Genomic DNA, 204,000 nt, shown 5'->3' with positions numbered 1-204,000 from the left:
CAACTCTCACTGGAAATTTTCATCTTCCCTTTTCTAAGTTTTCTTAAATATAATCGGCAAATTATGGAATTGCCTTGCACCCAAAATTACCGCTATACATGTAGATTCTGAGAAGAAGTTTTGAGGCTGCCTGCAGATTCATAGTATTTACACAATTGGGTGAACTCACCCAATCCACATTTTTCTGCAAATCTGAACCATACCATTATAATACAACGTTTCAGCACTTGGCCATCTTCAGGTAATAACAATGAATACCGTGGAAGCCACACAAGAGCTTCATCACACTTGACATACTTTGACTTTTTCTGCGGCTCGGCGTCCCGCCATCCGGGGCAAGTCGTCACTCTACACCTGTTTCCTATCACCCTGTCTCCCTGCTTCACACCTGACTCATACTCACAGTCGACTAGTCATAGCTTGCTACTGCCCAGCGCCCTGCCGTCGGTGCGGGTGGTAAACTTCTCTCCCCCCTCTGCATAGAGGTGACATAACTCGCATCCCTTTTTTGGCGCTACACTCTGCGTAACGCCATGGCACGCGCGCTCACTTCACAGAGCACAGTGCAATAGCGCGCTACCTTCTGCTGCTTCTTCTCCGTGATGTGCTAGTTGCACCTTCTCTCTCTCTCCCCCCCCCCCCTTCTGCATACTAGGTGACATAATTCGCATCTTTTTTTGGCGCTATTATTATTATTATACGCATTCCCGCGTTGAAGTGTAGCAGCAGTATGCTGCGTGCACAGCTTCGCTTATGCAGAATGGCTTGGGTGAGAGGAGAGGGGAGAGAAAGCAACAAGGCAACCAACATCTATGAAATTGGTCACAATAACATGAAGAGAACCCACCTACATATGCATGATTGCACAAGAATGGAGACGACAAAATATAATGGCTATAATCATTGTGCCACAAAACCGGTACACAGGAGATCTGTCGACAATGTAACGAAACATAAAACGAAACATAAAACTCAGTTACGCAATACTAATAATTTAGCGGCAATTCTAACGTTGTAGCGTTGTTCTCTTGTAATTTAGTGGAGCCTGTATTGCGTAACTGAGTTTTGGCGCTATACTCTGCGTATATATACATGTGTTAGGTACCTCCTCCCGTACCTTTTCTAGCTGGCCTGCATGCACTTACGTACTCACCTTTTGTCTCCTTTTTTGTTCCGTTGGCCTGGGTAGGTACTTGCGCGCCCATATTTGCCATAGCTACCCAGGCCCTTTATCTTGCCGTTCAGACTTGATCTCTCTCTCTTTTCTCACTCTTCAATGTAGTCGTTTCGTTCGTCTTGGTCTCTTGTCTCGTCGTCTATAATAAATGTCGTTCCCTCAACCTACCTGTTCCCGTTGTAATGTCTGGATAATGTGTCGTCAGTCGTCCTGTTTCGAACTCAACATTGGCGCCCGATTATTGATCGACCCACGACTCTGAGATCATCCCATGCCCAGCCGTCCTCAACCGCCATTCGTCTCGTCTATGTCAACCTCGTCTCGTCCATGTCAGTCTCGTCTCTCCTACGCCAAACTCGTCCTCGTCTCTATCAACCTCGTCTCTCCTACGCCAACCTCGTCTAGTCTCGTTCAAGCCATGCAGGTCAGCTACCTTTCTCTCTTTCTTTTTTTTGTATGCGTTCCTTCTTCGTCAAATTCTTTTTTCGTGAATTTTTTTGTAGTGTGTGTGCGCGCGTGTGTGTTCGTAAAACATTACCAAGTTAGGGGTCCGATCATGGTGAGCCACGCTCTAATTTTTGGATGTTTAGCAAAAGTGTAACTAGGCTGTATTAGCCGTGCAAAATACTAGTAATTCATGTTCCTTGTCAAACTCCAATAGTTATTACACACTATAAGTAGTACAGGAATGATCTGTAGTGCATTTAGTACACACTTTCGTGAGATCCGTGCGCGCGTGCAGTATGTGTGTGTGTGTGTGTGTGTGTGTGTGTGTGTTTTATTCTCCTCCAGTTCATTTCAAAAAAATAGTTCCTCTTTTTTTTTCTCTCCGCGAGGACGCGGGATTTTGTTTCATGGAGGGGTGGTATGTTAGGTACCTCCTCCCGTACCTTTTCTAGCTGGCCTGCATGCACTTACGTACTCACCTTTTGTCTCCTTTTTGTTCCGTTGGCCTGGATAGCTACTTGCGCGCCCATATTTGCCATAGCTACCCAGGCCCTTTATCTTGCCGTTCACACTTGATCTCTCTCTTTCTCACTCTTCAATGTAGTCGTTTCGTTCGTCTTGGTCTCTTGTCTCGTCGTCTATAATAAATGTCGTTCCCTCAACCTACCTGTTCCCGTTGTAATGTCTGGATAATGTGTCGTCAGTCGTCCTGTTTCGAACTCAACACATGTATACTGCTCTTGTGTGGCTTCCTCGGTATTCATTGTTATTACCTGACGATGGCCAAGTGCCGAAACGTTGTATTATAATGGAATGGTTCAGATTTGCAGAGAGTTGTGGAATGGGTGAGTTCACCCAATTGTGTAAATACATGTAGATTCTGTTTCAGAATTTCGGACACAATTTTTCGCTCGTTATAAACAGCATATAATTATTTGCCTGCACAAGTCCCTTAACTAGTATATAAATTAATGATTATTCTCACTGTTAGGAGATCCCGCCCCCCCCCCCCCCCCCCGATAGGCTATGCCTTTGGGAAATCCTTCTAAAAATAATAAATATCAAATACTCAATCTGCGGACAGCATGCTGTTTCGTTCTTTTTGAACTCATCAGCGCAGCACAGAGAAATGAGGCCGAACCTGATAGCAATGGAAATAAAAATTTCCAATCAGGCCCGAACGTACCTTGCCAGAGTGCTCAAATATCAAAATTTGAGGTTATGTGAGCGAATCAACTGCAATTTATGCTAGTCCAACAATTAATATTTCTCACCGCTCAAAGCATCCTTTACATAGGCAGCGGTACTATGTCCACTTGTCACTGTGCGCTGTTCTTCATGTTCTGGCTGCTCGCTGACAACAGGTGCTTCCATGTCTGGCGGAGTGTGACTGTCAGTCCGGTCCGAAAGTTCATCTGGAATACCAGCGACTTCATCACTCCCACTGTTTCCTGTTGGAGCGGCAGCAGGAGTTGCGCCGCCAGAGGAACGCTTTACAAAAAAATCCAGGCTCTGCTGGCTAGAGCTTGGTCTTTTGGGATGTCGCTGAGACATCGAAGAAAAGTCTTCGTGTCAACAAAAACACGATTCGAACGAGGATGATCGCCTGAGCCCTCGGCATTCGAATCGTGTTTTGGTTGACTCGAAGACTTTTCTTCGATGTTTGTACGTAGATCTACGTTGAAGACGCATCGAGCGCGTCCCAGCAGGGATCACACTGGCGATCACACTGTACAACAGTACAGTGTACACAGTCAGGTCACCGTGTTTCTGTAGCCGTGCATGCTCACTGTACTCTGGACTGTAGTGTGTACAATCAACACCAGCTCGAGCACCGTAGATCTACGCGTACCGCGCGTGCAACCGCTTTTGGACGATCGTTTCAGGCCGCGCACGCCCCGAGCTAGCCCCGGCGCCCTGCCTTTTATTTTTCGAAACCAAGGTCGAAACTTTTTTGGGGGGGGGCGCGCGCCCCCCCCCCCCTCAAACCCACCACTGCGTGACATCATGTAGTTACACGAATGTTCAACGACCCCCCCCCCCCCCTCTCCATCTTCCTACGCCACTGTGATCAATGTGAACACTTACCGGAGGACGAGCCAAGTGTTGACTCACGATCTGCCGACATTGGCTTCGTCGGAGGGTCAGTTTTTCCACTGGCAGTTGCATCGCGTCGCTTCGCCATGGTACTGGCGACATGTTCCGCTACATGAGGCTGGCTGTGCTGAATGAGCCTCAGGAACGTGTCGACCTGTTCCTCCGTTTTCTTCAGCATCAGCCTCACCACATACTTTGCCAGCTCCAACTTTTCGTTTTCCTTTCCAGAGGCAGTATCATATTCCTCTTCGCTGAGGACATCGTTCTCCAGCAGGTCCTCCAAGATCAGTGACACATCTAGATTCGATACCAAGTACTTGATGTTGTACCGCACACTGTCCGGCATCGCGCCGGCAGCAAAACCCGGGTCACAACCAACCACTCCGTCAAGGCCTCACTCTGTCCACGCCGGCTGGCATGAATCGTTCTGTCCACACCACAGTGAACAATGCATTAATGGAGAACGCCGCACACAACTACACGACCCACACAAATCACCAGCACTGCAACAACCGTCCGACAGAGAAAATGCGCCAAGAAAAAATGATGATGATCGAGTACCGAGAACCGGTAGATGTAGAGTCTACATAGCGGGGAGTCGTGAAAACCAGGACCCCCTGGTATGGGCCCTGGTGGTATAACCATGATAACCATGACTGTCATGATAACCATGTCATGATGACTCAACCCTTTCGAGACTCGGAGTCGTTGCTTCTATGACTGTCTGTACATGTCTCATTGTCTGTATCAGTGTCACGCGCGCATGCGCTTCGTCCCTTGGACAGAGTAGATCTACGTCATGGAAGACGAGATTTGGTGGTGGGTCGGCATGGCAATGGTACTAGGCACAAGTACGTGTAGATACCAGGGAGTCGTCAAATACTTATTAGCCCCATCCCTCACACAAACAAGTCAACAAAGAGGCATCTTTGGATTGAGGAGTGCTGGTTTCGAAACAACTGGTTTGAAGCTCAAAGTAGAGCTGGTGTTAGCTCAGAGCAGAGCTGGTGTTAGCTCAGAGCAGAGCTGCTGTTAGCTCAGAGCAGAGCTGCTGTTAGCTCAAAGTAGAGCTGCGGTTAGCTCAAAGTAGAGCTGCTGTTAGCTCAAAGTAGAGCTGCGGTTAGCTCAAAGTAGAGCTGCTGTTAGCTCAAAGTAGAGCTGCTGTTAGCTCAAAGTAGAGCTGCTGTTAGCTCAAAGTAGAGCTGCTGTTAGCTCAAGGTAGAGCTGCTGTTAGCTCAAAGTAGAGCTGCTGTTAGCTCAAAGTAGAGCTGCTGTTAGCTCAAAGTAGAGCTGCGGTTAGCTCAAAGTAGAGCTGCGGTTAGCTCAAAGTAGAGCTGCTGTTAGCTCAAAGTAGAGCTGCGGTTAGCTCAAAGTAGAGCTGCTGTTAGCTCAAAGTAGAGCTGCTGTTAGCTCAAAGTAGAGCTGCTGTTAGCTCAAAGTAGAGCTGCTGTTAGCTCAACGTAGAGCTGCAATGCTAAATGGATGTAATATAGCGCAAGGCAGAGCCGCAGCAAATAGCTAGATAACACCAGTTGTGAGAGTGGACCCGATTAGTGGGTATGATAATTATGATGGTGTGAATAAGTTGGATAGGGAGGGATGGTGGGAAAAGAAACACTGCTGAAGCACGATCCGCTGTCTGGAAGAGCACAACAGGGCAAGCAAGATTCGTTTTTCTTTTCCGCAAAATGGGCTGGTGCCATTTGTGATTACGCAGCAAAACAAAGCGCATGACGTCAGTCTTGAATGCAGTACAAAGCAATGCAGTGCAGTGTGTGCGCTAGTTCGGATTGTTGCTAACAAGTACTAGCACAGCTAGTACACCATTAGCCCCATCCCTCACACAAACAAGTCAACAAAGAGGCATCTTTGGATTGAGGAGTGCTGGTTTCGAAACAACTGGTTTGAAGCTCAAAGTAGAGCTGGTGTTAGCTCAGAGCAGAGCTGGTGTTAGCTCAGAGCAGAGCTGCTGTTAGCTCAGAGCAGAGCTGCTGTTAGCTCAAAGTAGAGCTGCGGTTAGCTCAAAGTAGAGCTGCTGTTAGCTCAAAGTAGAGCTGCGGTTAGCTCAAAGTAGAGCTGCTGTTAGCTCAAAGTAGAGCTGCTGTTAGCTCAAAGTAGAGCTGCTGTTAGCTCAAAGTAGAGCTGCTGTTAGCTCAAGGTAGAGCTGCTGTTAGCTCAAAGTAGAGCTGCTGTTAGCTCAAAGTAGAGCTGCTGTTAGCTCAAAGTAGAGCTGCGGTTAGCTCAAAGTAGAGCTGCGGTTAGCTCAAAGTAGAGCTGCTGTTAGCTCAAAGTAGAGCTGCGGTTAGCTCAAAGTAGAGCTGCTGTTAGCTCAAAGTAGAGCTGCTGTTAGCTCAAAGTAGAGCTGCTGTTAGCTCAAAGTAGAGCTGCTGTTAGCTCAACGTAGAGCTGCAATGCTAAATGGATGTAATATAGCGCAAGGCAGAGCCGCAGCAAATAGCTAGATAACACCAGTTGTGAGAGGGGACCCATGAAACCAGCACTCCGTTAGCTAAGCACTATTGACGCACAGCAAGGGTCAATTTATGTCAGCACAGGCAAGCATTGCGCAGCTAGAGTTCAGTAGCTCATTACTCACCCGAGTTGGGGATCATGGCATCCATGGCACGGCAGCAAGCCGGGACGATAGCTGGCGCTTAGCGCTTGTTGTAGTCCGGATGTAGCATAGACACGCATCGCTCTTTCCACTGACCTGCCACTCGGAAGAAGGAGTCGGGGCACTAGCCATAGCAGCGGTGGTGGCTGCACCAATGTAGACCGAATGCCCGGAGTAGTTCGACTGGGATGGTACACCGGCCGCAGCGACAAGAGACCATACTGTTACTGTGAATGACTGCCTGGTCAGCTGCTGTCTGTTCGAGAGTACGAACAAGAGTTGCTCTGGTCCCTCGCGACGAGTGACAAATGGGTAGCTAACAATGGCACGGACCGGGCAGTACGGCGGTACAGACGGGCCAATGTCACTAGTAACGCCTTTACCGAATGGGTCCGTCTTGGATGAAAGCAGGAAGAGTTGCAAGCGTCCGTCACCAGGGGAGCTAGTACAGCCCCGTGTGATGCCATTAGTGAATTCAGCACACCGAAGAAATCCAAAGAAGCAGCATGGCGGCTTGGTAGAGCAGCTTGTCATGGCCATTCAGGATACTACTTTTCCGGCGTGCATCCGTCAGGTGTCGTAGGATTGGCATAGTTATAGGAAGGCGAGGGGTGAGTACAGCCGTACCATGGCATCGCTGGATGCCCTTCAACACCCTCTCCAGAAGCCACGCATCTACTAAGGGGCCGGCAAACCCATTCTCAAGGTGGGCTTTATGCACCGCACTCGCATACACAGATACAGTTCAGGGCACGCTGATCATAGTTCACGCATGAATGTGTGTCCAGGAACGATGACTCGGGCAGCAAAAGTGAGCTTCCCCAGGAGGGACTCGAGTTGACGCTGGCCGATGCTGCGCTCGCTGATAGTAGCCATGAGTGGCGCACGGATCTCGGACAGCTTGTCCTCTGGTAGCCGCAGTCTAGGAAGATACCAAGGTCAATGATGGTGATGGCCCTCGAGCTGGGATGGAGCAAAGAGGAGTGCCGAGATACGTGAATGCCCGGAGGGGGGTGGTGAGTTGCTGGTTGGCTGCAGCCAAACCAGTGGAGATATCGAGAAAGTCATCGAGGTAATGAAGCCGGTGATCTATAGCAAACTCGTGCTGCGTGATCCAGTTGACTGCTGTGGCTACTGAGTCAAAGACGGCTGGGCTGGAGCGGAGGCCGAAAGGCAGAAAGCGCTCGTAGTAGTAGGAGCCTTCCCAGCGAAGTCCTGACGGCGGACTGGGATCTGCCGAAATGCACTGCGTACATCGAGCTTGGACAAATACACAGGCTGTGGGCATGACATGATGATGTTGATCGCGTTGTCAATGCTCGCGTAGTGCAGAGAGAGCGGCTCGGCAGGAATGCTGTCGTTCGCGCCGGTGCCTTCCGGACTAGACAGATGGTGGATCATTCGCAGCTTGCCGTTCTTTTTGGGGATGGCACCAATACCAGAGCGGCGCATGAACTGAAATGGAGGTGACGGAAATGGGCCTGTGGTCTCGCTGCGGGCGCAGGAAGCAGCTAATTGCTCGGATATAAATGCCGAGTGAGTGAAAGCCAAGGGTAGATTATTAGAGAAAACCGAAATGTCGTGTTGGCCGGCAGATCCAAGATTAAAGCCACGGCGCAGCCCATGGAGAACATACGCAACGCATTATTGATATGAGTGGTTACGTAACAGGCGGGTAAAGTGGTCAGCTAGCAGTGTGGTGTCTGCAGAGTGTATAGGAAAGAAGCTACGTACCGAGTCAAGCTATTCAGTAGCCATTCTGCTAGGAGCGGCGGGGTGGCCGATTGGCTCCGCGCTGCTGCTGGTTGCACATGATGCATGGGTGGTCCTTGCCACACTGGCTGCACGTGTGGGAGAAGCGGCACGACGACGAAGAACAGCGACCTTCATTGAAGTTGCAGCAGATTTCTTGGCTGTCGCTGGTATGGTTGCGACCACTGGAGGTAAATGCTGCTGGCTTGGGGACGAAAAGGACACAAACCGCCCCTGGATGGGCCGTCTTACATTGAGCGCATTTTGGGTGTGCATGGCCTGTGACAGCTATCTGCCATAGGTTCACGTCGATGGTGTCCAACCTCTTCGTGCCTGGTTACTGGGCCACGAGCAGCCGCAGCTGGCGGTCGTACTCTAGCCACGCGCTTGGGAAGAACTGGCGGTTAGCAGTCAGGATCAACTGCTGGTACGCAATCAGTTCAGGAGTTCAGCAGTGCGGTGTAGGGCAGCAGCCGTGATAACAGACATGTATGTGGTCCATGCCTCGAGCCGGGTAGTTACATGTATAATTATCGTGAACCTTGCGACGCACCTGCTTCGCGTACGGTCATCCGACTCAACGATATTTAGCTGGCTATCGTTATTCTGGCTGTGCACCAGCCGGAATGTTGGGCCGGAAGTGTGCAAGAATTTCAGGCAACCAACTTGAAAAATCTACGAACTCCCCTCGCAAGATACGTTCTTGCACAGCCTTGGGCACAGCTGGTGCAGGTGGCTGATCGGGTGGGTTACAAGGGCTTGGCCTGGCGTAGTGGCGGCAGCAGCCGCATTGCCTTGGCCTTGGGTGAGGAGCGGCACAATGCTCTCCGATAATAATAAAATGGCGGCCGACAAAGCCGACCACACCTCGTCACGTAGATCTACGGGAGCGCAGATCCCATGTTGAGCCCGCGTCACCTGAGCTGGCGGAGGAGGCATTGGTGCAAGTCGGGCTTCTGGGCTCGCGAGCCGTGTCCGCACTGTCATGTTGCTGGTTCTCCTGGCCGGAGCAGACCTCACTACCAAGGGCTACAGTAGTTGTGCCAGCAAACGGTCCTGTAAAATACTTTTACTAAGTTTCCTTTCGGATTCAAGCCGCGCTGAGAAGGCTCGCCGCGGGGGCTTGGCAAGGCATTGCCTTGACAGTGTCCACAGTTAGGTCAGACATACTGAAGAAATACAGTGTCGAGGTGACACTCGGGCTGGCAGCAAAGCTACGAAAGGAAAAGAAACACTGCTGAAGCACGATCCGCTGTCTGGAAGAGCACAACAGGGCAAGCAAGATTCGTTTTTCTTTTCCGCAAAATGGGCTGGTGCCATTTGTGATTACGCAGCAAAACAAAGCGCATGACGTCAGTCTTGAATGCAGTACAAAGCAATGCAGTGCAGTGTGTGCGCTAGTTCGGATTGTTGCTAACAAGTACTAGCACAGCTAGTACACCATTTGACGACTCCCTGGTAAATGGTACTTGTGGTAGTTGTGTTCGCTTTTCTCGCTTTTGCTTCAGTTTCGCCCATTTTCACCGAGCAACCGGTGAAGGAGGCTGATGCGGCCTTTGGTGGTGGCGAATTTCGGATGATCGTGGATGCAAGACTTAGTACAGGTCATGACCCGACGAAGTCCGAAGTAGATCAGTGGCTGGCTGGGGGTGAGCCAAACCAAGCACCGATTGGCAGCTTGGAAAACCCATTCAAACAAATCCAGACGTGTGTGGATGTTCAACATCAACTCCGAGGCTGTCTGCTCTGGCCTTGGTCAACTGGAGGTAGGTTTGCAACTGGCTGACCTACCGATGATGATGGCGGACATGGGTGGCAGACTGATGGCTGGCAACAAAGTCATCGCATCTGTGCCGTGCGGACTGGAACATACCGGGAACGTGTGAGTTTGAGTGACTGGCCAGAACAGTGTTCGTTACGAGCAGAGGCTTACAACATTGAACTGGCAACGACGGTGTTCATGGTGTTGGTGAAGGGAATGGCCGATATCTCCAACCTAACCTGGCAGCCGTACAAAGGCAGCATCATGATAGCCAGCTTGCCTGACGAGTTCATCGCTCAGTATCCAGAACCGTTCCAGCGATGAGTGATGATGGTGGAAACAAGGACAGGTGGCAAATGCCAAGCTGGAAGACATGTTATGACCACTGAATGGCCTCGTCCAGAACAGAGAAGGCCAGCGCGTACGGTTGATTCATGCAGTGAGTGATGTGACCGTGTCTAAATAAGCCCGGCACTTTTACATCTACATGTCCACGACAGTAGTTGAGTCAGGGTTAGGGGTGCGCGGATTATTCCCGGAATAATTTGGGAATACTATCTGTTGCGGCCCTGTGGCCATGGTAGACAAGATTTCCTTCGAACCATTACTTGTTCTTGTTCTTTACAAAGTGGAATAAATCTGAAACTCAAAAGTTCTGAAAAGCAAAGCGCGACACGCGTACATGTAGCCTCAAGCAGAAAAGCTGGCAGCGCAAAAGGAAACACGCAGCCAAAAAGATGCCTAGCTCTGGCGTACATCGTAGAGGTCATTGCGCATCCGGTGCACTGCGCCCCAAAGGTGCAGGCACGGCGCCCCAAGGAGTGACGACATCCATAAACTGCATCGCGTCATGCAGATAGAGCGATAGCGTACAAAGTACAAACAAAACAAAAATAACTGAGAGAAGCGAAAATAAATAAATCGAAGAGAAGAAGCGAGAGAGAAGAGAGAAGGAATTTAATTCTAATTATTTAGAGCTGGACAGATATTGTCAAGGAGACATGCAGATACACGATAGAATCGACTCGACTGCATGTAGAGTAGCTGCCTCTAACTGCAGCAGAGTGGAGCACGCACGTACGTGATCAACTCGGGAATAGTGAAAGGTGAGAGAAACAAAATACAAATAAATTCGAACGAGCAAATACAATAATTGTGAATTCATGTGCAAGTGTCTGTAACACTATCGAATACTATCGTTGAGAAAAAATAGGGAATTTTAGGAGAATTCTATCGATCTTTCGCCAGATCCATTGACCTTCAGAAGAGTTTTGGGGGAATTCTGTCAATTAATTTTGACCTGCCAGAGAACAAGCGCGCATCCATGGACACACACGTACATGTACATGCAGTCTGATCAGCTGAGTAGATCTACATACAGTCAACTTCGCTAATAACGACTGCGGATATAACGACAATTCGCGAATAACGACATAATTTTCATGCCCGGTGCAAAGTCCCATCCAACTGTGACACATATAATGAGACTTCGGGTATAACGACACTTCGCGAATAAGGACACTTTTCTGATGCCCCGCCGAGTGTCGTTATAAGCAAAGTTGACTGTAGTAGCTGTGTACAGTCATGTAGATCTAGTACATGTAGTACATGTAGTAGATGTAGTGTAGATCCTGCATGCAGTGATCACGTGCCTGACCGTCCATTTTGCAAACTAAAGAGCATGCGCAAGGGACCGTTCGTGCTGGGGTTCTTTTTTTGGGGGGAATTCTGGAGAATTTTTTCGATGTTTTGGGAGAATGCTTTCGAAGTTCCGCGGAAAATGCCCGAAAGCATAATACCGGGTTCGTGCGAGCATAATCCGCGCACCCCTAGTCAGGGTATTTTCACAAAGACGGAAGGAGAATGTGGGAAAGGTTTTCGGGAGAAAGTTTGGAGGGTGGCCGTGGGATGTGACTGATGCAGTGATGGTGATTCTGGACTACAAAATGGCCTGTGTTGGTTGCAAAATCCGGTTCGCACTTACCACTCCACGCATAATGTCTGCTACATTGTGAGAAAAATGCTATCCCTGCAAGGAACTGGTGGGGGTTGCATTTCACATAATTTTTTCAGTATTTCTGGATTGCCCCTCACGGAAATAGAATCTGAAGTAGAAAAGCCGCTCTCTCTCTTTCTCTCACACATTCTCTCCCTTCCTCCCTCTCTCTCTCCCTCTCTCTCTCTCCCTCTCTCTCTCTCACTCTCTCTCACTCTCTCTCTCTCTCTCTCTCTCTCTTTTGCTTTGTGTTTCTCTAGGGCACTTCACATTCCCTTGTGGTATAAACACATCCACAAGGTCTACCATGAGTGGATCGCGCCGATCCGAATCTCTGGTCTGTACTGTCAACCGGTCGAGCATTTCCTCTCCAACATATTACCGGTAATGGCTGGTCCCGTCCTGCTCGGCTCTCACTGTATGCTGCTGCTGCTGTGGGCCTGCATCTCGCTGGCCTCCGTGTCCGTCGCACACTGCGGCTTCCACCTGCCGTTCATGCCGTCCAACGAGTACCACGACTACCATCATGCAAAGTTAGTAGTGTAGTGTGTGCATTCTGCATTGATTGGTAGCTGTACCAATATCTTGCACACACATGGGAGGCGGTGAATGCAAAAATCTGACTTGAACACCCTGCTCCCCCCCCCCCCCCCCCACTGTACCCCTAAAAGGAAATACTCCTCCCCCCCCCAAAAAAAAACTTCTAGCTGCATGTATAAAAAACCACGTGCACAGAGAAGAATATTACTCCCTCAGTCCCTGCCCCCCCCCCCCCCCCCCCCGCAACAACAGAAAAGAAATACTCCCTGTTTCCAGCAGTTCACCTGCATACCAGTGTCATGGTTGTTGTCTTTTCTTACCATGAATGTTCCTATAGGTATTGTCTGATTCTGATCCAATGCACTACAATGACCTCAGTTTGGTGTGTCTGTCATTCAATGATGCCGAGACCTCTGGTCAATTGAGCATGGCAGGTCCCACCAGCACAGTCTCACTGCTGACTCCATGCTAACCCCATGTACTGCTGACTCCATGCTAGCCCCATGTACTGCTGACTCCATGCTAGCCCCATGTACTGCTGACTCCATGCTAGCCCCATGTACTGCTGACTCCATGCTAGCCCCATGTACTGCTGACTCCATGCTAGCCCCATGTGCCTGCCGGTGACTTTGTGTAACTCGTATACAGTCAACTTCGCTAATAACGACTGCGGATATAACGACAATTCGCGAATAACGACCGAATTTCCATCCCCAGAGCAAAGTCCCATCTAACTGTATACATTTAACTTCGGATATAACGACTATCTGAATAACGACAATTCGCGTATAGCGACATGCTTTTAGTGCCCCGTGGTCATATTCACTGCTTGAATAACGACTTTCTGGGCTTTTGACAGCTATTTCAAGTACCTGTCAGTCAAGTACATATACCTGTCATGCAGAAGTACCAGAACCTATGGTGCACTGGTGATGGATATTAATTATTGCACACATGCAAGAAAATGCAGCCAAGGGGGGGGGGGCTTTTTCTTCCTTTTTTATGTTGGCTTCAAAATTGTTGGATTTACCAGCACACCTATATGTATGCAATGTACATGTAGCTGTACATGATTGCACAGTAATCATCGCTTCAAAATTGTTGGATTTACCAGCACACCTATATGTATGCAATGTACATGTAGCTGTACATGATTGCACAGTAATCATCGCTTCAAAATTGTTGGATTTACCAGCACACCTATATGTATGCAATGTACATGTAGCTGTACATGATTGCACAGTAATCATCGTCTCTGGCCCTGTAGATGGCTCAAAAAGGCATATTTTTCAATTGATTTCCCTTGCATATTGAATTTTTAGTTCCTTTCAACTGCAATATGAAAATAAAGTACACATTGACATAGAGTAAGAAAAGAGCTTGATTTTGATATGCATATCATACTATACAAAATATGGGTTCACATACATTCAAATGGGACTTCGTTTATAAGGACACTTCGCGAATAAGGACACTTTTCTGATGCCCCGCCGAATGTCGTTATTGGCGAAGTTGACTGTATAAACAACTGATATTATTTTTTGTTTATGTTGGCTGCTGCTACGCAGGTTCAACCAGAACTTTGGCATGCTGGGGATCTTTGATTTTCTGTATGGCACGGACAGTCGCTTCCGTAAATCAAAGTCGTACAAGCGCCACTCCATGCTCCTTGGCACCACCCCAGCCAACGTTCTGATTCCGGATGAACCGAAGAAATGCCAGTAAAAAGGTCAAGTCGGCAGTGCATGTGCGTGTGTGCACCCTCACTGCTGTTGCTAGTCTCCTCACAGTCCACCCTTGACCGTCCCATTCTCCAGTTTCAATGCTAGTCTCCTCACAGTCCACCCTTGACCGTCCCATTCTCCAGTTTCAATGCTAGTCTCCTCACAGTCCACCCTTGACCGTCCCATTCTCCAGTTTCAATGCTAGTCTCCTCACAGTGCACCCTTGACCGTCCCATTCTCCAGTTTCAATGCTAGTATCATCACTACTCTACATGTATATGTATTTTAGCATATCCACCATCAATACTGGTCACATGACAAATTACACTTACCTACCCTCACTACTTCAAGTATGCCGCTGATAATATTATTTTTATTCACATAGCTATGGGTTTTTTTTGTGCCACATTCATTAGTGCCCTAGCTCGGCGCAATCTGTGTTCTATAATGGGTGGTTATCGACATCACACTGTTCAATCCACCAGACTTATCAGTGTCGACTCTCATAGCTAATGTGCATTTTTCCGAGCCATCACCAAGTTCTTTTTCTTTCTCAGCTAGGCCCGTTCACAGTTTGTTTCTATTTCAAGTTCCGTCCGTTCCACCATCCTTGAAGCATGGAGAGGGACTTTATTGTGAATATTTTGAAGTTTATTACAAGCAAAATATTGGCGATGACATCAGTACTACTTAACGGCTGTACCGCTATGACATCACTACTACTTAACGGCTGTACTGCTATGACATCACTACTACTTGCTCCCAAGTCACTCTAACTGTTTTCTGTACCCGACTACCGGTACTTAATTACGTCATTATTCAATATGCTTTATACTTGAAGTACTACGCTTACTTCATACAAAAGTTGCAGTATGAAGGCTGAAATCACATGCAGTCTAGGCGTGCCTGTACGATACCGGCATGCCGACACTGCAACTTGCTGTTGGCACCCCCCCCCCCCTCCCGCGCCCATTTTGAACACTGTGTGCCATTGTGCTCGTGGCAAATCTAAACTTTCTGCTCATCCTAATCCAGAGGGCTCAGACCCCGCCCCCGCAGACGTTTAATACATACTCTTGTGCCTGCCCATGAGCACGGCCAGTAGTGATCTCTAGGTGCAGTATCGCCACAGAATAATGGTCCGTGACGTTTGCCACCTCCATTTGTCTACACTTCAATGTACTGTCGTGGACTTTGAAATCCGTTGAGAAGTCAAGCGGCCACGTGGCGCTGGCCTTGCAGCCGTGAGCACTAGTGGTCCATTTTTACAGTGTGGACATAAACTATAGTGTGTGTACATACAAACAGAAGTAAGGGTGCTGGTCCCGTCATCCCATCTGATTTCAATGTTCACGACAGTACATTGTAGATCTTAACCATGGTAAATTTGATCATTACAACACTGCAGATTGCAGTGAATATTACTGATGCCGGTAACTGTTGTACCTAATTACACTTAGTGACTGCATGCTTGTGTTGCTTGTGTTGCTTGTGTTGCTTGTGTTGCTTGTGGCACACGACAGTCACAAGCAACACGAGGAGAAATTATGGTTGGTAGTTATCATTACGAAGGTAAACAAGAGAATGGCCCGAGCATGCCAAGAGCAACCAGGTAAGGGCCAGCAGCCATGATCAGAGAATACCATAGACATGCGCGAATGGAGATAATGTCGTACGAAGAAGCAGCGAGAGAGAAGCATGCAGCGACGGCATGTAAATGCAGTCTATAACAGTAACATAATGCAAAATACTGGCAGAGGAAGGATCCCGGTCATGAGCTTGTAATGAATGGGCACACTCTACTTTGGCATGGTGTTCCCTTGAGCATGTATATACTCAAATAACAAACACAAACAAACACACACACGTGCATGCACATCCATGCGCACCCCGCACCCCCCCCCCCCCACACACACACAAACACACACACACAAACACACGCACACAAACACGTGCGCACGCGCGCACGCACGTACATACAAACACATTGAACCTGAGACACATTGCCATGTTCAGGCAGGATAGGTCCTGTGGTCTACTGAAAAGCCGGCCACAATTGGAAACGTGGAAGGAGCTGCAGTGTGTGTGTGTGCTAGGGTCGAACCATGGCTACATTCACGATGCTTCATGACTTGGCATGGTAGCAGACAACGGGTATTTCTTGCTTGCCAAACGAATGCTAGCAGTGCTGCTAGATTTCAATACTGGAGTAAAATATGATGTGTATCTCAAGGGTAATAGCACGAACTTGTATGTACAGGGTATGGCTGACACTGCTATGGCAATATACATTGCAGTATAAACATTTGTAGAGTAGAGTTTTCCAGGTTTAACTGACATACCGGTAACTATTCTGTACAGTAGCTAGTGTAAAAACAGTAGGTGAGAGTAGACATGAACACATTCAGTAAAACTGATACCACAGTAGACTGGACTAGACAGTACATGTAGTTCAGTTGATCATTATATCTACATAGTAACACAACACTGTGTGTGTCATAGACAATCTGTATACATCATGTCTATACAAGTGATGTCACAGTGTTGTGATCAATGACAGGTAGTGTGCTGTTGGAGTATCTCTTACTGCAGTAGCTGCTTGAAATCAGTGATCCCTGTCCAGTGCTGTCACTTTCACCAATCTCAACTGCTAAACACTATCCAGTAGAGATCTTCAGAAGCTCAGCTAGCCCTGTAGAATGTACAATGGCGAGAGTGCACATACACGCACACACACACACGCGCCCAAACACACACCACCACACCCGCACACATACCAAACAACACACACAGGCAGAATCAACCATATACTTGAAGCTCTGGACATAGAATGCGTCTTATGGATTGCATGCTTTGGTGATATAATTAAGAATGAAGTCATTGTTATAATAATCATGACTCATAATGACATCATGACTGGAATCTACAGGCAGTGTTTGCACACAATCTAAATAACCGATCAAGCTGTAAAAGAGGTGACAGTATAACAGGATACGTTGCACACATACTATAGAAGCGACATTCCCTGACACATTCTGCCATTTGTTTTCCCCATGTACACCCCCCCCCCCCCCACACACACACACACACATACCCACCCCTTGTCCATTCACACACGCACGCACACACCCACACACACACACACACACACACTCCGGGTCGCTAATCCTCGTATACACAATCATGCAGTTCATGTGTTTTTCATTGAGCGAGACGAAGACGAGAAGAGGCATGAGTGTTTGTGACGGGATAAGTGACTTTGCCTTTAGAATCGACTCTGGCAATTTCGACATTTTTATTGGAACTGGTCTGTTTCACTAGTCACAGGTTGACACGGTGCAAGACCAATTTGAGTGGCAGCAGGGTATGGTGAGTGAATACGACCAGCTCACAAACTGGCCAGAGAGATAGGCAGTGAGGTGAGCAAGTGTGCATTCGCTCGACAAAAGGATGTTTGCCAACATAAGTGCCCATACATGCATCCACACACACACACACACACACACACACACACACACACACACACACACACACACACACACACACACGCACGGGTGCACGTGCTCTCAAACACATACACACTGTGAAAGACTCCTGCCTGTTCTATAAACCCATCGTTACAATGTCACATTGGCCCTAGAAGGGGTCATACAGAGGGACAGTAGAAATATACCGTGTGGGATCCTACAGAAAATCAACGGTCTTGTGCGAGTACACCCCTCCCCCCCCCCCCCCCCTCCCCCTCCCTCTACTGTTGGTCCTGCCATGGACTCATCGGTAGTCCACTCGTAATACTGAATCACTACCATACAAGTACAAGTAAAGCCCCCCCCCCTCCTCCCTCCCACACACACACATACACATACACACATCCACACACACAAACGCACACACATCCACACATACACTCACAAACAAACACACGCACGCACAGTCTTCAGTCTGTCTCACTGAGCCGATGTTACCGTGTAATACGAATGGGCAATACATCGAGGTAGTGCGAAAATATGGCGTGATGATATTACGGATGATCAAAAGTATGCTTCACATACCTCCTCTCCAATCCCCCCCACCCACCCATACACACATCAGCACGCCCCCCCCCCCCCCCCACACACACACATACCCGCAACCCCCCCCCCCCTCCCCCCTCCCTGCTGGTCCTGCGATGGACTCTCGGTAGTTCACTCGTAATACTGATGAACTACCAGACAAGTACAGACCCCATGCACATGCACATGCACACACACACCCAACACACACACACACACACACACACACACACACATGCACACACATACACACCCATACACTCAACACACACACACACACACACACACACACACCAGCACCCCCCCCCCCCCCACACACACACACCTCTATCCCCGCCCCCCCCCCCCCCACACCGGCACTGCCCCCCCCCCCCCCACACACACACACCTGCCCCCCCCCCCCCCACCCCGAAACGTTTACACGCAGACTGAGCCGTAATTTTCTCACGATACCAAGGCACTAACAAACCAGTTCATCACACAGCACTCACAATCTGTCATGTCAGTTGATGATAACACTCTAACTTACTGTAGTATGCGATGTCTGAGTGCTGCCAGCATAGCACAGTGTTGGTTGTGTTCACTTAGGTGCTCATCAGTTTGACGATGTTTGCCACACAGGTAAGCCATGTCACAACGAGGACATGCCTCGATGTTGTCAAGGTCATAGCAGACAAAACATGCTGCTACACGTGGACACCATTCCAGTAGTGCAATGTGGTGATCATTGCTCACTAGGCCTCTCTTGGATTGATGACGTAGGGCAGCAATGAGAGAGTAGTATAGTAGAGACAGGTCTCCAGGTTGTGGTGGAAAGTACACAATTCCAGACACTGAGAGACCAGTTGCACACTTGCTTGGCAGGCAAGCACCGAGATCCTTAACAAGTGACTTCAACGCTGGGAAGAGTGTGGAACTAACATCAGTCGCAAAGAGAGTATTCTAGAGCAAAGCACACAACAAAGAAAAGTGTAGAAAAGAAAGTAACTTAACTAAGGCCAGTACACTCGAAACAGAGAACGTCATGCACAATAATAACAAATCAGACTGATATAGCGGAAAGCAACACATTCCATTTCCATAGTTTACAATGTTCAAAATTATCACATTCCCCTCTGTGTTCTTGAAGAAATCAACCTTAGAGAGACAGACACTATACAGTAGATAATTACTGAGTACACTGGTTTGCAATACAATGTTCCATTCAGAGTGGAATGTGGTTGGAAAACAGTTATGGTAACCTGAATTGTGAACACTGCACTACCAGCTTACCTCAATCCTGATCAGTGCTCTAGCTGTTAGAATACAAGACTGCATCACTTCCACATCAGGTACCTTGTTCTGGCTACAGTTGTTAATCAGTGCTGTTGTGTGATCTGCTGGATTTGAGCCATTACACCATCTCCTGACATAGTCCATCACAATGTTGTAGGGATGCTGTGCTGGTAGAGTGAGACCCAATGGAGTTGTGTGTGTCCTTCCATTTACTACCAAGGATATGTACATGATGTTGTACATAGCACCCACGTACATGTCCAGTAGTGTGGTTACTGTGTCATTATCCATGGAGTGCAGGTGCTGTTGTAACCGAAGAGCAGACACAGTAGTGTGGTCGTCATGGGTATTGACCGTGCGGCTGATAGCAGTTGGTACATGTTTCCACTTGCACAGTGGTATACCCTGTGTTGTAATCAATGATGGTGAAATAAGCCACTCACTGCTACAGGAACCTGACATGACCTTGCCCAGGATCACACGAATGCACTGTTGCAGAACGTTGTACATTGAAGCACATGAAGGAACTGCACCATCCTGTGATAGGAAGTTGGATGAGATTACTCTCTCAGCAAGGTCTTCTACCACCTGTACATTGGGTATATTACTCTCTCAGCAAGGTCTTCTACCACCTGTACATTGGGTATATCCTTGTTTAGCAGAGTGGAACAACACAGTTGAATGAGTTTCAGGGCATATTCAGTGACACCTGTTGCAAGACCCATTCTCAGTGTTGTTGTAACACGCTGGTATACCACCTGCAGACGGGATAGTGTTTCCTGGCTCAGTTCAACCTGTCCTTCTCTGCTGTCGATGACCAGAGACATGGATACCCTGCATGACTCCAGAGAAAGTTGAAACAAAGGTAGCTGCAGCTGTGACTCCACTCCAGTCGGTTCTTGTTCAGATTTCTCCAGGAGCATTTGGGTTCTGGAATCCAAACTCTCAAAAGTGACATTAGAATCTGCAATGCTTGGATGGAGAGTATAATGCAGGACCGAGTTGCAAATGCTGTCAGCTTGTACAGATAGCGGTGCTTTGTCCAATCTTCGTATCCTGTCCCCAAACTCTTCAGCAAATACTGATCTCCCAAACAAGGCCAATAGGATACCCGCCCACTTTGTTAATCCAGAGAAAGGAAGCAAGTCATCACCAGACAAAACATCAACAACAGACAACGCCATCCGAATATTCACTTTTTCCTGAAGCAATTGGGAACTCCAATACACTGCTTTGTCTGCACCACAACCTCTAGAGTCATCAGCTTCCTTCACAAAGCCAAGGAAATGCTTGCACATTCGCCGTTGGTACACACGTCGCTTGTCTTCAGGGCATTGGTAATGACCAAACTCGGCGATGAATGGTTGAAGTGAGTAGCGGTTCAGATACGGATTGTAATCCAGGAAACAAATCTTGATCAAAGGATCAAACCGTACAAGATGAACCACATTGGCCTTAGTGTCAGCCAATCCCACCATCACACAAGCACATTTAGATGAGAATGAGGAGCGCAGTTGAGAGAGAGCATGGAATGATTCCTTGTCATCATGTTGTAATGTGTTGTATGCTAATTCCAACAGCTTCAGGATTCGATGATTTGGTTTCAGACCATCATTGTTGAACACATCGAGACCAAGGTCTTGGAATAACGACAACAACATGGTTGGAGTTAATCGACCACCTTGTAGAAGACCAGCTGTAATGCGTACAGCAAGTGGAACATTTCCACAACGATCCACTAACCTCTGTGCATCTTCAATGCTCACACTACCTTCAACACATAGGCCATGGAGAAGACCAACAGCACAAACCTTTGTCAGACCATCAAGACGGTGTTGTTGTAGTTTAAACTGGGCAGCGTGTAGGTCAAAGTAAACACGACTTGTCAGTAGGACATTAACGTTGTGTTGTTGTCGCAGAAGTTGCTCCACAACATCTTGCAGCTGGAAATCTTTAGCAGCACCAGCCTGGATAGCATCCTCAGCATTATCCAGAATACATAACATGTGTTGTTTGCTACCATCATCACCCATGCCATCAGTTGATTTCGTTGCCTTGCCAGTAGTCTCGGCTGAAACAGGGTTTGTTTCGAGTCTGTTTTGAATCATTGCCTGGACAGCGTCAACACCAGCTACACCGCGTAAGTCAAAGAACTCCACACGACAACCAGCACTGCGACATACATGTCCAACAGCAATGGCTACGGACGTCTTACCAAAACCAGCTGGTGCCACAAGACTCTGCACACGTGTAGATGATGACTTGGACTTTGTTGTGAGAATGTTGTGACTGATCTCTTTAACAATGTCATTCCTGCCAGTGAAGTGTCGGTCTTTGTCCGGTAGAGATGACTGGCTTGAAGTTGATGATCTTGTTGAATCCTGTGTTGTAGTCAATGTTGTATTGGATGTTGTACCCGTTCTAGTTGCATCGGCGGTTGTTTCAGCTGATGTTGTTTGTTTGAAGGTTCGCTCACATCTGTTGGACGTCCGTTGTTGGTCTGCCTGACAAGCTCCCACTGTGTGCTGCAATGGCTGTGTTTTCTGTTTGCCAACTGTTGTCATGGTGATACCTACAAAGGCAACAGAAAGTATGAATAAACCTGTTGTAAGTTTTGAAACTCTTTCAAAAGGGATGTATGATGTACTTCCTTTGTTAAGCGAGATGTTGTTGCATGTTTTTGCAGTTCCGTTAAAAGCATTTTATGGCTACAACACACTTCGCAGAGGGGAAAACAATGCGCATACGAGAGATAGTAGTTTATAGATGTCACACAGTTTGTTTCGAAGTGGTCCAGCTTCTCTCTTCATCTGAATTCGATGACAACTCATTCCCTGCATTGAGTCTGCTTCCTCGCTGACTCCCGTCTCCAGCGCTGACATACTGACAGCTCTTGCTCCGTAACCTTTAAAAGATGTCGAGAAAATATTTGATCGTACTTCTTTGCTTGAACTGTGTGCTTGATGATTTGCACGGTGCCACTGTCGGCAGTGTTTCTCTCCGCCGCTCTCCAGAATGCCATGGAAGGCGCCATGGCAAAACAAGCAAACATTTAATGCTTTTCATTTTGGCATCGGGGTTCTGCTGCCAGCATGTTTCCAAAGCCTGCAGAACTTCTGAGCTCCTTTCTGGTTTCCTTCGCCATCAGTGACACGTCTGTCTCCAGGCTGTAGAAGAATGCCAAGTCGTCCGCGTTGACATCGGGGTTTTGTCCCGGCTGAACAACAATCTGAATGTCGGGTCCCTTCGCTTTCCCTTGCGCTGCAAACGCACGTGCATTGAGTTTCATTGTGTGCGGACGCGGACCATCGTGCTGGTACAGCAGTGGCTGGCCGGCTTCTGTCCAGTTCTAGGCACTTCTTCATGCCACGCGGTCTTCCAAACTAATACTTACTTCCATTTTCCCAGCCCCGAATGTTCCATATGGTTGACACGTGCCAGCACCACAGGTCGTGGGAGGGGGGGGGAGGGGGGGGGGGGGGTAGATCACCAACATGTTTCCCTAAAATACCTATGGAAAGATCATAAAATCAAAATTTCTTAGTTCTGGTAGTGTTCTGCGCACTGAGCAATGACAGAGGGATAAGTTTACGTTGCAAGAATAACAGAGGGATACGTTTACGTTTGAGAATAACGCCCCGATTTCAAACAAGAATCCCGGGCTTATCTCGTACTAGTAGAGACGCTTTGCTGAGCAAAACTTTGCATGGATTACCGCGTCTGGACTTGCAAATATTTCTGCGAACGTTTGCGCGAAATTTGTATTTTGCATGATTTTCGTTCCAGGAAAACACGCGTGTACTCGCGCTTGTTTGAGAAGTCATCTTCATCCGATTATTTATTTTTGCAAGTGGCAGCACCCTGCGACGACAACTCTTTGACTACGTTGTCCATGACCGGACACCCACAGACAAACGGGTTTGCCTGTGCCGTAATCCGGCGCATCAACACCTGAAAATCAAGAAAACAGGGATCATTGATATAACCGACTCTGAAAAGACGACCAGGGTAGGAGATCGGACATGGTTCCGGAGATTAAGCAACACGGGCTGCCATATGGGAAAGCTAGCACTGGCGAACCAAGCCAAGAGTGTATCTACTGGATTGTGAAAGATGATGCACCAAACATTGCATGAGCGTGGTTCACCAATAGTCACTGGTCCGTGATCAGCGAAAATTACTGCGATAATTTGTTTCGTGTTTCCTTCAACTTTCGCGTTCACAGCTGCGAACGTTCGTGCGAAGTTGCTTCTCGCGACGTCAATCGAATATTTACACGAACGTTCGCTCAGCAAAACCTCTCTAGTGGTTGTTGTAGAACTCTACAATAAGTAACAAAGTCATGTTCCACTGATAGCGGATTTTCCACAATGGTGTTGATGACCATCTTGACTTAGTGAGATCTTTTGGAGGTCATTGAATAATGGCTGGTAGCCTTGGGCTTAGTATTTCCAGGGAAAAGTTCAAATTTATAACTGCCGCCAAAGTACCTTGCAATCTTCGCTCGCCAACAACTACTGTACTAAGTCGCAGTTGAACATTTTGTATGGAAAGTGGTATTCTCTGGAATGCTGCACTATAGCTGCGGCATAGCAATGAGAAAAACTGACTCCGACTAATGCAATGTTTGCGATTTTGAAGTAATTGAAGTTTGGAAAATGAAAGCCTGAGCAGTCACAGAAAGCAATTCAAGTATGGAAGTTTCCGTCCAGCACTGCACTATTTGGTGCATAGATGCGCGTGCGAACTGAAGTGCTTAATTGCATGAAGTGCATGACAATACAGTGTGTGCACATGCATGCCGTGTGCATGCATGTGCTGCACGGCATGCATGCCGGGTTTGCCTGCTTGCACAACTCACATGCTTTCACCGTCACAGCTTCTACAGTGTGCGCTCGATTCACTCGATTTTTACGTCCACCACCGGGAAATCGCTGTGGGCTGGCTTCTGTGATAATGTTCCTTCTACTGCAATAATGTGCGAGGCTAAATGTTCTAGAATCCTCTTCTTTTAGACTAATTCGAGGCTGCTGAACACGAAAATTGGGTGTACCCGCTGCCGGGACCGTGTTTGCCTCTGGTCGAGATCAGTACTTCTCTATGCCTCTGTGCAAACCGCGGCTCCACCTTTTTTGTTCAGGCATGGCATGTGTGGCATCAATGGAAAGGCAATGACCTCAGCTACCTAAAATAGCATCGACAAGGGAGTACTGGCCACGGGATCAGATAGAAGCGGGGTCAAAGTCAGGCCAAAGAGATCTCACGCGGGGCCCCATTTAACCCTTTATGTAGGAACTGTACAACTTTCGATCCCCTGGGATTGAAACTTTTCAAAATTTCAATCAATCGGAACTCAGTCATTCCTGGGTTATTTCCAAAAACTAACATAGTATGTACGTCGAAGAGAAAACCCTCAGCTGTCCATTAAACACCACCAAAGTTGAACACATTGCAGTAAAAGTATAGCAACAACATACCTGTTCGGGACAAAATGGAGAGCATTTCCTTGCTCTTGTCCACATACCCAAGTTCCTCAATGACAACACAGAGATCACGATACGTGTTTAGGCCACCAGCTTTGAGCAACTGGATGAGCTTCTCATTATGATCAGATATTCCATCCCGGGACAGAATTCTCTTTAGTCTCTCTATTGATGCGCTGTCAGTTATGAGATGTTTCTTGATCACCATCCGTCGCAGTAGATCTGCGTCAACTTTGTTCAACCATGGTTGAATGTCACACACAAACCTTTCCAGGTCAAACGGATTGTCTGTTGCGAAAGCAGCAAAATACAGAAGGCGCAGATGACACATGAACACACAACTGCACACAACTGCATGTCAAGAGACAAATAAAAATGGAATTGCACAACAACGATAATACATGGAAAGGAATTTGAGTGGACACACCCATTCCAAAAGCGCTGCACATCCGAACAAGTTCCGCTATTTTACAACGTTTCGGCACTTGGCCATCGTCAGGTGATAAGAACAATGGACACACACACACACACACACACACTCACACACACACACACACACACACACACACACACTCACGCACTCTCGTGCGCACACACACACACATGTACACACACACACACACACACACATTCCCAGAACCGCACATCGGAGCGCTTCAGCGATTGTTTCAATGGACAGCTGGGAGTTTTCTTTTCGACCTACATACCTTATTGTTTGAAAATAACCCAGAAATGACTGAGTTACGATCGATTGAAATCTTAAAAAGTTTCGATCCCAGGGGATCGAAAGTTGTACAGTCCGTACACAAAGGGTAAAAATGTACACGCGGGTTGTGACTGCAGTTTTCACCTGACCCAGGCTGGAACTGAACTCCCTAGCAATAATCTAGTGACCCATTTGTTGCGCAACGGGTCTAAAGTGAAAGACTTTTCATGGCTTATTTATGTTGTTCTTTAGTTTTATTGTGTAGTGGTTTAGTCTTGACTTTGTTGCATTGTTTTTGGTTGCATGTGCAGTCTTCTGTACATGGTGTATACATTTTGCTGCCGCAACGTTTGTCCTTTTCTTTAGTTATCAGTTTTGCCTCGTCGTGTCCGGTCTTCTTGTCTGTCCATCTCCGTCTTGTCAAGAAATTATGTAGAACTTTTAGTTCAGCTGCGCTGTTGTGTGTGGCGAGTCGGATGGGCGGGGCCCCTGACGCCTGGAGAAGATGTGCTGGTGCACGAAATTGGCGATCATGCCAGGATTGTCAGGGAGACGAGGAACTTGCAGGAACTCCGGTGCGAAGGAAAACGCATCGAGAACAAATAACCATAATGGCATTAGTACGTCTACGTCGTCGGGAGGCAGTTTGCACCGTGCACGCGTGGACGAGTGACCAACGAGGGAGCTGCGCCGTTGTCCGCAGTTGGTACCTGGGATTGTGTGACCTCCGAGGGAGCTGCTTGAGTCCGACGACAAGGACGGTGCGAAGGAAAACGCATCGAAATCAAATAACCATTTGTACGTCTACGTTGTTGGGAGGCAGTTTGCACCGTGCACGAGTGGACGAGTGACCAACGAAGGAAAACGCATCGAAATCAAATAACCCACGGTACGGTCGTCCACAGTGGAGGAACCCTGCAGGGCGCTGTTCTCGACGACAAGAAGAAGGACATGGAGGGTGCGAAGGAAAACGCATCGTGAACAAATAACCCGCCGTGAGTGTGAAGGAGTTTAGAAGGTGCTCCCGCTTTGATTTATTGTACAAGTTTGTAGTTTTGATTTGCTCGATTTGTTTGATCTGTACTCGATGTGTTGGTGCCTGGCCTGGTAATACGTCGGATGTATTGTTGGCTCTGTAGGTTTTCTTTGCGCCTGGCCTGGTGATGGGTCGGATGTTGACTGTAGTTTATTGCCTTGATTTGCTGATGCCTGGTGACAGTTCGGAAGCTACCTTCCGTTTGTATTTTCTGTTGGCCCATTGATTGTTCATTTGTTATTATTTATTTTGCCGTTTGTGAGTTTAGATTACCTATGCGTGCAGCATAGATTATACATGTAGTACAGTTTGCAGCCTCCTTGAGCCTTGAAAAGGCCTCTGCGGGGAGTATGTTGTGCAATGGGTCTAGAGTGAAAGACTTTTCATGGCTTACCGGAAAGTCGCGGATAAAAGCCGGGCTTATAAGCACATAAGCCGGTTTCTGCATCAGGCTTTAATGCAAACCAGGCTTGTATGCAAACCATGCTTATATGCACTACTGATATTTTTTGCCAGGCTTGTATTCACGTTTACTATGCACTGTACATAGTGCATGCACTCTTGACCTACACGATCCGCGCTTGCACAGAAGCCAGGCTTCTACGCGCGACAGGCTTATATGCATTTGACCCGTTTGATTTTCAGGCTTCTACCCGCGATGTGCTTGTATGCAAACACGGCTTTTATCCGCGACTTTATGGTATTTATGTTGTTCTTTAGTTTTATTGTGTAGTGGTTTAGTCTTGACTTTGTTGCATTGTTTTGGTTGCATGTGCAGTCTTCTGTACATGTATACACCATGGAACGCTTACGTCATCGTCGCGCGTGCAACATTATTTCGCGCGCATGCTCATATATGCTGCCGCAACATTTGTCCTATTCTTTAGTTATCAGTTTTGCGTCGTCGTGTCCGGTCTTCTTGTCTGTCCGTCTCCGTCTTGTCAAGAAATTATATAGAACTTTTAGTTCAGTTGCGCTGTTGTGTGTGGCGAGTCGGATAAGCGGGGAGGCTGGGCCCCTGATGCCTGGAGAAGATGTGCTGGTGCACAAAACCATGACAGTGCTTCACGCCGGTGGTACCTGTATTTCTTGTAGATCTACAGAATCGTCATGTAGATCTGGTTATATCCTCAGGACTGTCCATCTAAGGCCGTTATCACACTGCATTTGTTTGAGTCGCGTTTGCGTCTGCGTTTGCGTTTGAGACTGGAAAACGTAAGACGTGATAGCATACTATACTTGTGATTTTCAGCGTTTGCGTCAAAATCTGTGCACGCGGGAAAATACAAAAATGTGGGGAATCGATCTCCAGGTGGCCGTGGATGTTGAATTAATTATTTTCCCGAGATCGAGAAGTGTTCTGTTTCTGCTCCTATGTCCTTTGTCAGTGGTGCTGGGGGGAATGGGAGTCGATGGGAAGACTGCAGCCGTTGCGTTGCCGGCCTGTGTTGAGGTGGCAGTTCCGTTGTTGAGGCACATCGTCCAGCTAGGCTAGCCGTCGCCAACTAGTCAGCGCAACCTCAGCCACGAGCTTGCATCAGCTCCATGCCTCGCGAATCCAAAATCAATCAGTACAATGTCATGTAGTAGAAGTACCCTCGCCGGCCTCGGCAACTAGATGGAAATGAAGATTTGAAAAGCACACTTGAGAATCACTTGAAAACACTTAAAAACAATGCAGGAAGTGCTGCGATAAAGAAAGTCCGATCTGCGTTTGCGGAATTCGGTTTTGACCAACCCCCTCCCCCCCCCCCCCCCCCCGGTTTGCGTCTGCGTCTGCGGCTATGCGTCTGCGGCTGTGCGTCTGGGCTCGCGATAACGTCACGTGATGGCATTTCCTAGGCGACCGCCAAAAACCGAAGAAAACGCAGACGCAAGCGCGACTTTTGAACGCAGTGTGATAAGGGCCTAACTGAACCCACTGCATTCCCAGGGTCAGCTCTCAATACGATTGATGTGAATGCATAAACCAATAATTGATCTCTGTAAGCACTTCCCACTGCAAACAAGTAAGTACTGGCAGTGCTGCTCAATGAAATCCAGTCGCGTCACTCAAGTTTGTGCCTTGCACCATTTTGCAGCCCAATGTTTGCAGGTCTAGGGCTGCGCAACGCCCAGCATGTACTTGAGTGATGCTGTGACTGGATTTCATTGAGCAGTGCTGTACAAGTACATGTACTGTCGTGGACATGGAAATCCGGTCGATTGACCGGGGCCGGCGCCCTCAGCGCGTACAGAATGCTGCGTGCAGGGCACATGATTGTTGATCCTTTGCGACTAGCGCACTGCAGCGCATAAAATGCATGTGTGTACAGCTTATCCACGGCTGCATGGCCAGCACCCTGGGGCCGCTAGACGTGCGACTGGATTTCCATGTCCACAACAGTAGTTACTTGCATGTTCAACGAGTCCCCCCCCCCACCCCCTTCCACACACACACACACACACACACCTTCCTACGCCACTGTAGTCAATGTGAACACTTACCGGAGGACGGGTCACGTGTTGACTCACGATCTGCCGACATTGGCTTCGTTGGACGGTCAGTTTTCCCACTGGCAGTTGCTTTGCGTCGGTTCGCCATGGTACTGGCAATATGCGCCGCTACATGAGGCTGGCTGTGTTGAATCAAATTCAGGAATGTTTCCACCTGTTCGTCCGTTTTCGTTAGCATCAGCCTCACCACATACTTTGAAAGATGCCACTTCTCGTTTTCCTTTCCAGAGGCAGTAACGTATTCCTCCTCGCTGAGGACATCCTTCTCCAGCAGGTCTTCCAAGATCAGTGACACATCTAGATTGGATACCAAGTACTTGATGTTGTACCGCACACTGTCCGGCATTGCGCCGGCAGCAAAACCGTCACAACCAACCACTCCGTCAAGGCCTCACTCTGTCCACGCCGCCTGGCGTGAATCGTTCTGTCCACAGTGAACAATGGAGAACACCGCACACAACTACACGACCCTCACAAATCACCAGCACTGCAGCAACCGTCCGACAGAGAAAATGCACCGAGAAAAATAATGATGATCTACCGGTACGCGGTTCCGCGTCTACTGCTTGCATTGCATGTAGTCTTGTAGACCTGTCTGTATCAGTGTCGCGCATGCGCCTCGTCCCCTACTAGCCCTAGCTTTTTTTGTGTAGGTGATGGAGGACGATCGCGGCCTATCGAGGCGTTTGTTGGTAGGTCGGCATGGCAATGGTAGTAGTTGACTCGCTTTTCAAGTTTTCTCGCATTTGCTTCAGTTTCGCCCATTTACATTTTCGCCGAGCAACCGCGTACCTGTGAAGAAGGCTGATGTGGCCATTTGGTGATGGCGAGTTTCGGATGATCGTGGATGCAAGTCCAGGTCACGATACGACGAAGTCCGAAGTAGATCACTGGCTAGCTGGGGATGAGCCAAACCAAGCACCGATTGACAACTTGGAAAACCCATTCAAACAAATCCAGACGTGTGTGGATGTTCAACATCAACTCCGAGGCTGTCTGCTATGGTCTTGGTCAACTGGAGGTAGGTTTGCTGACCTACCGATGATGATGGCAACGGTGCTTGCGGACATGGATGCCAGAGTGATCAGATGGCTGGCAACAAAGTCATCACATCTGTGCTGTGCGGACTGGAACATACCGGGAACGTGTGAGTGTGAGTGATTGGCCAGAACAGTGTTCGTTACGAGTAGAAGATTACAACCTTGAACAGGTAACGACGGTGTTGGTGAAGGGAACGGCCGATATCTCCAACCTAACCTGGCAGCCGTACAAAGGCAGCATCATGATGGCCAGCTTGCCTGACGAGTTTATCACCGCTCAGTATCCAGAACCGTTCCAGCAATGAGTGATGATGGTGGAAACAAGGACAGGTGGCAAATGCCCAGCTGGAAGACATGTTATCACCAACGACCTGGTCCAGAACGGAGAAGGGGCAGCGTGTACGGTTGATTCGTACAGTGAGTGGTGTGACTGTCTAAATACACACGGAACTTTTACATCTACACATCTACATGTAGTTTAGTCAGGTTATCTTCACAAACACGGAAGGAGAATGTGGGAAAGGGTTAAATTTTGGGAGGAAGTTTGGAGGGTGGCCGCGGCATGTGACTGCAGTGTCTGCTCTAGGATTGTAGGACAGCCGGGTACACGTGTACCTTGTGGAGCCATTTCAACCGGGTTGGAGCCGGGTACACATGTACCTGGCGCTGTCTCACCAGCCGAGTCACATGCTTTAACTGGTTGGTTGGTTTATTTTAATTCGGACAATAAACGGGAACTAGGCCCAATGATATAAAGGAGAATGGATAAGCCGCATTTAGAAAAAAGAGGAGAGGAATTAGAAAATAATTAATTACGAAAGAAGAAGAAGTATCTGACACATACAAGCCATGCAGTCAGTCCTTTCAAAGTTCGAAAGTGTAAAGTACCAACCGGGTCACAGGTGACCCGGTACTATATTTTCAACCGGGTCCAAGCGCCGCCCAACCGGGTAGATTACCGGGCACTGGAGCAGACACTGGACTGATGCAGTGATGGTGATTGTGGACTACAAAATGACCTGTGTTGGTTGCAAAATCCAATTCGTGCCTACCATTCCCGTAAAAATGTCCGCTACATTGTGAGAAAAATGCTATCCCTGCAAGGAACTGGTGGGGGTTGCATTTCACATTTGAATTTTATCAGTATTTCGGAGTTGTCGCTCACGGAAATAAAATCTGAAGTAGGAAAGCCGCTCTCTCTCTCTCTCTCTCTCTCTCTCTCTCTCTCTCTCTCTCTCTCTCTCTCTCTCTCTCTCTCTCTCTCTCTCTCTCACACACACACACACACACACACACACACACACACATTCTCCCTCCCTCCCTCCCTCTCCCTCTCTCTCTCTCTCTCTTTCCCTTTCCTTCTCGCTTTTGCTTTGTGTTTCTCTAGGGCACTTCACATTTCCTTGTGGTATAAACACATCCACAAGGTTCACCACGAGTGGACCGCGCCGATCAGCATCTCTGGTCTGTACTGTCAACCGGTCGAGCATTACCTCTCAAACATATTGCCGGTAATGGCTGGTCCCGCCCTGCTCGGCTCTCACTGTATGCTGCTGCTGCTGTTGGCCTGCATCTCGCTGGCCTCCGTGTCCGTCGCACACTGTGGGGCGGCTTCCACTTGCCGTTCATGCCGTCCAACGAGTACCACGACTACCATCATGCAAAGTTAGTAGTGTAGTGTGTGCATTCTGCATTGATTGGTAGCTGTACTAATAAAACCCTGCACATACATAGGAGGCGGTGAATGCAAACATCTGACTTGAGCCCCCCCCCCCCCTGCTGTACCCCTAAAAGGAAATACTCCCTCCCCCCAAAAGAGAAAGTTCTGACTGCATGTATAAAGTCACGTGCTAACTTTTTGAAATTTGCACAGAGAAGAATACAGTCGTGGCCAAACAATCCAGCCAATGCACAGTACAGCTACCCGTGGCTGTACGGTCCATGGGTAGCATGCACTGCCACTGCTACCAGTAGCTGTACTGTGCATGGGCAGCATGCACTGCCACTGCTACCGGTAGCTGTACTGTGCATGGGTAGCATGCACTGCCACTGCTACCGGTAGCTGTACTGTGCATGGGCAGCATGCACTGCCACTGCTACCAGTAGCTGGACTGTGCATGGGTAGCATGCACTGCCACTGCTACCAGTAGCTGTACTGTGCATGGGTAGCATGCACTGCCACTGCTACCAGTAGCTGCACTGTGCATGGGTAGCATGCACTGCCACTGCTACCAGTAGCTGTACTGTGCATAGGTAGCATGCACTGCCACTGCTACCAGTAGCTGCACTGTGCATGGGTAGCATGCACTGCCACTGCTACCGGTAGCTGTACTGTGCATGGGCAGCATGCACAGTCACTGCTACCGGTAGCTGTACTGTGCATGGGTAGCATGCACTGCCACTGCTACCGGTAGCTGTACTGTGCATGGGCAGCATGCACAGTCACTGCTACCGGTAGCTGTACTGTGCATGGGTAGCATGCACTGCCACTGCTACCGGTAGCTGTACTGTGCATGGGTAGCATGCACTGCCACTGCTACCGGTAGCTGTACTGTGCATGGGTAGCATGCACTGCCACTGCTACCAGTAGCTGTACTGTGCATGGGTAGCATGCACTGCCACTGCTACCAGTAGCTGTACTGTGCATGGGTAGCATGCACTGCCACTGCTACCAGTAGCTGTACTGTGCATGGGCAGCATGCACTGCCACTGCTACCGGTAGCTGTACTGTGCATGGGCAGCATGCACTGCCACTGCTACCAGTAGCTGTACTGTGCATGGGTAGCATGCACTGCCCCTGCTAGTGCTAGTGTACTAGCCTAGTGCATGACTCATGCTCTGCCGCCGGGACTGCACTCTGCAGTGCACTGTCTGTGCTGTGCTCGACTTGACTGCAGCAGGCAGAGTGCAGAGCGGCGGACTGTTTTAGTTCAGTGCTATGCTGGTAGACCCTCTAATGACTGTAAATGCATGAATGCGATTGTGACAGGCACCATGCCACTGTACATGTATCCATGGCATTGGCTGGATTTTTTTGGTGACGACTGTATTACTCCCCCAGTCCCTGCCCCCAACAACAGAAAAAGAAATACTCCCTGTTTCCAGCAGTTCACTTGCAAACCAGTGTCATGGTTGTTGTCTCTTCTGACCATGAATGTTCTTATAGGTATTGTCTGATTCTGATCCAATGCACTACAATGCCCTCAGTTTGGTGTGTCTGCCATTCAATGATGCCGAGACCTCTGGTCAGTTGAGAATGGCAGACCTCACCAGCACTGTCTCACTGCTGACTCCATGCTAGCCCCATGTACTGCTGACTCCATGCTAGCCCCATGTACTGCTGACTCCATGCTAGCCCCATGTACTGCTGACTCCATGCTAGCCCCATGTACTGCTGACTCCATGCTAGCCCCATGTACTGCTGACTCCATGCTAGCCCCATGTACTGCTGACTCCATGCTAGCCCCATGTACTGCTGACTCCATGCTAGTCCCATGTACTGCTAACTCCATGCTAGCCCCATGTACTGCTGACTCCATGCTAGTCCCATGTACTGCTAACTCCATGCTAGCCCCATGTACTGCTGACTCCATGCTAGCCCCATGTACTGCTGACTCCATGCTAGCCCCATGTACTGCTGACTCCATGCTAGTCCCATGTACTGCTAACTCCATGCTAGCCCCATGTACTGCTGACTCCATGCTAGCCCCATGTACTGCTGACTCCATGCTAGCCCCATGTACTGCTGACTCCATGCTAGCCCCATGTACTGCTGACTCCATGCTAGCCCCATGTACTGCTGACTCCATGCTAGCCCCATGTACTGCTGACTCCATGCTAGCCCCATGTACTGCTGACTCCATGCTAGCCCCATGTACTGCTGACTCCATGCTAGCCCCATGTACTGCTGACTCCATGCTAGCCCCATGTACTGCTGACTCCATGCTAGCCCCATGTGCCTGCCGGTGAGTTTGTGTACCTCTTACAGTGCGTATCGGTTATAGCGTGGTCATGTAAAAGAATATACTGCCTACAAGAATGAACTCTCATGTTTTCATAATCATAACATGGGTTTCAAGTGCACATTTATTCCTACAAGCAATTTTGTCGGACAGCCGAATATATCGGTCCTAAAAATGGACTTTGTGTAGCAAAACACACCAGATTAGTACAAAGTATATCGCCTGTAGTAATAACATCTGTCCAATGCAGTTCTGATCCGACTAGCGTTGGGTCGTAGACTACGTAGTGCTGCAGATTCAACTATTGTGGTCATGTAACTCATGTTGCATAGCCACAATGGTCAGCCTATGAGGCTATGGGACTATGACCAGCCGCATGCACAGTAGCACTACATTGCATGTAGGATGATCTTCCTGACTCTGCGCACATGCACATGATATGTCACACTTGATTTTCAATATCGTGAGTAATAAATGAGCCGTCAGATGCAAAAAGGTACCTTATGACGTTTTGCTCGCAGTTGAGAAAATCGCGTTCGAAAAAGTATTTTCTGTGAATATGTGATCGATAGTCCGGATAGTTTTCAGGGTAACTCGGTGATGAATTGAGATTTTTGGACCTGGTTTTTTGCACGACACTCTCCTGGCCAGGTTGTATCTGAAACAATCGTTAACTCGATTTGGCCAAAAATGTCATAAGGTACCTTTTTGCATCTGACGGCTCAAATATCGGATATAAAAATAGAAAGTCGTTTTTCAAACACCCACGCTATAACTGATACCTACTGTATAATTGTGAAAACTGACATTATTTTTTTGTTTATGTTGGCTGCTGCTATGCAGGAATCTTTGATTTTCTGTATGGCACGGACAGTCGCTTCCGTAAATCAAAGTCGTACGAGCGCCACTCCATGCTACTTGGCACCACCCCAGCCAACGTTCTGATTCCGGACGAACCGAAGAAATGCCAGTAAAAAGGTCAAGTCGGCAGTGCATGTGCATGTGTGCATCCTCACTGCTGTTGCTAGTCTCCTCACAGTCCACCCTTGACCGTCCCATTCTCCAGTTTCAATGCTAGTATCATCACTACTCTACATGTATATGTATTTCAGCATATCCACCATCAATACTGGTCACATGACAAATTACACTTACCTACCCTCACTACTTCAAGTATGCCGCTGATAATATTATTTTTATTCACATAGCTATGGGTTTTTTTTGTGCCACATTCATTAGTGCCCTAGCTCGGCGCAATCTGTGTTCTATAATGGGTGGTTATCGACATCACACTGTTCAATCCACCAGACTTATCAGTGTCGACTCTCATAGCTAATGTGCATTTTTCCGAGCCATCACCAAGTTCTTTTTCTTTCTCAGCTAGGCCCGTTCACAGTTTGTTTCTATTTCAAGTTCCGTCCGTTCCACCATCCTTGAAGCATGGAGAGGGACTTTATTGTGAATATTTTGAAGTTTATTACAAGCAAAATATTGGCGATGACATCAGTACTACTTAATGGCTGTACCGCTATGACATCACAACTACTTAACGGCTGTACTGCTATGACATCACTACTACTTGCTCCCAAGTCACTCTTACTGTTTTCTGTACCCGACTACCGGTACTTAATTACGTCATTATTCAATATGCTTTATACTTGAAGTACTACGCTTACTTCATACAAAAGTTGCAGTATGAAGGCTGAAATCACATGCAGTCTAGGCGTGCCTGTACGATACCGGCATGCCGACACTGCAACTTGCTGTTGGCACCCCCCCCCCCCTCCCGCGCCCATTTTGAACACTGTGTGCCATTGTGCTCGTGGCAAATCTAAACTTTCTGCTCATCCTAATCCAGAGGGCTCAGACCCCGCCCCCGCAGACGTTTAATACATACTCTTGTGCCTGCCCATGAGCACGGCCAGTAGTGATCTCTAGGTGCAGTATCGCCACAGAATAATGGTCCGTGACGTTTGCCACCTCCATTTGTCTACACTTCAATGTACTGTCGTGGACTTTGAAATCCGTTGAGAAGTCAAGCGGCCACGTGGCGCTGGCCTTGCAGCCGTGAGCACTGCTGGTCCATTTTTACAGTGTGGACATAAACTATAGTGTGTGTACATGCAAACAGAAGTAAGGGTGCTGGTCCCGTCATCCCATCTGATTTCAATGTTCACGACAGTACATTGTAGATCTTAACCATGGTAAATTTGATCATTACAACACTGCAGACTGCAGTGTATATTACTGATGCCGGTAACTGTTGTACCTAATTACACTTAGTGACTGCATGCTTGTGTTGCTTGTGTTGCTTGTGTTGCTTGTGGCACACGACAGTCACAAGCAACACGAGGAGAAATTATGGTTGGTAGTTATCATTACGAAGGTAAACAAGAGAATGGCCCGAGCATGCCAAGAGCAACCAGGTAAGGGCCAGCAGCCATGATCAGAGAATACCATAGACATGCGCGAATGGAGATAATGTCGTACGAAGAAGCAGCGAGAGAGAAGCATGCAGCGACGGCATGTAAATGCAGTCTATAACAGTAACATAATGCAAAATACTGGCAGAGGTAGGATCCCGGTCATGAGCTTGTAACAAATGGGCACACTCTAGTTTGGCATGCTGTACCCTTGAGCATGTATATACTCAAATAACAAACACAAACAAACACACACACGTGCATGCACATCCATGCGCACTCCGCACCCCCCCCCCCCCCCCACACACACAAACACACACACACACAAACACACGCACACAAACACGTGCGCACGCGCGCACGCACGTACATACAAACACATTGAACCTGAGACACATTGCCATGTTCAGGCAGGATAGGTCCTGTGGTCTACTGAAAAGCCGGCCACAATTGGAAACGTGGAAGGAGCTGCAGTGTGTGTGTGTGCTAGGGTCGAACCATGGCTACCTTCACGATGCTTCATGACTTGGCATGGTAGCAGACAACGGGTATTTCTTGCTTGCCAAACGAATGCTAGCATTACTGCTAGATTTCAATAATGGAAAATATGATGTGTATCTCAAAGATAGTAGCATGAACTTGTATGTACAGGGTATGGCTGACACTGCTATGGCAATATACATTGCAGTATAAACATTTGTAGAGTAGAGTTTTCCAGGTTTAACTGACATAGCGGTAACTATTCTGTACAGTGACTAGTGTAAAAACAGTAGGTGAGAGTAGACATGAACATATTCAGTAAAACTGATACCACAGTAGACTGGACTAGACAGTACATGTAGTTCAGTTGATCATTATATCTACATAGTAACACAACAGTGTGTGTCATAGACAATCTGTATACATCATGTCTATACAAGTGATGTCACAGTGTTGTGATCAATGACAGGTAGTGTGCTGTTGGAGTATCTCTTACTGCAGTAGCTGCTGGAAATGATCCCTGTCCAGTGCTGGTCACTTTCACCAATCTCAACTGCTAAACACTATCCAATAGAGACCTTCATAAGCTCAGCTAGCCCTGGAGAGTGTACAACAGAGAGGGTGCACATACACCACCACACACACACACCCAAACACAAGCCACCACACCAGCACACATACCAAACAACACACACAGGCAGAATCACACATTTACTTGAAGCTCTGGACATACAATTCGTCTTATGGATTGCATGCGTTGATGATATAATTAAGAATGAACTAAAGAAGTCTTTGTTATAATAATCATGACTCATAATGACATCATGACTGGAATCTACAGGCAACTTATGTACTCAATCTGAATAACATCAAGCTGTCAAACAGGTGACCGTATAACAGGATACGTTGCACACATACCACAGAAGTGACATTCCCTGCTAGGGCTTTTCCTGACATATTGAACCATTTGTTTTCCCCACGTACCCCTCTCCCCCCCCCCCCCCCCACAAACACACATACCCACCCCTCGTCCACACTCACCAACATCCACACCCCTTGTCCCTCATAAACACTCCCCCCTTACACACATACATACCCCATTGTCCCTTACAAACACACACACACACACACACACACACCTTGTGACGCTTGTCCACGCACACACCCCTTGTCCCTCAAAATCACACCCACGACCCACAATCCCACAAGTATACACAGAAGCAAGCACGCACACCCGCCCGCCCGACCGCACGCACACACACACACGTACTACGACATTAGTCTTCTTGCTCACTGCCAAAACTGGTTACGTGGGTCTCCTGGGAGAGGGGAGAGAGACTCAAAAGGAATCTTGGAAAGATGACTCAATTGGCTATTTGAACCGCTCAACGGCAGACACCCCCTGAAACCCCCAAAACTCTGGGTGGACTTGGAAATGATCCCACTTATGGGCTCACCACACCTCAGTAAGTGGGTGAGGACAAGGTGCAGAAAAAGGATTGACGGCATCAGGGTATCCGTCCCGGGATCCAACACACACACACACACACACACACACACACACACACACACACACACACACACACTCGGGTCGCTAATCCTCAAATACACAATCATGCGGTTCATGTGTTTCTCATGCCTTGGTGCGATAGCACACATACACACACACACACACACACACACACACACACACGCGCACGCACGGGTGCACATGCTCTCAAGCACATACACACACTGAAAGACTCCCGCCTGTTCTATCAACCCATCGTTACAATGTCACATTGGACCCAGAAGGGGTCATACAGAGGGACAGTAGGAATATATCGTATGGGATCCTACAGAAAATCAAAGGTCTTGTGTGAGTACCCCCCCCCCCTCCCCCTCCTACCATGGACTCATCGGTAGTTCACTCGTAATACTGAATCACTACCATACAAGTGCAGACACCCCCCATACACACACATGCACACACACACACATACACATACGCATACACACATACACATACACACATACACACTACTACTATGTACAACTGCCACAACATGGCCACGTCGCTCCCAGAAGCGGGAGACAACAGCGAGAAAGGAAAAGAAACAAGGAGAGTAATTGAGGTGAAAGGGGATCGTTCTACACACCGCTAGTGTTTCTGTCTTCGGGGGCGGGTGAGGTCCTGCGGGCGGGAGAATCGTTCGCTACATAGGCTGCCACACATACACACATACACATACACACATACATACACACATACACACACATACACACATACACACACATACACATGCACACATGCACACATACACACACATACTCACATACACACATACACACACATACACACATACAACCACCACACCCACTCCCCCCCCCCCCCACCCCCACATCCGCACGCCCCCCCCCCCCCCCACACACATATTTGCCCCCCCCCCCCCCCTGCTGGTCCTGCGATGGACTCTCGCCGTAGGACAGTCAGGTTCACTTGCTGTTGATGCTGCATGGCGGTCGTCACTACCCCGCTTCCAGTAGGGTCTGGCCTGCTGGCGGCGAGGGGCGATACAGATCGAAGTAGAGCGAGGAGAAGCTGGGTGGCGTTGTCGACGGCAGTGGATGCGGCACGTTGAACTTCCAACAGAAAATCAAAGTCCACGAACTCACCTCTCTAGATCTCTGGAAACGAATTACGATCGTCAGGCTCGCGCCTGCTGTTGCAGTGTTGGTGCTGTGTGGCGCCCATCGCTGCGTTCGCAGTAGGCGGGCGGCGGAGCCAGGTAAAGCGAGGAGCTCCGGAGAGGCTGAAAGCCGGTAGGTGACGACGACATTGTTTCAAGGCACAAACAAGGGGCGCTGAGATCGGAATTTGAAGCGTGGAGGTACTTCAGGAAACCTGATGCTGGCGCAAGCTAAATGTCCACAGTCGGTCCACTGTGGACGACGACATTGTTTCAGGCACCAACAAGCGTTATTGAAGTCTGAATTTGAAGCGTAGAGATACGAGAATGCAAGCTCGATAGTCTAAACGGAAGGAAACTGTTTTGGAACACATGTTCCGCAAGTTGTAGATCTACGCTCTGAAGTCAAAACAGCAATGACATGCAAGAGACATTGTACAGGATCTTGAAGGGCTGGGCTGGCTGCTAACTCGCGATAGCATGCTAACGCTCATATGTTGCAGTGTAACACAAGATCAAGAATGGGAAGTAAAAAGAGGCAGTTCGGAAATAAGGCATGATGATGTTACGGATGATTAAAAGTTTGGTTCGCACACCTCCCCTTCAACTCCCATCCCCCCCCCCCCCCCCCACTCCACCCCCCCCCCCCCCCACACACACCTGCACCCCCCCCCCCCACACACACACACCCACCTACACCCCCCCCCCCCCACACACACCCACCTACACCCCCCCCCCCCCCGACACACACACACACCTACACCCACCTAGAGTGTTTTGATGATAACACTCTAACTTACTGCAGTATGCGATGTCTGAGTGCTGCCAGCATAGCACAGTGTTGGTTGTGTTCACTTAGGTGTTCATCAGTTTGACGATGTTTGCCACACAGGTAAGCCATGCCACAACGAGGACATGCTGTGATGTTGTCCAGGTCATAGCAGACAAAACATGCCGCTACAGGTGGACACCATTCCCGTAGTGCAATGTGGTGATCAATGCTCACTTGACCTCTCTTGGATTGATGATGCAGGGCAGCAAGGAGAGAGTTGTATAGTAGAGAAAGGCCTTCAGCTTGTGGTGGTAAGTACACAATTCCAGACACTGAGAGACCAGTTGCACACTTGCTTGGCAGGCAAGCACTGAGATCCTTAACAAGTGACTTCAACGCTGGGAAGAGTGTGGAACTAACATCAGTCGCCAAGAGAGTATTCTAGAGCAAACCACACAACAAAGAAAAGTGTAGAAAAGAAAGTAACTGAACTAAGGCCTGTACACTCGAAACAGAGAACATCATGCACAATAATAACAAATCAGACTGATATAGCGTAAAGCAACACATTCCATTTCCATAGTTTACAATGTTCAAAATTATCAAATTCCCCTCTGTGTTCTTCAAGATATCAACCTTAGAGAGACAGACACTATACAGTAGATAATTACTGAGTACACTGGTTTGCAATACAATGTTCCATTCAGAGTGGAATGTGGATGAAAAACAGTTATGGTAACCTGAATTGTGAACACTGCACTACCAGCTTACCTCCAAATTGAGCAGTGCTCTAGCCATCAGTATACAATACTGCACCACTTCCAGATCAGGTATCTTGTTCTGGCTACAGTTGTTAATCAGTGCTGTTGTGTGATATGCTGGATTTGAGCCATTACACCATCTCCTGGCATAGTCCATCACAATGTTGTAGGGATGCTGTGCTGGTAGAGTGAGACCCGTTGGAGTTGTGTGTGCCCTTCCATTTACTACCAAGGATATGTACAGGTGGTTGTACATACCACCCAAGTACATGTTCAGTAGTGTGGTTACTGTGTCATTATCCATGGAGTACAGGTACTGTTGTAACCCAAGAGCAGACACAGTAGTGTGGTCGTCATGGGTATTGAACGTGCGGCTGATAGCAGTTGGTACATGTTTCCACTCGCACAGTGGTATACCCAGTGTTGTAATCAATGATGGTGAAATAATCCACTCACTGCTACAGGAACTTGACATGACCTTGCCCAGGATCACAGCAATGCACTGTAGCAGAAAACCGAACATTGCAGTACATGAAGGGACCCCACCATCCTGTGATAGGAAGCGTGATGAGATCACTCTCTCAGCAAGGTCTTCTACCACCTGTACATTGGGCATATCCTTGTTTAGCAGAGTGGAACAATACAGTTGAATGAGTTTCAGGGCATATTCAGTGACACCTGTTGCAAGACCCATTCCCAGTGTTGTTGTAACACGCTGGTATACCACCTGCAGACGGGATAGTGTTTCCTGGCTCAGTTCAACCTGTCCTTCCCTGCAGTTGATGTCCAGAGACATGGATAGCCTGCATGACTCTAGAGAAAGTTGCATCAAAGGTAGCTTCAGCGGTGACCCCACTCCTGTCGGTTCTTGTTCAGATTTCTCCAGGAGCATTTGGGTTCTGGAATCCGAACTCTCAAAAGTGACATCAGAATCTGCAATGCTTTGACGGCAAATACAACACAGGACCGAGGTGCAAATGCTGTCAGCTTGTACAGATAGCAGTGCTTTGTCCAATCTTTGTACCCTGTCCACAAACTCTCCAACAAACATTGCTCTCCCAAACAAGGCAATTAGGATACCTGACCACCCTGCTAATCCAGAGAAAGGAAGCAAGTCATCGCCAGACAAAACATCAACAACAGACAACGCCATCTGTATATTCACCCGTTCCTGAAGCAATTGGTAACTCCAGTACATTGCTTCGTCTGCACCACAACCTCTACAGTCATCAACTTCCTTCACAAAGCCAAGGAAATGCTTGCACATCCGCTGTTGGTACATGTGTTGCTTGTCTTCTGGGCATTGGTAACGACCAAACTCGGCGATAAATGGTTGTAACGAGTAGCGATCCAAACACGAATTGTAATCCAGGAAACAAATCTTGATCAACGGATCAAAACGTAGAAGATGAACCACATCAACATCATCACCTACACAATCCACCATCACACAAGCGCACTTAGATGAGAACGAGGAGCGCAGTTGAGAGAGAGCATGGAATGATGCCTTGTCATTCTGACGTAATGTGTTGTATGCTATTTTCAACAGCTGCAGAATTCGATCATTCGGTTTCAGACCATCATCGTTGAACACATCAAGACCAACCTTCTTGAACAACGATAGCAGCCTGGTGGGAGTTAATCGACCCCCTTGTAGAAGACCAGCTGTAATGCGTACAGCAAGTGGAACATTTCCACAATGATCCACTAACCTCTGTGCATCTTCAATGCTCACACTACCTTCAACACATAGACCATGGAGAAGACCAACAGCACAAACCTTTGTCAGACCATCAAGACGGTGTTGTTGTAGTTTAAACTGGGCAGCGTGTAGGTCAAAGTAAACACGACTTGTCAGTAGGACATGAACGTTGTGTTGTAGTCGAAGTAGTCGTTCCACAGCATCTTGTAGTTGGAAATCTTTATCAGCACCAGCATGGATAGCATCCTCGGCATTATCCAGAATACATAGCATGCGGTGCTTGCCACCATCCTCATCCATGCCATCAGCTGTTTGTTTTGTCTTGCCAGCAGTTTCAGGTGAAGCCGGGTTTGTTTCGAGTCGGTTTTGAATCATTGCCTGGACAGCGTCAACACCAGCTACACCGCGTAAGTCAAAGAACTCCACACGACAACCAGCATTGCGACATACATGTCCCACAGCAATGGCTACGGACGTCTTACCAAAACCAGCTGGTGCCAGAAGACTCTGCACACGTGTAGATGATGATGTGGACTTTGTTGTGAGAATTTTGTCACTAATCTCTGTAACAATCTCATTCCTGCCAGTGAAGTGTCGGTCTTTGTCCGGTAGAGATGACTGGCTTGAAGTTGCTGATCTTGTTGAATCCTGCGTTGTAGTCGATGCTGTGTTGGTTGTTGTACCCATACTAGTCGCATCAGTTCTAGTTACAGCTGATGTTGGTTGTTTGAAAACTGGCTCACGTCTGCTGGAGGTCCGTTGCTGATCGGCCTGGCCATCTTCCACCGGGTGCTGTGATGGCTGCGTTTTCTGTTGGCCAACTGTTGTCATGGTGGTACCTAGCAAGATACAAAATGCATGAGAAGAAACCTATCGCAATTTTTGAAAATCTTTCAAAGGGGATGTATGGCCTACTTTCTCCGTTAATCCGTTAAGCAAAACTTCAATGCAGTTTTATAGACCTGTCAAAACCATCTGGCAGAGCAATGGATGTCATCGTGGCCACCCTATCTCAGTGGGGGGGGGGGGGTCATCGATATGTTTGTCTAATGCGCATAGAAAGACCCTGATAAGAACAATAAAACGCAATGAAGAAGTTTTGCTTAACGGAGAAAGTCGAATCAAAATTTCACAGTACTGGACCTACTGGTAGTCTTCTGTGTACTGATTCGAATGCTGTTGGTCCGAGGAAGCTGAGCTACTGCCGTTGGCCTATGTTCCCCGTCGAACTCATGCACTTTCAAATTTTTGGATGAGTGCACCCCACTACTAGTACAGTTGCGCTCGGTGAAATCCGACACAAAGTGAATATTTTGGCGCCACTGGATGAGTTGCTTTGACTGACAGTCCAAAGTCTGAAGGTAAATTCCCCTGAAAGAAACATACATCCGTTATGGTGAAGGAGAGTCGATCGTAGAGGAAAAACAATTGGCAATGACAAATGGAAAAATTTACGTTCAAAAACGCCCCGATTCAGCTACAAGTATTACAAACAAGAATCCCGGGCTTATTTCCTACTAGTGGTTGTTGTAGAACTCTACAATTAGTAACAAAGTCATGTGATAGCGGGTTTTCCAAAGTGGTGTGTTGATGACTATCGTGGCCTGGCAAGGTCTTTTGGAGGTCATAGAATGATGGCTGGCAGCCTCGAGCTCAGTTTTTCCAGGGAAATGTGTAAATTTATGACTGCCGACAAAGTACTGTATGGCACGACATTTTCGGACAAAGCCAAATTTCGACCTTTTTTCGTACGGATTTTATTTTCGTACTGTCGTGCATTCTAAATGCAGTGCTGCCAAATAATTTTCGCCCAAAATCGGACAACCTTCACCACCAAGGCTGGCCACATGGTGCGAATTTTTCTCCTGGCAATTTTTTACAGAGAATTCAAAATATCGCCTAAAACACCATGAAAAATTCGCTTCGTTGCCATGGTAACCCCAGAGTTGTCATGAATTTTGTAATGATGAGTGTGGTCGCACACTGACTCTGCACAGACTGTCAGTGTACATCCCATCCAGCCTGATCCAGGCATGTTACTTTGCACTTCCACAGCCAAGCGCTAGCCTTTTTAGAACAAATGTACAGTGATTTCTGCCTTCAGTTGCGCTGAAAAGTGAAAGTACAGGACTTCTGCATAGGAAAGTAATGATCTCCGACATTTTGGCTGCTTTTCGGATGTTTCCCTTTTCGGACCGGTTTTCGGAAGAGCCTTCCAAAATCGGACAATGTCCGAAAAATCGGACGGTTTGGCAGCACTATAAATGCACGTGTTTGCATGCGGTGCGCATGTAAAGTGTACATATGTACATAACTTTACAGGAACAAATTTTAGTACGGAATTAATTTTAGTACAAAAGAGGCCGTGCCCGAAATCGTACGAAAATAAATTCTGTCCGAAAATTTCATCCTATACAGTACCTTGCAATCTTCGCTCTCCAACAACTACTGTGCTAAGTCTGAGTTGAGGATTTCGTCTGGAAAATGGTTTTCTCTGGAATGCTGCACTATATCTGCGGCAGAGCAATGAGAAAAACTGACTCCGACAAAAGCAATGTTTGCGATTTCGAAGTAATAGAAGTTTGGAAAATGAAAGTCTGAGCAGTCACAGAAAGCAATTCAAGTATGGAAGGGGACGGTGTGGTTTCCGTCCAGCACTGCACTATTTGGTGCATACATGCGCGTGCGAACTGAAGTGCTTAATTGCATGAAGTGCATTACAATACAGGGTGTGCACATGCATGCCGTGTGCATGCATGTGCTGCACGGCATGCATGACGGGTTTGCCTGCTTGCACAACTCACATGCTTTCACCGTCACAGCTTCTACAGTGTGCGCTCGATTCAATCGATTTTTACGTCCACCACCGGGAAATTGCTGTGAGCTGGCTTCTGTGATAATGTTCCTTCTACTGCGATAAAGTGCGAAGCTAAATGTTCTAGAATCCTCTTCTTTTAGACTAATTCGAGGCTGCTGAACACAAAAATTGGGTGTACCTGCCAGGGCCGTGTTTGCCTCTGGTCGAGATCAGTACTTCTCTATGCCTCTGTGCAAAGCGCAGCTCCACCTTTTTTGTTCAGGCATGGCATGTGTGGCATCAATGGAAAGGCAATGACCACAGCTACCTAAAACAGCATCGACAAGGGAGTACTGACCACGGGATAAGATAGAAGCGGGGTCAAAGTCAGGCCAAAGAGATCTCACGCGGGGCCCAATTTACGGATTGTACAACTACAAACTTTTCAAAATTTCAATCGATCGGAACTCAGTCATTCCTGGGTTATTTCCAAAAACTAACATATGTACGTCGAAGAGAAAGCTCTCAGCTGTCCATTACACACCACCAAATTTGAACACATTGCAGTAAACGTATAGCAACAACATACCTGTGTGGGACAAAATGGAGAGCATTTCCTTGCTCTTGTCCGCATAACCAAGTTCCTCAATGACAACACAGAGATCACGATAAGTCTTTAGGCCACCAGCTCTGAGCAACTGGATGAGCGCCTCATTATGATCAGATAGTCTATCCCGGGACTGAATTCTCTTTAGTCTCTCTATTGATGCGCTGTCAGTTATGAGATGTTTCTTGATCACCATCTGTCGCAGTCGATCTGGGTCAACTTTGTTCAACCATGGTTGAATGTCACACACAAACCTTGTCAGGTCAAACGGATTGTCTGTTGCGAAAGCAGCAAAATACAGAAGGCACAGATGACACATGAACACACAACTACACACAACTACATGTCAAGAAACAAATAAAAATGGAATTGCACAACACCGATAATACATGGAAAGGAATTTGAGTGGACACACCCATTCCCATAGCGCTGCACATCCGAACAAGTTCCGTTATTTTACAACGTTTCGGCACTTGGCCATCGTCAGGTGATAAGAACAATGGACACACACACATACACACACACACACATTCCCAGAACCGCACATCGGAGCGCTTCAGCGATTGTTTCAATGGACAGCTGGGAGTTTTCTCTTCGACCTACATATCTTAGTATAAAAAAAAGAAATGACTGAGTTACGATAGATTAAAATCTTGAAAAGTTTCGATCCCAGGGGATCGAAATATGTACAGTCCGTACACAAAGGGTTAAAATGTAAACGCGAGTTGTGACGTGACTGCAGTTTTCACCTGACCCAGGCTGGAACTGAACTCCCTAGCAATAATCTAGTGACCCATGACAGTGCTTCACGCCGGTGGCACCTGCATTTCTTGTAGATCTACAGAATCATCATGTAGATCTGGTTATATCCTCAGGACCATGTCCATCTAACTGAACCCACTGCATTCCCAGGGTCAGCTCTCAATACGATTGATGTGAATGCATAAACTAATTGAATTCTGTAAGCAGTTCTCACTGCTAAAAAGTAAGTACTGGCAGTGCTGCTCAATGAAATCCAGTCGCGTCACTCAAGTTTGTGCCTTGCACCATTTTGCAGCCCAATGTTTGCAGGTCTAGGGCTGCGCAACGCCCAGCGTGTACTTGAGTGATGCTGCGACTGGATTTCATTGAGCAGAACTGTACACGCAAATGTACTGTCGTGGACATGGAAATCCGGTCGATTGACCGGGGCCGGCGCCCTCAGCGCGTACAGAACGCTGCGTGCAGGGCACATGATTGTTGATCCTTTACGACTAGCGCGCTGCAGCGCTTAAAATGCATGTGTGTACCGCTTTACCACGGCTGCATGGCCTGCACCCTGGGGCCGCTAGACGTGCGACTGGATTTCCATGTCCACAACAGTAGTTACATGCATGTTCAACGAGTTCCCCCCCCCCTTCCACACACACACACACACACACACACACACACACACACACACACACACACACACACACACACACACACACACACACACACACACACACACACACACACACACACACACACACACACACACACACACACACACACACACACACACACACACACACACACACACACACACACACACACACACACACACACACACACACACACACACACACACACACACACACACACACACACACACACACACACACACACACACACACACACACACACACACACACACACACACACACACACACACACACACACACACACACACACACACACACACACACACACACACACACACACACACACACACACACACACACACACACACACACACACACACACACACACACACACACACACACACACACACACACACACACACACACCTTGGTCCTTGGTAACACTGCCATCAAATGGTCACGTGTCCCCTGTGCAGGGGTCGACAGCACTGAGTTCAGCATTGGACCCAGAAACGCCGCTCTACTTCCTGGACAGGAAATTAGCACAGCTATGCAGGTCGAAACCACGGGATGACTTGCAGCAGCGACCGCAGCCGAGACAATGCGCTCTGCAGCAGGGCAGGGCAACCCGCTGTTTCCGGACCGAGTCTGCCGATGCCACAGCCGAGACCGACGCCACTTCAGCAGCCGAGTTGGAGAGACACTTATGCGAAGCTAGCCCGCCAGCACTCAAGAACCATCTCCCGCACGCATTACATAGTCGGCTGCCGGACTGCTCAGATATGGGCTTCCTCCTCTCGGCCAGGCACTTGTGGCGATTCTTGTATTTCTGGTGGGCGAAAGTACGCTGGCAAACATCGCAGAGCACAGAAGTGTCACGCTGAGCCGATCGCGGTACTGGTTGAGCGGAATACGCACTGCGCCATTTCCCACGCTCCTGGGCGAGGTCGTACCATTCCGTGTGGTCGATGTTCACTGCGGAGAGGTCAGCTCTGACAGAGTCTCGCCACCGTTTCCGAGGACCGCAAGCCGGCCTCGGCGGAAGGAGCGCGCCAAACAGGAGCTGGCGCGGAGTTCTATCGCCGTCCATCCTAGCTAGATGGCCTAGCCACTCCAGACGGCGGCGAAGAACACGTGTGGTAATATCCACTGGATCTCGACGATTCCAGGCCTCCAGAATGGTCTTCCTGTTGATGTGGAAGTCCCAGGTCTTCTACCGAGGGCTAAGATTGCGGAAATGCAGCGAAGATGGAAGGCGGACAGCGCCGCAAGCTCGCTTTTCAGTGGTACCCAACACTCCGCTCCGTAAAGGAGAAGAGAAGCCACACATGCATCATACACCATTCGCTTCGTTGCCAGTGAAAGATCGCCATCATCAAAGACAGATCGACGCAATGCTCCGAATGCCCTAGATGCTGACGCTATTCGGGACCGAGTGTCCACTGCGGTGCGGCCACCAGTATGGATGATGGAGCCTAGGTAGCGAAAGTCATGCACATTCTCGACAATTTCCCCGCCAACCACCAATGGACGACGATCCTCCGGGGAAATGCCGAAGCCGACCGCCATTACTTTGGTTTTTGATAGGTTGATGGTGAGGCCGAAGCGAGTTGCGACGTCCATGAACCGGCTGAGCGCAAGTGTGGCACCATGGTGAGTTGTAGCAATAAGTGCCGAATCGTCTGCGAATTGACAGTCACGATGGATGTTGATTGTGTCAGTCTTCTGGCGTTTGAAAAGGAGAGACGGTCCAGAGTTAGAGGAGACGGGAAGTCCAATCTCAGGTATGTCCGCAACCTCACGCTGCCACAGCTGGAATACTGCCCACATGAATATATTGAACAATACTGGGGCCATACAACAACCTTGTCGAAGGCCATTTTGCACCTCAATAGGCTCGGCCTCGATGCCCGGGATCGACAGGTTTGCAGACATAGAGGTATGAAATGAGCTGATAATGGTAACCAGCTTGTCAGGTACGCCCGCCTTCCGGAGAATTTCCCACATGCACTTACGGGTGACGGAATCATAGGCCTTCCGTAGATCAACAAAAACCATGAAACCAGAGCAGCGATGTTCATATAGTTTCTCAGATATTTGTCTCACCGCGAAGATCATGTCCGCACAAGATCTGCCTTTGCGGAATCCACACTGCGTGTCTGGTAGGATGTCTTCCGCGAGCCGCTGCAATCTTGTCTGGACGAGGCCAGCAACAGCCTTTCCTACCACCTCCAGAAGAGCGATGCCCCTCCAATTGTCACAGCTGGATAGATTTCCTTTTTTTGGTATCGGGACAAGCTGGCAGTCCACCCACTCCTGGGGCACCCGCTCTGCATTCCACACTGTCTGGACAAGGTCTAGTAGTGCCATCATGAGGCCATCCCCACCAGCCTTCAGCAGTTCCGGTAAGATTCCAGAGCCTCCTGCTGCTTTTCCGTTCCGTAGTCGGCGCACAGCTTGCCTAAGCTCTTCCAGAGTAGGTGGATCGGCGAGGTCTTCACACACTTCCTGTTGCTCAATGGTGGCAACAGTTGCAGGTTCATACGAGGTTGGAACATTGTAAACCTTGGAGAAGTGACGGTGCCATGTGCGGCCCTGATCCGCCGGTGAATTACAGACATTTCCGTTCTCGTCCCGCACAGCGACTGCAGTTACACCCACAAGCCCTCGCCGAGCCGTCTGCATGGTCTTGATACCGGCCCAAATGCGCGCCGAGTCAAAGCGCCCCTTCTCAGTACGTTGTGCCATGGCAGCAAACCAATCATTCTTCGCAGCTCGGGTGGCAGCGCGAGCCCTCGTGCGCGCAACACGGTAGCGCGAATACTCTTCCTGATTCCGGCCACTAGTGATCCATGTTCGATAGCATGCATTGCGCGCGTCCAGCAGTGGCCACAGCCCGTCCTGGCTTTCCGTAAACCAATCAGGCTGCCGTCTCCTCTGATGACCGAGAGTGTCCGCAGCTGCCGCCGTCACCACGTCCCGCATCGCATTCCATTTCTCGTCTACCGTTTCCGCGTCCGCCACTGCATCAATCTTGGCATTGATGTTTTCCTGGTAGTCGTCAACCTTCCTCCGGTGGTTTCCCTCAGCATCTGTCGAAACCACTGCGGGCAGATTATGCACTGCAAATCGTACTCTCTTTGTGGATTTCCGCGGTTTCCACAAGACCCTGCCGAGCCTAAACCTGGCGGCAACAAGACTATGGTCGCTCCCACATTCTGCCGAGCGAATAACCTGAGCATCAGTGCACCAGTGCCGGCTCCCTTGCGCTATGATGATGAAGTCAATACAATGGACATGTTTAGTTCTGGGATGCTGCCAAGTGCCTTTCAATTCCTGCTTTTTCCTGAACCAGGTGTTCGCGATCCAGCATTGATGCATTGCCAGAAACTGAAGTAGCTCCTCTCCAGACGAATTCAGGCAGCCCAAGCCATGTGAGCCACGCACAGCGCTCCAATCATCACCTGGCTCTCCAGACCCCACTCTGGCATTGAAATCTCCAAGTAGAACAAATTTATCTGTGCACGGTATTGAGTTGAGTACTCCTTGCAGAGAGTCATAAAACGCATCCTTTTCACAGCGCTTACTGTTGAATGTTGGCGCATAAGCTGTAACCAGCGACATCCATTCAACCTCTCCACTCGCCAGATCAAACTTCAAGCGTATGGACAACAACCGAGCGGATACTGCGACGAGTTGACAACCCCCTTCGCGCCAGGCCCGAAGCGCATTTCCCCTCAGCACAAACGCAACGCCCTCACCTCGCCGTCTGGACGCTCCTTCCTCAGGCACAGGCCGACCCGAAGCAATGACCATTGCTCCGTGGACTTGATAGTTTTCCTGACCAAACCAGTGGGTCTCTTGAAGAGCAGCGGCGTCCATCTCCAAGCGTTCCAGATGTTGTACAATTTGATAAATTTTTTTATCGTCGGCAACAATTCCACTCGCGGCAGCCGTCTGAATGTGGCCCTCACTCTCAACCAGAGAGCGTACGTTCCAAGAGCCTATGCTGAATACTCCATGCTGTCGTTTTCTTTGTGCTGTAGATGTCACCACTCGCGGGCTCGCAACGCCTCGCGAAGGCATCTGAGAACGGGACGACGACAAGAGTGTCGACATCAAAAATCGTCGACCAAGTCCGCCGCCGATATTCCCGCCTCAGTATGTTATCCTGGACGGCTGGGGAGGCCCCAGGCCGCCCAGGCCTGTCTCACTATGTCCAGAAACAGTCAGGAGAGCACGGCTGTCCCATGCATGCGATGCGCGTTCATTAAATATGGCGGCCAAATTTTAATCTTTTTCATTTTTTACGCGATCTGGCCTAGTCGTATGTTTGTAATTTCGCTCGACTTCCATCTCAAACGGGCAAGGTCAACCGAAACCACGGGTGTTTGCCAGGTCATTCGATAGAGTTTAGAGCTTGGACTGGCCTTGCCTTCGACTGTGCCGCCGCTCGAGCGATCTTCTTGGGTTACCCACGCGCTACGCATGGTTTCTTTCTCGACGTGGGTGCAATTATTTTTGGATCGTCGCTCGATTTCAAGGGCTCGCCAACCTCGCCAGCGAATTTTCTCCGCCTCGCAGACAATTTTCTAGTATACCTCGATGTCCTAGCCTTTCGATTTCGTGTAGTCCTAAGCTTGACGTGCATAACTGTAGCTTTTCGTGGCCATGTTAGAGACGTAATTTTGTTCAGAAATGGAGGCTCATGTTAGCTTCCTGTCGTCGTGTTGTCGTATTGGAGGGGAGAAATTCGCGTCAAGGAGTGGACAGACGAAGTATCGTGTGGCAGATCATACTGAATCCATTTTGGCAGTGTTTCATCTCAATGTGGATGAAACCAAATACACCCTGAACATTTTTGCCACACTTGAAAATTGGCCATGGAATGCACTGTTACTGCCAGGGGCCCAACATTCTCTGGAGCTCTAGAGGTGGATGTACACCGCTCAAAGACTGGGAGCCACACAGTGGGACAAACTGTTTGAAATGCAAGCCTAAGCCTGGCAGGAAGTCCAAATGCAGAACACAAACGCAAGACAAACTTGCGGCATGGGAGAAAACGCGGGCCATCGCCCGCAAGCACGAGCACATGCACGCCGCCACCACTGACAGCAGCATCACCAACAAAACCTCGCCCCACCACACCAGTACCTGATCACTGGATAGTTTAGTCTGTTCGGTTTACGAATTCAAAAAAGGCAGACAAAATAACAAAACTAAAAACACGAGCGTCGCATGGACCGAATCTGATGAGCAGCAGCGCGTCACACCCGCATACCAAGTTTAGTAATAGTAGTAGTATAGTATTTATTCATATTTCTCTAGGGCTTAGTGGGTAAATCTCTGCATCCAGAACAGTTCAGTTCAGATAGGAATGCAACAACACACGCACAATGTCCACTATGTCACAGTGTGGTAGGGAGAGAAGTGTTTGCAGCTTGCTGGTAGACGTTCAGCCGTGCATGCATTGGCAAATGGCTAGAGCAGACGGCCCGCTGCCCTTAATGTAAGGCACACACGCAAGCGTCTGAGCTACAGCAGCCAAACAGCATAGTTCATGGATTCATGAAAGACTGCACCATACACTGCGCCAGCTCTGGTAGGGTGCCCTTTTGAGCATCGTCACTGGTCGGTGACGTTTTGCAGGCCTCACCATCAAAGATGCGAGGTGATGCTGCTGATCGACTTGCTGGCATGATAGTCACAAGCATAACTAACGAAGGATGGCTGGAAGTCAAAACCAGCTGTAGATGTAGATTCCAGGTATACCAGACAATTACTGACGCCAGCACTTTATCCGATGCCCCATCAGCGTCAACTGTACGCCGATGGTCACAGGACCGTGACAGCCTTTCGATCGGTCTACGGTCGGGAGACGGGGCTGCAAGCCCAAAGCAGCGGGTATATAGTGTTCGTCACCAGCTGAGCAAGAGAGCTTGCTGAGAGATTTAGGTGTGCACTGTTCAGCAACCAGTCCCAATATAGGTTTGTCCATGAAGGCTGGTGATCCTCAGCTATCATACAACAAATTCCTACTCACTGCGCATATGCGCATATGGCTTGTGAAACAGCAGCAGAAACTGCACTGCCTTGACAAACGCACCAGTTACCATGATGGAGCAGATATGCCCAGCCCTGGAAGCCAACACCAAATCTCCAATCGCTAGTACAAGTAGCTCTTCACTAAATCATGCCTAGTGCATGCTTGCAGTGATATTTTCAGCAAGAGCGCTGCAGTTACTGCTGAGGAGATATATTGCGTCCTTGAAGTCGAAGGCGCTCATCAAAGATGTCTTGCCATCAATTCTTGGCCTTATGCAGGCACGAGGTGGTCTCCCGTGGCATTGGCCATATTACCCCGAGCTGCACTTGCTCGAGGAGCACGTTGTTTCGCTCATGGAAGTCCTTCGTGTTGGACTGAGTAGGTTTGCTGAGAGAACAGAGCGCTGAATCCATCCACGTCCACAACTACGAATAATTTACAAAAACATTCCGACTGCAGATCAGCGCTTGAAAACGGCGATGCAAATCAGCGACGTTGGGCTTCTCCATTCAAAAGTAGAGCCTTCCTAACGAAGCAATTCTCATGTGACACTACATAGTCTCTCAAGCACTCTAGTTCAGGTCTTCTTCTCTCCACTCCATTATCATTTCGATCTTCACTCGGTCGACGTGATGGTAGTAGCTATGTAAAATAATAATGATGGATTCCTCCCGATCCTCGTCGCGGCTAAAATTTGTTCGGTGTTTGTCTAAATTCTCAAACTGACAGGGTTTACAAGAGAAATGTACCTAATTTTGTGCGATTGATGCAAATAAATCGGAATATGTCTGACTTCATAAATCTGTGCGGTAAACCGCATGAAAGGACGCCATGTCATTAGATGGTGCACATGAAGTCACCGTGAGAGGAAGACTTACAGAGAGCAAAAAAACTCAAACTGTCCCCACCCAAAGCAAGGACACACACACACACACACACACACACACACACACACACACACACACACACACACACACACACACACACACACACACACACACACACACACACACACACACACACACACACACACACACACACACACACACACACACACACACACACACACACACACACACACACACACACACACACACACACACACACACACACACACACACACACACACACACACACACACACACACACACACACACACACACACACACACACACACACACACACACACACACACACACACACACACACACACACACACACACACACACACACACACACACACACACACACACACACACACACACACACACACACACACACACACACACACACACACACACACACACACACACACACACACACACACACACACACACACACACACACACACACACACACACACACACACACACACACACACACACACACACACACACACACACACACACACACACACACACACACACACACACACACACACACACACACACACACACACACACACACACACACACACACACACACACACACACACACACACACACACACACACACACACACACACACACACACACACACACACACACACACACACACACACACACACACACACACACACACACACACACACACACACACACACACACACACACACACACACACACACACACACACACACACACACACACACACACACACACACACACACACACACACACACACACACACACACACACACACACACACACACACACACACACACACACACACACACACACACACACACACACACACACACACACACACACACACACACACACACACACACACACACACACACACACACACACACACACACACACACACACACACACACACACACACACACACACACACACACACACACACACACACACACACACACACACACACACACACACACACACACACACACACACACACACACACACACACACACACACACACACACACACACACACACACACACACACACACACACACACACACACACACACACACACACACACACACACACACACACACACACACACACACACACACACACACCTTCCTACGCCACTAGCACTGTAATCAATGTGAACACTTACCGGAGGATGAGTCAAGTGTTGACTCACGATCTGCCGACATTGGCTTCGTCGGACGGTCAGTTTTCCCACTGGCAGTTGCACCGCGTCGCTTTGCCATGGTACTGGCGACATGTTCCGCTACATGAGGCTGGCTGTGTTGAATCAGGCTCAGTAACGTATCCACCTGTTCGTCCGTTTTCTTCAGCATCAGCCTCACCACATACTTTGCCAGCTCCAACTTTTCGTTTTCCTTGCCAGAGGCAGTATCATATTCCTCTTCGCTGAGGACATCGTTCTCCAGCAGGTCCTCCAAGATCAGTGACACATCTAGATTGGATACCAAGTACTTGATGTTGTACCGCACACTGTCCGGCATTGCGCCGTCAGCAAAACCCAGCGTCACAACCTACCACTCCGCCACGGCTTCACTCTGTCCCCGCCGGCTGGCATGAATCGGTCTGTCCACAATGAACAATGGAGAACGCCGCACACAACTACACGACCGACACAAATCACCAGCACTGCAGCAACCGTCAGACAGAGAAAATGCACCGAGAAAAATAATGATGATCTGTCGGTTTCGCGTCTACTGCTTGCATCGCATGTAGACCTTTCTGTATCAGCGGCGCGCATGCGCACCGTCCCCTACTAGCCTTAGCCTAGCTTAGCCTTAGGTGTTGGAAGACGATCGAGGCGTTTGGTGGTAGGTCGGCATGGCAATTGTAGTAGTTGATTCGCTTTTCAAGTTTTCTCGCTCTTGCTTCAGTTTCGCCCATTTACATTTTCGCCGAGCAACTGCGTACCGGTGAAGAAGGCTGATGGTCAATGACTCATGATCCGACGAAGTCCGAAGTAAATCACTGGCTGGCTGGGGGTGAGCCAAACCAAGCACCGATTGGCAGCTTGGAAAACCCATTCAAACAAATCCAGACGTGTGTGAATGTTCAACATCAACTCCGAGGCTGCCTGCTATGGTCTTGGTCAACTGGAGCCGGTGGTAGGTTTGCTGACGTACCGATGATGATGGAAACGGTGCTTGTGGACATGGATGCCAGACTGATCAGATGGCTGGCAATAAAGTCATCACATCTGTGCCGTGCGCACTGGTACATAACGGGATAGTGTGAGTGTGAGTGACTGGCCAGAACAGTGTTCGTTACGAGTAGAGGCTTGCAACAATGAACTGGTAACGACGGTGTTGGTGAAGGCAACGGCCGATATCTCCAACCTAACCTGGCATCCATACAAAAGCGGCATCGTTATGGCCAGCTTGCCTGACAAGTTTATCGTCGCTCAGTATCCAGAACCGTTCCAGCAATGAGTGATGATGGTGGAAACAAGGACATGTGGCAAATGCCCAGCTGGAAGACATGTTATCACCAACGTCCTCGTCCAGAAGGGAAAGGGGCAGCGTGTACGGTTGATTCATGCAGTGAGTGGTGTGACTTTCTAAATAAGCACGGAACTTTTACATCTACACATCTAGTTGAGTCAGGTTATCTTCACAAAGACGGAAGGAGAATGTGGGAAAGGGTCAAATTTCGGGAAGAAGTTTGAAGGGTGGCCGTGGCATGTGATTGATGGTGATTGTGGACTGCAAAATAACCTGTGTTGGTTGCAATATCCATTTCGTGCCTACTACTCCACGCATGATGTTCGCTACATTGCGAGAAAAGTGCTATCCCGGCAAGGAACTGGTGGGGGTTACATTTCACATTTGAATTTTTCAGTATTTCGGGGTTGCCCCTCACGGAAATACAATCTGAAGTAGGAAAGCCGCTCTCTCTCTCCCTCTCTCTCACACATTCTCTCTCTCTCCCTCCCTTTCATGCCGTCCAACGAGTACCACGACTACCATCATGAAAAGTTAGTAGTGTAGTGTGTGCATTCTGCATTGATTGGTAGCTGTACTAATACCTTGCACATACATGGGAGGCGGTGAACGCAAAAATCTGACTTGAGCCCCCCCCCCCCCCTGATGTACCCCTAACAGGAAATCCCCCCCCCTCCCCAATGTTCTGACTGCATGTATAAAGCCACGTGCTAACTTTATCGAAAATTGCACAGAGAAGAATACAGTCATCTCCAAAAAATCCGGCCAATGCTATGCAAGCTACCGGTAGCTATACAGTGCATGCTGCCCATGCACTGTATAGCTACCGGTAGCTGTACTGTGCATGGGTAGCATGCACTGCCACTGCTACCATAAGCTGTACTGTGCATGGACAGCATGCACTGCCACTGCTACCAGTAGCTGTACTGTGCATGGGCAGCATGCACTTCCACTGCTACCAGTAGCTGTACTGTGCATGGGTAGCATGCACTGCCACTGCTACCAGTAGCTGTACTGTGCATGGGCAGCATGCACTACCACTGCTACCGGTAGCTGTACTGTGCATGGGCAGCATGCACTGCCACTGCTACCAGTAAAAAAAAAAAAGTTAGCTGTACTGTGCATGGACAGCATGCACTGCCACTGCTACCGGTAGCTGTACTGTGCATGGGTAGCATGCACTGCCACTGCTACCAGTAGCTGTACTGTGCATGGGTAGCATGCACTGCCACTGCTACCAGTAGCTGTACTGTGCATGGGCAGCATGCACTACCACTGCTACCGGTAGCTGTACTGTGCATGGGTAGCATGCACTGCCACTGCTACCAGTAGCTGTACTGTGCATGGGTAACATGCACTGCCACTGCTACCGGTAGCTGTACTGTGCACGGGTAGTATGCACTGCCACTGCTACCAGTAGCTGTACTGTGCATGGGTAGCATGCACTGCCACTGCTACCAGTAGCTGTACTGTGCCTGGGCAGCATGCACTGCCACTGCTACCAGTAAAAAAAAAAAAGGTAGCTGTACTGTGCATGGGTAGCATGCACTGCCACTGCTACCAGTAGCTGTACTGTGCATGGGTAGCATGCACTGCCACTGCTACCAGTAGCTGTACTGTGCATGGGTAGCATGCACTGCCACTGCTACCAGTAGCTGTACTGTGCATGGGTAGCATGCACTGCCACTGCTACCGGTAGCTGTACTGTGCATGGGTAGCATGCACTGCCACTGCTACCAGTAGCTGTACTGTGCATGGGTAGCATGCACTGCCACTGCTACCAGTAGCTGTACTGTGCATGGGTAGCATGCACTGCCACTGCTACCAGTAGCTGTACTGTGCATGGGTAGCATGCACTGCCACTGCTACCAGTAGCTGTACTGTGCCTGGGCAGCATGCACTGCCACTGCTACCAGTAAAAAAAAAAAAGTTAGCTGTACTGTGCATGGGTAGCATGCACTGCCACTGCTACCGGTAGCTGTACTGTGCATGGGTAGCATGCACTGCCACTGCTACCAGTAGCTGTACTGTGCATGGGCAGCATGCACTGCCACTGCTACCAGTAGCTGTACTGTGCATGGGCAGCATGCACTGCCACTGCTACCAGTAGCTGTACTGTGCATGGACAGCATGCACTGCCACTGCTACCGGTAGCTGTACTGTGCATGGGTAGCATGCACTGCCACTGCTACCAGTAGCTGTACTGTGCATGGGTAGCATGCACTGCCACTGCTACCAGTAGCTGTACTGTGCATGGGCAGCATGCACTGCCACTGCTACCAGTAGCTATACTGTGCATGGGTAGCATGCACTGCCACTGCTACCAGTAGCTGTACTGTGCATGGGTAGCATGCACTGCCTTTGCTACCGGTAGCTGTACTGTGCATGGGCAGCATGCACTGCCACTGCTACCGGTAGCTGTACTGTGCATGGGTAGCATGCACTGCCACTGCTACCGGTAGCTGTACTGTGCATGGGTAGCATGCACTGCCACTGCTAGTGCAAGCAATAGCCTAGTGAATGTCTCATGCTCTGCTGCCGGGACTGCACTCTGCAGTGCACAGTATGCGCTGTGTTCGACTCGACTGCAGCAGGCAGAGTGCAGAGCCGTGGACTGTTTTAGTTCAGTGCTATGCTGGTAGACCCTCTAATGACTGTAAATGCATGAATGCGATTGTGACAGGTACCATGCCTCTGTACATGTATCCATGGCATTGGCTGGATTTTTTTGGTGACGACTTTATTACTCTCCCAGTCGCTACCGCCAACAAGAGAAAAGAAATATTCCCTGTTTCCAGCAGTTCACTTGCATATCAGTGTCATGGTTGTCTTGTTGTCTCTTCCGACCATGAATGTTCCTATAGGTATTGTCTGATTCTGATCCAATGCACTACAATGCCCTCAGTTTGGTGAGTCTGTCATTCGATGATGCCGAGACCTCTGGTCAGTTAAGCATGGCAGGTCCCACCAGCACCGTCTCACTGGTGACCCCATGCTAGCCCCATGTGCCTGCCAAAGAGTTTGTGTACCTCGTATATAAAAAAACTGATAGTATATTTTTGTTTATGTTGGCTGCTGCTACGCAGGTTCAACCAGAACTTTGGCATGCTGGGAATCTTTGATTTGCTGCATGGCACGGACAGCCGCTTCCGTAAATCAAAGTCGTACGAGCGCCATTCCATGCTACTTGGCACCACCCCAGCCAACGTTCTGATTTAGGACGAACCGAAGAAATGCCAGTAAAAAGGTCAAGTCGGCAGTGCATGTGCATGTGTGCATCCTCACTGCTGTTGCTAGTCTCCTCACAGTCCACCCTTGACCGTCCCATTCTCCATTTTCAATGCTAGTATCATCACTACTCTACCCACCATCAATGATGTTCACATGGCCAAAATTCACTTAGCTACCGTGACTACTTCAAATATGCCTATGATGATTATCATTCACACAGCTATGGGGTTTTTGTGGCAAATTCACTAGTCTGTCCCCGGGGAAAATTGCGGAAAAAAATCGCAAAAAACGCGGGGAAAAACGCGGCATAATATGGCATAATTTGCGGTGAATTTGCGGTAAATATGCGGTAAAATGCGGTGAATAATATTGATGCGCGGCAATTTTCAGTGAGTATGTAGTGAAATCAATCAGTTACAAGTCTCTGGTGTAAGCACTCGTCATATTTGAGTAAAAAGCCGCCACAATGAGACGTTACTGACCGAACAGTGCACTGTATGTACGTGTGGTGCAACAAAAAAGTTCAAAAAACGCGGGAAAATCGCGGAAAACGCGGTCTTTTAAAAAATCGCAAAAAACGCGGAAAAAAACGCGGCCGCGGAATCGCAATTTTCCCCGGGGACAGACTAGTGCCCTAGCTCGGCCCAATTTGTGTTCTATCATGGGTGGTTGATTAACGACATCACATTGTTCAATCTTCCAGTCCTATCAGTGACAACTCTCATAGCCAATGTGCATTGTTTCCGACGGCGATCACCAAGAAGTTATGTTCTCTTTCTCATCTAGGGCCATTCACAATTTGTTTTCCATTTCAATTTCCGCCCTTTCCACCATCCTGGAAGCATGGAGAGGGACAGTACTGGTATTATGAATATTTTTAAGTTACAAGCTGGGCGTTGGCTATGTCATCACTCATCAGTACTACTTTCCAGCTGTACTGCTATGACATCACTACTACTTTCCGGCTGTACTGCTATGACATCACTACTACTTGCTCCCAAGTCACTCTGTTTTCTGTACCCGACTACTGGTACTTAATTGTTAGATTGACAGCATGAAAGGTTTATCTAATACTGGTTTTTTAACCAGTGTTGGGTTATATAACAACATGGTACTTAATTGTGTCACTGTTCAAGGTGCTTTATACTTGAAAGTACTACGCTTACTTCATACAAAGTGTTGAAATATGAAGCCTGAAATCACATGCAGTCTAGGCGTGCCTGTACAAAACCGGCATGCCGACACTGCAACTTGCAGTTGGCACCGCTGCCCGCTTTGAACACTGTGTGCCATTGCGCTCGTGGCAAATCCAGACTATCTGCTCATCCACATCCAGAGGGCTCAGACCCCCGCCCCTGCAGACGTTACATACTCTTGTGCCTGCCCATGAGCACGGCCAGTTGTGATCTAGAGGCGCAGTATCGCCACAGAATCATGGTCCGTGACGTTTGCCACCTCCATGTATCTACACTTCAATGTACTGTCATGGACTTTGAAATCCGTTGAGAAGTCAAGCGGCCACTGGGCACTGACCTTGCAGTCGTGAGCACTGCTGGTCCATTTTTACAGTCAGTACATAAACTATAGTGTGTGTACGTGCAAACAGAAGTAAGGGTGCCGGTCCCGGTCATCCTATCTGATTTCAATGTTCACGACAGTACATTGTAGATCTTAACCATGATGAATTTGATCATTACAACACTGCTGCATATTACTGATGGTAACATACTGCAAATACTGGCAGAGGTAGGATCCCGTTCATGAGATTGGGATGAATGGGCACACTCTAGTATGGCATGGTGTCTCCTTATGTATGCACATTCACGCATAACAAATACACGCACACGTGCATCCACATCCATGCACATACACGCATAACAAACACACGCACACGTGCGTGCACGTCCATGCGCATCCCCTCCCTCCCCCCGCCCTCCACACACATCCACGTGCACACACACACAAACACATTGGACCTTGGACGCATTGCCATGTTCAGGCAGGATAAGTGCTGTTGTCTACTGAAAAGCCGGCTACAATTGTAAATGTTGTGGAAGGAGCTGCGGTCTGTGTGTGCTTGGGTCGAGCCATGGCTACATTTGTGATGCTTCGTGGATTTGTGTGATAGCACACAGCGGTGTCAACGGACATTTCTTGTTTGTCACACGAATGCTAGCAGTCCTGCTAGATTTCAATACTGGAGTAAAATATGATGTGTATCTCAAGGATAGTAGCATGAACTTGTATGTACAGGGTATGGCTGACACTGCTATGGCAATATACATTCCAGTATAAACATTTGTAGAGTAGAGTTTTCCAGGTTTAACTGACATACCGGTAACTATTCTGTACAGTGACTAGTGTAAAAACAGTAGGTGAGAGTAGACATGAACACATTCAGTAAAACTGATACCACAGTAGACTGGACTAGACAGTACATGTAGTTCAGTTGATCATTATATCTACATAGTAACACAACACTGTGTGTGTCATAGACAATCTGTATACATCATGTCTATACAAGTGATGTCACAGTGTTGTGATCAATGACAGGTAGTGTGCTGTTGGAGTATCTCTTACTGCAGTAGCTGCTTGAAATGATCCCTGTCCAGTGCTGGTCACTTTCACCAATCTCAACTGCTAAACACTATCCAGTAGAGATCCTCAGAAGCTCAGCTAGCCCTGTAGAATGTACAACGGCGAGATTGCACATACACACACACACACGCGCCCAAACACACACACACACACACACACACACACACACACACACACACACACATACACACACACACACCACACACACACACGTACACATACCAAACAACACACACAGGAAGAATCAACCATTTACTTGAAGCTCTGGACATAGAATTCGTCTTATGGATTGCATGCGTTGGTGATATAATTAAGAATGAAGTCATTGTTATAATAATCATGACTCATAATGACATCATGACTGGTATCTACAGGCAGTGTATATACATTCTTGATAACATCAAGCTGTAAAGCAGATCACCGTATAACAGGACACGTTGCACACATACTACAGAGGCGACATTTTTCCTGACACATTCTGCCATTTGTTTTCCCCATGTACACCCCCCCCCCCCCCACACACACACATACCCATCCCTTGTCCTCACACACACACACACACACACACACACACACACACACACACACACACACACACACACACACACACACACACACACACACACACACACACACACACACACCCACACACACACAAACACACACACACACACACACCATTGGACACACACACACACACACACACACACACACAACCACACACACACAATCGCACACGCACACATACACACACTCCGGGTTGCTAATCCTCGTATACACAATAATGCAGTTCATATGTTTCTCATTGAGCGAGACGAAGACGAGAAGAGGCATGAGTGTTTGCGACGGGATAAGTGACTTTGCCTTTTGAATCGACTCTGGCAATTTCGACATTTTGTTGGAACTTGTCTGTTTCACTAGTCACAGGTTGACACGGTGCAAGACCAATTTGAGTGGCAGCAGAGTATGTTGAGTGAATACGACCAGCTCACAAATTGGCCAGGGAGATAGGCTGAAAGGCGAGCAAGCGCACATTCGCTCGACAAAAAAGATATCGCCAACACAAGTGCCCATACATGCAGCCACACAAAACACACACACACGGGTGCACGTGCTCCCAAGCACATACACACACTGAAAGACTCCCACCTGTTCTATCAACCCATTGCTACAATGTCAAATTGGACCCAGAAGGGGTCATACAGAGGGACAGTAGAAATATACCGTGTGGGATCCTACAGAAAATCAAAGGTCTTGTGCGAGTACCCCCCCCCCCCCCCTCCCTCTACTGTTGGTCCTGCCATGGACTCATCGGTAGTTCACTCGTAATACTGAATCACTACCATACAAGTACAAGTACAGCCCCCCCCCCTCCTCCCTCCCACACACATACACACACATACACACACATACACACATACACACACATACAAACACACAAACGCACACACATCCACACATACACTCAACATACGCACACACATACACACATACACTCAACATACACACGCGCGCGCGCGCACACACACACACACACACACACACACACACACACACACACACCCACACACACTCATTCACTGACTCAGACATGCCCATCGCCTAAGCGATGATAGCGACCAACTATGTTAGACATAGCAACTTGTGCTGGGATTACATCATACAACAGCTTGCAAGGCTGATGAATTGACCGCCACTAATTTTAGCCTGGTATCCACCACACAGCTGATTGAAGTGACTTTTTCTGGCCGGTGAATCCCTATTTTTCATTTTTTCATTTTTTTCTTTTTTTTGACACACACACCACACCACATACTCCGGCATACACTGGCTGTTGGTAACCACCCAGGAGGATGAAAGAAGAGCTAGGAGAATGAGAAAGAGAAGAAAGACGTGTGCACACACACACACATACACTCGACATACATACACACATACACACACACACACACACACACACATAAACACACATAACACACATACTTAAGGGGGCAGCCTGGTCGTAAAATCCCTGAAAAATCGAATTTGTAAATTCATATCGAGTGCTACTTCAGTTGAAAGAGCATGAATAGCTGCAAAATCTCTGAAAATCTTGTCTCGATCTGACCAGCTGTTCAAGAGTTATGCCCGAAAATGTGCCCTTGCAAGGAAAGATTTTTTTGTTGCATGCTGTCATTTGTTGGCAGCACTGTATTTGTATGTGAGCAGACCGTGCGCAGCTTGTCGTATCACGGAAACACGTGAAAGTGTGCAGAATTTTGCTCCAAGTCCAAAAAATCACGTTTTTTAGCCACGTATTGGGCTGCACGGCGGCAGGCTTCGCCCGCCGCCGTGCAGCAGGACTTTTGTCAGCACCCTCGTGCCGTTGCAGATACCGTATAGTCGCGGATAAAAGCCGGGCTTATAAGCACATAAGCCGCTTTCTGCATCAGGCTTTAATGCAAGCCAGGCTTGTATGCAAACCATGCTTATATGCACCACTGATATTTTTGCCAGCCTTGTATGCCAGGCTTCTACGCGCGACACGCGTAGATCTACCACTGACTACCGGTATGGCGGCAGTTTTACTATGCACCGTACATAGCGCATGCACTCTTGACCTACCCGATCCCCGCTTGCATAGGCGCCAGGCTTCTACGCACGACAGGCTTATATGCATTGACCCGTTTGATTTTCAGGCTTCTATCCGCGATGTGCTTGTATGCAAACCCGGATTTTATCCGCTACTTTACGGTATGTGGCTTGATTACTGTAGTTGACGTTGATTTAGTGACTTTGGCAAGTTTGAGTCGTGTCAAGAAGTCAGGTAGGATTCAGTACTAGGCAGTAGTGGAACGTGAGTGGTAGTCTTTGCCGATTTTTGAGGGTATCCTGGATTCGGTTTGCAGCGCTGTAGAAATGGCTTGCTGTGGACGTCCCAGCACTGGATGTTGTATCAAAGGTACGACCTCGTAGCACGCCCTAAACCTAACACAATTCAAAAATTGACTTGGGGCTGTGGGAGTCTGTGAGAGAACGCCCACTCGTGCCCTTGTGACAGATTCCAGGGCCACGTTGAGGGGCCCTATCCCACCACCCATGGCTGCTTCTGGACTTATTTTAGGTTTGGATCCCTCGCACGGACAGAATGGGCAAGAAAATGTGAAAAAATGTTAATGCATTAATTTGGCTCCAGGGTGCCTCGCACACCGTGGCACTATGCCGGAATTTTGAGCTTTTCCGGCCTGGTAAGCCTGTCAGTGAGCCGCAAGAACTTTTAAATCATGTCCAGACGGCCAGCATAGTGGCAGGAGTGTGTAGTGAAAATTTCACTCAAATCCATTGAGAGACACCAACGTTACGGTCAATTGAATGCAATATGAAATTTACGACCAGGCTGCTACCTTCAAGGGGAAGTTAACCTAAAATCATATCTTCACCAGTTGGAGTCCTCGGGGTGCTGAGTCGAATGGTCCAAAAGACTACAACATATGGGCCAATCGCGGTCATCCGTGCTTTTATAAGAAGGACATGGCGCTTTTAGTGACATTTTGCATACAAATCCCCATCTAGTAGGGCTCAGTCACCCAGTTTCGGTGGAAGTGCGCGAGTTCGATTGGGAAAAAAAGAAGGGAGGGAGCGTCTCAGCTTCCTCGGACCAAGACCATTCGACTTAGCACCCCGAAGACTACAACTGGTGAAAGTTTGATTTTAGCCTTGACTTCCCCTTTAAAAGTCTGCTTTTTGAGCCAATGTTACAGTGTAACAAAGACCAAGAATAGGAAATACAAAGAGGCAGTTCGAAAATACGGTGTGATGATGTTACGGATGACCAAAAGTTTGGTTCGCACACCTCCCCTCCAACTCCCCCCCCCCCACAACCCACACATACTTCAGCACCCCCCCCCCCCCCCCCACCACCACACACACACACACACACACCTGCACCCCCCCCCCCCCCCACACACACACACACAGAAACGGTTACACACAGTGTCAGTTGTAATTTTCTCACGATAACAAGGCACTAACAGACCTGTTCATCACACAGCACTCACAATCTGTCATGTGAGTTGATGATAACACTCTAACTTACTGGAGTATGCGATGTCTGAGTGCTGCCAGCATAGCACAGTGTTGGTTGTGTTCACTTAGGTGCTCATCAGTTTGACGATGTTTACCACACAGGTAAGCCATGCCACAACGAGGACATGCTGTGATGTTGTCCAGGTCATAGCAGACAAAGCATGCTGCTACACATTGACACCATTCCAGTAGTGCAATGTGGTGATCAATGCTCACTTGGCCTCTCTTGGATTGACGATGCAGGGCAGCAATGAGAGAGACGTATAGTAGAGAATGGTATCCAGCTAGTGGTGGTAAGTACACAATTCCAGACACTGAGAGACCAGTTGCACAATTGCTTGGCAGGCATCCACTGAGATCATTAACCAATGACTTCAACGCTGGGAATAGTTTGGACATTTCTCCCAGTGCAAAGATCGTATTCTACAGCCATGGCCAGCAATCGAGGACATCTGAGAGTTGTAATTTTTGTACTCCTCCGAGGTGTGATTTTTGGCGTGCTGGGCCAAGCACAAGGAAGCCATCTGCAAAAAAACTGCAGAAAATGGTTGTTGTTTGATCCTTTGGTGGAATCTTTGTTTCTAGTCGAAGCTAGTTGCTGTTTGGAGCAGAAACGCTGAAATTGACTATTTTCTCCATGTACTCATACATGTACTCATGTACTCAGGCATGCAGTCTCACTCGTATTTTAGCTCTTTTTCTGGAATGGATGCTGCTCTGCGCCCCTTGGTGAACCTTTCCTGCGCTCGTGGAGCAGCTGAAAAGGACCACTGGTATGTCTGGTTCCTGGTTTGAAAGTGGAGAGTCGACTTTTGTGCCTTGAAAAAGGAGTAGAGAGCGATAAAGGTACGTCTGTGGCTTATTTTTGAGTGCTCCTCGTACATTTTTGATCGTGATAGAAATTCTCAGACCAAAGTCAGACCAAAGTCAGCGCGATGATGGCCGTACAGTTTTCTTGTGGATTTTTTAGTTGTTTCATCTCGTATCTATGTCAGTATCGTGATGGTGAAGTGGAGAGGGTGATTTTCTTCCTCTAGGCTTCGTTCGGCCGACTTTGCTTTGTCCTCGTTGAAAAGTGATCCTGAAAAAAAGTTCAATTCGCAAAATTATGTTGATTTTCAATGTACGTGGTGACATGCGATTGCTGGCTATGAAAACACACAACAAAGAACAGTGTAGAAAAGAAAGTAACTGAGGCCCGTACACTCAAAACAGAGAACGTCATGCACAATAATAACAAATCAGACTGATATAGCGGAAAGCAACACATTCCATTTCACCAGTTAACAATGTTCAAAATTATCACATTCCCCTCTGTGTTCTTGAAGAAATCTACCTTAGAGAGACAGACACTATACAGTAGATAATTACTGAGTACACTGGTTTGCAATACAATGTTCCATTCAGAGTGGAGTGTGGATGAAAAACAGTTATGGTAACCTGAACTGTGAACACTGCATTACCAGCTTACCTCCAAATTGAGCAGTTTTCTAGCCGTCAGTATACAAGACTGCATCACTTCCACATCAGGTACCTTGTTCTGGCTACAGTTGTTAATCAGTGCTGTTGTGTGATCTGCTGGATTTGAGCCATTACACCATCTCCTGACATAGTCCATCACAATGTTGCAGGGATGCTGTGCTGGTAGAGTGAGACCAGTTGGAGTTGTGTATGCCCTTCCATTTACTACCAAGGATATGTACTGGATGTTGTGCATATCACCCAAGTACATGTCCAGTAGTGTGGGCACGGTGTCATCATCCATGGAGTACAGGTACAGTTGTAACTGAAAAGTAGACACAGTAGTATTGTCGTCATGGACATTGACCGAGCGCCTGATAGCAGGTGGTACATGTTTCCACTTGCACTGTGGTATACCCAGTGTTGTAATCAATGATGGTGAAATAATCCACTCACTGCTGCAGGAACCTGACATGACCTTGCCCAGGATCACATCAATGCCTTGTTGCAGAACGTTGTACATTGAAGCACATGAAGGAACTGCACCATCCTGTGATAGGAAGTTGGATGACATTACTCTCTCAGCAAGATCTTCAACCACCTGTACATTGGGCATATCCTTGTTTAGCAGTGTGGAACAATACAGTTGAATGAGTTTCAGGGCACATTCAGTGACACCTGTTGCAAGACCCATTCCCAGTGTTGTTGTAACACGCTGGTACACCACCTGAAGACGGGATAGTGTTTCCTGGCTGAGTTCAACCTGTCCTTTCCTGCAGTCGATGTCCAGAGACATGGATAGCCTGCATGACTCCAGAGAAAGTTGCATCAAAGGTAGCTGCAGCGGTGACTCCACTCCTGTCGGTTCTTGTTCAGATTTCTCTAGGAGCATTTGGGTTCTGGAATCCAAACTCTCAAAAATGACATCAGAATCTGCAATGCTTCGACGGGTAATATAAAACTGGACCGAGGTGCAAATGCAGTCAGCTTGTACAGACAGCGGTGCTTTGTCCAGTCTTTGTATCCTTTCCCCAAACTCTCCAACAAACATTGCTCTCCCAAACAAGGCAAGTAGGATACCCGACGACTTTGAGAGTCCAGATAAAGGAAGACAGTCATCGCCAGACAACACATCAACAACAGACAACGCCATCTGTATGTTCACCCTTTCCTGAAGCAGTTGATGACTCCAATACGCTGCTTTGTCTGCACCACAACCTCTACAGTCATCAACTTCCCTCACAAATCCAAGGAAATGCTTGCACATGCGCTGTTGGTACATGCGTTGCTTGTCTTCAGGGCATTGGTAACGACCAAACTCGGCGATGAATGGTTGAAGTGAGTAGCGGTCCAGATACGGATTGTAATCCAGGAAACAAATCTTGATCAACGGATCAAAACGTAGAAGATGAACCACATTGGCCTTAGTGTCAGCCAATCCTACCATCACACAAGCACATTGAGATGAGAATGAGGAGTGCAGTTGAGAGAGAGCATGGAATGATTCCTTGTCATCATGTTGTAATGTGTTGTATGCTAATTCCAACAGCTTCAGGATTCGATCCTTTGGTTTCAGACCATCATTGTTGAACACATCGAGACCAAGATCTTGGAATAACGACAGCACCATGGTTGGAGTTAATCGACCACCTTGTAGAAGACCAGCTGTAATGCGTACAGCAAGGGGAACATTTCCACAATAATCCACTAACCTCTGTGCATCTTCAATGCTCACACTACCTTCAACACACAGACCATGGAGAAGACCAACAGCACAAACCTTTGTCAGACCATCAAGACGGTGTTGTTGTAGTTTAAACTGGGCAACGTGTAGGTCAAAGTAAACACGACTTGTCAGTAGGACATGGGCATTGTGTTGTAGTCGAAGTAGTCGTTTGATGACATCTTGTAGTTGGAAATCTTTATCAGCACCAGCCTGGATAGCATCCTCAGCATTATCCAGAATACATAACATGTGGTGTTTGCCACCATCATCATCCATGCCATCAGTTGATTTCGTTGCTTTGCCAGTAGTTTCAGATGAAGCTGGGTTTGTTTCGAGTCGGTTTTGAATCATTGCCTGGACAGCGTCAACACCAGCTACACCGCGTAAGTCAAAGAACTCCACACGACAACCAGCATTGCGACATACATGTCCCACAGCAATGGCTACGGACGTCTTACCAAAACCAGCTGCTGCCACAAGACTCTGCACACGTGTAGATGATGACTTGGACATTGTTGTGAGAATGTTGTGACTGATCTCTGTAACAATGTCATCCCTGCCAGTGAAGTGTTCGTCCTGGTCTGGTAGAGATGACTGGCTTGAAGTTCCTGATCTAGCTGAATCCTGTGTTGTAGTCAATGTTGTACCCATTCTAGTTACATTGGCGGTTGTTTCAGCTGATGTTGGTTGTTTGAAGATTGGTTCACATCTGTTGGAGGTCCGTTGCTGGTATGCCTCACCATCCCCCACTGTGTGCTGCAATGGCTGTGTTTCCGGTTTGCCAACTGTTGCCATGGTGATAGGTAGCAAGATAACAGAAAGCAAGAGTAAAAACCTATTGTAAGTTTTGAAAATATTTCAAAGGGGATGTATGGCCTACTTTCTCCGTTAACCCGTTAAGCAAAACTTCAATGCAGTTTTATAGACCTGTCAAAACCATCTGGCAGAGCAATGGATGTCATCGTGGCCACCCTATCTCAGTGGGGGGGGAGGTCACCGATATATTTGTCCAATGCCCATAGAAAGACCCTGATAAGAACAATAAACTGCAATGCAGAAGTTTTGCTTAACGGAAAAAGTCGAATCAAAATTTCACAGTACTGGACCTACTGGTAGTCTTCTGTGTATTGATTCGAATGGTGTTGGTCCGAGGAAGCTGGGCTACTGCCGTTGGCCTATGTTCCCAGTCGAACTCATGCACTGGAAGCTGAGCTACTGCCGTTGGCCTATGTTCCCAGTCGAACTGATGCACTTTCAACTTTTTGGATGAGTGCACCCCACTACTAGCACAGTTGCGCTCGGTGAAATCCGACACAAAGTGAATATTTTGGCGCCACTGGATGAGTTGCTTTGACTGACAGCCCAACGTCTGAAGGTAAATTCCCCTGAAAGAAACATACATCCGCTATGGTGAAGGAGAGTCGATCGTACAGCAAAAACAATTGGCAATGACAAAGGGAAAATTTACGTTCAAAAACGCCCCGATTTCAGCTACAAGTATTACAAACAAGAATCCCGGGCTTATTTCCTACTAGTGGTTGTTGTAGAACTCTACAATTAGTAACAAAGTCATGTTCCACTGATAGCGGATTTTCCACAATAGCGTTGATGACTATGTTGACTTAGTGAGATCTTTTGGAGGTCATTGAATAATGGCTTGTAGCCTCAGGCTCAGTTTTTCCAGGGAAATGTTCAAATTTATGAATCTCGACAAAGCACGAAATTTTCGGACAGAAAAGCCAAATGTCGACCTTTTTTCATACGGATTTCATTTTCGTACTGTGGTGCATGCTAAATGCACGCGTGTGTTTGCATGCGATGCGCATGTAAAGTGTACATATGTACATAACTTTACAGGAACAAATTTTAGTACGGAATTAATTTTAGTACAAAAGAGGCTGTGTACGAAATCGTACGAAAATAAATTCCGTCCGAAAACTTCCTGCTATACAGTACCTTGCAATCTTTGCTCTCCAACAACTACTGTGCTAAGTCTGAGTTGAGGATTTCATCTGGAAAATGGTATTCTCTGGAATGCTGCACTATATCTGCAGCATAGCAATGAGAAAAACTGACTCCGACTAGGCACCGGCGGATTATGCCGGCATAATTATTGGCATAATTTGGAGGTTGAAAATTTGGAGCATAATGAGGCATCCTTTCAGAGGTAGGAGCATAACTACATGGTTGTACCACAATTCCAGTATGTAAGCTACACAATTGTGCACAATGCAACTGATCACTGCTGGTGGTCCGCATGGTAAAGGGTTCGGAGTAGCCCTTTTCCAAAGATGCTGGCCACTTTTTCGCAACTTTCCGTTGTTTTCCAAGAAATCGCAACTTTCTTCATTTTCACAAACTACTTCGCAACTTTTTCCGAAAAGGTGTGCAGAGAAGCGCTCTGGATCGAGACCATCGACTATGCAAGCTATGGTTATTGTTTTAATAATTAAAAAAATGAGGTATAGGTGATGTTCGGTCATGGTGGAAGGAGAGGTGGAGCTACGGGAGAGATGAGCTGATTTTTCGCAGGGTGAGGGTGACATCGGTTGGACGAGTATGACGATTACAAAGACAGTTGAACATGATAATTTTCAAAGGTAACTCAAACTAATTTAGCAATGAAAAAATATTTTTACAAAAGAAATCAACTAATGAATAGAAGGAGTCACGTTTTCTCTTTCCATGTTGATCTCAAGCATGCATGGTCATCTTGGTATGATGTATTTTGTTGTGCTAATGGCCACTTGCAAGTACGAAAAGGCACAATTTTCCGAACTTTGAGGCTCCATAAGTACAACAAAGTGAGTATGTATCCCTGCGTGCCAAAGCATAATATGAGGATTTAACGAGCATAATGCGAGAATCCATGAAAGCATAATTCCATGATTTCGCGAGCATAATCCGCCGGAGCCTAACTCCGACTAAAGCAATGTTTGCGATTTCGAAGTAATTGAAGTTTGGAAAATGAAAGCCTGAGCAGTCACAGAAAGCAATTCAAGTATGGAAGGGGACGGTGTGGTTTCCGTCCAGCACTGCACTATTTGGTGCATAGATGCGCGTGCGAACTGAAGTGTATGGCGATACAGGATGTGCACATGCATGCCGTGTGCATGCATGTGCTGCACGGCATGCATGCCGGGTGTGCCTGCTTGCACAACTCACATGCTTTCACCGTCACAGCTTCTACAGTGTGCGCTCGATTCACTCGATTTTTACGTCCACCACCGGGAAATCGCTGTGGGCTGGCTTCTGTGATAATGTTCCTTCTACTGCAATAAAGTGCGAGGCTAACTGTTCTAGAATCCTCTTGTTTTAGACTAATTCGAGGCTGCTGAACACGAAAATTGGGTGTACCTCCCAGGGCCGAGTATGCATCTGGTCGAGATCAGTACTTCTCTATGCCTCTGTGCAAACCACGACTCCACCTTTTTGTTCAAGCATGGCATGTGTGGCATCAATGGAAAGGCAATGACCTCAGCTACCTAACATAGCATCGACAAGGGAGTACTGGCCACGGGATCAGATAGAAGCGGGGTCAAAGTCAGGCCAAGAGATTTCACGCGAGGCCCCATTTAACCCTTTGTTTACGGACTGTACAACTTTAGATCCCCTGGGATCCAAACCTTTCAAAATTTCAAGCGATCGGAACTCAGTCATTACTGGGTTATTTCCAAAAACTAACATATGTACGTAGAAGAGAAAACTCTCAGCTGTCCATTAAACACCACCAAAGTTGAACACATTGCAGTAAAAGTATAGCAACAACATACCTGTGTGGGACAAAATGGAGAGCATTTCCTTGCTCTTGTCCGCATACCCCAGTTCCTCAATGACAACACTGAGATCACGATAAGTGTTTAGGCCACCAGCTCTGAGCAACTGGATGAGCGCCTCATTATGATCAGATAGTCCATCCCGGGACCGAATTCTCTTTAGTCTCTCTATTGATGCGCTGTCAGTTATGAGATGTTTCTTGATCACCATCCGTCGCAGTCGATCTGCGTCAACTTTGTTCAACCATGGTTGAATGTCACACACAAACCTATCCAGGTCAAACGGATTGTCTGTTGCGAAAGCAGCAAAACACAGAAGGCACAGATGACACATGAACACACAACTACACACAACTTTATGTCAAGAAACAAATAAAAATGGAATTGCACAACACCGATAATACATGGAAAGGAATTTAAGTGGACACACCCATTCCAATAGCGCTGCACATCCGTTCAAGTTATTTCACAACGTTTCGGCATTTGGCCATCGTCAGGTGACAAGAACAATGGACACACACACACACACTCACGCACGCACACACACACACACACACACACACATACATACACACACACACTCACACACTCACGTGCGCACGCACATACACACATGCACACACACACACACACACACACACACACACACACACATTCCCAGAACCGCACATCGGAGCGCTTCAGCGATTGTTGCAATGGACAGCTGGGAGGTTTCTCTTCTACCTACATATCTTAGTGTTTGAAAATAACCCAGAAATGACTGAGTTACGATCGATTGAAATCTTGAAACGTTTCGATCGCAGGGGATCGAAAGTTGTACAGTCTGTACACAAAGGGTTAAAATGTACTTCCTCCGCGTCATTAAAATTGTCGCTTCCCAGAGCGATTTTTCGAAATTATTTTTGTCCACTCGAAGGGCAAAGAAATCAGCTAGAAATCGAGGCAGAGCATTGTCGATGGACCAAGCTTTAGTTTGTGACCCCCCCCCCCCCCGCTTCGCTGCACTTGCAGCTAAGGTCAACGTCTTCACCAGAGTTTCAGGCAGACCCTTCAGCACTCAACAATACGCTGAACAAGACGCGCGTTCAAATTCAGGTCAAGAAACTTTGTTTTCAAGCGATCCATGCCTCCAGGTGGCAGGCGATGAAGGCAAGCTAGCATTTTTCAAGTACACTGTAACGACCTTCCAGCGGGATGGGGTAAGCAGTTCCGCAACTTCTTTCCTTGGCAAGCGCTTCGCTGATTTTGTTGATGTTTTCGGACCTGCTACCTTCGCAGCAACATGTGCCACAAGTAGCGCATTTTAGGAAATTCAGACCACTTTGTTCTTGCCATCGCCAACTTCAGCAGTTCGTATTCAGGAGAGATACCAGGATTCTTATACCCGAGCTTGCAGTCTTGACAAATGCCCATGCGAACGATGTGGGACGGCACGAACTCCAGAAAACGAAATGTGCTCTGGAGCGGAATAGTGCGGAGCGCGATGAATTTGCTTGGTGCGGAAGAGGGCTCCGACAAAGTCCGAGACCACCACAGCTTCAGTGACAAGTAGACATTGCGCAGGAAGGGTCACACCAGTGTTCGAACACAGAAAACAGTGATTCCGACAGTCTGACTATGACGAGGCAAGTCACAAATATTGCGATGTGCGAAGCGACAATTTTAATGACGCGGAGGAAGTACACGCGAGTTGTGACTGCAGTTTTCACCTGACACAGGCTGGAACTAAACTGCCTAGCAATAATCTAGTGACCCATGACAGTGCTTCACGCCGGTAGCACCTGCATTTCTTGTAGATCTACAGAATCGTCATGTAGATCTGGTTATAACCTCAGGACTGACCATCTAACTGAACCCACTGCATTCCCAGGGTCAGCTCTCAATACGATTGATGTGAATGCATGAACTGATTGATCTCTGTAAGCACTTCTCGCTGCCAACAAGTAAGTTGTTGTTGTTGATTTTTATTTTACTTCGCAAGGCCAAACGGGCAATGGTGCCCAATTCTATGGAAGCGAATTTCAAACGGGAGAGAGCTACGGGGGAGAGAGAGAGAGAGAGAGAGAGAGAGAGAGAGAGAGAGAGAGAGAGAGAGAGAGAGAGAGAGAGAGAGAGAGAGAGAGAGAGAGAGAGAGAGACAGAGAGAGAGAGAGAGACAGAGAGAGAGAGAGACAGAGAGAGAGAGAGACAGAGAGAGAGAGAGAGAGAGAGAGAGAGAGAGAGAGAGAGAGAGAGAGAGAGAGAGAGAGAGAGAGAGAGAGAGAGAGAGAGAGAGAGAGAGAGAGAGAGAGAAAGGGGGAGAGAGATAGCGAGACACAGAGAGGGAAGCAGTGAGGTTAGGGGCATCGGAGGGTGGTGAACGCATCAACGTGTGGTTGGGGGTAGCAGCGAAGAACAAATTGCTATGTAATTTAGTCTGATAAGCGATTTTGCAGCATCAACAGAGCGAATTTGCAGTGTCAACAGAGCGATTTTGAAGCGTCAACAGAGGGAACACAAAGAGTTCATAGGTGCACAAGCACGCAGAGAAGAGTAAATGACGTGGTGTGTGGACAGGAAAAGTCAGACAGAGCATTCATTGCAAGGTGTAGGGGATGGAGGCAAGCTTATATTGGCGGGCAGCCTTGATCTCCCTTACACTCCTTGGAAGTGCGCGCGGTCCAGGCCAAGGCTGCCTGAAAGGCCAGGCGAGATCTGCCGGCTTCTGACTGTGCCGAGGGGACAGTGAGGGCCCTGGAAACCTGGTGCCGGGTGGTGCTACCAGCTGATGGTGAGAATAGGTATTGGAGGACAATGCTGGCTTTCCCATTGACACAGCGCCACACCAGGACGAGCCCAAGTACAGTGTTGCTCAATGAAATCCAGTCGCGTCACTCAAGTTTGTGCCTTGCACCATTTTGCAGCCCAATGTTTGCTGCGCAACGCCCAGCGCGTACTTGAGTGATGCTGTGACTGGATTTCATTGATCAGAACTGTACAAGTCATGTAGTCACACGAATGTTCAACGAGCCCCCCCCCCCCCCCCCCCAACCCATCTTCCTACGCCACGGTAATCAATGTCAAGACTTACCGGAGGACGAGCCAAGTGTTGACTCATGATTTGCCGACATTGGCTTCGTTGGACGGTCAGTTTTCCCACTGGCAGTTGCATCGCGTCGCTTCGCCATGGTACTGGCGACATGGTCCGCTACATGAGGCTGGCTGTGCTGAACGAGCCTCAGGAACGCATCCACCTGTTCGTCCGTTTTCTTCAGCATCAGCCTCACCACATACTTTGTCAGATCAGACTTCACGTTTTCCTTGCTAGAGGCAGTATCATATTCATCAACGTCCAGCACATCATTCTCCAGCAAGAGTTCCAAGATCACGGATGCATCTAGATTGGAAAGTAAGAAGGCTATGTACCCTGTCTGCCATTGTTCACACTTTAACCTGTCCGCGTGGCCACAGTTCACTCGCACTGCGGACTGATCACGATTGACATCGAGTTACTGCATTACTCCTTTGGATCAAAAGAACTGTCTTTTCTCAAGCAATAACACGTACTTTCAAGTACAACTAATTACTTACTGAGCCGTTCATCAGTTGTGGCTCAGGTACAGAGCGAATTTCATGAAGGCAAACAATTCTTCCAAAATCACGCTTGAAATGTTCAGCATCAGCTCGATCGCCTGGGCTCTTCGCCGAGCTCGCGAGGCTATCAGTCACTGTATCAGTATCAGCACTAACTTCTAAGAGAATAGTAAAAAATAGTAAAAAATAGTCGGAAGGAGATGACAACGAGTTACGTCAACGCGGTCGATGCAGCCAGTACTGGCAGTAGCCTTCGCATTTGGCCAGCGTTGGGATGAGTCTGGGAGTCGTAAAAGCCTTTTGCCAAGTTTTGGCGCCAGTCTCCGACTCCGGTCATGGTTGCCATGGCGCATGTGTGCACGAAGAAAGCTTTGATCTGACATCATGGACATAGCTGATAGGATTTTTTCGGTTCCTTGGCTGATGATTGCAGAGTAGATATCTACGATGGTCCGGGCGCAATAAGTATTCCATTATGGAGTGAACTGAGAATTGATGTTTTATGAATCGAGTAAACTGTTTGTCCTAGTATGGCAGTGATAATGGTCAAGATTGAAGAAAGCCAGACCGAGTTGTAAGAGAAAGCGTGTTGATCTCCATGAATGGCATGATTTTGATGACCGTAGACTGGACGACTGAGCAAACTGAACTGAACCGCGTGTTGGACATTATTTGAACATCCATTCAAACGTCAAATGGAAATTCAGTGCGTGGCTAGATAGTCAACAGATCTAAATCGTTGCCTAACGTAACGCGCACGTGTCTGGTTGCTCTACGGTATCCGTGCAGCTCCCTTCGGCACCTGTATCGTCCAAGAGTATGCGACAGTGGACTGGAAATTTCGGACAGGGGACGAGTGACCACTGCTAGCGAGCTTTGTGGCCAATGACGTGGCCAGGGCTGCCAGCGATTATTACAGTGAGTGAAAGCAGAAAGGATAGTCCAGGAGCTGAAGGCTCTTGAGCAAGTTGAGGAGCTTGGCAGCGATGAAAAACACGTTCACAAGGTCCACCACGAGTGGACCGCGCCGATCAGCATCTCTAGCCTGTACTGTCACCCGGTCGAGCATTACCTCTCAAACATATTGCCGGTAATGGCTGGTCTCGTCCTGCTCGGCTCTCACTGTATGCTGCTGCTGCTGCTGCTGTGGGCCTGTATCTCGCTGGCCTCCGTGTCCGTCGCACACTGCGGCTTCCACCTGCCGTTAATGCCGTCCAACGAGTACCACGACTACCATCATGCAAAGTTAGTAGTGTAGTGTGTGCATTCTGCATTGATTGATAGCTGTACTAATACCTTGCACATACATGGGAGGCGGTGAACGCAAAAATCTGACTTGAGCCCCCCCCCCTCCCCCAACTGTACCCCAAAAAGGACATACTCCCTCCCCCCAAAAGAAAGTCCTGACTGCATGTATAAAGCCACGTGCTAACTTTATCGAAATTTGCACAGAGAAGAGTACAGTCATCTCCAAAAAAATCCGTCCAAATGCTATGCTAGCTACCGGTAGCTGTACGTGGCCGCATGCACTGCCATTGCAAGTGCCATGCGCTAGTAGTAGGCATGCTTGGTAAAAAAATGCATTATTAATGATAACGACCTACTTCTTGTGTAGGGATGTCAATTGAATAATTATCCTATCCACGATGAGAATTAACCGACGTCTTGCGTGACCGATCCTTTCAATGTTCTTATCTTTACATTTCCTTTTCCACCTGGACTCCTCCTTGGTAAGTTCCCTTTTCTCTCTAGCTCTTCTCTTGTACCTTCCTGCTATTATTCACTTAATGTGGCGCTTTCCATTTGCGCACTGGCACAGCTGTAGTACAGTGTAGGGGCGTAGCAGCCGCTCCGGCCAGTCCGGCTTTGGCCAGACCACTTTTTGGCACGACCACGACCACCATAGTAAAACAATGCCAAAAGTTACAAGAATGCAGGATTTTGCACCCTAATTTAAAAAAACCCCAGGGGAGATACCCCCAACCCCCCCCCCCCCCCCCTGGCCGGACCACTGCCAACGACGGTGCTATGCGCCTGCAGTAGTAGGAATGCACTAGTAGTAGTAGACTCTCTAGTAGTAGTAGTAGTAGTACTGACTTGTGCATGGCACATGCTGTGCCGCCGGGACTGCACTCTGCAGTGCACAGTCTGTGTTGTGCTCGACTTGACTGCAGCAGGCAGAGTGCAGAGCCGCGGACTGTTCTACTTGTAGTTCAGTGCTATGCTGGTAGACCCTCAAATGACTGTAAATGCATGAATGCGATTGTGACAGGCACCATGTCACTGTACAAGTATCCATGGCATTGGCTGGATTTCTTTGACGACGACTGTATTACTCCCCCAGTCCCTGCCCCCAACAACAGAAAAAGAAATACTCCCTGTTTCCAGCAGTTCACTTGCATATCAGTGTCATGGTTGTTGTCTCTTCTGACCATGAATGTTCCTATATGTATTGTCTGATTCTGATCCAATGCACTACAATGCCCTCAGTTTGGTGAGTCTGCCATTCGATGATGCCGAGACCTCTGGTCAGTTGAGCATGGCAGACCTCACTAGCACCGTCTCACAGCTGACTCCATGCTAGCCCCATGTACTGCTGACTCCATGCTAGCCCCATGTACTGCTGACTCCATGCTAGCCCCATGTACTGCTGACTCCATGCTAGCCCCATGTACTGCTGACTCCATGCTAGCCCCATGTACTGCTGACTCCATGCTAGCCCCATGTACTGCTGACTCCATGCTAGCCCCATGTACTGCTGACTCCATGCTAGCCCCATGTACTGCTGACTCCATGCTAGCCCCATGTACTGCTGACTCCATGCTAGCCCCATGTACTGCTGACTCCATGCTAGCCCCATGTACTGCTGACTCCATGCTAGCCCCATGTACTGCTGACTCCATGCTAGCCCCATGTACTGCTGACTCCATGCTAGCCCCATGTACTGCTGACTCCATGCTAGCCCCATGTACTGCTGACTCCATGCTAGCCCCATGTGCCTGCCGGTGAGTTTGTGTAACTCGTATAATTATAAAAACTGACATTATTTTTGTTTATGTTGGCTGCTGCTATGCAGGTTCAACCAGAACTTTGGCATGCTGGGAATCTTTGATTTTCTGTATGGCACGGACAGTCGCTTCCGTAAATCAAAGTCGTACGAGCGCCATTCCATGCTACTTGGCACCACCCCAGCCAACGTTCTGATTCCAGACGAACCGAAGAAATGCCAGTAAAAAGGTTAAGTCTGCAGTGCATGTGCATGTGTGTATCCTCACTGCTGTTGCTAGTCTCCTCACAGTCCACCCTTGACCGTCCCATTCTCCAGTTTCAATGCTAGTCTCCTCACAGTCCACCCTTGACCGTCCCATTCTCCAGTTTCAATGCTAGTCTCCTCACAGTCCACCCTTGACCGTCCCATTCTCCAGTTTCAATGCTAGTCTCCTCACAGTCCACCCTTGACCGTCCCATTCTCCAGTTTCAATGCTAGTCTCCTCACAGTCCACCCTTGACCGTCCCATTCTCCAGTTTCAATGCTAGTCTCCTCACAGTCCACCCTTGACCGTCCCATTCTCCAGTTTCAATGCTAGTCTCCTCACAGTCCACCCTTGACCGTCCCATTCTCCAGTTTCAATGCTAGTCTCCTCACAGTCCACCCTTGACCGTCCCATTCTCCAGTTTCAATGCTAGTCTCCTCACAGTCCACCCTTGACCGTCCCATTCTCCAGTTTCAATGCTAGTCTCCTCACAGTCCACCCTTGACCGTCCCATTCTCCAGTTTCAATGCTAGTCTCCTCACAGTCCACCCTTGACCGTCCCATTCTCCAGTTTCAATGCTAGTATCATCACTACATGTATATGTATTTTAGCATATCCACCATCAATGCTGGTCACATGACAAATTACACTTACCTACCCTCACTACTTCAAGTATGTCTTTGATATTATTATTCACACAGCTATGGGTTTATTTGTGCCACATTCATTAGTGCCCTAGCTCGGCCCAACCAGTGTTCTATAATGGGTGGGTATCGACATCACACTGTTCAATCCACCAGACTTATCAGTGTCGACTCTCATAGCTAATGTGCATTTTTCCGAGCCATCACCAAGAAGTTCTTTTTCTTTCTCAGCTAGACCCGTTCACAGTTTGTTTCTATTTCAAGTTCCGTCCGTTCCACCATCCTGGAAGCATGGAGAGAGACTTTATTGTGAATATTTTTTTAAGTTTATTAGGGGCCGTCCGTAAATATCGATGTTTTTTTAGAGACTATATTTGTTCACATCTCCCCAGACCCCCCCCCCCTCTAATACGAACATGCATACATTTATGCAGTGGACCGATATTTTTTATATTGAACGGTTTGTGTGTACAGGTAGGTACATAATACGTACTGCAGTACTAGTAGTGGTACAAGTCACAAGGTTCAAGTGCCTGCATGCTGCATGGTGCACGAGCCGCGACAAGCAAGTACAACTTGGGTGCATACCTAAAAATAGCGTATGTGAAGATCGATATTTTTTTCCGCCAAAAACAACGAACAGCGTCAAAACCTCCTCCCCTCCCCCCCCCCCCCCCCCCATACGAACGAATATCGTCTCTAAAAAAACATCGATAATTACGGACGGCCCCTTACAAGCAAAATATTGGCTATGACATCAGTACTACCTAACGGCTGTACCGCTATGACATCACTACTACTTACCGGCTGTACTAGTATGACATCACTACTACTTAACGGCTGTACTGCTATTACATCACTACTACTTAACGGCTGTACTGCTATGACATCACTACTACTTGCTCCCAGGTCACTCTAACTGTTTTCTGTACCCGATTACCGGTACTTAATTACGTCACAATTCAAGATGCTTTATACTTGAAGTACTGCATGTATGCTTACTTCATACAAAGTGTTAGAATATGATACCTGAAATCACATGCAGTCTAGGTGTGCCTGTACGATACCGGCATGCCGACACTGCAACTTGCTGTTGCCACCCCCCTTGAACACTGTGTGGCACTGCGCTCGTGGCAAATCCAAACTCAGGATCTGCTCATCCGAATCCAGAGCCTCAGAGGGCTCAGGTACCCCCACCCCAGCGGGCGTTACCATACTCTTGTGCCTGCCCATGAGCACGGCCAGTAGTGATCTCTGGGTGCAGTATCGCCACAGGATCATGGTCCGTGACGTTTGCCACCTCCATTTAACTACACTTCAATGTACTGTCATGGACTTTGAAATCCGTTGAGAACTCAAGCGACCACTGGGCACTGGCCTTGCAGCCGTGAGCACTGCTGCTCCATTTTTACAGTGTGGACGTAAACTATAGTGTGTGTACATGGACAGTGCGTGTACGTGCAAACAGAAGTACGGGCGCCGGGCCCGGTCATCCCATCTGATTTCAATGTTCACAACAGTACATTGTAGATCTTAACCATGATGAATTTGATCATTACAACACTGCAGACTGCAGTGTATATTACTGATGCCGGTAACTGTTGTACCTAATTACACTTAGTGACTGCATGCTTGTGTTGCTTGTGTTGCATGTGTTGCTTGTGTTGCTTGTGGCACACGACAGTCACAAGCAACACGAGGAGTAATTATGGTTGGTAGTTAACATTACGAAGGTAAACAAGAGAATGGCCCGAGCATGCCCAGAGCAACCAGGTAAGGGCCAGCAGCCATGATGAGAGAATACCGTAGACATGCGGGAATGGAGATAATGTCGTACGAAGAAGCAGCGAGAGAGAAGCATGCAACGACGGCATGTAAATGCAGTCTATAACAGTAACATAATGCAAAATACTGGCAGAGGTAGGATCCCGGTCATGAGCTTGGGATGAATGGGCACTCTCTAGTTTGGCATGCTGTCCCGCTGAGTATGTATATACACACATAACAAACACACACACACACACACACACATGCGCACCCCCCCCCCCCCCCCACACACACACGTGCATGCACATCCATGCGCACCCCCCCCCCCCCCACACACACATATACACAAACACACGCACACAACCATGTGTGCACGTGCGCACGCACGTAAACACAAACACATTGAACCTGGGACACATTGCCATGTTCAGGTAGGATAGGTCCTGTGGTCTACTGAAAACCCGGCCACAATTGGAAACGTGGAAGGAGCTGCAGTGTGTGTGTGCTGGGGTCGAACTATGGCTACATTCACGATGCTTCATGACTTGGCATGGTAGCAGACAACGGGCATTTCTTGCTTGCCAAACGAATGCTAGCATTGCTGCTAGATTTCAATACTGGAGTAAAATATGATGTGTATCTCAAGGATAGTAGCATGAACTTGTATGTACAGGGTATGGCTGACACTGCTATGGCAATATACATTGCAGTATAAACATGTGTAGAGTAGAGTTTTCCAGGTTTAACTGACATACCGGTAACTATTCTGTACAGTAGCTAGTGTAAAAACAGTAGGTGAGAGTAGACATGAACACATTCAGTAAAACTGATACCACAGTAGACTGGACTAGACAGTACATGTAGTTCAGTTGATCATTATATCTATATAGTAACACAACACTGTGTGTGTCATAGACAATCTGTATACATCATGTCTATACAAGTGATGTCACAGTGTTGTGATCAATGACAGGTAGTGTGCTGTTGGAGTATCTCTTACTGCAGTAGCTGCTTGAAATGATCCCTGTCCAGTGCTGGTCACTTTCACCAATCTCAACTGCTAAACACTATCCAGTAGAGATTTTCAGAAGCTCAGCTAGCCCTGTAGAATGTACAACGGGGAGAGTGCACATACACATGCACACACACCACACACACACGCACGCACACACACACACACACACACACACACACACACACACACACACACACACACACAAACACATGCCACCACCACACACACGCGTTCAAACACACACCACCACACCCGCACACATACCACACAACACACACAGGCAGAATCACACATTTACTTGAAGCTCTGGACATATAATTCGTCTTATGGATTGAATGCGTTGGTGATATAATTAAGAATGAAGTCATTGTTATAATAATCATGGCTCAATGACATCATGACTGGAATCTACAGGCAGTGTTTATAGACATTCTTAATAACATCAACCTGCAAAGCAGGTGACCGTCTAGCAGGATAGGTTGCACACATACTACAGAAGCGACATTTTTCCTGACACATTCTGCCATTTGTTTTTTAGAATCGACTCTGGCAATTTCGACATATTTATTGGAACTTGTCTGTGTTTACTGGTCACAGGTTTACACTGTGCAAGACCAATCTGAGTGGCAGCAGGGTATGTTGAGTGAATACGACCAGCTCACAAACTGGCCAGGGAGATAGGCTGCGAGGTGAGCAAGTGCGCATTCGCTCCACAAAAAGAAATCACCAACACAAGAGCCCGTACATGCAGTCACACACAGACACACACACACACACACACACACACACACACACACACACACACACGCGCGCACGGGTGCACGTGCTCTCAAATACATACACACTGTGAAAGACTCCCGCCTGTTCTATCAACCCGTTGTTACAACGTCACATTGGCCCCAGAAGGGGTCATACAGAGGGACAGTAAAAATATACCGTGTGGGATCCCACAGAAAATCAAAGGTCTTGTGCGAGTACTCCCCCCCCCCCCCCCCAACCTGTTGGTCCTACCATGGACTCATCGGTAGTTCACTCGTAATACTGAATCACTACCATACAAGTACAGACACATACACACATACACATACACATACACACACACACATACACACACACACACACACACACACACACACACACACACATACCCGCACCCCCCCCCCCTTGCTGGTCCTGTGACAGACTCTCGGTGGTTCACTCGTATTACTGAAGAACTACCATACAAGTACAGACACCAAACACAAACACGAACACACACATACATTCAACATACACACACACACACACACACACACACACAAACACACACACACACACAAACACACAAAAACACACAAACTTAAAAGGCTGGCTTATTGAGCCAATGTTACAGTGTAACACAACATCAAGAATAGGAAATACAAAGAGGCAGTTCGAAAATACAGCGTGATGATGTTACGGATGACCAAAAGTTTGGTCGCACACCTCCCCTCAACTCCCCCCCCCCCCAACTCACACACACACAGACATACCTGCACCCCCCTCCCCCCTCCCACACCCACACACCTCTATCCCCTCCTCCCCCACAACGGCACACCCCCCCCCCTCCTCCGAAACACACACACACCTGCACCCCCACCCCACCCCTACCACCCCCCCCCCCCCCCCCACACACACACACCTGCACCCCACCTCCACCCCCCACACACAGAAACGTTTACACAGACTCAGTTGTAATTTTCTCATGATAACAAGGCACTAACACACCAGTTCATCACACAGCACTCACAATCTGTCATGTGAGTTGATGATAACACTCTAACTTACTGTAGTGTGCGATGTCTGAGTACTGCCAGCATAGCACAGTGTTGGTTGTGTTCACTTAGGTGTTCATCAGTTTGACGATGTTTGCCACACAGGTAAGCCATGCCACAACGAGGACATGCTGTGATGTTGTCCAGGTCATAGCAGACAAAACATGCTGCTACACGTGGACACCATTCCAGTAGTGCAATGTGGTGATCAATGGTCACTTGGCCTCTCTTGGATTGATGACGTAGGGCAGCAATGAGAGAGTAGTATAGTAGAGAACGGTCTTCAGCTTGTGGTGATAAGTACACAATTCCAGACACTGACAGACCAGTTGCACACTTGCTTGGCAAGCAAGCACTGAGATCATTAACTAATGACTTCAACGCTGGGAAGAGTTTGGAACTAACATCACTCGCCAAGATCGTATTCTAGAGCAAAGCACACAACAAAGAAAAGTGTAGAAAAGAAAGTAACTGAAGCCAGTACACTGAAAACAGAGAACCTCATGCACAATTATAACAAATCAGGCTGATATACCGGAAAGCAACACATTCCATTTCCATAGTTTACAATGTTCAAAATTATCACATTCTCCTCTGTGTTCTTCAAGAAATCAACCTTAGAGAGACAGACACTATACAGTAGATAATTACTGAGTACACTGGTTTGCAATACAATGTTCCATTCAGTGTGGAATTTGGTTGGAAAACAGTTATGGTAACCTGAACTACGAACACTGCACTACCAGCTTACCTCAATAGCAAGCAGTTCTCTAGCTGTCAGTATACAAGACTGCACCACTTCCAGATCAGGTACCTTGTTCTGGCTACAGTTGTTAATCAGTGCTGTTGTGTGATCTGCTGGATTTGAGCCATTACACCATCTCCTGACATAGTCCATCACAATGTTGTAGGGATGCTGTGCTGGTAGAGTGAGACCCGATGGAGTTGTGTGTGCCCTTCCATTTACTACCAAGGATATGTACTGGGTGTTGTACGGATCACTCCAGTACATTTCCAGTAGTGTGGTTACTGTGTCGTTATCCATGGAGTACAGGTACAGTTGTAACCGAAAAGCTGCCCATGTGGTAAAGTCGTCATTGACATTGAGCGAGCGACTGATAGCAGTTGGTACATGTTTCCATTCACACAGTGGTATACCCAGTTGCGTGATCAATGATGGTGAAATAATCCACTCACTGCTACAGGAACTTGACATGACCTTGCCCAGGATCACAACAATGCATTCTAGCAGAAAACCGTACATTTCAGCACATGAAAAGACTGCACCATCCTGTGATAGGTAGCGTGATGAAATCACTCTCTCAGCAAGGTCTTCTACCACCTGTACATTGGGTATATCCTTGTTTAGCAGAGTGGAACAATACAGTTGAATGAGTTTCAGGGCACATTCAGTGACACCTGTTGCAAGACCAATTCCCAGTGTTGTTGTAACACGCTGGTACACCACCTGCAGACGGGATAGTGTTTCATGGCTGAGCTCAGATTTTCCTTCAAAGCAGTTCATAACCCAACATATGGATGTCCTGCATGACTCCAGAGAAAGTTGAATCAACGCCAGCTGCAGCTGTGACTGCTCTCCTGTTTGTTCCTGCTTACATCTCTCCAGAAGCTTTTGGGCTTCGAGATCCAAATCGTCAAAATTGATGTCAGGACCTGCTGCTTTACCGGCACTGGCAATCCTACACAGGACCGAGGCACAAAGGCTGTCAACTAATACTAGAACGGGTAGCGGTGCCTTGTGCAATCGTCGAACCCTGTCTCCAAACGCTGCAACACGTGTTGTTCTCCCAAACACAGCCACAAACAAACCAGAACATGTCGCTAATCTAGAGAAAGGAAGAAGTTCATCATCGGACAATAGATCAACAACTGACAAAGCATTCTGGATGTTTGCAAATTCCTGAAGCAGTTCGAAACTCCAATACATTGCTTTGTGTGCACCACAACCTCTGCAGCCATCAACATCCTTCACAAAACTAAGGAAATGCTTGCACATTCGCCGTTGATATATGCGTTGCTTGTCTTCAGGGCATTGGTAACGACCAAACTCGGCGATGAATGGTTGCAAAGAGTAGCGTTTCAAATACGCATTGTAATCCAGGAAACAAATCTTGATCAAAGGATCAAAACGTACAAGATGAACCACACTGGTCTTAGTGTCAGCCAAACTCACCATCCCACAAGCGCAATCAGATGTGAACGATGAACGCAGCTGAGAGAGAGCATGGAATGATTCCTTGTCATCCCGTTGTAATGTGTTGTAAGCTAATGCCAACAGCTTCAGGATCCGATGATTTGGTTTCAGACCATCGTCGTTGAACACATCTAGACCAAGTTCCAGAAATAGCGATAACAACATGGTTGGAGTTAATCGGCCACCTTGTAGAAGACCAGCTGTAATGCGTACAGCAAGTGAAACATTTCCACAATGATCCACTAACCTCTGTGCATCTTCAAAGCTCACACTACCTTCAACACATAGACCATGGAGAAGACTAACAGCACAAACCTTTGTCAGACCATCAAGACGGTGTTGTTGTAGTTTAAACTGGGCAGCGTGTAGGTCAAAGTAAACACGACTTGTCAGTAGGACATGGGCGTTGTGTTGCCGTCGCAGAAGTTGCTCCACAACATCTTGCAGCTGGAAATCTTTAGCAGCACCAGCCTGGATAGCATCTTCGGCATTGTCCAGGATACATAACATGTGGTGTTTGCTACCATCATCATCCATGTCATCAGTTGATTTCGTTGTCTTGCCAGTAGTTTCAGATGAAGCTGGGTTTGTTTCGAGTCGGTTTTGAATCATTGCCTGGACAGCGTCAACACCAGCTACACCGCGTAAGTCAAAGAACTCCACACGACAACCAGCATTGCGACATACATGTCCAACAGCAATGGCTACGGACGTCTTACCAAAACCAGCTGGTGCCACAAGACTCTGCACACGTGTAGATGATGACTTGGACTTTGTTGTGAGAATGTTGTGACTGATCTCTGTAACAATGTCATTCCTGCCAGTGAAGTGTCGGTCTTTGTCCGGTAGAGATGACTGGCTTGAAGTTGATGATCTTGTTGAATCCTGTGTTGTAGTCAATGTTGTATTGCATGTCGTACCCGTTCTCGTTACATTGGCGGTTGTTTCAGCTGATGTTGGTCGTTTGAAAATTGGTTCACATCTGTTGGACATCCGTTGTTGGTCTGCCTGACCACCCCCCACTGTGTGCTGCAATGGCTGTGTTTTCTGTTTGCCAACTGTTGCCATGGTGATACCTACCAAGGAAACAGAAAGTATGAATAAACCTATTGTAAGTTATAAAACTCTTTCAAAAGGGATGTATGACCTACTTCCTTCGTTAAAGGGGAAGTTAAGGCAAAAATTAAAATTTCACCAGTTGTAGTCTTCGGGGTGCTGAGTCGAATGGTCTTGGTCCGAGAAAGCTGAGACGCTCCCTTCTTACTTGAATCCCAATCGAACTAGCGCATTTCCACCGAAACTGGGTGACTGCGCCCTACGAGATGGGGATTTGTATGCAAAATATCACCAAAAGCGCCATTTCGTTCTTATAAAAGCACGGATGACCGCGATTGGCCCATATGTTGTAGTCTTTTGGACGCTGAGTCGACTGGTTTTGGTCCGAAAAGGCTGCGATGCAGCGTTCCTCCTTTATTCCCAATCGAACATGGTTGAAGAAGCGGTCACGTGCTCCTGGGTGCCAAAATCACCTGGTCACCACGCCAGCAGGCGACAACTTTCACACCAAGGTTCAACTCGAGTGACAGGACTGCACCCAAAAAAGGTCAAAACAGGCTGTAAGTTGTACCCTGCAGGCACGGTGACCAGGTGACTGGTGTACGCAGGAGCACGTGACCGCTTGTTCAACCATGTTCGATTGGGAATTAGGGGCGAACGCTGCATCGCAGCCTTTTCAGACCAAAACCAGTCGACTCAGCGACCAAAAGACTACAACATATGGGCCAATCGCGGTCATCCGTGCTTTTATAAGAACGAAATGGCGCTTCTAGTGACATTTTGCATACAAATCCCCATCTAGTAGGGCGCAGTCACCCAGTTTCGGTGGAAGTGCGCGAGTTCGATTGTGATTCAAGTAGGAAGGGAGCGTCTCAGCTTTTTCGGACCAAGACCATTCGACTCAGCACCCCGAAGACTACAACTGGTGAAATTTTGATTTTTGCCTTAACTTCCCCTTTAAGCGAAACGTTGTTGCATATATTTTACAGTTCCGTCAAAAGCATTCTATGGCTACAACACACTTCGCAGAGGGGAAACAAAGCAGCATATGAGAGGTAGTAGTTTATAGATGTCACACAGTTTGTTTCGAAGCGGTCCAGCTTCTCTCTCTTCATCTGAATCCGATGACAACTCATTCCCTGCATTGAGTCTGCTTCCTCGCTGACTCCCGTCTACAGCGCTGACACACTGACAGCTCTTGCTCCGTAATCTTTAAAAGATGCTGAGAAAAAATTGATCGTACTTCTTTGCTTGAACTGTGAGCTTGACGATTTGCACGGTGCCGCTGTCGGCAGTGTTTCTCTCCGCCGCTCTCCCGAATGCCATGGAAGGTGCCATAGCAGCTGCGTGACAACCAAAATGTAATGCTTTTCATCTTGACAGCAGAGTTCTCCTGCCAGCACGTTTCCAAAGCCTGCAGAACTTCTGAGCTCTTTTCTGGTTTCCTTCGCCATTAGTGACACGTCGGTCTGCAGGCTGTGGAAGAACGCCAAGTCGTCCGCGTTGAGATCAGACCTCGCATAACCGCACACACATCCGTTTTCCACAAAAATATCTGATAGGGAACCGGATAATCGAACACACACACCGTATGACATACAGTATGTGTTGTATGCATGGCATATGCTGTAAATCGGTAACTAACAATTTTTTTCCGGATGGCAAGGGATCTGGATAAAAGAGGACCGGATAAGCCAGGTTTGACTGTACCAGCATCAATGGTTGTGTATGCTGCATCCTCGTGAAACCACCACATTTTCTGTTGCATGCTTGTCATGCATCATGTAGAACCACTTCTCGCCTCCATGTGTCTCGTTTTTCAGGTCGGAGAATTTCATGGTCTGCTCATTCAATTGGGAGAGGACAAATTTCATGCGCTTTATTTTATGCTCGGCTGTCAAATCCGGCTTGATGTATCGTCGCCGTCTCCGCATCTGAAGCACCTTGCACCTAGCTCAAACAGTCACAGGTGAGACATTTACTCCTTCTCTTACCAGCTTGCTGGCTAGTCAGTTCAACGACAATCGACCCCAGTTCTGATTGTTTACAACAATCAGCTTTTGTGCGATTTCAGTGGTGAACTTTTGACCGGCTCCTCGGCCACACTGGGTGCGTTCGATTACAGCCATTAATTGATTCATGAATGGAATCTTGTCGTTGGATTTCATGTCATGTAGCCCTGGAATCAGTTTGGAATCCATTTACCCTATCATGGGGTGATGTGAATAGCCAGGGACGTTTCATGAATGGATTCAACATCGTTTCGCGGTCATAATCGAACGCACTCACTCTTTCCGCTTGCGTGACCAGTTGAGTCCTGACACTGGAGCGGCACTTGATACTTGCTCATGGTAGATCTACTTTGAAGTACAACTTGAGTTGTTTGTGCACAAATTTTACCTTGAGATTTAGAGAACTTGGGAAGTCTGAGAAGAGCTACGCAAACAGCATCTTGATCTTTGTCAGCGGTCTACCTGCCGTGAATTCTGCGGCATGAAGAGTGACGTCCTTTTGATTGGGGATCTTCATGGCTTTCCGTCTTGTGCGCACAATAACTGGTATTGTTGGCGGTGATACCGGTATAATTTTCAGTATTGTTCTTGACAGGCATTTTTGCAATCTCCCTGGGCCAAGGAGCTCACAGGAATGGTTTTTGTAAGGCTCTGTTTCTCATTTCTCACTTCGGTGTTGTGCGCTTGTGGGTGTGTTCTGGTGACATCCTGTCAGGACAGGGCTATACTTCTTAAATTTCTCCAAAGGACTCCATGCGTATCGGAGGTTCTAAGCCTATCAGAGTAATGGATGTCACCATGGCTACCCTATCTGGGGGGGGGGGGGGAATAGATCACTGACATGTGTGTCTAATGCCTATAGAAAGATCATAAACAGAACACTAAAACGCTCTCCGAGTTAAAAAAAAACCCATGTAGAAGTTTTGCTTAACTGGACGGAGAAAGTAAGTTAAAAAATCATAGTACTGGTAGTGTTCTCAGACTGTTCTGTGCACGGAGCAATGACAGATGGATAAGTTCAAGTTAGAAAATAACGCCCCGGTTCCAGCTATTACAAACAAGAACCCCGGGCTTATCTCCTACTAGCGGTTGTGCTAGAACTCTATGACTAGAAACAAAGTCATGTTCCACTGATAGAGGATTTTCCACAATGGTGTTGATGACCATCTTGACTTAGTGAGATCTTTTGGAGGTCATTGAATAATGGCTTGTAGCCTTGGGCTTAGTATTTCCATGGAAATGTTCAAATTTAACTCTGCCGCCAAAGTACTTTGCAATCTTCTCTCTCCAAGAACTACTGTACTGAGTCTCAGTTGAACATTTTGTCTGAAAAGTGGTATTCTCTGGAATGCTGCACTATAGCTGCTGCCGGCGTAGCAATTAGACCAACTGACTCCGACTAAAGCAATGTTTGCGATTTCGAAGTAAACTGCAGAACTTTAGAAAAACAAAACTCATCAGCAGCTACGATGCAAAGCAATAATAGGAACTTCAAACGAAAAATCATATTCGAAAGTTTCGCATGAAACGCTATTTTTTGTGAACCGGGAAGGTTTCAGAAACGACCTGCGAAAGTTTGAAACATAAATTCCAAGGCAATCCAAAGGCAATGCCGCTAGGGGTTACCGGGTGTTAGCGGCCGTCGTGAGTTCCCTTCAGGAACGGACACGATAAATTACTTTTTACTTTACCTAAACCAAAGTTAAAGCTGTGATTGAAGTTTGGAAAATGAACAACTGAGCAGTCACAGAAAGTAATTCAAGGATGAATGGGGACGGTGTGGTTTCCGTCCAGCACTGCACTATTTGGTGCATAAATGCGCGTGCAAACTGAAGGGCATGGCGGTACAGGATGTGCACATGCATGCCGTGTGCATGCATGTGGTGCACGTCATGCATGTCGGGTGTGCCTGCTTGCACAACTCACATGCTTTCACCGTCACAGCTTCTACAGTGAGTGCGCAATTCACTCGATTTTTACGTCCAACTCCGGGAAATCGCTGTGGGCTGGCTTCTGTGATAATTTTCCTTCTACTGCGATAAAGTGCGAGGCTAAATATTCTAGAATCCTCTTGTTTTAGACTAATTCGAGGCTGCTGAACACTAAAATTGGGTGTACCTCCTGGGGCCGAGTATGAATCTGGTTGAGATCAGTACTTCACTATGCCTCTGTGCAAACCACGGCTCCACCTTTTTTGTTCAAGCATTGCATGTGTGGCATCAATGGAAAGGCGATGACCTCAGCTACCTAAAATAGCATCGACAAGGGAGTACTGGCCACGGGATCAGATAGAAGCGGGGTCAAAGTCAGGCCAAAGAGATCTCACGCGGGGCCCAATCGAAAATGTCAGGCCAAAGAGCTTTCACGCGGGCCCCATTGAAAATGTACACACGAGTTGTGACTGCAGTTTTCACCTGACCCAGGCTGGAACTGAACTCCTTAGCAATAATCTAGTGAACCATGATAGTGCTTCACGTCGGTGGCACCTGCATTTCTTGAAGATCTACACAATGCTCATGTAGATCTGGTTATAACCTCAGGACTGTCCATCTAACCTAAGTGAACCCACTGCATTCCCAGGGTCAGCTCTCAATATGATGGATGTGAATGCATAAACTAATAATTGATCTCTGTAAGCACTTCTCACTGCTGACAAGTAAGTACAGTGTTGCTCAATGAAATCCAGTCGTGTCACTCAAGTTTGCGCCTTTGCACAATTTCTCAGCCCAGTGTTCGCAGGTCTAGGGCTGTGAACGCCCGGCGCGTACTTGAGTGATGCTGTGACTGGATTTCATTGAGCAGAACTGTACATGTCATGTAGTTACACGAATGTTCAACGAGCCCCCCCCCCCCAACCCCCCCCCCCCCCCCCACCCCCCAATCTTCCTAAGCCACTGTAATCAATGTGAAGACTTACCGGAGGGCGAGCCAAGTGTTGGCTCATGATTTGTCGACATTGGCTTCGTTGGACGGTCAGTTTTCCCACTGGCACTGGCAGTTGCATCGCGTCGCTTCGCCATGGTACTGGCGACATGTTCCGCTACATGAGGCTGGCTGTGCTGAACGAGACTCAGGAACGCATCCACCTGTTCGTCCGTTTTCTTCAGCATCAGCCTCACCACGTACTTTGTCAGATCAGACTTCACGTTTTCCTTGCTAGAGGCAGTATCATATTCATCAACGTCCAGCACATCATTCTCCAGCAAGAGTTCCAAGATCACGGATGCATCTAGATTGGAAAGTAAGAAGGCTATGTTATAGCGCACCCTGTCTGCCATTGTTCACACTCCTGCCTGTCCGCGTGACCACAGTTCACTCGCACTGCGGACTGATCACGATCGACATCGAGTTACTGCATAACTTCTTAGGATCAAAAAGTTGTGTTTTCTCAAGCAATAACACGTACTTTCAAGTACAAGGCGTTCATCAGTTGTGGCTCAGGTACAGAGCGAATTCCATGAAGGCAAACAACTCTTCGAAAATCACGCGGCTTGAAATGTTCAGCATCTGCTCGATCGCCTGGCCCTGGGCTCTTCGCTCGCTGCGTACGCGCCTGATCACTGTAACAGTGCCAGCACTAAGAGAATTAGTAATGTGTGAGTGGCTGCAATGGAGTCTGCGAGTGCTTAGAAAAGTTTACTAAGAGAATAGTAAAATTAAAAATTAAAAAATAGTCAGAAGGAGAGGACAACGTCAACGCGGTCGGTGCAGCTGTAGATCTACTGGCAGTAGCCTTCGCATTTGGCCGGCGTTGTATTGCATTGGGCCTCTCCGCCACTGCACCACCATGTACCAGTCTCCGACTCCGGTCATGGTTGCGCATGCGTGCACGAAGAAAGTGTTGACCTCACATAGCAGATAGGATTTTTTTCGGTTCCTTGGATTATTGGCTGATGATTGCAGAGTAGATCTACGAACGCAATCAGTTTCCATTTAATATGCCTAATTTATGGAGTGATATGAATAGAGTAAACTGTTTGTCCTAGTATGGCAGTGATAATGGTCAAGATTGAAGAAAGCCAGACCGAGTTGTAAGAGAAAGCGTGTTGATCGCCATGAATGGCATGATTTTGATGACCGCAGACTGGAGGACTGAGCCAACTGAACTGAACTGCGTGTTGGATATTATTTGAACATCCATTCAAACGCCAAATGGAAATGCAGTGCGCGGCTAGATGGTCAACAGATCTAAATCGTTGCCTGCAATAGTGCACGTGTCTTGTTGTTCTATCGGATCTTTACCGTTGGTTCGGTACATGTATCGTCCAAGAGTATGAAACGGTGGACTCGAAATTTCGGACACGGGGCGAGTGACCACTGCTAGCGAGCTTTGTGACCATCACCAATGACGTGGCCAGGGCTACCAGCGATTATTACAGTGAGTGAAAGCAGAAAGGATAGTCCAGATGCTGAAGCCTCTTGAGGAGCTTGGCAGCGATGAAAAAACACGTTCACAAGGTTCACCACGAGTAGACCGCGCCGATCAGCTTCTCTGGCCTGTACTGTGACCCAGTCGAGCATTTCCTGTCCAACATATTGCCGGTAATGGCTGGTCCCATCCTGCTCGGCTCTCACTGTATGCTGCTGCTGCTGCTGTGGGCCTGTATCTCGCTGGCCTCCATGTCCATCGAACTCAGCGGCTTCCACCTGCCGTTCATGGCGTCCAACGAGTACCACGACTACCATCACGCAAAGTTAGTGGTGTAGTTTGTGCATTCTGCATTGATTGGTAGCTGTACTAATAGTAATACCTTGCACATACATGGGAGGCGGTGAACGCAACAATCTGACTTGAGCCCCCCCCCCCCCCCCCTCCCCACTGTACACCTAAAAGGAAATACCCCCCCAAAAAAAACTTCTGACTGCATGTAAACCAGGTGCTAACTTTTCGAAATTTGCACAGAGGAGAAGATTACTCCCCCAGTCCCTTTCCTGAACACCAGAAAAGAAATACTCCCTTTTTCCAGCAGTTCACTTCCATACCAGTGTCATGGTTGTTGTCTCTTCTTACCATGAATGTTCCTATATGTATTGTCTGATTCTGATCCAATGCACTAAAATGCCCTCAGTTTGGTGAGTCTGCCATTCGATGATGCCGAGACCTCTGGCCAGTTGAGCATGGGAGGTCCTACCAGCACAGTATCACTGGTGACCCCATGCTAGCCCCATGTGCCTGCCGATGGGTTTGTGTACCTCGTATAATTATAAAAACTGACTTAATTTTTTCGTTTATGTTGGCTGCTGCTATGCAGGTTCAACCAGAACTTTGGCATGCTGGGAATCTTTGATTTGCTGCATGGCACGGACAGTCGCTTCCGTAAATCAAAGTCGTATGAGCGCCATTCCATGCTACTTGGCACCACCCCAGCCAACGTTCTAATTCCGGACGAACCGAAGAAATGCCAGTAAAAAGGTTAAGTTGGCAGTGCGTGTGCATGTGTGCATCCTCACTGCTGTTGCTAGTCTCCTCACAGTCCACCCTTGACCGTCCCATTCTCCAGTTTCAATGCTAGTCTCCTCACAGTCCACCCTTGACCGTCCCATTCTCCAGTTTCAATGCTAGTCTCCTCACAGTCCACCCTTGACCGTCCCATTCTCCAGTTTCAATGCTAGTCTCCTCACAGTCCACCCTTGACCGTCCCATTCTCCAGTTTCAATGCTAGTCTCCTCACAGTCCACCCTTGACCGTCCCATTCTCCAGTTTCAATGCTAGTCTCCTCACAGTCCACCCTTGACCGTCCCATTCTCCAGTTTCAATGCTAGTCTCCTCACAGTCCACCCTTGACCGTCCCATTCTCCAGTTTCAATGCTAGTCTCCTCACAGTCCACCCTTGACCGTCCGTCCCGTTCTCCAGTTTAAATGCTAGTCTCCTCACAGTCCACCCTTGACCGTCCCATTCTCCAGTTTCAATGCTAGTCTCCTCACAGTCCACCCTTGACCGTCCCATTCTCCAGTTTCAATGCTAGTATCATCACTACTCTACATGTATATGTATTTTAGCATATCCACCATCAATACTGGTCACATGACAAATTACACTTACCTACCCTCACTACTTCAAGTATGCCACTGATAATTATTTTTATTTTTATTCACATAGCTATGGGTTTTTTTGTGGCAAATTCACTAGTGCCCTAGCTAGTCCCAAGCTGTGTTCTATCATAGGTGGTTAAATAACGACATCGCAATGTTCAATCTTCCCGTCCTATCAGTGACAACTCTCATAGCCAATGTGCATTGTTTCCGACGGCCATCACCAAGAAGTTATGTTCTCTTTCTCACCTAGGGCCGTTCACAGTTTGTTTTCCATTTCAATTTCCACCCTTTCCACCGTCCTGGAAGGATGGAGAGGGACTGTGTTATGATTATTTTTTAGTTACAAGCAAAATATTGGCTATGGTGCCAGTACTACTTTCGGGCTGCACTGCTATGACATCACTACTACTTACCGGCTGTACTGGTATGACATCACTACTACTTACCGGCTGTACTGCTATGACATCACTACTACTTACCTGCTGTACTGCTATGACATCACTACTACTTAACGGCTGTACTGCTATTACATCACTACTACTTGCTCCCAGGTCACTCTAACTGTTTTCTGTACCTGACTACCGGTGCTTAATTACGTCACTATTCAAGATGCTTTATACTTGAAGAACTGCATGTATGCTGACTTCATACAAAGTGTTAGAATATGAAACCTGAAATCACATGCAGTCAACACATGCCTGTACTGTCCCAGACAAGCACTGCAATTTGCTGTTGGCAATCCGTCGAGTACTCTGTGCCACTGGTCTAGCAACAAACCCGGATTATCTGCTCATCCAAATCCAGAGGGCTCAGACCCCCGCCCCCGCAGACGTTACATACTCTTGTGCCTGCCTATGAGCACGGCCAGTGATCTCTAGGCGCAGTATCGCCACAGAATCATGGTTCGTGACGTTTGCCACCCCCATGTATCTACACTTCAAGGTACTGTCGTGGACTTTGAAATCCGTTGAGAAGTCAAGCGGCCACTGGGCGCTGGCCTTGCAGTCGTGAGCACTGCTGGTCCATGTTTACTGTATGTACATTAACTATAGTGTATTGTATGTGCAAATAAATGTGAGGGTGTCGGTCCCGTCATCCCATCTGATTTCAATGTTCACGACAGTACATTGTAGATCTTAACCATGATGAATTTGATCATTACAACACTGCTGCATATTACTGATGGTAAGATAATACAAATACTGGCAGAGGTAGGATCCTGTTCATGAGCTTGTAATGAATGGGCACACTCTAGTTTGGCATGCTGTCCCGCTGAGTATGTATATACCCACACAACAAACACACACACACACGTGCATGCACATCCATGTGCACCTCCCCCCCCCCCCCACCACACACATTCAAGTGCACAAACCCCCACACACACACATGCACCAACATGCGCGTGCTCGTACGTACACACAAACATATCGGATTTTGGACACATTGCCATGTTCAGGCAGGATAAATCCTGTGGGCTACTGGAAAGCGGGCCACAATGGGAAACAATGTGGAAGGAGCTGCGGTCTGTGCTTGCTCAGGTCGAATCATGGCTACATTTGTGATGCTTCATGCTTTGACGTGATAGCACGCAGCGGCTGCAACAGGCATTATTTTGTCACACGAATGCTAGCAGTGCTGCTAGATTTCAATACAGGAGTAAAATATGATGTGTATCTCAAGGATAGTAGCATGAACTTGTGTGTACAGGGTATGGCTGACACTGCTATGGCAATATACATTGCAGTATAAACATTTGTAGAGTATAGTTTTGCAGGTTTAACTGACATAGCGGTAGCTATTCTGTACAGTGACTAGTGTAAAAACAGTAGGTGAGAGTAGACATGAACACATTCAGTAAAACTGATACCACAGTAGACTGGACTAGACAGTACATGTAGTTCAGTTGATCATTATATCTACATAGTAACACAACACTGTGTGTGTCATAGACAATCTGTATACATCATGTCTATACAAGTGATGTCACAGTGTTGTGATCAATGACAGGTAGTGTGCTGTTGAAGTATCTCTTACTGCAGTAGCTGCTTGAAATGATCCCTGTCCAGTGCTGGTCAAGTTCACCAATCTCAACTGCTAAACACTATCCAGTAGAGATCTTCAGAAGCTCACCTAGCCCTGTAGAATGTACAACGGGGAGAGTGCACATACACATGCACACACACCACACACACACACACACACACGCACACACACGCACACACCCAAACACACGCCACCACACCCACACACATCCCAAACAACACACACAGGAAGAATCAACCATTTACTTGAAGCTCTGGATATAGAATTCGTCTTATGGATTGCATGTGTTGATGATATAATTAAGAATGAAGTCATTGTTATAATAATCATTTCTCATAATGACATCATGACTGGAATCTACAGGCAGTGATACACATTCTGAATAACATCAAGCTGTAAAACAGGTGACCGTCTAGCAGGATACGTTGCACACATACTACAGAAGCGACATTCCCTGCTAGGGATTTCCTGACACATTGTACCATTTGTTTTCCCCACGTACACCCCCCCCCCCCCCCACATACCCACCTCTTGTCCACACTCACCCACATCCACACCCCTTGTCCCTCGAAAACACACACACCCCTTGTCCCTCATAAACACCCCCCCCTCCCCACACACACACACATACATGCCCCTTGTCCCTCACAAACACACACACACACACACACACACCTTGTGACGCTTGTCCACGCACACACACACCTTGTGACGCTTGTCCACGCACACGCCCCTTGTCCCTCACAAACACACTCACAACCCCACAAGTATACACAGAAGCAAGCACACCCGCCTCCACGCACACACACGTACTAAGTCTTGTTGCTCACTGCCAAAACTGGTCACGTGAGTCTCCCCGGGAGAAGGGAGAGAGACTCAGGCTGCGTTTACACGACAACGCACGGCCAGTTTTCCGTTTTCAGTCCCGCATTTCTTCTTTCGTTTTCGTGCGTTTACATGATCAAAGCTGATCCGAGGTGGTCTACGTTTGTATCGTTTTCGCGCGTCTACACGAGCAAAGGATCCGCAAAAGTTCGTCATGTGCCAAGTGTTGTCGTGGAAGCACCAATCACACTCAAGGAATAGTTGAAAACAGGCCACAAAACAACACTCGTCACATGACGAAAATTGTAAAAATAATTGTTTGGATTGCCGGATATCCGGATCCGTGTGAACAGCCGAAAACGAAACAAGCGTGACGGAAAACGAGGCCAGCATACTGTTTCGACTGTTTACACACTCAAATTTATCCGGCAGAACATTTCCGTTTTCAAATTCTTCCACCTTGGCCAGCGTTTTGGTTTTCTTCCGTTTTGGTGTACAACTTTTACATTTTGCTCTTCGTACCGTGTAAATGAACCATGCATCCGAAAGGATTTTGTTGCGTTTTCACCCCCAGCGTTGTCGTGTACACGCAGCCTCAAAAGGAATCTTGGAAAGAGGAATCAATTGGCTATTTGAACTGCTCAATGGCAGACACCCCCTGAAACCCCCAAAACTCTGGGTGCACTTGGAAAATGCCTCATTTCTCGTTGGCGGACGTAGGAAAGAAGCGCGAAATGTAGTTCTTTTTTGTCTTACTTTTGCATGACGTAACATTTGCTGCTCGCAAATGCGAGATATTAGGAGCATGCGCTCCGGCTGCGGCACTCTTTTTCTTCTTGCTTTGCAAGTGTAGTGCCCATGCCCGCCCGCCCTAGTGAATGGTTATCTTGTTGAGTCGTTTAGATATTTCCGGTGTGCTCAGATTGCAGACTGCAATAATCTTGATGATCTAGTTGAGCTGCTTTAAGCTGTTTATTATTGTCGCCGTTACTTGGTTGACAATACATTTGCTTGCTGTTGCTGCTGTCCCCGCAGAGGCTGTTTGTTGTTGCTGTGTGCGTGTGTATGTGTGTGTGTATGTGAGTGAGGTGTGTTAGGGGTGGGAGCATGTATGGTGTGGCTGCACACAGGAGTGAGAAAGAGAGTAAAAAAGAATGATCCCAGTTATGGGCTCACCACACCTCAGTAAGTGGGTGAGGACAAGGCGCAGAAAAAGGATTGATGGCATCAGGGTATCCGTCCCGGGATCCAACACACACACACACACACACACACTACTACTACTACTACTATTGACAGCTGCCAGAAATGGCCACGCCGCTCCCCAAAGGGAGGTACTGTCAGAGAGGTTAGGGGAGAGGTAGGCAGTGCTTCAAATGGCGCTCCAGATCCTGTCGCCTCCGAAACTGGCGTTGACTACAGACTCGGCAATGATGTTCAAAGTGCTGGCGATCAGTCACTGTAGGGCGCTTCGGGCGGGGTCCACAGCGATGGCGCTTGAGGCCAGCAGTAGACTTGAAAGTACGCTGGCAGGCAGTACACACCAGGACCTCGGCAACAGGAGGAGCATCAAAAGGCGGTCGGTCGTCACAGTTGTCACTCCCTAGGCACTTATGCACTGCAAGCCCACCCCTGCTCCGGAGCCATCTACTGCAGGCAGGACGCTGTACCGACCCAGGCTGCTGTGATACGGGGAGCTGTCGGACTGCTGTGCACTTGTGCCGGGCCATGTCGGCACGCCGACGAAACAGGCGGCCGCAAACGTGGCACACAATCGTCCTCGGGGCAGGCTCCTTCACCCCCGCTGCTGCCGACACTATGTCACGCCACTCTCCGCGATCATTGGCTGATGGGAACCAATTGTGCACACCGGCCACAGTCAGATCAGCCTGGACAACGTCCTTCCAGCGATGTCGGGGGCCGCAAAACGGGCGGGTTCGTGGAAGATGAGCGAAGAGCAACTGCTTGGGTAACCGATTGTTATCAAGCCGAGCTAGGTGCCCAAGCCACTCCAAGCGTCTTCGCTGTACCATGCACGACAGTGGAGTAGGGTCACCCCACTGTGTGCGTAGTTGCTCCGATGTAATGTGCTGCTCCCACTGGCGGCCGCGCGAAATGCCAAGGATTGACCGTAGACCGTAGGCAAAGACCACACACACACACACACACACACACACACACACAGACTCCGGGTCGCTAATCCTCATACTTCGAAGTATATACAAACAAGCAGTTCATGTGTTTCTCATTGAGCGAGACGAAGACGAGAAGAGGCATGAGGGTTTGTGACGGGATAAGTGACTTTGCCTTTTGAATCGACTCTGGCAATTGCGACATTTTTATTGGAACTTGTCTGTTTAGCTGGTCACAGGTTGACACAGTGCAAGACCAATTTGAGTGGCAGCAGGCTATGTTGAATGAATACGACCAGCTTACAAACTGGCCAGGGAGATAGGCAGTGAAGTGAGCAAGCGCGTATTCGCTCGACAAAAAAGATATCGCCAACACCAGTGCCCATACATGCAGCCACACACGCACATACACACACACACACACACACACACACACACACACACACACAAACACACGCACGGGTGCAAGTGCTCTCAAGCACATACACACACTGAAAGACTCCCGCCTGTTCTACTAACCCATCGTTTCAATGTCACATTGGCCCTAGAAGGGGTCCTACAGAGGGACAATAGGAATATACTCTGTGGGATCCTACAGAAAATCAAAGGTCTTGCGTGAGCACCCCTCCGCCTCCGCCTCCTGCCATGGACTCATCGGTAGTTCACGTAATACTGAGCACTACCATACAAGTACAGCCCCCCATACACATACACACACACATACACATACACACACACACACACACACACATACACACATACACACATACATACACACACACACACACACACACACATACACACATACACACACACACACACACATACACACATACACACATACAACCCTCACCCCCCCCCCCCACCCACCAACACACACACACATCCGCACCCCCCCCCCCCCACACACACATATCCGCCCCCCCCCCCCCTGCTGGTCCTGCGATGGACTCTCGGCAGTTCACTCGAAGGGCCCGCAGGACAGTCAGGTAATTCACCTGCTGATGGTGCTGCATGGCGGTCGTCACTGCACCGTGCTCCCAGTAGGGTCCGGCCTGCTGGCGGCGAGCGGCAATACGGATCCAAGTAGAGCGAGGAGAAGCTGGGTGGCGTTGTTGACGGCAGTGGATGCGGCGTGTTGAACTTCCAACAGAAAATCAAAGTCCACGAACTCACCTCTCTAGATCTCTGGATACAAATTACGATCGTGAGGCTCGCGCCTGCTGTTGCAGTGAGTGTTGGTGCTGCGTGTTCTGCGTGGCAGCCATCGCTGCGTTCGCAGTAGGCGAGCGGCGGAGCCAGGTAGAGCGAGGAGCTCCGGAGAGGCTGAATGCCGGTAGGTGACGACGACATTGTTTCAAGGTACAAACAAGGGTCGCTGAGATCGGAATTTGAAGCGTGGAGTTACTTCAGGAAACCTGATGCTGGCGCAAGCTAAAAGTCCACAGTCGACGGTCCACTGTAGACGACGACATTGTTTCAGGCACAAACAAGCGGTATTGAAGTCTGAATTTGGATCGTAGAGATACGAGAATGCAAGCTTGAAATTCTACACGGAAGGAATTTTGTTTAGGAACACATGTTCCGCAAGTTGCACGCTCGAAAGTCAAAACAGCAATGACATGCAAGAGACATTGTACAGGATCTTGAAGGGCGCGTGCCCACGTGATTCGCCAATGCGCGCAGGTCAGGCCAGCTCGCTGGGCTGGCTGCTAACTCGCGATAGCATGCTAACGCTCATATGTTGCAGTGTAACACAAGATCAAGAATGGGAAATAAAAAGAGGCAGTTCGAAAATAAGGCGTGATGATGTTACGAATGATTAAAAGTTTGGTTCGCACACCTCCCCTCCAACCCCCCCCCCCCCCCCCAACCCACCCACCCACTCCACCCACCCACTCCACCCCCCCCAAACCCACACACCCACTCCACCCCCCCCCCCCCACACACACACTCACACCTACACCCCCCCCCCCCCAACACACACATCCACCTAGCAAGGCACTAACACACCAGTTCATCACACAGCACTCGAAATCTGTCATGTGAGTCGATCTTGACACTCTAACTTACTGTAGTATGCAATGTCTGAGTACTGCCAGCATAGCACAGTGTTGGTTGTGTTCACTTAGGTGTTCACCAGTTTGACGATGTTTGCCACACAGGTAAGCCATGCCACAATGAGGACATGCTGTGATGTTGTCCAGGTCATAGCAGACAAAACATGCTGCTGCACGTGGACACCATTCCAGTAGTGCAATGTGGTGATCAATGCTCACTTGGCTTCTCTTGGATTGACGATGCAAGGCAGCAATGAGAGAGATGTATAGTACAGGATTGTCCACAGTTGTTGGTGGTAAGTACACAATTCCAGACACTGAGAGACCAGTTGCACAATTGCTTGGCAGGTAAGCACTGAGATCATTAACCAATGACTTCAACGCTGGGAAGAGTTTGGACATTTCTGCAAGTGCAAAGGTCGTATTCTACAGCAAAGCACACAACAAAGAACAGTGTAGAAAAGAAAGTAACTGAGGCCAGTACACTCGAAACAGAGAACGTCATGCACAGTAATAACAAATCAGACTGATATAGCGGAAAGCTACACATTCCATTCCACTTGTTTACAATGTTCAAAATTAGAGAGGTTTTGCATTCCGAATTTCGGAATGATTTTCGACTGTGCTTTTCCGAAAAAAGCGCGTTCCGAAAAACGGTATTTTCAGTGTTTTGCATTCCGAAAATCTGATTCGACTTCGTTTCCAAGGGTTGCCATGCAAAGCAAAATGGAGAGCGTCGAAGGGGTTGAGCAGGATCAAATCAGGGAGTCGTAAAATACCGGTATTTTACGACTCCCTGGATCAAATCCATGTGCGCAGGTCAAACTGAATTTGGGTGCGGTTCGAAGACGAGGACGGACTGATGGTGGACCAAGTGATCCAACAGCTGAAGACGAGGTTCGTGAACTACTGTCTTGTACTGTTAGTTGGCTCCAGGGCAAAGGAAGATAGAGTGTGATGAAGTGTGAGAAGATTAGTCAACATGGCGAGATCAGCGAGAGCAGCAAAACCAGCAAAAATCAAAACTACATACGTGGAATTTTTTTCAAATATTCGAGAGCAGCAGAAAGCAAAAATACAAACATGAAAAATACACTTTTTTGTATTCAAATATGCACTCCCAAACATGAAAGAGCCGAAAATCCATTTTCGGAAAACCATGCACTTTCGCCACCACACTTCCGAAAGTTCGACTACTTTTTCGACTGCTGCCGCCACATTCCGAAAATAATTCCGAAATTCGGAATGCAAAACCTCTCTATTATCACATTTCCCTTTGTGTTCTTCAAGAAATCAACCTTAGAGAGACACTAAACAGTAGATAATTACTGAGTATACTGGTTTGCAATATAATGTTCCATTCAGAGTGGAATATGGTTGGAAAAAAGTTATGGTAACCTGAACTGTGTACACTGCACTACCAGCTTACCTCAATCGCGAGCAGTGCTCTAGCCATCAGAATACAATACTGCATCACTTCCACATCAGGTACCTTGTTCTGGCTACAGTTGTTAATCAGTGCTGTTGTGTGATCTGCTGGATTTGAGCCATTACACCATCTCCTGACATAGTCCATCACAATGCTGTAGGGATGCTGTGCTGGTAGAGTGAGACCCATTGGAGTTGTGGATGCCCTTCCATTAAGTACCAAGGATATTTTCAGGTTGTAGTACAGATCACCCAAGTACAGGTCCAGTAGTGTGGTGACTGTGTCATTATCCATGGAGTGCAGGTACAGTTGTAACCGAAAAGCAGACACAGTGGTATAGTCGTCATGGCTATTGGTCGTGCGCCTGATAGCAGTTGGTACATGTTTCCATTCGCACCGTGGTATACCCAGTGTTGTAATCAATGATGGTGAAATAATCCACTCACTGCTACAGGAACTTGACATACCCTTGCCCAGGATCACAAATATGCACTGTAGCAGAAAGTCGTACATATAAGCACATGACCTGACTACACCATCCTGTGATAGAAAGTGTGATGACATCACTCTCTCAGCAAGGACTTCTACCACCTGTACATTGGGAATATCCTTGTTTAGCAGAGTGGAACAATACAGTTGAATGAGTTTCAGGGCACATTCAGTGACACCTGTTGCAAGACCAATTCTCAGTGTTGTTGTAACACGCTGGTATACCACCTGAAGACGGGATAGTGTTTCATGGCTGGGCTCAACCTGTCCTTTCTTCCAGTCGATGTCCAGAGACATGGATACCCTGCATGACTCCAGAGAAAGTTGCATCAAATGTAGCTGCAACTGTGAATCCACTCCTGTCGGTTCTTGTTCAGATTTCTCTAGGAGCATTTGGGTTCTGGAATCCAAACTCTCAAAAGTGACATCAGAATCTGCAATGCTTGGACTGGAAATACAGCACAGGACCGAGGTGAAAAGGCTCTCAGATTGTACAGATAGCGGTGCTTTGTCCAATCTTCGAATCCTGTCCCCAAACTCTTCATCAAATGCTGCTTTCCCACACAAGACAAGTAGGATACCCCACCACTTTGCTAATCCAGAGAAAGGAAGCAAGTCATCTCCAGACAAAACATCAACAACAGACAACGACATCTGTATATTCACCTGTTCCTGAAGCAGTTGGTAACTCCAATACACTGCTTTGTCCACACCACAACCTCTACAGTCGTCAACTTCCTTCACAAAGCCAAGGAAATGCTTGCACATTCGCTGTTGATACATGCGTTGCTTGTCTTCAGGGCATTGGTAACGACCAAACTCGGCGATGAATGGTTGAAGTGAGTAGCGGTCCAGATACGGATTGTAATCCAGGAAACAAATCTTGCTCAACGGATCAAAACGTACAAGATGAACCATACTGGCCTTAGTGTCAGCCAAACCTACTATCACACGAGCGCAATCAGATGAGAACGAGGAGCGCAGTTGAGAGAGAGCATGGAATGATGCCTTGTCATCATGTTGTAATGTGTTGTATGCTATTGTCAACAGCTTCAGGATTCGATGATTCGGTTTCAGACCATCAGCGTTGAAGACATCAAGACCAAGATCTTGGAATATCGATAACAACATGGTTGGAGTATACCGACCACCTTGTAGAAGACCAGCTGTAATGCGTACAGCAAGTGGAACATTTCCACAATGATCCACTAACCTCTGTGCATCTTCAATGCTCACACTACCTTCAACACATAGACCATGGAGCAGACCAACAGCACAAACCGTTGTCAGACCATCAAGACGGTGTTGTTGTAGTTTAAACTGGGCAGCGTGTAGGTCAAAGAAAACACGACTTGTCAGTAGGACATGGGCGTTGCGTTGCCGTCGCAGAAGTTGCTCCACAACATCTTGCAGCTGGAAATCTTTATCAGCACCAGCTTGGATAGCATCTTCGGCATTGTCCAGAATACATAACATGTCGTACTGGCTACCATCATCATCCATGCCATCAGCTGATTTCGTTGTCTTGCCAGTAGTTTCAGATGAAGCTGGGTTTGTTTCGAGTCGGTTATGAATCATTGCCTGGACAGCGTCAACACCAGCTACACCGCGTAAGTCAAAGAACTCCACACGACAACCAGCATTGCGACATACATGTCCCACAGCAATGGCTACGGACGTCTTACCAAAACCAGCTGGTGCCAGAAGACTCTGCACACGTGTAGATGATGGCTTGGACTTTGCTGTGAGAATGTTGTCACTGATCTCTGTAACAATGTCATTCCTGCCAGTGAAGTGTCGGTCTTTGTCCGGTAGAGATGACTGGCTTGAAGTTGATGATCTTGTTGAATCCTGTGTTGTAGTCAATGTTGTATTGGATGTTGTACCCGTTCTAGTTGCATTGGCCGTTGTTTCAGCTGATGTTGGTTGTTTGAAGATTGGTTCACATGTACTGGAGGTCCCTTGCTGATCTGCCTGACCATCCCCCACTGTGTGCTGCAATGGCTGTGTTTTCTGTTTGCCAACTGTTGCCATGGTGATACCTACCAAGGAAACAGAAAGTATGATAAACCTATCGTAAGTTTTGAAAATCCCCACAAAAGGGATGTATGATGTACTTCCTTTGTTAAGCGAAATGTTGTTGCATGTTTTTGCAGTTCCATCAAATGCATTCTATGGCTACAACACACTTCGCAGAGGGGAAAACAATCCGCATACGAGAGATAGTAGTATAGATGTCACACAGTTTGTTTCGAAGCGGTCCAGCTTCTCTCTTCATTTGAATTCGATGACCACTCATTCCCTGCATTGAGTGTGCTTCCTCGCTGACTCCTGTCTGCAGTGCTGACACACTGACAGCTCACGCTCTGTAAACATTAAAAGATGCCGGGAAAATATTTGATCGTACTTCTTTGCTTGAACTGTGAACTTGACGATTTGCACGGTGCCACTGTCGGCAGTTTTTCTCTCCGCCGCTCTCCAGAATCCCATGGAAGGTGCCATGGCAACACAAGCAAACATTTAGTGCTTTTCATCTTGGCAGCGGGGTTCTCCTGCCAGCATGTTTTCAAAGCCTGCAGAACTTCTGAGCTCCTTTTCTGGTTTCCTTCGCCATCAAAGACACGTCTGTCTCCAGGCTGTAGAAGAATGCCAAGTCGTCCGCGTTGACATCGGGGTTTTGTCCCGGCTGAGCAACAACCTGAATGTCGGGTCCTTTCGCGTTCCCTTGCGCTGCAAACGCACGTGCATTGAGTTTTATTGTGTGCGGACGCAGATCATCATGCTGGTACAGCAGTGTCTGGCCGGCTTCTGTCCAGTTCTAGGCACTTCTTCATGCCACGCGGTCTTCCAAACTAATACTTACTTCCATTTTCCCAGCCCCGAATGTTCCACATGGTTAAAGGGGAAGTTAAGGCAAAAATTAAAATTTCACCAGTTGTAGTCTTCGGGGTGCTGAGTCGAATGGTCTTGGTCCGAGAAAGCTGAGACGCTCCCTTCCTACTTGAATCCCAATCGAACTCGCGCACTTCCACCGAAACTGGGTGACTGCGCCCTACTAGATGGGGATTTGTATGCAAAATGTCACTAAAAGCGCCGTTTCGTTCTTATAAAAGCACGGATGACCGCGATTGGCCCATATGTTGTAGTCTTTTGGACGCTGCGTCGACTGGTTGTGGTCCGAAAAGGCTGCGATGCAGCGTTCCTCCTTTATTCCCAATCGAACATGGTTGAACAAGCGGTCACGTGCTCCTGCGTACACCAGTCAGCTGGTCACCGTGCCTGCAGGGTACAACTTACTAGCCTGTTTGACCTTTTTTGGGTACAGTCCTGTCACTCGAGTTGAACTCGAGTTGAACCTTGGTGTGAAAGTTGTCGCCTGCTGGCGTGGTGACCAGGTGATTTGTGCACCCAGGAGCACGTGACCACTTGTTCAACCATGTTCGATTGGGAATAAAGTAGGAACGCTGCATCGCAGCCTTTTCGGACCAAAACCAGTCGACGCAGCGTCCAAAAGACTACAACATATGGGCCAATCGCGGTCATCCGTGCTTTTATAAGAACGAAACGGCGCTTTTAGTGACATTTTGCATACAAATCCCCATCTAGTAGGGCGCAGTCACCCAGTTTCGGTGGAAGTGCGCGAGTTCGATTGGGATTCAAGTAGGAAGGGAGCGTCTCAGCTTTCTCGGACCAAGACCATTCGACTCAGCACCCCGAAGACTACAACTGGTGAAATTTTAATTTTTGCCTTAACTTCCCCTTTAACACGTGCCAGCACCACAGGTCGTGGGAGGGGGGGGGGGGGTAGATCACCAACATGTTTCCCTAAAATACCTATAGAAAGATCATAAAATCAAAATTTCTTAGTACTGGTGGTGTTCTGTGCACTGAGCAATGACAGAGGGATTCCGGTTTACGTTGCAAGAATAACAGAGGGGTACGTTTACGTTTGAGAATAATGCCCCGATTTCAAACAAGAATCCCTAGCTTATCTCGTACTAGTAGAGACGCTTTGCTGAGCAAAACTTTGCATGGATTACCGCGTCTGGGCTTGCAAATATTTCTGCGAACGTTTGCGCGAAATTTGTATTTTGCATGATTTTCGTTCCAGGAAAGTACGCGTGTACTCGCGCTTGTTTGAGAAGTCGTCTTCATCCGATTATTTATTTTTGCAAGTGGCAGCACCCTGCGACGAGAACTCTTTGACTACGTTGTCCATGACCGGACACCCACAGACAAACGGGTTTGCCTGTGCTGTAATCCGGCGCATCAACACCTGAAAATCAAGAAAACAGGGATCATTGATATAACCGACTCTGAAAAGACGACCAGGGTAGGAGATCGGACATGGTTCCGGAGATTAAGCAACACGGGCTGCCATATGGGAAAGCTAGCACTGGAGGACCAAGCCAAGAGTGTATCTACTGGATTGTGAAAGATGAAGCACCAAACATTGCATGAGCGTGGTTCACCAATAGTCACTGGCCCGTGATCAGCGAAAATAACTGCGAAAATTTGTTTCGTATTTCCTTCAACTTTCGGGTTCACAGCTGCGAACGTTCGTGCGAAGTTGCTTCTCGCGACGCCAATCGAAAATGTACGCGAACTTTTGCTCAGCAAAACCTCTCTAGTGGTTATTGTAAAACTCTAAAATTAACAACAAAGTCATGTTCCACTGATAGCGGATTTTCCACAGTGGTGTTGATGACCATCTTGACCTTGTGAGATCTTTTGGAGGTCATTGAATGATGGCTGGTAGCCTTGGGCTCAGTATTTCCATGGAAATGTTCAAATTTATGACTGCCGCTAAAGTACCTTGCAATCTTCGCTCGCCAACAACTACTGTACTAAGTCTCAGTTGAACATTTTGTCTGGAAAGTGGCATTCTCTGGAATACTGCACTATAGCTGCGGCATAGCAATGAGAAAAACTGACTCCGACTGAAGCAATGTTTGCGATTTCGAAGTAATTGAAGTTTGGAAAATGAAAGCCTGAGCAGCCACAGAAAGTAATTCAAGTATGGAAGGGGACGGTGTGGTTTCCGTCCAGCACTGCACTATTTGGTGCATAGATGCGCGTGCGAACTGAAGTGCTTAATTGCATGAAGTGCATGACAATACAGGGTGTGCACATGCACGCCGTGTGCATGCATGTGCTGCACGGCATGCATGCCGGGTGTGCCTGCTTGCACAACTCACATGCTTTCACCGTCACAGCTTCTACAGTGTGCGCTCGATTCACTCGATTTTTACGTCCACCACCGGGAAATCGCTGTGGGCTGGCTTCTGTGATAATGTTCCTTCTACTGCGATAAAGTGCGAGGCTAAATGTTCTAGAATCCTCTTCTTTTACACTAATCCGAGGCTGCTGAACACGAAAATTGGGTGTACCTGCCGGGGTCGAGTTTGCCTCTGGTCGAGATCAGTACTTCTCTATGCCTCTGTGCAAACCGCGACTCCACCTTTTTTGTTCAAGCATGGCATGTGTGGCATCAATGGAAAGGCAATGACCTCAGCTACCTAAAACAGCATTGACAAGGGAGTACTGGCCACGGGATCAGATAGAAGCGGGGTCAAAGTCAGGCCAAAGAGATCCCACGCGGGGCCCCATTTAACCCTTTGTGTACGGACTGTACAGCTTTCGATCCCCTGGGATCGAAACTTTTCAAAATTTCAATCGGAACTCAGCCATTACTGGGTTATTTCCAAAAACTAACATAGTATGTACGTCGAAGAGAAAACTCTCAGCTGTCCATTAAACACCACCAAAGTTGAACACATTGCAGTAAAAGTATAGCAACAACATACCTGTGTGGGACAAAATGGAGAGCATTTCCTTGCTCTTGTCCACATACCCAAGTTCCTCAATGACAACACTGAGATCACGATACGTGTTTAGGCCACCAGCTCTGAGCAACTGGATGAGCTTCTCATTATGATCAGATATTCCATCCCGGGACAGAATTCTCTTCAGTCCCTCTATTGATGCGCTGTCAGTTATGAGATGTTTCTTGATCACCATCCGTCGCAGTCGATCTGCGTCAACTGTGTTCAACCATGGTTGAATGTCACACACAAACCTTTCCAGGTCAAACGGATTGTCTGTTGCAAAAGCAGCAAAATACAGAAGGCGCAGATTTCACATGAACACACAACTGCACACAACTGCATGTCAAGAGACAAATAAAAATGGAATTGCACAACACCGATAATACATGGAAAGGAATTTGAGTGGACACACCCATTCCAATAGCGCTTCACATCAGAACAAGTTCCGCTATTTTACAACGTTTCGCCACTTGGCCATCGTCAGGTGATAAGAACAATGGACACACACACACACACTCACATGCACACACACACACTCACGTGCGCGCACACACACACACACATGCACACACACACACACACATTCCCAGAACCGCACAGCGGAGCGCTTCAGCGATTGTTTCAATGGACAGCTGGGAGTTTTCTTTGCGACCTACGTATCTTAGTGTTTGGAAATAACCCAGAAATGACTGAGTTACGATCGATTGAAATGTTGAAAAGTTTCGATCCCAGGGGATCGAAAGTTGTAGAGTCCGTACACAAAGGGTTAAAATGTACACGCGAGTTGTGACTGCAGTTTTCACCTGACCCAGGCTGGAACTGAACTCCCTAGCAATAATCTAGTGACCCATGACAGTGCTTCACGCCGGTGGCACCTGCATTTCTTGTAGATGTACAGAATCGTCATGTAGATCTGGTTATATCCTCAGGACTGTCCATCTAACTGAACCCACCGCATTCCCAGGGTCAGCTCTCAATACGATTGATGCGAATGCATAAACAAATTGATCTCTGTAAGCACTTCTCACTGCAAACAAGTAAGTACTGGCAGTGCTGCTCAATGAAATCCAGTCGTCGTGTCACTCAAGTTTGTGCCTTGCACCATTTTGCAGCCCAATGTTCGCAGGTCTAGGGCTGCGCAACACCCAGCGCGTACTTGAGTGATGCTGTGACTGGATTTCATTCCAGCGTGTACTTGAGTGACGCTGTGACTGGATTTCATTCCAGCATGTACTTGAGTGATGCTGGGACTGGATTTCATTCCAGCGTGTACTTGAGTGATGCTGTGACTGGATTTCATTCCAGCGTGTACTTGAGTGACGCTGTGACTGGATTTCATTCCAGCGTGTACTTGAGTGATGCTGTGACTGGATTTCATTCCAGCGCGTACTTGAGTGATGCTGTGACTGGATTTCATTGAACAGAACTGTTCATGCAAATGTACTGTCGTGGACATGGAAATCCCGTCGATTGACCGGGGCCGGCGCCCTCAGCGCGTACAGAACGCTGCGTGCAGGGCACATGATTGTTGATCCTTTACGACTAGCGCGCTGCAGCGCTTAAAATGCATGTGTGTACCGCTTATCCACGGCTGCATGGCCAGCACCCTGGGGCCGCTAGACGTGCGACCGGATTTCCATGTCCACGACAGTAGTAACATGCATGTTCAACGAGTTCCCCCCCCCCCCCCCTTCCACACACACACACACCTTCCTACGCCACTGTACTGTAGTCAATGTGAACACTTACCGGAGGACGGGTCACGTGTTGACTCACGATCTGCCGACATTGGCTTCGTTGGACGGTCAGTTTTCCCACTGGCAGTTGCTTTGCGTCGGTTCGCCATGGTACTGGCAATATGCTCCGCTACATGAGGCTGGCTGTGTTGAATCAAATTCAGGAACGTATCCACCTGTTCCTCCGTTTTCGTTAGCATCAGCCTCACCACATACTTGGAATGATCCCACTTCTCGTTTTCCTTGCCTGAGGCAGTAACGTATTCCTCCTCGCTGAGGACATCATTCTCCAGCAGGTCTTCCAAGATCAGTGACACATCTAGATTGGATACCAAGTACTTGATGTTGTACCGCACACTGTCCGGCATTGCGCCGTCAGCAAAACCGTCACAACCAACCACTCAGCCACGGCCTCACTCTGTCCACGCCGGCATGAATCGTTCTGTCCACACCACAGTGAACAATGGAGAACACCGCACACAACTACACGACCCACACAAATCACCAGCACTGCAACAACCGTCCGACAGAGAAAATGCGCCAAGAAAAAATTGATGATGATCGGGTACCGAGAACCGGTAGATGTATTGTAGAGTCTACATAGCGGGGAGTGGTGAAAACCAGGACCCCCTGGTATAACCATTGTCATGATCTGATGATAACTCAACCCTTTCAAGACTCGGAGTCGTTGCTACTAGTAGTACTCAGTACTCATGGTACTAGTAGTACTGGTATGACCTGATGACTGAAGTCTGTACATGTCTGTACCGTATCAGTGTCACGCGCGCATGCGCTTCGTCCCTTGGACAGAGTAGATCTACGTCATGGAAGACGAGACATTTACAAATGATTTAAAAAAATCATTAATTTGGTGGTGGGTCGGCATGGCAATGGTACTTGGCACAAGTACGTGCAGTTGTCAGGGAGTCGTCAAATACTTATTTGACGACTCCCTGGTAGATCTACTGTTAGTTGTGTTCGCTTTTCTCGCTTTTGCTTCAGTTTCGCCCATTTTCACCGAGCAACCGGTGAAGGAGGCTGATGCGGCCGTTGGTGGTGGCGAATTTCGGATGATCGTGGATGCAAGTACAGGTCATGACCCGACGAAGTCCGAAGTACATTGGCTGGCTGGGGGTGAGCCAAACCAAGCACCGATTGGCAACTTGGAAAACCCATTCAAACGAATCCAGACGTGTGTGGATGTTCAACATCAACTCCGAGGCTTTCTGCTATGGCCGCCTTGGTCAACTGGAGGTAGGTTTGCAATTGGCTGACCTACCGATGATGATGGCACCGGTGATGGCGGACATGGATGGCAGACTGATGGCTGGCAACAAAGTCATCACATCTGTGCCGTGCGCACTGGAACATACCGGGATAGTGTGAGTGCGACTCTGTGAGTGACTGGCCAGAACAGTGTTCGTTACGAGTAGAGGCTTACAACAATGAACTGGTAACGACGGTGTTAGTGAAGGGAACGGCCGATATCTCCAACCTAACCCGGCAGCCGTACAAAGACAGCATCATCATGGCCAGCTTGCCTGACGAGTTCATCATCGCTCCGTATCCTGAATCGTTCCAGCTATGAGTGATGATAATGATGATGGAAGCACGGACAGGTGGCCAATGCCAAGCTAGAAGACATGATTGTTTTCACCACTGAACGGCCTGGTCCAGAACGGAGAAGGGGCAGCGTGTACGGTTGATTCATGCAGTGAGTGGTGTGACTGTCTAAATAAGCACGGAACTTTTACATCTACACATCTACATGTAGTTAAGTCAGGTTATCTTCACAAACACGGAAGGAGAATGTGGGAAAGGGTTGAATTTCCGGAAAAGTTTGGAGGGTGGCCGTGGAATGTGACTGATGCAGTGATGGTGATTGTGGACTACAAAATGGCCTGTGTTGGTTGCAAAATCCGTTTCGTGCCTAACAGTCCACGCATAATGTCCGCTACATTGTGAGAAAAATGCTATCCCTGCAAGAATTTGGTGGGGGTTGCATTTCACATTCGAATTTTTCAGTATTTCGGGGTTGCCGCTCACGGAAATAAAATCTGAAGTAGGAAAGCCGCTCTCTCTCTCTCTCTCTCTCTCTCTCTATCACACACACACACACACACACACATTCTCACCCTCTCTCCCTCTATCTCTCTCTCTCTCTCTCTCTCTCTCTCTCTCTCTCCCTTTTTGCTTTGCGTTTGTCTAGGGCACTTCACATTCCCTTGTGGTATAAACACAACCACAAGTTTCACCATGAGTGGACCGCGCCGATCAGCATCTCTAGTCTGTACTGTCACCCGGTCGAGCATTTCCTCTCCAACATATTGCCGGTATTGGCTGGTCCCGTCCTGCTCGGCTCTCACTGTATGCTGCTGCTCTTGTGGGCCTGCATATCGCTGGCCTCCGTGTACGTCGAACACTGTGGCTTCCACCTGCCGTTCATGCCGTCCAACGAGTACCACGACTACCATCATGCAAAGTTAGTAGTGTAGTGTGTGCATTCTGCATTGATTGGTAGCTGTACTAATACCTTGCACATACATGGGAGGCGGTGAACGCAATAATCTGACTTGAGCTGTACTGTGCATGGGCAGCATGCACTGCCACTGCTACCAGTAGCTGTACTGTGCATGGGTAGCATGCACTGCCACTGCTACCGGTAGCTGTACTGTGCATGGGTAGCATGCACTGCCACTGCTACCGGTAGCTGTACTGTGCATGGGCAGCATACACTGCCACTGCTACCAGTAGCTGTACTGTGCATGGGTAGCATGCACTGCCACTGCTACCGGTAGCTGTACTGTGCATGGGTAGCATGCACTGCCACTGCTACCAGTAGCTGTACTGTGCATGGGTAGCATACACTGCCACTGCTACCGGTAGCTGTACTGTGCATGGGTAGCATGCACTGCCATTGCTACGGTAGCTGTACTCTGCATGGGCAGCATGCACTGCCACTGCTACCAGTAGCTGTACTGTGCCAGGCCTGCTCGTCGAGGATTCGATAGTTTTAGGCGGCGTTCGAATTGTCTCCATCAACTGTTCGAACACATTTTTTAAAGAGATTAGTTGAGTGTCCCATTACGGCATTAGAACGGTTTCTATCATTTTAGAGTTTTTCAGTGGAATGGTCATGGCGATGATGACGTCCGATCAGATCGACCATCTCCACGTCCTACGTGACGTAGCTATTCCAAACTCTTCGGAACCAATCCACCTCTCCCATCGGATGAGGTTGTGGAGTTTCGATGAGCTTCGTTTTTCTGAAGAGGCCAAGAAGGCCACCTCTTCAGAAAAACGAAACTCCTCGAAAAGTCCAAGAGTGACAATTCGAACGCGCCCTTAAAATGCTCCGTTCGCCTCTGTTGTGTGTGTGACTGATTGTACACGATTGTATGTCCCACCCACTCCGACATCTCCCTTGGAGTTAGTTAGTTGTGGAGCTGAAAGGCCATCATTGGTCTCTTGCACAACTTTGACGGCTTGCAGGTTTCGTTCGGGGACAGCGTTGAGCCGATGAGGTTACACTTACAACCATGAAAGCAATCATTCTAAAAGCCTGAGGCTGAGGCCTGAGGGGCCGAGGATGAACAACACTTTAAAAAAAGTCCTTCTTTCGGTATGGAGTCGGTCCGATGTCTACTAGTCTCTAGTACTCGTACACTCGAAAATCTCATTTCCGCTCAGCAGGTGTGCACGTGTGTGAACGGACAGGCCGACACGTAGATCTACGTCCGGCATAGTCGGCGACGCGACATGCTGACAAACTAAAAAAAACTCCTTTCCTCTGTTGCAATGCATCGTCGACGGTCTGACAGAAATTCACGATCGGACTGGCTGCAAAGTAGCACACTCGAAGTAGAAACAGCGGCTGGGTTTTTAGGCAGCGAGACCGCTTTGGAGCGTCGAGATTTTGATTGCTGTCTCTGTGGTACATGGTTGGCTTTCCGCAATCATTGGGCTTTGGCCGTTTCGGCTTCTTGCTCGGTATGTCGGTGGGAGAGTGACTTGGAGAACAGCGCGGCATGAGCATCAGTTCGGTTAAGGAGATCATGTCAGTCTTGACAGCGACACGGTGGTCGTCTTCGGGACCTCCAGTCTCCTTATCACTGGGCTGCCATTCAGAATTCTCTGCATCGGTAAGCACCTGTTGCTAGCTGAGTTAGTCCGTAATGATCAGGTACCGGTATTCTGGGTTTTTTTTTAAAATTATTTCAACTCATTTCTCTCCCGCATAATAATGCTATGGGCGAGCGTCATCTTCAAGTTTTGGTGATGGCGATAGTGGGGCTAGCCTAGTTTTGGTGGTCTGTGTCGTGATAGCACTCATTTCCCGTGTCGCGTCGATATGTCGTGAGAGAAAAGTAGAATCTACCGCTACTAATCGTTCACGGTAGAAAAGAACCGGCATGATCTACTGACTTGAAAGGTGTCTACCGCCACGTACTTGGAGATGGAAAACGAGCGCCCCTTACTTTTGGGGGAGGGGGTGCAGCGTGACTGCACCCTAGGTCCTTATACCAGCAGACTGCTCAGGAGACGCTCAGGGATCTGACACCTAGCTCTAACACGTTCTCTCCAATGCGATAATAGATGACTTGCACAAAGATCCGAGCCGGGAGTGAGACGGGGCAAGTGCACCCCAGCCCTGTGCACCCAGGCTACACTGCGGGCACCCTACACCGTCTGTTGTGTACTTTGTTTGTCAGCATGAATGAACGGTGCACGGCATGTACATGATGTACATGTACATGATCAGTACCGTCACTGTCTTCAGCAGCTCATGAGTCATGTGCACTTGTAGGGTTAGTGGAAGTACATGACTGTATATTATGTGAAGAGAAGCCAGGCGTTCAAACCAACCCAAAATACTCTTGCCATATTCTTCGGTGAAATAGTTATAAAAAAAATTGTCTTGCTAAACAACAGTGAGCATAGAAGCAACCTCGATGCACCCAATAATATGGCATCCAGAAACAGCAGGTGTTGCACGAGGATCCCAAGAACACGTCAAGTTCCATGCTACCCGCCGCCATCAAAAGAACGAAGGATAACTGTGCTAGCCTAGTTCATATTCAATGTAACGCTATCGGTACGGGATATAGGAGCCTGTTGGGAAGGCATGGGTGAGCTGTTAAAATCTTGTACGGTTCGCACAGCACAACATACATGCAGCAGTTATTGCGACGGTTAACGTCGATGGACGAGAGTCATAAAGCACAGTCCATGGGGGTTGACGCTTCTGGGCTTCCTTTCCGAAAGGAAATTTTTTATTTCTTCTCTAATAAAGCCGAATCATGCTGATTATACCAGTCTGTTATGAAGACAAGAAAGCAGCCATGGACATTGTGCCACACTAAAGGAACGACAGGTAAAAGATAAAGCACTTCATCTGAAAACTCAAGGACTATCCATAAATACAGCAAATGATAATCCTAGCCTGGTAATGTCCAACTCCGTCATGTGAGCCATTCGGTGGGAAGCATAATGTTCGAAATGCTGAAATTTGAACAGTTGCAGTTGTGTTCGTCGCCACACAATGCCATCGCCAGTTCACATTCGAAATGTAGCCATTTTTACGCTTGTGTCCTTGTACACGGCATGGAAGGCTGAACAGATTCAACTCTTCCATCGCTTCCTGATCTGTACAGTAGTGCGGTTACGTTCCCGTTCCTGACACTCACATCCGTCTCCGCTAACCAGCATCATGAGCACTCCAATGGTTCCCGCCGCTCCTTCCGTATCGTCCCAGCGCGCCCCGTCAAGATGTGAATTACTGTAGGCAACGGAGCCAGTGTATGATGAAGGCGAATGCACTGTTTGATGATGCTCCGACAAATCCTTTCACCGTTGTGCGGAATTTGTAAGAAGAGTAGTGGCTCAACTGTAGGTCCAACACAGAAGGTACCTCACAGCGCAGTTATGTAACGTCCACAATAATGAACATACTCAGCAGACTGTGATGTGTATCAGACACACTCTGGCATTATTTGTTCCACATTCTCCCAGGAGGAGATGAAATGTAGTTCCCATGTCTTTAGTACATGGGGTACCGTTGCCTCGTTGCAAATAAACAGGTATGCAAGTTACTTTCCCATGAGACCCAGCCGGAGCCGCATCGTCGTCATTACCAGCTAATCATGAAGAGGTATAATGTGACTTTCCATCACTCCCTGATTCAATCATAGTTTGCGAGCCTGCGCCAAACTGCTTTCTCACTAGAGCCAGGTATCGGATACATATGGCTTCAGTAAGGTTTACAATGCTATGTCTCTGGCCTAGATCCAAGTCTAGATACAGCTGCTCAGAGAAAGGGCTGATGAAATGTTATCGGAACAAGTGAGACTTCAACAGTAGCTAGTACACATCAGGCCTGAGGACTTCGCAGCGTTTCTCCAGCACACTTGTTCTCTCCTTCAACTCAGATACTACTTGAAGTACTACTAAAGGCCATCTTGCTCTCATACTGCGTCCTTTCACCCTTCATTTTCATGGTTTAGGCTTCCACTCGTCACTCGGCAGGTTCCTGGCCTCTCCGCAGTCTGTCCTCAGGAGAGGGTCTCTCTGGAGCTAGTGCAGCCGATTGAAAGGGAATCGAGTTCTTTCTCAGACGTCCACAAACTTTCGTTGTGCTTGACTTCGCTTCCACTGCGGGAAAGTAGTCACACTTCAGGACCACGACGTGCTTGTTGCAGCCTACACCAATGATACTAAAATAATATTCCCTCATTTTCCTGCCTCCCGCCCGGCCGGCTCGGAAAGGAACGTATGGAATGGGAGCCTCAGTTCCATCTCTCGTCTGCTAGTTCATTCAGGAGCGCAGCAGTGCTTCGGCATGACGATACAAGTCGAATCAAAACCTACTCTATAGCCCAAAAAACTAGCTCAGTGTTCATCAGGCAAAAAGCGAAACTTCGAAAGTCACGAACTCAAAAGGTGGGGAAGTGCAGAGTCAGAAGGTCCACTTGCCCCGTCTCGAACCCAGACAATCTTTGTGCAAGTCATCTATTAAAGGTTTGCGGTTGTAGTAGGACACAAGACGTCACGAGAAACCATCATGGTGCAAACGCCAGCTCCCGCTGGAAATCACAGGGAGGCACACAGCGATGGCAGGCGAAGCAGTGGAGGCGAGGCAGAAGCAGCTAAACCGACCAAGGGTCTCCGTATCAACATTGCTAATGCGGGTCAGGCAGAGAAGAAAACACCGGAGTCTATAGTGTTTTTATATGAAAGCAAAAAAAAGCAGGAGAACGAGCTAGTACTTTAGAAGTCTGCTTTATTAGTCTCTGTGTATGCTCCTCCTACGAACTCCTACTAGTCCTTTCTGTCTGCCTTCGTTTGTGTACCCCCCCCCCCCAGCCCCCTGTCTGTTACCCTCCACTAGTTCTGGTCTCACAGTCGAATACCGGAATCGAATCCTGATGTTTGCAGCTCACCCAGGGGCTCTGTGATCATGACACTTTGATGGAGTCCGTTGTCTTATCATGCACCGCGTACCACGTGTGTTGTGTCTGTTTTCCGCAGGCCTCTGACAGAACTCTGGGATGCATCGAGTCAGTTCTGGCAGCACAGATGGAACCAGCTCTATCACGATGTGGCAGGAGGCAACGAGTTCCTTCTATCTAGCAGTGAGTGGGTTTTAAAGAACACGACGGGCCAGGGTGCTCGCCAAAGCGACATAGCGGGGCGCTGCGCCCTCCTTCACTTTTGGACCGCCCCCTTTCAAAATGAATGCACCACCCTTCACTTCAGAGAGCGAGCGCCCCACCTTCTTATATGCATGATGAGGACACATCACATACATATATAGTCAAACCTCTTTAGGACGAACACCAAGGGACCGACGGGATTTGTTCGCAATAACGGGAGTTCTTCTTATCCATATCTTATCAGTGTCTGCTCTAGGATTGTAGGACAGCCGGGTACACGTGTAACTGGCGCAACCATTTCAACCGGGTCGGAACCGGGTACACATGCCCAATGATATAAAGGCGAATGGATAAGCCGCATTTAGAAAAGAGAGGACAGGAATTAAAAAAATTACGAAAGAAGAAGAAGTATCTGACACATACAAGCCATGTAGTCAGTCCTTTCAAAGTTCGAAAGTGTAAAGTACCAACCGGGTCACAGGTGACCCGGTACTATATTTTCAACCGGATCCAAGCGCCGCCCAACCGGGTGGATTACCCGGCTCACCCGGCGCTGGAGCAGACACTGTCTTATCCCAGTGAATACACCGTGATCTATCCAATAGAGTTACAAATACTAGTTCTTCTTTTGAAGCGAAAGTTTGTTTTATCAGTGTTCTTCTTAACGAGGTTTCACTGTACATGTTGTAACACAGGATTGTTCGAGTCATTGTATGAGTCATTGTATGAGTCATTGTATGAGTCATTGTTCGAGTCATTGTTCGAGTCATTGTATGAGTCATTGTATGAGTCATTGTATGAGTCATTGTTTGAGTCATTGTATGAGTCATTGTTCGAGTCATTGTATGAGTCATTGTATGAGTCATTGTTCGAGTCATTGTATGAGTCATTGTTCGAGTCATTGTATGAGTCATTAGAGAGGTTCTGCTATACGTGAAACGTAGAGAAATCACGTAGAGAACAGGTGTCTGGGTTAGAGTCTACGGCTTCGCGTGTTTTGGCTCCAGATTTCTACGCGGAGATGAGGTTCTCTACGTTGTGGCACACGCAGAGAAAATGCGTACGGATTTGCTGGGTATCGATCAACTGCATGTAGAAAACTGCCAAATATGGAAGGGGAAATTCCCAGTACACATTCCACGTGACTTCTCTAGGTGAAACGTAGAGCAGAACAGCATTTCTTTACGTTACGGGAACGCGAAGAAAGTTCGCGTGATTCTTTGCGTCGCGTTCCCAAAACGTAGAGCAGAACCTCCCTTTTGTATGAGTCATTGTATGAGTCATTGTTCGAGTCATTGTATGAGTCATTGTTCGAGTCATTGTATGAGTCATTGTTCGAGTCATTGTATGAGTCATTGTATGAGTCATTGTATGAGTCATTGTTCGAGTCATTGTATGAGTCATTGTATGAGTCATTGTATCATAGTCATCACTTACCTCTGAAAACCATAATGATTATCAATGGCGGGTTCCAGTGGCCGGTGAATAAATACATGAAATGGTCGGTTGCTTACTGGTGTTGGTGAAAGCAGCGGCCAAAATGGCGACACAAAATGGCGGTGAAATCACAAAATGTTGGGTCCTATAATGATCCCCCCCCCCCCCCCATCACTTTTGTTCTGGCTATAACGTTGCAGGCATATTCCCATTCTGACCCAATGATACATGTATCAAAAATAAATAAACGTGATAACATAATAACATTAATTTTGTCCTTCTCCTTTTTCACCATAAATTAACATGACAATGCAATAACACGCTTTTTGAAGGCCCTAAGAGAAAAATGACCTTTGGCAGGTCTGGAGTAGTGTACTTTATACTGAACTGTACTGCAGCCAGTTGCACTCTCCTAACCATGGTGTAGAGGAGGACTTTACTTTGAAATGTATTTCCCTGTATGGTGGCTAGTTTTATGACGGCGGTTCTAGTCGATTCAGCATGACAGCTTTTTCTCGGTCGTTTTTCTGACTGATGCAGCCGGTACTGAGATATCTCTTCCAGTATGGTTCAGCTGAGCTCAGTCCTACTGGCAAAAGCTGGAACAGTGTTATGACATCAAATAGTCAGTGCAGGCAAAAAAAGATATACCTGCTCAATACCTGCTCAATACCTGCTCAAGTACTTAGTAATTAGACTTGGACGTTTTCTCGTGACTATCACAAGTGTAACATCGTCACATGGTAAGGATCACGAAAACAACCAGTTATGTAGCTAGAATAATACTGATCACTAGTAGCGTGGGAATGTAGCAGCTCGCGGCTACACACAGCGTCATTTACACATGAGCAGTATGGGCTTCTGCAGTGAATGTGAAAATGGTTGTGTAACCGGTGTGGCATCTGGCATTGAATCTGTTTTAAAACCATTGTACAAGTAATGGTGACTGTGTTTGGTGCTATCGGGTGTGTGTTGCAGTTCTATGGAGTTCCATGGTCACCTTCTACTGGTTGTTCAATGCATTCTTCATCTTCGTGGAGCTGACTGGAACCCCTTCGAGCATCTTGCAATATCGTATCCAGCCTAAAAAGAAGCCAGCTGTGGTCAGTTATGCTATTCTATGCGCCAGACGTTCTTTTCGGTGTGCCGCTCGGTAGTGACAGTGTGTGTGTGTGTGTGTGTGTGTGTGTGTGTGTGTGTGTGTGTGTGTGTGTGCGTGTGCGTGTGCGTGTGTGTATGAGCGCGCGCATGTGCGTACGTGTGTGCGTGTGTGTGTGTGCGTGTGTGCGTGTGTGTATGAGCGCGCACATGTGTGTATGTGCATGTGTGTATGAGCACGCACATGTGTGTATGTGCATGTGTGTGTGTGTGTGTGTGTGTGTGTGTATGTGTGTGTGTGTGTGTGTGTGTGTGCATGTGTGTGCGTGTGCATGTGCGTGTGTGCATGTGCGTGTGTGCATGTGCGTGTGTGCATGTGTGTGTGTGCATGTGCATGCGTGCATGTTGGTACTGTAGGACATTCTTACGCGTATGTCACGGGTACTTTCTGTTGGTGTTTGCGCATGCTGCTTTTGCGTGGAAAGCCCGCCTTCGCCGCTTGATTTCGTAATGTGTAACACCAAGAGTACAATATAACCCCCAAGAGTGTGCAACTTAACTGCCTGCACAACCTCTATGCAGTGCTGCGACGGCAGAACTTCACATCACGTGACATGGTTCAAAAAGGTTACACCGGAAAACAGTGCAAAGTGACCACAAGAGAGTTGCACCCAAAGCTGGGTTGCGTACAACCCTGTATCAATCATGCACAGAGTGCACATAATGTGACGGGTTCATCACATTATGTGAAGTTCTGCCCTCGCAGACCCCATAGCTGGAGTTGCACACTCTTGGGGGTTATGTACTCTTGGTAATACATGTAATGGCAAATATATAGCTATGAATAGGATGAAGGCCGCAGACATCACGCAACTACGTGACTTGTTTGACATGTATTGCTGTGTATTTTATAACAAAAATATTATTGAAAACCCAGAATCGATTTTCTTGTTCCTAGCATCAGTGGGAAAAAAATACGGAACTAAGGGTACAACCAAAGAAACTGAAGTTAAGTACTGTAAATAGAAAGGTGTTAGAAATAACAATAAGATACAAGTGCAATAACACCACTAGAGGAAACGAAAAAAAGGTAACAAGATTACGTAACCAAAGGTGAGAAGGCACTGAACGAAGTGTCAACCTACGAATACAACTTCAGTGCAACAACGTGCTCTTTCTGCTTACACAAAAACAGGCTTATGAATACGTATACAAACTGCCTCAAGGACTTTCAACTGTTGGACATAACGCGCACATGTCAAACAAGTAACGTAGTTGCGTGATGTCTGCGGCCTTCATCCTATTGTTGAATACGAAAAAGGACAACTGACAACGGGAACAGGTAGGTTGGTGGAACGACATTTATTAGAGACGGGATGACTAAGACCAGGACGAACGAAACGACTACATGGTGATAATTGAAGAGAGCTTATTGAAGAGAGAAAGAGATCAAGTCTGAACGGCAAGATAAAGGGCCTGGGTAGCTATGGCAATTATGGGCGCGCAAGTGGATACCCAGGCCAACGGAACCAAAGGGTACAAAAGGTGAGTAAAGGTACGGGAGGAGGTACCTAACACTATTCATAGCTACTTGGTCCGCGTCAGCGATATTGTCGCTTATCTTTCAGCTTTGTTTATATGTCACCAATGCTCACTTGGCAGCCCATTTCATGTCAATTTTTGTTAGTAAGTTAGTTTACTAGTACCTGAAAGGTCTAGCTAGAGTTCGAGTCGATTTCGTGAGCGACGGGTGGGTGATTCTGATTGATACAGCGCCGCATCAAAATAGATTATCTTGTTACGCTGTGCAGGCAAGAGCAGCGCAAGCCACAAGAAAGTAATCGGCTACTCGGAATCAGCTCCATTTTTGCTGAACGACCGAGATCGCTCACCTCGCTCGTCAAGCTGAGAATCACTGAGATCGCAGCTCCCGTACCTCCAGCTCAACGCTCGGAGTATCCAGTGCGTCGTGGAGATTTGCAAGTACTGTACGCGTCGTCGTCGTCGTTCAAAATAAAATCTTGCAAAGAACGGCGTCTGATTTGAACCACACAGGCTGTCGTGCTGCCTACGCGAAGTCCTATAGAGAAGGCGACCGTCACGATCGACTTCTCTTTAGAAAATAGCCAGGCAGCGAAGAGGAAGAGAGATGAGCTTGCAAAAGCAGGAGAGTCGATCCCGAGCAAAAATATTTGTCACCAGCGCCGAGAGCAGCGACGACGAGGACCAAAAAAAGTATGAACCCTTCCTTGGACAGTAAATTCCTCCTTGCTAGTTGTCATGCTATACCGTACCGTCCATCGTACCAAATTTTATCACTTCAAGTGCTAGCGTTGATGTCCAAAGTCGAAGTTAAAATTGTCGAAAGATAAGCGACAATATTGCTGACGCGGACCAAGTATATTAAAATTATTATCTCCACGTAGATTATTTAATGGCAAATATGTTAGTTATTTTTGGATTCATGTACAGTGCTAGTGCTGACCAGGGACATTTGATCACTTGCTAACGAACTGAGCAGCAGCGAAGGCGCAACGAACGGCTGAGAAGCGAGGGTGCTACGAACGGCTGTTAAGGCCCGCTTGAGCCTGGCAGAGAAAGAGCGCCGGCAGTGGTCGCACTTTGCTGGCCTGAACTGTACGTGGCATTTGGAACCAGTAGTCCAAGGTCGGACCCTGTTAGCTCAACTTCTATCAATCCTCGGTCTTTGTGTGTGTGATTCCATACAGGTGGAATGGCAGACGTTCAAGAAGTGTTTGAAGGTTGTCCTCTTAAACCAGTTGGCTGTGGGTTATAGCAGCCAACTTGCACTCTACTGGATCTTCCAAAAGCGCGGCGGATTATTTGCCGAGACCCTGCCGTCCTTCCAGTGGTGCTTGGTGGACCTGGCAATCTCTATGTTTATCTTTGAGGTGATTTTCTTCTATTCGCACCGGTAAGGAATGATCAGCAGTGAGGTGAAGTTGCCTTGCGTGTTCACAGGAAAATAAGGTGGGGTTCATGTCATGACTTTGTCGAGCCCGCATGATCGAACAATGCTTGCACCGGTGATATATCATGTCTGTTTACGTGTGTATTTTAGTCTTGACCGTCTTCTATATCTCAGCGGTGTGCCATTACTGTGGGCATGAGTAGTCCTAACACCGGCCGGGATGGCAACACTGCTACGGGGTGGCTGGTCAGGCCATGCCCGGACTAACTGCTTGGCCACCAGTGCATGTTCACATGTACTGCCGAGGAGCCGTTATGTGCCCCTGCCATGTCATACACAGACTGTATGAAAGACTAGGGGCATGATCGATTGGGCGAATCCCGAGCAAGTGTGCTCCGAGTGAGCGTGATCGTTTGGTCGAATCCGATCGAATCCGGAGTAGGTGTACTTGGAGTGGAATCTGACCACACCGGCCCCCACACCGGGAGTGGCCGGAGTGGAAATGGACTTTGCCGTTTTGGATAGCTTTCACAGAATCTTTGTACGATATGCGTACATTTTGCGTACTACACCCTTGTTTTGTTCGACTGGGCCAGCGTTGCTCGGACCACACCGCCTGCTCGCACTCAATCCAGATTCGCCAAACGATGACACCCCAAGGTATGGCCGGACCAATCACACCGTGACTGTTTCCGCCTGTCCTGTATTGTGGAATTGCGTATTGAACGCCATTTGTTGAGGTGTTGACAGTCTGTAGTTCCCGTATTGCTGTGAGTACATGGGCTTCAGTTCAGCCAGCATACAACTACTCGGATATTTATTTATTTAAATTTATCGTCTCCGCTTCATGGCACATAATAATACATAGCCAATACAAGAGAGGGAGGGTGAATCCAACCACGGAAAATAGCATTAAAAAAGAAGAAAAGGAAGGGAGGTGACACCATGTGTCAACAGCAGGTAGCACAATACAGTGCTATTTTAGCTGAAATGCATCCTTGAAAGCTGAGAGAGACTGTGAACAGTGAATATTATAAAAGAGTTTGAGCCAAAATGTGCAAGCCATAGAGACAGGTGATTTGATCATTAGGGACAATTAAGGGGAAGGTAATGATACCTGGTGTCTTGTATTTCTCTCTCGCTGGAACCAATCATATTTCTTGAAGTGCCTGGGGATTTGCTTAAGATAAATAATTTTCTGAACGAGTGCACACAGGTGTGCTTGGCGTCTATCAGCAAGTGGAGAGGAGGCTACGAGACAGTATAATATGCTTACTGTTATGCACGAGGGATTTTCCAAACAGCCGATTAATTATTTTTCTATGGTGAATTTCAAGCTTGGAAACAGCACGCGGCTGCACTAAGACCACACCATGCTATGTCAGCGTAATCAAACAAGAGAGCTTGGAAGCTCCGGGCCCTACGCCGCTATGCGTTTTGCCTTGATGACCTAGGCAAAAAAAGCATAAAATAATATGAAATTTTTCATTTCTCCTATTTTTTAAGACATAACCTGGGATTCGAACCCGCACTATCGCCCTGCATGCATCACCCGATACACTTCGCATACATACTAATTCTTCCAAGTTGCTTCACGTTATGATCTTGCATTTGAAAGCCCTATTTGAATATCGTGGCCAGCTGTTTCTAGCCAGCCGTCTTTGATGGTACGGTACGGGACAGATACGGTCGAGGGTAATACGACACCGTCTACCACCTTGATGACCTAGGCAAAAAAAGCATAGGGATGTTTTCAATTCTCCAATTTTTTAGGCATAACCTGGGATTCGAACCCGCGCTATCGCCCTACATGCATTCCCCAATAAACTTCGCTTTCATATTCATTCTTCCAAGTTGCTTCACGTTATGATCTTGCATTTGAAAGCCCTATTTGAATATTGTGGCCAGCTGTTTGTGGCCAGCTGTGTTCGATGGTACGGTACGGTACGGGACAGATACGGGATAGCGCCAGGCGTGACACAAACAAACAAACAAACAAATACCAAACGAGAGAGCTTGGAAGCTCAGGGCCCTACGCTATGCTTTTTTGCCTTGATGACCTAGACAAAAAAAAAGCATAGGGATGTTATAAATTCTTTAAACAAATCCTTTTTTTAAACCTGGGATTCGAACCCGCACTATCGCGCGCCCTGCATGCATCCCCCGATACACTTCGCATACATACTAATTCTTCCAAGTTGTTTCACATTGTGATCTTGCATTTGAAAGCCCTATTTGAATATGCATTGTGGCCAGTCGTCTTTGATGGTACGGTACGGTAGGGGATAGGTACGGGACAGGTACGATCGAGGGTAATACGACACCGTCTCCCGTACCGTACCGTACCATCAAACACAGCTGGCAACATACAGCTGCCCGCAATATTCAAATAGGGCTTTCAAACGCAAGATCATAACGTGAAGCAACTTGGAAGAATGGGTATGAATGCGAAGTGTATGGGGGGATGCATGTAGGGCGATAGTGTGGGTTCGAATCCCAGGATATGCCTGAAAAAACAGGAGTATTGAAAAATTTATAACATCCCTATGCTTTTATTGCCGTCAGATACGGGATAGCGCCAGGCGTGACACAAACAAACAAACAAACAAACACACAAATACCAAATTAAAGCTGTGTGGACCCTGGCTAGCGCCAGACGTTACTGAAGTAACGTCTTCTGCATAGCTACGGGAATTAAAGCTGTGTGGACCCTGGCTAGCGCCAGACGTTACTGAAGTAACGTCTTCTGCATAGCTACGGGAATAAAGGCAGAATAATAGCATCGGTAGAATAGAATCTTGCAACTGTTTGGGAGATGGGTAAAATGAGAGAGCAAAGCTCCAAGAGCAGAGCTGGTACAACAACGCACAGAAATCATATGTTGCGAAATTGTGGCGGGGAGCGGGGGAAAATTCCACAACAATATGTTCCGACCACGAAAGAGCAGAATCAATCACTACCCCTAGGTGTATGTGACCACTCACCATCTCAATAGGCTGGGGAGATCCTGGGAAATACAATGCAATGTTATCTGCCGACGCACAGCCGATGATAAGGGCCTTGGTTTTGTTGAGATTGGGGGGATAGGTGCAAGCGATGCATCCAGGACACGACCTTTTCTATGTCCAGCTGTAGAGATAGGTGAAGTTGCTGAAGTGAGGCTTCGAATTTCATGAGTGCAGTGTCATCAGCATACAAAGAAGTATCAGGTACATCACTAGGCAAATCATTGATATATAAAATGAATAACAGAGGGCCTAATATCGAGCCCGGGCACTCCCGAAAGAACAGGTCGGGGGTTGGAGAGTGTTTCTGCCGTCTTCTCTCTTTCCCACGAGCCTCCGGATACTGGAATATTATCTGCACAGTCGTTGTCGTTTTACGTTCTACGTTCTCTCTCTCTCTCTCTCCCTCTCCCTCTCCCTCTCCTTCTCCCTCTCCCTCTCCCTCTTCCTCTCCATCCTCTCTCCCTCTCCCCCCTCTCCCTTCTCTCTCTCTCTCTCTCTCTCTCTCTCTCTCTCTCTCTCTCTTCTCTCTCTCTCTCTCTTTGTTTCTCTCCCTCTTCCTCTCTCTTTTGCTTTGTGTTTCTCTAGGGCACTTCACATTCCCTTGTGGTATAAACACATCCACAAGGTCCACCACGAGTGGACCGCACCAATCAGCATCTCTGGGCTGTACTGTCACCCGGTCGAGCATGTCATCGCCAACATATTGCCGGTAATGGCTGGTCCCATCCTGCTCGGCTCTCACTGTATGCTGCTGCTGCTGTGGGCCTGTATCTCGCTGGCCTCCGTGTCCGTCGCACACTGCGGCTTCCACCTGCCGTTCATGCCGTCCAACGAGTACCACGACTACCATCATGCAAAGTTAGTAGTGTAGTGTGTGCATTCTGCATTGATTGGTAGCTGTACTAATACCTTGCACATACATGGGAGGCGGTGAACGCAACAATCTGACTTGAGCCCCCCCCCCCCCCCCCCACTGTACCCCTAAAAGGAAATACTCCCCCCCCAAAAAAAACACTTCTGGCTGCTTGTATAAAAACCACGCGCACAGAGAAGAATACTACTCCCTCAGTCCCTGCCCCCCCCCCCCAACAACAGAAAAGAAATACTCCCTGTTTCCAGCAGTCCACTTGCATACCAGTGTCATGGTTGTTGTCTCTTCTGACCATGAATGTTCCTATAGGTATTGTCTGATTCTGATCCAATGCACTACAATGCCCTCAGTTTGGTGAGTCTGCCATTCGATGATTCCGAGACCTCTGGTCAGTTGAGCCTGGCAGGCCCGGCCTACCAGCACCGTCTCACTGGTGACTCCATGCTAGCCTCATGTGCCTGGCGGTGAGTTTGTGTACCTCGTAAAAAAACTGATATTATTTTTTTTTAATGTTGGCTGCTGCTACGCAGGTTCAACCAGAACTTTGGCATGCTGGGGATCTTTGATTTTCTGTATGGCACGGACAGTCGCTTCCGTAAATCAAAGTCGTACGAGCGCCATTCCATGCTACTTGGCACCACCCCAGCCAACGTTCTGATTCCGGACGAACCGAAGAAATGCCAGTAAAAAGGTCAAGTCGGCAGTGCATGTGCGTGTGTGCACCCTCACTGCTGTTGCTAGTCTCCTCACAGTCCACCCTTGACCGTCCCATCCTCCAGTTTCAATGCTAGTATTGTCACTACTCTACATGTACGTGTATTGTAGCATACCCACCATCAATGCTAGTCACATGGCAAATTCCACTTAGCTACCGTGACTACTTCAGGCATGCCTTTGATATTATTATTTTTATTCACATAGCTATGGGTTTTTTTTGTGGCAAATTCACTAGTGCTCTAGCTCGGCCCAATCTGTGTTCTATCATGGGTGGTTAAATAACGACATCGCATTGTTCAATCTTCCAGTCCTATCAGTGACAACTCTCATAGCCAATGTGCATTGTTTCCGACGGCGATCACCAAGAAGTTATGTTCTCTTTCTCACCTAGGGCCGTTCACAATTTGTTTTCCATTTCAATTTCCGCCCTTTCCACCATCCTGGAAGCATGGAGAGGGACAGTACTGGTATTATAATTTTTTTTAAAGTTACAAGCGGGGCATTGGCTATGCCAGCACTCATCAGTACTACTTTCCAGCTATACTGCTATGACATCACTACTACTTTCCAGCTGTCCTGCTATGACATCAGTACTACTTGCTCCCAAGTCACTCTGTTTTCTGTACCCGACTACCGGTACTTAATTGTGTCACTATTCAAGGTACTTTATACTTGAAGTACTACGCTTACTTCATACAAAGTGTTGAAATTTGAAGCCTGAAATCACATGCAGTCTAGGCGTGCCTGTACGATACCGGCATGCTGACACTGCAACTTGTTGTTGGCATCCCCCCCCCCCCCCTTGAACACTGTGTGCCACTGCGCTCGTGGCAAATCCAAACTACACTAGTATCTGCTCATCCAAATCCAGAGGGCTCAGAGGGCTCTGATACCCCCCGCCCCCCCCCCAAACGCACGTTACCATACTCTTGTGACTGTCAATGAGCACGGCCAGTGATCTCTGGGGTTTTTTCCACAGGATCATGGTCCGTGACTTTTGCCACCTCCATTTATCTACACTTCAATGTACTTCTGTCGTGGACTTTGAAATTCGTTGAGAAGTTCAGCGGCCACTGGGCACTGACCTTGCAGTCGTGAGCACAGCTGGTCCATTTTTACAGTCAGTACATAAACTATAGTGTGTGTACATGCAAACAGAAGTAAGGGTGCCGGTCCCGGTCATCCCATCTGATTTCAATGTTCACGACAGTACATTGTAGATCTTCACCATGGTGAATTTGATCATTACAACACTGCTGCATATTACCAAGAGAACATAATGCAAATACTGACAGAGGTAGGATCCCGTTCATGAGCTTGTAATGAATCTGTCCCTTTGGAAAAACGCGGCCAATAATTCAATATTCCGCGGCAAATTCCGCGGGGGAAAGGGGGGTTTTCTGCGGCATTTTCTGTGGTAAAATCAAAAATCTGCGGCACTTTCTGCAAGTTTTTCACCCCCCTTGCATGAAAGAGTACTTTTCACACTATCATTTAATATTTGCAGTCACAAACTGAATGAGAGTGAAAAATCTTCGAGATTCTGCACTCACTTACACTCGCAAGAGCATAATGTGCTCAAACAGATCGCAAAGTAGCTTTTCTGCTGCTTACTGAGTAGTAATTTTACTAATTTATCCGAAAAAATTCAAATTCCGCGGGCAATAGTGTGGATTCCGTGATTTCCGCGGATGATGACAATTTCTGCGAAATTTGCCGCGGCCGCGGAATCGCGTTTTTCCAAGGGGACAGATGAATGGACACACTCTAGTTTGGCATGGTGTCTCCTTGTGTATGCACATTCACACATAACAAATACACGCACACGTGCATCCACATCCATGCGCATCCCCTCCCTCCCCCCCCCCCCCCTCGCCCTCCACAAACACACACACATGTACACACACACACACACACACACACACACACACACACACACACATACACACACAAAAACGTGCGCACGCGTGCACGCATGCACACACACAAACACATTGGACCTTGGACGCATTGTCATGTTCAGACAGGATAAGTCCTGTTGTCTACTGAAAAGCCAGCCACGATTGTAAATATTGTTGAAGGAGCCGCAGTCTGTGTGTGTGCTCGGGTCGAACCATGGCTACATTTGTGACGCTTCGTGGCTTTGTGTGATAGCACACAGCGGTGTCAACGGACATTTCTTGCTTGTCACACGAATGCTAGCAGTGCTGCTAGATTTCAGTACTGGAGTAAAATATGATGTGTATCTCAAGGATAATAGCATGAACTTGTATGTACAGGGTATGGCTGACACTGCTATGGCAATATACATAGCAGTATAAACATTTGTAGAGTAGAGTTTTCCAGGTTTAACTGACATAGCGGTAACTATTCTGTACAGTGACTAGTGTAAAAACAGTAGGTGAGAGTAGACATGAACACATTCAGTAAAACTGATACCACAGTAGACTGGACTAGACAGTACATGTAGTTCAGTTGATCATTATATCTACATACTAACACAACACTGTGTGTGTCATAGACAATCTGTATACATCATGTCTATACAAGTGATGTCACAGTGTTGTGATCAATGACAGGTAGTGTGCTGTTGGAGTATCTCTTACTGCAGTAGCTGCTTGAAATGATCCCTGTCCAGTGCTGGTCACTTTCACCAATCTCAACTGCTAAACACTATCCAGTAGAAATCTTCAGAAGCTCAGCTAGCCCTGGAGAGTGTACAACAGAGAGGGTGCACATACACCACCACACACACGCACCCAAACACAAGCCACCACACCAGCACACATACCAAACAACACACACACAGGCAGAATCACACATTTACTTGAAGCTCTGGACATACAATTCGTCTTATGGATTGCATGCGTTGATGATATAATTAAGAATGAACTAATGAAGTCATTGTTATAATAATCATGACTCATAATGACATCATGCCTGGTATCTACAGGCAGTGTTTGTACACAATCTGAATAACATCAAGCTGTCAAACAGGTGACCGTATAACAGGATACGTTGCACACATACCACAGAAGTGACATTCCCTGCTAACGAATTCTTCCTGACACATTCTGCCATTTGTTTTCCCAATGTACACCCCCCCCCCCCCACCACCACACATACACACATACCCACCCCTTGTCCACCCACACCCCTTGTCCCTCCCACACGCACACACGCCAACACACACACACACGCACACACACGGAGACTCCGGGTCGCTGATCCTGGTCTACACAATCATGCAGTTCATATGTTTCTCATTGAGCGAGACGAAGACGAGAAGATGCATGAGTGTTTGTGACGGGATAAGTGACTTTGCCTTTAGAATCAACTCTGGCAATCTCGAAACTTTTGTTGGAACTTGTCTGTGTTTACTGGTCACAGGTTGACACGGTGCAAGACAAATCTGAGTGGCAGCAGGGTATGTTGAGTGAATACGACCAGCTTACAAACTGGTCAGGGAGATAGGCAGTGAGGCGAGCAAGCGCACATTCGCTCGACAAAAAAGATATCACCAACACAAGTGCCCATACATGCACACACACAGACACACATGCACACGCACACGTGCACACACACACACATACACACACACACACACACGAACACACACACATACACAAACACACATGCACGGGTGCACATGCTCTCAAACACATACACACACTGAAAGACTCCCGCGACTCCCGCCTGTTCTATCAACCCATTGCTACAAGGTCACATTGGCCCCAGAAGGGGTCATACAGAGGGACAGTAAAAATATACTGTGTGGGATCCTACAGAAAATCAAAGGTCTTGTGCGAGTACCCCCCCCCCCCCCCTCCAACCTGTTGGTCCTGCCATGGACTCATCGGTAGTTCACTCGTATTACTGAACAACTACCATACAAGTACAGGCAGACCTCAGACCTGCCCATCGCGGAAGCGAACAGCTATGTTAGACATAGCAACTTGTGCTGGGATTACACCATTCAACAGCTTTCAAGGCTGATGAATTGACCGCCACTATTTTTAGCCTGGTATCCACCACACAGCTGATTGAAGTGACTTTTCCTGGCCAGTGAATCCCTATTATTCTTTTTCCATTTTTCCATTTTTTCTTTTTTTCTACACACACCACACCACATACTTCAGCATACAATGGCTGTTGGTAACCACCCAGGAGAATGAAAGAAGAGTCAGGAAGAGTCCGAGAAAGAGAAGAAAGACATGTGCGACCATAATCATCGGGAATTGAACCCGCAACCTCTCGATTGGAAATCGACTGCACATACCACTGCACCATATGGGACACACACACACACACACATACAACCACCACATCGCCCCCCCCCCCCCCACACACACACACATCCGCACCCATCCCCCCCCCCCCACACACACACACACATACACATCCGCATCCCCCCCCCCCCTGCTGGTCCTACGATGGACTCTCAGTAGTTCACTCGCATTACTGAAGAACTACCATACAAGTACAACCCCTCCCAGACACACGCACACACACACATACACACACACACACACACACACACACACACACACACACACACACACATACACACACACACATAAACACACATACTTAAAAGGCTGTCTTATTGACCCAATGTTACACAAGATCAAGAAAGGGAAATACAAAGAGGCAGTTCGACAATACGGCGTGATGATGTTACGAATGATCCAAAGTTTGGTTCCCACACCTCCCCTCCAACTCCCCTCCCCCCAAACCCGGGCCGCACACTCACTCCACACCCCCCCCGCTACACACACACACACACACATACATACCCGCACCCCCCCCCCCCACACACACACCTCTATCCCCTCCCCCCACACACACACACCTCTATCCCCTCCCCCCCCCCCCCACACACACACCTCTATCCCCTCCCCCCCACACACACACCGGCACACCCCCCCCCCCCCCACACACACACACCTCTATCCTCCCCCCCCCCCCCCCAGACACACACACCGGCACACCCCCCCCCCCCCCCCCACCCCACACAGAAACGTTTACACACAGACTCAGCAGTAATTTTCTCACGATACCAAGGCACTAACAAACCAGTTCATCACACAGCAATCACAATCTGTCATGTGACTGGATGCTAACACTCGAACTTACTGGAGTATGCGATGTCTGAGTGCTGCCAGCATAGCACAGTGTTGGTTGTGTTCACTTAGGTGCTCATCAGTTTGACGATGTTTGCCACACAGGTAAGCCATGCCACAACGAGGACATGCTGTGATGTTGTCCAGGTCATAGCAGACAAAACATGCCGCTACACGTGGACACCATTCCTGCAGTGCAATGTGGTGATCAATGGTCACTTGGCCTCTCTTGGATTGACGATGCAGGGCAGCAATGAGAGAGTAGTATAATAGTAGAGAATGATCTCCAGCTTGTGGTGGTAAGTACACAATTCCAGACACTGAGAGACCAGTTGCACAATTGCTTGGCAGGTAAGCACTGAGATCATTAACCAATGACTTCAACGCTGGGAAGAGTTTGGATATTTCTCCAACTGCAAAGATCGTATTCTAGAGCAAAGCACGCAACAAAGAACAGTGTAGAAAAGAAAGTAACTGAGGCCAGTACACACAAAACAGAGAACGTCATGCACAATAATAACAAATCAGACTGATATAGCGGAAAGCAACACATTCCATTTCACTAGTTGACAATGTTCAAAATTATCACATTCCCCTCTGTGTTCTTCAAGAAATCAACCTTAGAGAGACAGACACTATACAGTAGATAATATACTGAGTACACTGGTTTGCAATACAATGTTCCATTCAGAGTGGAGTGTGGATGAAAAACAGTTATGGTAACCTGAACCGTGTGTAAACTGCACTACCAGCTTACCTCAATCCCGAGCAGTGCTCTACCCGTCAGAATACAAGACTGCATCACTTCCACATCAGGTACCTTGTTCTGGCTACAGTTGTTAATCAGTGCTGTTGTGTGATCTGCTGGATTTGAGCCATGACACCATCTCCTGACATAGTCCATCACAATGTTGTAGGGATGCTGTGCTGGTAGAGTGAGACCCGTTGGAGTTGTATGTGCCCTTCCATTAGCTACTAAGGAGCTGTATTGGGAGCTGTACACTTCACTCCACTGCAAGTCCAGTAGTGTGGCTACTGTGTCATCATCCATTGAGTGCAGGTACCGTTGTAACCGAAAAGTATGCACAGTGGTAAAGTCGTCATGGGTACTGACCGTGCGCCTGATAGCAGTTGGTACATGTTTCCACTTGCACAGTTGTATACCCAGTGTTGTAATCAATGATGGTGAAACAATCCACTCACTGCTACAGGAACCTGACATGACCTTGCCCAGGATCACAACAATGCATTGTAGCAGAACGTAGTACATTGTAGCACATGAAGGGACTGAAGCATCTTGTGATAGGAAGCATGATGACATCACTCTCTCTGCAAGGTCTTCTACCACCTGTACATTGGGCATATCCTTGTTTAGCAGAGTGGAACAATACCGTTGAATGAGTTTCAGGGCACATTCAGTGACACCTGTTGCAAGACCAATTCCCAGTGTTGTTGTAACACGCTGGTACACCACCTGCAGACGGGATAGTGTTTCCTGGCTGGGCTCAACCTGTCCTTCCCTGAAGTCGATGTCCAGAGACATGGATAGCCTGCATGACTCCAGAGAAAGTTGCATCAAAGGTAGATGCAGCGGTGACCCCACTCCTGTCGATTCTTGTTCAGATTTCTCCAGGAGCATTTGGGTTCTGGAATCCAAACTCTCAAAAGTGACATCGGAATCTGCAATGCTTTGACGGCAAATACAACACAGGACCGAGGTGCAAATGCTGTCAGCTTGTACAGATAGCGGTGCTTTGTCCAATCTTTGTATCCTGTCCATAAACTCTCCAACAAACATTGCTCTCCAAAACAAGGCAAGTAGGATACTCGATGACTTTGTTAATCCAGAGAAAGGAAGCAAGTCATCGCCAGACAAAACATCAACAACAGACAACGCCACCTGTATATTCACCTGTTCCTGAAGCAATTGGTAACTCCAATACACTGCTTTGTCTGCACCACAACCTCTACAGTCATCAACTTCCTTCACAAAGCTAAGGAAATGCTTGCACATTCGCCGTTGATACATACATTGCTTGTCTTCAGGGCATTGGTAACGACCAAACTCGGCGATGAGTGGTTGCAACGAGTAGCGATCCGAATGCGAATTGTAATCCAGGAAACAAATCTTGATCAATGGATCAAAACTTTCAAGATGAACCACATCAACATCATCACCTACACAATCCACCATCACACAAGCGCACTTAGATGAGAACGAGGAGCGCAGTTGAGAGAGAGCATGGAATGATGCCTTGTCATCCTGACGTAATGTGTTGTATGCTATTTTCAACAGCTGCAGAATTCGATCATTTGGTTTCAGACCATCATCGTTGAACACATCAAGACCAACCTTCTTGAACAACGATAGCAGCCTGGTGGGAGTTAATCGACCCCCTTGTAGAAGACCAGCTGTAATGCGTACAGCAAGTGGAACATTTCCACAATGAACCACTAATCTCTGTGCATCTTCAATGCTCACACTACCTTCAACACATAGACCATGGAGAAGATCAACAGCACAAACCTTTGTCAGACCATCAAGACGGTGTTGTTGTAGTTTAAACTGGGCAGCGTGTAGGTCAAAGTAAACACGACTTGTCAGTAGGACATGAACGTTGTGTTGTAGTCGAAGTAGTCGTTCCACAACATCTTGTAGTTGGAAATCTTTAGCAGCACCAGCATGGATAGCATCCTCGGCATTATCCAGAATACATAGCATGCGGTGCTTGCCACCATCCTCATCCATGCCATCAGTTGTTTGTTTTGTCTTGCCAGCAGTTTCAGGTGAAGCCGGGTTTGTTTCGAGTCGGTTTTGAATCATTGCCTGGACAGCGTCAACACCAGCTACACCGCGTAAGTCAAAGAACTCCACACGACAACCAGCATTGCGACATACATGTCCCACAGCAATGGCTACAGACGTCTTACCAAAACCAGCTGGTGCCAGAAGACTCTGCACACGTGTAGATGATGATGTGGACTTTGCTGTGAGAATGTTGTCACTAATCTCTGTAACAATCTCATTCCTGCCAGTGAAGTGTCGGTCTTTGTCCGGTAGAGATGACTGGCTTGACGTTGCTGATCTTGTTGAATCCTGCGTTGTAGTCAATGCTGTGTTGGTTGTTGTACCCATACTAGTCGCATCAGTTCTAGTTACAGCTGATGTTGGTTGTTTGAAAACTGGCTCACGTCTGCTGGAGGTCCGTTGCTGATCGGCCTGGCCATCTTCCACCGGGTGCTGTGATGGCTGCGTTTTCTGTTGGCCAACTGTTGTCATGGTGGTACCTAGCAAGATACAGAAAGCAAGAGTAAAAACCTATTGTAAGTTTTGAAAATCTTTCAAAGGGGATGTATGGCCTACTTTCTCCGTTAATCTGTTAAGCAAAACTTCAATGCATTTTTATAGACCCGTCAAAACCATCTATCAGAGCAATGGATGTCATCGTGGCCAACCTATCTCAGTGGGGGGGGGGTCACCGATATGTTTGTCTAATGCGCATAGAAAGACCCTGATAAGAACAATAAAATGCAATGAAGAAGTTTTGCTTAACGGAGAAAGTCGAATCAAAATTTCACAGTACTGGACCTACTGGTAGTCTTCTGTGTGCTGATTCGAATGCTGTTGGTCCGAGGAAGCTGAGCTACTGCCGTTGGCCTATGTTCCCAGTCGAACTCATGCACTGGAAGCTGAGCCACTGCCGTTGGCCTATGTTCCCAGTCGAACTCATGCACTGGAAGCTGAGCCACTGCCGTTGGCCTATGTTCCCAGTCGAACTCATGCATTGGAAGCTGAGCCACTGCCGTTGGCCTATGTTCCCAGTCGAACTCATGCACTGGAAGCTGAGCCACTGCCGTTGGCCTATGTTCCCAGTCGAACTCATGCACTGGAAGCTGAGCCACTGCCGTTGGCCTATGTTCCCAGTCGAACTCATGCACTTTCAAATTTTTGGATGAGTGCACCCCACTACTAGAACAGTTGCGCTCGGTGAAATCCGACACAAAGTGAATATTTTGGCGCCACTGGATGAGTTGCTTTGACTGACAGCCCAACGTCTGAAGGTAAATTCCCCTGAAAGAAACATACATCCGTTATGGTGAAGGAGAGTCGATCGTAGAGCAAAAACAATTGGCAATGACAAATGGAAAAATTTTCGTTCAAAAACGCCCCGATTTCAGCTACAAGTATTACAAACAAGAATCCCGGGCTTATTTCCTACTAGTGGTTGTACTAGAACTCTGCAATTAGTAACAAAGTCATGTGATAGCGGGTTTTCCAAAGTGGTGTGTTGATGACTATCGTGGCCTGGCAAGGTCTTTTGGAGGTCATAGAATGATGGCTGGTAGCCTCGAGCTCAGTCTTCCAGGGAAATGTTCAAATTTATGACTGCCGACAAAGTACTGTATGGCACGACATTTTCGGACAAAGCCAAATTTTTTACAGAGAATTCAAAATATCGCCTAAAACACCATGAAAATTCGCTTCGTTGCCACGGTAACCCCAGAGTTGTCATGAATTTTGTAATGATGAGTGTGGTCGCACACTGACTCTGCACAGACTGTCAGTGTACATCCCATCCAGCCTGATCCAGGCATGTTACTTTGCACTTCCACAGCCAAGCGCTAGCCTTTTTTAGAACAAATGTACAGTGATTTGTGCCTTCAGTTGTGCTGAAAAGTGAAAGTACAGGACTTCTGCATAGGAAAGTAATGATCTCCGACATTTTGGCTGCTTTTCGGACGTTTCCCTTTTCGGACCGGTTTTCGGAAGAGCCTTCCAAAATCGGACAATGTCCGAAAAATCGGACGGTTTGGCAGCACTGTAAATGCACGTGTTTGCATGCGGTGCGCATGTAAAGTGTACATATGTACATAACTTAACAGGAACAAATTTTAGTACGGAATTAATTTTAGTACAAAAGAGGCCGTGTCCGAAATCGTACGAAAATAAATTCTGTCCGAAAATTTCCTGCTATACAGTACCTTGCAATCTTCGCTCTCCAACAACTACTGTGCTAAGTCTGAGTTGAGGATTTCATCTGGAAAATGGTATTCTCTGGAATGCTGCACTATATCTGCGGCATAGCAATGAGAAAAGCTGACTCCGACAAAAGCAATGTTTGCGATTTCGAAGTAATAGAATTTTGGAAAATGAAAGCCTGAGCAGTCACAGAAAGCAATTCAAGTATGGAAGGGGACGGTGTGGTTTCCGTCCAGCACTGCACTATGTGGTGCATACATGCGCGTGCGAACTGAAGTGCTTAATTGCATGAAGTGCATGACAATACAGGGTGTGCACATGCATGCCGTGTGCATGCATGTGCTGCACGGCATGCATGCCGGGCTTGCCTGCTTGCACAACTCACATGCTTTCACCGTCACAGCTTCTACAGTGTGCGCTCGATTCACTCGATTTTTACGTCCACCACCGGGAAATTGCTGTGAGCTGGCTTCTGTGATAATGTTCCTTCTACTGCGATAAAGTGCGAGGCTAAATGTTCTAGAATCCTCTTCTTTTAGACCAATTCGAGGCTGCTGAACACGAAAATTGGGTGTACCTGCCGGGGCCGTGTTTGCCTCTGGTCGAGATCAGTACTTCTCTATGCCTATGTGCAAAGCGCGGCTCCACCTTTTTTGTTCAGGCATGGCATGTATGGCATCAATGGAAAGGCAATGACCACAGCTACCTAAAACAGCATCGACAAGGGAGTACTGGCCACGGGATCAGATAGAAGCGGGGTCAAAGTCAGGCCAAAGAGATCTCACGCGGGGCCCAATTTACGGACTGTACAACTACAAACTTTTCAAAATTTCAATCGATCGGAACTCAGTCATTCCTGGGTTATTTCCAAAAACTAACATATGTACGTCGAAGAGAAAGCTCTCAGCTGTCCATTACACACCACCAAAGTTGAACACATTGCAGTAAACGTATAGCAACAACATACCTGTGTGGGACAAAATGGAGAGCATTTCCTTGCTCTTGTCCGCATAACCAAGTTCCTCAATGACAACACAGAGATCACGATAAGTCTTTAGGCCACCAGCTCTGAGCAACTGGATGAGCGCCTCATTATGATCAGATAGTCTATCCCGGGACTGAATTCTCTTTAGTCTCTCTATTGATGCGCTGTCAGTTATGAGATATTTCTTGATCACCATCTGCCGCAGTCGATCTGGGTCAACTTTGTTCAACCATGGTTGAATGTCACACACAAACCTTGTCAGGTCAAACGGATTGTCTGTTGCGAAAGCAGCAAAATACAGAAGGCACAGATGACACATGAACACACAACTACACACAACTACATGTCAAGAAACAAATAAAAATGGAATTGCACATTACCGATAATACATGGAAAGGAATTTGAGTGGACACACCCATTCCCATAGCGCTGCACATCCGAACAAGTTCCGTTATTTTACAACGTTTCGGCACTTGGCCATCGTTAGGTGATAAGAACAATGGACACACACACATACACCCCCACACACACACACATACACACACACTCACGCAGTCACGTGCGCACGCACACACACACACATGCACACACACAAACACACACACACACACATTCCCAGAACCGCACATCGGAGCGCTTCAGCGATTGTTTCAATGGACAGCTGGGAGTTTTCTCTTCGACCTACATATCTTAGTTTTTGAAAATAAAAAAAAGAAATGACTGAGTTACGATAGATTAAAATCTTGAAAAGTTTCGATCCCAGGGGATCGAAAGTTGTACAGTCCGTACACAAAGGGTTAAAATGTACACGCGAGTTGTGACTGCAGTTTTCACCTGACCCAGGCTGAAACTGAACTCCCTAGCAATAATCTAGTGACCCATGACAGTGCTTCACGCCCGTGGCACCTGCATTTCTTGTAGATCTACAGAATCATCATGTAGATCTGGTTATAATCTCAGAATTGTCCATCTAACTGAACCCACTGCATTCCCAGGGGCGTAGGAGGGGTTTTGGAAGTGGTACGACCAAAGGTCGGCGGAAATTTTTGTAAAAAAGACACAAAATCCTGCGGTCTGGGAACTTCTGGCACACTTCTGGCGCAGTGTACCTGTGCAGTCGAGTCGAGTACGTAGACTACTCAGCACGACTGCTGATGCATAACAGATCTACGAGTAGATCTACGAGTACGAGTCTAGAAAAAGGTCAAAGTCTGATGCGCATATGCATATCGATGGATCCTGATTTTTTTATTACGGTTTTGCACGTTCCGGACGGACCACACTTTTCGAAAAGTGGTACGGCCATGGTCGTACCAGTCGTAGCGGGCCCCTGATTCCCAGGGTCAGCTGTCAATACTATGGATGTGAATGCATGAACTGATTCATCTCTGTAAGCACTTCTCACTGCTAACATGGAAGTACTGGCAGTGCTGCTCAATGAAATCCAGTCGCGTCACTCAAGTTAGTTTGCACCATTTTGCAGCCCAGTGTTCGCAGGTCTAGGGCTGCGCAACGCCCAGCGTGTACTTGAGTGACGTTGTGACTGGATTTCATTGAGCAGGACTGTACAAGTCATGTAGTTACACGAATGTTCAACGAGCCCCCCCCCCCCCCCCCCAATCTTCGTATGCCATTGTAAAGTGTAATGATCAATGTGAACACTTACCGGAGGACGAGCCACGTGTTGACTCACCATCTGCCGACATTGGCTTCGAGGGACGGGCAGTTTTCCCACTGGCAGTTGCATCGCGTCGCTTCGCCATGGTACTGGCGACATGTTCAGCTACATGAGGCTGGCTGTGCTGAATGAGCCTCAGGAACGAATCCACCTGTTCCTCCGTTTTCGTTAGCATCAACCTCACCACGTACTTCGTCAGATCAGACTTCACGTTCTCCTTGCTGGAGGCAGTTTTATATTCATCAACGTCCAGCACATCATTCTCCAGCAAGAGTTCCAAGATCACGGATACATCTAGATTGGAAAGTAGGAAGGCTATGTTATAGCGCACCCTGTCTGCCATTGTTCACACTCCTGCCTGTCCGCGTGACCACAGTTCACTCGCACTGCGGACTGATCACGATCGACATCGATTTACTGCATACTGTGACTTCTAAGTTAGGATCAAGGAGTTGTGTTTTTCAAGGAATAGTACAAGCCGTTAATCAGTTGTGGCTCATTTACAGAGCGAATTTCATGAAGGCCAACAACTCTTCGAAAATCACGCTTGAAATGTTCAGCATCAGCTCGATCGCCTGGGCTCTTCGCTATCACTGTACTGTTGTATCAGTATCAGCACTAAGAGAATGGTAAAAATTAAAAATAGTCGGAAGGAGATGACTACGTCGACGCGGTCGGTGCAGCCATGTACTGGCGCCAGTAGATCTAGTACAGTCTGTATCGGCTATAGAGTGACCGGATATAAGAATATATCGGCTACAGTGATATTGGTACGAAATATCAAAAGCAAAACGTATTTTTCCAGTACAAATATCGCTATAACCAATATTATCGGATGTAATGATATATCGGATATTATGATGGCAACAAAGAATCAAAACATGCAGAACACACTATATTATTATCGTTTATAATGATAAGTTTAAAATCCATGTTGCAATAATATCAAAGGCCCTATTTCTTTACTTTCTTCACGTTGCTTATTTTGATAGTGACACATGTACATGCACACAGTAACAGAATTTCTTTATGGAAATGCGGGCACTGTCAACTATGCAGCATGCTCATTTGTCACAACGCCATGCTGGAAGTATTTCCTTGCCTTTCATGATGGAATTCATGTGTCGATCGAAAAAAATCGATCGTATCGCATATAGTGATGCATCGGTTATAGTGATAAAATCACGGAAATCAAAAGGGTACGCTATAGCCGATACAGACTGTACTGGCAAGTGGCAGTAGCCTTCGCATATGGCCGGTGTTGGGCCTGAGTGAGACTGAGAGTGAGAGTGGGCCATGGGCATGGGGTCTCCGACTCTCCGCCAGTCGACTAAAACTGTACAAGTAGTCTCCGACTCCGGTCATGGTTGCCATGGCGCATGTGTGCACGAGGAAAGCGTTGATCTCGTATACCTAGTACTAGTACTAGTACTACTAAAGTACTAGTAACTGATTGGATTTTTTTCGGTTCCTTGGTTTATTGGTATGAACCCAATATAAAATTATTGTTTTATGAATCGAGTAAACTGTTTGCCCTACAAAGTAGTATTGCAGTGATAGTGGTCAAGATTGAAGGAAGCCAGACCGAGTTGTAAGAGAACGCGTGTTGATCGCCATGAATGGCATGATTTTGATGACCGCAGACTGGAGGACTGAGCCAACTGAACTGAACTGCGTGTTGGATATTATTTGAACATCCATTCAAACGTCAAAGGGAAATGCAGTGCGTGGCTAGGTGGTCAACAGATCTAAATCGTTGCCTAACGTAACAATAGCGCGCGTGTCTGGTTGCTCTACGGTATCCGTGCAGCTCCCTTCGGCACCTGTATCGTCCAAGAGCATGTGACAGTGGACTGGAAACTTCGGACAGGGGACGAGTGACTTCTGCTAGCGAGCTCTGTGGCCAATGACGTGGCCAGGGTTGCCAGCGATTATTACAGTGAGTGAAAGCAGAAAGGATAGTCCAGGAGCAGAAGCCTCTTGAGAAGCTTGGCAGTGATGAAAAAACACGTTCACAAGGTTCACCACGAGTGGACTGCGCCGATCAGCATCTCTGGTCTGTACTGTCGCCCGGTCGAGCATTACCTCCCCAACATATTGCCCATAATGGCCGGCCCAGTGCTACTCGAATCTCATATATGCTGCTGCTGCTGCTGCTGCTGTGGGCCTGCATCTCGCTGGCCTCCGTGTCCGTCGAACACTGCGGCTTCCACCTGCCGTTCATGCCGTCCAACGAGTACCACGACTACCATCACGCAAAGTTAGTAGCGTAGTGTGTGCATTCTGCATTGATTGGTAGCTCTACTGCACATACTTGGGAGGCGGGGAACGCAAAAATCTGACTTGCCCCCCCCCCCCTCCCCCAACTGTACCCCAAAAAGGACATACTCCCTCCCCCCAAAAAGGACATACTCCCTCCCCCCAAAAGAAAGTTCTGACTGCATGTATAAAGCCATGTGCTAACTTTTCGAAATTTGCACAGAGAAGAATACAGTCATCTCCAAAAAAATTTGTCCAAATGCTATGCTAGCTACCGGTAGCTGGACGTGGCGCATGCACTGCCACCGCTAGTGCTATGCGCTAGTACAGTTGTGGCATGTGAAATCCGACACTTGCCATAGGGGACAGCGCCACAAATGGACAGCAATGATGTAATGCACTAATTTGTACTATAGAGCCGTATGCATCCCAAACTGATCGAAAGGTCACAGCGTAGATACACACAGTTCACTGAACACATAGTACCAAGAGTAGATAAACAAGAGTGTGCAACTCCCGGATCCGCGCGGATGGGTATTGGCCCACGGTGGAATTTTTTGTTGACGTCATCTTTTCGACCACCCACGCGCTGCTAGTCTTTTGGAAAGTTTTGCCTCGTGCACTTGGCCAGGCTTACATTACAATGTCGGTGCCCAGCACGTGCTCTCACACTGCTCTGCGGCAAGAAGCGCGTTTTTCTGGAAAAAGGTGACGTCAACAAAAAATTCCGCCATGAGCGGGGGGGGGGGGGGGTATCAGGAGATTGTGCAGGAGAGATCCGGAGTTGCACACTCTTGTTTATCTACTCTTGATAGTACACATAAGGAGTATTGGTATCCAATCCCCATTCATTTTTGCCAGCACCTTTCGAACCTTGACTATGATGAGTACGAGTTTTGTCATCAGACAGATAAAGTTGTATGTAACACATGTACTGTACGTATGCAGGGCTGCAGGGACTGCAGACTGCATGGTGCAGTCCCTTATGCCAAGTGTCGGATTTCACTTGCCACAATTGTAGTAGGCATGCTTGGTAAAAAATTTCATTGTTAATGAAAATGAACTACTTCTTGTGTAGGGATGTCAATTGAATAATTATCCTATCCACGATGGGAATTAACCGGTCCGTCTTGCGTGACCGATCCTTTCAATGATCTTATCTTTACATTTCCTTTTCCACCTGCACTCCTCCTTGGTAAGTTCCCTTTTCTCTCTAGCTCTTCTCTTGTACCTTCCTGCTATAATTCACTTAATGTGGCGCTTTCCATTGGCGCACTGCTACAGCTGTAGTACAGTGCAGGGGCGTAGCACTAGTAGGAATTCACTAGTAGTAGTAGACTCTCTACTAGCAGTAGTAGTACTGCCTTGTGCACGGCACATGCTCTGCTGCTGGACCTGCACTCTGCAGTGCACAGTCTGTGCTGTACTCGACTCGACTGCAGCAGGCAGAGTGCAGAGCCGCGGACTGTTTTAGTTCAGTGCTATGCTGGTAGACCCTCTAATGACTGTAAATGCATGAATGCGATTGTGACAGCCACCATGCCACTGTACATGTATCCATGGCATTGGCTGGATTTTTTGGTGACGACTGTATTACTCCCCCAGTTCCTGCCCCCAACAACAGAAAAGAAATGCTCCCTGTTTCCAGCAGTTCACTTGCATACCAGTGTCATGGTTGTTGTCTCTTCTGACCATGAATGTTCCTATAGGTATTGTCTGATTCTGATCCAATGCACTGCAATGCCCTCAGTTTGGTGAGTCTGCCATTCGATGATGCCGAGACCTCTGGTCAGTTGAGCATGCCAGACCTCACCAGCACCATCTCACTGCTGACTCCATGCTAGCCCCATGTACTGCTGACTCCATGCTAGCCCCATGTACTGCTGACTCCATGCTAGCCCCATGTACTGCTGACTCCATGCTAGCCCCATGTACTGCTGACTCCATGCTAGCCCCATGTACTGCTGACTCCATGCTAGCCCCATGTACTGCTGACTCCATGCTAGCCCCATGTACTGCTGACTCCATGCTAGCCCCATGTGCTGCTGACTCCATGCTAGTCCCATGTACTGCTGACTCCATGCTAGCCCCATGTACTGCTGACTCCATGCTAGCCCCATGTACTGCTGACTCCATGCTAGCACCGTCTCACTGCTGACTCCATGCTAGCCCCATGTACTGCTGACTCCATGCTAGCCCCATGTACTGCTGACTCCATGCTAGCCCCATGTGCTGCTGACTCCATGCTAGTCCCATGTACTGCTGACTCCATGCTAGCCCCATGTACTGCTGACTCCATGCTAGCCCCATGTACTGCTGACTCCATGCTAGCCCCATGTAATGCTGACTCCATGCTAGCCCCATGTACTGCTGACTCCATGCTAGCCCCATGTACTGCTGACTCCATGCTAGCCCCATGTACTGCTGACTCCATGCTAGCCCCATGTACTGCTGACTCCATGCTAGCACCGTCTCACTGCTGACTCCATGCTAGCCCCATGTACTGCTGACTCCATGCTAGCCCCATGTACTGCTGACTCCATGCTAGCCCCATGTACTGCTGACTCCATGCTAGCCCCATGTACTGCTGACTCCATGCTAGCCCCATGTGCTGCTGACTCCATGCTAGTCCCATGTACTGCTGACTCCATGCTAGCCCCATGTACTGCTGACTCCATGCTAGCCCCATGTACTGCTGACTCCATGCTAGCACCGTCTCACTGCTGACTCCATGCTAGCCCCATGTACTGCTGACTCCATGCTAGCCCCATGTACTGCTGACTCCATGCTAGCCCCATGTGCTGCTGACTCCATGCTAGCCCCATGTACTGCTGACTCCATGCTAGCCCCATGTACTGCTGACTCCATGCTAGCCCCATGTGCTGCTGACTCCATGCTAGCCCCGTGTACTGCTGACTCCATGCTAGCCCCATGTACTGCTGACTCCATGCTAGCCCCATGTACTGCTGACTCCATGCTAGTCCCATGTACTGCTGACTCCATGCTAGCCCCATGTACTGCTGACTCCATGCTAGCCCCATGTACTGCTGACTCCATGCTAGCCCCATGTACTGCTGACTCCATGCTAGCCCCATGTACTGCTGACTCCATGCTAGCCCCATGTGCTGCTGACTCCATGCTAGCCCCATGTACTGCTGACTCCATGCTAGCCCCATGTACTGCTGACTCCATGCTAGCCCCATGTACTGCTGACTCCATGCTAGTCCCATGTACTGCTGACTCCATGCTAGCCCCATGTACTGCTGACTCCATGCTAGTCCCATGTACTGCTGACTCCATGCTAGCCCCATGTACTGCTGACTCCATGCTAGCCCCATGTACTGCTGACTCCATGCTAGCCCCATGTACTGCTGACTCCATGCTAGCCCCATGTACTGCTGACTCCATGCTAGTCCCATGTACTGCTGACTCCATGCTAGCCCCATGTACTGCTGACTCCATGCTAGCCCCATGTACTGCTGACTCCATGCTAGCCCCATGTACTGCTGACTCCATGCTAGCCCCATGCACTGCTGACTCCATGCTAGCCCCATGTACTGCTGACTCCATGCTAGTCCCATGTACTGCTGACTCCATGCTAGCCCCATGTACTGCTGACTCCATGCTAGCCCCATGTACTGCTGACTCCATGCTAGCCCCATGTACTGCTGACTCCATGCTAGCCCCATGTACTGCTGACTCCATGCTAGCCCCATGTACTGCTGACTCCATGCTAGCCCCATGTACTGCTGACTCCATGCTAGCCCCATGTACTGCTGACTCCATGCTAGCCCCATGTACTGCTGACTCCATGCTAGCCCCATGCACTGCTGACTCCATGCTAGCCCCATGTACCTGCCGGTCAGTTTGTGTAACTCGTATATAAACAACTGATATTATTTTTTTGTTAATGTTGGCTGCTGCTACGCAGGTTTAACCAGAACTTTGGCATGCTGGGGATCTTTGATTTTCAGTATGGCACGGACAGTCACTTCCGTAAATCAAAGTCGTACGAGCGCCATTCCATGCTACTTGGCACCACCCCAGCCAACGTTCTGATTCCGGACGAACCGAAGAAATGCCAGTAAAAAGGCCAAGTCGGCAATGCATGTGCGTGTGTGCATCCTCACTGCTGTTGCTAATCTCCTCACAGTCCACCCTTGACGTCCCATTCTCCAGTTTCAATGCTAGTCTCCTCACAGTCCACCCTTGACCGTCCCATTCTCCAGTTTCAATGCTAGTATCATCACTACTCTACATGTATAATCGGTCAGTATATGAAATATAGACCTCGTAAAAGACCTCGGCGGACCTCGGTCTTTTACTCGTTCTATATTTCATATATTGACCTCTTTAATCGTGCAATAATAGATACATATCCACCATCAATACTGGTCACATGACAAATTACACTTACCTACCCTCACTACTTCAAGTATGCCACTGATATTATTATTTTTATTCACACAGCTATGGGTTTTTTTGTGGCAAATTCACTAGTGCCCTAGCTCGGCCCAACCTGTGTTCTATCATAGGTGGTTAAATAACGACATCACATTGTTCAATCTTCCAGTCCTATCAGTGACAACTCTCATAGCCAATGTGCATTGTTTCCGGCGGCCATCACCAAGAAGTTATGTTCTCTTTCTCACCTAGGGCCGTTCACAATTCGTTTTCCATTTCAATTTCCGCCCTTTCCACCATCCTGGAAGCATGGAGAGGGACAGTACCGGTATTATGAATATTTTGAAGTTACAAGCAGGGCATTGGTTATTTCCTACTCGGAGAATGCGAAATTGTTATATTATACCAATAGTGCCCATACATTTACATGTTCGAGTATCACAAAAGTCATTGTAAAAGTAAACCTGTTCCATTGAGCCTGTAGTGTGCCCCCCCCTTGTTTCGGATCCTGGATCCGCCACTGTATGCCATCACTCATCAGTACTACTTTCCAGCTGCACTGCTATGACATCACTACTACTTGCTCCCAAGTCACTCTGTTTTCTGTACCCGATTACCGGTACTTAATTGTGTCACTATTCAAGGTACTTTATACTTGAAGTACTACGCTTACTTCATACAAAGTGTTGAAATATGAAGCCTGAAATCACATGCAGTCTAAGCAAGCCTGTACGATACCGGCATGCTGACACTGCAACTTGCTGTTGGCACCCCCCCCCCCCTTGAACACTGTGTGCCACTGCGCTCGTGGCAAATCCAAACTACACTAGTATCTGCTCATCCAAATCCAGAGGGCTCTGATACCCCCCCCCCCCCCAAGCGCACGTTACCATACTCTTGTGACTGCCAATGAGCACGGCCAGTGATCTCTGGGGGTATTTCCACAGAATCAGGGTCCGTGACTTTTGCTACCTCCATTTATCTACACTTCAATGTGCTGGCGTGGACTTCGAAATCCGTTGAGAAGTCAAGTGACCACAGAGCGCTGGCCTTGCAGCCGCGAGCACTGCTGGTCCACTTTTACAGTGTGTATGTGCATGTACATGCTAACAGCAGTAAGAGTGCCGGTCCAGGTCATCCCATCTGATTTCAATGTTCACGACAGTACATTGTAGATCTTAACCATGGTACTTCATGAAGTAAATTTGATCATTACAACACTGCTGCATATTACTGATGGTAAAATAATGCAAATACTGGCAGAGGTAGGATCCCGTTCATGAGCTTGGGATGAATGGGCACACTCTAGTTTGGCATGCTGTCCCGCTGAGTATGTATATACCCACACAACAAACACACACACACACACGTGCATGCACATCCATGTGCACCCTGTTCTCCACATGTATCAAAGGAGGCGAAATCGCCTGTTTGTGGTGCGACGTTAAAGGGGAAGTTAAGGCAAAAATCAAAATTTCACCAGTTGTAGTCTTCGGGGTGCTGAGTCGAATGGTCTTGGTCCGAGAAAGCTGAGACGCTCCCTTCCTTCTTGAATCCCAATCGAACTCGCGCACTTCCACCAAAACTGGGTGACTGCGCCCTACTAGATGGGGATTTGTATGCAAAATGTCACTAAAAGCGCCATTTCGTTCTTATAAAAGCACGAATGACCGCAATTGGCACATATGTTGTAGTCTTTTGGACGCTGAGTCGACTGGTTTTGGTCCGAAAAGGCTGCGATGCAGCGTTCGGCCCTTATTCCCAATCGAACGTGGTTGAACAAGCGGTCACGTGCTCCTGGGTGCCCAAATCACCTGGTCACCACGCCAGCAGGCGACAACTTTCACACCAAGGTTCAACTCGAGTTCAACTCGAGTGACAGGACTGCACCCAAAAAAGGTCAAACAGGCTAGTAAGTTGTACCCTGCAGGCACGGTGACCAGGTGACTGGTGTACGCAGGAGCACGTGACCACTTGTTCAACCATGTTCGATTGGGAATAAGGGCCGAACGCTGCATCGCAGCCTTTTCGGACCAAAACCAGTCGACGCAGCGTCCAAAAGACTACAACATATGTGCCAATTGCGGTCATCCGTGCTTTTATAAGAACAAAATGGCGCTTTTAGTGACCTTTTGCATACAAATCCCCATCTAGTAGGGCGCAGTCACCCAGTTTCGGTGGAAGTGCGCGAGTTCGATTGGGATTCAAGTAGGAAGAGAGCGTCTCAGCTTTCTCGGACCAAGACCATTCGACTCAGCACCCCGAAGACTACAACTGGTGAAATTTTGATTTTTGCCTTAACTTCCCCTTTAAAATAAACTTCTACAACAACTACAACAACAACAACCCCGCCCCCATCCACACATTCACGTGCACAAACACACACACACACACACATGCACAAACACGTGCGCCCGCGTGCTCGTACGTACACACAAACACATCGGATTTTGGACACATTGCCATGTTCAGGCAGGATAAATCCTGTGGGCTACTGGAAAGCTGGCCACAATGGGAAACAATGTGGAAGGAGCTGCGGTCTGTGCTTGCTCAGGTCGAACCATGGCGAAATTTGTGATGCTTCATGCTTTGACGTGATAGCACACAGCGGCTGCAACGGGCATTTCTATATTTGTCACACGAATGCTAGCAGTGCTGCTAGATTTCAATACTGGAGTAAGATATGATGTATATCTCAAGGATAGTAGCATGAACTTGTATGTATAGGGTATGGCTGACACTGCTATGGCAATATACATTGCAGTATAAACATTTGTAGAGTAGAGTTTTCCAGGTTTAACTGACATAGCGGTAACTATTCTGTACAGTGACTAGTGTAAAAACAGTAGGTGAGAGTAGACATGAACACATTCAGTAAAACTGATACCACAGTAGACTGGACTAGACAGTACATGAAGTTCAGTTGATCATTACATCTACATACTAACACAACACTGTGTGTGTCATAGACAATCTGTATACATCATGTCTATACAAGTGATGTCACAGTGTTGTGATCAATGACAGGTAGTGTGCTGTTGGAGTATCTCTTACTGCAGTAGCTGCTTGAAATCAGTGATCCCTGTCCAGTGCTGTCACTTTCACCAATCTCAACTGCTAAACACTATCCAGTAGAGATCCTCAGAAGCTCAGCTAGCCCTGTAGAATGTACAACGGCGAGAGTGCACATACACGCACACACACACACACACACACGCGCCCAAACACACACCACCACACCCGCACACATACCAAACAACACACACAGGCAGAATCAACCATTTACTTGAAGCCCTGGACATAGAATGCGTCTTATGGATTGCATGCTTTGGTGATATAATTAAGAATGAAGTCATTGTTATAATAATCATGACTCATAATGACATCATGACTGGAATCTACAGGCAGTGTTTGCACACAATCTAAATAGCCGATCAAGCTGTAAAAGAGGTGACAGTATAACAGGATACGTTGCACACATACTATAGAAGCGACATTCCCGGAAACATTCTGCCATTTGTTTTCCCCATGTACACCCCCCCCCCCCCCCCACATACCCACCCCTTGTCCATTCACACACGCACGCACACACACACACACTCCGGGTCGCTAATCCTCGTATACACAATCATGCAGTTCATGTGTTTTTCATTGAGCGAGACGAAGACGAGAAGAGGCATGAGTAATTGTGACGGGATAAGTGACTTTGCCTTTAGAATCGACTCTGGCAATTTCGACATTTTTATTGGAACTGGTCTGTTTCACTAGTCACAGGTTGACACGGTGCAAGACCAATTTGAGTGGCAGCAGGGTATGGTGAGTGAATACGACCAGCTCACAAACTGGCCAGAGAGATAGGCAGTGAGGTGAGCAAGTGTGCATTCGCTCGACAAAAAGATGTTTGCCAACATAAGTGCCCATACATTCAGCCACACACACACACACACACACACACACACACACACACACACACACACACACACACACGCACGGGTGCACGTGCTCTCAAACACATACACACTGTGAAAGACTCCCGCCTGTTCTATAAACCCATCGCTACAATGTCACATTGGCCCTAGAAGGGGTCATACAGAGGGACAGTAGAAATATACCGTGTGGGATCCTACAGAAAATCAAAGGTCTTGTGCGAGTACCCCCCCCCCCCCCCCTCTACTGTTAGTCCTGCCATGGACTCATCGGTAGTTCACTCGTAATACTGAATCACTACCATACAAATACAAGTAACCCCCCCCCCCCTCACACACACACACGCATACACACACGCACACACATACACACACACACACACACACACACACACACGTATACAAACAGACAAGCGCACACACATCACACATACACTCACAAACAAACACACGCACACACAGTCCTCGGTCTGTCTCACTGAGCCGATGTTACCGTGTAATACGAATGGGCAATACATAGAGGTAGTGCGAAAATATGGCGTGATGATATTACGGATGATCAAAAGTTTGCTTCACATACCTCCTCTCCAATCCCCCCCCCCCACCCATACACACATCAGCACCCCCCCCCCCCCACACACACACATACCCGCACCCCACCCCCCCCCCTCCCCCCTCCCTGCTGGTCCTGCGATGGACTCTCGGTAGTTCACTCGTAATACTGATGAACTACCAGACAAGTACAGACACCATGCACACCCAACACACACACATGCACACACATACACACCCATACACTCAACACACACACATACACACACACACACACACACACACACACCAGCACCCCCCCCCCCCACACACACACCTCTATCCCCGCCCCCCCCCACACACCGGCACTGCCCCCCCCCCCCCCCCCCACACACACACCTGCCCCCCCCCCACCCCACCCAGAAACGTTTACACGCAGACTGAGCCGTAATTTTCTCACGATACCAAGGCACTAACAAACCAGTTCATCACACAGCACTCACAATCTGTCATGTGAGTTGATGATAACACTCTAACTTACTGCAGTATGCGCTGTCTGAGTGCTGCCAGCATAGCACAGTGTTGGTTGTGTTCACTTAGGTGTTCACCAGTTTGACGATGTTTGCCACACAGGTAAGCCATGCCACAATGAGGACATGCCTCGATGTTGTCAAGGTCATAGCAGACAAAACATGCTGCTACACGTGGACACCATTCCAGTAGTGCAATGTGGTGATCAATGCTCACTAGGCCTCTCTTGGATTGATGATGTAGGGCAGCAAGGAGAGAGTAGTATAGTAGAGACAGGTTTCCAGGTTGTGGTGGTAAGTACACAATTCCAGACACTGAGAGACCAGTTGCACACTTGCTTGGCAGGCAAGCACTGAGATCCTTAACAAGTGACTTCAACGCTGGGAAGAGTGTGGAACTAACATCAGTTGCTAAGACCGTATTCTACAGCAAAGCACACAACACAGAACAGTGTTGAAAAGAACGTAACTGAATTCAGTACAATTGAAACAGGCAACATCATACTACACGATAATAACAAATCAGGCTGATATAGCAGAAAAGAACATATTCCATTTCCATAGTTACCATGTTCAAAATTATCACATTCCCCTCTGTGTTCTTCAAGAAATCAACCTTAGAGAGACAGACACTATACAGTAGATAATTACTGAGTACACTGGTTTGCAATACAATGTTCCATTCAGAGTGGAATGTGGATGAAAAACAGTTATGGTAACCAGAACTGTGAACACTGCACTACCAGCTTACCTCCAAATTGAGCATTGTTCTAGCTGTCAGAATACAATACTGCATCACTTCCACATCAGGTATCTTGTTCTGGCTACAGTTGTTAATAAGTGCTGTTGTGTGATCTGCTGGATTTGAGCCATTACACCATCTCCTGACATAGTCCATCACAATGTTGAAGGGATGCTGTGCTGGTAGAGTGAGACCCGTTGGAGTTGTGCGTGACCTTCCATTTACTACTAATGAGCTGTATTGGATGGTGTACACATCACTCAAGTGCAAGTCCAGTAGTGTGGATACGGTGTCATTATCCATGGAGTGCAGGTACCGTTGTAACCGAAAAGCAGACACAGTAGTGTGGTCCTCATGGGTATTGAGCGTGCGCCTGATAGCAGTTGGTACATGTTTCCACTTGCACAGTGGTATACCCAGTGTTGTAAGCAATGATGGTGAAATAATCCACTCACTGCTACAGGAACTTGACATAACCTTGCCCAGGATCACAGCAATGCATTGTTGCAGAACGTCGTACATTAAAGCACATGAAGGGACTGCACCATCCTGTGATAGGAAGAGTGATGAAATCACTCTCTTAGCAAGGTCTTCTACCACCAATACATTGGGAATATCTTTGTTTAGCAGAGTGGAACAATACAGTTGAATGAGTTTCAGGGCACATTCAGTGACACCTGTTGCAAGACCCATTCTCAGTGTTGTTGTAACACGCTGGTACACCACCTGAAGACGGGATAGTGTTTCCTGGCTGGGCTCAACCTGTCCTTCCCTGCAGTCGATGTCCAGAGACATGGATACCCTGCATGACTCTAGAGAAAGTTGCATCAAAGGTAGCTGCAGCGGTGACTCCACTCCTGTCGGTTCTTGTTCAGATTTCTCTAGGAGCATTTGGGTTCTGGAATCCAAACTCTCAAAAGTGACATCAGAATCTGCAATGCTTGGACAGACAATATAACAAAGGACCACGTTGAGAATGCTTTCAGCTTGAACGGATAGCGGTGCTTTGTCCAATCTTTGAATCCTGTACCTAAGCTCTCCAGCAAATACTGCTCTCTCACACAAGGTAGCTAGGATACCAGACGACTTTGTTAATCCAGAGAAAGAAAGCAAGTCATCACCAGACAAAACATCAACAACAGACAGCGCCTTCTGTATATTCACCCGTTCCTGAAGCAATTGGTAACTCCAGTACATTGCTATGTCTGCACCACAACCTCTACAGTCATCAACTTCTTTCACAAAGTCAAGAAAATGCTTGCACATTCGCTGTTGGTACATGCGTTGCTTGTCTTCTGGGCATTGGTAACGACCAAACTCGGCGATAAATGGTTGTAACGAGTAGCGATCCGAATGCGAATTGTAATCCAGGAAACAAATCTTGATCAAAGGATCAAAACGTACAAGATGAACCACACTGGCATCAGTTGCAGGCAAACCCACCATCACACAAGCACAACCAGATGAGAACGAGGAGCGGAGTTGAGACAGAGCATGGAATGATTCCTTGTCATCCTGTTGTAATGTGTTGTATGCTAATGTCAACAGCTTCAGGATTCGATGATTCGGTTTCAGACCATCGTCGTTGAACACATCAAGACCAATCTTCTTGAACACCGCCAGCAACATGGTTGGAGTTAATCGACCACCTTGTAGAAGACCAGCTGTAATGCGTACGGCAAGTGGGACATTTCCACAATGATCCACTAACCTTTGTGCATCTTCAATGCTCACACTACCTTCAACACACAGACCATGGAGAAGACCAACAGCACAAACCTTTGTCAGACAATCAAGACGGTGTTGTTGTAGTTTAAACTGGGCAGCGTGTAGGTCAAAGTAAACACGACTTGTCAGTAGGACATGAACGTTGTGTTGTAGTCGAAGCAGTCGTTCCACAACATCTTGTAGTTGGAAATCCTTATCTGCACCAGCCTGGATGGCATCCTCGGCATTATCCAGAATACATAACATGTGGTGCTGGGTACCATTATCATCCATGCCATCAGTTGATTTCGTTGTCACACCGCAAGTTTCAGATGAAGCCGGGTTTGTCTCGAGTCGGTTTTGAATCATTGCCTGGACAGCGTCAACACCAGCTACACCGCGTAAGTCAAAGAACTCCACACGACAACCAGCATTGCGACATACATGTCCCACAGCAATGGCTACGGACGTCTTACCAAAACCAGCTGGTGCCATAAGACTCTGCACTCGTGTAGATGATGATTTGGACTTTGTTGTGAGAATGTTGGCGCTGATCTCTGTTACAATGTCATTCCTGCCAGTGAAGTGTCGGTCTTTGTCCGGTAGAGAAGACTGGCTTGAAGTTGTTGATCTTGTTGAACCCTGTGTTGCAGTCAATGTTGCATTGGATGTTGTACCCGTTCTAGTTGCATTGGCGGTTGTTTCAGCTGATGTTGGTTGTTTGAAGATTGGTTCACATCTGTTGGACGTCCATTGTTGGTCTGCCTGACCATCCCCCACTGTGTGCTGCAATGGCTGTGTTTTCTGTTTGCCAACTGTTGTCATGGTGATACCTACAAAGGAAACAGAAAGAATGAATAAACCTAGAGTAAGTTTTGAAACTCTTTCAAAAGGGATGTATGATGTACTTCCTTTGTTAAACGAAACTTTGTTGCATGTTTTTGCAGTTCTGTCAAAAGCATTCTATGGCTACAACACACTTCGCAGAGGGGAAAACAATGCGCATACGAGAGATAGTAGTTCATAGATGTCACACAGTTTGTTTCGAAGTGGTCCAGCTTCTCCCTTCATCTGAATTCGATGACAACTCATTATCTGCATTGAGTCTGCTTCCATTCTGACTCCCGTCTCCAGCGCTGACACACTGACAGCTTTTGCTCCGTAAACTTTAAAAGATGCCGAGAATATAAATATTTGATCGTACTTTTTTGCTTGAACTGTGAACTTGACGATTTGCACGGTGCCGCTGTCCGCAGCTTTTCTCTCCGCCGCTCTCCAGAACGCCATGGAAGGTGCCATAGCTGCACAACCAAAATGTAATGTGTTTTATTTTGGCAGCGGGGTTCTCCTGCCAGCACGTTTCCAAAGCCTGCAGAACTTCTGAGCTCCTTTCTGGTTTCCTTCGCCATCACTCACACGTCTGTCTCCAGGCTGTAGAAGAATGCCAAGTCGACCGCGTTGACATCGGGGTTTTGTCCCGGCTGAAAAACAATCTGAATGTCGGGTCCTTTCGCTTTCCCTTGCGCTGCAAACGCACGTGCATTGAATTTTGTTGTGTGCGGACACGGACCATCGTGCTGGTACAGCAGTGGCTGGCCGGCTTCTGCCCAGTTCTGGGAACTTCTTAGTGCCACTCGGTCTTCCAAACTAATTGTTACTTCCATTTTCCCAGTCCCAAATGTTCCACATGGTTGACACGTGCCAGCGTCACTGGTCGTGTTTGTTTTGTATCGGATAGGGGGGGGGGGATAGATCACCAACATGTTTCCCTAAAATACCTATAGAAAGATCATAAAATCAAAATTTCTCAGTACTGGTAGTGTTCTGTGTACTGAGCAATGACAGAGGGATAAGTTTATATAACCGACGAGGAGACAACAGTCGTAAAATAGCAATGAAAAATATCAATTGTGCACTCATAACCATGTATAAACAATTAAAATGAAACAATTCCAGAACGTTTTCGTGTGACCATCATCAGTGGAACATCGTCACATAGTAAGAATCACTAAAACAACCAGTTATATAGCTAGAGTAATATGAAAAGAAGCGTGAGAATGCAGCACAGCTAGCGGTTATGCATAACGCGTGTAGTGTGAACCTTTGCAGTGTATCTGAGTATGGTAGCAGTAGATGAATGTGGCAGCTGTGAGTGCGTGTGAACAAAAACTGGTGAGTGCGTATTATTTAAAAAGTGTGAGTGCTACAACATTTTCTTTTTGCTTGCATAGAACAGGGTCACGTGTGCGAATATATACAGCTTCCAACACCTGCAACTGCTTAAAGAAACGCGCGCGACAAATAACACTAAACCAGGAATCGTCAAACAACTTACGACAATCCGGACTGGACACCAAATGCTTGTAGATGGCAGACTTGCTCTTGTCGATGTCGAACTCCTCCTCGTCCGTATCACTCTCATCCTCCACTTCCTGTTCCTGCTCACCCTTGCTTTCCTCCTGACCATCCTGTTCATCCCCATCATCATCCTCCATCTCCATCTCCTCATGCCATCGCTTCTTTCTCCTTGACGTGTTCACTGCCGCGCCCGTACTTTCACCTGCCACTACTGGTTCCGCCTTCTCCATTTTTCTCAGTCGTGTCTCCGCTAGTCTCTGGCTTCTTCTCAGATTCGTTTTTCCTCCATTTTCATTTCGTTCTCCTGGTGATCTTTCCGTTACCGCCGTCGGGTTTGTTGACGAACGATCGTCCGGTGGTCTCCCATGCCGTGTTGTTGTCGTCAAGAGTGACACCAGATTCATGTGTTGCGCCACTTTTTAAATAATACGCACTCACCAGTTTTTGTTCACACGCACTCACAGCTGCCACATTCATCTACTGCTACCATACTCAGATACACTGCAAAGGTTCACACTACACGCGTTATGCATAACCGCTAGCTGTGCTGCATTCTCACGCTTCTTTTCATATTACTCTAGCTATATAACTGGTTGTTTTAGTGATTCTTACTATGTGACGATGTTCCACTGATGATGGTCACACGAAAACGTTCTGGAATTGTTTCATTTTAATTGTTTATACATGGATAAGTTTATGTTTGAGAATAACGCCCCGATTTCAAACAAGAATCCCGGGCTTATCTCCTACTAGTAGAGACGTTGTGCAGAGCAAAACTTTGGTTGGATTTTCGCGTCTTGGCTTGCAAATATTTCTGCGAACGATTGCGCAAAATTTGTATTTTGCATGATTTTCGCTCCAGGAAAGTACACGTGTACTCGCGCTTGTTTGAGAAGTTGTCTACTTCCGATTATTTATTTTTGCAAGTGTCAGCGCCCTGCGACGAGAACTCTTTGACTACGTTGTCCATGACCGGACACCCACAGACAAACGGGTTTGCCTGTGCTGTAATCCGGCGCATCAACACCTGAACTTCAAGAAAACAGGAATCATTGATATAATCGACGCTGAAAAGACGCCCAGGGTAGGAGATCGGACATGGTTCCGGAGATGAAGCAACACGGGCTGCCATATGGGAAAGCTAGCACTGGAGGACCAAGCCAAGAGTGTATCTACTGGATTGTGAAAGATGAAGCACCAAACATTGCCTGAGGGTGGTTCACCAATAGTCACTGGTCTGTGATCAGCGGAATTTACTGCGAAAATTTGTTTCACGTTTCCTTCAATTTTCTCGTTCGCAGCTGCGAACGTTCGTGCGAAGTTGCTTCTCGCGACGTCAATCTAAAATTTACGCGAACGTTCGCTCAGCAAAACATCTCTAGTGGTTGTTCCAGAACTCTAAAATTAGTAACAAAGTTATGTTCCACTGATAGGGGATTTTCCACAATGGTGTTGATGACTATCTGGACCTAGTGAGATCTTTTGGAGGTCATTGAATAATGGCTGGTAACTCGGTGCTTAGTATAACCATGGAAATGTCCAAATTTTATGACCGCCGCCAAAGACCTGGTTATAATCCCGTGACTGTTCCGGCAGGACCGCCGGAAGCAGTTATTGATTGGTCCAGCAGTGGCATAGCCTTTCATACCGTCATTGTGTATGATATCATGGCGGGTGCACATGCCCTCCACAGCAGTAAGTATGTGTTGGTGGCCAAAACGTTGGTCCGGTGATAACCTGAGCAAGCGGATCGGTTCCAGTGGGCCTGCAGTCTATCTACCTTAACCCTCTCGCAGTGTAGTGTATTGCCAGGGTCAGCTCTGACTATGATCAATGTGAGTGCATCACCAGCCATGTACAGTACCGCCACTACTGCCAGTACTGGTTGATCTGTGAGCTACTCACGCGCGCTTGCAAACAAGTAAGTAGTGACATGAATATTCAACGAGCCCCCCCCCCCCCCCCCCCCTCTCCCCCTGCCGCCCCCCCCCCCCCTCTCCCCCTGCCGCCCCCCCCCCCCCAATCTTCCTACGCCACTGTAATCAAGTGTTGACTCACGATCTGCCGACATTGGCTTCGTCGGATGGTCAGCTTTCTCACTGGCAGTTGCACCGCGTCGCTTCGCCATGGTATTGGCAATATGCTCCGCTACATGAGGCTGGCTGTGTTGAATCAAATTCAGGAATGTACCCACCTGTTCGTCCGTTTTCGTTAGCATCAGCCTCACCACATACTTGGAAAGATCCCACTTCTCGTTTTCCTTGCCTGAGGCAGTAACGTATTCCTCTTCGCTGAGGACATCATTCTCCAGCAGGTCTTCCAAGATCAGTGACACATCTAGATTGGATACCAAGTACTTGATGTTGTACCGCACACTGTCCGGCATTGCGCCGGCAGCACTCTGTCCACGCCGCCTGGCGTGAATCGTTCTGTCCACAGTGAACAATGGAGAACACCGCACACAACTACACGACCCTCACAAATCACCAGCACTGCAGCAACCGTCCGACAGAGAAAATGCACCGAGAAAAATAATGATGATCTACCGGTTCCGCGTCCACTGCTTGCATTGCATGTAGACCTTTCTGTATCAGCGTCGCGCATGCGCCCCGTCCCCTACTAGCCTTAGCCTAGCTTAGCCTTAGCCTTAGCCTAGGTGTTGGAGGACGATCGATCGCGGCCTATCGAGGCGTTTGGTGGTAGGTCGGCATGGCAATGGTAGTAGTTGATTCGCTTTTCAAGTTTTCTCGCTCTTGCTTCAGTTTCGCCCATTTACATTGCGTACCGGTGAAGAAGGCTGATGTGGCCATTTGGTGATGGCGAGTTTCGGATGATCGTGGATGCAAGTCCAGGTCACGATACGACGAAGTCCGAAGTAGATCACTGGCTAGCTGGGGATGAGCCAAACCAAGCACCGATTGGCAGCTTGGAAAACCCATTCAAACAAATCCAGACGTGTGTGAATGTTCAACACCAACTCCGAGGCTGTCTGCTATGGTCTTGGTCAACTGGAGGTAGATTTGCTGACCTACCGATGATGATGGCAACGGTGCTTGCGGACATGGATGCCAGAGTGATCAGATGGCTGGCAACAAAGTCATCACATCTGTGCTGTGCGGACTGGAACATACCGGGAACGTGTGAGTGTGAGTGACTGGCCAGAACAGTGTTCGTTACGAGTATAGGCTTACAACAATGAACTGGTAACGACGGTGTTGGTGAAGGGAACGGCCGATATCTCCAACCTAACCTGGCAACCGTACAAAGGTAGCATCATGATAGCCAGCTTGCTTGACGAGTTTATCATCGCTCGATATCCAGAACCGTTCCAGCAATGAGTGATGATGGTGGAAACAAGGACAGGTGGCAAATGCCCAGCTGGAAGATATGTTATCACCAACGACCTGGTCCAGAACGGAGAAGGGGCAGCGTGTACGGTTGATTCATCCAGTGAGTGGTGTGACTGTCTAAATAAGCACGGAACTTTTACATCTACACATCTACATGTAGTTTATTCCCGTAGCTATCCAGAAGACACTACTTCAGTAACGTCTGGTGCTAGCCAGGGTCCACACAGCTTTAATTTGGTGTTTGTGTGTTTGTTTGTGTCACGCCTGGCGCTTTCCGTATCTGACGGCAAAAAAGCGCAGGATGTTATAAATTTTTCAATTCTCCTTTTTTTTTCAGGCATATCCTGGGATTCGAACCCGCACTATCGCCCTACATGCATTCCCCCATACACTTCGCATTCATACCCATTCTTCCAAGTTGTTTTACGTTATTATCTTGCGTTTGAAAGCCCTATTTGAATATTGCGGGCAGCAGTATGTGGCCAGCTGTGTTTGATGGTACGGTACGGTACGGGAGACGGTGTCGTATTACCCTCGATCGTACCTGTCCCGTACCTATCCCCTACCGTACCGTGCCATCAAAGACGGCTGGCCACAATGCATATTCAAATAGGGTTTTCAAATGCAAGATCACAATGTGAAACAACTTGGAAGAATTAGTAGGTATGCGAAGTGTATCGGGGGATGCATGCAGGGCGCGCGATAGTGCGGCTTCGAATCCCAGGTTATGTCTTTAAAAAAAAGAATTTTTTAAAGAATTTATAACATCCCTAAGCTTTTTTTTGTCTAGGTCATCAAGGCAAAAAAGCATAGCGTAAGGCCCTGAGCTTCCAAGCTCTCTCGTTCAGGTTATCTTCACAAACACGGAAGGAGAATGTGGGAAAGGGTTAAATTTCGGGAGGAAGTTTGGAGGGTGGCCGCGGCATGTGACTGCAGTGTCTGCTTTAGGATTGTAGGACAGCCGGGTACACGTGTACCTGGTGGAACCATTTCAACCGGGTCGGAGCCGGGTACACATGTACCTGGCGCTGTCTCACCAGCCGAGTCACATGCTTTAACTGGTTGGTTGGTTAATTTTAATTCGGACAATAAACGGGAACTAGGCCCAATGATATAAAGGAGAATGGATAAGCCGCATTTAGAAAAAAGAGGAGAGGAATTAGAAAATAATAAATTACGAAAGAAGAAGTATCTGACACATACAAGCCATGCAGTCAGTCCTTTCAAAGTTCGAAAGTGTAAAGTACCAACCGGGTCACAGGTGACCCGGTACTATATTTTCAACCGGGTCCAAGCGCCGCCCAACCGGGTAGATTACCCGTCGCTGGAGCAGACACTGGACTGATGCAGTGATGGTGTTTGTGGACTACAAAATGACCTGTGTTGGTTGCAAAATCCAATTCGTGTCTACCACTCCACGCATAATGTCCGCTACATTATGAGAAAAATGCTATCCCTGCAAGGAACTGGTGGGGGTTGCATTTCACATTTGAATTTTATCAGTATTTCGGAGTTGCCGCTCACGGAAATAAAATCTGAAGTAGGAAAGCCGCTCTCTCTCTCTCTCTCTCTCTCTCTCTCTCTCTCTCTCTCACACACACACACACACACACACACACACACACACACACACACACACACATTCTCCCTCCCTCCCTCTCCCCTCTCTCTCTCTCTCTCTCTCTCTCTCTCTCTCTCTCTTTCTCTTTCCCTCTCTCTTTTGCTTTGTGTTTATCTAGGGCACTTCACATTCCCTTGTGGCATAAACACATCCACAAGGTTCACCATGAGTGGACCGCACCAATCAGCATCTCTGGGCTGTACTGTCAACCGGTCGAGCATTACCTCTCAAACATATTGCCGGTAATGGCTGGTCTCGTCCTGCTCGGCTCTCACTGTATGCTGCTTCTGCTGTGGGCCTGTATCTCGCTGGCCTCCGTGTCCGTCGCACACTGCAGCTTCCACCTGTCGTTCATGCCGTCCAACGAGTACCACGACTACCATCATGCAAAGTTAGTAGTGTAGTGTGTGCATTCTGCATTGATTGGTAGCTGTACTAATACCCTGCACATACATGGAAGGCGGTTAATGCAAACATCTGACTTGAGCCCCCCCCCCCCCCCTGCTGTACCCCTAAAAGGAAATACTCCCTTCCCCAAAAAAGAGAGTTCTGACTGCATGTATAAAGTCACGTGCTAACTTTTCGAAATTTGCACAGAGAAGGATACAGTCGTCGCCAAAAAATGCGACCAATGCACAGTACAGCTACCCGTGGCTGTACGGTCCATGGGTAGCATGCACTGCCACTAATACCGGTAGCTGTACTGTACATGGGCAGCATGCACTGCCACTGCTACCGGTAGCTGTACTGTGCATGGGTAGCATGCATTGCCACTACTACCGGTAGCTGTACTGTACATGGGCAGCATGCACTGCCACTGCTACCGGTAGCTGTACTGTGCATGGGTAGCATGCACTGCCACTGCTACCAGTAGCTGTACTGTGCATGGGTAGCATGCACTGCCACTGCTACCAGTAGCTGTACTGTGCATGGGCAGCATGCACTGCCACTGCTACCAGTAGCTGTACTGTGCATGGGTAGCATGCACTGCCACTGCTACCAGTAGCTGTACTGTGCATGGGCAGCATGCACTGCCACTGCTACCGGTAGCTGTACTGTGCATGGGTAGCATGCACTGCCACTGCTACCGGTAGCTGTACTGTGCATGGGTAGCATGCACTGCCACTGCTACCAGTAGCTGTACTGTGCATGGGCAGCATGTTGTGAAATGATGTGTTGTTTTCCCGTGTGATGGCATTCCCCAAACTGTCTCGTCTAGTCGCGTGCATGTGTGATATGAGCATGCGCGATGTTGTAGTCGAGAGTCCTTTTGTCAGTCTTCTTGTTCGTCTCTGTCAGAGTAGTCTACTTTTCCGTAATGTCAATATACATAATGTAACAAACCAGTCTTGTCCTTTGTGTCCTGCGTCCCGGGGAACGGAATGGCTGTGATTCCGTAACAACGTGGTGCCGAAACCCGGGACTCAGGAGTTTGTGTTGTAACTCGGATTAGTCGGGCGAATTGGGTAGCAGTGCGAGATGGCCAAAGTCGAATGCTTCTTGAGACCGTTCCGCGGGGGTCGGGACGACCTGAGCGAATTCTGGGCGAAGTTCTCAGTTGTCGCGGACTTGCAGAAGTGGGACTCGGACGAAAAGAAGATGGCGAATCTACCGCTCTATCTCGAGGGTGAGGCGTTCACCGTGTGGAACGAGATGGCGGCAGCGGATAAGAAGAAGCCGGCCGATGTGAAAGCGAAGCTGACCGCCGCTTTTGGGATGGCACCGGATCAAGCATACTCGATGTTTACGTCCAGGATCTTGCGAGGAGACGAGTCGGTGGACAACTTCGCAGCGGACTTGAAGAGGCTTCTCACCTTGTCTGGTGAGCAGGTTGATGCTGATGGGAAGAATAAAATAGTGATCGGGCAGTTTCTCTCAGGGCTCCCCTCTCAGTTTGCGAAGGAGCTCCGTATGAGTGGAAAAACGGACACCATCGACGATTGCGTGGAGTACGTCAGGCGGCTTAGAAGCGTGGAACGATCGATGAAGCCCGGTGTGGCAGCAGTGAGCTACGGTGCTCTAGACGATCGGGCTCCATCAGGCTCTTCCAGGATGACCGCTGCAGCAGGTGTAGGTCGCGACTCCGCAAGACGTGTCCTGTGTTACAAGTGTGGTCAAGTTGGCCACTTCAAGCGGAACTGCCCTGCGAGCACTAGTAGTGGTACCGGTAGCCACAAGCAAGCCAAACACAGTCAGCTGACGTGTTTATTCTGCGACGAGGCTGGGCATATGATGAGAGATTGTTCGGAGTTCAAGGCCTTCAAGCAGAAGAAGCAGCAGGGTGGGAGTGCAGCCGCTGCTCCTGTGCACTCTGGTGATCATGGTGACTCCAAGGTGTTATGCCTGAGCAGTGGAAGTGACAGTCTGCCACGGATCTTTGTGGACATCAAACGGTCCGGCGGTCCAAGCAAGCGTGTAGTAGCTGCTGTGGACACCTGTGCATCCCGCTCCCTTGTAGCTAGCGCCCTGGCAACCGACCTAGCTTTGGATATCAGGCCTACGTCATCGACAATTAATGCGATCGATGGCAGTCCCGTGGATGTCCGTGGCGTCGTGGAGTGTACAATCTCACGGCTGGATAGTGCTGTGGTTCGCCTACGTGAGACCGAGACTGACATGCTGGTGGTGGACGACCTGTCTGTCGTGGAGGCTGATGTGCTGATTGGAGTTAACAGCATCGCGACTCTGGGTGGTGTGCATATGCAGTATGACGCAGGAGAACTGGTGGGGGTTGTATTCGGGACCGTCAATGCTGCATGCCCATTGGTGCTGGCGTCGAGCACCCCAGATGAGCATCCATCACGCCCCGAGTCGGAAGCACGAGCCGTCGCTGAAGACTTTCACCACGCGGACGTGGAGAAGCTCAGCAATGGCGATGTTGTGCTGCGGGCATCAGATATGATCCTCCGGTGGAGTACGGCTGACAAGGCGTGGGAGGTGCAGTGGCAATGGGCGGACAAGACGGAGCCGACTACGTGCATCGGGTCAGGCCTTGGAGAGTACCCACGATCCAAGCTCTCCAAGGAGCAGGAACAGCTATTTGGAGATGAGGTTGAAAAATGGCTCGGCAACGGCTGGCTAGTGAAGCATGACGTCGAGAAGCATGGTGAGCCGAGATGTGTGCTGCCTCTGCTCGCTGCTACGCAGGAGCATAAGGCATCAACGCCAGTTCGGCCCTGCCTCGACTACCGGCTCCTCAACCAGAAGCTGACGTCGCACCCTGGCACCGACGCTCCGGCATGTGGCGAGACGCTACGGAGGTGGCGTCAAGCGGGCGTTCCGCAAGCGTATCAGCTGCTGGATATCAGCAAAGCGTACCTACAGGTACGCATTCATCCCGATTTGTGGCGTTATCAGTGCGTGGTGTGGCGTGGCGAAGTGTACGTCCTGGAGCGGATGGGCTTCGGGCTGTCCGTGGCTCCAAAGGCAATGGACTTGATCGTGAAGTGGGCCACGCGTGATCTCGCTGGCGTAGACAACTACGTGGATGATCTCTACGTCCCAGAGCAGCTCGTCGACCGCACCAAGTCGCGGCTCCTGGAGTATGGCCTGCCAACCAAACCGGCTGAGCCAGCCGTGAGTGCGCGTGTGCTAGGTCTGCAACTTCAGGCTGATGACGAGGGGAGTGTGTCGTGGACGCGTCGCGAAGGTGTGTCTCTACAGCTACCCGACAAACCAACAAAGCGTGAACTGTTTAGTTGGTGTGGCAGAGTGATTGGGCACTACCCTGTGTGTGCCTGGCTGCGCCCATCGTGTTCGTATGTCAAGCGCCTTGCCTGCACGTCAGAGGTGGCATGGGATCAGGCTGTACCGGATGCTGTCTTGAAGTGTTGCCGCGACATTGTTCACCGCCTGTGCAATGATGATCCCGTTAGCGGAGTGTGGTACGCTGACCCAACGATGGGTACGTGGCGAGCGTATTGTGACGCGTCCAACCTGGCAATTGCCACGGTGCTCACGCAGGATGGCAAGGTTGTCGAGGATGGTTCATGGTTGCGAGACAAAGCAGACAAGCGTCATATCAATGTGGCGGAGCTCGAGTCGTCTCTGAAGGCGCTGGATCTGGCCATCCGGTGGGACGTCAAGAACCTGACCATCGTGACCGACTCGAAGACGGTTGCTGGTTGGTTGCGCTCGGTCTCGCAGAATACTCATCGCGTGAAGGTCGGGGGTCTCCACGAGTCTCTCGTCCGTCTCCGCCTGCAGGTGTTTCAGGACACTGTGGCTGCTGCTGGCATGACGGTGTCCGTGGAGTGGGTCCCCTCGGAGTCGAACGTTGCAGATCGGCTCACCCGCGTGCCGACCTCATGGCCTCCCTGTCGGGAGGAAGCAGGTGAAATCGCAGCAGCGCTACCAGCAAGCTCTATGAAGGGGCCAACGTCGATGCGGTCTATCCGCGGGTGCCAAGCGGTAGATGCGGACGTGCAGCTGACAGTGACACAGCTACAGGATGGAAAGCAAGTGACGAGCCACCTGTACAAGAAATCAAAGGGTCAGCTGCGTGTTATTGATGGCGTCCTGTACCTCAGTCGTGTGGACCCCGTCGATGGTGATGTGATTGTACCGGTCCTGCCTACTGCACTGCAGAGTGAAGCCGTCGGTGCTGCTCACCGCAACACCGGACATGGTAACTGGGAGACCATGTGGGGCAGTCTTCGGAAGTGCTGTCATTTCCCACAGATGGCGCAACGCTGCCAGGAAGTCGTCCGAGACTGCGGGACGTGCCGTGCAGCGAACCCGTCGCGAGGAGAGCTCAACCCTCCGGCCGCGAGAAGCGACCTACCAACCAGGCCGTGGGAAGTCATCCAGATTGATACGTTAGAGCTGGGACCCAGCCGCAGTAGTTCCTACCATTGTGTCCTCGTGTGTGTGGACATGTTCACACGGTGGGTGGAAGTCGTACCCCTAGCCCGCCATGATGGTGTCAGTGTCGCGGAGGCGCTTGTTGGTATTTGCACCCGGTTTGGCCCACCAAGCGTAATTCGATGTGACAACGGCACGGAGTTTGTTAACTGTGTGGTGTCGTCTCTGCTATCGATATTCGGCGTACATGTGAGGCATGGAGCTGTGCGCCACCCTCAGAGCCAAGGGGGAGCCGAGCGCTTCAATCGCACGCTGCTGGGTCTTATCCGCAAAGTGGTCGAGTACAGCAGCGATTGGCAGACAGAGCTGAGCATGCTGCTCTACTACTACAGGGTGCGGCCGCACAGTGCTACTGGGATTTCGCCATGCGCCGCAATGATGGGATGGGAACCACGCAACCTCCTGGTCGAGCGCGAGGAAGAAGACCTCAGTTTGTCAAGCTGGGTTGAAAGCTTGGCAGAGAAGACGGCACGTGTGCGAGACCTCGTAAACGAAGAGCTCTCCCGGAACGACACAGAGAGCGTGATCGAAGGAGCAGAGTACAGCGTAGGGGATGCGGTGCTGTTACGTCGGCCTTCCCGGAGCCGCAAATGCCTGGCACCGTACGAGCCTGGGTGGCGCATCGTTCGCGTTGTGTCGCCGTCGACAGTTGTCATCACCCGGGCTGCTGATCCACACTCAGCGGAGAAGATTGTCAACGTGGAGATCATCAAGAGGGATGTCGCCCGTGACTTGGCCCAACCAACAGCGCCGATGGACGACAGTGCAGCGGCAACAGATGGTGGTTATCTGTACCAGCCAGCATCAGTGCTGCCAGGCCCTGAGCCCAACATTGGGGATGGCGGCATTCGCATGTCCCTGCGAGACAGATCTGCCATTAGGCCACCGCAGCGCTATGGCTCCTGAAACTGCACGTGTGCCGTGTTATCAGTCTAGCTTGGCGCGTGCTTAGTTGGGAGCAAGCTAGCAAATGCAAGACCCATTACGCATTTTGCTATTCTCTTGTTTAGCTGTTGGTGGAGTGTTGTTCTTTTCTTTGGAGAACCTTAGTTCTACGTTTTAGTGCAAGTTCCCTGTTTTGTTGTGTTACCAGGGGGGAATGTGTGATCGAATCCATGTGTTCAATGCATTCTAGGTTGCTAACATAACAAACCAGACCAGACACGGTATGGACTCATGATTGTATGTAGGTGTGAACAAGTTAGTTTCTGGCAATGTTGTGGTGTTTGGTTTCCGCCCAACATTGTCGATCTGCATGTTTGCACTAGCGTGCAGCTGAACCAACGCAGCCGAACCAACGTGCCTTGCAATGCTTTGCTAGGCTTTTCTTTCACTGTATCTTTTTGGTCACATATAACACCGTACACTTTTCTTACTCAACAGAATCTTAGAACGAAGAAGGAACGGTCGGTTGTTGTCTTTGGCGGTGTGTCGGATCATAGTGCATGCTACTAGGCGCCATTCGGTTACAAGCATGCACCGCCACTGCTACCAGTAGCTGTACTGTGCATGGGTAGCATGCACTGCCACTGCTACCAGTAGCTATACTGTGCATGGGTAGCATGCACTGCCACTGCTACCGGTAGCTGTACTGTGCATGGGTTGCATACACTGCCACTGCTACCAGTAGCTGTACTGTGCATGGGTAGCATGCACTGCCACTGCTACCAGTAGCTGTACTGTGCATGGGTAGCATGCACTGCCACTGCTACCGGTAGCTGTACTGTGCATGGGTAGCATGCACTGCCACTGCTACCAGTAGCTGTACTGTGCATGGGTAGCATGCACTGCCACTGCTACCAGTAGCTGTACTGTGCACGGGTAGTATGCACTGCCACTGCTACCGGTAGCTGTACTGTGCATGGGCAGCATGCACTGCCACTGCTACCAGTAGCTGTACTGTGCATGGGCAGCATGCACTGCCACTGCTACAGGTAGCTGTACTGTGCATGGGTAGCATGCACTGCCACTGCTACCGGTAGCTGTACTGTGCATGGGCAGCATGCACTGCCACTGCTACGGGTAGCTGTACTGTGCATGGGTAGCATGCACTGCCACTGCTACGGGTAGCTGTACTGTGCATGGGTAGCGTGGACTGCCACTGCTAGTGCCAGTGCTAGTGTACTAGCCTAGTGCATGGCACATGCTCTGCCGCGGGGACTGCACTCTGCAGTTCACAGTATGTGCTGTGCTCAACTCGACTGGAGCAGGCAGAGTGCAGAGCCGCGGACTGTTTTAGTTCAGTGCTATGCTGGTAGACTCTCTATTGACTGTAAATGCATGAATGCGATTGTGACAGGCACCATGCCTCTGTACATGTATCCATGGCATTGGCTGGATTTTTTTGGTGACGACTGTATTACTCCCGCAGTCCCTGCCCCCAACAACAGAAAAGAAATACTCCCTGTTTCCAGCAGTTTACTTGCATACCAGTGTCATGGTTGTTGTCTTTTCTGACCATGAATGTTCCTGTATGTATTGTCTGATTCTGATCCAATGCTCTACAATGCCCTCAGTTTGGTGAGTCTGCCATTCGATGATGCCGAGACCTCTGGTCAGTTGAGCATGCCAGACCTCACCAGCACCATCTCACTGCTAACTCCATGCTAGCCCCATGTACTGCTGACTCCATGCTAGCCCCATGTACTGCTGACTCCATGCTAGCCCCATGTACTGCTGACTCCATGCTAGTCCCATGTACTGCTGACTCCATGCTAGCCCCATGTACTGCTGACTCCATGCTAGCCCCATGTACTGCTGACTCCATGCTAGCCCCATGTACTGCTGACTCCATGCTAGCCCCATGTACTGCTGACTCCATGCTAGCCCCATGTACTGCTGACTCCATGCTAGCCCCATGTACTGCTGACTCCATGCTAGCCCCATGTACTGCTGACTCCATGCTAGCCCCATGTACTGCTGACTCCATGCTAGCCCCATGTACTGCTGACTCCATGCTAGCCCCATGTGCCTGCCGATGAGTTTGTGTACCTTGTATAATTATAAAAACTGACATTATTTTTGTTTATGTTGGCTGCTGCTATGCAGGTTCAACCACAACTTTGGCATGCTGGGAATCTTTGATTTGCTGCATGGCACGGACAGTGACTTCCGTAAATAAAAGTCGTACGAGCGCCATTCCATTTGGCACCACCCCAGGCAACGCTCTGATTCCAGACGAACCGAAGAAATGGCAGTAAAGAAGTTAAGTCTGCAGTGCATGTGCATGTGTGCATCCTCACTGCTGTTTCTAGTCTCCTCACAGTCCACCCTTGACCGTCCCATTCTCCAGTTTCAATGCTAGTCTCCTCCCAGTCCACCCTTGACCGTCCCATTCTCCAGTTTCAATGCTAGTATCATCACTACTCTACATGTATATGTATTTTAGCATATCCACCATCAATACTGGTCACATGACAAATTACACTTACCTACCCTCACTACTTCAAGTATGCCGCTGATATTATTATTTTTATTCACATAGCTATGGGTTTTTTTGTGGCAAATTCACTAGTGGCCTAGCTCAGCCCAATCTGTGTTCTATAATGGGTGGTTATCGACATCACACTGTTCAATCCACCAGACTTATCAGTGTCGACTCTCATAGCCAATGTTTTTTTTTGTGCCACATTCATTAGTGCCCTAGCTATGCCCAATCTATGTTCTATCTTCCAGTCTTATCAGTGACGGCTCTCATACATTGCGCGAAATCGCGCATCTATGAGCGACATCCACATAAACTGCTGGGACCATGGTTGTGTACTCGAATCTCATTCTGAGCACCCTTTTTTCTTCCTTTTTCAGCCGTTTTTTGCAAAAAGTCCTCGAGCTCGATTTTTTTGATCGATCGTTCTTCAAGGAAAGACGAGTGGACAATCGATCAACAGGGCCGAGGACGAATGCATCTGGTTGGAGTTCTTGCGTGGCACAGGATGACCAGACACACATATAGATACATGGCGACGATCTAATCTGCACAGTGTTTCCTAATACCGCACGCACGACGGTAAGTACAATTCATGTGATTTCAAATTGTTTGTGATCTACAACGTCGCGAGCAGGACGGAAATACAGCAACAGCACGACAATCGTTATACCAGGCAGTAACCAGCAGTCACCTCCGTCACATTCTCCAGATCAGAAGGCAAGTGAGGCAGTGAACATGAAGAAATAAAGTATGAAAGAATGAAAAGTGAATAATTCAAAAATCTCAGAAACGTTGAACGTAAAAAACACTGAGAACAAGATAAGTGACTTACTTCGATGGCAAAAGACAAAGCGAATGTTCCTCGTATGGACCTGGCTCTTGCGGAATCAGCCACACTGTGGAACCATGTGTTTGATTCCACAAGGGATGGCTACCTGCTCCTCACCAACCAGCCTCCACGACGGTGGTAAAGTCGCCAAAAATACGAAAGTTGAACATTTTGTGCATGCATGCAATAGAAAATTTGTGCTGAGTATGTCGAGTGGCCATTCGCACAGGACAAAGCCGTTGCGCAAGCTGTGACCCTGAAATTTCGTCCATTGGTAGCGAGGGTAACCCTGAGCTGGAAAGTGTAAGGGATGGCATGCTACACTCCCCCGCATACGCTTGACAGCACGATTTGAGGCGTGGAGTAGTAATATACCAGTATCTTACTACCCCCTGATACCTGATGCATGGACGTCGTCATCTTCATCCCGCAGATCGAAAATGTACAGGTGTCGCGTGATTTCGAGCAATGAGCCAATGTTCATTTTTCCAAGCCATCACCAAGAAGTTCTTTTTCTTTCTCAGCTAGGCCCGTTCAGAGATTCTTTTCCATTTCAAGTTCCGCCTGTTCCACCACCCTAGACGCAGGGAGAGGAACTGTATTTTCACTAGTTATAAGTTACAAGCAAAATACTGGCTATGACATCACTACTACTTACCGGCTGTATTGCTATGACATCACTACTACTTACCGGCTGTACTGCTATGACATCACTACTACTTACCTGCTGTACTGCTATGACATCACAACTACTTACCGGCTGTACTGCTATGACATCACTACTACTTACCGGCTGTACTGCTATGACATCACTACTACTTACCTGCTGTACTGCTATGACATCACAACTACTTACCGGCTATTATTAATTGTGTCACTATTCAAGGTACTTTATACTTGAACTACTACGCTTACTTCATACAAAGTGTTGCCGTATGAAGCCTGAAATCACATGCAGTCTAGGCGTGCCTGTACGACACCAGCATGCCGACACTGCAACTTGCTGTTGGCACCCCCCCCCCCCCCCCCCCCGCGCCCGTTTTGAACACTGTGCCATTGCGCTCGTGGCAAATCTAAAATTATCTGCTCATCCAAATCCAGAGCGTGTGTGGCTTGTTCAGGATCTGTACGCACTGGAAACTCTCGGCTAGTCTACCGTCTTTCTGACATTGCCACTTGAACTTGACAATAGAAGCAGCTTTTCCTCTGTACAGTTGAATTGAGCCATGGTGTTGTTATCTTATTCTTGTGAATCCTTCCCGGAAGCAAATGCTGGTTTTTATACATTCGTGTAATTACTCAGCGCTATTTTCAATATTAATAATAATAAATCCAGAGGGCTCAGACCCCGCCCCCGCAGACGTTACATACTCTTGTGCCTGCCCATGAGCACAGCCAGTGATCTCTGGGTGCAGTATCGCCAGAGAATCATGGTCCGTGACGTTTGCCACCTCCATTTATCTACACTTGAAGGAACTGCTGTCCCTCCAGGAATCCGCGGCCGCGGTAAAATCCGCGGAATTCATGTTTTTTTGAATATTCCGCGGAATTCACAGTTTTCACCGCAGAATCGTGAAAATCACGGTTTGGGGGCAATGCGAGCACGCGCTTCATATTCATGCACATGCACAGTGCAGTGTCCTGTCGCTATTTTGTTGCATTCAAAGTCGAGCGAGTTTTCTTCGTTACTGTATTGAGCCTATCGTGTGTTTTCGACCACTAAATAATTTTTTATTGATACTTGAACATAGCATATAGCCATGTCTTTTCGCCGGTGCAGCGCCGCAGAAATACCGCAGTATTGCCGCAGAATTCACGCTTTCCGCCGCATAATGTAGTGATTTGTGCCGCAGAATTCTGCGCAGGATTTCAACTTTCTGCCCGCGGATTCCTGGAGGGACAGGTACTGTCGTGGGCTTTGAAATCCGTTGAGAAGTCAAGCGGCCACGTGGCGCTGACCTTGCAGCCGCGAGCACTGCTGGTCCATCTTTATGATGTGTACGTTAACTTTAGTGTGTGTACACGTTAAAAGCAGTATAGGGTGCCGGTCCTGGTCATCCCATCTGATTTCAATGTTCACGACAGTACATTGTAGATCTTAACCATGGTGAATTTGATCATTACAACACTGCTGCATATTACTGATGGTAACATAATGCAAATACTGGCAGAGGTAGCATCCCGTTCATGAGCTTGGGATGAATGGGCACACTTTAGTTTGGCATGTTGTCCCGCTGAGTATGTATATACACACATAACAAACACACGCACGTGCATGCACATCCATGTGCACCTCCCCCCCCCCCCCACCACAAACACATTCACGTGCACAAACACACACACACACACACAAACACGTGCGTGCGCGCGTGCTCGTACGTACATACAAACACATTTGGATTTTGGACACATTGCCATGTTCAGGCAGGATATGTCCTGTGGGCTACTGGAAAGCTGGCCACAATGGGAAACAATGTGGAAGGAGCTGCGGTCTGTGCTTGCTCAGGTCGAACAATGGCTACATTTGTGATGCTTCATGCTTTCACGTGATAGCACACAGCGGCTGCAACGGGCATTTCTACATTTGTCACACCAATGCTAGCAGTGCTGCTAGATTTCAATACTGGAGTAAAATATGATGTGTATCTCAAGGATAGTAGCATGAACTTATATGTACAGGGTATGGCCGACGACAATATGGCAATATACATTGCAGTATAAACATTTGTAGAGTAGAGTTTTGCAGGTTTAACTGACATACCGGTAACTATTCTGTACAGTGACTAGTGTAAAAACAGTAGGTGAGAGTAGACATGAACACATTCAGTAAAACTGATACCACAGTAGACTGGACTAGACAGTACATGTAGTTCAGTTGATCATTATATCTACATACTAACACAACACTGTGTGTGTCATAGACAATCTGTATACATCATGTCTATACAAGTGATGTCACAGTGTTGTGATCAATGACAGGTAGTGTGCTGTTGGAGTATCTTCTACTGCAGTAGCTGCTTGAAATCAGTGATCCCTGTCCAGTGCTGTCACTTTCACCAATCTCAACTGCTAAACACTATCCAGTAGAGATCCTCAGAAGCTCAGCTAGCCCTGTAGAATGTACAACGGCGAGAGTGCACATACACGCACACACACACACGCGCCCAAACACACACCACCACACCCGCACACATACCAAACAACACACACAGGCAGAATCAACCATATACTTGAAGCTCTGGACATAGAATGCGTCTTATGGATTGCATGCTTTGGTGATATAATTAAGAATGAAGTCATTGTTATAATAATCATGACTCATAATGACATCATGACTGGAATCTACAGGCAGTGTTTGCACACAATCTAAATAGCCGATCAAGCTGTAAAAGAGGTGACAGTATAACAGGATACGTTGCACACATACTATAGAAGCGACATTCCCTCACACATTCTGCCATTTGTTTTCCCCATGTACACCCCCCCCCCCCACACACATACCCACCCCTTGTCCATTCACACACGCACGCACGCACCCACACCCCCCCCCCCCCCCACACACACACTCCGGGTCGCTAATCCTCGTATACACAATCATGCAGTTCATGTGTTTTTCATTGAGCGAGACGAAGACGAGAAGAGGCATGAGTGTTTGTGACGGGATAAGTGACTTTGCCTTTAGAGTCGACTCTGGCAATTTCGACATTTTTATTGGAACTGGTCTGTTTCACTAGTCACAGGTTGACACGGTGCAAGACCAATTTGAGTGGCAGCAGGGTATGGTGAGTGAATACGACCAGCTCACAAACTGGCCAGAGAGATGGGCAGTGAGGTGAGCAAGTGTGCATTCGCTCGACAAAAAGATGTTTGCCAACATAAGTGCCCATACATGCAGCCACACATGCAGTCACACACACACACACACACACACACACACACGCACGGGTGCACGTGCTCTCAAACACATACACATTGTGAAAGACTCCCGCCTGTTCTATAAACCCATCGTTACAATGTCACATTGGCCCTAGAAGGGGTCATACAGAGGGACAGTAGAAATATACCGTGTGGGATCCTACAGAAAATCAAAGGTCTTGTGCGAGTACCCCTCCCCCCCCCCCCCTCCCTCTACTGTTGGTCCTGAATCACTACCATACAAGTACAAGTAAAGCCCCCCCCCCCCTCCCTCCCACACACATACACACACACATACACACACACACACACACACACACACACACACACACACACACACACACACACACATATACAAACACACAAACGCACACACATCCACACATACACTCACAAACAAACACACGCACGCACAGTCTTCAGTCTGTCTCACTGAGCCGATGTTACCGTGTAATACGAATGGGCAATACATAGAGGTAGTGCGAAAATATGGCGTGATGATATTACGGATGATGAAAAGTTTGCTTCACATACCTCCTCTCCAACTCCCCCCCACCCATACACACATCAGCACGCCCCCCCCCCCCCCCCCCACCCCACCCCCACACACACACACATACCCGCACCCCCCCTCCCCCCTCCCTGCTGGTCCTGCGATGGACTCTCGGTAGTTCACTCGTAATACTGATGAACTACCAGACAAGTACAGACACCATGCACATACACACACATACCTGACCTTTGACCTTTGACGCCCATCGCCGGAGGCGATGATAGCAATGCTACGGCAGATGCCATAGCAACTTGTGCTGGGATTGCACTATTCAACAGCTTGCAAGGCTGAAGAATTGACCGTCACTATTCAGCCTGGTCTACACCATACAGCTATTTGAAGTGACTTTTTCTGGCCAGTGAACCCCTATTTTTGGTCTTTTCATTTTTTTCCCGCACACACATCACACCACATACTCCGGCATGCACTGGCTGTTGGTAACCACCCAGGAGAATGAAAGAAAAGTCAGGAAGAGTCTTAGAAAGAGAAGAAAGACGTGTGTGACCATAATCGTCGGGAATCGAACCCGAAACCTATCGATTGGAAATCGCTGCACATACCACTGCACCATACGGGACACACACATACACACCCATACACTCAACACACACACACACACACACACACACACACACACACACACACATAAACACACATACTTAATAAAACTCTGTCTTATTGAGCCAATATTACAGTGTAGCACAAGATCAAGAATGGTAAATACAAAGAGGGCAATTCGAAAATACAGCGTGATGATGTTACGGATGATCAAAAGTTTGGTTTCCACACCTCCCCTCCAACTCCCCCCCCCCCCCAACCCACCCACAAACACACATCAGCACCCCCCCCCACACACACACACAGACATACCTGCACCCCCCCCCCCCCACACACACACAGACATGCCCGCACCCCCCCCCCCCACACACACACACCTCTATCCCCCCCCCCCCACCACCACACACCTGTTTACCCCGGGGAGGTAAAGAAAAGCTGAAAAAGCGCTTCGCGAGCATGAATTTCAGTGCTTGCACAGTACAGCGCCTAGCGAGGGGCTATCACCAGCAAATCGCTGACGAAGAAACTGCAGCTCATGTCGATATCTCCAGTAAGTGAGACCAATCCGGCAGACACACTTTGAAGCTCACAGAGCACAGGGCAAAGGAGCTAATCAAAGAAAACACCAAGTCCTGAGAGAAACACTCGTGCAAAGGACTTTCAGGAAACTAGCCGAAAAGCCTGGTGCACCCCGTTGAAGGTGCAGTACGCATAGGTGCTACATCCAGCGGAAGCTATCACTGCGCTGCATGTAGATCTACAAGCACCAGCGGCTCGCGTGGGTACGGGTGCCGATCAGCAAGTACGACAAGCGCAAGAGGCGATTTGAAAAAAGGACACTGATTATGGCGTTGCCTTTTTTGTCTCAAACAAAGACGCATTATTGCGACGAACGGGGATAACACTTACAGTCAACATGCGGGCAGTCTAACTCAGCTTCTGATGGGCAAGGTGACAGGCACGCACTGCCTTTGAGCGTAATTCTAGACGAGGAGAAGTTGAACAAGCTATGAAACGACCTGTGCAGCAGCTGTCCGGATCGTACGTTTTGAGCTCTTCCTCCAGCGACGATAGTGGCGAGGAGGATGTGTAACTTGCTTGAATTTTCCACTGAGTTGCTTACTGACATGTAAATAATCATGTATATAGTGCTTCGTGATCGTGGCTTGCTTCAAATATTCGTATTTCTTTCCTGAGACAAGTGTGAAGATAAGCGCCAATTTTAACTGGGCGGGCCAAGTACTTTCTTTTTCATCACATACTATTATATAGATTACTGAAAGCATTGAGCATATTCTTTTAACATCCTTTTTTCTAAAAGAAGTCAGGCAACCCCCAACCAAATGTGTCAATTGCTTGTGTGTGTGTGTGTGTGTGTGTGTGTGTGTGTGTGTGTGTGTGTGTGTGTGTGTGTGTGTGTTCATGGGAGTGTTGGCAATTATGTTTGAGAAAGAGAGAGAGAGAGAGAGAGACAGAGAGACAGAGACAGAGAGACAGAGAGACAGAGAGACAGAGAGAGACAGAGAGACAGAGGGAGAGAGAGAGACAGAGAGACAGAGAGAGACAGAGAGACAGAGGGAGAGAGAGAGACAGAGAGAGACAGAGAGACAGAGGGAGAGAGAGAGACAGGGAGAGAGAAACAGAGGGAGAGAGAGACAGAGAGAGAGACGGAGACAGAGAAAGAGAGAGAGAGAGAGAGAGAGAGAGAGAGAGAGAGAGAGAGAGAGAGAGAGAGAGAGAGAGAGAGAGAGAGAGGGAGAGAGAGAGGGAGAGAGAGAGAGAGAGGGACAGAGAGTTAGAAAGAGGGAGACAGAGACAGAGACAAACACAGAGAGATAAAGAGACAGAGACAGAGACTGTCACGTGGAACATACCATTTATTGAACATTGCCAAAATCAAAGACCTAGTACAAGTACCACACTGTAAGTCCACTCCTGTCACAGACACAGCAGTGGTTCTGTTGTACTGTTAAATTACTGACATACGAGTACAGCACACAGCAGTGGTTCTGTTGTACTGTTAAATTACTGACATACGAGTACAGCACACAGCGGTGGTTCTGTTGTACTGTTAAATTACTGACATACGAGTACAGCACACAGCGGTGGTTCTGTTGTACTGGTAAATTACTGACATACGAGTACAGCACACAGCGGTGGTTCTGTTGTACTGGTAAATTACTGACATACGAGTACAGCACACAGCAGTGGTTCTGTTGTACTGGTAAATTACTGACATACGAGTACAGCACACAGCAGTGGTTCTGTTGTACTGGTAAATTACTGACATACGAGTACAGCACACAGCAGTGGTTCTGTTGTACAGTTAAATTACTGACATACGAGTACAGCACACAGCGGTGGTTCTGTTGTACTGTTAAATTACTGACATACGAGTACAGCACACAGCGGTGGTTCTGTTGTACTGGTAAATTCCTGACATACGAGTACAGCACACAGCGGTGGTTCTGTTGTACTGTTAAATTACTGACATACGAGTACAGCACACAGCGGTGGTTCTGTTGTACTGTTAAATTACTGACATACGAGCACGGCACACGGCACACGTGCACACACTCTTGTATGATGCCATCACTCAACTTACTGTAGTATGCGATGTCTGAGTGCTGCCAGCATAGCACAGTGTTGGTTGTGTTCACGTAGGTGTTCATCGGTTTGACGATGTTTGCCACACAGGTAAGCCATGCCACAACGAGGACATGCTTTGTTGTTGTCCAGGTCATAGCAGACAAAACATGCTGCTACACGTGGACACCATTCCAGTAGTGCAATGTGGTGATCAATGCTCACTAGGCCTCTCTTGGATTGACGATGCAGGGCAGCAAGGACAGAGATGTATAGTAGAGTATCGTTTCCAGCTTGTGGTGGTAAGTACACAATTCCAGACACTGAGAGACCAGTTGCACAATTTCTTGGCAGGTAAGCACTGAGATCATTAACCAATGACTTCAACGCTGGGAAGAGTTTGGACATTTCTGCAAGTGCAAAGATCGTATTCTAGAGCAAAGCACACAACAAAGAAAAGTGTAGAAAAGAAAGTAACTGAAGCCAGTACACTCGAAACAGAGAACATCATGCACAATAATAACAAATCAGACTGATATAGCGGAAAGCTACACATTCCATTTCACTAGTTGACAATGTTCAAAATTATCACATTCCCCTCTGTGTTCTTCAAGAAATCTACCTTAGAGAGACAGACACTATACAGTAGATCATATACTGAGTACACTGGTTTGCAATACAATGTTCCATTCAGAGTGGAGTGTGGATGAAAAACAGTTATGGTAACCTGAATTGTGAACACTGCACTACCAGCTTACCTCAATCCTGAGCAGTGTTCTAGCTGTCTGTATACAAGACTGCATCACTTCCACATCAGGTACCTTGTTCTGGCTACAGTTGTTAATCAGTGCTGTTGTGCGATCTGCTGGATTTGAGCCATGACACCATCTCCTGACATAGTCCATCACAATGTTGTAGGGATGCCGTGCTGGTAGAGTGAGACCCAATGGAGTTGTGTGTGCCCTTCCATTAACTACCAAGGATATGTACAGGTTGTTGTACACATCACCCAAGTACATGTGCAGTAGTGTGGTTACTGTGTCATTATCCATGGAGTGCAGGTACCGTTGTAACTGAAAAGCAGACACAGTGGTATTGTCGTCATGGCTATTGACCGTGCGCCTGATAGCAGTTGGTACATGTTTCCACTTGCACAGTGGTATACCCAGTGTTGTAATCAATGATGGTGAAATAATCCACTCACTGCTACAGGAACCTGACATGACCTTGCCCAGGATCACATCAGTGCCTTGTTGCAGAACGTTGTACATTGAAGCACATGAAGGAACTGCACCATCCTGTGATAGGAAGTGTGATGAAATCACTCTCTCAGCAAGGTCTTCTACCACCTGTACATTGGGCATATCCTGGTTTAGCAGATTTGAACAATACAGTTGAATGAGTTTCAGGGCACATTCAGTGACACCTGTTGCAAGACCAATTCCCAGTGTTGTTGTAAGACGCTGGTCCACCACCTGCAGACGGGATAGTGTTTCCTGGCTCAGTTCAACCTGTCCTTCTCTGCAGTCGATGTCCAGAGACATGGATACCCTGCATGACTCCAGAGAAAGTTGAAACAAAGGTAGCTGCAGCTGTGACTCCACTCCAGTCGGTTCTTGTTCAGATTTCTCCAGGAGCATTTGGGTTCTGGAATCCAAACTCTCAAAAGTGACATCAGAATCTGCAATGCTTGGACGGAGAATATAACGCAGGACCGAGTTGCAAATGCTGTCAGCTTGTACAGATAGCGGTGCTTTGTCCAATCTTCGAATCCTGTCCCCAAACTCTCCAGCAAATACTGATCTCCCAAACAAGGCCAATAGGATACCCGACCACTTTGTTAATCCAGAGAAAGGAAGCAAGTCATCACCAGACAAAACATCAACAACAGACAACGCCATCTTAATATTCACTTTTTCCTGAAGCAATTGGGAACTCCAATACACTGCTTTGTCTGCACCACAACCTCTACAGTCATCAGCTTCCTTCACAAAACCAAGGAAATGCTTGCACATTCGACGTTGGTACACACGTCGCTTGTCTTCAGGGCATTGGTAACGACCAAACTCGGCGATGAATGGTTGAAGTGAGTAGCGGTCCAGATACGGATTGTAATCCAGGAAACAAATCTTGATCAGAGGATCAAAACGTACAAGATGAACCACATTGGCCTTAGTGTCAGCTAATCCCACCATCACACAAGCACAATCAGATGAGAATGAGGCACGCAGTTGAGCTAGAGAATGGAATGATTCCTTGTTATCCTGTTGTAATGTGTTGTAAGCTAATGCCAACAGCTTCAGGATTCGATGATTCGGTTTCAGACCATCGTCGTTGAACACATCTAGACCAAGTTCCTGAAATAGCGATAACAACATGGTTGGAGTAAACCGACCACCTTGTAGAAGACCAGCTGTAATGCGTACAGCAAGTGGAACATATCCACAATGATCCACTAATCTCTGTGCATCTTCAAAGCTCACACTACCTTCAAAACATAGACCATGGAGAAGACCAACAGCACAAACCTTTGTCAGACCATCAAGACGGTGTTGTTGTAGTTTAAACTGGGCAGCGTGTAGGTCAAAGTAAACACGACTTGTCAGCAGAACATGGGCGTTGTGTTGTAGTCGAAGTAGTCGTTTGATGACATCTTGTAGTTGGAAATCTTTATCCGCATTGGCCTGGATAGCATCCTCGGCATTATCCAGAATAACTACCATGTGGTGTTTGCCACCATCATCATCCATAGCATCAGTTGATTTTGTTGTCTTGCCAGTAATTTCAGATGAAGCCGGGTTTGTTTCGAGTCGGTTTTGAATCATTGCCTGGACAGCGTCAACACCAGCTACACCGCGTAAGTCAAAGAACTCCACACGACAACCAGCATTGCGACATACATGTCCAACAGCAATGGCTACGGACGTCTTACCAAAACCAGCTGGTGCCACAAGACTCTGCACACGTGTAGACGATGACTTGGACTTTGTTGTGAGAATGTTGTGACTGATCTCTGTTACAATGTCATCCCTGCCAGTGAAGTGTTCGTCCTGGTCTGGTAGAGATGACTGGCTTGAAGTTCCTGATCTAGCTGAATCCTGTGTTGTAGTCAATGTTGTACCCGTTCTAGTTACATTGGCTGTTGTTCCAGCTGATGTTGGTTGTTTGAAGATTGGCTCACATCTGTTGGAGGTCCGTTGCTGGTCTGCCTCACCATCCCCCACTGTGTGCTGCAATGGCTGTGTTTCCTGTTTGCCAACTGTTGCCATGGTGATAGGTAGCAAGATAACAGAAAGCAAGAGTAAAAACCTATTGTAAGTTTTGAAAATCTTTCAAAGGGGATGTATGGCCTACTTTCTCCGTTAATCCGTTAAGCAAAACTTCAATGCAGTTTTATAGACCTGTCAAAACCATCTGGCAGAGCAATGGATGTCATCTCGGCAACCATATCTCAGTGGGGGGGGGGGGGGGGGGGTCACCGATATGTTTGTCTAATGCCCATAGAAAGACCCTGATAAGAACAATAAAACGCAATGAAGAAGTTTTGCTTAACGGAGAAAGTCGAATCAAAATTTCACAGTACTGGACCTACTGGTGGTCTTCTGTGTACTGATTCGAATGGTGTTGGTCCGAGGAAGCTGAGCTACTGTCGTTGGCCTATGTTCCCAGTCGAACTCATGCACTGGAAGCTGAGCTACTGCCGTTGGCCTATGTTCCCAGTCGAACTCATGCACTGGAAGCTGAGCCACTGCCGTTGGCCTATGTTCCCAGTCGAACTCATGCACTTTCAACTTTTTGGATGAGTTCACCCCACTACTAGTACAGTTGCGCTCGGTGAAATCCGACACAAAGTGAATATTTTGGCGCCACTGGATGAGTTGCTTTGACTGACAGCCCAACGTCTGAAGGTAAATTCCTCTGAAAGAAACATACATCCGTTATGGTGAAGGAGAGTCGATCGTAGAGCATAAACAATTGGCAATGACAAATGGAAAAATTTTCATTCAAAAACGCCCCGATTTCAGCTACAAGTATTACAAACAAGAATCCCGGGCTTATTTCCTACTAGTGGTTGTACTAGAACTCTGCAATTAGTAACAAAGTCATGTGATAGCGGGTTTTCCAAAGTGGTGTGTTGATGACTATCGTGGCCTGGCAAGGTCTTTTGGAGGTCATAGAATGATGGCTGGTAGCCTCGAGCTCAGTTTTTCCAGGGAAATGTTCAAATTTATGACTGCCGACAAAGTACTGTATGGCACGACATTTTCGGACAAAGCCAAATTTCGACCTTTTTTCGTACGGATTTTATTTTCGTACTGTCGTGCATTCTAAATGCAGTGCTGCCAAATAATTTTCGCCTAAAATCGGACAACCTTCACCACCAAGGCTGGCCACATGGTGCGAATTTTTCTCCTGGCAATTTTTTACAGAGAATTCAAAATATCGCCTAAAACACCATGAAAATTTCTCTTCGTTGCCATGGTAACCCCATAGTTGCCAAGAATTTTGTAATGATGAGTGTGGTCGCACACTGACTCTGCACAGACTGTCAGTGTACATGCCATCCAGCCTGATCCAGGCATGTTACTTTGCACTTCCACAGCCAAGCACTAGCCTTTTTAGAACAAAATTAATGTACAGTGTTTTGTGCCTTCAGTTGCGCTGAAAAGTGAAAGTACAGGACTTCTGCATAGGAAAGTAATGTCCGAAAAATCGGACGGTTTGGCAGCACTGTAAATGCACGCGTGTGTTTGCATGCGGTGCGCATGTAAAGTGTACATATGTACATAACTTTACAGGTACAAATTTTAGTACGGAATTAATTTTAGTACAAAAGAGGCCGTGTCCGAAATCGTACGAAAATAAATTCTGTCCGAAAATTTCATCCTATACAGTACCTTGCAATCTTCGCTCTCCAACAACTACTGTGCTAAGTCTGAGTTGAGGATTTCGTCTGGAAAATGGTTTTCTCTGGAATGCTGCACTATATCTGCGGCAGAGCAATGAGAAAAACTGACTCCGACAAAAGCAATGTTTGCGATTTCGAAGTAATAGAAGTTTGGAAAATGAAAGTCTGAGCAGTCACAGAAAGCAATTCAAGTATGGAAGGGGACGGTGTGGTTTCCGTCCAGCACTGCACTATTTGGTGCATACATGCGCGTGCGAACTGAAGTGCTTAATTGCATGAAGTGCATGACAATACAGGGTGTGCACATGCATGCCGTGTGCATGCATGTGCTGCACGGCATGCATGCCGGGTTTGCCTGCTTGCACAACTCACATGCTTTCACCGTCACAGCTTCTACAGTGTGCGCTCGATTCACTTGATTTTTACGTCCACCACCGGGAAATTGCTGTGAGCTGGCTTCTGTGATAATGTTCCTTCTACTGCGATAAAGTGCGAAGCTAAATGTTCTAGAATCCTCTTCTTTTAGACTAATTCGAGGCTGCTGAACACGAAAATTGGGTGTACCTGCCAGGGCCGTGTTTGCCTCTGGTCGAGATCAGTACTTCTCTATGCCTCTGTGCAAAGCGCAGCTCCACCTTTTTTGTTCAGGCATGGCATGTGTGGCATCAATGGAAAGGCAATGACCACAGCTACCTAAAACAGCATCGACAAGGGAGTACTGGCCACGGGATAAGATAGAAGCGGGGTCAAAGTCAGGCCAAAGAGATCTCACGCGGGGCCCAATTTACGGATTGTACAACTACAAACTTTTCAAAATTTCAATCGATCGGGACTCAGTCATTCCTGGGTTATTTCCAAAAACTAACATATGTACGTCGAAGAGAAAGCTCTCAGCTGTCCATTACACACCACCAAATTTGAACACATTGCAGTAAACGTATAGCAACAACATACCTGTGTGGGACAAAATGGAGAGCATTTCCTTGCTCTTGTCCGCATAACCAAGTTCCTCAATGACAACACAGAGATCACGATAAGTCTTTAGGCCACCAGCTCTGAGCAACTGGATGAGCGCCTCATTATGATCAGATAGTCTATCCCGGGACTGAATTCTCTTTAGTCTCTCTATTGATGCGCTGTCAGTTATGAGATATTTCTTGATCACCATCTGTCGCAGTCGATCTGGGTCAACTTTGTTCAACCATGGTTGAATGTCACACACAAACCTTGTCAGGTCAAACGGATTGTCTGTTGTGAAAGCAGCAAAATACAGAAGGCACAGATGACACATGAACACACAACTACACACAACTACATGTCAAGAAACAAATAAAAATGGAATTGCACAACACCGATAATACATGGAAAGGAATTTGAGTGGACACACCCATTCCCATAGCGCTGCACATCCGAACAAGTTCCGTTATTTTACAACGTTTCGGCACTTGGCCATCGTCAGGTGATAAGAACAATGGACACACACACACATACACACACACACACACATACACACACACACACATACACACACACTCACGCACTCACGTGCGCACGCACACACACACACATGCACACACACAAACACACACACACACACACACACACATTCCCAGAACCGCACATCGGAGCGCTTCAGCGATTGTTTCAATGGACAGCTGGGAGTTTTCTCTTCGACCTACATATCTTAGTTTTTGAAAATAAAAAAAGAAATGACTGAGTTACGATAGATTAAAATCTTGAAAAGTTTCGGTCTTTGTGGTCCACTTTCACGACAATAACACACACAGAAGTCTCTGCTGTGAGCACGGTGGCTCGGCAATGGCTTTATTTATTGATATTACATCCTCTTCCTGATTTTTTTTTTTTTTTTAAATAATTGGATGCATAGAGATAAGAAAATTAAGCACAAGATACTGTTGCTAGTCGCACAGCAAAGCACACAGAAACGACAAGATGTTACAATGAATGTAACAACACCCGTCCAAGCTAAAGGACCTACATCCCTGCCCCAGGACGGTATCTTGAAAAAAAACCCACACACTCACCACACGGTCATCATCCAGCTTCAGTTCAATCACAATACAGTAGTATTCTTCCCATGCAGATTCAATTGAACTCCCCTGGCACTAGCTATACAATCTGAAGCTGTACGTAACCATACAAAGGCCCGCGACGCACACACAAACCCTACGTTTTTTAAACTAAAAAAGAAATGCAGTCGTAACTGCCACAGCCACATGGCCAATAAGAAAGCCGATAAGATTATATCGATAAACACACACCCAGAAGTCAGGGGTGGGAGGGTGGGATACAAACTGCACCAACGAAAAGCCACTGCGAAGTGACAGGAATGCGGTCAAGCACAACATTTTTGCTGACGCAAAAAGTTACAGGGAAATCCCAAAATCAGTGCGATTTTACATGAGCCCCAAGTGTTCAAGTTACCCACAAAGACACAAGCTTTCCAACTCGCTTTGGCCGTTGGAAAGCGTACCATCCCAGGGGATCGAAAGTTGTACAGTCCGTACACAAAGGGTTAAAATGTACACGCGAGTTGTGACTGCAGTTTTCACCTGACCCAGGCTGGAACTGAACTCCCTAGCAATAATCTAGTGACCCATGACAGTGCTTCACGCCGGTGGCACCTGCATTTCTTGTAGATCTACAGATTCGTCATGTAGATCTGGTTATAACCTCAGGGCCATGTCCATCTAACTGAACCCACTGCATTCCCAGGGTCAGCTCTCAATACGATTGATGTGAATGCATAAACTAATTGAATTCTGTAAGCAGTTCTCACTGCTAAAAAGTAAGTACTGGCAGTGCTGCTCAATGAAATCCAGTCGCGTCACTCAAGTTTGTGCCTTGCACCATTTTGCAGCCCATTGTTTGCAGGTCTAGGGCTGCGCAACGCCCAGCGCGTACTTCAGTGATGCTGTGACTGGATTTCATTGAGCAGAACTGTACATGCAAATGTACTGTCGTGGACATGGAAATCCGGTCGATTGACCGGGGCCGGCGCCCTCAGCGCGTACAGAACGCTGCGTGCAGGGCACATGATTCTTGATCCTTTACGACTAGCGCGCTGCAGCGCATAAAATGCATGTGTGTACCGCTTATCCACGGCTGCATGGCCAGCACCCTGGGGCCGCTAGACGTGCGACTGGATTTCCATGTCCACAACAGTAGTTACATGCATGTTCAACGAGTTCCCCCCCCCCCCCCCCCCCCTTCCACACACACACACACACACACACACCTTCCTACGCCACCGTAGTCAATGTGAACACTTACCGGAGGACGGGTCACGTGTTGACTCACGATCTGCCGACATTGGCTTCGTTGGACGGTCAGTTTTCCCACCGGCAGTTGCTTTGCGTCGGTTCGCCATGGTACTGGCAATATGCTCCGCTACATGAGGCTGGCTGTGTTGAATCAAATTCAGGAATCTATCCACCTGTTCGTCCGTTTTCGTTAGCATCAGCCTCACTACATACTTTGAAAGATCCCACTTCTCGTTTTCCTTTCCAGAGGCAGTAACGTATTCCTCTTCACTGAGGACATCATTCTCCAGCAGGTCCTCCAAGATCAGTGACACATCTAGATTGGATACCAAGTACTTGATGTTGTACCGCACACTGTCCGGCATTGCGCCGTCAGCAAAACCGTCACAACCAACCACTCCGCCACGGCCTCACTCTGTCCACGCCGGCTGGCATGAATCGTTCTGTCCACAGTGAACAATGGAGAACACCGCACACAACTACACGACCCCCACAAATCACCAGCACTGCAACAACCGTCCGACAGAGAAAATGCGCCAAGAAAAAATGATGATGATCGGGTACCGAGAACCGGTAGATGTATTGTAGAGTCTACATAGCGGGGAGTGGTGAAAACCAGGACCCCCTGGTATAACCATGTCATGATCTGATGATAACCGATAACTCAACCCTTTCAAGACTCGGAGTCGTTGCTACTACTACTAGTACTGGTATGACTGAGTCTGTACATGTCTGTACTGTATCAGTGTCACGCGGGCATGAGTAGTAAGTGCGGGGCGGGTTCTGGCCCACTTTTTGACCTTTGACCTTTGGTCCAAATAAGGCACACTGTGTCGGTCGTGCTTGGTCTGGCCCCGGGACCCCCCAGAGTTTGACCTTTGACCCCTGGCATGCCATAAATGTGCCATAAAGGTTCTTTTCCGTGGCGAACGTGCACGTTCGGTGCATTCGCACCGGGGAGTAGTAAAATACGTACTATTCCCTGATTTGCACATCGTAGATGTGCATTGCATGCAGTGACATATTGCGCATGCGTGCATACGCACGCGGAGCATGTGACCTTCAGTGGTCCTATGCGTGTGGAAAAGACGCAGTGCAACACAAGGTGTACTAGTACACGTGTCATTATACTACTCCCTGATTCGCACTTCGTAGATGTGCAGCAAACAAGTTCACGTTCCGTGCATTCGTTTTATTCGCACATCGTAGATGTGCACTGACAAGTAAATAGTTGCCCATACAGAGCATGCCTAATCGGCTTTTCGATCGGTTAAGAGAATGTTCAAATTCGGCCATATTATGAGCTCCAAGATCAGAATTCGGCTCAACATAGTACTTGAAGTCACCGCTCCCATTACGTCATGTACATTTACATACACCCTGTTGAAGCACTGAAGCATCGGTTTTCGGCGAATTCAACATGCGAATTTTTGAAAATTCGGCGGAAAGATGGGTAATTTCTTCAAAACCACTGTTTTCGGCGAATTTTTCGCCCGGCCGATCAGGGAAATGCCTACTGTCCATGCAGGTCCATTAGATGCAAATTTCTATTTTGATCAGGATACAGTTAGAATCAACCGGCTACGCCCGGAGTATCATGCATTAAAACAATTATTGAAGGGGTGTCACAGTGAAGCAGTGTTGCTACGCACCGCAAATCCCCTCTGCACTGCACCGAATCTATACTGGAGAATCCAGAGTGACCAGCAAAGAGTCACAACCCGCGCGTATCCAGCCACACTAAGGCATATCCACCATTCCCCACATATTCACTGTAACAAAACACAATACTGTTTACTATAATGCACTTATATTTAAATGGACTTGGATGAGTCTGTAGAAGAGAACACAATGCACGCACACGCACGCATGCGCGGGCACACACACACACACACACACACATCTAGGTTATAGTGCTATACACATATCTAGGGTTTAGGAAGCACGAGAATGTGTCGAAGCACCCACACATACCCCTTCATGCAGTGTACTTCAGTAGCCCAACACATTACGACTGCACAGGACCATCACAAAACACATTACGACTGCACAGGACCATCACAAAACACATTACGACTGCTATAGCACAGGACCATCACAAAACACATTACGACTGCTATAGCACAGGACCATCACAAAACACATTACGACTGCTATAGCACAGGACCATCACAAAACACATTACGACTGCTATAGCACAGGACCATCACAAAACACATTACGACTGCTATAGCACAGGACCATCACAAAACACATTACGACTGCTATAGCACAGGACCATCACAAAACACATTACGACTGCTATAGCACAGGACCATCACAAAACACATTACGACTGCACAGGACCATCACAAAACACATTACGACTGCTATAGCACAGGACCATCACAAAACACATTACGACTGCTATAGCACAGGACCATCACAAAACACATTACGACTGCTATAGCACAGGACCATCACAAAACACATTACGACTGCTATAGCACAGGACCATCACAAAACGCTACCCACTGTTACTACACTACACACACAGTTACTACACTACGCCTGTTACAAGTACTTACAAATAATTTTGAAACAAATGGCACATCCCGAAGACGGCAGCTCCAGACCTTCATACATCATCATCATCTGTAAAACCAAGCATGAGCGCACACAAACACTATTAGTGTCACGAATACGGAAGCAGGGTAAGACAAGAGGATACGAAACAAGTAAGTATCGCTATAACGAGGGGGGTAAGTATACATGTAGACAGAGCAGTGCTTACTTACAGGGTCCTAATACGCTCCAAGGCGTCCCGGTAGTCGGACTGCAACAGCAGCCCGACCTGCCGGCCCTCCCAGTAACGGGTTAGATGGGCCGCACCCGCCAGGTGGGCGACCACGGCTGGGCCTCCCACCAGCCTTTCTCCACTGTAAAAACGAAGGAAACCGCAGAAAGCACAGTGTCATAGAGCTCTTTTGTTGGGGGAGAGAGCTAGGAGCACTGCACACTTACCAAGTATCACACTATATGATAAGAAAGAGGCGGCGCTTGACGCACTGCCTCAGGTGCTGAAACAGGGGTATTACCCCTGACATTCGAACGCTACAGTGACAAGTGAAAGCCATTTGGACTGTAATGATACTGAAGTGAAGGTGTGAACCGCAAAGCAAGGCCTTTACCTTCTTCCTGTCGAATTCGCTCCCCAGCTGCATACCGACATCATCTGCTAAAACCCAATCATACCAAGTAACGCAAAGGTCATCAGTTGACCTTTTGGACTTTTCAACTCTTATCCAAAACCACCAAGAGGAAAAAACCAGGATGAAGAAGACGTCAGTTGTAGAAGCGTTTGTGGAGGAGTTGTTACATTATTCTCAGTAAATAGATATGGCTGATACATTCGGCGTAGACTTGGACGACCAGTCGTGGTCTCTCACCACGGGTCCTTTACTAATAGAAAGACGGACGCCAATAAGAACTGTTGTGGAGTTGGCAGATCAAAACGCGCAGCAAGAAATTTGGCACGTCGATGGTAGACTCCATCGGGAGGACGGACCAGCTCTTGTTGATAGTAGGGGAGTGTCCGCCTGGTGCTATGGAGGTCGCCTTCATCGCGTTAATGAACCTGCTTGGATAGGACGGGGTAGCATCGAGTACTACCTCAACGGTGTCCGTCATAGAGCCGGCGGTCCTGCAGTCAGTTATTGTGACGCCACATGCTGTATTCTACGGTGGTATCACCACGGAAGGCTCCACAGGGAGAATGCGCCAGCGGTGATACGCAGGGAAGGTAACAATCGTGTACGGGAGTGGTACCGATACAACCTTCGGCATAGGGAAGATGGATCTGCTTTCATCTCTCAGGAGGAGGAGGGTATCTATCAGTGGTACCTCAACTGGGTGTATTACGGTAGCCACCATCAAGACCAGGCAATACACCCCATGGAGCTGCAGTACATCAATATAGTGCCTACTAAGGTAGACTCGTCAGCAATAAGTCATGAGCCCATTTGTGTGATTTGTCAGGATACCCTGGACCGTCCTCTATCCAAGTTGGAGTGCGGTCATGAATATCACTTCCACTGTATGAAGGAGTGGATCAGTTCTGCCCCCACCCCAACTTGCCCAACCTGCCGCTACTCCATGACTGCTGAGGACTTGGTTGAGTTCTTGTAGTAATACATGACACAGTTGCATGTAGGCGACTACGAATGACCAGTCATGTGTTACAGATGGACATGGACACGCCACCCTAAGTAGCCATGAGCGGCTATTTGGACAAGGACAACAAAGCACCTCGTGGGCGGCCAAGGTTGACACTAGCCACAAGTCTGGTCGCTCAGTTGAATAAGCTGGGTGTGCCCATGAAGACCATGGAAGACCTTTCCAGGTGCCGGCAACATGCAGAGGACAAGACAGACTGGAAGAAACTGTGCAGCTTGACACTCGAGGACAAATCAGTATCAGCAGCTACTACACCTTGCTGATGATGCTCACAAGACAGAAGTGGGAAAAAACACTGAATTTCTTTATTTAGTGCTCAACTACGCGAAATGTGTTTTATTATTATTATACATGTTCAACTGTACACAGACTGGCTGACTGCCATTCTCTACCACACATTACCGGACACTGTTGTGGTTGTCGTCGTTATCGTCGTCGTCATTGCTGATGTTGTTGTCGGTTGTTGTCGTCGTTATCGTCGTCGTTGTTGATGTTGTTATTTGTTGTTGCTGTCGGTTGTTGCCGGTTGTTGTTGGTTGTTGTTGGTTGTTGTTGATGTTGTTGTCGGTTGTTGTCGTCGTTATCGTCGTCGTTGTTGATGTTGTTATTAGTTGTTGCTGTCGGTTGTTGGTTGTTATTGGTTGTTGCTGTCAGTTGTTGGCTGTTATTGTTGATTGTTGTCGGTTGTTGTTGGCTGTTGGATGTTGTTGTTGGTTGTTGTCGGTTGTTGTTGGTTATTGTTGGTTGTTGTTGGTTGTTGTTGGGCGTTGTTGGTTGTTGTCGGTTGTTGTCAGGTGTTGTTGGTTGTTGTTGGTTGTTGTTGTCGGTTATTGTCGGTTGTTGGGTGTTGTTGTCGGTTGTTGGGTGTTGTTGTCGGTTGTTGGGTGTTGTTGTCGGTTGTTGGGTGTTGTTGTCGGTTGCTGGGTGTTGTTCTTGGTTGTTGTTGGTTGGTGTATGTTGTTGTTGGTTGTTGTCGGTTGTTGTTGTGTGATGTTGTTGGTTGTTGTTGGTTGTTGTTGGTTGTTGGATGTTGTTGTCGGTTGTTGTCGGTTGTTGTCGGTTGTTGTTGGTTGTTGTTGGTTGTTGTTGGCTGTTGTTGGTTGTTCTTGGTTGTTGTTGGTTGTTGTTGGTTGTTGTTGTCGGTTGTTGGTTGTTGTTGTTTGTTGTTGTTGTTGGTTGTAGTTAGTTGTTGTCAGTTGTTGTTGGTTGTTGGATGTTGTTGTCGGTTGTTGTCGGTTGATGTCGGTTGTTGTCGGTTGTTGTTGGTTGTTGTTGGCTGTTGTTGGTTGTTTTTGGTTGTTGTTGGTTGTTGTCGGTTGTTGTCGGTTGTTGTGTTTTAATCGTTATTTTGTTCATTATCCAGGAGGATGTTGCTATGATCCAGTACCATTTTTTCGCATATATGAGACAAGTTTGTGTAACGTTAGTGTGACGTGGGGTATGCTGACTGGATGTGAGGTGGTGAGAGTATGCTGATTGGCCGATAACAATTTGTGGAAGGGATAAAGTAATGCGCTGCTTGTGCAGCGTAACCAAACACATGGTCTGTGGGAAACACCCTAGTAAAATAAATAAAATAATAATAACATGAATTGCCACCGGCACTTGAGAGACTCGAGCCCCGCCACCTTGTTCAAATCGGACTTGGTAGCTTCATACTGGAACTTAATCTTCTTCTTTTTGAGGTATGACCGTACAAAACGCGCTTGGATTTTTTCATTTTATTTTATTTTTTTATTTATTTAATTTTTTCATTGCAACTTTTTTAGCAGATAGCAACTTTTTTAGCAGACTCGTGAAACAACGGTGAATCTGGAACGAATAAATGGTCCATGTCAAAGGCATGACGAGTCTCGAAGTCTTCACATTCATGATGGAACCTTGTCATGATTGACGCATTCCTTGATGGTGCGCACATGAAATCACCCTGGCTCATCTTTTCCAACTCCATTCTTTTCACATCCTGCAACCCATACCCTACTAGTATCAGTGGGGATGCTAGAATCAGAAGAGGCAAGGCAGCACTCTTCCGTGGATGTATTACTCGACACAACACCACCCATACTTGTTTTCTAGAAGTTTTGACTATAATGATATATTGCAGCAGGAAGTAGTATACAGTCAAATAGGATAGGATAAGAATGAATGATCAACTGTCTGATAAAGAATGCAGTTCATTAAAGACTTATTGGAAGGTCTCTACCAGCTGATCGTCATGTTGGACGGCGACACTGCATAATGATATGAAGCTCTCAGTTAGCTGTTTCAGTTCCGTGGTAGAAAGTGTCATGTGTGCGTCCAGAGAACGATGAAAACATCTGGGGTCCACGTTGATGCAGACGATTGGAGCAACAGCAAGACGTACCTTCAACGCTTGCTCGTCAATGTCGAGGGAGACTGCCCCGGGGTAGATGAAAACATCTTGTTCCACATCCAGTTCGAACCAGCTGGTCGGGCCTAGCTTGCTTTCACCGTTGATGTACACCCGACATTGACCATAGGACGAACGTGATGGGTAGAAGTTGGTCTTGATCTTCTCCACACGTCCTCTTCGGAGAGTGTCACGGAGCGATGGACAAGTCTTGATCAAGTTCGTAATGATGAACTCAGTGGACTCATTCAGTTCGATGTAAACCTGTCCTTGAGCATCTTTGCGAGCTGTTGCCGTACTACCACAGGCTGGTAGAGCTCCTGAAGGGAAGTACATCTTATAACCAGGCTTGTAGAAGGATCTACTTGATGACTTGTAGGACAGTTGCATGTCCTCCTGAAACCCATCTACCACAATCTCTTTGTGGAGCTTGGTAGGAGCAGGTGACACATAGCGACGCTTAGCTGGTACTGCCTTCGAAGAGAGCACAACTTGAGGAGGGTCAGCAGGAAGAGCGGAATTCTTCCTCACCCGCCGCTCGTATAGGTTATCCATCTTCCAGGAAGCGAAGGGAGAACAACTCATCAGCACTGTATTCAATGAACGAATGACTCGACTACAGGACAACCACCCGTATTTATACAAGGCAGAGACGAAGGCGGGTTGGAGTGATAAAATATGTGTCAGCTAGGTCAACCAATCACCATCAAGCCCGCCAAAAACATTTGACCACTCAGCATTGAGCCCACCAAAAACATTTGACCAACCAGCATCAAACCCGCCAAAAGCATTTTGTTCAATCACCGGCATGCCCACCAAAATCATATCTCATCTTTTAAAGATTCCTTACATGATACCGCCCCTTTAGTGAACTGATACAGTATGGAAATAAGATCAGAGTCAAACGTGTGCAAGTTCTGAATCACGTGATCAAGTGAATAGGTTTCCCAACAATAGGCATCAATCAATGATGCCATAAGAGATGTATCAGATGGAGATAAAACCAGCAAATTCGTACGCAACGTGGACAGTTGAGAAGAAGACACCATCCTGGTCGACTCGATGAGATGCAGTACATATAGGAGTGGAAAATGCTGAGGAAGAGGTTTCATGATTCGACTGAACCTCAACCATGATACATTGCTACGAGGTAAGTAGGAACGCAGTTTACGTAGTACATCCACATTCGTATCGTATACTATGCAGGATAATGCTATAGCATAGTTTATACTCTTGTACAAACAGGATTTTTTCATCGCAAGTATCTGCTCCCGAAGAGTGTGTACGCAAAGCTGATCGGATAAGAGTTCAGTTTTCGAAAGAAAATGCAAAAGATGACGATCCACACCGCTTAACCGCTCATGTACCGCGTAAGGCTTCTTCATCAAACTACATCTCCTATGCACATCATCTTCAGGGAAGTAAATCACCGCCTTGACAAGTCCACACGAAGAACACACGTATCTTCCTTCATGTAAAACATGATCAAGATGTTGACACTGTTTTTCCTCCCTGTATTGCTCTTTTTCTTCTTCTTCTTCATCCTTCTCATGAAGTCTCCTTTCACGTACATAAGCAGGTAAGATCTTAAATTCAGAATCCATCTTCACTCCTCACCAACATCCTCAATATGACACTATATCCAGCATGATATCTACTTTATATAACCAATCCTATCCAGGGCAATTATCAGGTACAACCATTGGGGTAGAGGACCTCATACCCTCTCCAACACGTCGGAGAGGGTATGAGGTCCTCTACCCCAATGGTTGTACCTGATAATTGCCCTGGATAGGATTGGTTATATAAAGTAGATATCATGCTGGATATAGTGTCATATTGAGGATGTTGGTGAGGAGTGAAGATGGATTCTGATTTTAAGATCTTACCTGCTTATGTACGTGAAAGGAGACTTCATGAGAAGGATGAAGAAGAAGAAGAAAAAGAGCAATACAGGGAGGAAAAACAGTGTCAACATCTTGATCATGTTTTACATGAAGGAAGATACGTGTGTTCTTCGTGTGGACTTGTCAAGGCGGTGATTTACTTCCCTGAAGATGATGTGCATAGGAGATGTAGTTTGATGAAGAAGCCTTACGCGGTACATGAGCGGTTAAGCGGTGTGGATCGTCATCTTTTGCATTTTCTTTCGAAAACTGAACTCTTATCCGATCAGCTTTGCGTACACACTCTTCGGGAGCAGATACTTGCGATGAAAAAATCCTGTTTGTACAAGAGTATAAACTATGCTATAGCATTATCCTGCATAGTATACGATACGAATGTGGATGTACTACGTAAACTGCGTTCCTACTTACCTCGTAGCAATGTATCATGGTTGAGGTTCAGTCGAATCATGAAACCTCTTCCTCAGCATTTTCCACTCCTATATGTACTGCATCTCATCGAGTCGACCAGGATGGTGTCTTCTTCTCAACTGTCCACGTTGCGTGCGAATTTGCTGGTTTTATCTCCATCTGATACATCTCTTATGGCATCATTGATTGATGCCTATTGTTGGGAAACCTATTCACTTGATCACGTGATTCAGAACTTGCACACGTTTGACTCTGATCTTATTTCCATACTGTATCAGTTCACTAAAGGGGCGGTATCATGTAAGGAATCTTTAAAAGATGAGATATGATTTTGGTGGGCATGCCGGTGATTGAACAAAATGCTTTTGGCGGGTTTGATGCTGGTTGGTCAAATGTTTTTGGTGGGCTCAATGCTGAGTGGTCAAATGTTTTTGGCGGGCTTGATGGTGATTGGTTGACCTAGCTGACACATATTTTATCACTCCAACCCGCCTCCGTCTCTGCCTTGTATAAATACGGGTGGTTGTCCTGTAGTCGAGTCATTCGTTCATTGAATACAGTGCTGATGAGTTGTTCTCCCTTCGCTTCCTGGAAGATGGATAACCTATACGAGCGGCGGGTGAGGAAGAATTCCGCTCTTCCTGCTGACCCTCCTCAAGTTGTGCTCTCTTCGAAGGCAGTACCAGCTAAGCGTCGCTATGTGTCACCTGCTCCTACCAAGCTCCACAAAGAGATTGTGGTAGATGGGTTTCAGGAGGACATGCAACTGTCCTACAAGTCATCAAGTAGATCCTTCTACAAGCCTGGTTATAAGATGTACTTCCCTTCAGGAGCTCTACCAGCCTGTGGTAGTACGGCAACAGCTCGCAAAGATGCTCAAGGACAGGTTTACATCGAACTGAATGAGTCCACTGAGTTCATCATTACGAACTTGATCAAGACTTGTCCATCGCTCCGTGACACTCTCCGAAGAGGACGTGTGGAGAAGATCAAGACCAACTTCTACCCATCACGTTCGTCCTATGGTCAATGTCGGGTGTACATCAACGGTGAAAGCAAGCTAGGCCCGACCAGCTGGTTCGAACTGGATGTGGAACAAGATGTTTTCATCTACCCCGGGGCAGTCTCCCTCGACATTGACGAGCAAGCGTTGAAGGTACGTCTTGCTGTTGCTCCAATCGTCTGCATCAACGTGGACCCCAGATGTTTTCATCGTTCTCTGGACGCACACATGACACTTTCTACCACGGAACTGAAACAGCTAACTGAGAGCTTCATATCATTATGCAGTGTCGCCGTCCAACATGACGATCAGCTGGTAGAGACCTTCCAATAAGTCTTTAATGAACTGCATTCTTTATCAGACAGTTGATCATTCATTCTTATCCTATCCTATTTGACTGTATACTACTTCCTGCTGCAATATATCATTATAGTCAAAACTTCTAGAAAACAAGTATGGGTGGTGTTGTGTCGAGTAATACATCCACGGAAGAGTGCTGCCTTGCCTCTTCTGATTCTAGCATCCCCACTGATACTAGTAGGGTATGGGTTGCAGGATGTGAAAAGAATGGAGTTGGAAAAGATGAGCCAGGGTGATTTCATGTGCGCACCATCAAGGAATGCGTCAATCATGACAAGGTTCCATCATGAATGTGAAGACTTCGAGACTCGTCATGCCTTTGACATGGACCATTTATTCGTTCCAGATTCACCGTTGTTTCACGAGTCTGCTAAAAAAGTTGCTATCTGCTAAAAAAGTTGCAATGAAAAAATTAAATAAATAAAAAAATAAAATAAAATGAAAAAATCCAAGCGCGTTTTGTACGGTCATACCTCAAAAAGAAGAAGATTAAGTTCCAGTATGAAGCTACCAAGTCCGATTTGAACAAGGTGGCGGGGCTCGAGTCTCTCAAGTGCCGGTGGCAATTCATGTTATTATTATTTTATTTATTTTACTAGGGTGTTTCCCACAGACCATGTGTTTGGTTACGCTGCACAAGCAGCGCATTACTTTATCCCTTCCACAAATTGTTATCGGCCAATCAGCATACTCTCACCACCTCACATCCAGTCAGCATACCCCACGTCACACTAACGTTACACAAACTTGTCTCATATATGCGAAAAAATGGTACTGGATCATAGCAACATCCTCCTGGATAATGAACAAAATAACGATTAAAACACAACAACCGACAACAACCGACAACAACCAACAACAACCAAAAACAACCAACAACAGCCAACAACAACCAACAACAACCGACAACAACCGACATCAACCGACAACAACCGACAACAACATCCAACAACCAACAACAACTGACAACAACTAACTACAACCAACAACAACAACAAACAACAACAACCAACAACCGACAACAACAACCAACAACAACCAACAACAACCAAGAACAACCAACAACAGCCAACAACAACCAACAACAACCAACAACAACCGACAACAACCGACAACAACCGACAACAACATCCAACAACCAACAACAACCAACAACAACCAACAACATCACACAACAACAACCGACAACAACCAACAACAACATACACCAACCAACAACAACCAAGAACAACACCCAGCAACCGACAACAACACCCAACAACCGACAACAACACCCAACAACCGACAACAACACCCAACAACCGACAACAACACCCAACAACCGACAATAACCGACAACAACAACCAACAACAACCAACAACACCTGACAACAACCGACAACAACCAACAACGCCCAACAACAACCAACAACAACCAACAATAACCAACAACAACCGACAACAACCAACAACAACATCCAACAGCCAACAACAACCGACAACAATCAACAATAACAGCCAACAACTGACAGCAACAACCAATAACAACCAACAACCGACAGCAACAACTAATAACAACATCAACAACGACGACGATAACGACGACAACAACCGACAACAACATCAACAACAACCAACAACAACCAACAACAACCGGCAACAACCGACAGCAACAACAAATAACAACATCAACAACGACGACGATAACGACGACAACAACCGACAACAACATCAGCAATGACGACGACGATAACGACGACAACCACAACAGTGTCCGGTAATGTGTGGTAGAGAATGGCAGTCAGCCAGTCTGTGTACAGTTGAACATGTATAATAATAATAAAACACATTTCGCGTAGTTGAGCACTAAATAAAGAAATTCAGTGTTTTTTCCCACTTCTGTCTTGTGAGCATCATCAGCAAGGTGTAGTAGCTGCTGATACTGATTTGTCCTCGAGTGTCAAGCTGCACAGTTTCTTCCAGTCTGCCTTGTCCTCTGCATGTTGCCGGCACCTGGAAAGGTCTTCCATGGTCTTCATGGGCACACCCAGCTTATTCAACTGAGCGACCAGACTTGTGGCTAGTGTCAACCTTGGCCGCCCACGAGGTGCTTTGTTGTCCTTGTCCAAATAGCCGCTCATGGCTACTTAGGGTGGCGTGTCCATGTCCATCTGTAACACATGACTGGTCATTCGTAGTCGCCTACATGCAACTGTGTCATGTATTACTACAAGAACTCAACCAAGTCCTCAGCAGTCATGGAGTAGCGGCAGGTTGGGCAAGTTGGGGTGGGGGCAGAACTGATCCACTCCTTCATACAGTGGAAGTGATATTCATGACCGCACTCCAACTTGGATAGAGGACGGTCCAGGGTATCCTGACAAATCACACAAATGGGCTCATGACTTATTGCTGACGAGTCTACCTTAGTAGGCACTATATTGATGTACTGCAGCTCCATGGGGTGTATTGCCTGGTCTTGATGGTGGCTACCGTAATACACCCAGTTGAGGTACCACTGATAGATACCCTCCTCCTCCTGAGAGATGAAAGCAGATCCATCTTCCCTATGCCGAAGGTTGTATCGGTACCACTCCCGTACACGATTGTTACCTTCCCTGCGTATCACCGCTGGCGCATTCTCCCTGTGGAGCCTTCCGTGGTGATACCACCGTAGAATACAGCATGTGGCGTCACAATAACTGACTGCAGGACCGCCGGCTCTATGACGGACACCGTTGAGGTAGTACTCGATGCTACCCCGTCCTATCCAAGCAGGTTCATTAACGCGATGAAGGCGACCTCCATAGCACCAGGCGGACACTCCCCTACTATCAACAAGAGCTGTCCGTCCTCCCGATGGAGTCTACCATCGACGTGCCAAATTTCTTGCTGCGCGTTTTGATCTGCCAACTCCACAACAGTTCTTA

General features: G+C 47.7%; 8 protein-coding genes and 1 long non-coding RNA gene across 13 annotated transcripts; 3 read left to right on the top strand and 6 right to left on the bottom strand.

Annotated features, from left to right (window-relative positions):
* Nucleotides 1-16,464: 16,464 nt before the first annotated feature.
* Nucleotides 16,465-29,644, bottom strand: LOC135813244 (uncharacterized). Its single transcript, XM_065326409.1, has 5 exons — nucleotides 29,149-29,644; nucleotides 24,914-25,207; nucleotides 19,434-22,008; nucleotides 18,691-19,103; nucleotides 16,465-16,801 (listed from the first exon to the last, which is right to left on the bottom strand). Exons 1-3 carry the CDS (start codon nucleotides 29,501-29,503, stop codon nucleotides 20,018-20,020), a joined length of 2,640 nt encoding a protein of 879 aa, XP_065182481.1. The 5' UTR covers nucleotides 29,504-29,644; the 3' UTR covers nucleotides 16,465-16,801; nucleotides 18,691-19,103; nucleotides 19,434-20,017.
* A 7,326-nt stretch (nucleotides 29,645-36,970) lies between these two features.
* LOC135813192 (uncharacterized) lies at nucleotides 36,971-56,455 on the bottom strand. Its single transcript, XM_065326405.1, has 5 exons — nucleotides 55,910-56,455; nucleotides 46,353-46,646; nucleotides 41,275-43,805; nucleotides 40,532-40,944; nucleotides 36,971-37,660 (listed from the first exon to the last, which is right to left on the bottom strand). Exons 1-5 carry the CDS (start codon nucleotides 56,262-56,264, stop codon nucleotides 37,651-37,653), a joined length of 3,603 nt encoding a protein of 1,200 aa, XP_065182477.1. The 5' UTR covers nucleotides 56,265-56,455; the 3' UTR covers nucleotides 36,971-37,650.
* Nucleotides 56,456-56,717: 262 nt separating this feature from the next.
* On the top strand, nucleotides 56,718-132,414 carry LOC135813261 (fatty acid hydroxylase domain-containing protein 2-like). 3 transcript variants are annotated; one of them, XM_065326410.1, is made up of 7 exons: nucleotides 114,932-115,372; nucleotides 116,200-116,472; nucleotides 121,518-121,621; nucleotides 124,058-124,182; nucleotides 126,907-127,112; nucleotides 130,703-130,975; nucleotides 131,519-132,414. In XM_065326410.1, the coding sequence occupies exons 1-7, from the start codon at nucleotides 115,071-115,073 to the stop codon at nucleotides 131,673-131,675; spliced, it is 1,440 nt and encodes a 479-aa protein (XP_065182482.1). In that variant the 5' UTR covers nucleotides 114,932-115,070; the 3' UTR covers nucleotides 131,676-132,414. The 3 variants fall into 3 exon arrangements, with proteins under 3 accessions (XP_065182484.1, XP_065182482.1, XP_065182483.1); XM_065326411.1 differs by lacking the exon at nucleotides 114,932-115,372 and adding an exon at nucleotides 115,391-115,686; XM_065326412.1 differs by lacking the exons at nucleotides 114,932-115,372; nucleotides 116,200-116,472 and adding an exon at nucleotides 56,718-57,320 and having other exon boundaries at nucleotides 131,519-132,411.
* On the bottom strand, nucleotides 62,438-77,802 carry LOC135813183 (uncharacterized). The gene is made up of 5 exons (XM_065326399.1): nucleotides 77,149-77,802; nucleotides 74,076-74,369; nucleotides 68,587-71,087; nucleotides 67,126-67,538; nucleotides 62,438-63,134 (listed from the first exon to the last, which is right to left on the bottom strand). Exons 1-5 carry the CDS (start codon nucleotides 77,333-77,335, stop codon nucleotides 63,125-63,127), a joined length of 3,405 nt encoding a protein of 1,134 aa, XP_065182471.1. The 5' UTR covers nucleotides 77,336-77,802; the 3' UTR covers nucleotides 62,438-63,124.
* Nucleotides 84,290-191,427, bottom strand: LOC135813208 (uncharacterized). 3 transcript variants are annotated; one of them, XM_065326406.1, is made up of 5 exons: nucleotides 190,835-191,427; nucleotides 188,495-188,788; nucleotides 183,390-185,890; nucleotides 86,139-86,551; nucleotides 84,290-84,419 (listed from the first exon to the last, which is right to left on the bottom strand). In XM_065326406.1, the coding sequence occupies exons 1-5, from the start codon at nucleotides 191,187-191,189 to the stop codon at nucleotides 84,410-84,412; spliced, it is 3,573 nt and encodes a 1,190-aa protein (XP_065182478.1). In that variant the 5' UTR covers nucleotides 191,190-191,427; the 3' UTR covers nucleotides 84,290-84,409. The 3 variants fall into 3 exon arrangements, with proteins under 3 accessions (XP_065182478.1, XP_065182479.1, XP_065182480.1); XM_065326407.1 differs by lacking the exons at nucleotides 183,390-185,890; nucleotides 188,495-188,788; nucleotides 190,835-191,427 and adding exons at nucleotides 86,877-89,416; nucleotides 94,326-95,082; XM_065326408.1 differs by lacking the exons at nucleotides 84,290-84,419; nucleotides 86,139-86,551; nucleotides 183,390-185,890; nucleotides 188,495-188,788; nucleotides 190,835-191,427 and adding exons at nucleotides 154,076-154,294; nucleotides 156,134-156,546; nucleotides 156,874-159,404; nucleotides 162,988-163,465.
* On the top strand, nucleotides 95,312-98,023 carry LOC135806837 (fatty acid hydroxylase domain-containing protein 2-like). The gene is made up of 2 exons (XM_065321024.1): nucleotides 95,312-96,102; nucleotides 96,661-98,023. The coding sequence occupies exons 1-2, from the start codon at nucleotides 95,954-95,956 to the stop codon at nucleotides 96,815-96,817; spliced, it is 306 nt and encodes a 101-aa protein (XP_065177096.1). The 5' UTR covers nucleotides 95,312-95,953; the 3' UTR covers nucleotides 96,818-98,023.
* LOC135813171 (uncharacterized) lies at nucleotides 98,876-114,565 on the bottom strand. The gene is made up of 5 exons (XM_065326389.1): nucleotides 114,004-114,565; nucleotides 112,234-112,527; nucleotides 105,938-108,468; nucleotides 104,522-104,934; nucleotides 98,876-99,584 (listed from the first exon to the last, which is right to left on the bottom strand). Exons 1-5 carry the CDS (start codon nucleotides 114,356-114,358, stop codon nucleotides 99,575-99,577), a joined length of 3,603 nt encoding a protein of 1,200 aa, XP_065182461.1. The 5' UTR covers nucleotides 114,359-114,565; the 3' UTR covers nucleotides 98,876-99,574.
* LOC135806694 (uncharacterized) lies at nucleotides 138,404-145,049 on the bottom strand. Its single transcript, XM_065320923.1, has 4 exons — nucleotides 144,461-145,049; nucleotides 142,777-143,070; nucleotides 138,860-140,116; nucleotides 138,404-138,516 (listed from the first exon to the last, which is right to left on the bottom strand). The coding sequence occupies exons 1-4, from the start codon at nucleotides 144,813-144,815 to the stop codon at nucleotides 138,404-138,406; spliced, it is 2,019 nt and encodes a 672-aa protein (XP_065176995.1). The 5' UTR covers nucleotides 144,816-145,049.
* On the top strand, nucleotides 163,618-174,557 carry LOC135806836 (uncharacterized). Its single transcript, XR_010551303.1, has 3 exons — nucleotides 163,618-164,379; nucleotides 166,019-166,291; nucleotides 173,812-174,557. It is a non-coding gene; the product is annotated as an uncharacterized LOC135806836 (long non-coding RNA).
* Nucleotides 191,428-204,000: the final 12,573 nt, after the last annotated feature.

The sequence above is a fragment of the Sycon ciliatum genome, chromosome 1, assembly GCF_964019385.1.
Source record: "Sycon ciliatum chromosome 1, ocSycCili1.1, whole genome shotgun sequence".
Taxonomy (NCBI): domain Eukaryota; kingdom Metazoa; phylum Porifera; class Calcarea; order Leucosolenida; family Sycettidae; genus Sycon; species Sycon ciliatum.
Note: the sequence above shows the minus strand (reverse complement) of the source record. Positions and strands in the feature narration are given on the sequence as shown.

Excerpts from the sequence above, each read along its gene's own strand:
- LOC135813244 (XM_065326409.1), bottom strand. The coding sequence starts at position 29,503 with ATGCCGGACAGTGTGCGGTACAACATCAAGTACTTGGTATCCAATCTA. Across the intron at positions 25,208-29,148 it reads AACACGTGACCCGTCCTCCG|ACAATCCGTTTGACCTGGAA; the intron begins GTAAGTGTTCAC and ends CTTTCGCAACAG. Across the intron at positions 22,009-24,913 it reads CTCCATTTTGTCCCGAACAG|GTATCACCATGACAACAGTT; the intron begins GTATGTTGTTGC and ends TTGCCTTTGTAG.
- LOC135813192 (XM_065326405.1), bottom strand. The coding sequence starts at position 56,264 with ATGCCGGACAGTGTGCGGTACAACATCAAGTACTTGGTATCCAATCTA. Across the intron at positions 46,647-55,909 it reads AACACTTGACTCATCCTCCG|ACAATCCGTTTGACCTGACA; the intron begins GTAAGTGTTCAC and ends CTTTCGCAACAG. Across the intron at positions 40,945-41,274 it reads GAGCACTGCTCAATTTGGAG|AATACTCTCTTGGCGACTGA; the intron begins GTAAGCTGGTAG and ends GGTTTGCTCTAG.
- LOC135813183 (XM_065326399.1), bottom strand. The coding sequence starts at position 77,335 with ATGCTGAAGAAAACGGACGAACAGGTGGATGCGTTCCTGAGGCTCGTT. Across the intron at positions 71,088-74,075 it reads CTCCATTTTGTCCCACACAG|TTGGCAAACCGGAAACACAG; the intron begins GTATGTTGTTGC and ends CCATGGCAACAG. Across the intron at positions 67,539-68,586 it reads GAAAACTGCTCAATTTGGAG|AATACGATCTTTGCACTGGG; the intron begins GTAAGCTGGTAA and ends CCATGGCTGTAG.
- LOC135806837 (XM_065321024.1), top strand. The coding sequence starts at position 95,954 with ATGGCTGGTCCCATCCTGCTCGGCTCTCACTGTATGCTGCTGCTGCTG. Across the intron at positions 96,103-96,660 it reads CACGACTACCATCACGCAAA|GTTCAACCAGAACTTTGGCA; the intron begins GTTAGTGGTGTA and ends GCTGCTATGCAG.
- LOC135813171 (XM_065326389.1), bottom strand. The coding sequence starts at position 114,358 with ATGCCGGACAGTGTGCGGTACAACATCAAGTACTTGGTATCCAATCTA. Across the intron at positions 108,469-112,233 it reads CTCCATTTTGTCCCACACAG|GTATCACCATGGCAACAGTT; the intron begins GTATGTTGTTGC and ends TTTCCTTGGTAG. Across the intron at positions 104,935-105,937 it reads GAGCACTGCTCGCGATTGAG|AATACGACCTTTGCACTTGC; the intron begins GTAAGCTGGTAG and ends GCTTTGCTGTAG.
- LOC135813261 (XM_065326410.1), top strand. The coding sequence starts at position 115,071 with ATGCAAGTACAGGTCATGACCCGACGAAGTCCGAAGTACATTGGCTGG. Across the intron at positions 115,373-116,199 it reads CTGGAACATACCGGGATAGT|GGCACTTCACATTCCCTTGT; the intron begins GTGAGTGCGACT and ends GCGTTTGTCTAG. Across the intron at positions 121,622-124,057 it reads CGAGTTCCTTCTATCTAGCA|TTCTATGGAGTTCCATGGTC; the intron begins GTGAGTGGGTTT and ends TGTGTGTTGCAG.
- LOC135806694 (XM_065320923.1), bottom strand. The coding sequence starts at position 144,815 with ATGGCAGACAGGGTGCGCTATAACATAGCCTTCCTACTTTCCAATCTA. Across the intron at positions 140,117-142,776 it reads CTCCATTTTGTCCCACACAG|GTACCACCATGACAACAGTT; the intron begins GTATGTTGTTGC and ends GTATCTTGCTAG. Across the intron at positions 138,517-138,859 it reads ATGCCCTGAAGACAAGCAAT|CATTGCAGATTCCGATGTCA; the intron begins GTATGTATCAAC and ends TTGCCGTCAAAG.
- LOC135813208 (XM_065326406.1), bottom strand. The coding sequence starts at position 191,189 with ATGCCGGACAGTGTGCGGTACAACATCAAGTACTTGGTATCCAATCTA. Across the intron at positions 188,789-190,834 it reads AACACGTGACCCGTCCTCCG|ACAATCCGTTTGACCTGACA; the intron begins GTAAGTGTTCAC and ends CTTTCACAACAG. Across the intron at positions 86,552-183,389 it reads GAACACTGCTCAGGATTGAG|AATACGATCTTGGCGAGTGA; the intron begins GTAAGCTGGTAG and ends GCTTTGCTCTAG.